The sequence below is a fragment of the Pongo pygmaeus genome, chromosome 20 (genome assembly GCF_028885625.2).
Source record: "Pongo pygmaeus isolate AG05252 chromosome 20, NHGRI_mPonPyg2-v2.0_pri, whole genome shotgun sequence".
Lineage (NCBI taxonomy): Eukaryota > Metazoa > Chordata > Mammalia > Primates > Hominidae > Pongo > Pongo pygmaeus.
The window spans coordinates 55,394,833-55,638,625 of NC_072393.2; the positions used below are offsets into that span (position 1 = coordinate 55,394,833).

Consider the following 243,793-nt stretch of genomic DNA (forward strand, 5'->3'; position numbering starts at 1 on the left):
TTCTCTTTGAGGCTCAGAGAATTGCTGATAATCATACTCCAAAAGAACTGGGAATGGAGGAGGATGTGATTGAAGTTTATCAGGAACAAACGGGGTGGGGGGGCGGCGGTGGTCATTCAACAGCTTATTCTTTTTTTATTTTCCCTCGATCCTTTAATCCTTTATTTTTAAAAATAGTTCCTTTGTAATGTGGTATTCAAAACGGAATTGAAAACTGGTACCCCATCTCTTTGAAACATCCGGTAATTTGAATTCTGGTGCTCATTATTCATTATTATTTGTTTTCATTGTGCTGATTTTTGGTGATCAAGCCTCAGTCCCCTTCATATTACCCTCTCTCTCTTTTTTTTCTTTTTTTTTTTTAGACGGAGTCTTGCTCTATCGCCCAGGCTGGAGTGCAGTGGCGCAATCTCGGCTCACTGCAACCTCCGCCTCCCGGGTTCACGCCATTCTTCTGCCTCAGCCTCCCGAGTAGCTGGGACTACAGGCCCACCACCATGCCTGGCTAATTTTTTGTATTTTCAGTAGAGACGGGCTTTCACTGTGTTAGCCAGGATGGTCTCGATCTCCTGACCTCGTGATCCGCCTGCCTTGGCCTCCCAAAGTGCTGGGATTACAGGCGTGAAGCACCACGCCTGGCCTACCCTCTCCTTTTTAAAAATTACCTGTGCACACTATTCACAATAGCAAAGACTTGGAACCAACCCAAATGTCCATCAATGATAGACTGGATTAAGAAAATGTGGCACATATACACCATGGAATACTATGCAGCCATAAAAAAGGATGAGTTCATGTCCTTTGTAGGGACATGGATGAAGCTGGAACCATCATTCTGAGCAAACTATCGCAAGGACAAAAAACTAAACACTGCATATTCTCACTCTTCGGTGGGAATTGAACAATAAGAACACTTGGACACAGGGTGGGGAACATCACACACCGGGGCCTGTCGCAGGGTTGGGGGAGGGAGGAGGGATAACATTAGGAGATATACCTAATGTAAATGACGAGTTAACGGGTGCAGCACACCAACATGGCACATGTATACATATGTAACAAATCTGCACATTGTGCCCATGTACCCTAGAACTTAAAGTATAAAAAAAAAAAAAGTAAAAAAAATTACGTGTGCAGAGAGAGGCCACTTTTTCCAGGACATTGCATTTTCAGGCTTGTGGTGATATGTTCTAGCATGTGATTGCTTCACTCCTGGACTGTGACTGTCAGTGGGAGATGGGAGATTTTTCAGAGAACTGAACTGTGGAAAAATGACCTTTCCTTAACCTGAAGGTACTTTTAAAATTTGAGGGTCTGGACCAAAAGAAGAGGATTATCAGGTTGAAGTCAAGATGACAGATAAGGTAAGAGTGATGCCTAACTCCAAAGATGGCTTCACTGAAGAAAAGGCATTTTAAGATTTTTTAAAAATCTTGTCAGAAGATCCCAGAAAAGTTCTGATTTTCATTAGCAACTAATAAAGCGATACATGCAGAAATGGATACGACAGAACTCTGCTCTTTTTTATTTGTACTTTTTGGCCTGGGATATGGGTTTTAAGTGGACATTGTACCAGCTTCATTAAAATAAAAAATATTTGTAAAAATCGTAAAAAAAAAAAAAAAAGAGAAATGAACAATTTTAAAAGAGAAAATAACTTTAATGACTTGGAAATTAAGAAATATGCTTCTGTGGTGAGAGGGTCATTTGAGCTCAGGCGTTCAAGACCAGGCTAGGCAACACAGCAAGACCCCCATCTCATATATATATATATATATATATATATATATATATATATATACACACACACACACACATACACACACACACTTCCAGATAATCCTTGGATTAAAAAGAAGCTAAGTAGAAAATTACAAAGTTTCTAGGTAGCATAAAAGCGTGTATATGTGTGTGTGTGTATGTGTGTGTATGTGTATGTGTGTGTATATATGTATATATGTGTATATATGTGTATATATGTATATATGTGTATATGTGTATATGTGTATATGTGTATATGTGTATATATGTGTATATATGTGTATATGTGTGTATATGTGTATATATGTGTATATGTGTATATGTGTATATGTGTATATGTGTATATATGTGTGTATATGTGTATATGTGTATATATGTGTATATGTGTATATGTGTATATGTGTATATGTGTATATATGTATATATGTGTATATATGTATATATGTGTATATATGTATATATGTGTGTATATATGTATATATGTATATATGTGTGTATATATGTATATAGATGTATGTATATATTTCCAGATAATTAAAAAGCAGCTAAGTAGAAAATCACAAAGTTTCTAGGTAGCATAAAAAGGAGACTATTTCATATCAAAACCTTTGACATACAACAAAAATTACACTTTACTGAAGACTAAAGATGATGAATAAAGGAACGTAGTACTCAAGAATAGGCTGGGCGCAGTGGCTCATGCCTGTAATCCTAGCACTTTGGGAGGCTAAGGCGGGTGGATCACTTTAGGTCAGGAGTTTGAGAAATCAGAAGAATAAAGACAAAACAAACTAGAGAGAAACTGTAATTAAAAAGTTGACATTAATGAGATAGAAAATAAAGTAAAAATGCTAAGTAAATCCAAATGCCACTTGTGAATCTGATTGAGAAAAAGATAAATAAAAATAACAAAACATAAAAAATGAGAAGAGACACAGCCATCAAATTTAGAGAGAATTTTAAGGACAAATGCTATATGAAATTCTAGGTCAACAAATCTGAAACCTTAGAAGAAACTGAAAGTGTCTAGCAAATGTAAATTACTAAAAATAATCGAAGAATTTTGGGGAAAATTAATGGAAAGGTTTGGAAAGATGAGTAGAGATCTACTGCACAAATGGGCTCTGGGACCAGATGGGCTCAGAGATGAGTTCGATTTAACCTTTAAAAAGCAGATGGTTCTAATGTCAATTACACCAGGTGCTCAAAGTGTGGCCCACAAATCATAAGCATCACCTGGGAGTGTGATAAATGCAAATTAATGAACCTGAATCCAGATTCATCACATAAAAATCACTAGTGGGCGGCCGGGTGCAGTGGCTCACGCCTGTTATCCCAGCACTTTGGGAGGCCAAGGAGGGCAGATCACGAGGTCAGGAGTTAGAGACCAGCCTGGCCAACATGGTGAAACCCCGTCTCTACTAAAAATACAAAAATTAGACGGGAATGGTGGTGCACACTGTAATCCCAGCTATTCGGGAGGCTGAGGCAGGAGAATCGCTTGAACCCGGGAGGCGGAAGTTGCAGTGAGCTGAGATCGCACCATTGCACTCCAGCCTGGGTGACAAGAGCAAGACTCTGTCTCAAGAAAAAAAAAAAATCACTAGGAGATGGGGCCCAAGGATCTGTTTAACAAGCTTTCCAGGTGACTTTCAGCATATGAAAGTTTGAGCAGCACTGGCTTAGGATCACAGAAAAAATAAAGAGCTCCTCAATTTCGTTTCTGAAGCTAGCATAACTTTAATGCCAAAATTTATAAAAAGTAGAAAAAAAACCCCTCATTTACAAAGATGAGATGAACAAGCTAAATATTAGCAAATAGAATCTAGACTATATCAAAAGGATAATACATTACACCTAAATAGAATTGATTCCACAAGAATAGTTCAGTATTTAAAACTCTATCAACAATTCCACTAAACGCTAAAAAGCCACTTGGCAAAATGCGGCGGTTCTATGAATGTACTAAATACCATTGAATTGTAAACTTTTTTTTTTGAGACAGAGTTTTGCTCTTGTCCCCCAGACTGGAGTGCAATAGCGTGATCTCAGCTCACTGCAACCTCTGACTCCCAGGTTCAAGAGATTCTCCTGCCTCAGCCCCCCAAGTAGCTAGGATCACAGGCACCCAACACCGTGCCCAGCTAATTTTTGTATTTTTAGTAGAGATGGGGTTTTGACATGTTGACCAGGGTGGACTAGAATTCCTGACCTCAAGTGATCCACCCACCTCGGCCTCCCGAAGTGCTGTGATTACAGGAAGGAGCCACCATGCCTGGCCAAATTGTAAATTTTAAATAGGTTGATTGTATGGTATATGAGTCACATTTCAATAAAGCTGTCACAAAAGAATATCTTAGGCCTCTGGACAAAAGGGAGCTTGGGAGTGTCTGGTAGACACATCTGATAGCAATAACTTTCCTTAACCCTACCCTTATGGCAAGTATACCTGACAGCAATAACTTTAGCTCCCTCTGAGAATGAGGGTTGCCACGTAGAGGTTGCTAGCGGGGACAGGATGCTAAGTGAAAGTGCCCTATGAACTGCATTTTTTTTTTCTTTTTTTTGAGACAGAGTCTCGCTCTGTCGCCCAGGCTGGAGTGCAGTGGCACCATCTGAGCTCACTGCAACCTCTGCCTCTCAAGTTCAAGCAATTCTCCTGCCTCAGCCTCCCGAGTAGCTGGGATTACAGGCACCCACCACCACACCTGGCTAATTTTTATATTATTAGTAGAGAAGGGGTTTCACCATGTTGGCCAGGCTGTTCTCGAACTCCTGACCTCAAGTGGTCCACCCATCTCGGCCTCCTAAAGTGCTGGGATTACAGGTGTGAGCCACCGCACCTGGCCCGAACTGCATGCTTTTTGCAAATGGTTGTGGTTCTCCTATCCAGCCCCCCACCACTGGCCCATGCTGCAAGTTCCCTCAAACAAGCCCTGTGTTTTGCGTGCTGGCTCCAGGTCTTTTCTTCAGCCTCTTGAACCTGGTGCCATGGCTACTGAAGTTAACAGATATTTGGCACGACAACCAGTAATCCCAGCAGGAGATCGGAGAAAATCCTGTGCATGCAGAGTCGATGGGATTGGAGAGGAGGATACCAATGGGGGGCATCTCGGGCTGGCTGTCCATGTCTGTGTGGGGCCCAACAGCCACTATCCTTGATGGATGAGGCCCAAGGCATGGGTACAGAGATGCCCCCAAAACACTGAAGGGTCTGGAAGAGCTATTGCAGGAGGCGGATCTAACTAAGCAAAAGTTAGATGCCTGAGCTGTGGCAGCTGCGGTTGGCTGGCCACTCCTGACTGTGCTCTGAGCAGCCTCGGGGGCCGGGCTCATGGCACAGGTGAAGGTGCATCCATTACAAGATGAGCTGCGATGACAAAGAGATGCCTAATTAGATCAGGCTGAAACATCAGAGACCAACTGTCCCACCTGCGGGCACGGGATGACAAAATGGAGAGACCCTGGCTTGTCAAGTAGTCCATTTGAAAAGCTGCTGGCTGCTATGTCAATGAGTCAGGGCCCTCATGACTAAATCATCCTGGGACCCTAAGTTCTGGGACCCCATGGAGAGCTCTAGTGGGGAAGAGAGTGAGGCCTGGGATGAGCTCATGAAGGTGCCCATCCTCTCTGCACGTTTGCTGGTCACCACCAAGATGAAAGCCGACCAACCACAGACGTAGGGGGTCGCCCTGCAAGACTTGACCCTGCCTGGAAGACACCGCAGTGCGGGATTCCACAGCTGTGGAGTTGGTGGAGCTGGGAACTAGGTTCAGGCAGAAGGGGAGAGAGTAGGTCACAGGGTGGCTTCTCTGTCTATGGGACATGGAACAGAGATGAGTGAAATGGCATCCATCACCAACCATCCGGCCCTGAGGCGGTGCCTCGATGGCACCAATAATGAGGATCGGGCCACCCCCCTCTCCTTAGCCGGGTGGTTGCGAGATGCAAGGCATCCTGGCCAAATGAAAGGAATGTCCCAGCCGGGTGCAGTGGCTCAGGCCTGTAATCCCAGCACTTTGGGAGGCCGAGGCAGGAGGATCATGAGATCAGGAGTTTGAGACCAGCCTGGCCAATATGGTGAAACCCCGTCTCTACTAAAAATACAAAAATTGGTCTGGTGTCGTGGCAGGTGCCTGTAATCCCAGCTACTCGGGAGGCTGAGGCAGAAGAATCGTTTGAACCTGGGAGGCGGAGGTTGCAGTGAGCTGAGATGGAGCCATTGCACTCCAGCCTGGACAACAGGGGGAGACTCCATCTCAAAAAGAAAAAAAGAAAGAAAGGAATGTCCCCACATCTCCTTTGTGATGACAGACTATGGAGGAATTGAGGGACATCCTCTGGGAATTAGGGGTGATGCTTGCTATCTACACTGAGCATTACCGAGGCCCTGACAAGGAGCTTTTCACTGCAGGCATGAGAAATGCCATCTTACGGTAGGCACACAACCAATGGTGTGGCACACTAGCATCTATCTTGAGTCCCTTCATCGGACAGCCAGTGTCTCAGGCAGCCCAAAGGGCCACTGCTTAGGAGAAACAGAAACTGCACAGGTGAGGGGTGCATGCTGCTGGGATAAAAACAAGGGAGCCAAAGGAAAAACAGCCAAGGGGCTGTCAGGGATCCCCGACAAATGTGTGACCAGGTAGTGGCAGGGACGCCTACTGTGAAAATAGATAAACAGCCTAATGCTGTTCTGGTCAGACTGTGGCAGAAGCTCAAGCCAAAACAGCGCTTCACGAAGAAGCCTCAGGCTCAGCCCACTGCCCCTCCCACAGAGAGATACAGGCACCAACCCCTTTAGACTAGGACAAAGGCTAAGGCCCCAGGATCCCGGTAAGAGCAATGGTGGCTGGGTGTCCGGAGACTGGCGGCCACATATAGAGCTAGCTAACTATATGTTGGTCACCTAAGAATGCACAGGCTGGCTGGGTGCAGTGGCTCATGCCTGTAATCCCAGCACTTTGGGAGGCCGAGGTGGGCGGATCACCTGAGGTCAGGAGTTAGAGGCCAGCCCGGCCAACATGGCGAAACCTCCTCTCTACTAAAAATACAAAAATTGTTGGGTGTGGTGGTGGGCACCTGTAATCCCAGCTACTCAGGAGGCTGAGGCAGGAGAATCACTTGAACCAGGGAGGCAGAGGTTGCAGTGAGCCAAGATTGTGCCACTGCACTCCAGCCTGGGCCACACAGTGAGACTCCGTCTCAGAAAAAAAAAGGAAAAAAAAAAAAGGCAAAAAACCAAAAATGCATCCAGGAGGCACGGTGGCTTACGCCTGTAATCCCAGCATTTTGGGAGGCTGAGGTGGGCAGATCACGAGGTGAGGAGTTCGAGACCAGCCTGACCAACATGGTGAAACCCCGTCTCTACCAAAAATACCAAAAGTTAGCTGGGCGCCTGTAATCCCAGCTACTCTGGAGGCTGAGGCAAGAGAATCGCTTGAACCTGGGAGGTGGAGGTTGCAGTGAGCCGAGATCGTGCCACTGCACTCCAGCCTGGTGACAGAGTGAGGCTCCATCTCAAAAACAAAACAAAACAAAAAAACAAGAATGCACAGGCTGTTCCCAGTGGATACTGGAGCTGAATGCACTCTCGTATGTGGTGACATCCGTGGTTCCAGTGGCCTACAACAATAGATGGTCGGTGGGGGCGGCGGTCGTGAAAGTCAGACAGGTTGAGCTAGTATTACAAGTTAGGAGACTGCTGCCCAAACTCTATTTAGTATACAGAGCTCCTATCCCAGAGTACATCTTGGGAATGGCTGTCTCATCAGGCTTGTGACCCTCTGAATTCCGACTGAGTTAGGATGGTGAAGCGCGTGATCAAGGGGAATGCGAAATGGACACCAGCACAGCTGCCAGCCCCTCTGTGAATAGCACCATTGAAACGACAATGCCTGCCAGGAGGTCGTGATGAGATCGTAGGGACTGAAAAGGAAAGAAGTCTGGGTAGACATCATAAGACCAGTGAACAGCCCATACAATAGCCCTGCATGGCCCATGTGGATGCCTGATGGGACACGGAGAATGACAGATTACTGGGAGTTCAACAAAACGGTCCCCCTAATGTATGCAGTTGTTCTCATATCGCCTCCTTTCTGATGAGGATAGGAGAGGGACTGGACGCACCTCATTTTGTCATTGCATTCACCTGGTATATTAGTCCGTTTTCAAGCTGCTGTAAAGAACTGCCCCAAACTGGGTAATTTATAAAGGAAAGAGGTTTAATTGACTTACAGTTCAGCATGGCTGGGGAAGGCCTCAGGAAGCTTATGATCATAGCAGAAGGCAAACGGGAAGAAAGGCACCTTCTTCACGAGGCCGAGTGAAGGAGGAAGAGCCCCTTATAAAAGCATCAGATCTCGCGAGATCTCACTCACTGCCACGAGAACAGCATGGGGGAAACCGCCCCAATGATTCAATTACCTCCACTTGGTCTCCCTGACACGTGGGGATTATGGAGATTACAACTCAAGACGAGATTTGGGTGAGGACACAAAGCCTAACCCTAGCCGGGCGTGGTGGCGGGCGCCCGTAATCCCAGCTACTCAGGAGGCTGAGGCAGGAGAATGGTGTGAACCTGGGAGGCAGAGGTTGCAGTGAGCCGAGACCGCGCCATTGCACTCCAGCCTGGGCAACAGAACGAGACTCCCTCTCAAAAAAAAAAAGCCTAACCTTATCACCTGGGAAGGAGAACAATATACCTTTACTGTCTTGCCGCGGGGATATTTCCATAGCCTCACTATCTGTCAACGCCTAGTGGCCACAGACCTCAGTAGATGGACTACCCTGGAGATGGTACATGTTTTCCATTACATTGATGATATCATGTTAAATTCTGAGTCTTTTGCCAGCTAACTTCTGAGTCTCTATAGCCCTCACCTTGCTGTCTCACTTGGTTAACAGAGGATGAGCAGTCAATGCAGACAAAGGCAGGGTCCAGGCTTATCCGTCAAGTACTTGGTGCCATCTGTTTGGGTAAGAGTAACGGTGTTCAATTTGCCATTCTAGATACGGTGCAGGCCTACCCACATCCTACACCACCAAAGCGGCTGCAAACCTTCTTAGTTCTTCTAAGGCCGTGGTGTCCTTTTATTTCCCATTTGGCTCAACTCCTTAGGCCACTGTACCACTTAGTCAAGAAGGGGGCCAACTGGGACCGGTGGCAAAGGCAAGGACACAAACTTGTGCCTTTAAGATTCTGGTTCCAGCTATGGAAGGGGACTGAAGTTATAGTGTCAGGGAGCTATAATTCTGCACTACGTGTTATGCCTTACAGCAAGTGGAAGATGTTCCAAAGGGGTTCCCATGCTAGTACATACCCAGTACCCCATAGTAGGTTAGCTGGGATTACGGGTGCCTGCCACCACGCCCAGCTAATTTTTGTATTTTTAGTAGAGACAGGGTTTTGCCATGGTGGCCAGGCTGATTTCAAACTCCTGACCTCAGGTGATCCGCCCACCTTGGCCTCCCAAAGTGCTGGGATTACAGGCGTGAGCCACCACACCCAGCCAGCCTGTGCATTCTTAGGTGACCAATATATAGTTAGCCAGCTCTATATGTGGCCGCCAGTCTCCAGACACCCAGCCACCATTGCTCTTATCAGGATCCTGGGGCCTTAGCCTTTATCCTAGTCTAAAGTAGGACACCTTCCAGAAACCAAAATCTGGGAATGCCCAGAAACAGACTGTGGCCAAATGGCACGCATGCCTGCAACAGAGGAGTACACAAACTAGCACAGGGTTCCGTTTGCTACTTGGCCCTGTCACCTATGTGACAGCTGAAGGACAGTCTTTTTTTTTTTATTTTCTGTTTTATTTTATTTTAAACTTTTATTTACATGTACAGGTTTCTTATATAAGTACATATACAGGTTTGTTATATAGGTAAACTGTGTGTCACAGGGGTTTGGTGTACAGATAATTTCATCACTGGGGTAATAAGCATAGTACCCAATAGGTACTCCCACTCCTCCCACCCTCCACACTCAAATAGGCTCCAGTGTGTATTGTTCTCCTCCCTGTGTTCATGTGTTCTCATTGTTCAGGTCCCACTTATAAGTAAGAACATGTGGTATTTGGCTTTCTCTTCCTATGTTAATTTGCCTAGGATAATGGCATCCAGCTCCATCCATGTTGCTGCAAAGGACATGATCTTGTTCTTTTTTATGGTTGCATAATATTCCATGGTGTGTATGTAGCACATTTTCTTTTTTTTTTTTTTTTTTTTTTATTACTGGACATGTATTTTATTAACAATTTTATAGTTTTTTTTTTCTTTTATTGTAATTATTATTATTATTATTATTATACTTTAGGTTTTATGGTACATGTGCCCAATGTGCAGGTAAGTTACATATGTATACATGTGCCATGCTGGTGCACTGCACCCACCAACTCGTCATCTAGCATTAGGTATATTTCCCAATGTTATCCCTCCCCCCTCCCCTCAACCCACAACAGTCCCTGAAGTGTGATGTTCCCCTTCCTGTGTCCATGTGTTCTCATTGTTCAATTCCCACCTATGAGTGAGAATATGCGGTGTTTGGTTTTTTGTTCTTGCGATAGTTTACTGAGAATGATGATTTCCAATTTCATCCATGTCCCTACAAAGGACATGAACTTATCATTTTTTATGGCTGCATAGTATTCCATGGTGTAGATGTGCCACATTTTCTTAATCCAGTCTATCATTGTTGGACATTTGGGTTGGTTCCAAGTCTTTGTGAAGGACAGTCTTTGACAGAGGCACTGAGCCTCCACATACTCCCTCCTTTATATAAGAGGGACAGGGCCCAATTCCTGACCAGGCCTGGTACACAGATGGCTTGTCACGAGGCAATCCTTCCACCGGTATCCAGCTGTCCACTGAGAGTATCTGGCTCGATACAGGCAAAGGACATGTAGCCAATGGGTTGAGCTGCCTGGATGGTTTCTTCTAGGAGCTGGACCCAACAGTCCTGTGCACTGACATCTGGGCACCATCTTTAAGGGCCCACCATGTGCCTACTACAAGGAGAAACACAGGATTGGATGGTAGCAGGCAGCCCCCTTTGGGGGGCTGATATGGAAGAACATTCTCTACTGCACCTGGGGGATGCATGTAACAGTCTAGCGTCTGGATGCCCACACTGCATAATATCCCTATTGTCTTACTCCAGCCTCACGTGACACTTTGTAGAGAGGGGGCCAACCTATTTGGTATTGCAAACCAAGCACCAGGCCACTGTCGGGGTGATGCTGTCTCAGAAGGACACAACTTCCTGTTTCTTGTAAAATGACCATGAGGCTGGGTGCAGTGGTACATGCCTGTAATCCCAGCATTTTGGAAGGCCGAGGCAGGTGGATCACCTGAGGCCAGCAGTTCGAGACCAACCTGGCCAATATGGCAAAACGCCACCTCTACTAAAAATACAAAAAATTAGCCGGGCATGATGGCGGGCGCCTATAATCCCAGCTACTTGGGAGGCTGAGGCAGGAGAATCGCTTGAACCCAGGAGGCGGAGGTTGCAGTGAGCCGAGATCCAGCTACTGCACTCCAGCCTGGGCAACAAGAGTGAAACTCTGTCTCAAAAAGAAAAAAATGACCATGACTTGCCCCTTCTTGTACTCACTAAACATCTCACTTTTCACCCATAGATGGTATGCAGCAAACCTCTTGCCAGCTGGGCACAGACGGTGGTCTCTCTCCAGAACAAAACAGACTGTTGGGTCTGCAGAGAGCTGCCCCTCTCCTCCACTGCAGGCCTGCCGTGGTGCATTGCAGCAGTTAACCTGAGTACCTGAAGCCACTTTTATATTCATTATTCTTTTCTGTTGTAGTTTGTATTGCTGCTGTGGTGTCTGGCTGCAATGCTCCTCCGCATATATGGCCCCAGGGAAATGGTGGAAGAATGGCACAAGAATGTGAGAGCCATTCAAAGGTATGCTAGAGTGGCCAGGTCACAGTGGCTCATGCCTGTAAGCCCAGCACTTTGGGAGGCCGAGGCATGCGGATCACTTGAGGTCAGGAGTTCAAGACAAGCCTGGCCAACATGGTGAAACCCCATCTCTACTAAAAATACAAAAATTAGCCAGGTGTGGTGGCACATGCCTGTAATCCCAGCTACTCGGGAGGCTGAGGCAGGAGAATCACTTGAACCCGGGAGGCAGAGGTTGCAGTGAGCCGTGATCGCACCACTGCACTCTAGCCTTGGTGACAGAGTGAGACTCTGTCTCAAAAAAATGAAAAACAAAAATAAAAAAAACACAAGGTGGGTATGCTGGAGTGGAGTGTATATGGTAGACACGCCTGGCAGCAATAACTTAAGCACACCCTGAGGATGAGGGCTGCTGCATGGAGGTTGCTGGGGGAGGGTGCTAAGTGAAAGTGCTATATAAACTGCATGCATTTTGCAAGTGGTTGTGGTTCTCCTGTCCAGCTCACCACCACTGGATCACCCTGTAAGTTATCTCAAATAAACCCTATGTCTCGTTTGCTAGCCCTGGGTCTCTTCTTCAGCCTCTTGAACCTGGCACCATCCCTATTGAAGCGTCCCGCATGTCAGGGATGCAAATTAGAAAGCAGAATTAGGCCAGGTGCAGTGGCTCACGCACTTTGGGAGGCTGAGGCAGGCGGATCCCTTGAGGCCAGGAGTTCGAGACCAGCCTGGCCAACATGGCAAAATTCCATCTCTACTAGAAATACAAAAATTAGCTGGGCATGGTGGTGTGCGCCTGTAATCCCAGCTACTTGGGAGGCTGAGACGTACGAATCACGTGAGCCTGGGAGGTGGAGGTTGCAGTAAGCTGAGATCGTGAGATCGTGCCACTGCACTCCAGCTTGGGCAACAGAGCAAGACTGTCTCAAAAAAAAAAAAAAAAAAAAAAAAAAAAGGCTGGGTGCAGTGGCTCATGCCTGTAATCCTAGCACTTTGGGAGGCCAAAATGGGCAGATCATGAGGTCAGGAGTTCGAGACCAGCCTGGGCAACATGGTGAAATCCTGTCTCTACTAAAAATACAAAAATTAGCTGGGCATGGTGGTGCACCCCTGTAATCCCAGCTACTCAGAAGGCTGTGGCAGGGGAATTGCTTGAACCTAGGAGGCAGAGTTTGCAGTGAGCCGAGACCAAGACACTGTACTCCAGCCTGGGCAACAGAGCAAGGCTCTGTCAAGAAAGAAAGAGAGAGAGAGACAGAGAGAGAGAGAGAGAGAGAAACATACTAAGAGGGAAATATTCTTTCTTTCTCTTTCTTTCTTTTCTTTCTTTCTTTCTTCCTTTCTTCCTTTCTTCCTTCCTTTCTTTCTTTCTTTCTTTCTTTTTGAGATGGTAAGCCCCTACTTTTCAATCCCCCTCTCCCAAGTTCCACCTCCAAAACTGGACCGGGGATGGTGGGGAGGTAGGTGGGACGGGCCTTGAGGCAGAAGGGAGGATGAGTGCCTGGGTTCCCAAAAGGGAGGAGGTTGAAGAACCAGACTATTTGATGAGAAGGAGGAGCCCACCGCCTTCTCTCTCCCATCCCCACATTACCCGATTCAATAGCACAAGTCTTCAAGCAGATAGAGCATTTGGACTAGGGGGTGGATGGGCTGGGCTAATAGGGCACAGGAGCCAATGGGTGATGACACAGAGGTGCACGCCCCCTCCAGCCCTCCTATCTTCAAGCTTGAAGAGCCAGACTTCAGAGGTCTGGAAACTTCGGATGCCTCTGCTCTTTCCTTTCTGCAGATCCACCTCTTAAGTCCTGCCTGCCAATGGTTGGGGGTGTCTTCTTTTCCTTTATCACTGAAACTTACCCGTGGGCTCTAAGCAATCTAAAAGCCTGAGATCTCTGAGCATTTAAGGGAAACCCATTCCCTGGATCTTTGGGAATCCCAATCACCTCTGCCCATAGCCCCCATCCCCAGCAGGTAACTGACAGGCCCCAGTCTCCTTTTGGGGAGTACTTCAGCACCCTCTTGGCACTACCCTCCCACAAGTTCTTAAAGACCCACTCGGTGATCATCCACTGGGCAAGTTCAGTTGATTTGACCCTGGGATAAAAACCAGTGGTGCCCAGTACTGAGCAGCAATGGGACTCTTGGTGAGCTCAGCAAAACAGCTTGTTAGTAACTGGTTGTGGCACTGATTTACAGATGTACTCAGTCCACAACACAGTGTTAAAACCTTGAGTGCAACCTCTTTTTAGAAATAATTTTAGACCTATAATAGGATTATCTTGTATCAGTAGCAAGCATATTAATATCTTTCCCATCTTTGTTGAAGTCACCATTTCCCAGGTTTCCCTTGGCTAAAGGCCAGCCCGTGGATAAGGCAAGCCTGGTAATCTAGTATCTGAGTTTTCCAGAGCAAGGGGAGGGCAGAAACTCAGGGCTGGACATTTGGCTTTAGAAAGACTGTGATATGATTTGGCTGTGTGCCCATGTAAATCTCAACTTCAGTTGTATCTTCCAGAATTCCCATGCATTGTGGGAGGAACCTAGGGGGAGGTAATTGAATCATGGGGGCTGGTCTTTTCCATGCTATTCTCATGATAGTGAATGAACCTCATGAGATCTGATGGGTTTATCAGGGATTTCCACTTTTGCTTCATTTTCTCTCTTGCCGCTGCCATGTAAGAAGTGCCTTTCACCTACCGCCATGATTCTGAGGCCTCCCCAGCCATGTGGAACTGTAAGTCCAATTAAACCTTTTTTTTCCCGGTTTCAGTATGTATTTATCAGCAGCATGAAAATAAACTAATATAGTAAACTGGTACCAGTAGAGTGGGGTGTTGCTGAAAAGATACCCGACAATGTGGAAGCAACTTCAGAAATGGGTAACAGGCAGAGGTTGGAACAGTTTGGAGGGCTCAGAAGAAGACAGGAAAATGTGGGAAAGTTTGGAAACTCCAGAAGACCTACTGAATGGTTTTGACAAAAATGCTGATATGAACAATAAGGTCCAGGCTGAGGTGGTCTCAGATGGAGATGAGGAACTTGGGTACTGGAGCAAAGATGACTCTTTGTTATGTTTTAGCCAAGTGACTAGTGGCATCTTGCCCTGCCCTAGAGATTTGTGGAACTTTGAATTTGAGAGAGATGATTTAGGGTATCTGGCAGAAGAAATTTCTAGCAGCAAAGTATTCAGAAGGTGACTTGGGTGCTGTTAAAAGCATTCCGTTTTAAAAGGGAAACAGCATAAAAGTTCAGAAAATTTGCAGCCTGATGATGCAGTAGAAAAGAAAAATCCATTTTTGAGGAGAAATTCAAGCCAGCTGCAGAAATTTGCATGAGTAGCAAGGAGCCTAATGTTAATCCCTAAGACTGTGGGGAAAATGTCTCCAGGCCACATCAGAGACATTCATGGCAGCCCCTCCCATCACAGGCCCAGAGGCCCAGGAGGAAAAAGTGGTTTTGTGGGCCAGGCCCAGGGTCCCCATGTGGTGTGCAGCCTAGGGACTTGGTGCCCTGTGTCCCAGCCACTCCAGCCATGGCTGAAAGGGGCCAATGTACAGCTCAGGCTGTGGCTTCAGAGAGTAGAAGCCCCAAGCCCTGGCAGCTTCCACGTGATGTTGAGCCTGAGGGTGCACAGAAGTCAAGAATTGAGGTTTGGGAACCTCCGCCTAGATCTCAGAAGATATATGGAAATGTCTGGATGTCCAGGCAAAAGTTTTCTGTAGGGGCAGAGCCCTCATGGAGAACCTCTGCCAGGGAGGGAAATGCAGAAGGGAAACGTGGGGTCAGAGCCCTCACACGGAGTCAGAGTCCCTACTGGGGCACTGCCTAGTGGAGCTGTGAGAAGAGCGCCACTGTCCTCCAGACCCCAGAATGGTAGATCCACTGACAGCTTGCACCCTGAGCTTGGAAAAGCCGCACTCAACACCAGCCCGTGAAAGCAGCTGGAAGGGGGGCTGTACCCTGCAAAGCCACGAGGTGGAGCTGCCTAAGACCATGGGAACCCACCTTTTGCATCAGCGTGACCTGGATTTGAGATCTGGAGTCAAAGGAGATCATTATGGAGCTTTAAAATTTGACTCCCTTGCTAGATTTTGGACTTGCATGGGCCCTGTAACCCCTTTGTTCTGGCCAATTTCTCTCATGTGGAATGGCTGTATTTACCTGATACCAGTACCCCCATTGTATCTAGGAAGTAACTAGCTTGTTTTTGATTTCACAGGCTCATAGGTGGAAGGGACTTGCCTTGTCTCAGATGAGACTTTGGACTTTTGGATTAATGCTGAAATGAGTTGAGACATTGGGGGACTGTTGGGAAGGCATGATTGCTTTTGAAATGTGAGGACATGAGATTTGGAGGGGCCAGGGGCAGAATGATATGGTTTCGCTGTGTCCCCATTTAAATATCAACTTCAATTATATCTCCCAGAACTCCCACGTGTTATGGGAGGGACCCAGGGGGAGGTAATTGAATCATGGGGGCTGGTCTTTTCCATCCTAATCTCGTGATAGTGAATAAGTCTCATGAGATCTGATGGGTTTATCAGGGGTTTCCGCTTTTGCTTCTTCCTCATTTTTTCTCTTGCTGCCATCTTGTAAGAAGTGCCTTTCACCTCCCGCCATGATTGAGACCTCCCCAACCATGTGGAACTGTAAGTCGAATTAAGCCTCTTTTTGTTCCCAGTTTCAGGTATGTCTTTATTAGCAGTGTGAAAATGAACTAATACAGACTGGAAGCCTTATGACAGGAAAACTGAACATCTGAGACATCTATAGGAAAAAAAGATCTGCTTACATCCAGTCCTTGGAGTTCCAGTAGACTGACTTATTGACCAACAGCATCGCTCCTCCAGCTCCATGCCAGGAGACAGGCACCCCAGAAGTAGCAGGACTGGTAGACATCACTAGTATTATATATGCGTTGTGCATGTATGTGTGTTGAGGAAGAGGATGGGGAAAACAATGATGGTGGTCACCAGGTAAGATGGGACCCAGGAAGGGATTGCAAGGCCAGGCCCCACGAACCCCCCCAAAGAACGCCCCTCCTCTTGGAAATAAAAGTGGTTCTGGATCCAGGGACATCAACAGTTGCAAGCTGATATTAAGAGTTGCCTATTGGATCTGTTCTAAGGGATATGTTATGTGAAGCCAAATTAATGAAGTTAGGAGGTCACATGACAAGTTGATGGGTAGTTTGTTTCATCACCTTGTAGAATTTCTTCCTTTCGAACCTCTTTACTGGGTGTTAGCTGGTGACTTAGGGGTAGGGATGTGGAGGCTGTCATAGGCCCGTCTCTGCTCTTGGGCCTAAAGGGAATCCTACGTATGCGGCAGTATACAAAGTATGCAGGGATGGGGAGGATGACAATGGCAAAAAGGGTGATCATCAAGAGCAGTGCCCATGGTGGGTATCGTCGAAGCACCTCTTTTGACTGTGGAGAGATGGGAAAAAGGTTCAGAATATCAAAATCCGCAAGAGAAGAGGAAGAGTTGTGGAGGGGAAGGGTGGGTGGGGAACAAAGCAGAAAACCCATGAGTCTTCGGGCAGTAAGAGAATGAGATGACTGGGTTCTTTCACCCAGAGTGAATTGAAAGGTCTGGCCCCCACTCCCAAAGGGGTTCTGGGTCCTGGGGGAGGCTCACAGTGCTTGAGTCCCAGGACATGTAGGTGATCGGCTTCATAGAAAGATGAACTATCATGGTCACAAACAGGATTAGCAGCACAACTGGACACAGATGGGGCCACAGCCAACCATAGATGGGAGAGATGGGGTGGCCCAACAGGATCGTCAGGTCTGCAAGGAACCTGGAGAAGGGCCACCAGAGTGTGGGATGCCCAGTTAGGCCTCACCACCTTGGAGGCAGGGCCAGCCCAACCTTGGCATCTTTCAAACATTCTATTGTATCTCTAATCTCCTGTTTCATCTCAAGTCTTGTCCTCTCTCATCCTCCCCCTAGTCAGTCTGTCTTCTATCCTAACCCAAGAAACTTTTCCAAACACCCCTCTCCTGCTCAAGAACTTCCCATGGGTATCCAATGGCCTCAGGAGAAAGGCCAAGTCTCTTTCATTCATCCCATAAATATGAGAATGTCTATGATGTGCCAGGAACTCTTCTAAGTGCTGGATATCCAGCAGTGAACAACACAGATAAAAGAAAGTGGCATTTGGCCCTTGGGGAACTTATCTAGTTTATTTCAGCCACCTATCCAGTCTCCTTTAGTACATATTCTCAATCTCAATAAATATACAAGTGGGGTCTTTTGGTCTAGGGTGCCCATCACCCTATCTCCACCTATTCATCTGTCCAGGCTCTGCTCAAGCATCCTCTCCTCTAGGCCACCTTCCCTAACTCTCCAGTCTTCCTTAACTAACCATCTGTGCCCCCGGAGTTGCCCTGGCTACCTCTACTATAGACTTACATTCCACAGTTATATCTTCCAGGTCTCACTCCCAGATTATCTTGTTCTCTTTCCCAGGTAGCTCTACCTTCCGGAATCAGACCACTTCTCTTAATCCACAACTCTTCTACTTTTGACCAAGCCATTCTTAGCTCTCACTTGAAATACTACATAGCTTTCATCAGGCAGGGTGGCTCACGCTTGTAATCCTAGCACTTTGGGAGGCTGAGGCAGGTGATCACGAGGTCAAGAGTTCGAGACCAGCCTGGCCAACATGGTGAAACCCCGTCTCTACTAAGAGTACAAAAATTAGCCGGGCGTGGTGGTGCATGCCTGTAATCCCAGCTACTCAGAAGGCTGAGGGAGGAGAATTGCTTGAACCCGGGAGGCGGAGGTTGCAGTGAGCTGAGATCGCACCACTGCACTCCAGCCTGGGCAACAGAGCAAGACTCCATCTCAAAATGAAAAAAAAAAAAGAAAAGAAATATTACATAGCTTCCAACTCTTATCCTGGCTTCACTCTCAACTCTTCCTGGTCTGTTCTCCAGACAGCAGCCATAGATACCTTTTTAAAAAACAAATCTAATAATGGCACTCCCACCTGAAAATGTCATTCTCCTACTCAAAACCCTCCAATGCTTCATCTGTCATTCTGCATACAAAGCTGAGTCCTATCGTGGCTTACAAAACCCTACATGACTTGGCCACCATCACTTCTCTAGCCCCATCTCCTAATATCTTCTATTCCAGCCTCTCTGACTTCTTTGTTTCTCAGAAACTCTAGGCATTATGCTTCCTCTGGCCTTGGTAATTTCTGTTTCCCTGCAGGGCGCACTTTCCTCAAAATCTTGTCATGACTCCCTCCCTCCTATCATTCAGGAGTCTGCTCACATGTCACCTTATCGGAAGGGCCCTCCCTGAAGTCGTATGTGGATTGGTGCCCACACACACTCCTACTATGGGCCATCTGACCTCGCCCTTTGATTCTTCCTATCACCTATATTTATTCTCAACGTTTTTATTCTTTATTTGCTAATTTGGTTATTGTCTCTCTAGACCACTAAAATGTAAGCTTTCTGAGAATAGGAATACTTCTTTTATTCAATGCCCCTGTCCCTGATGACTAAAATAGTGCCTGGCACATATTCAGCACCCAAAATATATGTGAAAATGGATGAATGAATAAAAAGATTTCCCAGAAGACTGAAATTAAGGGTCCCTATGTCACACTAGGTGGGTTGACAGTAGAGGCAACAAGAAAGGGGTCACCCTTCCCTATAGTCCCATGCTTTGTGAGAACCTGGGTTTAGGACATCACCTCCTGGCCCCATAGGCCCAGGACACAGCCATGGTTTCAAATACGACAATGACGATGATGGGGAAGACTATCCAGCATTCACTCAGCAGCCTGATGAAGTGGCTGCCTGAAGGTCGAGTGAAGAAGAGGCCGCACACGAACATGAGCAAAAAGACTCCCACTGGAGAAAACATGAGATCTGGATCAAGGTTAGAAGTCAGGGCTGGGTGACAAGGGCTAAGTAGAGGTCATAGACCAGGGCTGGTGGCAGACCCAGTGGTAGCCGGGCACGGTGGCTTACATCTGTAATCCAAGCATTTTGGGAAGCCAAATTGGGCAGATTGCTTAAGCCCAGGAGTCTGAGACCAGCCTGGCAACATGGCGAAAGCCCCTCTCTACAAAAGCTACAAAACTTAGCCGGGTGTGATGATGCACGCCTATGGTCCCAACTACTGGGGAGGCTGAGGTGGGAGGATCACTTGAACCCAGGAGGCAGAAGTCGCAGTAAGCCGAGATCACACCACTGCACTCCAGCCTGGGCTACAGGGACCCTGTCCCAAAAAAAGAGTCCCAGTGGTGTCAGGGGTCAGGGTCATTGTTAGGAGTAGGGCCTAGGTCAGAGTACCTATGAGCAGCTTTGTATGTTTCCTGAAGAAAGAGAAGGTGTCCTGGAGTGGAGTAATGATGCCCTGCAAAATCCCTATTGCGCTGCTCAGCCCCATGGCCAGCAACATCAGGAAGAAGATAAAAGACCAGAAGACAGACGGAGGAAGGAAGGACATGGCTTCAACAAAGGACAGGAATGCAAACTTTGGGCCCTCGCTAGCCTGCAAAGAGAGAACAAACAGGTGTTAAAGTGTCATTGAACTGAACAATAACAAAAAAATATAGACAACTATACATTCTATCTTCCCTGGAAAACTCCTGAAAGTCCCTGGATCACTGAGAAAATCAGATCTCCAAGCTAACCCCCTGACATGGAAAATCAATCCACCTCGCATTATCCATGGAAGGCCATTCCGCAAACTATAGTACTTTGTATTACTGAGAGCCACAGATGATTCTGGTGCTTCCGGGATTTTTTCTGGTGCTAAGAAAAGCTAAAATGTCTGTTGTGCTAAAGGCTTTCAGGAACTCTAGGCTCCCCTCTCAGCTATGTTTACTGACCTTAAGAAACTGAGTCTCTATGTTGCACTCAGTCACCTCGCGGAGAACCATGCTTTTGATGTGCTGGGGAAGGCCATTGAGCCAGGCGTTGTAGATGGAGGTTGGGTTGTCAAGCAGGTTGACAGGGGGCTTGGCGTCAGGAGGCAGTTTCCCTAGGTTTATCAGCTTTAAAAGTATTTCAGCATTCCTGGGGATAGAGGGTTGAATCAAATCGAACCATTTGGCCCAGTAGGAGATAGTCTCCTTTTCCCTTATCTTCAAGATAAAAAAGGCTATCACTGGCTTAGCATTACGATCTGGGTAAGATAGAGCCTGGGATGAAACCTAGAAGGCACCCGCCTTCAGGGACGTGAATTCATTTGTGTAATCCTGGAGAATTGATGACCATGGGAGAGCCTAGGAGAAGCATTTTCTGCAGTCTTCCTGGGGACTCTGTGGTCCCTGCTCTAGTGATGGGGTTTCTTATTCACTGTCTACCTTCCCTCTCCACTGAGACTAACGGGTAAAAGCCAACTTTCTAAAGTTCCTATTACAGCATGTCCAGGAGCACACAGACTATGATCATAATGTTCCCATGGAGTCGTGCTGTGTGAGAGCAACTGCTGGTTCGACTTTTTGATGTGAGCCCTGCTGACCATTTTGGCCTCATATGTCCCTATGGCCCTCTTCACATTCCATGTTCTGGCCAGATTTAACTACTTACCGTTTCAGGGCCCATCATACCCCCTCACACACAATACCAACTCCACCCCCACCACCATTCTTCACTTGGCTAACTCCTACAAATCCTTAAAAATTCAGCTCATTGATCGAGACCATTCTGGCCAACATGGTGAAACCCTGTCTCTACTAAAAATACAAAAATCGGCTGGGCATGGTGGCGCGTGCCTGTAGTCCCAGCTATTCGGGAGGCTGAGGCCGGAGAATCGCTTGAACCTGGGAGGCGGAGGTTGCAGTGAGCCAGGATCACGCCACTGCCCTACAGCCTGGGCGACAGCGAGACTCCATCTCAAAAAAAAAAAAAAAAAATTCAGCTCATTGCTCTGTAAGAACTACAATGGCTTGCCAAGTATCATTGATAAAAGCAAAAGGCAAGCAAGTAGAGTTTGATCACATTTTAGAAAATAAAATACCATATGCTATTCCAATAATAAGCTAGATATTTGAACCAATTTTCTCATTGGAAATAATTTTAAAGGCTGGAAGATATTTTTAAATCTTCTAACAAAATAAAAATGTTGACAAGATAATAAGGAATTATCAGGCAAAAATTGAAGTACAGGCAAAGCAGTGGAGAAAGGGGACTTGCAAAGATACTTTGTCCCAAAGATGTATGCCAAATACAACAAACTGGACCTGCAGTTTCCAATTTTATGACTTTTCAGATACAAAAGGGGGCCATGGAGGCCAGATATAAAACACCAGAGCCTGCCCAAAATAAGGATCAGAATAGAAGTTCCCCTCTTAAATCCGACACTTCAAAGGGCTACACCTTCACAATAAAAATGAAGCAGAAGCTTGCTCCCGGCCCTTCTACACAACTGGGAATGCAAGGAAAGCTGTTTCAGAAATGATCTACAGATTTGTTGCAATCCCAATTAACACCACAGCAGGCTTTTTATTTTCTTTTTCTTTTTTTTTTTTTTTTTTGAGATGGAGCCTCGCTCTGTCGCCCAGGCTGGAGTGCATTGGTGCGATCTCCGCTCACTGCAACCTCCGCCTCCCAGGTTCAAGCGATTCTCCTGCCTCAGCCTCCCAAGTAGCTGGGACAGGCGTGCGCCACCATATCCAGCTAATTTTTGTATTTTTAGTAGAGACAGGGTTTCATCATGTTGGCCAGGCTGGTCTTGAACTCCGGACCTCAGGTGATCTGCCCGCCTCAGCCTCCCAAAGTGCTGGGATTACAGGCGTGAACCACCACACTCAGTCTGGGAAGGTAATTCTAAAATTTACTTGGAGAACAAAGATCTACAATAGTCAAAACAATTTTGGAAAAAAAATAGCACAGTTGGAGAACTCATACAACTTGATTTTAAGATTTACTATAATACCTTAGTAATCAAAGCAGGGTGGTATTGGTTTAAATAAAAATAGACATGTTAACTAATGATACTGAGTAGAGCCCAGAAACACACTGTGGTCAACTAATTGTCAACGAAGATACCAAGGCAGCTTAATAAGAAAAGGATAGTCTTATTAACAAATAGTGCTAGAACAACTGAATATCTAAATAGAAAAAAATTTAATCTTGATCCTTGCCTCATACCTTATACAGAAATTTATGTGAAATAGATATCTAAACAGAAAAAGCAAAAACTTTAAAACACAGGAGAAAAACATTTGCAACCTTGGCCAGGCACGGTGGCTCATGCCTGTAATCCCAGCACTTTTGGAGGCTGAGGCGGGCAGATCACTTGAGGTCAGGAGTTCGAGACCAGCCTGGCCAACATGGTGAAACCCCGTCTCTACTAAAAATACAAAAATTAGCCAAGCGTGGTGGCACGGGCGCCTGTAGTCCCCGCTACTTGGGAGACTGAGACGGGAGAATCACTTGAGCCTGGGAGGCAGAGGCTGCAGTGAGCCAAGATCGTGCCACTGCACTCCAGCCTGGGCAACAAAGTGAGACCCTATCTCAAAAAATATATATATATATTTGCAACTTTGAAGTAAACAGAACTGTCTTAGGATGTAAAAAGCTCAAAACGTGAAAGAAAATTGATAAATTGAGCATCATCAAAATTATGTCTTTTCATCAAAAGGCTTCATTAACGAAAGACAAACCCCAGAATGAGATATAATATCCACAATATGTACAACTGACAAAGAACTTGCATTTAGGATATATAAGGAATGCTTACAACTCAATAATTTCACTGCCCAAAAAAAAAACCTGATTTTTAAAATGGGCAGTAGACTTGAAAAGACACTTTACAAGACAAGCTCTGTAAAAGGCCAATAAGCACTTTCCAAGGTAGCCAACATCAGTAGTCCTGAGAAACAGGCAAATTAAAATCACAAAGGCATACCACACCACACATCTGCCAGAATGGTTAAAATTAAAAAGCCTGATGTCATCAAGTATTGACAAGGATGTGGGACAACCAGAACTCTCATACCTTACTAGTAAGAATGGAAAACTGATTTAAAACCACTTTGGAAACAGTTCCACAAATTCTTATGAAATTAAACATACCATTACCACGTAACCCAGTGACCCAGTGATCCTTCTCTTAGGTGTTTATCCAAGAGAAATGAAAACATATGTCCATACAAGGACTTGTACATGAACTCTCAAAGCAGCTGTACTCGAGACAGCCCTCAACTGGAAACAACTCAGATGCCTATGAGTAGGAGAATGGATAAAGAAATTGTGGTATAATCATAAAATGGAATAATACGTAGGAATAAAAAGGAATGAACCTCCAATACATCCAGTATCATAGATGAATACTAAAAACATGCTAAGTGAAAGAAGTCAGATATAAGAATGCATATAGTATGATTCCATTTACTCTGAAGAAAAAAAAAGACAAATCTAATCCATGATGATAGAAAACAGATTGGTGATTAATTGGGGCCAGGAGTGAGAGGAACATAGGTAGAAAATATGAGAGTTTCTAAGACCTAGATGATATAGTAAAAAGGTCTAACAAATGAGATTACATGGCCAGTGAGTTAGAGACAATATGTGAACAAACAATGGCTGAGAATTTTTGGAACTAATGAAAAGAGTAATCCATAGATGCAAGAAGCCAAAAGAATCCCAAGCAAAATAAAAGGAATTCCCCATTAGATATATTACAGTGAAGGTGTAGAGAAACAATGTTAAAAGGTACCTGTGCCTTGGCAAATAATTTATGAATTAAAAGTCCCTAAAAGCACTTGCAACAACAAAAGTTGACAGACAAGTGGGATCCTATTAATCTAAAGAGCTTCTGCACAGCAAAAGAAACTCAACAGAGCAAACAGACAACCTACTGAAGGAGAGAAAATATTTGCAAACTATGCATCCAACAATAGTCTAATATCCAGAATCTATGAGAAACTTCAGCAATTTGATAAGCAAAAAATAAATAACCCCATTTAAAAAATGGGCAAAGGACATGAACAGATACTTCTCAAAAGAAGATATACATGCAGCCAACAAATATATGAAAAAATGCTCATTGGTGTGTTTCTCACCACACCAATCAGAATGGCTATTAAAAAGACAAAATAACAGATGTTGGTGAGGCTGCAGAGGAAAGGGAATGCTTACACACTGTTGCTGGGAATGTAAATCAGTTCAGCCACTGTGGGAAGCAGTTTGGATATTTCTCAAAGAACTTAAAAGGGAACTACCATTCAACCCAGCAATCCCATTACAGGGTCTATATACCCAAAGGAAAATAAATCGTTCTACCAAAAAGATACATGTATTCATATGTTTATCACAGTACTATTCACAATAGCAAAGACATGAAGTCAAGCTAGATGTCCATCAATGGTAGACTGGATAAAGAAAATGTGATACATATATACTGTGGAATACTATGCTGCCATGAAAAAGAACAAAATCATGTCCTTTGCAGCAATATGGATGCAGCTGGAGGCTATTATCCTAAGTGAATTAACATAGGAATAGAAAACCGGCTGGGTGCGGTGGCTCACGCCTGTAATCCCAGCATTTGGGAGGCAGAGGCAGGCAGATCACGAGGTCAGGAGATCAAGACCATCCTGGCTAACATGGTGAAACCCCGTCTCTACTAAAAATACTAAAAAATTAGCCGGGCATGGTGGTGGGCGCCTGTAGTCCCAGCTACTCAGGAGGCTGAGGCAGGAGAATCGTTTGAGCCCAGGAGGCGGAAGTTGCAGTGAGCCGAGATCACGCCACTGCACTCCAGCCTGGGCAACAGAGCGAGACTCCATCTCAAAAAAGAAAGAAGAAAGAAAAGAAAGAAAAGAAAAGAAAAGAAAAGAAAGAGATAGAAAGAAAGAAAGAAAGAAAGAAAAAGAAAATCAAATACCACATATTGTCACTTATAAATGGGAGCTAAACATTGAGTGCACATGGACATAAAGATGGCAGCAATAGACACTGAAGACTACTAGAAGGAGGAAGAAGGGAGGGGAATGAGGACTCAAAAACTACCTATTGGGTACTATGCTCACTAGCTGGGTGATGGGATAATTCATACCCTAAACTTCAGCAACACACAATTTACCCATGTCACAAACCTGCAGATGTACCCTCTGAAACTAAAAAAAAAAAAGTTGAAAAGGTAAAAAAGGTTGTTTGTGAAAAAGACAAATTACCTTCAAACTGACAACTGAATTCTCAACAGCCATAAAGAAAGCTGGGGGCCGGGTGCGGTGGCTCATGCCTGTAATCCTAGCACTTTGGGAGGCCGAGGTGGGCGGATCACAAGGTCAGGAGATTGAGACCATTCTGGCTAACATGGTGAAACCCCGTCTCTACTAAAAATACAAAAAATTAGCCGGGCGTGGTGGCGGGTGCCTGTAATCCCAGCTACTCAGGAGGCTGAGGCAGGAGAATGGCGTGAACTCGGGAGGCGGAGGTTGCAGTGAGCTGAGATCGTGCCACTGCACTCCAGCCTGGGCAACAGAGCGAGACTCCATCTCAAAAAAAAAAAAAAAGAAAGCTGAAAGATGCCAGAAGCGGGCTCATGCCTGTAATCCCAGCATTTTGGGAGGAGGAGGCAGACTGATCACTTGATGTCAGGAATTCGAGACCAGCCTGAGCAACATGAGGAAACTCTGTCTCTACTAAAAATATAAAAATTAGCCTGGCGTGGTGGCGTGTGCCTGTAGTCCCAGCTACTCAGGAGGCTGAGGCACGAGAATTGCTTGAACCTGGGAGGCGGAGGTTGCAGTGAGCCGAAAGCCTGGGTGACAGAGGGAGGCTTGGTGTAAAAAAAAAAAAAAAAAAAGAAAGAAAGAAAGAAAGAGAAAGCTGAAAGATAGCAGGCTATCTTCAATGTGCTAGGAAAAAAAAAAAAAAAGCACTGCCAAGCTAGCAATCTACATCCAGATACAATAGATTTCAAAACACAGTGAAAGATATTTTCAGAAAAGAAAAGTAGGGAATTGGCCACTAGCAGACTATCACTAAAGAATAATTTAGGCTGGGCATGGTGGCTCACGCCTGTAATCCCAGCACTTTGGGAGGCCAAGGCAGGTGGATCACCTGAGGTCAGGAGTTCAAGACCAGACTGGCCAACATGGTGAAACCCCGTCTCTACTAAAAATATAAAAACTAGCCGGGTGTGGTGGTGGGCACCTGTAATCCCAGCTACTTGGGAGGCTGAGGCAGAAAATTGCAGTGAGCTGACACAGTGCCACTGCACTCTAGCCTCAGCGACAGAGTGAGACTCTGTCTCAAAAAAAAAAAAAAAAGAGAGAGTAATTTAAAGGATATTCAAGTAGAAGGAAATCCCTCATGGAAGGGCCAGGATGCAAGACAGCATAAAGATCAAAGAAAGCAATAAATAGGAAGTAGTACATCTAATTGAACATTAACTATATAATAAAACAATAATATCTTTGCATTTTAGCAAAATAATATGAAATAAAAATACACGAGGTGCATGCTTGTAATCCCAGCTACTCGAGAGGCTGAGGCAGGAGAATCACTTGAACCCAGGAGGCAAAGGTTGCAGTGAGCTGAGATTGCACCACTGCTCTCCAGCCTGGGTGACAAAGTAAGACTCCGTCTCAAAACAAAACAAAACAAAACAAAACAAAACAAAAACATGATATAACATTCAAATGTAAGTTAGGAATGCATGTAAATGGATATAAAGAGTTTTGGAGCCCTTATCTTGAGAGACAGTGAAGCACTTATTACCTTTAGACATCGATAAATTAAGAATGCATATTGTGAATTCTGGGGAAATCACTAAATCACTAAAAGAACAGAAAACAGAGTGGATAACTTCCAGACTAGTGGAGGAAAAAAAAAAATGGAATGATAAATAACTACTAAGTCAATCCAAAAGAAGGCAAGAAAAGAGAAAAAATGAAATACAGACCAGGAGAAACAAATAGCAAAGTAAGATGGGAGACGGAGCCAATTATTTCCTATCATGATGGCAGAGAAAGGGATCCAGCCTCCCTTTCTCTATAAAGAGCAACAATTTGGTAACTATCCTTGAACAAAAATTACTCTGGGCCGGGCGCGGTGGCTCATGCCTGTAATCCCCAGCACTTTGGGAGGTTGAGGCGGGAGGATCACTTGAGGTCAGGAGTTCGAGACCAGCGTGGCCAACATGGGGAAACCCCGTCTCTACAAAAAATACAAAAATTAGCTGGGCATGGTGGCGCATTCCTGTAATCCCAGCTACTTGGGAGGCTGAGACAGGAGAATTGCTTGATTCCGAGAGGCGGAGGTTGCGTGAGCCGAGATCGCGCCACTGCACTCCAGCCTGGAAGTCAGCGAGACTCCGTCTCAAAAATAAATAAATAAACAAAATAAAATAAAAATTACTCTGGAAGAATTGAGAAGTCGGCTTCAGCTGACTTTTAGTAGGAGAAAGAACCCTAGAAAAACCCACACAGAAAGGGTGGAAAGAACAATTCCATTTTGCCCACATCACCCCATCCTCCGAGCCAGCACTGCTCAGCATGGAGAGGGAATTCCCTGGCTCGCATATCCCTCTTTCAGGGATAATGAGAGCAGGCTGTACCACCAGCTTCCCCAGTGTTTTGGGACACTGCCCAAACAGCTTCAGTTTCACTCCATTCACATTTCCGTGGGGACTGGCGTTGCCGAGACATACGGAGATAATGGGGAACCAAGAAGTGGGACAGGCTGTCAGTATCAGCCATGCTGGTGGGAGCCACAGCGCCCCCTAGTGGCCTGCTCAACAGGGGACTCTAGCGGACTTCTGTACTGAGGACCTCAACAGCACTCCTGGCCACTGTGCAGCTCCCCACAGTTTTCACCACCAAGGACACCTTGGTGTTACCAATGGCTGATGCCAGCACCATTTTCTGCAGAGGAACCAAGCAACTTTCACAACTGAGGAAACCAACTGCCAGCATTGCAGCAGCAAAAGCCCTGTAGTTTTTTCCACCTTCACAGTCTCCAGGTGCGTGGCCCTCTAATTTCTCCTTCCTCTGTCCCTGAAACCACCTAAGCTGTTCAATACCATGGTCGCCCAGACCAGACCCAGGGACTCACCCCAGTGGCCATCGCATTCTCTGGGTGCCTAAGCCAATACCCCTCCTCTGTGGAGTCACCCCAGCTGCTGCCTCTACAAGTGCTCTGAGCCAAGGACCCAGCACAGCTACCATGCATGTGCCTGTACACAGCCATGCCTCCCCATCCCCAGGTTCTAACTCCAGCATCACGTTTGCACCCTCAGCTGGGCCCCGCGGCTGCATGTGCACACATGCCTCCAGCTCAGCCCTGCAACTGCCCACATACATGCAGATGGCCTGACCTCTGTGGCCAGACTGCAGCAGGCCCCTGCAGTTAGGCACAAGTTGTCAGCCCCCACTGCCACATGCATGCCCTTAGTCAACCCCAGCCCCTGCCTTTGACTCCACCCCTTGCCACCATTAATGAGCCTGCAACTAGCCTCTGCTGCCATGCTTGTGCCTACAGCCAGCCTCTACAGCAGACTGTGTGCACACCACTGACCCCAGCCTCCACTGCTGCGAGTCCTGGCCCCTAGATGCTAGGCAAGAGGCACAGCTGAGGTCCCAGAAAACTCTGTGGGAGGTTCACAGCCACTGTGGACTTCCCACAGCTGTTGCCACCAAGGACCATGCAGGTGTCAACATCACAGCCCCCAGCTGCCTGTGCTAACAAGACTCTGTGTCCCTCCAACCTGGACCCACCACACGCAACCCCACCCACAGTTGGCACTCTGTGCCACTGGACCCAGTGCCAGAGAGCACCACTCTTCTCCCCCAAAAAAGCATTTGAAGTTAATGCTTCTTCAAATGCTTTTCTCAAGACTATAAAAATCATGAAGAATTGGAGAATCATGACAACACCAAAGGAAAACAATAAACTTCCATTAGCTGACTCCAAAGAATTGCAGATCCACTAATTGCCTGACAAAGAATTCACAATAATGGTTCTAAAGAATCTCAGTTAATTATAAAAGAACACAGAAAACAATTTAACAAAATCAGGAAAACAATAGAACAACGAAAGAAGAGGCTAAACAAAGGCACTGAAAACATGAAAAAGAACCAAACAAACATTTTTGAGCTGAAGAATAACAATAAACAAAAAACACAATAGATGGCTTCAACAGCTGACTAGAAAAGCAGAAGAAAGAATAAGCAAATTCAAAGACATCATTTTAAATCATCCAGTCAGAGGAGAAAAAGAAAAAGAAATGAAGATGACCAAAGAAAGTCTACAATATCTATGGGAGGCCATCAAGAGAATATTTACATAACAAGATTTACAGAGAAGAGAGAAAAGGACAAAGTTTATTTTTAAAAATAGCTGAATACTTCTCCAATCTGGAGAAAGATACAAACATCCAGGTACAAGAAGTTCAGAGGTCTCTAATAAAATTCAACCCAAAGAAGAGTTCATTGAGACATATTATAAACAAATTATTTAAAACTGAAGACAAAGAATTCTGAAAGCAGAAAGAGAAAAGCATATCACATATAAGGAAGCCCCAGTACAAGTATCGACACATTTCTCAACAGAAATCTTGCAGTCCAAGAGAGAATAAGATGATATATTCAAAGTGCTGAAAAAAAATCTGACAACTAAGAATACTTTAAAAAGTATGTAGGCCAGGCAGGGTGGCTCACGCCTGTAATCCCAGCACTTTGGGAAGCCAAGGCAGGTGGATCATGAGGCCAGGAGTTCAAGACCAGCCTGGCCAATATAGGGTTTAGTAGAAACCCTGTCTCTACTAAAAATACAAAAATTAGCTGGGCATGGTGGCGCCCACCTGTAGTCCCAGCTACTTGGGAGGCTGAGGCAGGAGGATCGCTTGAACCTGGGAGGCGGAGGTTGCAGTGAGCTGAGATCACGCCACTGCACTCCAGCCTAAGTGACAGTGAGAGACTCTGTCTCAAAAAAAAAAAGAAAAAAAAAAAAAGAAAACAAGCCACACCATTAGGATAGGTCTCATCTAATTCCCTTCAGTAATTTGATTTATACAAGTGATAAGGTTTGGGGCACAAAACTATTATCATATTACTATTAATTTTACTTTGTATTTGCCCTTTTTAAAACTTTGTATCTGTCACTTGTTAAATTTTTACAGAAGTACAACTCTTAACAAAATAATGCTGGCTCAGCCAAACACTTTGAGATGATAAAAAAAGACTATGGAACAGACAAAATTGAACTTCATAATGGACCTCAGATAGACTTAGCCTAAGAGATACTCCCTTCAAATGTCCCTTGTTGCTCAAATGTGGCTACAAGAGTTTGACACTGACTCCAAGTCACCCATCATTCCCCTCAATGTGACATAAGACCAGCAACTGGGACAGGCCCATCATGACATTGAGGGACAGGAAAACCCAAATATGAATAATTGATCAGTGATGCTTTTGGAGAAAGATCTTGATCAAAAGAGGAAATGTGAACGTTATCAGAATAAAATGGAGTCACTAATGTTAAGAAAGCCCTAGCAAATTGAGCCAAGGAAGGCCATGAAGAGAGGGTTCTCACACTTGTATGTCTGATTAGAAAAACAACTACAAAAACTATAACCATGCATAAAGGCCATTGCAACCTTACACACACAGAGTATTCCTGCAGAAACATCTGCCCAACAAACGCCTATCCAACCTTGGACTGGTGTCACCCTTGTTATTGATCTCTGTAGCCAAGGAAACTTATTTCAAAACAATTATGTTATCCTCCTCATTTTTTTCCTTTAAAAACCTTTGTTGGCTGGGCGTGGTGGCTCACGCCTGTAATCTCAGCACTTCGGGAGGCTGAGGCGGGCGGATCACCTGAGGTCGAGAGCTCGAGACCAGCCTGACCAACATGGAGAAACCCCGTCTCTACTAAAAATACAAAATTAGCCAGGCATGGTGGCACATGCCTGTGATCCCAGCTACTCAGGAGGCTAAGGCAGGAGAATCGCTTGAACCCGGGACGTTCAATGCACTCCACCAGGTGGGAGAAAAGAATTTTAATATATACAACTGAAAAATGACTACATATCCAGAACATATAAAGAACTCCAAAGAAAAAGATAGATCATCCAATATTTTTTTTTAAATGGGCAAAAATGAACTTGACCACACATTTTGCTTTAAACTATGACAATACAAGTATTTGCATGAGGGAGGTAATGAGAACTTCCATACACACATTTCATATACATACAATTATAAATTGGCACAGATACTATGGAAAGTAATTTGGCATCATCTGTGAAGTTGTAGATATATGTGGTAGATTGAAGAAATACAGCCACAATATTTTGGAGCTCCTCCAATTAAGAGGTAAAGTCTATTTTTCACCTTTGGAATCTGGGGTAGCTTTTTTACTTCCTTCAACCAAGAAATGTAGCAGCAATGGAAGCAGTCCTATACTTCGCTTCAAGACACTTTGCTGAGTCTGCCTTTGTGCTCTGTGAGCTACCATGTGAAGAAGACCAAACTAGCCCCATGGAGAGGCCTCATGGAAGACAGCAGCCCTTGCTGGCCAGGCAACTGACTACAAACAGGAGTGAACCCAGCCACCACCACTTAAAGAAGAGCAGTGCCAGCCAGGTACGATGGCTCACGCCTGTAATCCCAGCACTTTGGGAGGCCAAGGTGGGTGGATCACTTGAGGTCAGGAGTTTGAAACCATCCTGGTGAACATGGTGAAACCCCGTCTCTACTAAAAATACAAAAATCAGCTGGGTGTGGTGGCGGGTGCCTGTAATCCCAGCTACTCGGGAAGCTGAGGCAGGAGAATCGCTCGAACCCAGGAGGTGGAGGTTGCAGTGAGCCGAGATTGCACCATTACACTCCAGCCTGGGTGACAAAAGCAAAGATCTGTCTCAAAAAAAAAAAAGAAGAAGAAGAAGAAGAGCAGTGAGCAGCGCCATCCCTGCTGGGCTCAGCCCCCAGCCAACCCTCCAGCTAAATGCAGCCATGTCAGTGAACCCATACAAGCCTAGCAGAAGAGCTTTCCAGCCAACCCGCAGAATCATGAGATAAATCATTGTTGTTTTAATCCATTTACTTCCAGAGTGATTTGTTACCCAAGAATAGACAACTATGCCCCAACAATCTAACTCATATCCCAGAAAAATGTGCACATATGTAGTGCATCAGGAACATGCATAAGAATGTTTGCAGCAACATTGTTTTAATAGCATAAAACTGGAAAGACTCCAAATGTTATCAATAGTAGAATGGATTTTTTAAAACTGTGGTATATTCATATACTGAAACATTATACAGCATTTTAAAAGCACGGATTAGGCCTGGCGTGGTGGCTCACGTCTGTAATCCCAGCACTTTGGGAGGCCGAGACGGGCGGATCACGAGGTCAGGAGATCGAGACCATCCTGGCTAACACGGTGAAACCCTGTCTCTGCTAAAAATACAGAAAATTAGCCGGGCATGGTGGTGGGCGCCTGTAATCCCAGCTACTTGGGAGGCTGAGGCAAGAGAATGGTGTGAACCCAGGAGGCAGAGGTTGCAGTGAGCCGAGATCGCACCACTGCACTCCAGCCTGGGCAACAGAGCGAGACTGTCTCAAAAAAAAAAAGAAAAAAAAAGAGCACAGATTAAAGTTATACACAATATGGATAAATATTACAAACATGTTGGATGAGAAAAAGAAAGCACAAAAGTAAGCAAAGAGAATGTATATATGAGGGAACAAATAACTAAACATATTGCTTTATATAAGTGGACAAATTAAACTATATTGCTTAGCTATGCACACATAGATGATAGAATATAAAGAAAAATATTAATCACTATCCTTAGTTCTTTGTTTTTCTTTTTTTTCTTTTTTTTTTTGAGACAGAGTCTCACTCTGTTGCCCAGGTGGAATGCAGTGGCACAATCTCAGCTCACTGCAGCCTCCGCCTCCCAGGTTCAAGCAATTCTCCTGCTTTGGCCTCCTGAGTAGCTGGGACTACAGGTGTGTGCCACCACACCCAGCTAATTTTTGTATTTGTTAGTAGAGATGGGGTTTCACCATATTGGCCAGGCTGGTCTCAAACGCCTGACCTTGTGATCCACCCACCTCAGCCTTCCAAAGTGCTGGGATTATAGGCATGAGCCACCGCACCCGGCTTGTTTTTCTTTATATTTGATCATCTATGTATGCATATCTATTAAGCAATATAGTAACCACTATCCTGACTTTTATGATGGTTACCTCTGGGAGGCAGTAAAGAGATTATGATTAGAAAAAGATACACAGAGAGCATCTAGGGTTATTCTAGTTCTTAATACAGGTGATGTTTACTTCATAGTTCGTTACACAGTACATTGTTTTATACACTTTTTTCTTCTTTTTTTTTTTGTTAGAGGCAGGGTCTTGCCCAGCTGATTTCAAACTCCTCGGTTCAAGCAATCCTCCCACCTCAGCCTCCCTAAGAGCTGGCATTACAGGCGTGAGCCACTGCTCCCGGCCTTGTTTTATGCATTTTTCCATATGTATGTAATAGCTCATAATAAAAGGTTTTTTTGAAAATACACAAAAAAAACTACCATTACACTCTCACCAGACTGGAAACAATTTAAAAGTCCAACCAAGTTTAATGAAGTGTTGTGCAAAAAGTAGAACAAATGAAAGTCTCACACATCCCTGATGGTAAGGCAATGCATTACACCACTTCGAAAACCAGACAATATATGATAAAATTGAAGGGGAGCACACCCTACTCAGCAATTCCTTTCCTAGCTATTTGCCATCAAGAACTCTTGCACACGCACACACGTATATTCCCAGGCATCTTCTAGAAGAAAATAGTGGTTATTTGTGAGGGTTAGGATTACTAGGAGAGGCCGGGTGTGGTGGCTCACGCCTGTAATCCCAGCTCTTTGGGAGGCAGAGGCAGGAGGATAGCTTGAGCCCAGGAGTTCAAGACATGCCTGAGCAATCCCAGCTCTTTGGGAGGCAGAGGCAGGAGGATAGCTTGAGCCCAGGAGTTCAAGACCTGCCTGAGCAATATAGTGGGACCCCGTTGTCAAAAATTTAAATTAAAAAAAAAAAATCTGCTGGGAGAGAGAGGAAGAGGAGGAGGAAGCAAAAAAAAAAAAAAGAAAGAAAGAAAGAAAGAAAAAAAGAAAAAAAAGATTACTGGGAGAAATTCAACTCAGGGTTGCCTCCTCTGGAAGGCCCCATCTGACTACCCCAGACAGAATTAATGGCTCTGTCTCCTGTCCTCACCCATCACTTCAGTTACCAGTTAGCATAAGTTTTTGGCTGTCTCATTCTCCTTTCCTTCCCCCTCTAAAATTGAAAATGAAACAAGGACTGTGGTCTGATTCACCTGTCCAAGTCTCTGTGGTATAGAAAGAACACTTCCTAAATGTCTGATGGATGTTTTTGGAATTAATGCCCAAAAATAAGAAAAATAAGAAACAGGGGTGATCAGACAATCAAGGTTCTAGTACAGAGAATCCTTTTGGAGTTTCTGCTAGATTGACAGAAATCCCCAATTCAGGAGTTGACAGTTAAGAATGGGGGCCTTAGGGCGCGGTGGCTCACACCTGTAATCGCAGCACTTTGGGAGGCCGAGGCAGGTGAATTATGAGGTCAGGAGATCGAGACCATCCTGGCTAATATGGTGAAACCCTGTCTTTACTAAAAATACAAAAAAATTAGCTGGGTGTGGTGACGGGCGCCTGTAGTCCCAGCTACTCAGGAGGCTGAGGCAGGAGAATGGCTTGAACACAGGAGGCAGAGCTTGCAGTGAGCCGAGTTCGCACCACTGCACTCCAGCCTGGGTGAAAGAGCGAGACTCCATCTCAAAAAAAAAAAAAAAAAAAGGGGGCCTTCTACTTCTCCATTTTTCCAAGGATAGCCTTGGAAGGGTCTCTGTGTGGTATGGTCTTGGATGCTATTTTGTTGTGTATCTGGGATTAGAGAAGCCTTCAATGTTTGCCATTTTTAGTACATCCCTGTTAGCATATCCACTCTGAGGTGGATAGCTGGCAATCTCTGAGTTTGAAGATTTATTTCTAGGGTGACAAAAGGCTCTGAGAAGGATAATATATGATAGGAGATTCTATTGTCTCCATTTTTAGCTATGGGGAAGGTAGAGGGCTTGCAAGTTCACCCAAGGTTGAAATGTGTGAACGTGGGTCTTTGCAGCACCTTTAAGGTTAGGGTCTCAGGGTTTTAAAGTTCCCTGGGGCTGGGACCCTTAACAAAGGGGCCGGCCTTACCTCTCACAGCAGCGATGTGTGATGACTGTCGCCCAGAAGCCCAGGACAGAGAAGTTGAAAGATGTGAAAATCAACAAAGTGAGCAGGTTTATCACAGACACGAGAAAGGCATCACTGAGACAGTTGTTGGACTGGGGCATGTAGGAGGCTAAGGAGGCAACGGAGCCAAGGCCTATGCCTGTGTTAGACAAAACTTGACCCCCTGCTATAGACCACACACTCATATTGTACACATCTGATATCTAAAAGAGAGAAGACAAGAATAAGGGAGTTGTAAAAGAAGAAGCAGAGGACAACTATAATAGAAATGTTGCAGGGAGGAGAGAGGGAGATACAGAAGGAAAGAATGGGGAAAAGAAGCTCTAAGAATAGGCAGCTGTGGTACCCTACAAGGCCTGATGGGGGAGTGAGGAGATAGATTTCACCTTGGCAACCACCAACTGTTGAAGGCCAAATTTTGCCCCTTCCAGGAGTAGAGTCCGGATGAAGAAACCGACAATGATGAAACAGGGGAGCAGTACCAAGACATAGATTACCTGAATCGAGAGTGGGACATATCAGCAACTGTGTACCAGTAGGGGTCAACCAACAGTTAGGAGGGATCAAAAGTTCTGAGTCAGAAATGAGTAGGAGTTAGAAGAAAGCCTTCAGCAAGAGTCAGGGGCTAGAGGGAGTAAAAGGCCAAAGGAGTAAGAGATTAGGAGATCAACAAGTAACAAAGTGAGGTAAGGGCTAAAGCATCTGAGAATTTCAAGGAATCCAATACTGGTGGCTCACCTTCCCAGTGGACTTGAGCCCATTGATCATGAAAGCACCAACAAGACACCAGCAAAGAAAGAAGGGCAGGACCAGACTGGAGACTGGTGTCCCGCCATCCTCGATTCTGTCTGAGGCCTTCAAGGCCTGCCGGTACCAGAAGTATATGGAGGGTGTTGTCTGTTCACATTCAGGATCTGGGGGGACCTGGCTTTAGACATGCCTGCTAGACAAGGTACCCCCACTTCTTCCTTATCCCCTCCCCCACCTCCCTTTTCTCTTTCCCTCTCCCATTTCTTTTTCCTTCTTCTTCCTCTTCCTTGTCCCTCCCCACTCTCTCTTCTTCCAAATTCCCTTCTACTTCTACTTCTCCATTTTTCCCTTCTCCTCTTCTTTCACTTCCTCCTCACCAAAGCCACTAGAGTTCATCGTTAAGGGACATTTCTCCCATGGAACGGGAAACTGGAAGGACTGGCTCATGTAGAAGATGATCCAGGCATTGACCACATTGAAGTACAGGCCGAGGATGAAGCACACCTGGGGGCCAAAGAGGATATGGCTGGGGAGGAAGAGCAGGGACAGGAAAAGGGAGGGGATTTGACAGAGGACTGGGAAACCAAAGGGATCTGACCCATGGAGGTATTCATAGGGCGCATTTCAGGAGGAGGGTTGGGATGGGGGTGGGGTGTAAAAGTCGGGCCTGGGCAGCCATGGGCTCCTCACCATGAAGCTAGAATACCCCACACCACCAATCCAGGGGGCAATGATCTTCCATACACCCATGCCACCCTGACACATGGTCTGACCGGCTGCCATCTCCAGGAAGAGAAGAGGAACCCCGACCAGGAACAGAATGAAGATGTAGATGGCGGCGAAACTGCCTGTGAAGAAGATTCAGGAGGGACTCTGAGAACCATGTGACCTTTCAGTGCCTGGACTCCAGGAGCCCAGGAAGACATTCTCCCTACCAGCGACCTCCTCCAGGGCCACAGGCATCAGGGCTCACCCATGTCTACATCCCTCACGGTCCCAAGTGTCCAGTCCTCTGGCCCCCAAATCCTGGAAGACCCAAGTACCTAGTTTCCAGCCCATCTTGGACCCAGGCCTCCAGCTTTGCCATCCCCATGTTCCGATACCCTGAACCTCTCATGATCCTAAGTGTCCAGGGACCTGGTTCCTATCCTGTTCAGAGCACCAGGTCTTTAGTCTCTACATATCTCAGAAACATTCATGGTTAAAGCCTGGACAGGACTCTGTCCTGATTGCCCCTTGTGGACCCAGGTTTCCTGGTCCCCAGACTTACAGCCTCCACTGTTAAGCCACAGGTAGGCAAAGCGCCAGAGACAAGATGGCTTCATAGAGAAGCCCACCTGAGCCAGAATGTACTCAGTTTTGCTGGACCAGAACGGACGGGCAAGGAGGATCTCACTCTCTTTCTTCTCTGTCATCTGCACCTTCTCATACATGGGTTTCTGGTTCAGGGCTGAGGCAGTTAACGCCTCCAATACAGAAATTTGCTTGGGCTGACTGGTCCTGGCCTGAGCCTCGAAAGCATGGGCCTCACAGGCCTGAGGCTCTGCAACCCGGGTTGCTGAAACTTGGGCCTCTGAGGTCCAAGATGTTGCAGACCAGGTCAATGAACCCTTGTCTTCCCACGTTTGACTTCCTGGGACACTGTCAGAAATCACTGTGCCAGTCCATGGGGTATCTGCCAGCGAGGATGTCGAAGGCTGGGCCTCTGTCTTCATCTCAGACAGACTCTCTGGGGCAGCTCCCGCTTCTGCAAGGGAGGGTTCATCTTCCTGAGGAGACCTGAAGGACACCAAAATCTGTAGATTTTAGATTTTAGAGTCAAGTAACTACTGAGTTACAAAACAATCCTCAACATCTCCTTAAAGCAAACTTTATACACCACTGACATTTAAAGCACAAAAAAATCTCTTGCATAAGTTTCACTTCTTAGAAATGTTTTCATGCGGTGGCTCACACCTGTAATCCCAGCACTTTGGGAGGCTGAGGAAGATGGATCACCTGAGGTCAGGAGTTCGAGACCAGCCTGGCCAACATGGTGAAACCCCGTCTCTACTAAAAATACAAAAATTAGCTGTGTATAGTGGCGGGCACCTGTAATCCCAGCTACTCAGGAGGCTGAGGCAGGAGAATCGCTTGAACCCAGGAGGCGTAGGTTGCAGTGAGCGGAGATCAGGCCACTGCACTCCAGCTTGGGAGACAGAGTGAGGCTCCATCTCAAAAAAAAAAAGAAAAGAAAAAAAAAAGAAATGTTTTCTTGTACAGGATAGGGATAGAGACAGACATACCCAAGAGTCAGGAATCCCTGCAATCAAAGGATTTCTTTTTTTTTTTTCCACCTACTGGGTTCAAGGGATTCTCCTGCCTCAGCCTCCCAAGTAGCTGGGATTACAGGCGCCCACTACCACACCTGACTAATTTTTGTATTTTTAATAGAGCCAGGTTGGTCTTGAACTCCTGACCTCAAGTGATCTGCCCGCCTCAGCCTCCCAAAGTGCTGGAATGAGGTGTGAGCCACTGCACCCAGCCTGAAATAAAAGGATTTCTAAGAACAATGAAGTACTATTTACAGAGAGCTTCTGAATTTAAAAACAAAACAACTAAACTAAACTAAACTAATTTACTACTAAATCTGCCTTGTAACCTTAGAAAAGTTACTTTACCTTTCTGAGCTTTCTAATCTGTAAAGTACTAAGATCTCTGCTCAAATATAGCCTCACCAGAGATGCTTTCCCTGTCCACCCATCTAAAATAGCAGCTACCTACCCACAACTCTCTTCATGGCATTTCTCATCTCCTGACTTTATCTATTGATTGTTAATTTATTCATTGTCCATCTCTGCCTACTGCTGTATCTCCAGCAAAAGGATGGTGTTCTACCTCACATCTAGGGCTATTCTCCTCCTTAGTCTCCAAGTTCCTGCCACTCTGAACTTCTGTTGGGTCTTCAAATACAAGAGAACGGGCAAGGAGTGTGCTGAAAAAAAAAAAAAGTTACATAAGAGAGAGGGGAAACTGGAGTTTTCTTTCAGTGGGGGAAGGAGCATGCTTTCCAAAAGCAGAGGCAGTAGGTGGGACTCAAGGCAGCACTGGCACATTTGGGTGACATGGATAACCGCTTGTGAGACACAGCTTCCAAAGAGCTCTTTGTTACTCAAGAAAATGCTTATAATTCAATTACAGGTTAAAAACATAAAACTAAGATACAAATTTCTATCTTTAGTTCTATCTCTACTACATTTAAAAATGCAACGAAAGGCTGAAAGGAAATACATCAATATATAGAAGATGATCAGGCCGGGCGCAGTGGCTCACGCCTGTAATCCAAGCTACTCAGGAGGCTGAGGCAGGAGGATCGTTTGAACACAGGAGGCAGAGGTTGCAATGAGCCGAGATCGCACCACTGCACTCCAGCCTGGGCATCCCTGTCTCAAAAAAAAAAAAAAAAAAAAAAAAAAAAGACGATGATGGCTACAAATATGTTTATATCCTTATCCCTGCTTTTACATTAAATTTTTTAAAATCTTGTATTACTTTTTTTTCAGACACAGGTTCTCACTCTGTCACCCAGGCTGGAATGCAGTGGCATGATCCATAGTTCACTGCAGCCTTGAACTCCTGGGTTCAAAGGATCCTCTCACCTTATCCTCCAAAGTACCTAGGACTATAGGCATGTGCCACCATACTCAGCTACTTTTTAAAAGTTTTTTTCAAGATGTGAGTCTCACTATGTTGCTCAGGCTGCCCTCAAACTCCTGTGCTCAAGTGAGTCTCCTGCCTCAGCCTCCAGAGTAGGTGGCATTACAGGCACAAGCTACCATTCCCCATTCACCTGTATTACTTTAATAATCAAGAAAAATATGACCAGGCATGGTGATTCATGCCTGTGATTCCAGTACTTTGGGAGGCCAAGGCAGGCGGATCGCTTGAGGTCAGGAGTTTGAGACCAGCCTGGCCAACATGGCAAAACCCTATCTCTACTAAAAATACAAAAAAAAAAAAAAAAAAAAAGCTGGACATGGTGGCAGGCACCTGTAATCCTAGTTACTAGGGAGGCTGACTTAGGAGAATCACTTGAATCGGGAGGCAGAGGTTGCAGTGAGCCAAGATCGTACCACTGTACTCCAGCCTAGGTGACAGAGTAAGACTCTGTCTCAAAAAAATAATAATAATCAGCCGGGCGCGGTGGCTCACGCCTGTAGTCCCAGCACTTTGGGAGGCCAAGGTGGGCGGATCACCTGAGGTCAGGAGATCGAGACCATCCTGGCTAACACGGTGAAACCCCATCTCTACTAAAAGTACAAAAAATTAGCCAGGCGCGGTGGCGGATGCCTATAGTCCCAGCTACTCGGGAGGCTGAAGCAGGAGAATGGCATGAACCTGGGAAGCAGAGTTTGCAGTGAGCTGAGATCGCGCCACTGCACTCCAGCCTGGGCGACAGACCGAGACTCCATCTCAAAAAAATAAATAAATAATCATAATCATAATCATAATCAAGAAAAAATACGTATTGATAAATGAAAATAAAAAGATCATAATGGACAAAGAAATCCAATTGAAGAAGCTCTCATCAGCCAAATCTGGACAAATCAGAACATCAAAATAAATAATAGTAACAGATGAGAACCAACAGACTAAAACAAGAATCTATGAATCCACAGGGATACAACTCAGGAAAAGGAAAACCTCTTCCTTATAGTACAATACAAACTAATAAAGGTACAAGGAACGATGAATTAGAAGGTCATTGCTTATCACAAACTAATCAAGTTGTACACATGAAATATGTACAGTTTTTTACTTGTCAATCATCCCTCAATAAAGATGTCTTTTTAACAAATCATTGTTTGGAAACTACCAGAGTAATAATTGACTCAAGCAAGAATCATCAATGGTTGCTAACACAAGATGATGAAAATTTGATGGGGACAGGATAATTGCATAGTATTACTGTATCTCCCTACAAGATATTCCCCCAAAAAAACCCAAGAAAATAGTATCTTTGGAGTATTACACACTACCTTAACCAATATTAGTCAACTGATATCATATAACTCCTGATACAATGCATTAAGAGCACAATGTCATTTCTGTGGGATTCGTGCCAAAAACATGTAACAAAACTCCAATCGTGAGGAAACATCAGAAAACAAATCTAAATTGAAGTACATTCTGTAAAATAGCTGGCCTGTGCTCAGTAAAAATGTCACAGTCAATGAAGACAAGGAAATATGGAAGTTTTGTAAGTCTGAAATTATGTCAAAATTTTGTTAAATTTTTTAAACTTCCAAGCACCTGCCACTCCTACAATTCACCATCAAAACAAAAGGAAGTTTCTTCTAAGAAAGATAGCCACATGAACACCGATCTCCAAACTTACCCACAATCTCCCCCGACCCAACAACAACAAAAAAAAAACAAATGATTTTAAAATATTACAAATATGGGGATATCTGCATCATTTCTGAAAAATAGGTTCCATCCTCATGTCAAAAACAGAGAAACTTCTGCTACATAAATGAGAAACAGGACCAAACTGTAATCACTGAGGAGTCAGTTCACATCTCTTTTTCCTGGTGAAGTGGTTCAGTGTTTCAGGAAGTAAGTAAGTACTTTCCCAGCAACTTGTGGGAAATAAAAACAATCACTTGCAAAGACCTTCTACTCCAGTGAACCAATAGCTTCCAGAAGCTGTATGCCAGAGAATGCAACAGCAGGTGGGCCACTCCAAAGAGAAATGCAGTGGGTTGATGGGCGTCTCCCTGAGACAAATGATGCTTCCATAACATTAAGAGAGAAGCAGGAAATCATGCAGGGGAGAAAAGGCTGAAGAAAAAATTAGGTACAAAAATCCAGCCTTTGGGGCTGGTCACGGTGGTTCATGCCTGTAATCCTAGCCCTTTGGGAGGCTGAGGCAGGAGATGTTTTATGTAAGCTTCGTGGTAACTACAAAGCAAAAAACTCTTAGTAGAAATGATTCAAAGCATACCACTAAAGAAAATCAATATAATTAGTCACATTGATATAATAAAGAAGAAAAATATTATCATCTCAAGAGATAGAGGAAAAACATACAATACAATAATGATTTAAAGAGAAAAACTTTTAGCAAACCAGGAATAATTTCCCTAACCTGATAAATGGTGTCTCTCAAAAAAAAAGATTATACTTAATAGTGAACATATGCTTAAACATAGCCACATATTTAATAATGAAATGAAGAAAGCTTGCCTTTTGAAATCAAGAACAATCAATGAAACCAGCTATCAGCACTTCCTTCCTATTGCATTAAATATTTTAGACAGCACAGTAAAGCAAGGGGAATAAAAGACAAAGATTAAACAAAACTCACTATTCACAGAAGATATATCTATGTGGAAGATCCAAAATACTACAGATAAATTATTTAAATTAATAAGATAATTTAGCAAGATTGTTGGATGCAAACAGCAATAAATGAAAATTATTTATATGTCTATGCTTGCAATACATAATTAGAAAATAAAATTTTTAAATAATAATGCCACTTATAAAATAATTTTTTAAATATAGAGTAAAATCCTGGGAAGGTATTGGCAATAACAGCAACATTGTTTTAAAATCTTCCCAAATATCCACGTGGAAACCAGTAGTTCTACTAGATTGCAAGCCCAAAATCCATGGATAATATTTACAGTATTAAGATAAACCCCAAAAGACAAGTCTATGAGAACAAACCACAAGAGCCACAGACCTGTTTAGAATCAGAATCTGTGTGGGAGGAAACAAAGGAAGCAAGAGAGCATCTGACAGACCTGGGGATGGGGGACAGGGAAACCAACCTCTCAAAATAATCAACAGGTACTCACCAGAAATCATGGGAAGGCTATTAGAGAACAGCAGCTAAAACTAGAAGATGTCTTGCCTAATCCAATAACAGTTGAGTGCATGGAGTCAACAACAGAAACTGAAGGGACCAGGGCAGACTAGATTCTATGAACTCTTAAAATTAACCAACCAGGGATCTTTTCCAACCCAGAGGCCACAATGAGGAGAAATTCCTGTGAATAAAGCCAAATTGAGCAATACAAGAACAAGAATGATGAAGGATAGGCCAGACACGGTGGCTCATGCCTGTAATCCTAGTACTTTGGGAGGCCAAGGCAGGAGGATCACTTCAGGCCAGGAGTTCAAGATAAGCCTTGACAATGCAGTGAAAACCCATCTCTACCAAAAAAAAAAAAAAATTAAAATTAAAATTAGCCAGGCATAGTGGCACACGCCAGTGGTCCCAGCTATTTGGGAGGCTAAGTGGAGAGGATCGCTTGAGCCCAGGAGTTCAAGGTTGCAGTGGGCTATGATCACACCACTGAACTCCAGCCTGAGCAACGGAGTGGGACCTCATTCTCTAAAAAAATAAAATAAAATAGGCCAGGTGCAGTGGTTCATGCCCGTAATCCCAGCACTTTGAGAAGCCGAGGTGGGAGGATCACTTGAAGTCAGGAGTTCAAGACAAGCCTGGCCAATATGGTGAAACCCCATCTCTACCAAAAAATACAAAAATTAGCCAGGCATGGTGGGACACACCTGTAGCCCCAGCTACTCGGAAGGCTGAGGTGAGATAATCACTTGAATCTAGGAGGGGGAGGTTGCAGTGAGCCAAGATTGCACCACTGCACTCCAGCTTGGGCAACAGAGTAAGACCCTATCTCAAAAATAATAACAATAATAATAAAATAAAATTAATTAATTAAAAGATAATTTTAAGAAAACAGAGAAATGAAGGATATACAAGATCCAGATAAAAATGGGGAGAAGAAATTTCCACTTTTGACCATGAAAGCAAAACAGTGTCTGGAGTTACCTCCACAAAAACACTACAAAACTGTACAAATAGGCCAGGCACGGTGGCTCACACCTGTAATCCTAGCACTTCAGGAGGTCGAGGCAGGCAGATCACGAGGTCAGGAGATCAAGACCATCCTGGCTAACATGGTGAAACCCCATCTCTACTAAAAATACAAAAAATTAGCCGGGCGTGGTGGCGGGTGCCTGTAGTCCCAGCTACTCAGGAGGCTGCAGCAGGAGAATGGCATGAACCCAGGAGGTGGGGCTTGCAGTGAGGAGAGATCGCGCCACTGCACTCCAGCCAGGGCAACACAGCGAGACTCCGTCTCAAAAAAAAAAAAAAAAAAAACCCTGTACAAATAATTAAAACAACTATTTTCATATATTAAACAAAGGCAGTACAGCATTGCAATCTCTAAAAAAAAAAAAGGCCAGAAAACAAGGTAACTAATTGCATGATTGCCCCATTTTTCTGCTACTGATTTCCAAACTTTGGCACAGGAGGAAGAATACAAACAGAGCCTGGCAGTCTCAGCACTTAAGGAGGCAAAAATCAGTTCAGGAAGGCTTAGGTGACTAGAATTAGCTGGGCTAAGTACTCAACAGAAGGGAGCCACAGAGAAAGAGCTCTAGGAATCTGGATAAAGTACCTTCGAGCCATTAGCTAAATATCAACCTGCACATGTATAGTATGAAACCTCATAAGAACAGGCAAAGAATAAATTCCAAGGAAAGAAAATTACTGGGGAACTACAGGTAAAACAATTCCTAGAACTTGGAGAAGAACAAGAATTACTCAAGTTTCCATCAGCCAGTGTGGAGAGACTTTACTGAATACTTGGAACATTCAAGGTGGCATAAACTAGCTCTAGTTCTAGTAGTAGGACTACTTTAGACCTGAAAAAAAAAAAAAAAAGTCTTAAAAGCAACCCTTAAACAGCCAAAACTGATCTTCAAGTAACTTAACTGCCTGTCACAACAAAGGCCAACATTCCTTAAGATAGTACAGACAAACCTAGCACTGAACAACTAAAAATTCATAATTTCAACCATCTAGTCAAAAATTACTAGACATGCAAAGAAGCAGGAAAAGTGACCCATAATCAGACAACAAAAACAGAAATGATAGACTAATGGAATTAACACACCATAACACTAAAATAGCTGTTATAAATATGCTTAATATGGTCAAGGACTTAAAAGGAAAACATGAACAGAATGAGGAATATAAGATAGCTAGCTAGCTAGCTAGCTAGACAGACAGATAGATATTTTCTTTTTTGAGACGGAGTCTCACTCTGTTGCCCACACTGATCTCAGCTCACCGCAGCCTCTGCCTCCACGTTTCAAGCAATTCTCCTGCCTCAGCCTCCCAAGTCGCTGGAATTACAGGTGTGCACCACCACAACTGGCTATTTTTTTTTTTTATTTTTAGTAGAGACAGGGTTTTGCCATGTTGGCCAGGCTGGTCTCGAACTCCTGACCCCATGTGATCCAGCTACCATGGCCTCCCAAAGTGCTGGGATTACAGGCATGAGCCTCCATGCCTAGCCATGATATATTTTAAAAATCAAATAGAACTTCTAGAGCACCTGAAATGAAAATTTCACTGAAGATTATTGGCAGATTTTAACAAATCAGTGAACTTAAAGATATAGCAATAGAAACAATCCAAAATGAAGCACAAAGAAAAAAAAAAGACTGAAAACAATTACCAGAGCATTAGTGACTGTGAGACAATATCAAATGGCCTAAAATGTGTAACTGGAGGTCCAAAATAAAGGGAGGATGGGAAAATGAAACCAGACCAATTTTCCAACAAGCCAGATGCCCATAGAACTGAAGCTTGAGAAACTTACATTTGTACAATGAGATGAACCTGCTGTATGTTGACCAACTACTCTTCTTTACTCCTCCCTAATTCCTCCATATATATATACATATATACACATATATATATACATATACATATATATACATATATACATATACATATATATACACATATATATATGAAGAAAAGACTCACATAATTGAAAGGATAAAAGGACAGTTCTACAATAATAACTGGAGACTTTAATACCCCACTATGAACAATGGACAGAAGCAGCAGACAGAAGATAAGCAAGGAAATAGAGGACTTAACACAATAAACCAACCAGATCTAACAGATGTATTCAGAACACTCTAGCCAACAGCAGCAGAATACACATTCTTCTCAAGTGCACATGGGACATTTTCCAGGATAGACCACAAATTTGTAGGCCACAAATTTCCTTTATTTTCTCAATAGAATTAGAAAGATAAATATCATACAAAATATCTTCTCCAGCCACAATAGGATGAAGTTAGAAATGAATCACAAAAGTAAAACTGAAAATTTTACAAATTTGTGGAAATTAAACAACACACTCTTAAACAACCAATGGATATCAAAGAAGAAACTACAAGGGGAATTAGAAAATACTTAACAGATAAATGAAAATGAAAACACACTTACTAAAATTTATGGGAGGCAACAAAAGCAATGCCAAGGGGGAAATTTATAACTATCAATGGTTACATTAAAAAACAAAAAAGAGGCCGGACGCAGTGGCTCACACCTGTAATCCCAGCACTTTGGGAGGCTGAGGTGGGTGGATCATTTGAGGTCAGGAGTTCAAGACCAGCTTGACCTACATAGTGAAACCCTGTCTCTATTAAAATACAAAAATTAGCTAGGCATGGTGGTGGGCGCCTGTAATCCCAGCCACTCAGGAGGCTGAGGCAGGAGAATCGCTTGAACCTAGGAGGCGGAGGTTGCAGTGAGCCGAGATCACGCCACTGCACTCCAGCCTGGGCAACAGAGCAAGACTCCCTCTAAAACAAACAAACAAACAAAAACCAGCTCTTGAATCAATAACCTAACTCTAAAACTTAAGAAACTAGGAAAGCAAACTAAACCCAAAGCTAGCAGAAGAAAATAATAAAAATTAAAACAGAGATGAATAGAGAATAGAAAAACAATAGAGAAGCCAAAATTTGTTTCTTTAAAAATATCAACAAAATTGACGAACCTTTAACTAGATGTACTAAGGAAAAAAGAGAAGACTCAAATGATTAAAATCAGAAATGAAAATGGGGATATTATTACCAATTCCACAGAAATAGAAGGATTATAAGAGAGTACTATGAACTTATGAACAACTGTACACCAATAAACTGGATAACCTAGATTAAATGGACAAATTCCTAGAAATACAAATCTACTAAGACTAAATCACAAACAGAAAATCTGAATAGATCTATAACTAGTAAGGAGACTGAACTGGTAATCAAAAATCTCTCAACAAAGAAAAGCTCCAGACCTGATGGCTTCATGGGTGAATTCTACTAAACCTTTAATGAATTAATATCAATCCTTCTCAAACTTTTCCAAAAAATTGGAGAGGAGGGAACACTTCCTCATTCATCCTATAAGGCCAACATTACCCTAATACCAGAGCCATACAAAGACATTACAAGAAAAGAACACTACAGACCTATATTCATTATGAACTTTGATGCAAAAATCCTCAAAAAAATAATACCAAACCTAATTCAGCAGCATATTAAAAGGATTATACACCATGACCAAGTGGGATTTATTCCTGGAATGCAAGGATGGTTCTGCATACAAAAAATCAATCAGTATAATATACCACATTAACAAAATGAAAGAAAAATAATGATCCTCTCAACTGATGCAGAAAAAACATTTGACAAAACTCAATACCCTTTCATGATTAAAAAAAAAAAAACTCAACTATCTAGGAGTTAAAGGAAAATACAGCTGGGCATAGTGACTCATGCCTGTAATCCCAGCACTTTGGGAGGCCTGATGACCACTTGAACCCAGGAGTTCAAGACCAGCCTGGGGCCAGGTGCAGTGGCTCACATTTGTAATCCCAGCACTTTGGGAGGCCGAGGCGGGTGGATCACCTGAGGTCAGGAGTTCAAGACCAGCCTGGCCAACATGGTGAAACCTGATCTCTACTAAAAATACAAAAATTAGTCAGATGTGGTGGTGTGCACCTGTAGTCCCAGCTACTTGGGAGGCTAAGGCTGGAGAATAGTTTGAACCTGGGAGGCAGGGGTTGCAGTGAGCCAAGATCATACCACTGCACTCCAGCCTGGGTGACAGAGCAAGACTCCATCTCAAAAACAAACAAATAAACAAACAAACAAACAAAAAACAGCCCAGGCAATATAATGAGACCTCATTTCTAAAAAAAAAAAAAAAAAAAAAAAAAAATTTAAATTACCTGGGTATGTTGATGTACTTCTGTAGTCCTAGCTACTCATGAGGCTGAGATGGGAGAATCACTTCAGCCCAGCTCAATGCTACAGTGAGCCATGATGACACCACTACACTCCAGCCTGGGTGACAAAGTGACACCATGTCTCAGCAAAAAAAAAAAAAGGAAAATATCCCAACATAATAGCCATATACGAAAAACTCACAGCAAATGTCATACTTAATGATAAAAGACGGCAAGCTTTTCCTCTAAGATTAGAAACAAGTGTAGAATGCCTAATTTTGCCACTTTTATTCAACGTAGTACTGGAAGTCCTAGCCAGAGAAATTAGGCAAAAATATAAATAAATAAAAGGAAACCAAACTAGAAAGATTATATGATCTTATACATAGAAAATCCTAAAATTTTCACCAAAAAAATTTTTGAGCTAATAAATGAATTCAGCAAAGTAGCAGGATACAAAGTCAACAATCAAAACTCAGTTGCATTTTTATACACTAACAATGAACAATCTGAAAAGAAAATTATGAAAACAATTCCATTTGTAACAGCATCAGAAAGAATAAAATACTTCAGAATTAACTTGGCTGGGCACGGTGGCTCAAGCCTGTAATCCCAGCACTTTGGGAGGCCGGGCACGGTGGCTCAAGCCTGTAATCCCAGCACTTTGGGAGGCCAAGGTGGGCAGATCACCTGAGGTAGGGAGTTCAAGACCAGCCTGACCAACATGGAGAAACCCCGTTTCCATTACCAAGTTACCCAGGCATGGTGGCACATGCCTGTAATCCCAGCTACTCAGGAGGCTGAGGCAGGAGAATCACTTGAACCTGGGAGGCAGAGGTTGCAGTGAGCCAAGATTGCACCATTGCACTCCAGCCTGGGCAACAAGAGCGAAACTCCATCTCAAAAAAAAAAAAAAAAAAAAAGAATTAACCAAGAAGATGAAAGACATGTACAAAGAAAACCACAAAACATTGCTGAAAAAAATTAAACGAGACATAAATAAATGGAAAAATATCCCATGTTCATGGGTTGGAAGACTTAACACTGTTAAGACGTCAGTATTACCCAAAGCAATCTACAGATTTAGTAGCTTTTTTTTTTTTTTGCAGAAATAGAAAAACACGTCCTAAAACTAACATGAAATCTCAAGGGACCCTGAATAGCCAAAATAATCTTGAAAAAGAAGAAAAATGCTAGTGTACTCACATTTCCTGATTTCAAAACATATTACAAAGCTATAGTAATCAAAATAGTGTGTTATTCACATAAAGAAAGATACAGACCAAGGGAACAGAATAGAGGGCCCAGAAACAATGTATGGAAAAATGATTTTTTGCAAGGGTGCCAAGACTACTCAATGAGTAAAGGACAATCTTTTCAACAAACGGTGCTGGGAAAACTGGATTATGTACAGGCAAAAGAGTAAAGATGGACTCTTACCTAACACCACATACAAATACGCAAAATAAATCAAAGACCTAAATGTAACACTTAAAATTATAAAATTCTTAGAATAAAACATACGACAAAAGCTTCACGATAGTGGATCTGCAATGAATTCTTGGATATAACACCAAAGGCAAAAGCAGCAAAAGAAGAAACAGACAAACAGGATTTCATTAAAATGTTTTAAATTTGTGCATCAAGAGACACTATCAAAGGGGTGAAAAGATAACCCACAGAATGGGAGGAAATAGCTGCAAATCATATGTATAATAAGAGATTAATATTCAGAATATATAGAGAACTCGTAAAACTCAACAACAAAGAAACAAACAACACAATTCAAAAATGGGCAAAAGACTTAAATAGACATTTCTCCAAGGAAGATATACCAATCTCCAAGAAGTACATGAAAAGATGTTCAACGTCACTAATCATTAAGGAAATGCAAATGAAAACTACAATGAGATAATACCTCACATCCATTAGGATGGCTAATATAAAAAGGCAGAAAATAAGAAGTGTTGGTGAGGATGTGGAGAAATTGGAATCCTTGTGCCTTGCTGGTCAGAATGTAAAATGGTGCAACCACCATGGAAAACACTATGGTGGTTCCTCAGAAACTTAAAAATAGAATTACCATATGATCCAGCAATTCCACTTCTGGGTATACACCCAAAATAAGTGAAAACCAAGCCTGCAGTGGCTCAGCCTGTAATCCCAGCTCTTTGAAAGGCTGAGGTGGAAGGATTGCTTGAGCCCAGAAGTTCAAGGCTGTAGTGAGTGGTGATCATGCCACTGGACTCCAGCCTGGGAGACAGAGAGAGACCCTGTCTCTTAAAAATAATAATAATAGGCTGGGCACGGGGGTTCACACCTGTAATCTCAGCATTTTAGGAGGCTGAGGCGGGTGGATCAGCTGAGGTCAGGAGCTCGAGACCAGCCAGGCCAACACAGCGAAACCCCGTCTCTATGAAAAATACAAAAAATTAGCTGGGGGTGATGGTGCATGCCTATAGTCCCAGCTACTCGGGAGGCTGAGGCAGGAGAATCGCTTGAACCTGGAAAGCAGAGGTTGCAGTGAGCCGAGATCGTGCCACTGCACTCCAGCCTGGGTGACAGAGTGAGACTCCATCTCAAAAAAATAAATAAATAAAAAATAATAGATTCATGTTTCTTAAACACATTCTAGAACAGTTGTCCTTAAAAGCAAGCTTTACGGAAGGGAGAGAACTGAGTTTTGGCCAACTGGCCACTTCCAACACCCATAAAGCCCCTTGAGCCCCAGGCGGACTCCTCTTCCCATATGGGTACAACCCTCCGTGGTGCCCCTACACCGTCATCCCAAGCAACTCCTAGGCTCATGCCCTGTGGGGAGTGCTCAGGATCCCCCAGAAATGCCCATTCCCCTCACATTACCTCCTTCCCTGGAACTATAACCTCCAGAAAAGGAAAATAAGGAGCTGGTGTCCCATTTCTGCAAAAAGCAGAAAATAACTGCCCTAACAGACCAGTGATGGGGCTAGACCCGGGTTTCTGCCACTCGGGCACTTGACACTGATGGCTTTCCCCAAAGGCAGGGACTGATGGCCGAATCCTGTCAAGGAATTGGCTCAAACTCGGACTGGATGAGTGAGGAGAGCGGAAGACAGTTTCCTGTGTCCTACGTGGGGCATAAAGGAGGGACGCCTTTGATCCCTCAGCTCCGCAGAGCCCAGGGCAACCAGGAGGCTCCCAGCCAGTTACCTGGCACCCGTCAGTGGAGCCCAGTGGGCCCGGGCCTCGAAAATGGCGCCCAACCCCACACACCCCAGATCTGGGAACATTTTAGGGCTCCCTGGGCCAAGTGACCCTCACCCTAGCCCCAAGGCTTCTGCCAAGTTCTTCAGTCCAGCCAGTCGGACAAAAATGAGGGTGAAGAAGCCCCAGCTGAGAAGCCTAGCAATCTCCTCAGGCCCCTTCAGGCGTCGACAGATCGGTTTGGGCGACACCCCTCGATCTGCCTGGCGCGCGGCCTTCCCGCCGATTCTCTGCGCATGCGCCGGCGCGCCCCTCACTCCCTACAGCTGTAGCAAACAATTTCACCACTCCACCCTCCCCAACTCCCTGCTCTCTCCCCACACGCACGCACGTGTGCACATCCTCTGACTGCTCACACGCCACTCCCTTCCCCACCCCATCCCATCCCATCCCCGACACCCACGACGCCACGCTTCAGGTGGGGCTCTAAGACAAGGCCCTTCTCTGGTGCACGCACTTTGCTTCCACCTCATGTAAGGAAGAAGAGGGTAGGAAGTGGGAGAATCGTCTCATTCATTCCTTCTAGCCTTCAAACCTTTCACATTTACTTAAAGATCACCTACTAGAAACCAAACCTTAAATATGCATCCAACAAGGCATACAGGGAGGTTGCCTTAAGAGAGCTCAGAAGCCTACTAGGGTTGCAGACAAGAATTAAAAACTCAAAGATCCCTCTCCCTCCCCCTCCCCCTCCCCCCTCCCTCTCCCTCCCCCTCTCCCTCCCATCTCCCCCCCTTCCCCCCTCCCCCTCCCCCTCCCCCTCTCCCTCCCTCTCCCTCTCCCCTTTCTTTCTTCGGTCTCTCCCTCTCCCCTTTCTTTCTTCGGTCTCCCTCTCCTTCTTTCTTCGATCTCCCTCTGTTACCAAAGCTGGACTGTACTGCCGTGATCCCAGCTCGCTGCAACCTCCCTGCCTCAGGCTCCTGTGATTCTCCTGCCTCGGCCTGCCGAGTGCCTGGGATTGCAGGCGCGGGCTGCCACACCTGACTGGTTTTTGTATTTTTGGTGGAGACGGGGTTTCGCCGTGTTGACCGGGCTGGTCTCCAGCTCCTGGCCTCGAGTGATCTGCCCGCCTCGGCCTCCCGAGGTGCTGGGATTACAGACGCAGTCTCGCTCACTCAATGCTCAATGTTGCCCACGCTGGAGTGCAGTGGCGTGATCTCCGCTCGCTACAACCTCCACCTCCCAGCCACCTGCCTTGGCCTCCCAAAGTGCTAAGATTACAGCCTCTGCCCTGCCGCCACCCCGTCTAGGAAGTGAGGAGCGCCTCTGCCCGGCCGCCCATCGTCTGGGATGTGAGGAGCTCCTCTGCCCAGCCGACCCGTCTGGGAAGTGAGGAGCGCCTCTGCCCGGCCGCCATCCTGTATAGGAAGTGAGGAGCATCTCTGCCCGGCCGCGCATCGTCTGGGATGTGAGGAGCGCCTCTGCCCGGCCGCCTCCTCTGGGAAGTGAGGAGCGTCTCTGCCCGGCCGCCACCCCGTCTGGGAGGAAGTGAGGAGCGCCTCTACCTGGCCGCCCCGTCTGGGAAGTGAGGAGCGCCTCTGCCTGGCCGCCCCGTCTAGGAGGTGAGGAACGCCTCTGCCCGGCCGCCCAACGTCTGGGAAGTGAGGAGCACCTCTGCCCGGCCGCCCCCTCTGGGAAGTGAGGAGCACCTCTGCCCGGCCGCCCCGTCTGGGAAGTGAGGAGCGCCTCTGCCCGGCCGCCCCGTCTGGGAGGTGAGGAGCGCCTGTGCCCAGCCGCGCCGTCTGGGAAGTGAGGAGCGCCTCTGCCAGGCTGCCCATCGTCTGGGAAGTGAGGAGCACCTCTGCCCGGCCGCCCATCGTCTGGGAAGTGAGGAGCGCCCCTGCCCGGCCGCCCCGTCTGGGAAGTGAGGAGCGCCTCTACCCAGCCGCCCCGTCTGGGAAGCGAGGAGCGCCTCTGCCCGGCCGCCACCCCGTCTGGGAGGAAGTGAGGAGCGCCTCTGCCCGGCCGCCCCGTCTGGGAAGTGAGGAGCACCTCTGCCAGGCTGCCCATCGTCTGGGAGGTGAGGAGCGCCTCTGCCCGGCTGCCCCGTCTGGGAGGTGAGGAGCGCCTCTACCCGGCTGCCCCGTCTGGGAAGTGAGGAGCGCCTCTACCCCGCCGCCCTGTCTGGGAGAAATTCTCCTGCCTTGGGATGCTGTTGATCTATGGCCTTGCCCCCAGCTCTGCGCTCTCTGAAACATGTGCTGTGTCAACTCAGGGTTAAATGGATTAAGGGCAGTGCAAGATGTGCTTTGTTAAACAGATGCTTGAAGGCAGCATGCTCTTTAAGAGTCATCATCACTCCCTAATCTCAAGTACCCAGGGACACAAACACTGCGGAAGGCCACAGGGACCTCTGCCTAGGAAAACCAGAGACCTTTGTTCATGTGTTTATCTGCTGACCTTCTCTCCACTATTATCCTATGACCCTGCCATATCCCCCTCTCCGAGAAACACCCAAGAATGATCAATAAATACTTAAAAAAAAAAAAAAAAACAAGGTCAGGAGTTCAAGACCAGCCTGGCCAACATGGCGAAACCCGTCTCTACTAAAAATACAAAAATTAGCCAGGTGTGGTGATGGGCGCCTGTGATCCCAGCTACTCGGGAGGCTGAGGCAGGAGAATCGCTTGAACCCGGGAGACGGAGGTTGCAGTGAGCCGAGATTGTGCCATTGCCCTCCAGTCTGGGCTACGAGAGCAAGACTCTGTCTCAAAAAAAAAAATGTGGTAAAATACACATAACATAAAATTTACCATTTTAACCATTTTCATATGTAAAAAAAAAAAAAAAAACTCAAAGATTTACTTAGGTCATCCATTCTCATACTTTCTGGTCTCTTAAGAATTATTAAGGACTCCAATAATTTATGAGTTACATTTATCTGGGTTGTATGTTTATGTGAGTTGTATCTATCACTATTAAAATAAATTTCTAAAATAGTCATTGTTTAAAAATTCATTGTGTCAAAATAACATTTTTATTTAAAATAACTATAATTTCTACTCCAAAAGAAATTTTGGGGCTGGGCGCGGTGGCTCACACCTGTAATCCCAGCACTTTGGGAGGCCGAGGCGGGTGGATCACGAGGTCAGGAGTTCGAGACTAGCTTGGCCAACATGATGAAACCCTGTCTCTACTAAAAGTAAAAAAAAAAAAAAATTAGCCGGGCATGGTGGCACACACCTGTAATCCCAGCTACTCGGGAGCCTAAGGCAGGAGAATCGTTGGAACCCAGGAGGCAGAGGTTGCAGTGAGCCGAGATTTTGCCACTGCACTCCAGCCTGGACAACAGAGCAAGACTCCGTCTCAAAAAAAAAAGAAAGAAAGAAAGAAATTTTGGAGAGAAGAATGGCATCATTTTACATTTTTGCAAATCTCTCTAATGTCTGGCTTCATAGAAGACAGCTGGATTCTCATATCTGCTTCTGCACTGAGTGTGTCAAAATAGCTCATGTCTTGTAGCTTCTGGCAAACATCACTATATTCAAAGAGGAAATGAAAGTGAAAGGCAAATAATATCTTAGTAGTATTATGAAAATAATGTTCACCTCATGGACCTCCAAAAGTGTTTCAAGAGCCCCCAGGAGTCCCTGGGCCACACTTTGAGAATCAAAGGCTTAAATTGTTATGATTGAACAAAGAAATGAAGAGGAAATTTTGGGGGTGCTGTAAGAATTCATCACAATCTTTGGGAATCATTCAATCCTTCAACACGTATTTACCGAGAGTCTACTAAATGCTAGGAACTGGGAATAGTGTAGAGAACAAAATAGACCCCATTCCTGCCCTCATTTTGCTTCACACAACAAGAAAAGAGATATATGATGAATCTCAAATAATTACATGATTATAAATTGTATTAAGTGCTATGACAGGCCGGGCATGGTGGCTCACACCTGTAATCCCAGCACTTTGGGAGGGCAAGGTGGGCGGATCACATGAGGCCAGGAGTTCAAGACCAGCCTGGCCAACATGGTGAAACCCCATCTCTACTAAAAATACAAAAATGAGCCAGGTGCAGTGGTGCACGCCTGTAATCCCAGCTACTCGGGTGGCTGAGGCACAAGAATCACTTAAAACCGTGAGGCAGAAGTTGCAGTAAGCCAAGATCACACTACTACACTCCAGCCTGGGTGATGGGGTGAGACCCTGTCTCAAGGAAAAAAAAAAAAAAGTGCTGTGACAGAAAAGGGCCATAGACCTATTTATTTCTATCTTTTTTTTTTTTTTTTTGAGACAATCTCACTTTGTCACCCAGGCTGAAGTGCAGTGGCATAATCTCGGCTCACTGCAACCTCTGCCTCCCGGGTTCAAGCAATTCTCCCTGCCTCAGCCTTCCGAGTAGCTGGGGTTGCAGGTGCCTGCCATTACGCCTGGTTAATTTTCATATTTTTAGTAGAGACAGGGTTTTGCCATGTTGGCCAGGCTGGTCTCGAACTCCTGACCTCAGGTGATCCGCCCACCTCAGCCTCCCAAAGTGCTGGGATTACAGGCGTGAGCCACTGCGCCCGGCCCATAGACCTAATTTAGAAGGAGGATTTCTCTAAGGAAATAACACTGGAGCTGAGGCTTAAAGGATGATTTACTAGGTGAAAAATGTGTGTGAACATCTCAAGCCTCGAGGCTGTGCAAAGGCCCTGAGGCAGGGCAAACTGTGTGTTCAAGGCACCAGGAAAAGTCTCAGTCGGTCAATAAATATTTATTGAATGATGTGCCCCACACTGTCCTAGACCCCTGGGATATATTTATGAAAAAGATTTTACATTCCAGTTGCACAAAGAAAGTAAATGCCTAAATAGAAAGAATTTCAGAGAGTAAGAGTGTTGATAGGGAGTTACTTTAGACAGGGTAGTCAAGAAGGACTCTTGGGGAAAGTGGTATTTCAGCAGAGGGCTGAAGGAGATGAGGAAGGGAGCCTTGTGAACAGCATAGGGAAGAACATTCCAGGCAAAGAAAATGGCAACAGCAAAGGCCTTAAGGCAGAAGTACACTTGATGGGTTCTGGAAACGGCAAAGAGTCTGATATGAATGGATCCCAGTGATTGAGGAAAGGGTAGCAACAGATCAGATCAGAGCAGCGGCAGGGGCCAGAGTATCATTTGGAGGCCCTTATAGGTCATGGTCGGAATTTTTTTTTTTTTTTCTGGGTGAGATGAAAGCTATTTGAGGGTTCTGAGTCAAGGAGTGACTTTAATTTAACGGCAGGATCCCCCTGGCTTCTGGGCAGAGAATAGGATATATGGGTGTATTCCTCTGTTTTCACACTGCTATAAAGAACTGCTCAAGACTGGGTAATTTACAAAGAAAAGAGGTTTAATTGACTCACAGTTCAGCTTGGCTGGGGAGGCCTCAGGAAACTTACAATCACGGCAGAAGGCAAAGGGGGAAAAAAGGCACCTTCTTCACAAGCGAAGGAGGGAAGAGCCCCTTATAAAATCATCAGATCTCATGAGAACTCACTCACTATCACAAGAACAGCCTGGGGAAACCACCCCCGTGATTCAGTTACCTCCACCTGGTCTCTCCTTTGACACATGGGGATTATGAAGATTACAATTCAAGATGAGATTTTGGGTGGGGACACAGCCAAATCATACCAATAGGCTAAAGATAGGAGCAGAGAGCCCAGTGAGGAGGAAATCTCTAGTCCAGGCAAGTGATGGTGTTGATTAGCTCTGGGTAATAGCAATGGAGATGGTGAAAAGTGGTCAAATTCTGGATCTATTTCAAGAATAGGGCCGACATGATTTGTTGATGGATTGTGTGGTGGTTTTAAAATACGTCTGCAAATTCTTCAACACTCTGAAAGATAAAGTCTATTTCCCCAGTCTTTGAGTACAGGCTCTCCTTAGAGACTGGATTCCAATGAACAGAAGTAATGGTGGGGAACTTCGGGACTAGGTCATAAAAAGCATTGCTGTTTCTTATTTGCCCATTCCCTTCAACTGATTTCTGTAAAGGAAGCCAGCCACCATACGGTGAGGACACTCAAGCAATCCGTGAAGAAATCCATGTAAGAGAAGAGCTGAAATTTCCTGCCAACAACCAGCACCAGGTGAGTGAACCATGGTGAATTGGATCCTCCAGCCGTAGTTACATCTCCAGATGACTACAGCCCCAGCCAACATCTTGACTGCAACCTCATAAAACACTGTGAGCAGAAATCATCCAACTAAGCTCCTCCCTGATTCCTGACCCACAAAAACTACAGTAGATAAGAAATGTTTTTTTTTTTTTTTTTTGAGACAGAGTCCTGCTCTGTTGCCCAGGCTACAGTGCAGTGGTGCGATCTCAGCTCACCACAACCTCTGCCTCCCGGGTTCAAGCAATTCTCCTGCCTCAGCCTCCCGAGTAGCTGGGACTACAGCTGGGACCACGTCCAGCTAATTTTTGTATTTTTAGTAGAGACGGGGTTTCACTATGTTGGCCAGGCTGGTCTCGAACTCCTGATCTCGTAATATGCCTGCCTCAGCCTCCCAAAGTGCTGGATTACAGTGAGCCACTGCTCCTGGCCTAAGAAATGTTTATTGTTTTAAACTGCTAAATTTGGGGTAATTTGTTACAGAGCATTAGAAAACTAATGGTGATTAGGTTTGGGGGCTGAGAGAAAGAGAAGAATCAAGAATGACTCAGCCAGGAGCAGTGGCTTTGCACCTGTAATCCCAGCACTTTGCAAGGGCGAGGTGGGAGGACTGCTTGAAGCTAGGAGTTTGATAGTAGGACACTAGCCTGGGCAACATAGCAAGGCATCGTCCTTTTTTTTTTTTGAGACAGAGTCTCGCTCTGTCGCCCAGGCTGGAGTGCAGTGATGCCATCTCCACTGCATTCTGCAGCCTCCCGCGTAGTTGGGACTACAGGCACCCGCCACCACGCCCAGCTAATTTGTTGTATTTTCAGTAGAGACGGGGTTCACCGTGTTACCCAGGATGGTCTCGATCTCCTGACCTCGTGATCTGCCCGCCTCGGCCTCCCAAAGTGCTGGGATTACAGGCGTGAGCCACCGTGCCTGGCCCGGCCCTGTCTCTTAAAGGAAAGAAAAGTGTTTGTTAATAGCCAGGTGTGGTGGCATGCATCTGTTGTCCCAGCTACTCAGGAGGCTGAGTGGGAGGATCACTTGAGCCCAGGAGATCGAGGCTGCAATGAGTCACGATGGTGCCACTGCACTCCAGCCTGCGTGACAGAGCAAGACCTCAAAAAAAAAAAAAAAGACTCCAAAACTTTGGGCCTGAAGAATTGGAAGATGGAGTGACAATTTACTGAAAAGGAAAGTACTGGAGTGTGCAGGAGGTGGGAGAGAATCAATAGTTTTGTTTTGGGCGTGTTAAGTTTGAGATGTCAATTATACAGCCAAAGGGACAGGTTAAGTTGTCCCTCACTGCAAGGAGACCTGGGAAATGAATCTCCCTGAGTCCGCAGTTCAGGGGAAAGTTTGAGACTAGGCATATAAATTGGTAAGTCAACAGTATTGTAGATTGCGATGAACACTATGGGACTGCATGATATCATCTCGTGAGTGAGTGTAGCTAGAAAGGGCTAGGACTCCCCAAATTTTAGAAGCTAGGAAAAGGACGATCCACTGAAGATTGAGGAGAACCAACCAGTGAAGAAGGAAGGAGGAAAAGCAAGAGGGAATTTGCCAGTAAAGGAGGAGGGGATCAGGTGAATTAAATGGGTAGAATTGCTGTTCTCAAACGTTAGTGCACATCAGTCACCAGGAAGGCTTGTTAAAACACAGACGGCCAGGCCAGGTGCAGTGGCTTGCCTGTAATCCCAGGACTTTGGGAGGCCAAGGTGGGCGGATCACCTGAGGTCAGGAGTTCAAGACCAGCCTGGCCAACATGGTGAAACCCCGTCTCTACTAAAAATACAAAAATTAGCTGGGCATGATGGTGGGTGTCTGTAATCCCAGCTACTTGGGAGCGTGAGGCGGGAGAATCGCTTGAACCCGGGAGGCGGAGGTTGCAGTGAGCCGAGATTGTGCCATTGCACTCCAGCCTGGGCAACAGAGTGAGACAAAAAAAAAAAAAAAAAAAAAAAACCAGATTGCCAGGCCCGCCCCCAGAGGTTCTGATTGAGCATGTATATTCGCTTCCCGAGACTGCTGTATAAATTACTACAAACCTAGTGGCTTAAAGCAACAAAAATATATTATCTCACAGTTCCAGATGCCAAAATTAAGGTGTCAGCATGCCACTTCCTTCAAAGGCTCAGAGGAGAATCCTTCCTTGACTCTTCAGTTTCTGGTAGCTCCTGGTGTTCCACTTTTTTTTCCCTCACAGGGTCTTGCTGTCATCCAGGCTGGAGTGCAGTGGTGCAATCACGGCTCACTGCAACTTCAATCTCCCAGGCTCAAGCAGTCCTCCCACCTCAGCCTCCTGGGTAGCTGGGACTGTAGGCACATACCACAAAGCCCAGCTAATTTTTTTGTTAATTTTTGTAGACAGGGTCTCACTATGTTGCCCAGGCTGGTCTCGAACTCCTGGGCTCATGTGATCCTCCTGCCTCGGCCTCCCAAAGTGCTGGGATTACAGGCATGAGCCACCTCACCTGGCCCATAATAATGTTTTGATATATATAGTGTATGCAGTAACAGGTATTCTATTTGTAGTTGTTAGGATGTTTAAGGTTAGCTGCTTTAACAAACAACCCTAAAATCTTAGTAGCTTAATACAATAGGTTGTTACTTACATAAAGTCCAAAATGCTTTATGTAAGTCCAAGGATAATTCTCAGCTTCCTGCAGCCAGTGAGTGAAGGGAGAAAGAGTAAGGATTATGGAGGACATTTTAGACTGAGTCTGGAAATGGGCTGTGTCCCTTCTGCACCCATTCCATTGGCCCAAGACCAGTCACATGGCCTCAACTTCACTGCAAGGAGACCTGGGAAATGAAGTCCTCCTGTGTGCCTAGGATAGAAGAAACCAAGTTGGTGAGCATTGAAGCTGCAGTGAGCCGTGATTGCACCACTGCACTCTGCCACCTACCCTTTGACTTCTGGTTACTCATGTACTCATCTCTGAGGAGGGATCAGTGGGTGGGAAGGAGGGATTGGTGTGTTAGTGTCCTATGGCTGAAATAGCAAATTACCACCGACTTACTACTTAGAACAACAGAAATTTATTCTCACATAGTTCTGTAGGCCAGAAGTCCAAAATCAAGGTGTCACCAGGCCCACACTCCCTCCAGAGGCTCTGAGAGAAAATCAGTTCTTTGCATCTTCCATCTCCTGGTGCCTCCAGGAATTCCTTGGCTTGTGGCTGCAGAACTCCAATTTCTGTGTCTACCATCACATGGTGCTCTCCTCTTCTGTGTCTTCTCCTCTGTGTGTTTTTTAGAAGGACACTTGTCAGCCAGGCGCGGTGGCTCATGCCTGTAATCCCAGAACTTTGGGAAGCTGAAGTGGGTGGATCACGAGGTCAAGAGTTCAAGACCAGCTTGGCCAAGATGGTGAAACCCCATCTCTACTAAAAATACAAAAATCAGCTGGGTGTGCTGGCAGGCGCCTGCCTATAATCACATTTACTCGGGAGGCTGAGGCAGAGAATTGCTTGAACCTGGGAGGTGGAGGTTGCAGTGAGCCGAGATCATGCCACAGCACTCCAGCCTGGGTGACAGAGCAAGACTCTGTCTCAAAAAAAAAAAAAAAAACCAGACACTTGTCATCAGATTTAGGGGCCACGCAGATAATGCAGTATCTTGAGATCCTGAATGTAATTACACCCGCAAAACCCTTTTTTCCAAATGAGGTCACCACAAGTTCTGGGGATTAGGACATAGACATATATTTTTGGAGAACGCCATGCAACCCACTATAATCAGCTATAATTATTTTTGTAGAAAACGATGGGAACCTGACTTAGGATGGTGGACTTGGAAAGAAGTGGCTGGGTTTGCAATGTACTTTAGTGGTAGAGCAGAGAGGCATTGGTGGTGGTTAGAAACAGAAGCTGAGGGGCTGGGCGCAGTGGCTTACACCTGTAATGTCAGCACTTTGGGAGGCCAAGGCAGGTGGATCACTTGAGGTCAGGAGTTCAACACCAGCCTGGCCAACATGGCGAAACCCTGTCTCTACTAAAAATACAAAAATTAGTCAGGTGTGGTGGTGCACGCCTGTAATCCCAGCTACTCGGGAGGCTGAGACAGGAGAATTGCTTGAACCCAGGAGGCAGAGGTTGCAGTGAGCCATAATCGTGCCACTGCACTCCAGCCTGGGGAACAGAGTGAGACTCCATCTCAAAACAAACAAACAAACAACAACAACAACAACGAAAAACCCGGGTGTGGTGGCTCATGCCTGTAATCCCAGCACTTGGGGAGGCTGAGGTGAGCGGATCACTTGAGGTCAGGGGTTCGAGGTCAGCCCGCCAACATGGTGAAACCCCGTCTCTACTAAAAATACAAAAATTAGCCGGGCATAGTGGTGCATGCCTGTAATCCCAGCAACTCAGGAGAATGAAGCAGGAGAATTGCTTGAACCCAGGAGGCGGAGGTGGCAGTGAGCAGATTGCACCACTATACTCCAGCCTGGGCGAAGAGTAAGACTCTGTCTCAACAACAACCAAAAAAATAAAACCTGAGGGATGAGGGGGGTGGTGACTCAGCGTTTGGATACAGAACTGTGTGGCTCAGGTCTGGGTTTCAAAAAGACCCCTCTGGAGCTATGTGGGGGATAGACTGGAGGGAGAGACTAGAAGCCAGGGAGAAGCCTAGAGTCAGGGTCCAGGTAGGAGAGCAGGAGCCCAGAGCCTGCCTGAGCCCTCAGGACAGAGAAGAGGGGTGGAGTGGAGACTCAGGAGGCAGGAGGGATCTGGCTTAGAGACTGATGCACTGTTGGGGGAGAGGGGACAAGATGGGGCTTTGACCCGATGACTAGATAGATGGTAGGGCTGCCTCAGATGAGGAAACCAGGTGAGAGAATTTGGGGACATCGGAGGAAACTGCAGAGGCCACTGGGTGTGCACCTGCAACCAGGCACTGCAGACCCAGATCTGATTGTCAGGATCCCAGGCTCAGTGCCTCCTCCTCTGGGGCCTCCACTCCTCGGGCCCCACTGCAGAGGCAGGAAGTACCGCCTGATGCTCAGCTTCCGCTGGGGGTGTTGGCACGGCCCAGCGCCCTCCCCACTCCCAGGGACCTTCCCACCTCGAGCCTGTAGCACTTTCACTTCCCCAGGTACCCAGCCCCTGCCCCCAGCACCTGGGTGCTCCCTGGTCCAGAACAGGCTGCAGACTCTGAGAGGCACAAAAACAAGTGGGGAAGGGGGAGACAGAGAAAAGAAGACAGGCCGGGCACAGTGGCTCATGCCCATAATCCCAGCACTTTAGGAGGCCAAGGCAGGAGGATCACTTGAGCCCAGAAATTTGAGACCAGCCTGGGCAACACAGTGAGACTCCCATCTCCACAAAAAATGAAGAAAATTAGCCAGGCATGGTGGTGTGCACCTGTAGTCCCAGCTACTCGGGAGGCTGAGGTGCAAGGATTGCTTGAACCTGGGAAGGTTGGGGCTGCAGTGAGCTATGATCGCACTACTGCATTCCAGCCTGGGCAACCCTGTCTCAAAAACAAAAACAAAAGAGAGATGAAGAGAGAAAGGAGGAAGGACCCAAAGAAGGGGCCAGAAACACAGAGAGAGGCCAGGCACAGTGTCTCACGCCTGTAATCCCAACACTTTGGGAGGCCAAGGCAGGAGGGTTGCTTGAGTCCAGGAGTTCCAGACCAGCCTAGGCAACCTAGTGAGACCCTAGCTCTGTTTTTTTTAATTAAATATAAAAAATACAACACTCCCACTCCATAGTAAGACGCCATTTCTACAAAAAATACAAAAATTAGCCAGGCATGGTAGTGTGCACCTGTAATACCAGCTACTCAGAAGGCAGAGGTGGAAGGATAGCTTGAGCCCAGGCTACAGTGAGCTGTTTGCCCCACCGTACTCCAGCCTGGGTGAAAAGTGAGACCCTGTCTCAAAAAAGAAACAAATATATAAATAAAATAAAGAAACACAGAGAGAGGGAGGATAGAGACCCCAGGGGGCAGGAGGACAGAGACCCAGAGGAGGGAGAGACTCTGCTGAGATAAGGGGACAGAGATGGGGAGTGGCAGGAAGGTGGGGAGAAAGACCCAGAGAGGAGGAACAAGAGACCCAGGGCAGGAAAGGGGAGACACAGCTGGATGCAGAGATGGGAGAGCTTAGCAGGCCATGAGGTCAGAGTGTCTGTGAGGTCAGCTGCTGTCCAGGGTCAGCCCTGAGGTCCCCATGCCCAGAGGTGGGTTCCAGTAGATCAGGGGTCCCTTTAGATCCCCCAGCGCCTGAGACATGGAGACCTGGGAGGGACTGCCCCATGAGTCCTTGGTGCCCACAAATTCCAAGACCCCTCAGGTACCAGAGCGTGTGTCCCAGTGGAGCAGGTGAGGGAGACAGGGACAGAGAGAGAGACAGAAAGCCACCTTGCATGAAGCGGGAGTGGGTGGAGCCCCACCCCTGGAACTTCCTCTTTCGGGGTTCTTCCTTTCTCTCTCAGCTCTCCGTCTCTCTCAGCCTCTGTCTTTCTCCCTGTCTCCCCCACTGTCAGCACCTCTTCTGTGTGGTGAGTGGACCACTTACCCCACTAGGTGAAGATGTCAGCCCAGGAGAGCTGCCTCAGCCTCATCAAGTACTTCCTCTTCGTTTTCAACCTCTTCTTCTTCGTGAGTTGCCTCATGGCTACCCAGCCGGGGCCCAGCCCCTGCCGCTAACCCAGCCCTCATCTTCCCCCGTGGCCCACCCCCGTATCCGCATCTCCTCTCCCCAGGTCCTGGGCAGCCTGATCTTCTGCTTCGGCATCTGGATCCTCATCGACAAGACCAGCTTCGTGTCCTTTGTAGGTGAGGGGGGCTGGGGCAGGTGGGAGGGCCTCCCCCAACTCAAGCAACTTCCTGGGGTCTCCCTTGTCTCAGGGAGACCCATGGTGCCCTACTCTGCAGGCAGGCCACAGGCTCCCATCCACTGCTCACCGGAGGCTTCTGGGAGCCTGAGTCTTCTTCCGGCAAATGGGGTTGTGCATACAAACAACAATGATCATGAGAGCCATTTCTCAAGCACTTCCTATCTGTTGGGCCTTGTGGCTGGTCAGATGCCCCCACAAACCTTCCCCTCTCTTGAGGTTCAGAGAGGGGAAGTCCCTTGATGGATGTCATATAGCAAGGAAGTAAAAGAGCCAAAATAACATTAATAATAGGAAAATAATAATGAAGTATGACCCTAAATAATAATGAAATATGACCCTAAACGCTCATATTTAAGAAGTCTTTGCCCTGGGTTGAACACATGTCCCCATGTGTCCCTCAAAATGACCCTAGGGGCCGGGCACAGTGGCTCACACCTGTAATTCCAGCACTTTGGGAAGCCGAGGCAGGTGGATCACTTGAGGTCAGGAGTTCCAGAATAGCCCGGCCAACATGGTGAAACCCTGTGTCTACTCAAAAATACAAAACGTTAGCCAGGCATGGTGGCGCATGCCTGTAGTTCCAGCTACTAGGGAGGCTGAGGCAAGAGAATCACTAGAACCCGGGAGGCAGAGTTGCAGTGAGCCGAGATCACATCACTGCACTCCAGCCTGGGGGACAGAGCGAGACTCCGTCCCCAAAAAAAAAAAAAAAAAAAAAAACCAACCGGAAGAAATAGATACCATCTCCTAGGCCTCAGGGAGGTTTAAGGAGCCAAGCCAATGTCACAGAACAAGTGATAGGGCTGAAACTACTGGGGATGAGGAGGAGCTGAAGGAGGAAGAAGAGGGTGAGAGGAAGAGAGACAGAGACCCAGGGATGGGAAACAGAGGCCCAGAAAGAAGAGAAAGTTTCAGAAGGAAACAGGGACTCAGGGTGGGGCAGGGACAGAGTACCAGAGAGACGGGCACCAGGATACTGCTCCCCACTTGGGCGGCTGCCTAGGTGGGAAATGGGGCTGCCTGGAGCTGTGCCACCCAGCTCATCATCGCTCCCCTCACCTCTCCCAGGCTTGGCCTTCGTGCCTCTGCAGATCTGGTCCAAAGTCCTGGCCATCTCGGGAATCTTCACCATCGGCATCGCCCTCCTGGGTTGTGTGGGGGCCCTCAAGGAGCTCCGCTGCCTCCTGGGCCTGGTGAGTGCCCCATCCCTCTCCGTCCCTAGGAACACTCCTATCCCCACCCTCAAAAATGGCCTGGGCTGGGGTTGCAGGGGTGGTCAGCCTGATCTCTCCACTCTGCTTCCCAGTATTTTGGGATGCTGCTGCTCCTGTTTGCCACACAGATCACCCTGGGAATCCTCATCTCCACTCAGCGGGCCCAGGTGAGCTTCCTGCAGTGGCCACCACCCACCCCCAGCAAGGAGGAGGGGGAAGGGAGTGGTGGGAGAGGGTGGAGAGAGACCAAAACAAAGGCAGACAGGGGCTAACCTAGATAAAGAGAAATAAGAGGCTGGGCCTGGTGGCTCATGCCTGTAATCCCATAATCCCAGCACTTTGGGAGGCTGAGGCGGGAGGATTGTTTGAGTCCAGGAGTTTGAGACCAGCCTGGGCAACATAGTGAGACCCCATCTATATTAAAAAAAAAAAAAATCCGGGTGTGATGGTGTGCACCTGGGGTCTCAGCTACTTGGGAGGTGGGAGGATCACTTGAGCCAGGGAGTTTGAGGCTACAGTGAGCCATGCACTCATCCTGGGTGACAGAGTGAGACCCTATCTCAAAAAATAAATAGAAAGACACACCGACCTGGACCAAGAGTGAGAGGCATAAACAGCTCCAGAGGGAAACACACCGGAAAAAGAGAGAACAAGAGAAAAAAATAGACGCCCTGAAAGAAGAGACAGAGACTTAATGAGCTGTAGAAATAGTGGAAGAAACAGAAAGACAGACCTGAAGTACACAGAGCTAGCCATTCAGTAAGGATTTGAGACTGGCCCAGAGATGCACAGGGACCGCCTGAGGCTGGCACAGCCTGAGAGGGGGAGGGGAGGGGTGGGGCGGTGAAGATGAGGCCCAGCCTCACTGGTGGCCTCTCAGCTGGAGCGAAGCTTGCAGGACGTCGTAGAGAAAACCATCCAAAAGTACGGCACCAACCCCGAGGAGACCGCGGCCGAGGAGAGCTGGGACTACGTGCAGTTCCAGGTAAGCCCCCCTCCTCCAGTTCCCCCCCAGACTGACCCGCCTCAGCCCTGTGCTTCGAGGAGACTCCACCCCAACGTGGCCCCGACCCCCAGCTCTACGATCCTAACGTACCCCAACCCCTCCCAGGCCCGACGCCCCCCACTTCCCAAATGACACAACTGGCCCCGGCGTCGCCCAGTCTCCCAGTACCCAGACCCTGGCATGGCTTCGCCATCTACCTCGAGAGACTCCGCCCCCGCCCCCGCCCCGACCAGAGGTTGTCAGGCCCCTAGTCCCAAGACCCTAGCGAGACACGGCTTCCTACCCCGTAGTGACTCTGGCTTCCACTGGACCCCGCCCCCAATGAGACTCACAGGGTCTCGCACTCCTATTCACCTGTCGGGTATCAGAGGCTCAATTGCACCACCCACTCAATCTCTAGTCCACAGCGCGACGCTGCAGCTCCTTCCCCAGCCCTCGGTCACCCCGTGACTCGTCTTTCCCAGCCCGATGTTCCCGTAATGTCCCCTGGCCTCGGCCCCATCGCGACCCCAGCCCACTGTCCCCCCACTCCACACCCACCACTTAGTCCCCTGCTCCCCGACGTGACCTCATACCCATCACCTTGTCCCCTGATCCCCAACATCATATGTCTCCAGCCCCGGTCCCTCTGACCCGTATCCCTCTCCCAGCTGCGCTGCTGCGGCTGGCACTCCCCGCAGGACTGGTTCCAGGTCCTCATCCTGAGAGGTAACGGGTCGGAGGCGCACCGCGTGCCCTGCTCCTGCTACAACTTGTCGGCGACCAACGACTCCACAATCCTAGATAAGGTGATCTTGCCCCAGCTCAGCAGGCTTGGACAGCTGGCGCGGTCCAGACACAGTACAGACATCTGCGCGGTCCCTGCAAAGAGCCACATCTACCGCGAGGTGGGCAGGGGTTCGGAGCATAAACCTGTCGAATGGGGCGGGGCCTGCGGGAGGCGGAGGGCTGCCGGTGAGGAGCAGGGCCTGAGAAAGGGCGGGGACTACGAGAAAAGGAAAGGTACGGCAGGAGGGGCAGGGCCCTCTGAAGGGGGCGGGGGGTCTGTAGGAAGGGCAGGGCCTAAAGAAAAGGCTGGGCTGGCTCTGGAATACAGACGTCTAAGGAGGGGCCAGGCTTGGAAAAGGTGAAGCGAGGGTGCACTAGTAAGGAGACGAGAGTGCCCTGGCGACTAGGGGAGCCGGTAGATGCCTGAAGGCGGTGAGGGTTGGGCTGAAAAGAACGCTGGGCCTGGGCTTGAGAGTCCCAGAAAGAATCCCGATAACTTTTCCCTACACCCCCAGGGCTGCGCGCAGAGCCTCCAGAAGTGGCTGCACAACAACCTTATTTCCATAGTGGGCATTTGCCTGGGCGTCGGCCTACTCGAGGTGATCTGGCCCCGCCCCCACCTGCGATCGGCCCTAAATCCCTAGATGGCCCTGCCCTTCATTTCGCGTCCTTCGGTTGCCTGGGAAGGACGCGCTCAGGGCGGAGCGCAGCCCACCCCAGCCCTCCCGTCGCTCCACCCAGCACCGGGGGGGTGGGGGCGGCCTAGCTTCAGGGAGCCCTGATTGGGTGTACGCAGGGAAAACCTCCTGCTATTGGCTGCGATCTCCCTCCCCTTTCCCCGCAGATGACTGTCATGGTGCTGAGCGTGCAGCTACAGCGCAGGGCACTCCGCCGGAAATGCGAGCCGCACGTGCCGGAGGCTGGGGGTTCGAGCCCCGGGCCCAGCTTGATCGCTGACGGCGGCGGCGGGCGCAGCGGCAGTCTGTGGGGTGGCTGGGGCATGGCGGGTGCCTGCCCCAACTGGGGGGACAAGGCACCGCAGGGCAAGCTGCCCATGGCCCTGGGGCTTTGGCCGCTGTGGGTTCAAGACGAGGACCAGCCTGACACTGGGAGTGCGGGCGCAGAATTAGAGGCCGAGGCAGAATTAGAGGCTGAGGCTGAGGGGGAGACAGATGAGCCTCCAAAATAAAGGACCCTGGGCTTGCTTCCGACCTTACTCCTTCTCAGCCTCTACCCCCACTTGTAGCAGTTGTTCCCGCCTCATCAGCCAGCCCTGCGGCAGTTCCCGTCGAGCCCCGCCCATTTCTACCTATCCCCTTCTCCAGCCCCGTCCCGCCCAATTCACGGCCCCACCCCTGACTTTTCTCGCCCGGGTGGGCATCACCCCCGTCTCGCCAGCACCCCTTCGACTTCTCTGACCTCATCTCCTTTCTCTATAGCTCGGGTTCATGACGCTCTCGATATTCCTGTGCAGAAACCTGGACCACGTCTACAACCGGCTCGCTCGATACCGCTAGGCCCCGCCCTCCCCAAAGTCCCGCCCCGCCCCCGTCACGTGCGCTGGGCACTTCCCTGCTGCCTGTAAATATTTCTTTAATCCCCAGTTCGCCTGGAGCCCTCCGCCTTCACATTCCCCTGGGGACCCACGTGGCTGCCTGTCCCTGCTACTGTCACCTCTCCCACAGGACCTGGGGCTTTTGTCCACAGCTTCCTGTCCCCATCTGTCGGCCTACCACCACCCACAAGATTATTTTTCACCCAAACCTCAAATAAATCCCCTGCGTTTTTGGTAAAATAGCTTTATCCTCTGTCAGAACACAAACCAACAAACTTTGAGAGGGGAGGGAGGAAACAGTCTAGCTCACGGCTCACTTAGGAGGGGGGATGAGATTAGAAAGTTTCAACCCACTGCTTGTGCAGCTGAGATAAAGTCAAGACCCTAGCACCCACTTATAAATATCTCGTTATATTAAAAAAGAATATTCCCAGGGCCCACCTGGCTCCGCTCCTGCACAGAAAGGATTCATCTTCACTTTGTGACCTCACAGGTCATGGAGTGAAGGTGGTAGAGAGGGGCAGAAATTTCAGGGGGAGGGGTGGCTGGGGAAAAGTAAAGGGGACAAGCCAATGTGTAACTAGGGCTCTCCAAGACATGCAGAGGAGTGGGGGGGGGGCCCTGTCAGGGGCTGAAAAGCCAGTGCTGTACCTGGGGGGTTGTCTCACTCCTGTCCCCACAATCCCTGATACTCCAAAGTGATCTGTCCTTTCAGACACCCACTGTGAGGTCCCAATATTGGGGTTTATCCTTTCTTCAGTCCCAGCCTGTTCAGCTCTCCAACCAAGTTTTGGGGGCCCCTCTAATGGGGGGGATGGCCCCAGTTGCTTAGGCCTCGGAGGTCAACCCCTTTACATCACAGCCCTCTCCCCAAATAAGAAGCATGAGGTGAGCTGGAGGATCCTCCCTGGGAGGAGGGTGTTCTGGGGGTGAGCCAGTTTTGGGGTCCCCCTTCAGTCCCTGACCAGGCGGTAAATGTGATGCTGGGCCCCACGCTCGCTGGTGGAGACCTCGAAGACATAGGCGGTGCAGAGCAGCAGTTCCTGGGTGTCTCTGTTTGTCACCACCTGCCAGGAAGGCCAGGACAAGGGACTTATGATTAGAAGGGAGGGCAGGGACCCCTGTGCCCCCCTGTCAAGCTATCATGGAATACCCAGCAGGCTCTTTTCCATCTCCAGGAAACAGGCCGCCACCATATCATGTTCCCCAGGAGAAAGGGATGCCCAAAAGTCACTGCCCTGGGCAATGGGGGTTACCCCTCAGCTGAGCATTGGCAGTTATGGTGTATCACGTCTCAGGGTTAATCGGGTTCCCATCACATCACATTCCCCAGGTAAAAGGGGTCCCCATCATGTCACAAGTAAAGAGAGAACCTTCCCTGCAGGTTCCGCAGTCAAGGGGTCTCTGCCTCAGCAGTCCAAAAAGTTAAAGGGGCTCCCACCATATCATGTTCCTTGACAAGCTGAGGATCTGCCTTCAAGTGCCCTCCAGTCAGCTTCACCAGGGAAGGAGGGACCCACCTTATGCGCGAGTGCTGTGGGGCTGGGCGTGGTGGCTCACGCCTGTAATCCCAGCACTTTGGGAGGCCTAGGCAGGTGGATCACTTGAGGTCGGAGTTCAAGACCAACCTGGCCAACATGGTGAAACCCTGTCTCTACTAAAAATACAAAAATTAGCCAGGCATGGTGGGGCGTGCCTGTAATCCCAGCTACTCGGGAGACTGAGGCAGGAGAATCACTTGAACCCGGGAGGCAGAGGTTGCAGTGAGCCGAGATCTTGCCACTGCACTCCAGCCTGGGCGACAGAGCGAGACTCCATCTCAAAAAAAGAGAGAGAGAGAGTGCTGTGACATCCCCACCACATCAGTTCCCTGGGTGAAGGGGTCCCCTAAACTAAGGGTCAATGGTGGGGTCCCCGCTGCATCAGTTTCCTAGTTAAAAGAGCCTCAGGCTGAGGGCTCACTTCAGAGTCCCTGCTGTGTCAGTTCCTGGGTGAGGAGTTCCCCTAGACTGAGGGTCTGTTATAGGTACTGTCCCTCCACACTGGGGGCCCCTGGGAGCCCCCACTCCAGCCCAGCCCCAGGCATCACCTGGAGGATGGTGAAGTTTTCCAGGACGCTGTTCATCATGTATCGCTCAGGCAGCTGCCGCAACTTGTGCAAGAAATTCACCAGGTACTCACACATGGGCGAGCGTAGCAGGCGGTACACAAACCTGCCGTCCTCCAGCTGGGCCCGTTCCGTCTGAACCAAGGGGAAGGGAGTGGGAAGAATGGTGGCTGAGAGACACACGGGTCACCCCAGGAACTGAGCTCCACCCTGTGCCTCTAAGATGCCACCACACTCACTCTTACTGCCACCTTCCTTTCATCACCCCACCCACAGTGGCTGGAGACTGGGCCTGAACCCTCGGGGATCTGAATCAGGATCTCTGAGCCTGCAAATCACAAGCCCCTCAAAGTGATTCTCTGAACCCGCAAAGACCTCTGAACTCCTCTAACCTCCCAGCCCTCAGATACCCTCCAAAGACCCCTCCATGACATCTTCAAACTCTATCTGACCTCTAACTTGAGACTTCCCCAAGTTTCCAGCAACCGTAAGTGTGACTTCTGAACCTTCTTGCCCTAAGAACCTCTCCATATCCATAAGACCCTTCTCAATCTCAGTGACTCTAAATCTCTATACTACACATTACCTGTCAGCCCTCAGAATGATCCCTACCTGTGACTTCTGAACTCCCCATTAGTTCCCAATGCATGCATTAAACCCTCAAAGAGGCTGGGACACTCTCCCTCCATGCATACTCCCAAATGCCTGAGTCATCATGGCTTCTGGTCCATTCTGCACCCCCAAGTGCTGGGTGGCTGGGCAGTCACCTGCCCAGAGCTCCACCCCTCCAGCCTCACCTCCACCTTCTCCACCACCTGCTTGCCAAAGGAGCAGACCTTGGAGGAACAGGTGAGGGTCATGTGTTCCAGGCTCTCATACTGGCTGCTCACTCCGTAGAAGCCACCGCTGCTGATGCTGCCACTGGCCCCCGCCTCCTCACCACTTGGGCCCCAGTTCAGGTCCGCCTGGGAGATGGGAAGGCACAGATGAGTCAGAGGGGACGTCCCTTATAAACGTGGGGACTACCAGGCACAGTGGTCCACACCTGTAATCCCAGCACTTTGGGAGGCCGAGGTGGGTGGATCACCTGAGGTCAGGAGTTCGAGACAAGCCTGACCAACATGGAGATACCCCGTCTCTACTAAAAATACAAAATTAGCCGGGCGTGGTGGTGCATGCTTGTAATCCCAGCTACTGGGACACTGACGTAGGAGAATCACTTGAACCTGGGAGGCAGAGGTTGCGGTGAGCCGAGATCATGCCATTGCACTCCAGCCCGGGCAACAAGAGCGAAACTCCGTCTTAAAAAAAAAAAAAAACACAGTGGAGACTGCCCCATAGCCTGCCATTACCCCTGCAGTTCCCAGCTTGATTCCTCGGTGTTGTTTTTTTGTTTGTTTGGTGTTTTTTTTTTTGGAGGGGGGACAGGGTCTTGCTCCGTCACCCAGGCTGAAGTGTGGAGGTACAATCACAGCTCACTGCAGCCTCGACCTCCTGAGCTCAAGTGATCCTCCCATCTCACCCTCCTGAGTAGCTGGGACCACAGGTGCATGCCACCACACCCAGCTAATATTTTGTATTTTTTGTAGAAACAGGGTTTCACCATGTTGCCCAGGCTGGTCTCCAACTCCTGGGCTCAAGCAATCCTCCCACCTTGGCCTCCCAAAGTGCTGGGATTACAGGCGTGAGCCACCGCGTCAGGCTTTCAAAATTCTCCAAGGGCTGGTTTCTGGAGAAGATCCATCGTCTATCAGTGTTGAAGAAGTCTGGGTCCCCAAAACAGTCTTGGCCCTGTCTCCCCAGTAACCAAAGGAGCCCTGGAATTCAAATTCAATCTTTTTTCTTTTCTTTTTTTTTTTTTCTGAGACGAAGTCTCACTCTTGCTGCCCAGTGCAATGCCGTGATCTTGACTCATGCAGCCTCTGCCTCCCAGGTTCAAGCAATTCTCCTGCCTCAGCCTCCCAAGTGGCTGGGATTACAGGCGCACGCCATCATGTCTGGCTAATTTTTGTATTTTTAGTAGAGACAGGGTTTTGTCATGTTGGCCAGGTTGGTCTCGAACTCCTGAACTCAGGTGATCCACCCACCTAGGCCTCCCAAAGTGCTGAGATTACAGGCATGAGCCACTGTGTCCAGCCAATTCAACCTTTTTCTCTTGAAGCCCGCAACTCAAGAGTTCAGCCCCTTCCAAGGGCCTGGTTACTGCGGCAGTTACTCCTTAGCAACCAGTTCAAGATGAATACCTCCCTCTAAGCCCCTCTCACCCTGGTTGCTAAGGCAAGTGGCTACTCCCTAGCAATGGGACCTCACAGAGCCTGAGGAGGCCTGACTCATCCTCAGAGCACTTCCCCCTCGGCCGAATCTGAGAGGTCAGACTCCCTCCATGACCCCAGTGGCCAAGTGTGTGTAGACAGCTGGCCAAGTGTCACCAGGCCAAGTGGGGCCTAAGGAAGCCTAAGAGCTCATCACACCTTTGGTCTGAGTCACCTCCTTGAGAGGCGCACCTCTTCCTCTTCCTAACTTTAGTTGCTAACACTGTGCCAGGTCCGTCTTCTCAGGGGCCCGATTCCATCTCTCACTGCGGCAAAACCAAAGACCTTACCAGCTGCTCCTCTGAACCCCTTCAGCAGCTGGGCCTCCTAAGGGGGTGGCTCTCCAGTCCTAGGACCTGATGAGGCCTGTCTTAAGCCCCAACAATGTCTAAGCCCTCAGCTGCACATCCCCAGAGCAGTTTCAGGCCTCTGCTTCACATGGCAGAAAGCTCCAGAACCATGAACAGCAAGCTCCAGAATAGCAACATTCCCAGCAAGACAAGTAAAGTTCAGGCCCTCAGCAGGCCTTTCCTTCCTTTCCTTCCTTTCCTTCCTTCTTTCTTTCTTTCGACAGGGTCTCATTCTGTCACCCAGGCTGGAGGGCAGTGGCACAATCTTGGCTCACTGCAGCCTCCACCACCCGGGCTTAAGTGATCCTCCTGCCTCAGCCTCCACAGAAGCTGGGACCACAGGTGTGCACCACCACACCCAGCTATTTTTTTTCATTTTTTGTAGAGTTGAGGTCTCACTGTGTTGCCCAGGCTGGTCTCAAACTCCTGAACACAAGCGAAACTCTCGCCTCAGCTTCCCCAAGTACTGGGAAGATAGGAGTGAACCACCACACCTAGCCAGGCTTTCTTTTCAGAGACTAGATCCCTCTACCACCTTTGTTACTATAAGAACTAGCACCCCCTAAACATCCAGGCAACATTTATTGAGCCCAGGCCAGGCGCTGTGGCTCACACTTGTAATCCTAGCACTTTGGGAGGCCAAGGCGGGTGGATCACTTGAGGTCAGGAGTTCAAGACCAGGCTGGCCAACATGGTAAAACCCTGTCTCTACTAAAAATACAAAAATTAGGCCAGGTGCAGTGGCTCATGCCTGTAATCCCAGCACTTGGGGAGGCCAAGGTGAGCGGATCACTTGAGGTCAGGAGTTCAAGATCAGCCTGGCCAACATGACGAAACCCCATCTCTACTAAAAATACAAAATCAGCTGGGCGTGGTCACGCATGCCTGTAATCCCAGCTACTTGAGAGGCTGAGGCTGGAGAATCGCTTGAACCCAGGAGGCAGAGGTTGCAGTGAGCTGAGATCGCACCATTGCACTCCAGCCTGGGCCACAAGAGCAAAACTCCATCTCAAAAAAAAAAAAAAACCAATAAAATAAAATAAAACACATTTATTGAACCCCTGTAGTGTTAGTCATCATACTGGACACCAAACCAAGTAGCCCTAAGAAACACGCAAGATGGGCTCTCTTAGTCCCAATTATATAAATAGCACCTGACACCAGGCCTCTATATAGGAAGTGCTCAATAAATGATTGCTACATAAATACAGGACTAGGCTGGGCACGGTGGCTCACACCTGTAATCCCAGCACTTTGGGAGGCCAAGGCGGGCAGATCATTTGAGGCCAGGAGTTCAAGACCAGCCTGGCCAACATGGTGAAACCCCATCTCCACTAAATATACAAAAATTAGCCAGATGTGGTTGCGGGTGCCTGTAGTCCAAGCTACTGGGGAGGCTGAGGCAGGAGAATCGCTTGAATCCAGGAGGCAGAGGTTGCAGTGAGCCAAGATACAGCCACTGCACTCCAGCCTGGGTAACAGTGAGACTATGTCTCAAAAATAAATAAATAAACAAATAAATGAATACAGGACTTGACAAAGCCACTCCATGGCTCTTTTCATCACTTCCTCAAAGCCAGACATTCTCTAGCAACAAGGTCTGGTGAAACTGATGCAAAGCATCAGTCCCCTCTTTAGAAACCAGTCTCCACAAGTCCACTGGCTAAGGGGAGGGAACCTTTCCTTAGCAGCAAGGCTTGGTGCAGTCAGGTGGGGCACAGGGAAGCCTGGAACATGGCAAGCCCATGCCCAGGACCCTATTAGCTACATGGCCAGGTAACTCACCATATTAGTTACATGTGGCAATGTCTAGTGGGATCCAGGCAGGCCCAGACACCTCCAACCCACCCTGGGGGCTGGTCTCCTCGGTGTTCCTTGTTGCAAAGGGGGCTGACACTCCAAGCCATGAGGACTGACCAGTAAGTCCCAGGCTGACCTGGTAGGGCCCGCGACCGTCTCTCTCAGGGCCAGAGGCCTTTGCTGGGACGCCACGGGATTTGTGAGCACTTTTGGTTTTGCTGCGAGAACTCACCCAGAACTTGACCAGGAAGAAGGCATGGGGGGGCCCACGATCATACAGCTCTCGGAGGCCACCCTTTTTCTCGGGGAATTTGTCGTAGATCTGCCGGACGTCCACGCTCTCGAGCGGCGGCGCTCCGGGGCTGGGGCAGTGCTGGCTGATGTGCACGAACAGGTGCCTCTGGTACTGAGGAGGGTTGGCCGTGAGTGAGAAGTCGGAGGTGAGCTGGACCTCCAGCCCATGCTGCCTGAGCCCACCAAATGCCGTCACCATCCCCACAGCTCTGGCCAGCTGTTCCACACAGTCCACCTAGCCCTGGGCCTGACTCCCACCTATCGTCCTTACTCCTGCTCCTGCACCCAAAGTCTCCTGCAGCCCCTGCAGTCCCACAGTCCCCAACTCCCTGCCGCACCCGCCCAACTCCATCCTCACTGCCTCAGCCTCACCTCAGGCCTCCTGCCCTCACCCCAGCCTCCAACCTCACCTCTCCAGTTCATCCCTCAGGTGGCTCCAGACCTGCCCCTGCCCCTCCCCTGGTCATAGCCCTCCCATAGCTCCCCAGCAGCCCCAGGGCAAAGCTCACACCCCCTAGGCCTGGTCCTATACAGAACAGGTGCTCATAAATGTTCAATGGATGGAAGAGTGAATGAATGGGAATCCACAGAGGTCTTGTGGTTGATGTTTTGATTGATGTTTATATGGTGTGGCAGAGACTGCTACGTGTTCACAAATCCTGGTTCCTTTACACAGTGTGAAACTACATTTCCCAGGCCACTTTGCAGTTAGGTGTGACCACGTGACTAAGTTCTGGCCAATGGGATGTGACCAGGCCTGACAGTCAACACATCCAAGCCAGATTCCTGAAACCTCCTGCACAATCTTGACTCTCTCCCTTCCTCCATCTGCTGGCCAGATGCAGAGACTCCATCAGCAGATTCTGAAGCCTTAGAAAATGGCACAGCCACAAAATGGAAGAAGCCTGAATCCCCAAATCACTTGAGTCCAAGGCTTCTGCTGAACCTACATTGAAATGTTACATGCAACTTATTTGGCACTCAGTCCCTAAGAGTTAGGAGCTATTTCTTCTTTTTTTTTTTTTTAATTTTTTTTTTTTTAGACAGAGTTTCACTCTTGTTGCCCAGGCTGGAGTGCAATGGCATGATCTCGACTCACCGCAACCAATTCAAGCAATTCTCCTGCCTCAGCCTCCCAAGTAGCTGGGACTACAGGCATGTGCCACCACGCCCGATTAATTTTTGTATTTTTAGTAGAGACGGGGTTTCACCATCTTGGCCAGGCTGGTCTCGAACTGCTGACCTCATGATCCACCCGCCCTGGCCTCCCAAAGTGCTGGGATTACAGGCATGAGCCACCGCGCCCAGCCAGGAGCTGTTTCTTCTAACAGTCGGCCCACTCCATCCTAGCCCAGGAGAAGCTCAAGCACAGAAATAAGATCTTTTCCAAGGTCCTAGTATGCATCACAAAGCCTAGTGAACAGTAGAAACTCAAACACGTTTGATGAATGAATGAATGATGTCCTGAGGAGTTTTTCTGACCTTCCCAACTTGTCACCCCATGACCTTCCAGTTCCTTTATGCTAGTAGTTCTCAAAGTACAGTCCCCAGACCAGCTGCATCAACGCACCTGGTAGCTTATAAGAAATGCAAATTCTCAAGCCCCACATCACATCTAGCAAATCAGAAAGCAATCTCTGTTTTAAGAAGCCCTCCAGATGATTCTGATACATGCTAAAGTTTGAAAACCATGACTTTATACATTCCCTCCCTGTCACCCTCTGTATTTCAAAATCCCTCAGTGACTATACTAAAATTTCACTCACAGAATCAACTGCATCCGGCGGTTCCACAAAGGCTGAGAACTCTACCAGCTGCAACCGGGCAGTGCCCAGGGCCCGAGCCTGCCAGGCTGGGGGTGATGGGGCAGGTGGGGGCAGGGGTGAGAGGGCTTGGGGGGGCTCGTACCCTAGAGAGAGAGAAGAAAGAACAATACAAATTACTAACATTTATTGAATATATCAGGTACTGTTGTCTCTTGCCTGCCTCCACTTAGAAGCTGAAAAAGCTAAATACTCACTTTCCCAGCCTCCCTTGCAGTTAGAAGTGGCCATGTGACACAGTCCTAGCCAATGAGACGTTAGGGGAAATCTGCTGGGGGGCTTCTGGGAAGGAGTTTCTTCCTGAATGAAAAAGACAGAACTTTGGGAGGAGAAAGCTTTTGGCCCTGGCCAAGTCCTGCTTGGGACATTGATATGGTTTGGATATTTGTCCTCTCGAAATCTCATGTTGAAATGTGATCCCCAGCTGGGTGCGGTGGCTCATGCCTGTAATCCCAGCACTTTGGAAGGCCAAGGCAGGCAGATCACAAGGTCAGGAGATCGAGACCATCCTGGCTAACATGGTGAAGTCCTGTCTCTACTAAAAATACAAAATATTAGCTGGGCATGGTGGCACGTGCCTGTAATCTCAGCTACTCAGGAGGCTGAGGCAGGAGAATCACTTGAACCCAGGAGGCGGGGGTTGCAGTGAGCCGAGATTGTGCCACTGTACTCCAGACTGGGGGACAGACCGAGACTCCGTCTCAAATAAAAAAAAAAAAGTGTGATCCCCAAGGTTGGAGGTGGGGCCTGATGGGAAGTGCTTGGGTCATGGGGGTGGATCCCTCATGAATGTCTTGGTGCCTTCCCCATAGTAACAAGTGAATTCTCACTCTTTGAGTTGATGTGAGCTGGCTGTTTAAAGGAGCCTGGCTTCGCTCTCTTGCTCCCTCTCACCATGTGACATGGTAGCTCCCCTTCCCCTTCCACCACGATCCTAAGCTTCCTGAGGCCCTCACCAGAAGCACAGGCTGGCAACATGCTTCCTGTACAGCCTGCAGAACGGTGAACCAAATAAACCTCTTTTCTTTATAAATCACCCAGTTTCAGGCATTCCTTTACAGCAACGCAAATGGACCAACACAGACATGATCCCTGGAGTTGCAACAGCCATCTTGGGACAATAAGACAGACATGAGAGGAACTACAGAGATTCCAGTCCTGATATTGCTAAGCCCACACGGGAACAGCCCACCTCCAGGCTTTTTGTTGCATGGATTCATAACATGAATGCTTTTACTATTTAAGGCACTTTTAATGTGGGTCTTCCGTTACTTGCGGCCAAAAGTATTCCTAATTGATAAGTCTATGGAAACTAAGGGACTCCCTCTTTCACTGATGTGAGTTCTCAGGGCCATATCAGCATGGACTTCCAGAAGCCATCTTTGCTGCCAAGTAGCTGAGTCTGCCTGGGAATGAAGCCACGACAGTGGAAAGCCGATCAAAGTAATGCCTGATGCCATCACTTGAGCCGCTGGATCCAGCCATGCCTGAGGCCATAATTCTGAACTGTCAGTTACTGGAACCAATAAATCAATACATTTTTCTTATTATTTTTTATTTTATTTATTTATTTATCTATTTTGAGACAGAGTCTTGCTCTGTCTCCCAGTCTGGAGTGCAACGGTGCCACCTCGGCTCACTGCAACCTCTGCCTCCCGGGTTTAAGCGATTCTCCTGCCTCAGCCTCCCAAGTAGCTGGGATTACAGGCATGAGCCACTGCGCCGGCCTCTTCTTTTTTAAAATGTTGCTTCAGCTGGCTTGATTTGGATTTCTATCACTTGCAGCTGAAAGAATCTTGACTAACACACCTCCCCCATGTCTCATAAGCTAGCAAGTGGCAGAATACAAACCCAGTGTGTGTGGCTGCAAAGACCAAAATCTCCTAACCATCACCAGTTCCACCACTCAGCTCTCCAGCCCCTCCCTGCTCCCCCGCCCCCAACACACACACCCTGCCTCAAAGCTGGGCTTCAGTAAGAATGTATCCCCTAATTGGCCGGGCGCAGTGGCTCACACCTGTAATCCCAGCACTTTGGAAAGCCGAGGCAGGCGGATCACAACATCAAAAGATCGAGACCATCCTGGTCAACATAGTGAAACCCGATCTCTACTAAAAATACAAAAATTAGCCAGGCATGGTGGCGGGCACCTGTAATCCCAGCCACTCGGGAGGCTGAGGCAGGAGAATCACTTGAACCCAGGAGGCGGAGGTTGCAGTGAGCCGAAATCGCGCCACTGCACTCCAGCCTGGCGACAGAGGGGGACTCCATCTCAAAACAAAACAAAACAAAACAAAAAAACAATGTATCCCTCAATTGATGGAAGGTTGAAGGAAAGGCAGTAGGTATCGAAGAGAGAGAGGGGAGACAAGGGAGGGTGGAGCGCAGGCTCTTACCTGGGAGGTCAGTAGATGGGGGAGTCAGTGACAAGGAGAACGGTGTCTGTGAGAATGGCTTCACACTGAGGGAAAAAGGAAGCCAGGGGTTAGCCAGGTAGAAAGATGCTAATGTCACCAGCAAATGTTTACTGAGAGGCCACGAAGAGCAAGACCCTGTGCATTTTGTGCACAATCTCATTGCAGCCTCACAGAGCATGAGGTAGGTAGAATGACTGCTCTTTTCATTGCACAAATGAGGAAACTGAGGTATAGAGGGGTCAACTGACCTGCCCAAAGTCACACAGCTGAGATGCAGCAGAGCTGGGACTTGAACCCAGATCAGTCTCAGCCCGGTATCTCAGGCTCTTGATGATGACACTTTGGTATCTCTCACAAAATGTCAGAAAGAGAAGAGAAACCAGCTGGGCGTGGTGGCTCACACCTGTAATCCCAGCACTTCAGGAGGTTGAGGAGGGCAGATCACTTGAGGTCAGGAGTTCGAGACCAGCCTGGCCAACATGGTGAAATCCCATCTCTACTAAAAATACAAAAATTAGCAGGGTGTGGTGGTGTGCGTCTGTAATCCCGGCTATTCAGGGGGCTGGTCCAGCAGAATTGCTTGAACCCGGGAGGCAGATGTTGCAGTGAGCCGAGATTACGCCATTATACTCCTGGGTGACAGAGCAAGACTCCATTTCAAAAAAAAAAAGAAAGAAAGAAAGAGGAGAGAAGAGAAACCAAGTCTTGGAAGGTGGGGAGAAGACACAGAAGACAAGGAATTTGGAGGAAGAAGAGGCTGAGGGGTTGGGAGGGTAGGAAGAAAATGACCAACAGTCAGGAGATAGGACATGAGGCCAAAGTTGGGGTGGGGAGGCAGCACTGGCCAATAGAACTTTCCAGGGATGGAAATGTTCTATTGGATGGAAATCTGCGCCATCCAATACAGTACCCAGCGCCCACATGTGGCTACTGACCACACACCACGTGGCCACTGAGCACTAGTGTGGCTCATGGACCTGAGAAACAGAATCTTTAATTTTATTCAATTTTAATTTAAATAGCTGCATGCGGCTAGTGGCTATAGTATCAGTCACAGCTCTAGCAGCCCAAGAGATAGTGGTGAAGAGACTTAGATGTCAGAGGTCAGACCAGGCGCAGTGGCTCACACCTGTATTCCCACCACTTTGGGAGGCCAAGGCAGGAAGATCGCTTAAGCCCAGGAGTTTGAGCCCAGCCTGGGCAACACAGCAAGACCCCATTTCTATTTTTTTTTTTTTTTTTTTGGAGACAGAGTTTTGCTCTTGTTGCCCAGGCTGGACTGCAATGGTGTGATCTCGGCTCACCACAACCTCCGCCTCCTGCATTCAAGCGATTCTCCTTCCTCAGCCTTCTAAGTAGCTGGGATTATTACAGGCTGTGCCACCACCACACCCGGCTAATTTTGTATTTTTTTAGTAGAGACGGGGTTTCACTATGTTGGTCAGGCTGGTCTCGAACTCCTGACCTCAAATGATCCACCCACCTCGGCCTCCCAAAGTGCTGGGATTACAGGCGTGAGCCACTGTGCCTGGCCTCCTTTTCTTATTAATTCTTTGTTTATATGTTTATTGTCTCTCTCCTCCCCCCCCCCCCAAATATATGAAGCTCCGTGAAGGCAGGGATTTCACCTGTCTTACTGCTGTGCCCCCAAACCAAGCACAGTATCAGGCACTTAGTAGGCACTCAACAAATACTGGACTGACCTCCTCTAGATTCCTGGAACCCAGAAAGATCTCCTACCTCAGGACTTTGTCATGTGCTATTGTCTCTGCCTAATATATTCCCACTCCCATTCTTTTTTTTTTTCTTTGAGATAGAGTCTCACTCTGTTGCCAAGGCTGGAGTGCAGTGGCACAATCTCAGCTACCTGCAACCTCTGCTTCCCAGGTTCAAGCGATTCTCCTGCCTCAGCCTCCGGAGTAGCTGGGATTACAGGCGTACATCACCATGCCTGGCTATTTTTTGCATTTTTAGTAGAGATGGGGTTTTACCATGTTGGACAGGCTGGTCTCGAACTCCTGACCTCAAGTGATTCGCCCTCCTTGGCCTCCCAAAGTGCTGGGATTACAGATGTGGGCCACCACGCCAGGCCTCCCACTCCCATTCTTTACCTAGCTAAGTCCTACCCGGCCTTCAATGTTATCTTCTCAGAGAAACCCCTAGAACTTTCTCCTCCACCACAGAACCTGCTGTGGTTCTTCACAGCACCTCACACATTCTTCAATTTTCTGTTTATGCAGGTGATGATTTGATGAACACTCATTTCCCCTATTTGACTAACAGCTCCATGAAAACGGAAACCCCAGCGTCAGTGCAGTGCCTGCCCAGCCCCCTACCTTCCAGCTCAGCACCCTCCCCTGCAAAACCCTCAGCCCCCAGGTACTTGATCTGATGCTTCCCGTATCCCCATTTAGCAGCGGCTCCCCAGTGACCCTTTATTCTCTTCCAGTCTAGATCCCACACCCACACAGCCTGTCACCGCACTCTTTCTTTTTTTTTTTTGAGCTGGAGTCTCGCTCTATTGCCCAGGCTGGAGTGCAGGGGCACAATCTCGGCTCAATGCAACCTCTGCCTCCTGGGTTCAAGCAATTCTCCTGCCTCACCCTCCTGAGTAGCTGGGACTACGGGTGCCTGCCACCACGCCCGGCTAATTGGTTTTTGTTTTTTTTTTTTGGTGTTTTTAGTAGAGACGGGGTTTCACTATGTTGGCCAGAATGGTCTCGATCTCCTGACCTTGTGATCCACCCGCCTCAGCCTCCCAAACTGCTGGGATTACAGGCGTGAGCCACCGCACCCGGCCCTCACTGCACTCTTTCTCTGGCAATACCGTCAACACTCCTGCCTCACCGTCCTGCAGCCACACTACCCAACCAATGCCTAGCCTGGATCCATCAGTTCCTCTCTGGACTGAGAAATACACCCCTAGCCCGCCACGGTGGCTCACGCCTGTAATCCCAGCACTTTGGGAGGTCCAGGCAGGGGGATCACTTGAGCCCAGGAGTTCAAGACCAACCTGGGCAACACAGCAAGACCCCCGCCTCTACAAAAAATCAAAAAATTAGCCAGGTGTGGTGGCACATGCCTGTAGTCTCAGCTACTCAGGAGGCTGAGGCAGGAGGATTGCTTGAACCCAGGAGGCTGACGCTGCAGTGAGCCATGATTGTGCCACCACACCCCAGCCTGGGCAACAGAAGAATACCCTGTATAAAAAAGAAAAAAAAAAAAGCACTTCCCATCATCTTCTGGGACCCATTTCTATTCTTGTAGGCTACAAACATATCCTATCACCTCAAGGATCTCTCAGAACTGAAAAGGACACTCCCACTTACCTCTGGGAAACATTTTCTTCCTTCTGAACCTAAGAGAAGATTAATTATAACCTCTGTTCTACCCTCAGGTCCAAGAACCACCTAATAGAGGCTGGGCACGGTGGCTCACGCCTGTAATCCTAGCACTTGGGGAGGCTGAGGCGGGTGGATCACAAGGTCAGGAGTTCAAGACCAGCCTAGCCAACATGGTGAAACCCCATCTCTACTAAAAATACAAAAATTAGCCATGCATAGAGGCAGGCGCCTATAGTCCCAGCTACTCGGGAGGCTGAGGCAGGAGAACTGCTTGAACTCAGGAAGCAGAGGTTGCAGTGAGCCGAGATCGCGCCACTGTATTCCAGCCTGGGCGACAGAGCAAGACTCCATGTCAATAAATACATACATACATACATACATACATACATATATACATACATACATAAATGGGGGGAGACGGGAGCTAGAAGGTGGAGTGAGAAAGGTCTCTGTGGGGGTGTGAGGGTGGGGGGCAGGTGCTGAGCCAGGACACATAGTACTCACTCTGGAACATTCCAGGGGGGCCCAGATCCTCCAGACCAAAACTGGAAAAGCTCAGAGGCCTGGATAGGACACAAAGAAAAATGGTTGGTCAGTCCACTGTGGACAGCTACAGCCCCATCCATCCCCCTTTGCCCCCAAGTCCCACAATCCCCAACCTGGACCACCTGAGGACCAGTGGGACCCAGTTTGGCCTGCAGAGAAGGCGCGGAGATGAGCTGGGCAGAGGACATGGTCGCCATTGTCTGGAAAGCCTTGTCCTTGGAAACCTGGTCCTGGAGGAGGAGGCGGAAGTTCATGTGAGAGGGGCATCCCAGTCAACATGGCAAGAGGGGGATGGTGCCAGGGTGGGGCGAAGATGGGGAGTTGCAGAGGTGGGGAGTCAAGGCAAAGGGTTGGTGGCCAGGCATGGTGGCTCACGCCTGTAATCCCAGCACTCTGGGAGCCGGAGGCTGGCAGATCACTTGAGGTCAGGAGTTCAATATCAGCCTGGCTGATATGGTGAAATATGGTGAAACTGTCTCTCCTAAAAATACAAAAATTAGCCAGGTGTGGTGGTGCACACCCATAATCCCAGCTACTAGGGAAGCTGGGGCACAAGAATCACTGGAACCCAGGAGGCAGAGGTTGCAGTGAGTGGAGATCGTACCCCTGCATTCCAGCTTGGGCGACAGAGCAAGACCCTGTCTCCAGAAAAAAAAAAGAAAAAAAAAAAGGCAAAGGGTTGGATTGGGGGAGGGTTGAACCTCTCACCACAGCCCTCTGCCCCTCCTCAGGGACGAGGCACTAGTCTGGAGTAAGCGTGGGTGGGCCGATGGGCAGGGGAACTTACCACATTCAGAGCCTGCCCGTGGGGGTGGGGGAGGGTGCCAAAGGAGGAAAGAAAACATGACTTAGGAAGTACGGCCCGGACTCCCCCGCCTCCCTGCCCTACCCGCGCACACAGCCCCGCCACCCTGAGCTGAGCAGTGCCAAGGGATGGATGCAGAACAGGAAGTGGAGGTGGCCAGCCCTGGAGGGGAATAGGGGCTCCCTGCCCAGAAAGACAGTGATGGGGGTTTCTAGAACAAGGAAAGCCAGAAGGTTCCCAGATGTCCAGGAGACAGGAAATGAGAATTTCAGAGCCAGCGGGAACACAAGGTGAATGTTTCCTAATCCAGACAGGACAGGGGACAGAGAAGGTCGAGAACAGACCGGAAGGGAAGGGGTTTCAGACCTAGAGAGAAAGAAAGGGAAAGCTGCTGGATACAAAAACAAAAAAAAACAGGAAGCGACTGTCCCCAAGTCCAGAAAAAGAGACAGAAAAACCCCACACACCCAGAAGGGGGAGAAAATGAGGGTCTCCAGCCAACAGGAACCAGGAAATCCAAAGGATGAGGAAAAGGAAATGAATGAGGAATCTCCACCAGGGAATGAAGATTTCTGGGCACAAAGAGTAGGCAGGTCACACAAAGGTCAGGAAACGGGAAAACAAACCAGCGGAGATGAAGAGGAGGCCTTCACAGCACGAGAGCGGGAAGAGATGAAGAGGAGGCCTTCACAGCACGAGAGCCGGAAGAAATGAGACCGCCAGGAAGAGGGAAAGGAGGGACAGAAGCAGAGGGAAGGGAGGGGGACAGGAAGAGTGGTCAAGGGGGGGGACCGACGGCTCATCCTTCCTGCTGTCCTGAGCAAAACCTTCAGCCTCCTCCATGCCATCGCTCCCTGCCCAGGGTCTCAGCAACCGCACCACCATCCCTATGCATCTCCCTTTGTGGGCCACTGACTCCCCACCCTGGATGACTGCACTTCCCGCCCTGACCACAGAGGTCCCTCACCTGAGGTCTCTGTCCCCCTCTGTCTCTGGGTCTCTGTCCCCCTCTGTCTCTGGGTCTCCGTCCCCCTCTGTCTATGGGTCTCTGTCCCCTCTCTCTCTGGGTCCCTGTCCCCCTCTCTCTCTGGGTCTTGGTCCCCTCCCACAAGTCTCTGTCCTCCTCTCCCTGGGTCTCTGTCCCTTTCTCTCTGGGTCTCAGTTCTCCCCCCTCTAAGTCTCTGTCCCCCTCTCCCTGGGTCTCTGTCCCTCTCTTTCTGGGTCTCAGTCCCCCACCCCCAGTCTCTGTCCCCCTCTCAGGATGTCTGCATTGGTCCCTACCTTCAACTTGGACTGGATTTCCCTTGATTTCCTTCGGGCCAAAACCTGGATGTGACTAGAAACCTGGAAGGATCAACGGAGAAGCAGATTCAGGCCACAGCTGCCGCCCCTGTGTTCACTACCCCTTCTCTCCCTCCAGGTGCCTCACTGAGCTGCTGGAACATGAAAGGTGACAAACACACTGAAGATGAGAGCCATCTCGGGAGCACCTGAACACAGATGTCCATAAAGGAGCTCGTGAACACCACAGTTCCTCCCGGAACCCATCCCATCCAGGCCTCCTCCCCCTCCACCATGCTCTCTGTGGCTACTCTGGGTCTAACACAACCGCTAGAAAAACTATCCCCAAACAGGCACAGTGAGAGCACACGAACAGACACGCTGATACAGTTCAGACATTTGTCCCTTCCAAATCTCATATTGAAATGCCATCTCCAGTGTTGGAGGTGAGGCCTGGTGGGAGGTATTGGATCATGGAGGTGAACCCCTCATGAATGGCTTTGCACCATCTCCTTGATGATGAGTGACTTCTCATTCAGTTCACACAAGATCTGGTTGTTTAGGCCAGGTGTGGTGGCTCATGCCTGTAATCCCAACACTTTGGGAGGCCTAGATGGGTGGATCACTGGAGGTCAGGAGTTCAAGACCAGCCTGGCCAACATGGTGAAACCCTGTCTCTACTAAAAACACAAAAATTAGGGTCGTGCACAGTGGCTCAGCTGTAATCCCAGCACTTTGAGAGGCCGAGGTGGGTGGATCACCTGAGGTGAGGAGTTTGAGACCAGCCTGCCCAACATGGTGATACCCTACCTCTACTAAACATACAAAAAATTAGCCAGGCATGGTGGTGCGCGCATGTGATCCCAGCTACTCAGGAGGCTGAAGCAAGAGAATCACTTGAACCCGGGAGGCAGGGCTTACAGTGAGCCAAGATCACGCCACTGCACTCCAGCCTGGGCAACAGAGCGAGACTCCGTCTCAAAAAAAAATTTTTTTAATAAAAAAATAAAAATTTGGCAGATGTGGTGGCGCATGCTTGTAATCCCAGATACTTGGAAGGCTGAGGCAGGAGAATCGCTTGAACCCGGAAGGCGGAGGCTGCAGTGAGCTGAGATCACGGCACCACACTCCAGCTTAGGAGACACAGTGACTTTTGTCTCAAAAACAACAGAAAGATCTGGGTGTTTAAAAAGAGTCTGGGACCTCTGTCTTTCTTCTCTTGCTCCTACTCTCGATGTGCCAAGCCTGCTCCCACTACCCCCTCCGCCATGATTGGAGGCCTCCTGAGGCCTCACCAGGAGCAGATGCCAGCTCCATGCTTCCTGGACTGCCTGCAGAACTGTGAGCCAAAATAAAGCTCTTTTCTTTCTTTCTTTTTTCTTTTTTTTTTTTTTTTCTTTTTTGAGGTGGAGTCTCACTCTGTCACCAGGCTGGAGTGCAGTAGCACGATCTCGGCTCACTGCAACCTCTGCCTTCCGGGTTCAAGTGATTCTCCTGCCTCAGCCTCCCAAGTAGCTGGGATTATGGGCACACACTGCCACTCCCAGCTAATTTTTGTATTTTTAGTAGAGACGGAGTTTCACCATGTTGGTCAGGATGGTCTCGATCTCCTGACCTCCTGATGCGCCCACCTAAAGTGCTGGGATCACAGGCATGAGCCACTGGCCCAGCCTAAAGCTCTTTCCTTTATCAGTTATCCAGCCTTGCCAGGCGCAGTAGCTCATGCCTGTAATCCCAGTAATCCCAGCACTTTGGGAGGCTGAGGTGAGTGGATCACCTGAGGTCAGGAGTTCGAGACCAGCCTGGACAACATGGTGAAACCCCATCTCTACTAAAAATACAAAATTACCTGGGCATGGTAGTGCATGCCTGTAATCCCTGCTACTCGGGAGGCTGAGACAGGAGAATTGCTTGAACCCGGGAGGCAGAGGTTGCAGTGAGCCAAGATCACACCACTGCACTCCAGCCTGGGCAACAAAGCTAGACTCCATTTCAAAAAATAAACAAATAAATAAATAACCCAGCCTCGGGTAATTCTTTATAGCAACACAAACGGACTAACACACACGCCAAGAAGATAGATGAACGCACAGGAAGCAGCTTCTTCCTTGAACCTGAACCTGCCCATACAAGGATGACCCTAAGAAGACTGGCCCATCCCAGACAGAAGCCCACAAGTCCGTTCTGAGACCTGTTTTCGAGTTCGGGTCTTCCCCGTTCTCAGCTTGATGTAGCGGGCGATCAGTTCATTCCGACCTGAAGATTCAAAGACAGAACAGAGTTAGTTAGACTTTCAACAGAACTTCCCCACAGCACGGACACCAGGGAAGAAGAAAGCAGCATGGGTCCCCAAAGGTCTGCAGCAACTGGGCTGCCAGTCCCCTCAGCTACATGGAAGCCAGACTGCTTGGGTTCAAATCCCAGCTCCATCACGCACTAGCTCTGTGCGACCATAAGCAAATCACTTAACCTAGCTGTGCCTCAGTTTCCTCATCTGTGCAAATGGTGATGCTAGCTCCTACTTCAGAGTGCTCCATAAACCTTGGTTACTGTCATTATTCATCAGTGGGGGCCAGGGCAAAAGACAGAAGTAGACTCACCATACATCTTGCCTTCATCAGACAAAATAATTTTCCGGCGGCCGCAGGGTGGATAGATGGCCAGGGCCTCCTGGAAGCTCTGCTCAATGTCTGGGCTCCACACCCCCTCTGCATCCGGGCCCCCGTCACCCCCAGCCCCCTCACTGCCGCCGGTACCCTCCTCACTGCCTTCCTCACTGCCCGTCCAGCCGCTGCCATCGTCCAGGACGGCCCCAGCCCGGGGTTCCCCCATCTGGGCCTGGAGGAACACAGAACTCAGCAAGCTTCCCCCGAACCCCACCCTCAAGGGACTTGAAGCTGAGAGGGCTGGGACTCTGGACCACTGGGTCTGAGGGAGGAGGGGCTGGGGGCCTGGACTCCTGGGTCTGAGGGAAGAGGAGCTGGGGAAGACTCCTGGGTCTGAGGGAGGAGGATCTGGGGCCTGGACTCCTGGGTCTGAGGGAGGGGGCACTGGAGGCCTGGACTCCTAGGTGTGAGGGAGAAGGGGCTAGGGCCTGGACTCCTGAGTCTGAGGGAGGAGAAGGAGCTGGATTTCTGGGAAAGCTGAGGATCGGAGTGTTCTCAGAGTTTCCAGAGGAACTCAGTTGTGATGAAGTCACAATGATTACCCCAGCGTGATTACCCCAGAGTAATGCCGAGGGCCATGAAGGCTAAAGGTTCGGGTATGAATTATGGGTTTTAAAGAAGACAGGAGGCAAAAGCTAGTGGTGGGGAAGGAAGGTGTGGGTGAAACTTTCCCTGTCCCACCCCAAGAACAGGTGCTAGGATGTGAGCAGCAGCTGCCGGAAAAGAAGAGGAGCCACATAAGACTGAGGGGAGGTCTAGAGAGAGGGAGACAGAGACCCAGAGAGAGAGGGGGACAGAGACCAGAGAGAGAGGGGGACAGAGACACAGTGAGGGGGGGACAGAGACCAGTGAGGGGGGGGCAGAGACCCAGAGACAGAGGGGGACAGAGACCCAGTGAGGGGGGAGACAGAGACCAGCGACGGGGGGGACAGAGACCCAGAGAGAGAGGGGGACACAGACCAGAGGGAGGGGGGACAGAGACCAGAGAGGGGGACAGAGACCCAGAGAGAGGGACAGAGACCCAGAAAGAGAGGGAGACAGAGACCCAGGGAGAGGGGGAGACAGAGACCAGAAACAGGGGGACAGAGACCAGGGAGGAGGGGACAGGGACCAGAGAGAGGGGTCCAGAGACCCAGAGAGAGAGACAGAGACCCAGAGAAAGAGGGGAACAGAGACCCAGGGAGAGAGGGGGACAGAGACCCAGAGAGAGGGGGACAGAGACCCAGAGAGAGAGGGGACCAGAGACCCAGAGAGAGGGGGACAGAGACTCAGAGAGAGGGGGACAGAGGCTCAGAGGGAGGGCAACAGAGACCCAGAGAAAGGGAGACGGAGACCTAGAAAGGGCAGGGACAGAGACAGGGCAGCAGCTGAGGCCGAGACCAGGAGAGACCCACAGAACCACAGGCTGGGGGACAGGGGCGCCCTGCCATCAGAAGAGCCAGAACAAAGGGCCCAGGCGTCCCCTCCCCCAGCTTCCCACAACCCCCATCAGGGGAGGGGCTTGCCGGCCAGGGCGACTCCCCTCCGGCACCGGGCCCCGCCCCTCCCCTCCCCCGTGCGCCGTGGGCTGTGATCCAACTCAAGTTCCCAGTGACTTTCCGGAGGCCAGGAACGGGGAAAACTTTTTCCAATACAGTCAGATCCCGCCTCCCCGGAGGCTCCATGTCCTCCACAGCTTTCCCAGGACCCCAGAGTCCAGGCCTCTATTCCCCTCCTCCCGCGGACCCTAAGCAGACAAAGACCCCAGGCCAAGCCCAGTGGCGCTGCGGCGTTCAGGACCCCCGTAGGCCAAAATCCCAGCTCAGCCCTCCCCCATGTGGCCAGACAAAGGGACGGTGGAGCCGGGTAAGAAAGGTCTCCCTAATTTCCCGCCCCAGACCCTACACCTCACCTCCAAAGAGGCAAGACTTAAGATCCAGAAAGCCCCGTAACCTCCCCTCGGCCACCCCAGAGGCCCTCCCTTCGTAAGAAGGACCAAATGCCCTCCAGATTACACACGGGGTCCTTCTCACTCCAAAGTGACACCGCCGCAGACGCACGCCCCACACCCCGCCAGCGCCCTTGGCCCGCACCCGCTCCTGCGCGCACGCCCAAACTCAGACCCAGCCGCAGGCACCCTAACTCCGGCCAGAGTTCCCACCCCTCACTGAGGCTCCGTCAAGGGCGCAAATTCGGGCCCCCGGGCAAAAAGAGGGCTGCGAACCATTCAGAGACGGTCCCGCAAACGCACGCCTCACCTCCTAACCAGCAACTCCCCACCCCAACTCACACACCCCAAAGCAGGATCCCCGACTACCGCCGGCGCCTTCCTACCTCCCGGCCTGGGGCTGGGGAGCCGCGGGCGGGCGGGGCGCTGCGAGGGAGAAAGTTGCCGGGAGCTTTGTTTGGGAAAAGTGGGAGGGACCGGAGGGGGGGCGGGCCCGGCCGGCGGACATCGGGAAGGGGGATCCGACGGTGAGTTTGGGGGAGGATTTTTGCTTTGGGAGAGATTAGTCTATCTCGGGGCTGGTAGGAACTCAGGATTTGGATGCTTGGGAAAGGAGGCGGATTGGGGGTTCGGACTCCAGGTCGGTCGGAGGGAAAAGGCTGATAGGAGCCAAGAATCCCTGATTTGAGGGAGGAGAGGCTGGGGGCTGGGACTCCTGGGTCTGGGAGAGGAAGGGGCTGGAGATATGGGCTCCTAGGTCTGAGAGGGGACGGGGCTAGGCGCCTGAAATCCCGGCTACCCTCGTGTTTGCGTATTGGGGGTGTGGAAGTGATACGAATACAAAGAGTCTTTACTGTTCAGCCCTAAGGTTTTTTTTCTTTTTTTTCTGGTTTTTTTTTTTTTTTTGAGGACTGGGGTCTGGGGATGGGTTTTGACTGATTCCTATGACAACATGGTTTCCTTGTGACCTCACCACAGTTAAGAGTCGTGGGCAGGACCACCGGGAGTTTATTGGAGGCTCACGTAGGTGCAGATTCCTCATCTACAGGCGCTAGTGGACTGGAGACGGCTGGCGGCTGTCCCAGGACCGGGAAGAGAGCTTTGGAGCTTGAGGGAAGATGGCTTAGGGCCCGGTCCCTTAAGGGTGAAGGGCTGCGTGTTCAAAATTACGGGACTAGAGGGGGCTGGAGTCCGGACCTGAGGTCCTCAGGGAAAAGGGAAGTCTGATTCTGGGTTCCTTGGAAGATGAAATATACGACTGGATTTAGGGTTTCCGGAGACAACGGGACTTTTTAGTGGAACCGGAGCGGGAAAACCAGAAGGGACACGGAGAAAAGGTTCCAAGACAGATACACAATTAGAGTGACTAGAGTGAGAGCTAAAAGTGATGCTTGTACTCCGGTGTCTCCAGTAGGAGGAGCCTAGGACTGGAACTCGGGGTGCTGAGGGCAAGATCTGGGACGCAGGGGCGTGGCCCAGTGCAGGGGCGTGGCTTTCAGCCAAGGGGCATGACCATTGCGATTGGACGGGACTCCGAAACGAGGGCCGCAATCAGAGAACACCGCCAGGACTTGCAGGACTTGGTCTCCAGGACTGAGGTCAACTGATGGGGGCGTGGTCTAACTGTGTGGGCGTGGCCAGGGAATGAACTCACGGCTCTGGCTCAAGAGGTGTGGTGAATGAAGGATGGGGCGTGGCTCTGTCACCAAGGGCTTGGTCATGGAGTAGAGGCCCGGGCTCCTGGGTGAGGCCGGCAAGTTTGGAGCGTGGTCGGACAATAGGGGCGTGGCTACGGCTCGCGGAGCGCAACCAACGCTCTAGACCAGACCTGGGCTCGAGACCATAACTGTTTGGGTTTAACAGTCCGTGGGCGGCAGGCATCCGGGAGTCCGGTGACCCGGGCTGTGGTCTAGCATAAAGGCGGAGCCCAGAAGAAGGGGCGGAGTATGGGAGAAGGTGAGAATTGAGATCTGGTCGTGAATATGGGCGAAAGTGAGGAAAAGACCATTGGATGAGGCCGGGTGCTGTGGCTTACGCCTGCAATCCCAACACTTTGGGAGGCCCAGGTGGGGGGATCGCTTGAGATCGGAGTTCGAGACCAGCCTGGGCAATATGTCGAAACCCCGTCTCTACAAAAAACACAAAAATTAGCCGGGCGTGGAGGCGCGCGCCTGTGGTCCCGGCTACTTCGGGGGGCTGAGGTGGGAGAATCACCTAAGCCCGGGGAGGTCGAGGCTGCAGTGAGCCGTGATTGTGCCACTGTACTCCAGCCTGGACTACAGAGTCTCGGTCTCAAAAAAAAAAAAAAGTATATGAGACAGAACCCAGAAGAGCCGGACCTGGGAGAAGAGGGGGCCTGGCAAGGTGGAGGATGTGGGAGTAGAAGAAAGAAGCTGTGGGGGAAATGAGCGTGGTGTGGGAGTTGCCTGAACTGCGGAGGCGGCCTGGGCAAGGTGCTGGAGAGGGGCATCTTGGGTGGGGGCGTGTCCACTGTGCGGGGCTCTGACCCCGACCCTTGCCACGCAGCCTCCCTGCCTGCCCCCGCAATGCAGCATCTGCTGGTCCTGCTGCTGCTCCTCTCTACCCTGGTGATCCCCTCCACTGCAGCTCCTATCCATGATGCTGACGCCCAAGAGAGCTCCTTGGGTCTTACAGGCCTCCAGAGCCTACTCCAAGGCTTCAGCCAACTTTTCCTGAAAGTAAGCAACGGCGGGGGGATGGGGGAAGAAGTACTGAGAAGAGGTTCAGGGACACAGAGTGGGAGATGGTTCGGGGCCAGGCATGGGGACAGACAGGATGAGAGGGCAACAGGGAGACCAAAAGATAGGAAGAGGGAAGGGGCTGGGCCCAGGCTATAATCACAGAACTTTGGGAGGCTGAGGCAGAAGGAACATTTGAGCCCAGTAGTTGGAGACCACCCTGGGCAACATAGTGAGGCCCTCATCTGTACAAAAAAATATAAAAAATAGTTGCAGGTACATGCGCCTGTAATCCCAGCTGCTTGGGAGGCTGAGGCAGAAGGATCCCTTGAGCCCAGAAGGTCGAGGCTGCAGTAAGCCATGATCGCACCACTGCACTCCAGCCTGGATGACAGAACAAGGAGACCCTGTCTCTAAATAAATAAACATATATGTGCATAAATAAGAGAGGAAAGGTAACAGGCAAAGAGAGAGGGAGATGGGACAGAGACAAGAGACTGGGGAAAGAGACAGGAGGAGAGGGGGATGGGGACAGAAAAGGAACAGGGATAGTAAGGCAATAGGACTGAGAATAGAGACAGAATTCATGGGGGATGGAGGCCGGAGGTTAGGCCCTAAGTATCAGAGGGCAGAAAGTAAAGGGGATGGGAGGGACTTGAGGCAAGGCCTCGGGAGCATCCTAGCAGGGCTGCAGAAGGGGCTGTACTGAGGAGATGTGAGGTCCAGCAGCTCACCAGTCCCTCCTCCGGCCCCAGGGTAACCTGCTTCGGGGCATAGACAGCTTATTCTCTGCCCCCATGGACTTCCGGGGCCTCCCTAGGAACTACCACAAAGAGGAGAACCAGGAGCACCAGCTGGGGAACAACACCCTCTCCAGCCACCTCCAGATCGACAAGGTGCCTATGCAGGGAAGCCCTTCCTGGAGTCCCCTCGGGAATCCCTCCATCCCTCCATCCCTCGTGCTGCAGTATCTGTTGGGAGGGAAGGAGGGCGGAGGAGGAAAGCAGGTTTGCTCTCACTCTCTCATCGGATCCTCACAGATGACCAACAACAAGACAGGAGAGGTGCTGATCTCCGAGAATGTGGTGGCATCCATTCAACCAGCGGAGGGGAGCTTCGAGGGTGATTTGAAGGTTAGGACATGCCCCGCCGTCAAAGTGTCCAGGCCCAAACATTTTCTTTTTTTCTTTTTTAAAGAAGAGTCTCACTCTGTCACCCAGGCTGGAGTGCAGTGGCACGATCTTGGCTCACTGCAACCTCCGCCTCCGAAGTTCAGGCAATTCTTCTGCCTCAAGCTCCCTGGTAGCTGGGATTACAGGCACCCACCACCATGCCCGGCTAATTTTTTGTATTTTTTTAGTAGAGACAGGGTTTCTCCATGTTGGTCAGGCTGGTCTTGAACTGCTGACCTCAAGTGATCTGCCCACCTTGGCCTTCCAAAGTGCTGGGATTACAGGCATGAGCCACCCACCTGGCGAGGCCCTAACATTTTCTGTAGTTTAGGAGGACAAGAAGAGGAACTGACCCTCCTACTCCTCTGTGTGGAACTTCCTCCTTCTGAGCCTCAGTTTTGCCATCTATCAAGTGGGGCAATCCAACTGCCAGAAATGAAATTTTCCACCTCAGAATACATCCGCAAGGGTTTAGTAGACCCTAGAGGGTTTTGTGAGTGTCAAAGTGGTTTTCTTTTTTTTTTTTTAACTACATAATAGTCAATCAAAGTGTTTCTATGAGCACCAAAATGTTTTATAAACCAAGAAGGGTTTTTAATTCTAAGTGCTTGGAAAGCTTCACCCTCATAAACCCCAAATTGTGTTTTTGTCTCAAAGTAAGTGCTCTGCAAACTTCAGAGTATTTTTTAATCTATCCCAAAGTGGTTGGTAAACCTCTCCCTTATAAACTCCAAAATGTTTTTGTTGTTGTTGTTGTTGTTGTTTTGATTTTTGGGTTTTTTTTTGGTTGTTTTTTTTTTGAGAATGGAGTCTTGCTCTGTTACCCAGGCTGGAGTGCAGTGGCACAATCTCAGCTCACTGCAAACTCCACCTCCCAGATTCAAATGATCCTCCCACCTCAGCCTCCCGAATAGCTGGGACTACAGGCGCAGACCACCACACCCAGCTAATTTTTGTATTTTTAGTAGAGACGGGGTTTCACCATGTTTCCCAGGCTGGTCTTGAACTCCTGAGCTCAGGCAATCCACCCGCCTCTGCCTCCCAAAGTGCTAGGAATTACAGGCATGAGTCACCACACCCAGCCCAAAATGTGATTTTTTTCTTTTTTTTTTTTGAGATAGAGTTCCGCTCTGTCGCCCAGGCTAGAGTGCAATGGCGCAATCTCAGCTCACTGCAACCTCCGCCACCGAGGTTCAAGTGATTCTCCAGCCCTAGCCTCCCAAGTAGCTACAAGTACGTGCCACCACGTCCAGCTAATTTTTGTATTTTTGGTGTAGACAGGGTTTCGCCATGTTGGGCTGGTCTCGAACTCCTGACCTCAGCTGATCCACCTGCCTCGGCCTCCCAAAGTGCTGGGATTATAGGCATGAGCTACTGCGCCTGGTCCAAAATGTGATTTTTAATACCAAAGAGCTGTATGAATGCTAAATGCATTGTGCATTTCACCTTTGGTAAACTTCTTTTTTTTTTTTTTGGAGACGAAGTCTCGCTCTTGTCCCCCAGGCTGGAGTGCGATGGCGCGATCTCAGCTCACTGCAACCTCCATCTCCCAGGTTCAAGTGATTCTCCTGCCTCAGCCTCCTGTGTAGCTGGGATTACAGGCGCCTGCCACCACACCTGACTAATTTTTCTATTTTTAGAGAGACAAGGTTTCATCATGTTGGCCAGGCTGGTCTTGAACTCCTGACCTCAGGTGATCCAACTGCCTTGGCCTCCCAAGGTGCTGGGATTATAGGCGTGAGCCACCATGCCTGGCCAGGCCACCTTTGGTAAACTTCTACAAGTGATTCTAATTATGAAGTGCTTTGCAAAATCAGGGTATTTTTAATCCTGAAAAGTTTTAAGAAACCCAAAGAGCTTGATAAATCCATATGATACCCACATACACCCATGCAATATCTTCATTTTAAAAATGTTTATTTAAAATTTTATTTTAAAAATTGCAGGACAGGCACAGTGGCTTACACCTGTAATCCCAGCACTTTGGGAGGCTGAGGCAGGAGGATGACTTGAGCCCACGAGTTTGAGATCACCCTGGGCAATAGAGGGAGTCTTCATCTCTACAAAAAAATTTAAAAAGTAGGCCAGGCATGCCAGCTCACACCTGTAATACTAGCAATTTGGGAGGCCGAGGCAGGCAGATTGCCTGAGCTCAGGAGTTCGAGACCAGCCTGGGCAACACAGTGAAACCCTGTCTCTACTAAAATACGAAAAATTAGCCGGGCATGGCGGCCTGCACCTGTAGTCCCAGCTACTCTGGAGGCTGAGGCAGAAGAATTGCTTGAACCCGGGAGGCAGAGATTGCAGTGAGCCAAGATCATGTCACTGCACTCCAGCCTGGGGGACAGAGTGACACTCTGTCTCCAAAAAAAAAAAAAAATCAAAAAAGTAGCCAGGTGTGGTGGTGTGTGCTGTGGTTCCAGCTACCCAGAAGCCTGAGGTGGGAGGATTGCTTGAGACCAGGAGGTTGGGTCTAAAGTGGGCCCAGATCATGCACTCTAGCCTAGGCAACAGAGTGAGACTCTGTCTCAATAAATAAATAAATCAATAAATAAATAAAATTTCAAGCCTACAGAAAAGTTTTTTTTTAAAACATACTTCATTATTTCGGAAACAGAGTCGCCCTCTGTCACCCAGACGGGAGTGTAGTGGTGCCATCTTGGCTCACAGCAACCTCCACCTTCTAGGTTGTGGAAAGTAAAAAAGTTTCTCTTTAAAGTTTTTATTAAATAATAAATCATAAGTGTTAGAAATAATAGTTTTTTTAATTAACTTTTTTTAAGCCTCTTTGCTTTGTGTTAGTAACTCTTTTTTAAACCATATCTTATGTAGTTGTTAGATATAAGGAAATAAGTACATTCTGTGTCCTTGTACTTTAACCAAGATATTTGGTCTCGACAAGCTCAAGCATGTCCCAGCTCACAGCTTATGCCCCTTCCTTATTTGGAAATGTTATTACTTCGCCAAGTCTTTTTGCAAGCAACTTCCTCTTTTCCTTTGTTCTCCATTGCCTTTACCTATTTAAGAAAGTTTTTTAAGTTGTTAGCCAATTGGGTTTCGCTTAGACTGTGAGGTCCAGCTCCAACCAATGGAGACAGGACACAGCAGTAAGGACCTAATGCATAAGGGATAAATATTCCTGCCTTTCTTTGTTCATTGTGCTCTCCTGGCAGGATTGCTGATGGGCAGCACCCTTTCTACAGAAAGTAAAATTGCCTTGCTGAGAAAACTTTTTGTCTGAATGCTAATTTTTCCTTGTGACACCAAGAAACAAGCATTTTGATTCTAACACAGGTTCAAGTGATTCTCCTGCCTCAGCCTCCCAAAGAGCAGGGATAACAGGCACGCACTACAACATCCGGCTAATGTTTTTTTTGTTTGTTTTTTTTTGTTTTTTGTATTTTTAGTAGAGATGAGGTTTTGCTGTGTTGGCCAGGCTGGTCTTGAACTCCTGACTTTGCATGATCCACCCACCTCAGCCTCCCAAAGTGCTGGGATTACAGGCAAGAGAAGTTTTTTTAAAAATAGTACAACAGATTTTAGGCTCTTCTGTATCTGCCCACTGAGCTACTCTGTTCCTGGCTTAGAGAACCAGGAGAAGGGGAAGGGGAATCACCTTCCACACGCTGGAGGTTGGAGCCTGTGGCACCATAGCTTGCCTCACTGCAGTTGGTGGTAGCAACAGAGGCTGCAGTGTGGCCAGAGTGGCTTTTCTGGCTTTGCCCGCCCAGCCACTCTGAGGCAGGCTGGAGGAGAAAGTGAAGAAGTCACCTGTGGTGAGGTGGAGTTTGGAGCTTGCAGATGGCACGGATCTGCAGCTCACCTCCTACGGTTGTGGCGGTGACAGTGATGGAGACTTCAGCCTGACTGGAGGGGTAGAAGGGTGCTCGTGAAGGCTAGAGTATTGCCTCCAAGATGCAGTAGTGGATACTCAGGTTTCAGGAGAATCCGCTGTCCATGGCGAATCCATGGTCTGCCAGCACAGTTTTAGAGAGAGAATGTGCCGCTGCAGGAGTCATCCTCATGTGCACCCTGGCAGGCAGCCATCTGAAGATTTCAAGGACAACCTGGCAGGGGAGCAGACCAGCGACACTTCCTCTGAACAGGTTCTTGCTGTTCACTCGACAGACTCAGCAACTCAGGCAAGTGTTCACATGGAGGATATCCTGGAAGGATACCTCGCCAGTGAAAGCTCAGATGAAAATGCCCCATGGCTTTGGAAGGCCGATGAATGCGCCAAGGAAAAAGGTGCCATGGAGGATCCCTTGGAAGACCTCGCCAATGAAATTTGAGATTGGGACACCCCACTGGATTTGAAGGCCAAAGAACGTCCCAAGGAAAAAGTTCCCATGGAGGATACCCTGGTGGAAGACCTTGGAGATGAAAGCTCAGATGAGGATGCCTCACTGGACTTGAAGGTTGACAAACGCACAAAAGAAAAAGTTCCAACAGAGGATACCCTGGTGAAAGACCCTGCCAACAAAAGCTCAGATGAGGACGCTCCACTGGATTGAAGGCTGATGAATGCACCAAGGAAAAACTTCCCACAGAGGATACCCTGGTGGAAGACCTCGCCAACAAAAGCTCAGATGAGGATGTTTTGCTAAATTTAAAGGCTGACAAATGAGCCAAGGAAAAAGTTCCCATGGAGGATACTCTGGTGGAAGACCTCACCAACAAAAGCTCAGATGAGGATGCTCCACTGGATCTGAATGCTGACAAATGTGCCAAGGAAAAAGTTCCCACAGATAATCCAGTGAAAGAGTTTGCCAACATCAAGGAAAAGGAGGCCCCATGTAATGTGAAGGCACCCTAGGGAGTCCAGGCAAATGATTTCAAGGATGACCAGGTGGGGATGGTGATCAGTGAGAAGTCCCCAGAAGCAGTCCTATCTCGTCACAGGGCAAAATGAGATGCCAAGAAAAAGATCGCTTTGCCATTCTTGTAGCAGAGCTTCCTGGAGAGATGTCCTCAGGGCAAGTGCTGGCCATTGTCACTGCGAAAGTCATCAAGGAAAATGGTAGCTCTGAGAACAGTTTTTCTGAAACCAGTAATGACAAAGACTCTTCATGTAGTGAAGACACTCAAGCTTCTGGAGCAGATATGGAAGAGTCCAACCTTGCAGATGACCATCAGCATATGCCAACAAGTACTCTCCCAGCACCTGCAGAAAAAGCAATAGAGACGAAGCCTGAAAAGGCAGAAGAAATGTAACCCAGTGAGTTCAAGGAGGATGAGGATGCTGAAGAGCCTGACCTGACCTGTTGTGACCTTTGTTTTTTATGCTAGAAGTCCCTACAGATTTTTTGAACATCTGGAAGGGCCAGGACACAAGACCTCACCCTGGCCCAGCACCAACTGGATCGTGAGAGTTTTAGGGATTGCACTACTCTCTCTGGACTTTTACATTCTCTTAATTTTTTAAAAAATATTCTTTCTTTAACCTGTTTTAAGACACAAGCTGTCATTGTGTCATTATAGTTTACATTTTATTACTCAAATAATTTTTCAATTGTTTTATTAGTTTTTATGGATCTTTGTCCACTGCTTTTTGGAGTTTTTGTAGAGTTTTGTGAGCTCAGATGAAAATGCCCCATGGCTTTGGAAGGCCAATGAATGTGCCACGGAAAAAGGTCCCATGGAGGATCCCCTGGAAGACCTCGCCAATGAAAGTTCAGATGAGGATGTCCCAGCAGATTTGAAGGCCAAAGAACGCGCCAAGGAAACGTTCCCATGGAGGATACCCTGGTGGAAGACCTCGCCAACGGAAGCTCAGATGAGGAGGCTCCACTGCATTTGAAGGCTGATGAACACACCAAGGAAAAGTTCCCATGGAGGATACCCCATTGGAAGACTTCACCAACAAAAGCTCAGATGACGATGCTCTGATAAATTTGAAGGCTGACAAACGTGCCAACGAAAAAGTTCCCACAGAGGATACCCTCATGGAAGACCTTGCCAATGAAAGATTGCATGAGGAGATGCTGCTGGATTTTGAATGCTGACGAAAGCACCAAGGAAAATGTTCCACGGAAGATACTCTGCTGGAAGACCTCACCAACGAAAGCTTGGATGAGGACACCCCACTGGATCTGAAGGCCGATTAACGCTCCAAGGAAAGGTTCCCACGGAGGATACCCTGGCGGAAGACCTCACTAACAAAAGTTCAGATGAGGATGCTCTGCTGGATCTGAAGGCTGAAGAACCTGCCAAGGAAAAGTTTCCCACAGAGGATACCCTGATGGAAGACCTCACCAACGAAATCTCAGATGAGGATTCCCCGCTGGATCTGAAGGCTGATGAATGTGCCAAAGAAAAGTTTCCCACGGAAGATACCCTAGTGGAAGACCTCGCCAACAAAACCTCAGATGAGGTCACCGCACTGGATTTGAAGGCTGACGATCCTGCCAAGGAAAACGTTCCCATGGAGGATAACCTAGAGGAAGACCTTGCCAACGAAAGTTCAGATGAGGATGCCACACAGCATTTGAAGGCCGATGAATGTGTCTCAGAAAAAGTTCCCATGGAGGAGACCCAGGTGGAAGACTTCACCAACGAAAGCTCACATGAGGAGGCTCCACTGCATTTGAAGGCCGATGAATGCATCAAGGAAAAAGTTCCCACGGAGGATACCCTGGTGGAAGACCTCACCAATGAAAGTTCAGATGAGGATGCCACCCGGCATTTGAAGGCCGACAAACGTGCCTCGGAAAAAGTTCCCAAGGAGGAGACCCTGGTGGAAGACCTCACCAACAAAAACTTGGATGAGGACACCATGCTGGATTTGAAGGCTGATTAACGTGTCAAGGAAAAAGTTCCCATGGAGGATACCCTAGTGGAAGATCTCGCCAACAAAAGCACGGATGAGGATGCCACATGACATTTGAAGGCCGAAGAATGTGCTTAGGAAAAATCTCCCATGGAGGATACCCTGGTAGAAGACCTCACCAACGAAAGCTCAGATGAGGACACTCCACTGCATCTGAAGCCTGACGAACTTGCCAAGGAAAAAGTTCCCACGGAGGATACCCTGGTGGAAGGTCTCACCAACAAAAGCTCAGATGAGGATGCTCCACTGCATCTGAAGGCCGACGAATGCACCGAGGAAAAAGTTCCCACACAGCATCCAGTGAAAGAACTTCCCGATGACATCAAGGAAAAAGCGGCCCCATGTAATGTGAAGGCACCCTAGGGAGTCCAAGCAAATGATTTCAAGGATGACCTGGCGGGGACGGTGATCAGTGAAAAGTCCCCAGAAGCAGCCCTATCTCTTCACAGGGCAATATGAGGCGCCAAGAAAAAAGATTGCTTCGCCATTCTTGTAGCAGAGCTTCCTGGAGAGATGTCCTCAGGGCAAGTGCTGGCCATTGTCACCATGAAAGGCATCAAGGAAAATGGTAGCTCTGAGGACAGCTTCCCTGAAACCAGTAATGACAAAGACTCTTCATGTAGTGGAGACATTCAAGCTTCTGGAGCAGATATGGAAGAGTCCAACCATGCAGATGACCATCAGCATATGCCAACAAGTACTCTCCCAGCACCTGCAGAAAAAGCAATAGAGACGAAGCCTGAAAAGGCAGAAGAAATGTAACCCAGTGAGTTCGAGGAGGATGAGGATGCTGAAGAGCCTGACCTGACCTGTTGTGACCTTTGTTTTTTATGCTAGAAGTCCCTACAGATTTTTTGAACATCTGGAAGGGCCAGGACACAAGACCCCATCCTGGCCCAGCAACCAACTGGATCGTGAGAGTTTTAGGGATTGCACTACTCTCTCTGGACTTTTACATTCTCTTAATTTTTAAAAAAATATTCTTTTCTTTAACCTGTTTTAAGACACAAGCTGTCGTTGTGTCATCATAGTTTACATTTTATTACTCAAATAATTTTTCAATTGTTTTATTAGTTTTTTTGGATCTTTGTCCAGTGCTGTTTGGAGTTTTTGTAGAGTTTTGTAAGCTCAGATGAAAATGCCCCATGGCTTTGGAAGGCTGATGAATGCGCCAAGGAAAAAGGTCCCAGGGAGGATTCCCTAGAAGACCTCGCCAATGAAAGTTCAGATGAGGACGCCCCAGCAGATTTGAAGGCCAAAGAATGCGCCAAGGAAAAGTTCCCACGGAGGATACCCTGGTGGAAGACCTCGCCAATGAAAGCTCAGATGAGGAGGCTCCACTGCATTTGAAGGCCGATGAATGCATCAAGGAAAAAGTTCCCATGGAGGATACCCGGTGGAAGACCTCACCAACGAAAGTTCAGATGAGGATGCCATGCTGCATTTGAAGGCTAATTAACGTGACAAGGAAAACGTTCCCATGGAGGATACCCTAGTGGAAGACCTCGCCAACGAAAGCATGGATGAGGATGCCACATGACATTTGAAGGCCAAAGAACGCGCCTAGGAAAAATCTCCCACAGAGGATACCCTGGTAGAAGACCTCGGCAACGAAAGCTCGGATGAGGATGCTCCACTGCATCTGAAGGCTGACGAACTTGCCAAGGAAAACGTTCCCATGGAGGATACCCTCGTGGAAAATCTCGCCAACAAAAGCTCAGATGAGGATGCTCCACTGCATCTGAAGGCCGACGAATGCACCGAGGAAAAAGTTCCCACACAGCATCCAGTGAAAGAACTTCCCGATGACATCAAGGAAAAGGTGGCCCCATGTAATGTGAAGGCACCCTGGGGAGTCCAGGCAAATGATTTCAAGGATGACCTGGCGGGGACGGTGATCAGTGAAAAGTCCCCAGAAGCAGCCCTGTCTCTTCACAGGGCAAAATGAGGCACCAAGAAAAAAGATTGCTTCACCATTCTTGTAGCAGAGCTTCCTGGAGAGATGTCCTCAAGGCAAGTGCTGGCTGTTGTCACCGCGAAAGGCATCAAGGAAAATGGTAGCTCTGAGGACAGCTTCCCTGAAACCAGTAATGACAAAGACTCTTCATGTAGTGGAGACACTCAAGCTTCTGGAGCAGATATGAAGAGTCCAACCTTGCAGATGACCATCAGCATATGCCAACAAGTACTCTCCCAGCACCTGCAGAAAAAGCAATAGAGACGAAGCCTGAAAAGGCAGAAGAAATGTAACCCAGTGGGTTCGAGGAGGATGAGGATGCTGAAGAGCCTGACCTGACCTGTTGTGACCTTTCTTTTTTATGCTAGAAGTCCCTACAGATTTTTTGAATATCTGGAAGGGCCAGGACACAAGACCCCATCCTGGCCCAGCAACCAACTGGATCATGAGAGTTTTAGGGATTGCACTACTCTCTCTGGACTTTTACATTCTCTTAATTTTTTAAAAAATATTCTTTTCTTTAACCTGTTTTAAGACACAAGCTGTCATTGTGTCATCATAGTTTACATTTTATTACTCAAATAATTTTTCAATTATTAGTTTTTTTGGATCTTTGTCCACTGCTGTTTGGAGTTTTTGTAGAGTTTTGTAAGCTCAGATGAAAATGCCCCATGGCTTTGGAAGGCCGATGAATGCGCCAAGGAAAAAGGTCCCATGGAGGATCCCCTAGAAGACCTCGCCAATGAAAGTTCAGATGAGGACGCCCCAGCAGATTTGAAGGCCGAAAAATGCGCCAAGGAAAAGTTCCCACGGAGGATACCCTGGTGGAAGACCTCACCAATGAAAGCTCAGATGAGGAGGCTCCACTGCATTTGAAGGCCGATGAATGCATCAAGGAAAAAGTTCCCACGGAGGATACCCGGTGGAAGACCTCACCAACGGAAGTTCAGATGAGGATGCCATGCTGCATTTGAAGGCTAATTAACGTGACAAGGAAAAAGTTCCCATGGAGGATACCCTAGTGGAAGACCTTGCCAACGAAAGCATGGATGAGGATGCCACATGATATCTGAAGGCCAAAGAACGTGCCTAGGAAAAATCTCCCACGGAGGATAACCTGGTAGAAGACCTCGCCAACGAAATCTCGGATGAGGATGCTCCACTGCATCTGAAGGCTGACGAACTTGCCAAGGAAAAAGTTCCCACGGAGGATACCCTGGTGGAAAATCTCGCCAACAAAAGCTCAGATGAGGATGCTCCACTGGATCTGAAGCCCGACGAATGCACCGAGGAAAAAGTTCCCACCCAGCATCCAGTGAAAGAACTTCCCGATGACATCAAGGAAAAGGTGGCCCCATGTAATGTGAAGGCACCCTGGGGAGTCCAGGCAAATGATTTCAAGGATGACCTGGCAGGGACGGTGATCAGTGAAAAGTCCCCAGAAGCAGCCCTGTCTCTTCACAGGGCAAAATGAGGCACCAAGAAAAAAGATTGCTTCGCCATTCTTGTAGCAGAGCTTCCTGGAGAGATGTCCTCAGGGCAAGTGCTGGCCGTTGTCACTGCGAAAGGCATCAAGGAAAATGGTAGCTCTGAGAACAGTTTTTCTGAAACCAGTAATGACAAAGACTCTTCATGTAGTGGACACACTCAAGCTTCTGGAGCAGATATGGAAGAGTCCAACCTTGCAGATGACCATCAGCGTATGCCAACAAGTACTCTCCCAGCACCTGCAGAAAAAGCAATAGAGACGAAGCCTGAAAAGGCAGAAGAAATGTAACCCAGTGAGTTCAAGGAGGATGAGGATGCTGAAGAGCCTGACCTGACCTGTTGTGACCTTTGTTTTTTATGCTAGAAGTCCCTACAGATTTTTTGAACATCTGGAAGGGCCAGGACACAAGACCCCATCCTGGCCCAGCAACCAACTGGATCGTGAGAGTTTTAGGGATTGCACTACTCTCTCTGGACTTTTACATTCTCTTAATTTTTAAAAAAATATTCTTTTCTTTAACCTGCTTTAAGATACAAGCTGTCGTTGTGTCATCATAGTTTACATTTTATTACTCAAATAATTTTTCAATTGTTTTACTAGTTTTTTTTTTTGGATCTTTGTCCACTGGTTTTGGAGTTTTTGTAGAATTTTGTAAGCTCAGATGAAAATGCCCCATGGCTTTGGAAGGCCGATGAATGCGCCAAGGAAAAAGGTCCCATGGAGGATTCCCTGGAAGACCTCGCCAATGAAAGTTCAGATGAGGATGCCCCAGCAGATTTGAAGGCCGAAGAACGTGCCAAGGAAAAGTTCCCACGGAGGATACCCTGGTGGAAGACCTCACCAATGAAAGCTCAGATGAGGAGGCTCCACTGCATTTGAAGGCTGACGAACACGCCAAGGAAAAAGTTCCCACGGAGGATACCCCACTGGAAGACCTCGCCAAAAAAAGCTCAGATGACGATGCTCTGATAAATTTGAAGGCTGACAAATGTGCCAAGGAAAAAGTTCCCACGGAGGATACCCTCATGGAAGACCTTGCCAATGAAAGATTGCATGAGGAGACTCCGCTGGATTTTGAAGGCTGACGAACGCACCAAGGAAAATGTTCCCACGGAGGATACTCTGCTGGAAGACCTCACCAACGAAAGTTCAGATGAGGATGCCACACGTCATTTGAAGGCCGACAAACATGCCTCGGAAAAAGTTCCCAAAGAGGAGACCCTGGTGGAAGACCTCACCAACGAAAGCTCGGATGAGGACGCCATGCTGGATTTGAACGCCGATTAATGTGTCAAGGAAAAAGTTCCCATGGAGGATACCCTAGTGGAAGACCTCACCAACGAAAGCACGGATGAGGATGCCACATGACATTTGAAGGCCAAAGAACGTGCCTAGGAAACATCTCCCACGGAGGATACCCTGGTAGAAGCCTTGCCAATGAAAGCTCAGATGAGGATGCTCCACTGCATCTGAAGGCTGACGAACTTGCCAAGGAAAAAGTTCCCAAGGAGGATACCCTGGTGGAAGATCTCGCCAACGAAAGCTCAGATGAGGATGCTCCACAGGATCTGAAGGCTGACGAATGCACCGAGGAAAAAGTTCCTACAGAGCATCCAGTGAAAGAACTTCCCAGTGACATCAAGGAAAAGGTGGCCCCATGTAATGTGAAGGCACCCTGGGGAGTCCAGGCAAAAATGATTTCAAGGATGACCTGGCGGGGACGGTGATCAGTGAAAAGTCCCGAGAAGCAGCCCTATCTCTTCACAGGGCAAAATGAGGCGCCAAGAAAAAAGATTGCTTCGCCATTCTTGTAGCAGAGCTTCCTGGAGAGATGTCCTCAGGGCAAGTGCTGGCCGTTGTCACCGCGAAAGGCATCAAAGAAAATGGTAGCTCTGAGGACAGCTTCCCTGAAACCAGTAATGACAAAGACTCTTCATGTAGTGGAGACACTCAAGCTTCTGGAGCAGATATGGAAGAGTCCAACCATGCAGATGACCATCAGCGTATGCCAACAAGTACTCTCCCAGCACCTGCAGCAAAAGCAATAGAGACAAAGCCTGAAAAGGCAGAAGAAATGTAACCCAGTGAGTTCAAGGAGGATAAGGATGCTGAAGAGGCTGACCTGACCTGTTGCAACCTTTGTTTTTTATGCTAGAAATCTCTATAGATTTCTTGAACACCTGGAAGGGCCGGGACACAAGACCTCACCAGGGCCCAGCAACCATCTGGACCGTGAGAGTTTTGAGGATTTTGCTACTCTCTCTGGACTTTTACATTCTCTTAATTTTTAAAAAAATATTCTTTCTTTAACCTGCTTTAAGACACAAGCTGTCGTTGTGTTATCATAGTTTACATTTTATTACTCAAATAATTTTTCAATTGTTTTACTAGTTTTTTTTGGATCTTTTTCCACTGGTTTTGGAGTTTTTGTAATTTTGATAAATGATCTTTTATGCTTTGTATCATTTTCTTAATGACTTACCTTAGTTTTTATCAAATCCATGGTACAGTAAGTTATATTAAGACATAGTATTTTTATGTTTTTTTAAATTATACTTTGGGTTCTGGGGTACACGCGCAGAACGTGCAGTTTTGTTGCATAGGTGCATGCACCATGGTGGTTTGCTGTACCCATCCATCAGCCCATCACCTGCATTGGGTGTTTCTCCTGATGCTATCCCTCCCCTGACCCCCCACCCCCCACCGACAGATCCTGGTGTGTGATGTTTCCCTTCCTGTGTCCATGTGTTCTCATTGTTCAGCTCCCACTTGAGTGATAACATGCAGTATTTTGTTTTCTACTCTTGTGTTGGTTTGCTGAGAATGATGGTTTCCACCTTCATCCATGTCCCTGCAAAGGACATTAACTCATCCTTTTCTGTGGCTGAATAGTATTCCATGGTGTATATGTGCCACATTTTCTTTATCCAGTCTATCACTGATGGACATTTGGGTTGGTTCCAATTCTTTGCTATTGTGAATAGTGCCGTAATAAACATGCATGTGCCTGTGTCTTTATGATAAAAAAAAAAAAATAGTACAATAAATATCCCTATAGCCTCTTTTCCATAAACCAAAATTTCTTAAGGTTCGCATCATTGGCATGTGGGGCTGGATAATCTTTGTTGTGGGAGCTGCCCTGTGCACTGTCCATCCTGGCTAATGCGGTGAAATCCCGTCTCTAGTAAAAATACAAAAAAATTAGCCAGGCATGGTGGCAGGCGCCTGTAGTCCCAGCTACTCAGAAGGCTGAGGCAGGAGAATGGCGTGAACCCGGGAGGTGGAGCTTGCAATGAGCCGAGATCGTGCCACTGCATCCAGCCTGGGCGACAGAACGAGACTCCATCTCAAAAAAAAAAAAAAACAAAACAAAACAAACAAAAAAAAAAAACAAAGTATGGCCAGGAGTGGTGGCTTACACCTATAATCCCAGCACTTTGGGAGGCCAAGGCGGACAGATCACCTGAGGTCAGGAGTTCGAGACCACCCTGACCAACATGGAGAAACCCCGTCTCTACTAAAAATACAAAATTAGCTGGGTATGGTGGCACATGCCTGTAATCCCAGCTACTTGGGAGGCTGAAGCAGGAAAATCGTTTGAACCCAGGAGGTGGAGGTCACAGTGAGCAAAGATAGCACCATTGCACTACAGCCTGGGCAACAAGAGCGAAATTCCGTCTCAAAAAATAAATAAATAAATAGGCTGGGCATGGTGGCTCATGCCTGTAATCCCAGCACTTTGGGAGGCCAAGGCAGGTGGATCACCTGAGGTCAGGAGGTTGAGACCAGCCTGGCCAACATGGTGAAACCCCGTCTCTACAAAAATACAAAAAATTAGCAGGGCGTGGTGGCGGGCAACTCTAACCCCAGCTACTTGGGAGGCTGAGGTAGGAGAATTGCTTGAATCTGGGAGGCAGATGTTGCAGTGAGCCAAGATTGCGCCACTGCACTCCAGCCAGGCAACAGTGCGAGGCTGCGTCTCCAAAAAAAAAAGAGATAGAGAAGTGGCCTCCTCACCCACACAGGTTGTAACACCCAAAAATCTCTCCAAACTTCGGTTGAGAACCCCTGGCCTAGATTGAGGCTTCTTAACATTTTATCTATTTTTTTTTTATTTCTGAACCATATGACAGTAAATGGCTGACATCATGACACTTCACCCATAAATAATTCAGCAGACACTCCTGAGACTGATATATTCTCCCACAAGACCACACTACCATTTTCTTTTTTTTCTTTTTTTTTTTTTTTGAGACCAAGTCTCACTCTGTCGCCAAGGCACAATCTCGGCTCGCCGCAACCTCCATCTCCTGGGGTCAAGCGATTCTCCTGCCTTAGCCTCCTGAGTACCTGGGATTAAAGGTGCGTGCTACCACTCCCGGCTAATTTTTGTATTTTTAGTAGAGACGGGGTTTCGCCATGTTGGCTAGGCTGGTCTTGAACTCCCGACCTCAGATGATCCGCCCATCTCAGCATCCCAAAGTGCTGGGATTATAGGCGTGAGCGAACACGCCTGGCCCACAGTACCATTTTCACACCCAAGAAAATGTGGCTATCAAACTGTTTTGGGTTTTGTTTGTTTGTTTTGAGGTGGAGTCTCACTCTGTTACTCAGACTGGAGTGCAGTGGTACAATCTCAGGTCACTGCAACCTCCACCTCCCAAATTCAAGAGATTCTCCCACCTCAGCCTCCGCATAGCTGGGATTACAGGCAGACACCACCAAACCTGGCTAATTTTTGTATTTTTAGTAGAGACGGGGTTTCACCATGTTGCCCAGGCTGGTGTCAAACTCCTGACCTCAAGCGATCCGCCCGCCTCAGCCTCCCAAAGTGCTGGGATTACAGGCGTGAGCCACCACACCTGACCTATCAAACTGTTACTGCAGTATTACTTTGCTAGGGCTACTGTAAGAAAGTACCACAAACTGGGTGACTCAAACAGAAATTGATGGTCTGGAGGCTGGATATTCAAGATCAGGATGTCAGCAGGGCTGGTTCCTTCTAAGGCTGTGAGGGACAATCTGGTGATTTGCTGGCCACCTTTGGGGTTCTTTGGTTATGAAAGCCTCATCCTGATCTCTGCCTTCATCTCCATCTGCTGTATTCCCTGTGTGCATTTGTGTCCGAATTTTCCCTTAGCATAACAACACCAGTCACAGGCCAGGCATGATGGCTGGGATCTGTAATCCCAGCACTTCGGGAGGCGGAGGCGGGCGGATCACCTGAGGTCAGGAGTTTGAGACCAACCTGGCCAACATGGTGAAACCCCGTCTCTACTAAAAATGCAAAAATTAGCTGGCATGGTGGCATGCCCCTGTAATCCCAGCTACTCTGGAGGCTGTGGTGGGAGAATCGCTTGAACCCAGGAGGCAGAGGCTGCAGTGAGCCGAGATTGTGACACTGCACTCCAGCCCAGGCTACAGAGCGAGACTCCATCTCAAAAAAAAAAAAAAAAAAAAAAAAAAAAAAGAACACAGTCATGTTGGATTAGGGCCCAACCTAATGACCTCATCTTCACCAATTATATCTGCAATGACCCTAGTTCTAAATAAGGCCACATTCTGAGGTATTAGAGGTTAGAATTTCAAAACATGAATTTGGAGAGGAAACAGTATGGTTGTTTGTTTGTTTTTTAAGACTGGGTCTTGCTCTGTTGCCCAGGCTAGAGTGCAATGGCACAATCTTGACTCACTGCAGCCTCCGCCTCCCAGGTTCAAGTGATTCTCCTGCCTTAGCCTCCCGAGTAGCTGGGATTACATGAGCGCACCAGCACGCCCAGCTAATTTTCTTATTTTTAGTAGAGACAGGATTTTGTCATGTTGGCCAGGATGGTCTCAAACTCCTGACCTCAAGTGATCTGCCCACCTCAGCCTCGCAAAGTGCTGGGATCACACGCATGAGCCACCACGTCCAGCAAGGAGGAAACAATTTAACACATAACAATCTCCTGCACGGCTTCTCAGACCTCGTCTTACTAAAAGGCAGACTGATTCAGCAGGTCTGAGTGGGGTGGGACCTATTAATTTGCATACCTAACAACAGCAGCCCACCCTTTGAATTGCAAGAACCAAATAGACACTTAGTCCATATTCAAACTTTCTCCCTGGACTCAAAGCTGTCCTTGAAAGCTTTTATTTATTTATTTATTTTCCTTGAGATGGTCTCGCTCTGTTGCCCAGGCTGGAGTGCAGCGACGCGATCTCAGCTCATTGCAAGCTCCGCCTCCCGGGTTCACGCCAGTCTCCTGCCTCAGCCTCCCGAGTAACTGGGACTACAGGCGCCCGCCACCATGCCCGGCTAATTTTTTTTGTATTTTTAGTAGAGACAGGGTTTCACCGTGTTAGCCAGGATGGTCTCGATCTCCTGACCTCGTGATCCACCCGCCTCAGCCTCCCAAAGTGCTGAGATTACAGGCATGAACCACTGCACCTAGCCCCTTGAAAGCTTTTGATTCAGGATCAATGAAGGATCACACATTGCATTTATGGTCATGAGTCTTCAGTAAACCCAAGAGCTTTTAGTCCTAAAGTGATTTGTACATTTAAAACTGCTATCCTCTAAACCTCAGAGAGGATTTAATCCTAAAGTGCTCTATAATCCCAACAGGCATTATAATCCCTGAAGTGCTCTATTACCCAACAAATTTTCCAATCCCAAAGCATTCTATAAACCTCAGAGTATTTTTAATCCTTAAGTGTAAACCCAAGTGCTTTGTAAACCTCAAACAGGGCTTTTGAACCCACAAAGCATTCTGTCATCTGCAAAGTGGGCTGAATAGGTCAGTGGGGACTGACCATCCTGGGGTGCTGTTTGGAGTATGAGAGGGTCTCCTTGTTCTTCCTCCCCAGGTACCCAGGATGGAGAAGGAAGCCCTGGTACCCATCCAGAAGGCCATGGACAGCTTCCACACAGAACTCCATCCCCGGGTGGCCTTCTGGATCATTAAGCTGCCACGGTGGAGGTCCCACCAGGATGCCCTGGAGGGCGGCCACTGGCTCAGTGAGAAGCGACACCGCCTGCAGGCCATCCGGGATGGACTCCGCAAGGGGACCCGCAAGGACATCCTAGAAGAGGGGACCGAGAGCTCCTCCCACTCCAGGCTGTCCCCCCGAAAGACGCACTTACTGTACATCCTCAGGCCCTCTCGGCAGCTGTAGGGGTGGGGACCGGGGAGCACCTGCCTGTAGCCCCCATCAGACCCTGCCCCAAGCACCATATGGAAATAAAGTTCTTTCTTACATCTAACAACACCATCTCCTTTCACAATTTATCCCCAACCGCCTGCCAACCAGGCCATGGCAAAGGCCCCCAGTCACAGCTCTGAGCATGACAGCTGGCTGTGCTAGCTCTTGTCTAAGTCTCCAAGGCTTGGTTTTCTCATTCAGGCATTGTCTGTGCTCTAGCCCCATCTGTCCACTCAGCACCCAACCCTGTCACCTCCAGCCCTGTCTGCACTCCCAACTCTCAGCTCTTTTTTTTTTTTTTTTTTTTTTTTGAGAACAGGGTCTCACTCTGCTACCCAGGCTGGAGTGCAGTGGTGCAATCACAGCTTACTGCAGCCTTGACCTCCCAGGCTCAGGTGATCCTCTCACCTCAGCCTCCTGAGTAGCTGGTACCACAGGCGTGCACCACCACACCCAGCTAATTGTTGTATTATTTAACATAGGGATCTCCCTATGTTGCTCAGGCTGGTCTTGAACTCCTGGGCTCAAGCAATCCTCCCACCTCGGCCTCTCAAAGTGCTGGGATTACAGGCTTGAGCCACTGTGCCCGGCCCCCAACTCTTTCACTCCAGTCCTCTCTACTTGGCCCCCGTACTGTTACTGCCATCACAAATGGGCACAAACTTGGCAACTTAAAACAACACAAATGCATTATTTCACATATCATCCTGGTCAGAAATCCAGGATGGCTCCGCCGGCCCTCAGCTCTGGGTTTCACAGGGTGTCAGCCACCCGAGCTCTCATTGGGAGGCTCTGGGAAGAAGCTGCTTTCAAGCTCATTCAGATTTTCTGCAGAATCGAGTTCCTGGGCTTGTGAGACTGAGGTATCCACGTTCTCACTGGCTGTCAGCTGGGGGCCACCCACCCTTAACTCCAAGAGGTCTCTCTCCAGTTACTGCAGGTGGACCTGACATCCCAGAGCCACAGCCCAGTATCATGGCAGGACTCTGACATCCCCTTGTGTCCCATCTCTGGTATGCCTTCCTCTTCTGGCAGACAGTCCCTTGCTTTGAAGGGCTCATGTGATTGGACTGGACCTACCGGGACAACATATTTACAGTTTTCAGGAATTAGGGGGTGACCATCTTTGGGGGACCACTATCCAGCCCCACTCAGGTCCTTCCCATGTCATCTCCAGCCTCGACTCTGTGGTGTCCACACCCACCTATCCTTGTCTTCATCTTCTCATTCCCTGACTCCCCCCTGACGGACGGACTCCATCTCCAACTTGCTATTTCTCTCTCTTTGTCCCTCTAACTGACCCTCCCTGCTCACCACCTCAAACTCCCTCACTTCCAGGCCTGATGCCTCGTCCAAACTTGGAAGCTCACAGAGCTCGCCTTTGGTGGTCTGTCCACTTTGTCCTTCCCCAGAGCATTTCCTGTCCCCTCTGAGAATCCTCTGTCATGACCCATCAAGGAGAAAGCTGATCTGATCCTCCCCAGTGCTGAGTCCCATCTAGGACCCAGACACGGCATATACTCTCTCCCTTGAAGCCCAAGCTGAGCGCTGGATCACCCCATAGACTCACACACTCAGGAATCCAACAGTGAGTACAATGAATACAAGTCAACTTTCTTTTTTTTTTTTTTTTTTTTTTTTGAGACAGTCTCGCTCTGTCGCCCAGGCTGGAGTGCAGTGGCATGATCTCAGCTCACTGCAATCTCTGCCACCACCCAAGTTCAAGTGATTCTCATGCCTCAACCTCCCAAGTAGCTGGGACTACAGGTGCTCGCCACCACGCCCAGCTAATTTTTGTATTTTTAATAGAGATGGGGTTTTACCATTTGGGCCAGGCTAATTTCAAAATCCCAACCTCAGGTGATCTGCCTGCCTCAGCCTCTCAAAGTGCTGAGATTACAGGCGTGAGCCACCACGCCTGGCCAAGTTTGGCTGCTTCTAAGGCCTCTCTCCTTGGCTTGAGGATGGCTGCTTTCTCACTGTATCCTCGCATTGTTTTTTTGTTTTGTTTTTCTGTTTTTGAGAGAGTCTCACTCTGTCGCCCAGGCTGGATGGAGTGCAGTGGCGTGATCTCCACCTTCCAAGTTCAAGAGATTCTTCTGTCTCAGCCTCCCAAGTAGCTGGGACTACAGGCACACGCTATCATGCCCGGCTAATTTTTGTATTTTTTAGTAGAGACGGGGTTTCACCATATTGGCCAGGCTGGTCTTGAGCTCCTAACCTCGTGATCCACCCACCTCGGCCTCCCAAAGTGCTGGGATGACAGGCGTGAGCCACTGCACCCGGCCCACATTGGCTTTTATTTGCAATTCCAGAATAGGGCAGTACCTCATTCTATAAAGTAAAATGAGTGTTCCCATGAGCCGAGCAGAGAAGGGTGGTTTACCATCTCGGCTCACTGCAATCTCTACCTCCCGGGTTCAAGCGATTCTCCTGCCTCAGCCTCCCGAGTAGCTGGGATTAAAGGCTCCTGCTGCCACACCCAGCTAATTTTTGTATTTTTAGTAGAGACGGGGTTTCACCATGTTGGCCAGGCTGGTCTTGAACCACTGACCTCAAGTGATCCGCCTACCTCAGCCTCCCAAAGTGCTGGGATTACAGGCGTGAGCCACCGCACCCAGCTAATTTTTGTATTTTTAGTAGAGACAGGATTTCATCATATTGGCCAGGCTGGTCTCAAACTCCTGACCTCAAGTGATCCACCCACCTCAGCCTCCCAAAGTGCTGGGATTACAGGCGTGAGCTACTGTGCCCGGCCAGGGATTACATTTCTTTTTTTTAAATTTTTTATTACAGAACAATTATTATCTGTCATCAAACTGTCCTTTCAGATTCATTTTGAATAACTCCTTTCTTTTTTTTTTTCTTTGAGATGGGAGTCTTGCTCTGTTGCCCAGGCTGGAGTGCAGTGGTGCCATCTCGGCTCACTGCAATCTTTGCCTCCTGGGTTCAAGTGATTCTCCTGCCTCAGCCTCCTGAGTAGCTGGGACTACAGGCGCCCGCCACCATGCCCGGCTAATTTTTTGTATTTTTAGTAGAGACAAGGTTTCACCATGTTAGCCAGGATGGTCTCCATCTCCTGACCTCGTGATCCGCCCGCCTCGGCCTCCCAAAGTGCTGGGATTACAGGCATGAACCACCGTGCCCAGCCCCAATTGGTCATTTCAAAGTTACTTTACTTGTGGCCAGGTGTGGTGGCTCACGCCTGTACCCCAGCACTTCAGAAGGCTGATGCGGGTGGATCACCTGAGGTCAGGTGTTCGAGACTAGCCTGGCCAACACGGTGAAACCACATCTCTACTAAAAATACAAAAAATTAGCCGGGCATGGCGGTGGGTGCCTGTAATCCCAGCTACTCGGGAGGCTGAGGCAGAAAAATTGCTTGAACCCAGGAGGCGAAGGTTGCAGTGAGCCGAGATCGCACCACTGTCACTCCAGCCTGGGTGACAGAGCAAGACTCCGTCTCAAAAAACAAACAAACAAAGTTACTTTACTTGTAAATGTTAAAACAGAGGGGACTTCCTTACCATGCTAGCTAGAAGATGTGGCTATTATCTCTCTCTCCTGTCTCCCTTAAATTCTCAGAGGTCATATCACTTAGTTTCAGCTTGCTGACGTGGAACTGTAACATAAGTGACTCTGCTCGTCTCTTGGGCCTAGTGCAGGAGCTCAGTCCAAACCAATGGCTTCCTATAAAATTTACTTAACAAGGCAAATCTACAGAGACAGAAAGCAGATTCATGGTTATGTGGGGCTTCACGGAATGGAAGGTTGAGTTAGGGATAATGGCTAAGAGATGTGGGGCTTTGTTTTGGAGTGATGAAAATGTTCTAAAATTAATTGTGATGATTGTAGAACTCTGCGAGTATACTGAAAACCACTGAATTATACACTTTAAATGGGTAAATTATGTGGTGTGTGAATGATAACTCAATAAAACTGTTAAAACAATTAGTTAATTAATAACTCTATTAAACAGTTTACCCTGAACAACTCAGGGTTTAGGGGACTAACCCCCTGTGAGGTAAAAAATCTGAAGATCAATTTTGACTCCCCAAAAACTTAATGACTAATAGCGTGCTACTGACCAGAAGCTTTACATAAACAGTAGATGAACACATATATTTTATGATACATGTTTTTGGGTTTTTTTTTTGATACAGGATCTTGCCCTGTCCCCCAGGGTGGAGTGCAGAGGCACAATCATAGCGCACTCCAGCCTTGAGCCCCTGGTTCAAGCGACCCCCTCCTCAGCCTCCCAGGTAGGCAGGACCACAGGTAAGGCTCTCACAACCACACCTGGCTAATTTTTGTATTTTTAGTAGAGATGAGGGTTTCACCATGTTGCCCAGGGGTGTCTCCAATTCCTAGGCTCAAGTGATCAGCCCACCTTGGCGGCCCAAATTTCTGGGATTACAGGCGTGAGCCACCATGCCTGGCTGTGTTATATGTATTATATACTACAGTCAAACAATAAAGTGAGCTAGAGAAAAGAAAACGTTATTAAGGAAATCAGAGGAAGTTAGGAGAGGGTTAAAAAAAGTAAAATCGCCGGGCACGGTGGCTCATGCCTGTAACCCCAGCACTTTTGGAGGCTGAGGCGGGAGGACCACCTGAGGTCAGGACTTTGAGACCAGCCTGACCAACATGGTGGAACCCCATCTCCACTAAAAATACAAAAGTTAGCTGAGCGTGGTGGTGCATGCCTGTAATCCCAGCTACATGGGATTGTTCAAGGATGAACTGTATAAGTCACAATGGATCTGCTTCTCTGATCAAACTCTAAATGATAAAGCATTATTCAGCTTGTTGAAGTCTGCCAATCTAAAAAGGGTAGTTTCCTGTTGCTTTAATTGGAATGTTTCTGGTTACTAATCTTTTGAGCTCCTTATCACATATTTGTTAGTTTTTTGGATTTCCCCTTCTGTAAATTGCCTGCTTTTCTGTAAATTCTTGGTCATTTTTTTCCATTGGGTTATCTTTTTCTTTTTGATTTGTAGGAGTTCCTTCAATCACCTACCTTTTAAACCCTTGTCAATTTTATTTTTTTAATTTTATTTATTTATTTTTTTTGAGACGGAGTCTCATTCTGTTGCCCAGGCTGGAGTGTAGTGGTGCGATCTCAGCTCACCACAACCTCCACCTCCCAGATTCAAGCTATTCTCCTGCCTCAGCCTCCCAAGTAGTTGGGATTATAGGCATGCTCCACCACATCTGGCTATTTTTGTATTTTTAGTACAAAAATACAAAATCTGTTGGCCAGGCCGGTCTCAAACTCCTGACCTCAGGTGATCTGCCTGCCTTGGCCTCCCAAAGTGCTGGGATTACAGGCATGAGCCACCACGCCCAGCCCTTGGTCAATTTTAGACACTGCAAATATCTTCCACTGGTCCATCATCTCATCTCTCATGATCTTGGCCCTTGGGATCCTTGATGAATAGAAACCCTTAATACTGATGTAATCAAATTAATTTTTTTGACTTATGATTCATCCTTTTGGGATCCCTAAAAGAAGTCATTAATTCTTTCCTACGTTTTCTTTTATTAACTTTATAGTTTTACCTTTTGCATTTAGTGCTTTACTAGCAGCTGGTCTCCACTTTACATTATTATGTTATAGAGGAGGAGGGGGCCTGAAAGCCTCTCAGTGCTCAAGATCTTTGAAGACTTAACTGGGCATTAGCTCAATTAGAGAGGAAGAAAGCAATAGAGGATAGGGATGGACCACTATCTCCTGGGCCTCGCTTCCCCCAAGAAAATCCCATGGACCCACCCACAACCACTACATCTCAGACTATTTCAGCATCTTCCTCCCAGTGGCTTCACACACCTGGGTGAGACCCCCAACATCTACTCAGTTACCAGGTCTGGTATTCCCTGATATTATCCTGATTTTTTGACTGGAAAAAAAGTGTTAATTTATAAGACTTTGGGTTTTTTTGGCAGGGGAGGGGGACAGGGGATGGAGTCTCACTTTGTCGCCCAGGCTGGAGTGTAGTGGTGTGATCTCAGCTCACTGCAACCTCTGCCTCCTGGGCTCAGGTGATCCTCCCACCTCAGCCTCCTGAGTAGCTGGGACCACAGGCATATGCCACCATGCCTGGTTAATTTTTGTAAATTTTTTTTGTAGAAATGCAGTTTCTCCATGTTACCCAGGCTGGTCTTCAGCTCCTGGGCTCAAGCGATCTGCCTGCCTCAGCTTCCCAAAGTCCTGGGATTACAGGCATGAATCAATGTGCCCAGACCCCCAACACTATTCTAAGCAGTGGGGATTAAGCAGTGAATAAACAATGCCCCAGCATCATGGGATTTGGTGGGGGAGAGAAACAATAAATATGTATCAAGCAATGGCAAATGCTGTGAAGAATAAAGCAATATGAGGCAGAAAGGAAGTTCCAAGGGGACCGAGCTCATCTTAGATAGGGTAGTCTCTCTGATATACACACATAGGGAGGCACTCTGATATATACACAGAGACTGAACTGGGGTAATGGAGCAAATCCTGTCCATGGCAAATCTGGAGAAAGAGACTTTCAGGCTGAGGGAACAGCAAGTGCAAAGGTCCTGAGGTTGGAAATGGCTTGGCTTGATCAAAAACAAGGAGGCCAAGGTGGACAGAGCAGTTATTTACGGAGATAAATAGGGGATAAGATCACAAAAGTAGATGTAAGGTACGGGAGAGCAGACCATGCAGGGTCTTTGGGGCATAGTGAGGAGTTTTTATGTTATTCTATTTAAAACGGGAAGTGAGCTAAGTGTTACAATTAAAGAAGTAACATATATGTATTTACTCATCAAAAAGATTATCCAGACTTTTGCTTGCCACTATGATGGAATAGGTAGTAGCTGACTAACTCCCCACCAAAAAATATAAAAGCTGAATACAAGCTGGGCACGATGGTTCACATCTGTAATCCCAACACTTTGGGAGGCTGAGGCAGGTGGATCACCTGAGGTCAGGAGTTCAAGACCAGTTTGGCCAATATGGTGAAACTCTGTCTCCACTGAAAATACAAAAATTAGTTGGGCATGGTGGCAGCCACCTGTAGTCCCAGCTACTCGGGAGACTGAGGCATAAGAGTCATTTGAACACGGGAAACAGGGTTTCACCATATTAGCAAGGCTGGTCTTGAACTCCTGACCTTGTGATCCACCCATCTCAGCCTCCCAAAGTGCTGGGATTACAGGCATGAGCCAATGCGCCCAGCCAAGGAAATTAAATTCTTTCCAAGGGACGATAATACCATCCAATTTTTATATTTTAATTTAAAAATTACCAGTCTTGCCAGGAAACAAGACCAAATGACAGAAAACCAAGAGAAAAAAATATACACTAGAAGTATGTACCCAAAGGTGATCCAGATATTAGAGTTCTCAGATACAGGCTTTCAAATAACTCTAATATGTTCCCCAAAAATAGATGAAAAGATGGATAATTTCATCAGAGAACTGGAATCTAAGGAGGAGGGAGAATCCAATATAAATTCTAGAGCTTAAAAATAAATTAATTAAAATAAAAATTCAGTAGATTAGTCCCACAGCAGGTTAGACACACTGGAAAACAGATCAATAGAAAAGATCTAGATTAAATTACACAGAAATAGGGTAGAAAATACATTAAAAACATATGAGACATACAGGTCATGGTTAAAAGGTCTAAGAAATACATACTAGAGTCCTAGAAGAGAGGAAAAAGACAATGAGAAGGAAGCAATACTAAAGAACTCCTGGGCAAGAATTTTACAAAATTGATGAAAGACATCAACTCACAGATCCAAGGTGGGAGGACTGCTTGAGCCTGGGAGGTGGAGGTTGCAGTCAGTCAAGAATGTGCCACTGTACTCCAGCCTGGGTAACAGAGTGAGACCCTGTTTCCAAAAAAAACAAAAAAAAGGCAGAACGTTGATAATTGCTAAAGCTATGTGTTAGGTATATATGGGTTCATTATGTTTACTTTATGTATGTTTGAGATTTTTTTAATACTGTATAAAGATATTTTTAAGTAACTGACACTAAATACTCCAAATAAAAGGCACAGATTTTCTGATCTACAACTACATGCAACAACATGGTTGACTCTTATACGACATTTAACAAAAGAACCAGAAACAAAAATGTTTCTGTATGGTTTTATTTATTCTGAATAAGAAAACAAATAAAGCTTATCTATGCCATTAGAAATTGGGGTAGGCCAGGCACAGTGGCTCATGCGTGTAATCCCAGCACTTTGGGAGGCTGAGGTGGGCGGATCACCTGAGGTCAGGAGTTCGAGAGCAGCCTGGCCAACATGGTGAAACCCCATCTCTACTGAAAATACAAAAATGAGCCAGATACGGTGGCACATGCCTGTAATCCCAGCTACTCGGAGGCTGAGGCACGAGAATCACTTGAACCCAGGAGGCAGAGTCTGCAGTAAGACGAGACTGCGCCACTGCACTCCAGCCTGGGCCACAGAAGGACACTTTGTCTCAAAAAAAAAAAAAAGAAAAAGAAAAGAAATTAGGGTAAAAGTTACCCCTAGGAGAGTAGGGACTGGAAGGAGCCATGAGGAAGAGTCTTGGAGGCAGGTAGTATGTTGTATCTTGATCTGGGTTTAGATAACACAGATGTGTTCAATTTCTGAAAATTCATAAAGCTTATCACTTATGATCTATGGACTGTTCTGTATAAATATTACACTTCACTAAGAGTTTTGGTAAAGTCAAAAATCGGCAGTCAGCATAAAAACAAAACCCAACTATATGCTGTCACAAGAGACATGCCTTAAATATAAGCACACAAGAAGATGGAAAGTTACAGGATGAAAAAGATACCCTATATAAACACTAACCAAAGAAAGCTGGAGCAATCTCTACATCAAAGTAGCCATTAAGGCAAAAAGCATTGCTAGAAGTAAAAAACGACATTTCAAGGTAATAAAGGGGTCAAGTCACCAGGAGGATATAACCATTCTAAATCTGTATGCATTTAATAATATAGCTTCAACATATATAAAGCAAAAATGACAGAACTGAAAAGAGAGATGGAAAAATCCACAGTCATTCAGTACAAGAAGCAAACAGTGAAGATATTAAAGATTTGAACAGCATGATTGACAAATTTGACCTGACATAGCTGACCTGCAGGATACACACTCTGTTCTTTTCCTTTTTTTTTTTTTTTTTTGAAACAGAGTTTCACCCTTGTTGCCCATGCTGGAGTCCAGTGGCACAATCTCAGCTCATTGCAACCTCTGCCTCCCAGGTTCAAGCAATTCTCCTGCCTCAGCCTCCTGAGTAGCTGGGAAGACAGGCGTGTACCACCATGCCTGACGAATTTTTTTTATTTTTAGTAGAGATGGGGTTTCACCATGTTGGCCAGGATGGTCTCGAACTCCCAACCTCAGGTGATCCACCGGCCTCAGCCTCCCAAAGTGCTGGGATTACAGGCGTGAGCCACCACGCCTGGCCTTTTTTTTTTTTTCTTTTTTTTTGAGATGGAGTCTCGCTCTGTCTTGCCCAGGCTGTAGTGCAGTGGCGCGATCTCAGCTCACTGCAGCCTCCACCTCCTCGGTTCAAGCAATTCTGCCTCAGCCTCCTGAGTAGCTGGGATTACAGGCACATGCCACCACATCTGGCTAATTTTGTATTTTTAGTAGAGACGGGCTTTCACCATGTTGGCCAGGCTGGTCTTGAACTCCTGAACTCAGGTGATCCGCCCAACTTGGCCTTCCAAAGTGCTGGGATTACAGGTATGAGCCACCACACCCAGCCACTCTTTTCAAATATACATGAAGCATTTGCTAAAATAGACCAAATCGTGGACTATAAAGCAAATCTCAACAAATGTCAAAGAAATGAAATAATATAGAGTATGTTTGTATGTTTTCTGACCACAGTGAATTAAGTAGGAAGCAATAATAAAAAGATAGCAGGGGTCCGGGCGCAGTAGCTCACGCCTGTAATCTCAGCACTTTGGGAGGCTGAGGCAAACGAATCATGAGGTCAAGAGATCGAGACCATCCTGGCCAACATGGCGAAACCCCGTCTCTACTAAAAATACAAAAAAAAAAAAAAAATAGTTGGCTGTGGTGGTGTGTGCCTGTAGTCCCAGCTACTCAGGAGGCTGAGGCAGGAGAATCGCTTGAATCCAGGAGGCAGAGGTTGTAGTGAGCCAAGATCACGCCACCGCACTCCAACCTGGCGACAAAGCGAGAATCCATCTCAAAAATAAATAAATAATAAAAAGGTAGCAGGGAAGTCATAAAATATTTGGAAAGCAACCAATGTATCTCTAAAAATTATCACTCAGGTCAAATTAGAAAATATTTTGAATTGAATAATAATGGAAACGTGGCCACGCATGGTGGCTCATGCCGATAATCCCAGCACTCTGGGAGGCTGAGGCAGGCAGATCACTTGAGGTCAGGAGTTCGAGACCAGCCTAGCCAACATGGAGAAACCCCCATCTCTACTAAAGATACAAAAATTGGCCAGGTGTGGTGGCGCATGCCTGTAATCCCAGCTACTCGGGAGGCTGAGGCAGGAGAATCATTTGAACCCAGGAGGCAGAGATTGCAGTGAGCCAAGATCGTGCCATTGCACTCCAGCCTGGGGGACAGACTGGGAGACTCTGTCTCAAAAAATAATAATAATAATAGAAATGCGGCATAACAAATGTGTCAAGTGTAGCTACAGAAGTTTTTAGAAGGCAAATGATGGCTCTAAATGCATGTATTAGAAGAGATCTTTAAAAATCAAATGACCTGGCTGGACACATGACCTGGCATCAGCACAGTGGCACACGCCTCTAATCCCAGCACTTTAGGAGGCCAAGGCAGGCGGCTCACCTGAGGTCAGGAGTTCAAGACCAGTCTGGCCAACATGGTGAAACCCCGACTCTACTAAAAATACAAAAAATTAGCCAGGCATGGCGGGGCACGCCTGTAATCCCAGCTACTCAGTAGGTTGAGGCAGGAGAATCGCTTGAACTCGGGAGGCAGAGGTTGCAGTGAGCCAAGACCGCACCACTGCACTCCAGCCTGGATGACAGTGAAACTCCGTCTCAAAAAAAAAAAATCAATGGCCTAATGACCTAAAAATATCAGTGACCTAGGCATTCACCTCAAGAAGTTGGGGGGAAAAAGCTGGAAAAAGAACAGCAGATCAGGGGCTTGAGGGCACATGGCTGTAGTCCCACCTACTCAGGAGGCTGAGGTGGGAGGATTACTTGAGCCCAGGAGGTGGAGGCTGCAGTGAGCTAGGATCACATTACTGCACTCTAGCCTGGGTGAGAACCTGTCTCAAAAACAGAGGAGGGGGAAGGGGAGGGAGGAGGGGAGGCAGTGGGAGGGGAGGGGAAGGGAGGTGGGAGGGGAGATGAGGGGAGGGGAGTGGGGGAAGGGGAGGAGAGGAGCAGAGGGGAAGGGGGGTAGGGGAGAGAAAGGTACAGGGGAGGGGAGATGAGGGGAGGGGCGTGGGGGAAGGGAAGGAGAGGAGCAGAGGGGAAGGGGGGAGGGGAGAGAAAGGTACAGGGGAGGGGAGATGAGGGGAGGGGCGTGGGGGAAGGGGAGGAGAGGAGCAGAGGGGAAGGGAGTGGAGAAAAGAGAGATGGCACAAACCATTAATATCCGTCACCACAGATCTTACAGATATTAAAAAGATTGGGCATGGTGGCTCCTGCCAGTAACCCCAGCACTTTGGGAGGCCAAGATAGGAGGATCATTTGAGGCCAGGAGTTCGAGACCAGCCTAACATAAGACCGTGTTTCTCCCCCTCCAAAAAAAGACAATATTATGAACTTTATGCAAATTATTTGAAATTTTAGATAAAATGAAAAAATTCCTTGAAAACCACAACTTACCAAAACCACAACTTACCAGAAATAAAATAGAACATCTGAATAGTTGTATTTTTATAAAAGAAATAGAATTTGTAATTTAAAGTCTTTCCACAAAGAAAACTCTAGGTCCAGATGGCTGGTGACTTCTTCCAAACACATAAAAAATAAATAACATCAATCCTACACTAGCACTTTCAAAGAATAGAAAAAGAGAGAACACTTCTCCACACATTGTAAGATATCAGCATAGCCTTGTTAACAAAACCCAACAGGGATCTTACAGAAAAGAAAAGAAAATCTGGCAATACATAAAAAGGGCAGACCAGGCGCTGTGGCTCACGCCTGTAATCCCAGCACTTTGGGAGGCCGAGGCGGGTGGATCGCCTGAGGTTGGGAGTTCGGTACCGGCCTGGCCAAAGTAGTGAAACCCCCTCTCTACTAAAAATACAAAACTTAGCCAGGTGTGGTGGCGGGCGCATGTAATCCCAGCTACTTGGGAGGCTGAGGCAGGAGAATCGCTTGAACCCGGGAGGCGGAGGTTGCAGTGAGCTGAGATTGTCCCACTGCACTCCAGCCTGGGCGACAGAGCGAGACTCCAACTCAAAAAAAAAAAAAAAAGAAAGAAATGGGGGACGGACAAGGAGTCTCTCAGTTCAATTCCCCCTTCCCCAGCCCATTTCACCAAAGCCTGAAGCCGAAGAGAAGAACACGAGCCCCAGCATGGCGGGTGCAGCCACCCCCGCCTTCCACCACCAGACAAACTCCGTGGCCACCGCCCGCTCCGCCAGTGCGCATGCGTGACACCGGTCGGCCGCTGGTGTGCACCTGCGTCTTAGAAGGAGTCCGGGCGGGGAGGGGCGGGGCTCAGACGCTGCGCACGCGCACTCGCGACCCCTTGCCTCCTTTTGCTTTTTCTGGCGGGAAAAGCTCACGCGCACCTCCCCCAACTCAACTGCCGTTCGTCGTTCGTGGACGTCCGTTGTGTCTCGAGACTAGGACGTGGCTCCAGGTGCGCCCTGCCCCGCGGCGAGGTTCCCCAGAATGGCCCTTCCCAGCCCCTACCGAAATCCTAGTGAAGCCCCCCATATTGTGGGAGAGATTCCCCTGCGTCAGGGCCCCCCAAATCCTGACCACTTGGGAGGCCGAGGCGGGCAGATCACGAGGTCAGAAGATAGAGACCATCCCGGGGAAGTGAAACCCCGTCTCTACTAAAAATACAAAAAATTAGCCAGGCGTAGTGGCGCGCGCCTATAATCCCAGCTACTCGGGAGGCTGAGGCAGGACAACTGCTTGAACCTGGAAGGCAGAGGTTGCAGTGAGCTGAGATCGCGCCACTGCACTACAGCCTGGGTGACAAGAGTGAGACTCCGTCTCAAAAAAAAAAAAAAAAAAATCCTGACCACATCCCCTCAGAAATACTGAAAGGAGTCCACCAGGAAATCTTGTAGGTGACCCCCGAAATCCTGTCAGAATCGTCTAGAAATTCTGTCAGACTTCTCCCTCAGAGCCTGCCAGAAACTTTCCCCAAAATCCTATTACTCTCCCCAAATCAGCAGAGCCACCTAGACTCCTGTCAGAGATCCCCAGAAATCCTGGCAGTTCCCCTCCCAAACCCAGTCAGACCTCAGATTCTGTCAGAGAGCACAGAAGTCCATCAAAGACACCCCAGAAATGGAGACCCCGAAATGCACTCAGAGACCCCCACAGAAATCAAGACCCTCCAAATCCAGCCAGAGACCCCCAGAAATCCAGAGACCCACCTAGAAATCAAGACCTCCAAAACCAAGCCAGAGACCCCCAGAAATCCAGTCAGACCCCTGCAGAAATCAAGACCCCCAAAATCCAGCCAGAGATCCCCAGAAATCCAGTCAGAGACCCCCGCAGAAATCAAGACCCCCAAAATCCAGAGACTCCGAATAAATCAAGACCCCCAAAATCCAGTCAGAGACCCCCAGAAATGAAGACCCCCAAAATCCAGTCAGAGAACCCCCAGAAATCCAATCAGACCCCCGCAGAAATCAAGACCCCCGAAATCCAGCCAGAGACCCCTGAAATCCAGTCAGAGACCCCCACAGAAATCAAAATCCCGAAAATCCAGCCAGACACTCCCCAGAAATCCAGCCAGAGACCCCCCCAAAATCCTGTCAGAGCCCTTGAAAGCCCACCAAGGCCCACACCACCCAGAGCTCCTGCCAGGGCCCCATCCTGCTTCAGTGTCCCCGTCCCAGTCCTGTCAGAGCCCCGAGATCAACCAACACCCCCGGGGTCCCTCAGGACTCCATCCCGAACCCACCCCGTGCGCCAGGGCCCAGCCAAGGCCATCGCCCCCCTTTGCACCCTGCAGGGTGTTCCAGACCCTAGAAGGGCCTCTCTTCAAATACCCGTGTTTCCAGAATGGTGGCAGCGGGCCCTCGTGGCTTGGGGAGAGCAGGCGCTGGGGGAACTGGGTGAGGACAGGCGAGCCCAGGCTCGACTGGTGGCCCCAAGGGGCGCCCATGCCCGCTGTGATGATAGCAGCGCCCAGGTCTCTCTGTAGCCCCCAGAGTGCGGCCACTAAGGTGCTGGGTCAGCCTGGGTGGAATGGAGGCAGGATGGGGACCCCCAAACTCCTGTCACTGCTGCAGGGACTGCCCAGAGCAGCTGCAAGTGGGGCTGGCAGGGACGAGGAGGAGGTGGCCTGGGCTTGGGGGACCATGTACATCCGGAGTTGGAACCCAGGGGAGCAGCAGGTTTGGGGCCGTGATGAGGAGAGACCTAGGGGTTGCCCGATGGAGAGAAGGGACAGGAAGAGGCAGGAGCTTCGGAGACTGCTCGAAGCCACTCTAGCCTGAGGGACTGGAACTTAGTCCGGGGGCATTAGGGAGCCATGGGAGGATCAGGAGCAGGGGCAAGTCAGGATCAAACTCCCGTGAGAAGCCAGCCGGTCAAATCCAGGCTGATACGGCAAGAACGGCAGCTGCCCAGGGCCGTGTGGGAGCCAGACACGGCCCCTCGCTTCCCAGAAGAGGCCACGTGAAGCCGAGGCAGGATGCAGGAGGGCCTCTGAGGCAGAGACCTGGGCGTGGGAGCGGTCCGCAGCTCAGAGTGGCTGGAGCATCATGTGCAATTTGGGGTGCTGAGGTGGGCGGTCAGCCGTGCAGGGCCTTGGCGTCAGGGCCAGGGTCTATCCTGTCCCCAGGGTTCGGGGAGCCAGGGAAGGGTACTTAGCAGGGGAGGGGCAGGTCAGCTCTGGGGTCCTGTGGGGACAGACTGGAGGGCAAGCCTGGGGATAGGAGGCTGGGACAAAGGCCCGGGAAGAAGAGCAGGCAGCCTGGGCTGGCGACAAGCCATGTGAAGAAAGGGAGGCAGTGACCTCCCCCACCCACCCGCTAGCCCCTTTGATGTCAGCCACCTCGTTCCCCAGCCCACACCTCCAATCCATAAAACAGGTCAGAGCAGAGCTGCTCAGGTCCCAGCAGGGGTGACAAACAGGTTGTGAGGACCCAGAGGTCCTGGGGCACAGGTGGGGCCAGGCAGGCCCCGACCCTTGGTGGCTGCTCTGAGGACACCATTCCCCTGCTTCTGCTTCCAGGAGTGCTCGGGCCAGCTGGTCCTTTTCCCGTCCCTCCCCGTGAAGGAGGGAGGCTGGTAGCTTTGCCAGCAGCTGCACCGCGGCAGGGGTGGCCCATGGACCTGCCCGAGGGCCCGGTGGGTGGCCCCACTGCGGAAAGTAAGTGGCTGGGACACTATTTGCCCCAAGGAGGGTAAGGAGGGAGCCATGGGTGAATGGGTGCCAGGCTGCGACTCTGGGACTTGGGAGAGGTGGCTGGGGGTGGCTGAGCCTTTGCATGGGTGCGGAGTGGAAGGGAGGGAAGGGACTCTGGTAGATTAAGTGCCTACTGTATGCCCACCCACCTGTCTGTACCCCTTATCTCCTGTGGGAAGGCTGGACTGTGTGAGAGCGCAAGCAGCCGCACCCCTTACTCCATTCAGATCGCTGCCCAGATGGCACTTCTTACTTTATGTAAAGCAGCTGCCCTGTGACACTCTCTCCCCTGCCCCGCTTCACTTCTCTTCATAGTGCTCACATGTGTATGTCATGTTTTGTCTGTCTCCCCCACTAGAGCATGAGCTCCACAAGGCAGCGTCTGTGTTATTCACTCTAGTATTCCCAGTCCCTAGAGCAGCGCTGTCCTGTGGAAGTATAATATGAGCCACATAGGTAATTAATTATTTTTAAAAGAAAAAAGGAACAGGTGAAATGAATGGTGATAATAGATTTTCCTTATATAGCCAGACTAATACCGTGTATATTATATATGTATACAGGATATAGATATATAGAGATATATATATGTATATATCCAGTATATAGCCAATATAAAAAATGTATTCAGATATTCTGTTGTTTTCATACTAAGTCCTAAAGATCTACTGTGTACTTTACGCTAACAGAGCATTTCAATCTATACTCGCCTCAGTTCAGGTGCTCCAGAAGGAGAGAGTGCCCTATTGGTTGGGACCCCAGAGCAACTCCTGACTCATCGTAGGAGCTCAGTTACTGTTGAATGAACGGATGGATATAGGCTGAAAGGGTGTGAAAGCTGGCTTCAGAGGGTGGGGAGGAGGCACTGGGGTTGCCTCTCTGAAACTCATCTGCCAAGTGAGAGAGCCCAGTCTGATGGGGATGGTAGGGCGCCTTTCTTAGAGGCTCCCAGGCATCCACGGCACAGCCTGTGTCTTTTTCTACAAAGCCCCAGACCTCAGGAGGCTTTCCAGATAGGAGTGTCAGAGGCAGACACCAGGGTGTGGGAACCAGAGGACAGGCTGTCTAGTGACGGCCATCTAAACTTCACCTGCACCAGCAGAGGGCGTGCAGCCACCAGGATCCGGGTGGCAAGGGCTGAGACAGCTTCGAGAGGCTCTGGAAGGAAAGGTAGGAACACACCCAGAAGGAGAGATGGAGACAGAGGAAGGCAGAGGGAAAAAGAAATAGCAGAGGAAGGAAAGAGAAGGCTTAGGGAATGGAGAGTCTCTGAGATATGGGAAGGGAAGCACAGAGACTGAGATACAGGGAAGAAAACGGGGACAAGGGACGTGGAGGCAGAGAGACAGGACATGGGGAAGAGAGACTGGGAGAAAGATAGAAAGAGCCAAAGAGAAAGTAAAGAAGAGGCAAGGACAGAGACGTAGAGGAGAGAGATAGAGACACTGAGGAAGGAGATCTTTCTCAGGAACAGGAATGATGTCTCCCTGGGGGAATCCTGGGATGCGACTTCAGACACATGCTGATCCTCAGAGCCAGCACGACCTGATGCCAGTCCTGAGTTCTATCCCCAGCTTAGCTCTCTCTGGCAAGCAGCCCTGGGTGAACGATCTCATTGGGCCTCAGGGTCCTCATTCATGTAACATGAGAAAGACAGTGAGAGGGCTGGGTATGGTGGCTCACGCCTGTAATCCCAGCACTTTGGGAGGCCAAGGTGGGCAGATCACTTGAGGTCAGGAGTTCGAGACCAGCCTTGCCAACAGGGTGAAACACCATCTCTACTAAAAATACAAAAATTAACTGGGCCTGGTAGCAGGCACCTGTAATCCCAGCTACTCGGGAGGCTGACACAGGAGAATTGCTTGAACCTTGGAGGCAGAAGTTGCGGTGAGTGGAGATGGCGCTACTGCACTCCAGCCTGGGTGACACAGCGAGACTCCATCTCAAAAAAAAAAAAAAAAAAAAACAGTGAGAGGAGGAAAACAGACTGGGGCTAAAGCCCTGGTCTCCCCTAACTGCGAGTTCACACACCCCTTCCCAAGGGCCAAACCTGGGTTCAAGATGGGGGGGTGCAAATTTCACTCACTACAAAGAACCCCGGAAGAGTTAGAGGGATGAGAAAGTTGACTCATATGTTAAACAGGGTGACCTTTGGCGAGTTCTTAGTTTCTCTATGCCTTAGTCCCCTCATTTGTAAAGTAGGGATTATAATAGCATCGATTATTATTATGCTACTAGACAGTTCATGTAAAGTGCTCAGAAAAGGCCTGGCACCTACTAAATGCTCAATAAGTGTTCAATTCTATTCTTGAGTCCCCACCACGTGCCAGGCCCTCTGCCAAAGCCTTTCTAGACTTTATCTCATTTTCTCTCTAGGAAAGAGGTAACACCAACCCCATTTTCCAGAGGAAGAAACCGAGGCCCAAGAGAAGTTGAGTCCATTGCCCCAAGTGCCACCACTTGTCTGAGGCCAAGCCTCGGTTTCCCCCTGGATCTACCCAGTCCTGCAGCCTGTGCTCAGTGAGCTGCTGCACCCAGCTGTTCAAGGCCAGGGCAGGGAGCCTAGAAGGTCACTTCCAGCCCTGGGAGAGAGGCTGGGCCAGCCCAGTGGCTCCTGCAGTTGAGAATCTCTCCCTATGTCATGGAGCATTTGTTGAGCACCTGCCATCTGCAGGTGTTGTGGCTACAACAGTAGACAAATAGACCCCAGGACATGTGTGTGTGTGTGTGTGTGTGTGTGTGTGTACATGTGTGTGCTTCACATACACAGAGCTAACTCAGCCCTGGTGAGGAGGATCACTCTACCCACCCCCCCAGTAGGGAAACCGAGGCTCTGAGAGAAGAGACTTCCCCACAGATGTGCAGCTGGACTCTGCACCCAGGTCTATCTGACACACTGATCCAGCTCATAACCATTCCCTCACTGCCCACCCTGCCTGGTTTACCCCATCCCTCCATGTCTCAGCCCCTGGCCATGGGCTCCAATGATGCCACCCTCGCCTTAGGGATGCAGGGAGGAGAGAGACCTGGTCCCCAGGGTGGGCTGGGAGACCGGAGATGCAGCAGGCGGGATCGATCTGGGCTGCCCATGCATTATTGGATTGTTCCTGGCTCCTGGGCCCCCCTTCACTCTCAGCTCCTCCCAGAATCCTCTCTTCTTTGCCCTCCCCCGCCCTGTCCCTCTCTGAGTCCAGCCTGGGAGGCTGGAGAGGGGAGGAGGAAAGGGTGATCTCAGAGCGTCCTTCTCTGGGCTCCTAAGCCAATTGGACACAAAAAGACAGCAGGGGGGACTTCCTGGTCTGAAAGATGGGGGGAAGTAACTCAGAGACCCTCACATTGTTGCCCCCTCCTGAAGCTTCCTGCTGTTCCCCGCCCGCCCTAACTCTCAGTGCTCTGAGTGAATTCCCTCCCGGCTGTAGAGCCCAGGAGGCTGAGGACCTGGAGTCACCCCTCTTCCTTCCTCATTCTTCTCACTGGTGAGCTGAGCCCTCTTGTCTCCCCAGTGTACCTCTGGGAGCAGCCTGAGGAGGCAAGGCTGGGGATGCCGGTCAACTTGGAGGAGCAAATACTCAACTCCACGTTCGAAGCTTGTGACCCTCAGAGGACAGGTGGTGGGGGCAGGAGGGGTGCTGGGGACCAGTGCGGGCAGGATAGGGGTGGAGGCTGGGAATTGGGGAGCCTCAGAGAGAAGACTGGGCTAGGGCCCCCTCTTGGGGGTATTGCAAGAACAAAGTGGGTGATTATGGGAAGCTTCAGGAAGAAGAAAGTGGATAATGGGGTGAAGGCCTTTTAGAATGAGGAAAACTTGGGGGACATTGATGGAAGAGGGCAGAGTTTTGGGGTCATGGGATAGGGGAGGGAGGCAGCCACCATGGTGGCATGGGGCATGGCTGGTGCTGTCCCCATGTCCATCCCCTTTGGTTTACCCTGTGATGGGGGGATGACTGGGCCCCATTTCCAGGTGAAAAAGTGGACTCAGAGGAGGGGAAAGGGCTTGCCCAGTGTGTCTCCACTGGGCCATGGAGCAGGAGTGCCACCAGCCTAGCCAGTGACATCCTGCTCCCAAGCTGCTGCCAGTCTATACCCACCACTCCCCACCTGCCCCAGACCCCCTCACTGCATGCTCTGTCCCAGGCACTGTGGCCGTGGCCCAGGTGCTGGCCTACCTGGAGGCTGTGACAGGCCAGGGCCCCCAGGATGCACGCCTCCAAACATTGGCCAACAGCCTGGACCCCAATGGGGAGGGCCCTAAGGCCACTGTGGACTTGGACACTTTCCTGGTTGTCATGCGTGACTGGATTGCTGCCTGTCAACTACATGGGTGAGTCCCCATATCTTCATCCTCCTCTGGGAAGTCCTTCCTAAGATCTAACCTCATACCTGCTTACTGGAGCCAGCATCCTTTAGACCCAAGGACCTACTGTGTTTGGAACGAGGCTGTGGAGAGAAAAATGAAGAGATGGGATTCAGAGGGGGTAGATAGGGAGTCTGAGGACAAAATAATTTGGATGAGGAAGCAGAGGGGGTCTGGGAGACAGAAATAAAATGGGGCTGGAGAAGGGAGGAGTTTGGGGCTGACAGAGGTCCCTCCCCATCCCTTCACCAAACCCACTCATTGCCCCTCCTGCTTTTCCATCTGGCCACGGGCACTTGCCATCTGGCCTCATCCTCCTACCCTGTGGTGCCAGCTCTCACCTGACCCCGTCCCTCCTCCCACCTGCAATCCCCCTGCCTGTGGCTGGTGAGGCCTGAGGGGCAGCTACAGTGGGGCGCTAAGCTTCATCCCTTTGATACAGGGGATTAGAGCTGGAAGAGGAGACCGCCTTCGAGGGAGCCCTGACCTCCCGGCAACTGCCATCTGGTGAGATTGCTATATATAGAATGAAGCAGGCAGGCCCTGGGTCAGACAGTGTGGGGACTTACCACCCAGGGCAGAGCAAGGGATAGGGTAGGAACCAGAGACCTTTACTGTAGCCTAGAGCTGTGAGTGTGGCTTTCTAGGTCCTCAGTCCCTTCCCTCCCTGAGCTTTGGGGTTTTTTCTTCAGAGGGTGGTTTCCAACTCTTCCTCCTCACACCAGCCCTATTAGAGAGGCCTTCGAGGCCCCGCCTACCTCTGCTCCATCATTAACATCACCTCTCCTCACTCTAGTCCAGGCATTCACAGGCCCACTGGTCTTGCTGCCCTTCCTCGAATGTGCCCCACTTCTGCCCAGCACAGGCCCTTGCTCAGGCTGTTCCCCTCCACTCCTCACTCCCCACCCCCCTGGACTTTTTTTTTTCTGAGATAGAGTTTCGCTCTTGTTGCCCAGGCTGTTGTGCAATGGCGCGATCTCAGCTCACCGCCACCCCCGCCTCCTGGGTTCAAGCAATTCTCCTGCCTCAGGCTTCCGAGTAGCTGGGATTACAGGCATGCGCCACCATGCCCGGCTAATTTTGTATTTTTCATAGAGACGAGGTTTCTCCATGTTGGTCAGGCTGGTCTCGAACTCCTGACCTCAGGTGATCCAACTGCCTTGGCCTCCCAAAGTGCTGGGATTACAGGCGTGAGCCACTGCGCAAGGCCATCATCCTTCACACCTCTGGCAAAGGGAAAGCCCTGGTATGCCCCTGGCTAGAGTTCCTTGCTCCCCATGCTCACTCCTAGACTTGTAGGCCTTTCCATTGGAACATCCATATGCAGAGGAAATCTGATTATCTAGTTAGCCACTGGCGCCTGGGTTTAGTTGGCTGGTTTGCTCACCATTATATCCCCAGGACCTCACACATAGGAGGTGCTCCATAAAAAAAGTGGTCATGATTACAGGCGTGAGCCTGTAATCCCTGCATTTTGGAAGGCCAAGGTGGGAAGAACATTTGAGCCCAGTAGTTTGCGACCAGCCTGGGCAACATAGTGAGCCACCATCTCTACTAAAAATAAAAAATTAGCTGAGTGCGGTGGCATGTACCTGTGGTCCCAGCCGGGACACTGAGTCAGGAGGATCGCTTGAGCCATAATTGCACCACTGCACTCCAGCCTGGGCAATAGAGCAGGATCCTGTCTTTAAAAAAAAAAAAAAAAAAAAATGGTGGTCATGTTCCATTTCTCTAGCCATACAAAAAAAGGTGGGGAAGGAAATTCTCTTCAACCTCCTTCATCAGGCTTGGGGACCCAGGGAGGGCTGCGAACAGAGGAGGGACTAGAGGCCAGGAGGCCAGAGAAGAGGCTCTGGTGAGGATCCAAGAGGAGAAAGCAAGGGCCGGAGCATGGAGCAGAGAGGAGGGGTGGAGCAGAGAGTCAGGGGCAGGAGGGAGAAGTCTGGGCTCTGCTGGACTGGGGGTGACAGGGAGCAAGGGAGCCAGGTCCGCCCAGTGGCTGGGTGGTCGGTGGGGGACCTGGGAAGGGGAAGGTGAAGTGCTGCCCAGTGTTGGGTGTAAAGAATGTGGGGGGTTGGGGTTATCTGGGAGATCCAGCCTGAGCTCAAGGTAGAAGACAAGCAAGAGGGCTTTACAGTAGGTATAACTGCAGCCCCAAAAGCCCATGAGATTCTCCAGAGCACAGGTGAGGGTGGAGCCAGATGGAATCCAACCTCATAACCCTGGGGCACCTTATATTTAAGGGTACCAGGGAGGCCAACACCCTCTTGTCTGTCTCCCTCCAGGATGCCCAGAAGCTGAGGAGCCAGCCAACCTGGAGAGCTTCGGAGGCGAAGACCCCAGACCCGAGCTGTACCTATCCTCACACCCGTCCCTGACCCTCCAGCCCACACCCTGTCCCCTCCAGCCTGCCGAGGCCTGGGTAGGGCTTGGGATCCTTCAGGGAAATGAATGAGGGACGGGGCTTTGCTGAAAGTTCAGGGAGAGCAGAGGAGTCTCTCTCCTGTTTATCTTTCCCCAAAAGAGCCACATCTCCCCACCACCAGCACCTACCTCGACCTGGGGAAATGAGTCAGGGGCTATGGACAGTGACCTGAACCCCTTCCTTGCCCCTAGACAAGCCACAGCTGACCTGCTGAGCAGCCTGGAGGACCTGGAGCTCAGCAACCGACGTCTGGCTGGGGAGAATGCCAAACTCCAGCGGAGCATGGAGACAGCTGAGGAGGGGTCAGCACGCCTTGGGGAGGAGATCTTGGCTCTGCGCAAGCAGCTTCACAGGTGGGCTGGACCCCACACCCACCCTCCCCAGCGCCCCTGCCTCCGTCCTCCCTGCAGCACCCGGCCTCTATCTCCCATGCTCGCGTCTGCATCCTGCTCTTTGACTCTGTACCTGTCCTTTCTTTTCCGTTTTCTGTTTTTTGTCTTTTGTGTCTCTCTGGTTCTTATCTCTTAGCCTCTGTTTTGGTCTTTTTATCTTTCCCTTGAGGGTTCAGACTTCTCTCTCTCTCTCTTTTTTTTTTTTTTTTTTTTTGAGACAGGGTCTCACTCTGTCACCCAGGCTGGAGTGCAGTGGGTATAATCATAGCTCATTGTAACCTCCGCCTCTGGGCTCAAGCGATCCTCCCACCTCAGCCTCCCAAGTAGCTGGGACCACAGGCCCACCACCCTGCTTGGCTAATTTTGTTTTATTTTTTATAGAAATGAGTTCTCACTGTGTTGCCCATGCTGGTCTCAAACTCCTGGGCTCAAACCATCCTCCCGCCTTATCCTCCCAAAGTGCTGGGAGTACAGGCCTGAGCCACTGCACCCAGCCTAGATTTCTCTCTTTATTCTTCTCCTCTCTCTGATTGTTCATGTCACTCGCCCTTTCATCTCTCTGTGCTTTGTCATTCTTCATGTTTATCATGGTCTCCCTGTTCTAGTCCCCCACTCTCTCTAGGTCTCTTTCCCACCTCCTCAGTCTTTTACTGGGTCTCTGTGCCCACACCAGGTCTCTTTCTCCTCTTTTCTCTCTGGGTCTCTGTATTCCCTTCTCTCTGGGTCTCTGTCCCTGCCCACCATCTGGGATCTCTCTGTTGCTAGTGTCTCTCAGAATGGATCTGTCTCTGTGCTTCTCTGCCTTCCTCTGTCTCGTATGGCTCATCCGCCCCCACCCGCATTCAGCACCCAGCAGGCCCTGCAGTTTGCCAAGGCCGTGGATGAGGAGCTGGAGGACCTGAAGACTCTGGCCAGGAGCCTGGAGGAACAGAATCGCAGCCTTCTGGCCCAAGCCCGGCAGGCGGTGGGTCTGGCCCAGGGGAAGGAAGGTGCCCTCTCTCTTCTTTGTTTCCTGGAGTCAGGGCGACAGAGTGTGACTATGGAGTAGGAAAGGGCAGAGGTCACCTGGCTTTCTCCCTCTCTCCAGGCCCTGCTCACCCTAGACTTTTTCAAGCTTACCTGCCATCCTTTTCATGACAAAGGAGACAGCAGGAGCCATCAGGGCTTCCCAGACCCATTCCCCCAGGCCCTGGTTGTGTTCTCAGGGGTGGGAGAAGGGCAACATGGGGGCAAGGAGGCTAGAAATGAAACCTTTGTCCTCTCTCTGGGGTTGGTCAGGAAAAGGAGCAGCAGCATCTGGTGGCTGAGATGGAGACTCTGCAGGAGGAGGTGAGCGGAGGCCCAGCACCCACTCCCACCCCTTCCCCAGTACTTAGGGTCTTCTTGACACCACTCCCTTCTGCCGCCAACACCCCAGCAGCTGCCACCAAACAACCTTCAGCCTGCTTGGGGAGGCCTCAGAATGTCAGTAGTGTGGGAATGTCCCTGAGGTTACATCACACTGTGAGAACAGCCATGGTTGACAAGAGTGTGAGGCATGGGGTCAGCCTACATGGCTTCAGGCTGAGGCCACCTACATAAGAATGGACCAGTCCCTCCCTTCTCTGTGCCTCAGTTGCCTCACCTGTAAAGATGAACAGAACAATGGCATCTGCCTCATTGGTTTGTGTGAGACTTCAACCAAAGGATACTTGTAAAGTCTTGGGCACAAGGTAGGACACATAGGATGTGCTTACTAAAAGTTAGCTAGCATTGTTTCTATATTAGTATTTTTTTACAGTGAATAAAACAGCCAGGCACAGTGGCTCATGCCTGGAATCCCAGCACTTTGGGAGGCCTAGGTGGGTGGACCCCTTTAGCCTAGGAGTTCGAGACCATCCCGGGCAACATGGCAAAACCTTGTCTCTACAAAAAATAGAAAAATAAGCCAGGCATGGTAGTGTGCACCTGTAGTCCAGCCACTCAGGAGGCTGAGGTGGAAGGACTGCACGAGCCCGGGAGACAGAGGTTGCAGTGAGCCAAGACTGCATCACGGCATTCCAGCCTGGGTGACAGAGCAAGAGCCTCTAAAAAAAAAAAAATTGGATTTGAAGTCAACCTTGAGTTCAAATCTCATCTCTGCCACTTACACAATAGGCAACCTTTAAGCATGTGACTTCTTCTCAAGCCTTTACTTTTACTTTCTTTCTTTCTTTCTTTTTTTTTTTTGAGACAGAGTTTCATTCTTGTTGCCCAGGCTGGAGTGCAATGGCGCGATCTTAGCTCATCGCAACCACCGCCTCCCGGTTCAAGCGATTCTTCTGCCTCAGCCTCCCAAGTAGCTGGGACTACAGGCATGTGCCACCACGCCTGGCTAATTTTGTTTTTTTGTTTGTTTGTTTGTTTTAGTAGAGACGGGGTTTTTCCCTGTTGGTCAGGCTGGTCTCGAACTCCCGACCTCAGGTGATCTGCCCACCTCAGCCTCCCAAAATGCTGGGATTACAGACATGAGCCACCGCGCCCAACCTACTTTTACTTTCTAAGAACTGGAAGAAGGGTATCTGTTCAGTAGGCTTGTTTTGAGGATTGACAGCATTTCACTGAGGGACTAGCAAACAATATGAAGAGACCGAGTTCAGCTTCACATTTAATTCAAGCCCCGTTCCATCCAAGACAGAAAAGCATCATCTTAGTTCATTCTGGGCCCACCTAATTTTTTTTAGATTGAAACAAACTCATCAATTGACAATGAAACCTGTCACCACCCCCCACCTCAAGGTGGTATCTAAGTTGCAAGAGACTGACTCAGGAGCCTAGTGCTCTAAGAGGCTGCTGGTCCTCACTCAATGTTTCTCCTCTCTGCTGTTCATGAGATAGATGGGTTTTGTCCAAGCGTTTGTCACCACTGTGTGCTGGCATCCACTGTGAGGCCCGCATTGTCTTTGGATCTCTGGACATACCATCTTCTTCATCTTCTGGTGATGATCCCTTATCTGGGCTGGGACTCTCACTCCACCACTTCCACACCCTTCCAGAGCCATGGAGGTGGTTTGGCTACTTTCCTGTGAAAGGGAAGAGGCTGGGGTCACTGCCCAAAGCCCCTGCCTCATTTCCCCAGGTCGGGGTGGGTGCTCATGGTGGGGAGATATGGCTTCTCTGGGGAAAGAGAAACAGGAGAGAGACTCCTCTGCTCTCCCTGAGCTGTTAGCAAAGTCCCTGTCCCTCACTCATTTCCCTGAAGGATCCCAAACCCCACCCAGGCCTTGACAGACCAGAGGACACAGGGCTGGGGTGGGCAGAGGTCTGGAGAGGACCCACCAATGAGGCCTCTTTGCTTTCACAAGAAAGTACCATCTCTATTATTCTCACACCGTGATGATTCTGAGAGTGCTCTGGGAAGTACACGCAAGGCCTCTCAGATCCCAAGACTTCCAGGGCTCTGTGGTTCTCCATCCATTCCCTCCACCCCTCATAGCTAGCCCTGGGTTAGGGGAAAACTCTGGGCTCATTTTCAGCCTATTCTCTTCACTGTCTGTCCTGCATTCCTCCCCCAGCTCTAAGGATCTCTGCCTAGTCCAGGCAGATCATGTATTCCCAAAAAATACCTTTGTCCTACATGTGCAGTGTTTTTTACACTGAAATCCAAAATCTTTCTGCTGTTTTCTGGCTCTTCCATGAAAACTCATCCCCTTGGGGCAATGGGAATCTCACAGCATGATGGCTGTACCATGTGAGACATGGAGTGCAGACAGGATGTGACAGTTTCTTTCAGAACGTCCCTTTTTAAGAGTGAAAAACTTGCCAGGCGCGGTGGCTCACACCTGTAATCCCAGCACTTTGGGAGGCCGAGGTGGGTGGATCACCTGAGATCAGGAGTTCGAGACCAGCCTGGCCAACACAGTGAAACCCCATCTCTACTAAAAATAAAAAAATCAGCCGGGTGTGGTGGCACACCGCTATAATCCCAGCTACTCGGTACTCGGGAGGCTGAGGCAGGAGAATCGCTTGAACCCGGGAGGCAGAGGTTGCAGTGAGCTAAGATGGTACCAGTGCACTCCAGTCTGGGCGACAGAGCAAGACTCAGTCTCAAAAAAAAAAAAAAGAAAAAGAAAAACTTTCCGGCTGGGCATGGTGGCTCACACCTGTAATCCCAACACTTTGGGAGGCCAAAGCAAGATTGCCTAGGCCAGGAGTTTGAGACCAACCTAGGCAACATAGTGAGAGCCCGTCTCTACAAAACAAAAAAAGTAAATAAAAGAATGAAAGGCCAGGCACGGTGGCTCACGCTTGTAATCCCAGCATTTTGGGAGGCCGAGATGGGTGGATCATTTGAGGTCAGGAGTTCGAAACTAGGTGAAACCACGCCTCTACTAAAAATATAAAAGTTAGCCGGGCGTGGTGGCGGGTGTCTGTAATCCCAGCTACTTGAGAGGCTGAGGCAGGAGAATCACTTGAACCCGGGAGGCAGAGGTTGCAGTGAGCTGAGATGTGCCACTGCATTCTAGCCTGGGTGACAGAGCGAGACTCTGTCTCAAAAAAAAAAAAAAAAAAAAAAGAATGAAAAACTTTCCCTGAAGCCCCCTGGCAGAACTTCCTGCCTTACAGTTCATTGCCATTCAGCCATTATAACCAGACTACATGGATAATATGGCCTCTGATGGGTCCAGAATGCTCCAGGGAAGAGAACAAAGAAATGATGCCTTCAATCTGCAGGACACTCATTTCCTTAACCAGAGGTTTAGAAGAAGGTGGTCTCTGGGAAGAAGGTGGTCTCTGGGTGGTTTGGTGGCTCCCTGGCTGCCTGTGGCCTCATGACTGCAGATGACTGCAACAGCTCCAATCTCATGTTCTCATTCAAAGTAGAAAAACGTGGGGCAAAGGGGAGTCAGGAGGCCAGTCATGGTGGCTCACGCCTGTAATCCCGCACTTTGGGAGGCTGAGGCAGACGGATCACAAGGTCAGGAGATCGAGACCATCCTGGCTAACACGGTGAAACCCCGTCTCTACTAAAAATACAAAAAAAAAAATTAGCTGGGCGTGGTGGCGGGCGCCTGTAGTCCCAGCTACTCTGGAGGCTGAGGCAGGAGAATGGCATGAACCCAGGAGGCGGAGCTTGCAGTGAGCCGAGATTGTGCCACTGCACTCCAGCCTGGGTGACAGAGCGAGACTCCGTCTCAAAAAAAAAAAAAAAAAAAAAAGGGGGAGCCAGGAAATGCCCCTCTCGTGGCTCTTTTCATCAGAAGCCTCTCACCCCACCCCCAGCAGCTCTTATATCTCACTGGCCAGAACTGGATCACATAACACCCCAGCTGCAAAGGAGCCCAGGAGAATATCTGACCTTTTTCAGCCTCTAGAGTGGCAGGTGAACAAGTGAGAAGCGGCGAGAATGGCTGCTGGGTTAGCTAACCAGCTGAGCTTCCTGCATCTGCCAAGATTTCCACCTTGACTCACTCCCATTGCTGGGGCTGGGACCCATCTGCCCTCAGACAGAGAGAGTAGATCCCTCGACAAAAGCAGAAGGAGTAAGCAGGGTAAATAGCAACCAGCAGTCTCATCTCTAGCTCCTCCCCACCAGGAAGGCCTGCTGCCAGGTTGAGTGCCTTGAGCAGCGTCTGGGACACCCTCGGCCCTTGATAAACTGGAGCTCTTCTTGGTTCCCTCCCCTCTACCTTCCCCCTGCACACAGCTGCCTACAGAGCATCTATAGATTGAGTTCTCAAGTTACAGTAGAATAATGCTGGAGTAACAAGACACTCAGACACTGAAGATCCAGGCAGCCTTCCTATGGAGAACCTACAAAGCTGGCTCAGGTTACTGCAGAAGGAGGCAGGAGCAGCTGAGTAACCAGGTTCCCTGCCGAGTGGCCCAGGATCTGGCCTGCAAATCCCTACCAGGTGGACAGATGTTGACACAGCACTCTTTTCCTGTCCTTCCTCTGCCCTTCACCTGGCAGCCCAGGCCCACTGAGACAGAGGGAGAGCAGCTGATGGAGGACTTGGAGCTGGCTGGAGAGAGGGAGAGGCTGGCCTTGGTATATCCCCTGGAGTGCCAAGAGGAGGGGTGTGGTGAAAGGGAACTCTGGACTGCTTCCATGCCCCAAAGTGCATTTCCCCAGTGACCACCTCGCCTTGAAACCCTGTGCAACTTGATGGGTTTTTGGTGCCCCTAAACTTTAGACTGGAATCTGGGCCATTTTATGCTCAGGTTCCATTTCATGGCTGGCATGGGCTGCCCTCTCCGGCCTATTGTTTTCCCAGTCAACTGTCCTCAGCCTTGAAGACTCAGCAACGCCTCCTCAGGAAGCCTGTTAGTGCTCCCATGGTACCCAGGCCGTAGGCCTCTCCAGAGCCCACCTCGTGCATTGTTACCCGCTTCTGCATCCATCTCCACCTCTAGAACCTAATTCCCTTTGTGTCCCATTCTCACCCAGGGCTGTGTCTGGCTCACATGAGAGTCTGAGGATTATAAACACAGGATTTGGAATCACACAGATTTAGGTTTGAGTCCACTTACCATGTGACCTTGCCAAGTCTTTTAGCCTCTCCTCTATAAAATTGGAAATGATTATACTATTAATAGGGCAACCAGACGTGGCATTACTCCTGAATGGCACAATTTTATATGTATAGCACGACCCAGTCTTGCCAAAAAATTGAACAAGAGTCTGGACAAGGCCCTGGATCTACCTACCAGTTTATAAGAAATAATGATAGAGGAAAGCGGTGAACATAACCACAGGGAACAAGAGCGCAATCAGCCTAATCAGAACGCACCAATCCTACAGGACAAGGGACCTGCTTTCTTCCACAGAATGAGGGCCTGAAGAGTGCCAGGATTGGGGTGGAGGGGGGAGAAATTACTGTCAGATTAAAAGAAGTAAGACATTTCAACCAAAAGCAATGATGGACCTTGTTTGGACCCTCAATCAAAGTAAATGTAAAGAAATCTCTGAGACAACCAAAATGAAAAAGGAGCACAGGCCGGGTGCAGTTCCTCACCCCTGTAATCCCAGCACTTTGGGAGACCAAGAAGGGTGGATTACCTGAGGTCAGAAGGTCAAGACCAGCCTGGCCAGCGTGGTGAAACCCCGTCTCTACTAAAAATACAAAAATTAGCCAGGTGTGATGGCGCGCGCCCGTAATCCCAGCTACTCGGGAGACTGAGGCAGGAGAATCACTTGAACCTGGGAGGCGGAGGTTGCAGTGAGCCGAGATCATGCCATTGCACTCCAGCCTGGGCGACAAGAGTGAAACTCCGTTTCAAAAAAAAAAAAAGAAAGAAAGAAAGAAAAAGAAGCGCAAACTTTCTAGTATGAGATGATACTGAGTTATTGTTAATTTTGTTAAGTATGATAGTGGTATTGTGGTTTTGCTAAAGGAAATAAGTCCTCAAGTAGGAGATAAATGCTGGAGTAACTACAGGTGAACTAATATGATGCCTGCGATTTGCTTTAAAGTAATCTACTTAAAACATCTGGAGGAGAGCCGGGTGCAGTGGCTCACACCTGTAATCCCAGCACTTTGGGAGGCGGAGGCAGGTAGATCGCCTGAGGTCAGGAGTTCAAGACCAGCCTGGCCAACATAGTGAACCCTCGTCTCTACTAAAAATACAAAATTAGGGAGCGTGGTGGCACATGCCTGTAATCCCAGCTACTTGGGAGGGTGAGGCAGGAGAATCACTTGAACCCGGGAGGCACAGGTTGCAGTGAGCCAAGATCGTGCCATTGCACTCCAGCCTGGGCAACAAGAGCGAAACTGCGTCTCAAAAAAAAAAAAAAAAAAAAAATTAGCTGGGTGTGGTGGCAGGTGGCTGTAATCCCAGCTACTAGGGAGGCTGAGGCAGGAGAATCACTTGAACCTGGAAGACAAAGATTGCAGTGAGCCAAGCTTGCACCATTGCATGCGAGCCTGGGCAACAAGAGCAAAACTCTGGCTCAAAAAAAAAAAAAAACATCTGGAGGAGAAACATCTCAGTTTAAACAAAACCGAGAAAATGCATATAATTATTGAAGCTGGGTGATAGATAATGTGGATAACAGGCTTCTTATATTGTTCTTTTGATTTTAAAATTGGGGATAAGAAATGAGTCAACACATGCAAAATGCTCAGTAAGTGTTAGCGATTATTAACCTATCTAATCCTTACAGCAATCCCATAAAGTAGGTCCTAGTTAAGCTCCGTTTTTTTGTTGTTGTTGTTTTTTTCCTGAGACAGAGTCTTGCTCTGTCGCTCAGGCTGGAGTGCAGTGGTGCGATCTTGGCTCACTGCAACCTCCGTCTTCCCAGTTGAAGCATTTCTCCTGCCTCAGCCTCCTGAGTAGCTAGGATTACAGGCACGCGCTACCATGCCCAGCTAATTTTTGTATTTTTAGTAGAGATGGGGTTTCACCATGTTGGCCAGGCTGGTCTTGAACTCCTGACCTTGTGATCCGCCCGCCTCAGCCTCCCAAAGTGCTGGGATTACAGGCGTGAGCCACTGCGCCTGGCCTAGCTCCATTTTTATAGATGGGGGAGCCACACTCAAAGAAATTAAAGCTGAGGTCCCACTAGAATGGTTGGAGGAATTAAATGGGTTAAAACATATGAAGTGCTTAGCATGAGGCCTGATGTATATCAATCAAGTGTTTAGCAAATATCTGCTGTTAATTTTGACATCACCATTTGCTGAAATGAATGTGATGAGCCATTCCTTCTTCTAGAACGGGAAGCTGCTTGCCGAGCGGGATGGAGTGAAGAAGAGAAGTCAGGAGCTGGCCATGGAGAAGGACACTTTGAAGGTGCCACTCTTTCCCAGTGCCTGACAACTTTCCACCACCCTGGGGCCATTTTTCCCATTTCCAGTTTCAGTGACTGCAGCCTGATGAGGGCAGGGTCTTCCATCAAGCTGTCAGGCTCCCAGGACCACCCAGGCATCCCTAAAATCCCTGAAGTCCTGGAACATCTCAGGAGGCTGAATAGGTGGGGGTGCCAGAGAGCAGGTCGGGCCAGACGAAGGGCAGGACCAAGGGGAGTCCTGGGAGGCTGGATGGACCGGCTCCTTTCTTGGCAGTGGCAGCTCTTTGAGTGCGAACACCTCATTTGCCAACGAGACACCATCCTCTCTGAAGTAAGTGGCCCGGGGAGGGAAAGAGATTTGCCTTCCATGTGCACCAGCCACTTCCTGCCCCTGGTCTAGAAAGGGAAGTCCTACTTGGGTCTGATCCTTGGATGTGCAGCCGGAGAGACTGACCCCTCAGGGATCTAGAAGCCCTTCTGCCCAGTGCTCTCCCTTGGGCCCCAGCTCTTCCCTCAAGCTCACCCTGTCCCTTAACCCCCAAGCCAGTCCCCCTGCCACCACCACCCCCAGTGTCTTTGGGGAACTGGTCCCAGTCTTATTTGGCTTTCGGCTTTCCCAGCGCACTCGCCATGTGGAGAGCCTGGCCCAGACCCTGGAAGAATACAGAGTGACGACGCAGGTAACTCAGCAGCCCTCACCACTCACCGCAGCCCTCGTCACTTCTCTTTTGCCATCTCGGACTTGCTGCCTCTCCTCCTCGTGCCTCTTCCTCTGTTGGTGGCCACATCTTGCTTCTTCCATCCTTAATGTATGACTGTATGAGTGTATGACTGACTGTATGTCTCCCCCTCTGTTTCTGTATCTGCCTTTTCACTTTTTCTCTGTTCCTTCCATTCACTTTCATTCTCTGTGGGTGTCTTCTCACATACCTCCTCTCCTTATCTTATTTTTTTTTTGAGACAGAGTCTTGCTCTGTCGCTAGGCTGGAGTGCAGTGGCACAATCTCGACTCACTGCAACCTCTGCCTCCCAGGTTCAAGCGATTCTCCTGCCTCAGCTTCCCAAATAGCTGGGACTACAGGTGCATGCCAGCATACCCAGCTAATTTTTGTATTTTTAGTAGAGACGGGGTTTCACCATGTTGGCCAGGATGGTCTTGATCTCTTGACCTCATGATCCGCCCCCCTTGGCCTCCCAAAGTGTTGGGATTACAGGTGTGAGCCACCATGCCCAGCCTCCCCTCCTTATCTTTATGTGTCTCTGCAAGGCTCGTGTGGGTTCCTGTCTCTGCCTCTAGGTCTAGGCTGTCTGTCTCCCTAGGCAAGTCTTCTCTGTTTGGCTCTGGTCTTTACCAGTCTCTTAGCCCTCGTGTTTCTCTTGCCTGTCTGTGAGTCTGTTTCCATCTATGTCTTTCATTTTTTCATGCATCTCTGCCTCTGCCTTCCTTCTTTTAATTTTCTTGGCTGTGCTTTTTTTTTTCTTTCTTTTTTGAGACGGAGTCTGGCTGTGTCACCCAGGCTGGAATGCAGTGGTGCAATTTCGGCTCACTGCAACCTCCGCCTCCTGGGTTCAAGTGATTCTCCTGCCTCAGCCTCCCAAGTAGCTGGGACTACAAGCGCGTGCCACCATGCCCGGCTGATTTTTTGTATTTTTAGTGGAGACATGGTTTCACCCTGTCAGCCAGGATGGTCTCGATCTCCTGACATTGTGATCTGCCTGCCTCAGCCTCCTGAAGTGCTGGGATTACAGGCATGAGCCACTGCGCCTGGCCTCTTGGCCTGTGCTTTAGCTTCTAGATTCCTGTTGCTCTCTGTCTCTCTTTGGCTTCCTGACATTCTGTCATGGCTTTCTTCCCTAGGCAGTATGTGTCTGGGGAACCCAAAGCAGTCAGGAAAGGGGAAAGAACCCCGGAAGAGGAGCCCAGGGGTGGGTGGGAGGGTGGGAAAAATGCAGAGCCAAATGCGCCCCCCACTTCCTCCTTTGCAGGAACTGAGGCTGGAGATTTCACGCCTGGAGGAGCAGCTGAGTCAGACCTGTGAGGGGCCCGATGAGTGAGTGGAACTTCAAGGGGTAGGAGGAGGCAGGAGGGGAGCCTAAGGGCAGGGACACCCTGGCCTCCAACCCCAAGGTGGGCAGGGAAGGGAGGCCAGCATGAGCTGACTGAGTGGCCACCAGGCACAGAGGCCACCTTCCTCCCTCCTCCCTGTATGGCCAGGCTACCTGAAGGGGTCCAGCTGAGAAGAGTGGGCTGGACCCAGCTGCTGCCCCCATCGCTGGGCTTGGAGATCGAGGCCATTCGACAGGTGGGCCTAACACCCCTGGAATAAGCTGCAGGCCACCAAGGCAGAATCTCCAAACATCTCCCCACTGTGATTCTCACACCAGCCTAGCCCTAACCCACATTGCTGCCAGAGGCTCCCATCGCAACCTTAGCTCTTCTCTAACTCTCTCTACCTCGGATCCTAACCCCAAACCCACTGGCAGCCCCAGGCCTGTGCCAGACCCCAGTCTGATCCAGCTGTGACTCACCCCTGTCTCGTCTCCCTCCATGACCATCTCACTCCTTAACTTCATCTCAAACCCACACCTCGGTGCTGGCACCAAACCCTCCCCGTTCCTGCTTCTGCGCACTCCCCAACCCCAGCCCCACACCAGCCCTTTTCTGCCTCTCATCCTATTTTCAGCCGCACACCTAAACCTATTTCTATCTCTGACCTTGTCTTCTACCTTAACATGGCTCTCCCTGACCTCGGAAACAACTTCTGTCCCAGAAACAGGAAGTGGCAACTGCTGATCTCTCCAACCCTCTGTGTGGGGTGTGGCAGTGGGAGGAAGTCATCCATGAGACCAGTGAGGAAGCTGAGTTTCCATCTGAAGCCCCAGCTGGGGGACAGGTGAGCACAAGAAAAGTTCTGAAGTCCAGGAGCTGGAAAGGGGCCAGGAGCTCCAGGTGCCGCCCTGGCCAGCCCATTCACTCACACTTTTGCTTGTTCCCCATTTGATAAGAAAATGTTAATTGAGGGCCCACTGTGTGCTGGACACCCAGCCACAAGCCAGACCAGACACCACCCCTACCCCAGGGACTGACATGCCAGCGTTGTAGACAAAGGTGAACAAAGCAAACACACAAGTTGCACTGTGGCTTTTATGGTTGGTTTGTTTTTTAGAAAACACTCTCGGGAATTACATTATTTAAAATCGTACTACTGTAGGAAGGGAATAAGTAAGTTGTTTATTCTAACATTTTAAGGATATATTAAGCATTTATGTTTCAAATATAAGCACCTTTAAGAAAAGCCAGCAAGCTCACTATGACATCTTTAACTCAGCAATAACCATTGGATTTTTTTTTTGTTTTTTTGTTTTTAGAGACAGGATCTTGTCTTATTCTGTTGCCCAGGCTGGAGTGAACTTGACTCACTGCAGCCTCAACCTCCTGGATAAGCAGTCCTCCCACCTCAGCCTCCCGAGTAGCTGGGACTACAGGCACACACCACCATGCCTGGCTATTTTTTTTTTTTTAATTTTATGTTTTATTTTGAGATGGAGTCTCACTCTGTCACCCAGGCTGGAGTGCAGTGGCACGATCTCAGCTCACTGCAACCTCCACCTCCCAGGTTCAAGCAATTCTCCCTGCCTCAGCCTCCCAAGCAGCTGGGATTACAGGCACCTGCCGCCACACCTGGCTAATTTTTGTATTTTTTAGTAGAGACGGGGTTTCGCCATGTTGGCCAGGCTGGTCTTGAACTCCTGATCTCAGGTGATCTGCCCGCCTCAGCCTTCCAAAGTGCTGGGATTACAGGCGTGAGCCACCATGCCCAGCCTTTTAAAAATTTTTTTATAGAGATGAGATCTCACTATGTTGCCCAGACTGGTCTCAAACTCCTGGGCTCAAACTGTCCTCCTATCTCAGCCTCCCAAAGTGCTGGGATTACAAGCATCAGCCACTGCACCTGGCTTTTTTTTTTTTAATTAATTTATTTATTTTGAGACAGAGTCTCACTTTCTTCTCTGTTGCCCAGGCTGGGGTGCAGTGGCATTATCACAGCTCACCGCAGCCTCAATCTCCCTGGACTCAGGTGATCCTCCCCTCTCAGCCTCCCAAGCAGCTGGAACCACAGGCATGTGCCACCTTGCATAGCTAATTTTTCTATTTTTTGTAGAAATGAGGTCTCCCTGTGTTGCCCAGGCTGGCTGAACTCCTGGGGTCAAGTGATCCGCCTACCTCAGCCTCCTAGAGTGCTGGGATTACAGGCATGAGCTACTGCTCTGGGCTCGCTCTCTCTCTTTTTTTTTTTCTTTTAAAGAAAATGTTGTAAACAGCTGTATAAACAATGCTGTATTGTCTTGAGAACTGCACCACTTCAAAGCTCTTTGCCATCCTTAAGAAGAGACTCATTTCTCTGATCACTTTTTCCCTGGTTTGAGAAAAGCTTCTGTTTCTCTTTGACACCAGAGCTTGTTTGGGTTCTTATTTAACTCTCCCAGTATCTCTGTAAGGCAGGCATCCTCATCTTGTTACTCATGGGAAACTGAGGCTCAGGGAGAAATCACATGCCCGTGGTCACACAGCTTGTTGGGGACAGAGCCTCATCCCTCAGAAGTGTAGGTTAGATTGGGCTTCTGCTTTGAGCTGTCAGATGCCCCTGAGAGACAGGCTTGTCAAGGGGAAGACTGAGCCAGGCCTGCAACCTGCGATGGGCCCAGGGATACAGAGCTGAGTCCCTTGGGGCCGGGCCTCTCAGTGCTCAAGGCCTGATAGGAGAGACCCTGCAAATGGGTTGCCCCAGTGCAGAATGATCATTGTGCTAGAGGTAGGGGATGGGCCTGTGGGAGCCCAGAGAAGAGGTATCTGTGTCAGGTCAGAGACTGGGGAAGATATTGAAGGAAAACTGATACTTGAGTGGAAGGAAGGAAGGAAGGATGGAAGGAGGGAGGGAGGGAGGGAGAGAAGGAAGGAAGGAAGCCTTCGAGGCACTGGCACAGCCTGTGCAAGGCCTTGTTATAAAATCATGATATGCTTGAGGAATAGAGGGTAGCTAGGGATGACTAGTGAGAGATGAGGCCAGGGCCAGATCATGAAAAGAAATCTCTGTCAAGCTAACAGATTGTACTTTTCTTCGTAAAGCCACAGGAAGGGTGGGGTCAGCTCTGGGCTTAAAAAGATCCCTCTGGGACCATGTGAGGGATCTACTGGAGGCAGGGAAGAGGCTGGAGCAATGGTGATGAAGCCTGAGCCAGGCCAGGGCCCTGGGGATGGAGGAAAAGGGACAGACAGACATAATTGGGGTGGAGGGACAGAGCAGGGGTCAGACGGGATGTGGGTGATGGGGAGGGAGGAAAGGAGGAAAGACTTGGAACTTGTGACCTCATGAGGTGAAATCTTGAGGGATGTCTGGGGGCTGCCTGGAAACAGTTGGGTGTACCAGCCTGGAGCTCAAGGATTGCATTTAGAAAACAATGTCAAGTTGGTTGTTGAGGTCAAGGGCAATGCTGATATGTCTCTGGAGAAACCGAGACGTACTTGGGTCCTGAGGGAGAGCAGATAGACCCAGCCCAAGTCTGGGAACCTGGGATGAGAAGGCAGTTGGACAGGGAAATGCTGATCTCCTCTGGGATGCAGATGAGTGTACGAGATCTGTGGAACATCCAGGAAGTTTAGGCGACCGGGACTCCTGGGTCCTGTCAGGGAAGGGGGCTTGGTGGCATAGAAAACAACCCTTTGGTCTTTGGCTTCTGCCCTTAGGGGGCTAATAGGGCCATCCTCATGTAGGGGAGCATGAGAGGAGGGCAGGTTGTAGAAGGTGGTAAATTCATGTGCAGGTTGCAGCCTAGAAGACCTTTTGCATATGGGGTCTGGGACTGGCGGGGAGACAGTGGGCACTGTTAGGGTTGGAGCTTTGAGTGAGAAGAATCAGAGAAGAACTAACTTTTTTGTTTCCACAGAGAAACTTCCAGGGAGAGCCAGCGCACCCTGAAGAAGGAAGGAAGGAGCCATCCATGTGGTAAGGAGCTGAGCCATCCATCTGCCTCAGGGTGACACCTCTTTCACAGATGTTTAGAGTAGGAGGACTGGATGAGCCCTGAGGGGGTTGGCATGCCATTCATTCACTCATTCTTCACATCTTCCCGGAGCAGACCCTGGGCCTGTAGGCCAGGAGATGAGACCCGGCCCTGCCCTCAGGTCTAGGAGGAGATCTGGTTCCTGACCCTGCCTTGGGGGAAGGCTCCCAGCGAGGCCGCCATGCCTGAATGGGGTGACGGGGCGGGGGGCCTCGGGAATCAGCGTGGATTCAGATTCCAGCTCAGGTACTTTGCAGTCAGGCTGGTGTAAGCATTTGGTTGTATGCTGTGAAGTCCCAGCCCTGTGATTGGGATGTGATTGTTAGGAGGCTATGTCCAGGCCTCTGAGGATGGAGAATGCACTAGATGACTGGGCCCACCCTCCTCCGGGGCCCTGGCCTTGGGGCCTCTGGTTTCCTGTGTTGCTTCCCTCTCCCCCTCCCCTCTTTCAGGCTCCCAGCTGCGGCTACTAATGAGGCTGCCTGCCAAGGCCTCTAATTGGACTTGTCTGGGAAGAGCTGAGATTGGGCGGGATGGGAGCTCTGGAGTTATGACCTCCCTCTGCGTCACCAGAGAAAGGAGGGGAGAAGGGGCTGAGCAGTAGTGGAAGTGGGGGAGGCAGGTGCCATGCGAGTTTCCAGAGGTCAGGGGCAATTCGATCCTCAGGTTGGAAAGTTGGGAGTGAGGAAGGTGGTGAATACAACGGCCCCTAAAGGTAGCCAGCCATGAGGGCTTGGACCTTGAGAGGGGTTGGGTCCCAAGTAGAAGTTTCAGGGGATCAGATAGTGTATGTTTGACTGGGGCCTAAGAGCCTGGATCCTTTATCACGTGGGAGCACAGCTATATTCCTGAGGGTATCTCTGAGGGTTTTGGGTCTGAAGCTGGTGGTGGTGGCAACTGCAGGGCTGGATCTCTGGTCCCCAATGAAGGCAGTGGCTGGTGGTGTGGATGGCTGGGTCTCTAAGGGGTATTCAGGCTGGGCAGCTTGAGGCCTGAGTCCCCAAAGCAGCATTTCAGGGACTCAGATGGCTGTGACCCTAGGAGGGGCCTCCCTAGGAGCCTCCCCCCGAGGCAGGGTCAGGAGCCAGATCTCCTCCTAGACCGAGACTCGCTGAGGGAAGGGCCAGGTCTCATCTCCTGGCCTGCAGGCCCAGGGTCTGCTCCTGGAAGATGGGAATGAGTGAGTGAATGAGTAGCATGCTAACCCCTCAGGGCTCTTCGAGTCCTCCTGGAAGAGGGGCTTGCACCTAAGAGGATTTGGCATGGGGAGGAACTCCAACAGTTGAGTTCTGTGGGCTGGGAGGTCTGAGTTGGAGTCCCGGTCCTCAGAGAGCACCCAGTGACAGTCATTGAAAAATGGCTCAACCCACTAGACAGGAAGGGGGTTTCGACACGTGCTCTGGGGTCTTACAGAGGCCTGAATCTCTGGTATTTTGGAGGGTGAGAGAGCCGGAAGCCTCAGTTCCCAGCTGGGGGATCTGCTGGGGAAGTAGTGACTGAGAAAACCAATCTGAGATGAAGAGGCCCCCTTATTCTTTTAGTGGTTCACAGACCCTTTGGGTAATTTGGTGAAAATTCATGTGAAAAATACATATGCAGGACACCCCCCAGGCCCATCCATGCCGCCTGGCCTCCCCCAAGCCCATCCATGCCGCCTGGCCTCCCCCAGGCCCATCCATGCCCCCTAGCCTCCCCCAGGCCCATCCATGCTGCCTGGCCTGTGCTAAGACCCCCTGCTCCAAGGCTTCTCTCCCAGCCCATAGTAGGCAAAGGGAACCAGAGAGAAGAGGACAAAGCCAGCAGTGACTTTGTTGGCCCTCAGGTTGACCAGAAGAGAGGAAGAGGAGGATGCAGAGAGCCAGGTCATGGTAGGCAGTTCCCAGCACCCCTCCCCAGTCCCCATCCACTCCAAGCCCGCAGAGGCTGAGTCGTTTCAACTCTTCCCAAGCCCCAGCCTCACACCCCAACTCCTCAGGAGCAGAGAGAAAAATCGTTTGGCCAAGAGATAACAAGGCCCTTGCTGTAGCTAATGAGAGCGATGGTGAGGTGGGGGGAGGCCTGGAGGCTAGTGGGCGGCCAGGCTGCTCCCGGGGGACCCTCCCAGCCCCACACACAGGGCTGCAGCCACCACACCGCAGGCCTCATAGACGTGGCTACACCCCCGGATTGCATAAATGCACACGCACATGCGCCCACACTCAGGAGAGGTTGGGCCGGCCCTCCCCAGCCAGCCTCAGAACTCCCTGGGGGCACAGTGCCCGCAGCCCCCCTGCCTGCAGCCACACAGGCCAGTTCCTCTGCTCCTCAGAGCCCAGTGCCCGGTGGAGGTTAAGATTTCCATTCTCAGGCAAGGACAGGGAAAGAAACTTGGTAAGGAGAGGTGAGGAGCCCTCAGTTGTGAGCTGAGGAATGCAGGAGCTGGGCTGGAGTCTGCCTGTTGTGGGTCAGGCACTGTCAGGGCCCCTGGGGCTCTTCAGGGTCCAAACCAGCCAAGATGGCTGCCTCCAGGACACTCAGCTCCCAGCACCCTGGCCCCGAAGCCCACCTCCTCGACATACCACACTCCCTTGCGAGACTGGGGCTCCACCTCAGCTTCCTCACAGCTCACATGGGGATAATGTCTTCCTTGCTCCCAGGGTGGGAAGGAGGGTTAAGGACTATGTCATAAAGGGCCTGGGTCCCTGCCTGGCACAGCAGGTGGTAGAGGTGAAGATACTGATTGTGATTGGTGTTCTTTTTTTATTTACTGCCATTATCATTGTCATTCATCATCCTCATCTGTGTTAAAAAGGTGTGTGGGGGTAGGAAGGCCAGAGACCCATAGAGGGGAGGCCCTTCCAGGGAGACATGGGGGATGAGGCGGTGCAGTGGGTGGGGCCTGGCCCTAGAGGAACAGCTGGGGCTTTGGTCTTTGAATCTTCAGATGAAGTGTTGGAATTAATCAGTGAATTTAGCGTGGTTGCTGGGTGAAAGGTCAAAATAAAAAATCATATTTCAGTATAGCAACCATGAGCAATTAGAAAAATAAATTTGTAATTATGCCATTTATAATGGCATGGTGTTTTGTTTTTGGTTTTTGTTTTGAGATGGAGTCTTGCTCTGTCGCCAGGCTGGAGTGCAGTGGCGCGATCTCGGCTCACTGCAAGCTCCGCCTCCCAGGTTCACGCCATTCTCCTGCCTCAGCCTCCCGAGTAGCTGGGACTACAGACACGTGCCACCATGCCCGGCTAATTTTTGTATTTTTAGTAGAGACGGAGTTTCGCCATGTTGGCCAGGATGGTCTCCATATCCTGACCTTGTGATCTGCCCGCCTCAGCCTCCCAAAGTGCTGAGATTACAGGCATGAGCCACGGCGCCCGGCCTATAATGGCATGTTTTTAATTAGTAAAGCACCTGCCGATTCTGGCATAGGCAGGAAGACAGGATTCTTCATGAGGCCCAGCACAGGGGTGGGCACCTGTAGAAGATGTGGTCTCTGCCCTCAGAGAGCTTAGATACTTCCAGAATCCAATGGAAAACAGAGGTGATGATATTGAATAGCTCACACAGACATTGAGCACTCACTATGTACCAGGTGCTGTCAAGGTATTGCCCCTGCCTTTTTTTTTCCTACATTCACTCATTTAGTCTCCATGTTAACCCTACGAGGTGGGGACATCCCTGGCCAGCAGATGGGGAAGAGCGGCACAGAGAGGTGTGGTGACATGCCAAGGACCCTCAGCCAGAAGCTGGCAGAAACGGGAACCTGACCTGGCAGCAGAAGCTCACTCACTTAGCTCCTGAGCTCCACCACTTTCTATGTGGCCACTTGTGTCCAGTGGGCTGACCTGAGTACCGCTCAGTCCAGAACCCGGTGCCTCCAATGCATCTCTTTTGTCCTCCCAGGCTGATCTCCCTATCCCTCTAGGAGACCCTCGCCCTGGAGACATCCCAGAAAGCCCTCCAGAGAGGTAATAGGACCCACAGGGTCCGGGAGGGACACTGGGGGCAAGAAAAAACCCAGTGGTGAGTCCCTTCTTTCCCCCAGCAGGCCTGCGCAGCGGGAACTCCAGCAAGCCCTGGTGCCTGTGATGAAAAAGCTGGTCCCAGTCAGGAGGAGGGCCTGGGGCCAGCTCTGCCTGCCCTCACAGCGGCTCAGGTGTGCCCCCAGGCGTCTCCAGAAGGAAGGAGGTGGTCTGGCCTTGGGAAGAGCAGGGGCTGCCTGGACCGTGCCCTAAATGCTCTCCCACCTCCCCACCAGGGTCACTCGACATCCACTGATCCCAGCTCCTGTCCTGGGCCTGCTGCTGCTGCTGCTGCTCTCTGTCCTGCTGCTTGGCCCGTCCCCACCTCCCACCTGGCCCCACCTCCAGCTCTGCTACCTCCAGCCCCCTCCAGTGTGAGAGGCTCTACTTGCCCCTCAGAGCAGTGTCTAGCTCAATAAATCCCCTGGCACTCTCTCCACTGGGATCCCCATAGTTAGTCCAGTGTTGCGCAGGCTTACCCCAGATAGAGTACAAGGGATCCACATCCCTGTATTTTTATGTGAAGTCTCCTAGTTTTTTAATGTTGACATTTCTTAACAATAGCAAAACTCCCCCAGTAATGGATTAAGCACTAAGGATTATTCCCTCACAAAACAAGCCTGACGAGGGCAGCTGTGGGCACACAGCTAAGTCTCAGTTGCCTTGGGGCCAGGGCCTCAGTGATTCTCCTGTCCCCTCCCTCATGCTCAGGAGTTGGCAGTTGTAGCTTCCTACATCACATCTGCGGGAGACGGAAACTTCTTCCTTCCTTTTTATAAAGAGAGGCAGTAGCCTCAGTGTGCAGTGGGTAGATTCAAATCATATTCATAATAAAAGAGAAGCAGTTGCCTGCCCAGAGCCACCAGCAGACTTGTGTTTGTTTCACTAGCCAGACTGTTTGATGTGACCACCCTTAACTGTAAGGGAGGCTGGGAGACCTGGGAGGTCAAGTACCTCTGCGGGTACTGGGTACCTTGAAAGTGCCTTGCCACACACCTCATTCACACTGAAAAACACTGCAGGGCATGGACCTAACAAACGCTTTGGGAGTCACCTACACACCACCACCAGTGTGCAGCTGCTGCATGGCCTTTGCATGCATCGCCAAGCTGCTTCGAAGGGCTCCAGGATACCTCTTCTCCTTGATTTCTTTCTCCTTCCTACCTTCTCTACAGCTCTGCCTTGCCCTCCCCCAACAGGATCCTGACTCTGTCCTGCCACCCCTCCATGGGTAGCAGCCTAGGTTGATCCAGTCCTAACTGCATCCTAAGTCAATAAAGAACAATCTTCTTGGGCCGGGCGCGGAATCACTTGAACCCGGGAGGCGGAGGTTGCAGTGAGTGGAGATTGTGCCACTGCACTCCAGCCTGGGAGACAGAGTGAGACTGTGTCTTTAAAAAAAAAAAAAAAAAAAATTAAGAAAAAAACACATGCGAGACCCCAACCCCTCCCTCTTATTCACATGGACCATCTGCATGGTGCAGCTCTGATGCATCATTATGCTGCAAGCCCCTTCCCAGCTGGAGTAAAGCTGAGGACAGGAAAGGGAAGCAGATGGAGTCTGAGAAGCCTACCCTACTCCCAAAAAAAATACATGATTGGGCATCCACTCTGTGTGGCATGTGGTCCATGGCATTGTGCAGGGAATGCCCCAAGCTTTGCCTGCCTCATAGCACCGCCGGCAAGATCCTTACACCATGGCTCCAACGCTCCCTGTAAATAACAAGAGTGGACACCCAGGATGGCTGGCCCCAGGGTGAGAGGGCGCTGAGCTAGGCACTTTGAGATACGTATTTAATCTGCACCTCAACACTAGGAAGTAGATGGTGCTATTATTGCTTTACAAATGAAGACACTGAAGCACAGAGAAGTTAAATGACTTGACCTAGGTGTCACAGCTAAAAATTATGAGAGTTGGGATCCAAACTCAGTCTGAGTCCAGTTCAGCAAATGAACTCACACGGTGGCTATCTGCTGTTTGTAGCAGCCTATGAGTTGAACATCCTTCCTTGCCTGGGAAAATCCCAAGATAGGAAGGAGACAGGGCCCCACCTTCAACCAGGAGAGTCAAAGGAGGGTTCCCTTCCCCAGCTCCCAGGGGGTTGGGCTGCTATGACAGGCAGTGTGCGGGGCCCATGCCCATCCCTGTGGCCAAGGAGAAGGATCACGAGATTGGCAGCCCCACCAGACCCTCCAGTCACAGCTGTCAAAGGCAGCAGCAACTCTCTACAGAAAAAGGAGGACAGGGATGTGGACCAGGCACACACCAGAGATGTCCGCTAGAGTGCAAATGGCAAACAGGAAAAGCACCAGGGTGCCATTTATTCATTCAACAAATATTTGTTCATCCTCTCTTTCCAACAGCTAGACCTTAGAAGATGAAGCTGTAGAGGAAAGCAGGACCTCCAACATCAAGCTGAAGAGCTTTGATTTTCTCCTGAGAATGATGGGGCTTTGGGAGGTTTTATTGCTTGTTTGTCTTTGGTTTTTTACATTTTAACTGAGGTGCAGCTTACATACAGATAGGCAGACAAATCTGAAGTATAAGCTGGATAAACTTTTGTGTACATATATACCCATGAAAATCACAGCCCAGGTCAAGATAGTAGACAGTTTCAGCACCCCACATGCTTCCTTGGAGAGTTTTGAGCAAGGGAGGGACAGAACTGGACCTATTTAAAGACTGATGGAGGTAGCTGCAGGTCCTGCGAGAGCCCAGAAAAGGCCACTGATTCGGCTTGGAGGTTACAGAATTCTTTCCAGACAAGTGACATTTGTGTTTAGTCTTGAAAGATGGGTAAGGTTTGGGTTACAGTCGGCAGGGGCCCAGGGAGGGTGTCATACAGGTGGGAAAGAGACCAGTGTGTGTGGAGAGCCATGGGCGGCATCCTGTTGCTGGATTTAAAAAAAAAAAAATTTTTTTTTAAAGATTTGGAGCCTGGGAGGGATTGAAGGCTACAGAGTGGTGGGAAATAAGAGAGGTAGGCAAGAGCCCATGAAGGGATTTGAACACCAGCTTGAATTTTATTCCCCAGTGCCCGTAAAAGGGTTGTGAGCAAGGGAAGGCAGAACTCTGGGTGGGAAGAAGAGCATACAGGGCCTGTGGAGGAGATGAATGAATGAAGGGGATGAGAATGGAGGCCAGCAGGTGGGGAGGAGTCTGGGGCTGTGGTCCAGGTTGGAGAGAATGAGGCCTGAGGCAGGGCATGTGGGTGGAGAGGAGGGAAGAGCATATCCAGGGCAGGGTGGGAGGGACCGGGCTGGAGACTGACAAGCTGTGAAGGATGGCGAAAGGGGCAGGACAAGGACAACCCCTGGGACCTGGCCCAGTGACTAGTAGACAGTGGAGCCATTCCCAAGATAGGGAACCCGTGATAAGGAGTGAGTTCAGAGAAAGACTCAGTTCATTTAGGGGCTGGAGTCCTGAGCCCTGAGCTCCCAGGCTGGAGAAGGGGGTCTGGGTGTTGTCAGCTGTGGGTGGTGGCAGAAGCTGTGGGGACTGCTGAATTTGCTTGAGAGTAGAGTGGGGAGGGAGGAGGCTCCAGACACCATTTTGAGCAAAAACCTCAAATGTTCGGAAACGGATCGGGGAGAAAACAGAGTATAGGAAGAGACCAGGTCAGTACCCAGCTACCAGGCCCTCGGGGAAACAGGAGGAGGCTCTTCATAGGGTCGTTGTGAGGTAAAAAGAGCTAATACAAGCACAGCACTTAGAAGAGTGCTGCTATATAATACTGCTCATTAACATTTTAATTCCATTTCTTCATGAGAGTAGCGGAAAAGTCTAGACTTTTGAAATTGCACATACCTGGATTCCAGTTATTCTTTTGTCGCTTAGTAGCTCTAACAACTTAAGAAAATTCCTCCTGACTTTCAGTCTTATTTGTAAAATTAGGCCAACTCCAGATAGTTTTGAGGAATGCAGTCTTTCCTTTGTTATTCGGAATAACAGAGAAACAGTCCCGCCCCCACAGTCCAAGGGCCAATTAGGGCTCGGTCCGCCTCCCGAAAATGCAAATTTTGGGAGGCCTTGCCAACCACACGCTGCGGCCCCGCTTCCCGCGCAGCAGACGCGGCCAGCTCCACCCTCTTCTTTAAACCAATGAGAGCGCGGTCCGCACGAACGGCGCCCCAGGCGAGGCGATCTAGCACTCTGCGGACCACCGGGTTGCCATGGTTACCATTGAGGGGCGGAGCTGAAGGGCAGGCTGGACCTCCGGGGAGAGAGACAGATTTTGATTGGCTCTTTTCTCGCTTCACCTGCAGCCCAGGTATCTTCCCGCCCTTTCCCTGTCCTTTTTGGAGCCTGACGCCTGCTCCTTTCTCTTCTCGTGCCCCAGCCTGGAGCCCCGAAGGTCTCCCGAGAAGGAGGCCTGAAGTCAGAAAACCCTGAAAAAAATTGCTGGAGGCTGCTGTGAGAGGAGGAAACCCTTTTCAAATAAAAGCGTTTTGCTAAGTAACGGGGGCTGTGCTGAAGTCTTATGAAGTCTATCTTATTGGATCCTCGTAACAGATGAAGAAAAGGAGACACAGAGACTGACGTCAAGAAGGCTTTCTCAGTACTACGCAGCTAGATTTGGAGGACCCTGGGTTTGGATGCTAGGGCTGCCTCACACCAGAGCCCGCGATCTTTCCACTGTGCCTGGGGAGAAGTCTGGAAGTGATGGGAGGGAGGAACAGCGAAATTCAAAGATGAGAGCTGGTGGAGAGACAGATAGAAACCTAACGGAGGAAAGAAAAGGACGATATGAAGGAGTCAGGCAGAGGAAAAAGGAAAAAAGAAAGTGATGGAGAAGGGAAGGAAGAGTTTCAGAGGCAGAAGGAGAATAGAGAGAGGAGGCAGAGATTCCCAGAAGACCAGAAAGCCAAAAGGGTGAAAGGGGAGATAACCACAAGGACCCTGGGAGACGGGGACACATACCCAGAGAGGAAAGAGACCCAGAGAAGGGGACAGAGACGGAGGAGGACAGAGACCTTGGAGATTACAGAGAACCAGAGAGAAGGGGACAGAGACGGGGGTAGGGAGGGACAGGGGCCCAGAATGAAAGGAGGGGACAGAGAGGGGGTGGGGGGCGATAGGGAAGCAGAGATCCAGAAATAAGAAAGAAGCCAGCTTCCCGGACAAAGACAGGCAGAGAAACGGAACTGAGGAAAGAAAATAGAGTGGGGACTGAGGGGAGAGATGCCAGAGTGGCCGACACAGAGTCCTGTCTCTTTTCTACCCCCCATTTCGAGCCCCGCGCCCCCAGCCCAACGCACACGCAGGTCGCGCAGGAACGAGGCGCAGGAACGAGGCGCAGTCCGGAGCGCAGGGCATGGTCTTTATTAAGATGGGGACGGGCAGCGCGCTCAGGGCGCATCCAACACCAGCAGCTTGTGCATGTACGAGTTCAGCCAGTGGCGGCGCTCGAGGGCGGCCAGCAACCGCGCGCGCTCCCGGAAGGCCGCGTCGTCCGCCAGCGCCAGGCTCCTCCGCGGCCGGGGGGTGGCGGGATCCGCCCAGGCCCGTCCTGGGGGGCGGAGGCTGTGGAGAGACGCGGTGACCGCGCGTCCAGACCGGCTCTTGCCTCCGCCTGTCCTCCCCGCGGTCTAACTCGAAGCCCTGTTACTGCCCAGTCCGTGGAGTGGCTCGGTCCGGCTCCCCCTGTCTCTCTCGTTCTCTGTGTGGGTCTCTGTCTCTCTGCTCACCAGGTTCGAAACTCCCCAGGTTCTGAGACCGAGTCTGATGCACTTGTCCGCCCACAGCGCTCAGCGCATGGCCAGGCGCACACCAAGAACCCAATAAACGTTGCTCAAAGAATGAATCCGTTTCTGCAACGACTCCTTTCGAGCCTCTCCACGCCTTTCTCGGGATCTATCTTTCTGTGTCTCTTTCCCTTGCTGATTTTCTGTCCATTTCCCGCACCACCACTACCACCAAACCCTCCTCCCTCCTTCCCCCACCCCTAGTCTCTGTCTTCTCGCTGGGTCTCGGTCGCCCTCTCTTTGGGCTTCTGTCCCGCTTTCTGGGTCTTCCGTCCCCTTTCTCTTTGGTTCTCTTCCCACTTCTCCAAGTTCCCACCCCTCCCTGGGAGTTCTGGGCCTGGCACCTACCTGAGGACCCCGACCGGGGGCAGGGCGACTCCCGAGGCAGTGCGGACGCCCCAGGGCACCACCAGCAGCAGCAGCAGCAGGAGCAGCCGAACCCGAGGGCTCCTGGACACCTGGCGGGTCTCCATCACCTGTGGAGAACCAGAAAGGGGCTCAGTGGGGCTGCATCCCGGCCCAGAATCCCGGGCCTCACCATGCATCCACCCCCAGCTTCCCGCATGGTCCCCTACCGTGCAGTGGGCTGAGGCAGCGATGCTGGCAGCCCCCTTATATCGCCTCCGCAGCCCCCGCACCGGGCAGTGACGCAGGCCGGGGGGCCGGGGGCGCGGGGTCACCCCCTCCCCAGGCTCATTAGGAGCCGCCAGCGGTAATGAGGAGCCGGGGGTGGGGGACCTGCCGCTGCCTTGGCCGCCACCAACTAATTGGGACCAGAAGCTGGACCTGAGACGAGGGAGGGGGAGAGACAGACAGACAGAGAGGTGGACACAGGGGGTGTGTCAGAGGGCTAAAAATAGAGACTGGCGGAAGGACCGTCAGAGGAACAGAGACACAAAGAGAAGGACAAAGACAGAGTGGCCGAGGAAGAAATAGAAAGAAAGGGGACGACAGAAAAAGAAAGGAAAAGGAAGAAAACAAGAAAAGAGAGGGAAGGAGATGGAAACGAACAGTCAGATGGAGATGGAGGAGAGAAAGAAAGGGCTCTCAGAAAGACAGACGGAAATGGAAGGACGTCCTGGTCTGGACGGAGCTGCCCAGAGATAAATACAGCAGGGAGAGGCCCAGAAAGATCGAGGGCGAGATAGGGAGGGGGGAAAAGGCAAGAAATGGTAAAGAGTACGTGTGGCAGGGGTGTGAGGACAGGAAAAGTGACAGACCACATCAGAAAAACCTCAGAGAGAGTGAGAAGAGGGGAAAACAGACAGCGCTCCTGAGCTGCCCTGAGGATGTGTCTAAGCCCTTATCTGGGAGGAGTTTGGGGGTGCTGTGAAGATTAAAGCCCAGTCCTCCTCACACTGACTCTTTTTTGTGTGTGTGTTTCTCTGTTTGAGATGGAGTCTTGCTCTTGTTGCCCAGGCTGGAGTGCAATGGCACTATCTCGGCTCACTGCAACCTCCACCTCCCAGGTTCAAGCCATTGTCCTGCCTCAGCCTCCCGAGTAGCTGGAATTACAGGTGCCCACCATCACGCCCAGCTAATTTTTGTATTTTTAGTAGAAATAGGGTTTTGCCAAACTGTTGGCCAGGCTGGTCTTGAACTCCTGACCTTGTGATCTGCCCTTCTTGGCCTCCCAGAGTGTTGGGATTGCAGACGTGAGCCAGCACACCCAGTCCACACTGACGCTTAAGAGGGGCCTCAGTCGGGTGCTGTGGCTAATGCCTGTAATCCCCGCACTTTGGAAGGCCGAGGCGGGTGGATCACTTGAGGTCAGGAGTTCGAGACCAGCCTGGCCAACGTGGCGAAACTCCTTCTCTACAAAAATACATAAATTAGGTGTGGTGTAATCCCAGCTACTTGGGAGGCTGAGGCAGGAAAATCGCTTGAACCCGGGAGGCGGAGGTTGCAGTGAGCCGAGATCGCACTGCTGCACTCCAGCCTGGGCAACAGAGTGAGATTCTATCTCAAAAAAAAAAAAAAAAAAAAAAAAATTAAAAAAGAGGGGCCTCTATACACAGTGAGGAGAAGATGGGCAAAACTTGGAAGTCCTACAGAGCAGTAGCAATTTGGGATGTGGGAACTTGTGCTCCTAGTTTCCTAGGAAGGTGGTGGCAGAAGCTTGGACTCCTGAGTCTAAGAGTGGATGGGACAGGGACCCAGATTCCTATGTTCTGGAGGAGGAGGAGGCTGGGGACTTGGATTCTTGAATCTGAGGAAGGAAGGAGCTAGAGGACTGGAGTTCTGAGTCTGGGGGCAGGGAGCTGGGGGATACAAGTTAGGGGGCTTGAAACAGGAAGGTACCAGGGAACTAGATCCCTGGGTTTTCAGGTAGGAGAGGGTAGAGGGCCAGGACCCCTGGTTTCAAAAAAAATAGTTTGGGCCACATCTCCACTAGATCATTCCAGTCTCTAACTCCCTTCCCCACCCCAGAGACAATGTCCTTTACTTCTGTCCCTTTAAGAGTCTAAGTCTGTCGCTAGGCTCCCAGGATCCCCTGGGAGGGGGTCAGTTGCATCACCTCTGTGCCCCTGAGACCTTACCTCCCACTGCCCTGCCCAGATCCATTCTGCAACATTCACCGTTCTCTGCATCCAGCTCTGCTCATCTGCTGTTACCTTGGACACCAGAGCAGGTAAGAGACCCCGGGACCTCAAGGAAGCCTGTCCCATCGATGGGTCGGCCGCCTCCACCTCCACCTGACCACAGACCTATGTTTCTCTGCCGTGACTAGCCCCGGAGATGCTGAAATCCTAGCTCCATCTTCAATAACAGACTTGAGAGTCCTGCCCCAAAGCTCTCTTCTTCAAGTCCCTACCCCTCCACTCTGCAGAGCCCAGACCCCAGACCCTATTTCTGGAGGACTCAGAGCTCCCAATTCCTTTCTAACTCAAGAACCAAGAGCTCAAGGCCTCTTATCTCCTTTCACCCCTGCAATTCAGCCCCCAAACCTTGCTCCCTCAAAATTCTAGGCATCTGAACTTCCAGCCTTCTCCTCCCTAAAGAACCAGGAGCCAGGAACCTCAGCCCCCTCACCCTGCAAGACCCAGGAGTCTGAACCCCCAGTAACCTTCTTAACCTAGAGCCCAAACGTCTCCCTCCTCCCTCAAATCCATGAGCCCAGCCCTCAGCCGTTAGGAGCCTCCTGTAGTGTAAACAACTGTTGAGTCAAGGTGTCCCGGGGGACCTCGGAGAGGAAGGAGATCCCGTGTCCCCTCGAAGGCCTGACACTCTCCAAAGTCGAAGTCGAGGAGATCTGGGGGCCTGGAGAAGTGTCGTTCTTTCCCAATTTTTCTAGGACCACTCGGTGAAACAGATAAGGAAATTAACTACGACTCCCAAGAAGCCCCGCGCCTCAGTCTCCCTTGGCTACCTCGGCCATCGCCCCACAAGCCTCCAAGGGACTTGCGATTGGGTTCTCCTCCCATCCCTAACGCCAAGCTGGGCCCCGGACGTGGTCCACCTGTGGTCCAGTGGGCGTGGCCTCTGGGAGTGGGCGGGGCTCCTGGGAGACTTCGGCCTTAACCCCTTCCTTCCCGCTCCTCCCGCAGCTATAGGTATCTCCGAGAGCTATGAAATCATTCAGCCGGATCCTCTTCCTCGTCTTCCTCCTCGCCGGCCTGAGGTCCAACGCCGCTCCCTCAACCCCTCTGCCTTTGGGCTCTGGCTTTCCGGACATGGCCCACCCCTCTGAGACCTCCCCTCTGAAGGGAGCTTCTGAAAATTCCACACGAGATCGCCTTAACCCAGAATTTCCTGGGACTCCTTACCCTGAGCCTTCCAAACCACCTCATACGGTTTCCCTGGCAACCTTCCCACTTGACTTCACTGAGACCCCCAACCCTGACCTCCGAGAAACCCCGCACCCAGAGTCTCCTGAGACCCCCAAAGCTGACTCACTCACAACCTCAATATCAGAATCCCTGGACATCCCCAAAAGTAACCTCTCCAAAATGACACACCCAGCGTCTTCTGAGACCCCCACACCTGGCCCAACTGAAATGCCATACCCAGGATCCCCTGAGACTCCCAAATCTAACTTCTCCAAAACTTCACGCCCAGAATTTCCTGAGACCCCAAACACTGGCCTTATGCAAACTATACCCCAAGAATCCCCAGAGATTCCCCAGCTTAATGCCACTGAAACCTCACAGGTAGAACTCCCTGAGACCTCAAACACTAACCCTACCAAGACCCCTGACCCCAAATCCCCAGAAACCCACCACCTCAACTCCACTGAGACCCCAAACTCTGAATTTCTCCAAGCTCTCCATCCTGACCCTTCTAAAACCCCCCACCCAGAATCCCATGTGATCCACAATCCCAGCCCCACCGAAATTTCCCAAACAGAATTCCCCACAACCTACTACCAAAATGCAACAAATGTGCCCAGGACCTCTGACCCTCAAATCTCCACTAGTCTTTACCCAGAAACACCTGCGCCCTTCAAGGATGACGCCACTGCTCTAAATGAGCTGTCCCTGAATCCCAAACCAGAAACCCCTGCAGCCATCCAGCCCGACTCCCCAAAATTGTCCACTTCAGATTTTCCAAGAACGGTTGAGCTGAAGGCCCCCCAGAACTCTGGCCCTAAGGAGTCCAACGCCCCTCCTCCCTCAGCCCGGATTGCAGGTCCCCCTGCTCTTCCAGGGCGCCCCAGTCAGTTGGCCCCTGCCACTCTGCCGGCACCCCAGAGGCACAGCCGAGGTGAGGGAGTCAACACCATCATCGTGGTGGAGCGAATGAAGGAGACAGGTGAGGGGCAGGAGCCAGACTCCTGAGTCTGAGGGAGGAGGGGCTGGGGGCCTGGACTCCTGAGTCTGAGGGAGGAGGGGCTGGGGGCCTGGACTCCTGGGTCCGAGGGAGGAGGGGCTGCGGGCCTGGACTCCTGGGTCCGAGGGAGGAGGGGCTAGGGGCCTGCACTCCTGGGTCTGAGGGAGAAGGGTTTGGGAACAGGAATTCCTGGATCTGACGCAGGAGGGGCTAGGAGCTTGGACCCCTGGGTCTGAGAGAGGAGGGGGTTAGGAGCTTAGATTGCTGGTATCCCTCTTCAGGCGTGACTCTGGTGGGGCGACCACGTGGCGCAGCAGGCGGGGCCCCCTGCCTGTTCTTCGCGGGGACCGCGCTGCTGATCGGCATCTTTGTGCTGCTGTGGTGTCTCTACCGCCGGGCAGCTCGACAGCGGCCCTTCGCACATCACCGGCTTCCGGACGACGGAGATGAACCAGGTGAGCGCCCTGCCCCTTGAAGGCCTGCACTTTTCCATAACCCGATCTCTCCCGGCACCTTAGGGCGCCCAGCCAAAAAAGCACAGGTCCCCCACCCAAGGTCAATGAAAGCCCTGGCTCTTCCATGGCCACGTCCAGCCCCCTAAATGTCTGCAATTTCACCCAAGAGTCCAGTGCCGCTCCCAATGCTGTTGGAAAAGGCTTCAGGCCCAGAGCCGCTGTCCCCGCCAGCCCCGCCCCTGCCCCTGCAGGTACGCGGCCCGGAGCCCTGCAGTTCCCGCCCTCCACTGCAGGCCCCGCCGCTGCTGCTCGGACACCACGCCTCCTGGTTTCTGCAGCGGCCCCCACCCTTTTTATTGAAAACTCAGTTCAAATGCAGAATCGGAATCCTCTCTCCGGCCTCCTGATTTGTCAGCCGCACAAAAGGGGCCCTGGAGATGACCTGGAAGGGGGCCTGGAGGGTCAGCCGAGAGATGACCACGCCCCTTTGCTCCCACAGTTCTGCATTTGGACGCCCCGAAAGACCCCTACGACCTCTACTTTTATGCGCCGGATACCTGGGTCCCTTCCCACATCGCCACCAAGCAGCCCCCGCCCACACCTCCGCTGCCACCAAAGCTGCCCCCGCCGCCCCGCGGGGGTCGCCCGCAGCGTCTGGAGGCCCTGTCCCCCGCCACGCTCCCCAACAACTTCGTGTGAGACCCTCCGAGTTCTGCCGGACCTGCACATCCCCACAGTGAAGGAAAACCCTGCGCTTCTGGCATGCTTAGCTAGAGTAGTCCCCCGGATAAAGGGTCTAATATACAGAGATGCTTACGCTATGATCAGAGAACAAGGTCTGAGACCGAATAAATATCATGTTCCCATGGCTAGACCCCTCCTCTGGCCTGAGCCCTGGGATGGGAGGAGCTGGAGTCTGAGACCGCTGAAACTTAGGGAGGAGGGGCTGGGGTCTGAACCCCTGGGTCTGAGGGAGGAGGGGCTGCGGTTCTGGACTCCTGGGTCTGAGGGAGGAGGGGCTGGGGGTCTGGACTCCTGGGTCTGAGGGAGGAGGGGCTGCGGTTCTGGACTCCTGGGTCTGAGGGAGGAGGGGCTGGGGGTCTGGACTCCTGGGTCTGAGGGAGGAGGGGCTGGGGATCTGGACTCCTGGGTCTGAGGGAGGAGGGGCTGGGGATCTGGACTCCTGGGTCTGAGGGAGGAGGGGCTGGGGGCCTGGACGACTGGGTCTGGGGAAGGCGTTGCTGGGGATCTGGATTCCTGGGTCTGAGGGAGGAGGGGCTGGGGGTCTGGACTCCTGGGTCTGAGGGAGGAGGGGCTGGGGGCCTGAACCCCTGGGTCTGGGGGAGGCAGTGCTGGGGATCTGGACTCCTGGGTCTGAGGGAGGAGGGGCTGGGGGCCTGGGCTCCTGTGTCTGAGGGAGGAGGGGCTGGGGTCCTGGACTCCTGGGTCTGAGGGAGGAGGGGCTGGGGGCCTGGACCCCTGGGTCTGAGGGAGGAGGGGCTGGGGGCCTGGGCTCCTGTGTCTGAGGGAGGAGGGGCTGGGGTCCTGGACTCCTGGGTCTGAGGGAGGAGGGGCTGGGGGCCTGGACCCCTGGGTCTGAGGGAGGAGGGGCTGGGGCCTAGACTCCTGGATCTGAGGGAGGAGGGGCTGGGGCCTGGGCTCCTGGGTCTGAGGGAGGAGGGGACGGGGGCCTAGACTCCTGGATCTGAGGGAGGAAGGGCTGGGGCCTGGACTCCTGGGTCTGGGAGAGGAGGGGCTGGGGGCCTGGACCCCTGGGTCTGGGGGAGGAGGGGCTGGGGCCTGGATCCCTGGAACTGAGGAAGGAGGAGCTGTGGGCCTGAACTCCTCAGTCTGAGGGAGGACGGGGCTGGGGACCAGGATGCCTGTGACCTCCACAGCCAAGAACAACTGAGCCTGTACACCAAAGCTTTTATTAGGAGTGGGGCAGGGCAGGATGTACAGTCACAGAGACGGAGACACAAAGACACAACCCTGCACTGGGAAAAAACACCCCTGTCCCCTGCCCCATTCCCTTTCATGGGATTCTGTGACTTCTCTATAGGTTCCCCAAATTCTAAGCTGAAAGAGGGGTGTCTGAGAGGGGAAGGATCCCAGATTTTGAGTCATTAAGCCCCTGAGGGACACAACAAATGGCCACTGAGAAACTGAGGGTAGTTCGAAACCACCCAGGAGAATAAAGTGCGAGGAACTGGGGAGGGGCATCATGAAACCACCATGGGGGAGTTCAATGGTGGTGGCTTCCAACCTTTGAGTTCACGGACTGGAGCAGCCACTATATATAGACCTGAAAACCATGTCAGAAAAAGTGCACGGGGGTGGAGAGGCATATTGTTAAAATTGCGATTTTGGTTGTTTCCCCAGACATTATGCTAAGCTAGGGAGAAGAGGGTCTTGGGAAATTTGGTGCTTTCGCAGAATCTGCTAGTAGGGGAGATGTGAAGTGGGCGAGGAAGGGGGGACTTGAAACCGCCATTTTCCCTCAGAAACGCTGGTGAGAATCAATCCCTGGAATGGCGGGGACGAGTAATTGGTTAAACCAATCTGGAAGATGCAGAACAGAGTTGGGAGAGATTTGAAACTTCTGGAGGAGGACTTTGAATTTTTCTGAAAGGAGACGGGAGCTGAGTGATCTCAAGGGTTAGCCTGAGAGTCCCTGGAGGTAAAGGAAAGCGGGGGGTGGGGGTGCCTCAAAACCACAAGAGAGAGTAAGAGGTTGAACTGTCCATTCAAATAAAGCCCTGAAAGGAGAGATTTTTAACCACTGAGGCAGAACGGGTGGAGAGGGAACCTTTAGGGGAATTTGGGTATCCTTGAAACTGTCAGTCTGCAGCTTCACTACCCCTGAGAGGCAACTGGGAAGGAAAGAGGATTTGACAGCACTGGGAAGAAGGGAGAGTGCTTCTTAGGCCTGAGGCAGGACAAAAAGGAGTGGGTTTCCTTGACACTGTCACTCAGGCCAGAGATGAGTGGAGTGGAGGTCCTGGAAACTGCCATTCAGTGGGAGGCACATGGTCAGTAGTCCCGGACAGGGGGTGGGGGCCTGGGGGGCTGAAATGTGCTGTGTGTGGCCCCATAGGAGGGCGGTGGTGCAGGGGGTGCCCCCGGGGGCTCAGCCTCATCCTCCATTTCGCTGTCGTCACTGCCAGCCAGCTGGTCATGGCCAACGAAGCCACACTTCTCCTCGCTCATCTCCTCAGGCTCCGCCCACGGCTGCTTCTCTCCAGAAGCAAAGACCCCGTAGAAGATGACACCTCCATAGTGCACCAGGGAGGCAATTAGGAACACGTACTGCCACTCCTCCCGAGTCTGCAGGGGACAATAGGGCTGAGGTCAAATGGGAGGACAGAGAAACAGAGGCGGAGAGAGGAGGAGGCCTAGAGGAAGGGAGGCAGAGACCCAGAGAGGCTGAAGAGGCAGGGATGGCACCCCAGAGACAGTGCCACCACGTGGTCAGTTAGGTACCAAGCACACACTTGGAGGGCGACTGAGTCAGGACTGCGGCACCGACCTTGTGCTTAGTCATGGCCCCCACGATGATGGGGCACACCATGCCCGACAGAGTGCCCACGCCGTTGGAGATGCCCATGAGGATGCTGGCGTAGCGCGGGGCTATGTCCAGGTGGTTCACGTTGAACCCTGGCGGAGAGACAAATTGGAAGGCGTCACACCGGAATCTCACTCGAGTGATTCCCACTGGGACGTTCTCAACACTCTCCCCTCCCCGCTGCTCATGTTCCACCTTTTGTGAAGCTGAGAGGCCCCGTTCCTGAGCCAGGAAGTTCCCTACAGAGCTGACCAGAGTCCCCCAAGCTGCGGATCCGCGGTTCTCACCAGAGATGGCGAAGCCGCTGAAGCCCACGGCTAGGACCAGGAAGGAGATGGCCACGCCCTTGGAGTGCGAGTAGCCGACCACCAACAGCAGCGTGGCTTCCATGCCGAAGCCTACGGGGTTGGGGGGAGCCGCGTCTCCTGAGTGTCGGCTGGAGCGGGGCGCAGGCTGCCCCACACCGCCCTTCCAGACCTGCTCCAGCCCCAAACCGCCTCTATCCGCCCCAGTCTGGCCACCTCCACGCCCAGGCCTTCTCACGCCCTCCACGCCACCCGCGCCCACCCTAACCAGGCCCCTACTTCTCCAAGCCCCAGCCCTGACCACGCCCACCAGCTCCATCGCCCCTCCCGTAGCTCCACCCCTTGACTAGGCCACTCCCCGAACACGCAGGATCCCTGCTGTGCACATTCACACCTTCCCCTCAATCCCCACTCAGGAGGTTTTTTTTTTAATTTTTTGATTTTTTTTTTTTTTTTTTTTTTAAGAGACAAAGTCTCACGATGTTGCCCAGGCTGGTCTCAAACTCCTGAGCTCAAGTGATCCACCGGCCTTCGCCTCCGAAAGTGCTGGGATTACAGGGGTTAGCCACCATGCCCTGCCTGTTTTTTAATTTTTAATTGTAATTTTAATTTTTCTAGAAACAAAGTCTCGCTCTGTCGCCCAGGCTGGAGTGCTGCGGAGCGATCATAGCTCACTGCAGCCTCGCACTTCTGGGCTCCAGCGATCCTCCCTTCTCAGCCTCCCAAGTAGATGGGACCACAGGCGCACGCCACCACGCCTAGCAAATCTCACTCGTTAGACAGCAGGCCCCTAGACCCTGTCTCTCCAGGTGCCTTACTCATAGCGCCTCTTCATCACCTAGTTCATGTCCTACCACACCCAACTTCGTGCAGGCCTTGTCCCTCCAGGCCCAACTTGGTCTTGCCTCTGCTCCACCCGGGAAGTCTCGCCCACCCTGCCTTTCCACGCGGTGGCCCCTTGGACGGCCGCGTGACAGTCCCTTTCATCCAGGCCTGCTCTGCCCCGGCTCCACCCTGTTGGCCACGGCCCTTTGCATAGAAAGGGACTTCTGGGGTAGGCTGGATGGTTTCCGCCTGTAACCACTCCCTATCACCTCTCAATCCCGCTCTGCTCCACCCAGGCTGTCCTAGAGCCGGCCCAGGCCCCGCCCCAACTCACCTCCGCAGTTCATTAACTTGCGCACGTTGGTGGTGGACATGATGCGGCGGCTCCGCAGGAAGTCCGCGATCTGGCCGCCGATGGGCACGATGATGGTCATGACCAGGTGGGGCAGCGCGGACACCAGGCCTACCTGCAGGAACAGGTGTACAGGGGAGACTAGGGTTCGGGGCCGCCGGCTCGGCGTCTCTGCCCTGTCGGTGCACCACCGGCTCCTCCCTGCCTCGGGATCGCGGCCAGTTCCCTCCCGCCGACCCCTCCGCGCGCCCCTGCCCTCTCCTCCTGGGCTCTACCTTGCTGATCTCGAAGCCGAACACTTCTTCGAAGTAGGCGGGCTGGGAGATGAGCAACAGGTAGAACGTCCAGCTGCGGCAGAAGTTGGCCACGATGATGGCATAGACTGGCATAGACGTGAAGAAGCGCCGCCAGGGAGTGCTAAACTTCTGTGGGGGCGAGGGGAGGGCCGCTAAGACGGGGAGCGGGGCTGAGGGCTTCTCCGCGTCCCTTCAGGGACCACAGTGTAGTTCTGCAGAGACCAAAGGATCCCGACCGCACTGAAACTTCTATGGACCCAAAGGCGCGGGCTACACCATGTTGCCGTGGGGACCCAGTGATCCTAGCCTCAAGGTGACACTTGAGTGATGAAGGGGTCCTGGCCCTATGGTAGCCTCTCAGGTCCGCAGGTGTCCGTGCCCCTCAGGGACCTTTTTCTTTTTTTTTTTTATTTTTTTTATTTTTACTTTTTGTATTTTGTATTTTGAGTAGAGACGGGTTCTCGCCATGTTGCCCAGGCTGGTCTGGAACTCCTGGGCTCAACTGATCCTGCAGCCTCCACCCCCCAAGTGTTGGGATTGCAGGCGGAAGCCACTGAGCCTGCCCTAGGAGTCTCTTTTTATGCAAAAATGCCCCCAAAATACAGCCTCAACCCAAGGTCTAAGCAAAACCCCCACATTCTAATCCCTTGTCTGCTGGCTTTAACCATGCCCTGTCAGTGGTTCTAATCCTGCTCAACTCCCGACCTAACCCTGCCCCCAGCACCTGAGAATCCCGTCCTCCGCGGGTTGCAACCCGCCTCCTAGGTTCTAGCCCCTCTCTTTGCGTTCCAGTCCCGTCTCCTCTAGAGTCTGCAGGAACCCTCCCTGATGTACACGCTGTTCAGGTTTGTGGCTTGCTATCTCTCCCCGCCCCTTCCCCGAAGATTTGGTCCCGGACCGTGAGGGGGTTCATGAGTTTCGCGCTCTCTCCGATGGCGTCCTCGATGTACTTGCGCTCCTCCTCCGAGATGCTGGGGTGCAGCGCGGGGGACTCGTAAGAGACGAGCAGCCAGAACAGGTACCAGAAGATCCCGAAGCTGCCTGGGGGGTCAGGAGGGGGATGGGAGCGAGGTGAGGACCGGCCCCGCTCCGCCCCAGAGCCACCCGGAACCAGGCATCCGGGTCCCTCACCGTAGACGTAGAAAACAGAGCTCCATCCCGAGTACTGCACAAGGACCCCGGCGAGGGGCATCGCGACCACCGCCCCAGCATAGGAACCTAAGGGGGAGGATGCGGGGGAGAGAACAGGCCCATCTTCCCTCAGATCAAGGAGTGCGCACCCCCACCACTCCCACCTTTCCAGACACAGAATCACAGGCCACTGCCGCTCCTCCCTCAGACCCAGGAATCCAGGCCTAGCCCCTCCTCCCTCGGACCCGGGAGTCCACGCCCCCAGCTTCTCCTCCCCCAGACCCAGGAGTCCAGGCCCAGCTCCTACTCTCTCAGACCCAGGAGTCCAGGCCCCCAGCTCCTCCTCTCTCAGACCCAGGAGTGCAGGCCTCCAGCCCCTCCTCTCTCAGACCCAGTAGTCCAGCCCCAGCCCCTCTTCCCTCAGACCTGGGAGTCCAGGTCCAGAGTGTCCTCCTCCTCCCTCAGACACAGGAGTTCAGCACCCCCCAGCCCCTCCCCGCTCAGACCCAACAGTCCAGGCCCCAACCCCTCCTCCCTCAGATTCAGGAGTGAGGATGCCCCTTCCTCTCACCACAAAAGGCTGTCGTCGCCAGGCGACTCCGTTCTAAGGGTGGGGCCCATTTGCTCCAGATCCCATGGCAGGCGGGGTATGTGACCCCCTAAAGAGGAGAAAACCAAGGTCACTGAGAAGAGGCAGGGTCCGAGCGAGGGCAGGGTCATATCAGGAGGGGATTTACCTCTACCAACCCCTGCAGGATCCTCACGAAGATGACACAGCCATAGTGGACGCGGGCAGCTGAGGGGATCAGCATGTTTAGAGTGGATGTTGCCACAATAGCAAAGCCGAAAACCCTGATGGGAAGGGTCAGAGAAAAGAATCCAAGCTATCCAGCCATGCTCGGGATTCTGCCTTTCCTGCCCACAGCAAGCTAGGCCCAGTAGTCCCCAGGACCCCAGGTCCCACCACCTCTCTGACTTCCACCATCCTCAATCGCAAGCCCCACCTTTTTCTAAGACCCACCCCCAAATCCAGGCTCCTCCCACTTACCAGAGCCTGCCCGCAAATTCAAGACCACACCCTCTAACTCCACCCACACAACTGTAGTTACCGCCCACTTTGAGACCCCACCACTGTACCTGTTGGCTGCAAATTTTTGGCAGATAAATCCTCCCGGAATCTGAGTGACAATGTATCCCCAGAAAAAGGAGCCATGTATGAGGCCGACAGTCTCTGGATCCCAGCTGAACTGGGCTTTCTGCGGGCCAAAATGTACATTAAATCAGCCACCCTGCCCAGGCTCTGCCGTTCCACCAATCAGCACCCACAGACTTAGCGCCTCGACCTATCAGCAACGAGGAACCCCTCCCACCTCCAAACGCTTGCCAATCAAAGCTCACACTAACTTTCTGTCAATTAAAGTCTACGAACTCCGCTCTTCCACGTTGCTAGGGCCTATGCTGCCTTAACAACGGGGTCCATCACCACCTAGATGCCTTGCTTTGCCTGCTTCCTTGCCTCCGTGAAAGCCTAGGGGCCCATGTATGATGATGACTCTCTCCACTTATATCCAGCTTATGAGCGTTTGCGGAGTGGCCTGCACAGGGTCCAGGCAGGGACACGAAGCAGCCAACGGGGCGGACCAGATTGGAAGGGAGCAAGGGGAGGAGCTTCAGGTAGGACAAAGGCACAAATCAGGACTCTTTTCTGATGCAGGGGCAAGGCCTATGCTGAAATTAAAATAGGAGAAAGGACAGGGCGCGGTGGCTCACGCCTGTATTCCCAGGACTGGGAGGCCGAGGCAGGAGGATCGCTTGAGCCCAGGAGTCCGAGACCAGCCTGGGCAACATAGTGAGGCCTTGTCTCTACAAAGATAAAAATAAAAATGTTAGCTGGGTATGCTGGCGCGCGCCTGTAGTCCCAGCTGCTCAGAAGGCTGAGGCAGGAGAGTCACTTGAGCCCAGGAGTTGGAGGCTGCAGTGATGGTGCCACTGCACTCCAGCTTGGGCGACAGAGCAATGGCCCCACTGCACTGTAGCCTGGGAGACCCTGTGGGTCTTTAGATAAGGGACAGAACACATGGAGTGGGACGTAGGCAGTGGCAGGGTTTCAAAAAAGGATCAAATTCAGGCAGGAGCCTGAGATGGGACTGAGATTAAATAGATGTGACCCGGGGACATAAGCTTGGGGTACAGGCGTGAGCAAAATTGCTAGTAGGTCCAAAATGGGGCAGGGGCAACCCCTAGGGAACCTGGTGTTGGGGCGGACTCTACGTTTTTCAATCAAGCCCCTGGAAATAAGGGCGGGACTTCATTTAGATCAGAACGGGGCTTAGGAAACGGAGGAGAGGTCAGAACTAAGGGCGAGGTCAGAACTAAGGGGCGCACGGATTGGGCGGAGCTATTCCGGCTGCGTTTCGGAAGGGGCGTGGCCTGGACCTTTGGTGGGTGAGTGTGACGTCATGAGGGAGTAGGCGGAGCTCGGTGAGCGGGGCGGGGCTCTGCAAGGGCTCAGGCCTTGAGCTACCTGCACCACCACGTGGCCCCCGCGGTGGGTCGTGCTGTTATTGACCATGGAGACGATGGCCACGCCCAGGTTGCAGCGGATGCCAAAGCTGATGCAGAAGCCCAGACCACTCATGATGGCGATAATGTAGCGGCGAGGGAGGCCGAAGCAGGTGCAGTCCACCACCGGCGGGTCCCGGGTCTGCGTGGTCACCGGGCGCCCATCCGCACTCAGCTCCAGCGTCTCCGCGCCTTCCTGCCGCTTCTCCAGAAGGCTGCGGGACAGCAAGAGCCAGAGACTCGGAAGTCCAGGCCCCCAGCCCCCTCACCCCCAAGACCAGGATCCAGGGAAAAACCTGCTTTTCAAGATCCAGAATTCTAAGCCTGCACCTCCTTCTTCACCAAGAGTCCAGGTCCCTGGCTCCCTTCGCCCCCCGTGATCCAGAAATCCTCCATCTCCCTCAGACCGGGAATTCAGGCCCCCAGCCCCCTTCTTCTTCACATTGAGGGTCTTCAGTCCCCTTCTCCCAGCTCTGTCAAATCCTTCAACTCAGGAGATTTAGATCCCAAACAACCCTTTGGGACTCAAGAGCCTGTGCCCCGAGTCTGAGGCCCAAAGACTCTCCAGCCGCCTCTCCCGGATAAGAGTCTATTCGAGGAAGCAAAAGGTGCTAAGGAGATGCTTCAGCAAAGGTGTCAAAAGAACAGATGCTTCTCAGCCACGTTTGCTAGGGGGTGGGGAGATGTCCAGGACCCTGGGAATCCAGCAGCCCGTCCCAGGCATCCCTAGGGAAACTTGAGTCCAGGCTGTCAGCCTAGGGGGTAGGGAGGGGGAGTGGCGGTTGGTGTCCTGGCAGGGGACAGATGGCCCTGGTAGGGGGATTGGCTCATTCCCCAGCGTGACTCTCGCCCCCGCCCGTTCTGGATGCAGAATCAAGTCTGTGATGACGAAGAGGGTATTTGGAGGGCTGCCTCAAACCCAGGGAGAGGCTGCAGAAAGAGAGAAGTGCCTTCAGACAGGTGGAGAAAGACCCAAAAAGAGGGCGACAGAGATGGGGGGAGTTGTACAGAGGCCCAGAGAGAGGGGGTCACAGACAGAAGAAGGGAGAGAAATCCAGTGAAAGAGGGACAGAGATCTAGAGAAGAGGAGACAGAGACCCAGAGAGAGGGAGAGAGAGTAACAGGGGAGCAGAGACCCAGTGACAGAGGGGGACAGAGACCCAGAGACATAGCGGGACAGAGACCCAGAAAGAGGGAGACAGAGATCCAGAGAGAAAGGGAGACAGAGACCCAGAGAGAGAGGAACAGACACCCAGATAGAGAGGGAGACAGAGACCCAGAGAGAGGGGTCAGAGACAGAGGATGACGGAGACCCAGAGAGAGGGAGACAGAGACCCAGAGAGAGGGGGAGAGACCCAGAAATAGGGGGACAGAGACCCAGAGAGGGAGGAGATGGAAGCCTGGAGAAGGAAGCAGACAGAGTCCCAGAGAGAGGCGGGGACAGAAACCCAGGAGATAGGACATAGATGCAAAGAGAAGAGAACAGAGATCCAGAATGCAACAGAAAGATGGAGAGCCTGGGAGACGGAGGACAGACAGGCTGGGGACGTGATTTGTGAGGTGCGGCCCCTCTCTGAGGGGGGTAGGCAGCCAGGGGATCGGGCTGGATCCCAGGAAGGGGCTGGAACAGATGGAGGCGAGGGAGACTGGGACGGGGGAGGAAGGAACAGCCAGACGGTCCAGGGGGAGGGAGGTGGAAGAGCTGCGAGAACACAGCAACCCCTCCCCGTCCTAGAACTTAAGGAGGTGGGGAGGGGCAGTTAAGAAACAGGGGTGGGAGAAGCCGGGGAGTGGACAGAACCCAGAAGGAGTAGGAATGAGACCCCAAGAGGAAGAAGACAGAGAGCCAGAAATAGGGGGCATTGAAGCCACTAGGATGAATAGTACAGGATGGCAGGAACTCCCCCCACCCATCAGAACACGTCACCCAAAGAGATTAGACTTTGACCCAGGTTGACATCAGATGATATTTGACCCTGAAACTCAAGATGTGATTGCAGCCCCTGATGTGAGATTCCTTGTTAATATGAGGAGATGTCAGATCTCTAATCAAGGCTGTCTAAACAGGGGGTCTCAGTATCCCACATCTATAAAATGGGGACAAGGGCAAAAATGGAAGAGAATAAAGAGGGAACTTCAAGGTGATATCAATCATTTTAGAGCAAGAGGACCAAGGACGCAGAGAAGAAGGTGGCCCTGATGCTTTGCAGGGGACAAGGACATAGAGGGGAGACCCTAGATGCAAATCCCCCTTTCCTCCCTGGATACCCCAAACTCAGGCCTGGGGACTTGGCGACAAGGAAAAGCAACACTTAGGAGGCCATTACCTCAAATCGAGATGTCTCAACTTCTCTCTCTCTCTCTCTGCTTCTCTCAGGATCTCTGTCCACTCCCCCATGTCTTTGTCTCCTTATGTCCCTCTGCTCTCTCTTTTCTTCCCATTGTGCAACTAAGAAAACTGAGGCTCAGGGAGCTGAAGTGGCACTCCAAGGTCACAGACAAGAACAGCGATGGGACCTGATCCCTTACAGGCCCTCGGCATTCCCCTGACCAAGACCTGGCTCTCAGAAAGGAGGCACCTTGGGTTCTCATCTCTCTGGCATCCCATTCCCCCACGTCCTTGTTCTAAGTCACCCTGGGTGCAAGGAAGCTCCCCACCAGCTGTGGCATCACTCATCTCAACGAAGAGCTCTGTTCTAGGCTTGGGAGGGACACTGACCTGGGTTCAAATCATGGGGCTCATACTCATCCACTGATCTCCCCAACCCCAGAATGGAGCCTCAGTTTCCCCATTTTTGTCTAGAGGATTAAATGAGATCAACCTGTTGTCTCTAACATGGGGTATTCCCCTCTCCCTCCAACCATCAGAGCAAACCCCAGGCATTGGAAGCAAATGCTTTTCTCTGTGCAAACTCCCTCCTGATGGTCCTGGCCACAGCCCGGGGGTCTCTGGGGACCCAAGAGGTAACTCAGAGAGGTGACAGCCAGGAGACATTGACTGTGAGAAACCCTAGCACAGATGAGAAACAGAGGCAGAGACTGAGGGAGGGGCCTGTGGAACACATCCATCCCGCTGCCACCCCCCAGCCCCCTCCACCAGCACGTCTCTTTCTCTCTCTCATTCTCCTGACTTCACACTGATGTATTTTGAGAAACTCGTGAAAGGAGGCGAGAAAAAGGGTGGGGAGGGGCTGGAAAATTGGAAAAAGAAGGGGTGAGGTTATCTCAGCTTCCCCTCCACCGCCAACCTCCGTCACTGCACCATCCTCCTGCCCACCTCCCCCCACTTCTGTCCAGCCTTATTCTTGTCTCTCATGTTACTAGAGGGTGGGGTAACTTTGGAGCTAAGAGGTGATCTGCAGCAAGCAAGACTGATGTTAGACTTAGCAAAGGACCCCCATGGCCTAGCGAGGTGGACTGAAGCTCAACGAAACACAGGGTCAGGGCTGAGGGCCAAGGGGACAGGGCCTGAGGGCATGGCGGCAGGGGCATGGTGCTGATGAGGCCATCTCCTTCGTGCACTGTGGCCAGATATATTTTTAGGCTTTTCCGCAGCTGAGTAATTTATCTGACTTAGAGCCAAAGCTGGGGTTGGGGGTGAGAGCCTGTGGGGAGGTGTCCAGATTATCCTGAGGGACACTCGGGTCACTGGGGTCATCAACCTGGTTGGGAGGGAGTCCCTCTCAGCCCCAGCCTATATCCTTTGGGAAGGCTGTCCTACCCCAGGAGCCGAAATTTTTGGCCTCTAACTCCTTTCTCTCCCAGGGACCCAGGGTGCTCTGACTTCTTCCACCCAGCTTCACCCCCTCAAGGACAACGGGCTATGAGTCCCAATCCGCTTTAGCTGCAGATTAAACTCCACGCCAGACAGAAACGATAAAAGACACAGAGAGACGGAGAGACCCATGGTGGGAGAATTAAAACCCAGAGACGGGGACAGAGATCCAGAGAAGTGGGGACCAGAGATCTAGGGAAGAGGAGAGACCCAGAAAGAGGGGGACAGAGACTCCGAGTCAGGGGTTGATAGATGTCCAGTGAGAGCAATGGCCAGAGAACCAGAGAGAGGGGCACAGAGACGCAAAGAAGCGGAGGCAGAGATCTAGGGAGAAGGAGGGGCCCAGAGAGATAGGAGCGGAGATCTGGAAAAAGAGGGAGACGGAGACCCAGAGAGAAAGAGGGCAGAGACATCCAGAAAGAGACGGGGACAGAGACCCAGAAGTGGTGGGGGAGGGAGCCAGAGACCTGGGAGAGAGGCATTTACAGCACCAGAGAAGAGTGGAGCCGGGTGGGGTGGGGTGCAGAAAAATGAACAGGATAATGGACAAGGCTCGACCAGGGAGAACGGCGCCGTCGGAGCCCACGGCAGAAAACTGGACAGATGGGTGGACCCCCATGCCGGGGTATCGCCTGTTCATCTGTCAGTCTGCGCCCAGGTGGGAATTAGCATCCTCCTCAGATCCTCCCACTCTTCTCCTCCCGGGACCCCCGCCAGGCTCACCGGTGCAGCTTCCCGAGAGCACGACCCGCTAGCTTCCGAAACTCCTCCTGGCGGAACTCCATGGTGGCGGCTCCTGCCGCCGGTCACCCCGCCGGTCCCCCCCGCCGATCCCCCCGCCCGCGGGCCCGGGCGGCCGCGTCCGGGTTCCCGGGGTCCGCCCCGGCCCGGCCGGCCCCGCAGCTCCGCTCGGGGGGAAGAGGCTGCAAGTGCAGGCGGCCCGGGGGCTGTCACAGGACTCAGCGCCGGGGGCGGGGAGCGGGAGGCCCCGCCCCGGCCCCACCAGGCCCCTCCCCTCGTCTGTCAGACCCGCCCCCTCTCGCAGCCCTTTCATCCTCGTCCTGTCCCCTCCTGAGCCTTCCAAGACCACGCCTGTGGGTTCTGAACTCACGCCTCCGAGTTCACGCCCCCCAATTCTGTTCCTTCCCCAGGCTACTCCCCCTATCCCTGTTCCATCCCCCCGGCTCCTACCCAGATTTTCTCTCCTCTCCTGAGTTCTCATCCCCATCATTTCTCTCCCCGACTTCTGTTCCCCCTAATTTCGTCCCTTACAATCCTGTTTTCTCTGACTTTCCCTCTGCGTTCATCCTCCAGTTCCTTCACCCCTGGACTCCCTCCCCGCCCCCACCCCGCAATTCCATCCCCATCCCACCTCGTCCCCAGTTCCAATAGTCTCATCCAGGGAGTTCTTTCTTTTCTCATTCAAGGGAAATTCTTTCCCCTCAAGTCCAACGCCTACTTCGATCCACCTGTAGTCCCCCTCTAGTCCCTTTCGCCACCCGGGTTCTTCACCCTTGAGCTCCATCTCCTCCCGAGTTTCCATCTTTCCCCTTTGAATCCCATACTCCTCCAGCTCTATTCTCCCTCCGGCATCTCTCTCCTCCCTGTTGCTTCTCTCCCTGAATTTCATTCCCTAACCCCGATTTTCTTCCCTCTGGCTTCCGTCCCCCACAGTTATATTTCACACACCCCACCAGTGCCAGCTGCGACCCCAGTCTCCACATTGTGTTATTTCTCCGCTCCTCTGGGATCTGTCCGCGCTCTGAGTTCTTCCCTAGCTCCGGGGGATCCATTCCGCTATTTGAGTTCTGTCTCCACCCCCTGAGATCTGTCGCCGCCCCCTAAATTGTGATCCGCACCCCCTGGCATCCTCAACCGCCCTCTGAATTTGTCTCCTCCCCTAGGATCTGTCGCTGACCTGAGTTCTGCCCCCGCCCTCTGAGTTCTCTCCCCACCGTTGGAGTTGTGTCCCCTTCTTCTAGGATCTGTCCCTGGGATCTGTCCCCGCCCTCTCAGTTCTGTTCTTGCCCCCTGGAATCTGTTCCTGCCATCAGAGTTCTACCCCTTCCCCATAGCATCTGTCTCTGCCCCCTGGAATCTGTCCCGACCCACGGAGCTCTGGCCTCCGCCCCTGAGATCTGTCCCCGCCCTCCCGGTCTTGCCCCCGCCCCATGGGATCTGTCCCCCGCCCACCGCCTCCGCCCCTGGGATCTGTCCCTGCCCTCCCAGTCCTGCTCCCACCCCCGGAATCTGTCCCCGCCCACCGAACTTTGTCTCCACGCCGGAATTCCAGCTCCGCCCCGTTGGGTAGAGCCCGGCCCTTCCCTGTCCCAGGCCCGCAGACAGGGTCCCGCCCCGCTCCTGTCCTCAGACCAGCCCATCTCCCGGCGCTGAGTCCACCTCCAGATCCAGGCCCCAGGAGGGTGATCCTTTCCCCACTACCTCCCCGCGTCGGGCCGCAAATGCATTTGGTATTAAATTTTCATGATGCGGCCCGAGGTGGGGTGGGAGGAGCAGACGGCGCGTCGGGCGGGCGCCAAGGACGGGGTGGCCGGGAAGCCACTGACCGCCGCAGCCTCTCGCTTCCAGCCTTGACTGGCTGGTTCTCTGGGTCTCACAGCTTTGAGAAACCCCTGGGACCCCAGAACGGAGGACGCTGCGGGTCTGAGGCAGGAGGGAGGTAGGAACCGGGACTCGTGGGGCTGAATTAGCAGCGCGGGAGCCGCTCACACGCGCCACCCAGTGGCTGCAGAGTCCCCGGCCCGGGTGCGGAGGCGGTGGTTGCGGCTCGGGGCCAGGTGTGAGGGTGGAGCAGATGGTGAAGAGGAGGGAGTGGGAAGCGGGCCCTGCCGCTGCCAAAACCTGGGCCTTTGCCGAAACCATCGCCATGGAAACCGAGGAAGGAGGAAAGGACCCAGCCCCACACTTTTTCAGGACCTGGGAATGAGTTACTCGGCCTCCTCCAGCGGCTCACCGTCCCAACTACAAGTCCCAGCGGCCTCTGAGCCTCAGCGCTCGCTTGAGAAGGGCCGCGCACTCCGAGGGCCGCTGGGAGATGTAGTTCTCTGAGACGATGGGCAGGGATACGTTGCGCCCTCTGGTGGACACGGCGCCCACGTTCGCTCATCCGTTCCGCGGCCGGAAAGACCCTACCTGAAGTCACTCCCACACTGACCTCTTCCCCGTCTTTTCTCCCCCTCCCTCCCAATTCACCCCATTGCAGACACATTGTGCTTGCCTGCCTGCCTTTTCCTTCCTTCTTTCCTCTTCTTTCTCTTCTTTTTTCTTTCCTTCTTTCCTTCATCTTCCTTCCTTTCCCCTTCCTCCTTCCTTTTTCTCTTTTTTCTTTCCTTCTTTCTTCCTTCTTTCCTTCCTTCCTCCTTTCTTCGTTCCTTCCTTCCTCCTTTCCTTCCTCCCTTCCTTCCTTTTTGAGACAGGGTCTCACTCTGTCGCCCAGGGGCAGCTTACTGCAGTCTTAACCTCCCTGGGCTCCCACCTCAGCCTCCCGAGTAGCTGGGGACAACAGGTGTGCACCACCATGCCCCACTAACTCACATTGTGCTTTGAGCATTTACCACTGAAGTTCCTACATCTACTGATGATCCTAGAATTCACTAAAGAAGAGGAGGGTATAGACACTTTTTTTTTTTTTGAGATGGAGTTTTGCTCTTGTTGCCCAGGCTGGAGTGCAATGGCGCCATCTGGGCTCACAGCAACCTCCGCCTCCTGGGTTCAAGCAATTCTCCTGCCTCAGCCTCCCGAGTAGCTGGGATTATAGGCGCCTGCCACCACGCCAGGCTAATTTTGTATTTTTAGTAGAGACGGGGTTTCTCCATGTTGGTCAGGCTGGTCTCAAACTCCCGACCTTGGGTGATCCGCCCACCTTGGCCTCCCAAAGTGCTGGGATTACAGGTGTGAGCCGCTGTGCCTGGCCTCAACAATCACTTATTAACTCAAGACATATTTATCAAGGCAGGGCACTCCTGTAATCCCAGCACTTTGAGAGGCTGAGGAGGGCTGATCACTTGAGCTCAGGAGTTCGAGACCAGCCTGGGCAACAGATGGAGACCCCGTCTCTATAAAAAATATTTAAAAATTAGCTGGGCATGGTGGCACCTGTAGTCCCAGCTACTTGGGAGGCTGAGGTGCAACCATCACTTGAACTCAGGAGGTTGCAGAGTGAGTCAGGATTGCACCACTGCACTCCAGTGTGGGCCTAAGAGCCAGACTCTGTCAAAAAAAAAAAAAGAGAGAAAGGAAGGAAGGAAAGAAGGAAAAGAAAAGAAAGAAAGAAACTTCTGCAGATGTACTAGGAAGAGGATACAAAGTAGCAGGAACAGCAGGAACTAAGAGATGGGGGAAAATGGGTGTGGTCAGGACACTGTTCAGTATGACTAGGCTCCAGTTAGAGGAAGAGGTCAAAACTAGGCTGGGCACAGTGGCTCACGCCTGTAATCCCAGTATTTGGGGAGGCCACAGCAGGAGGATCACTTGAGGCCAAGAACTCAAGACCAACCTGGGCAACATAGCAAGACCCCATCTCTAAAAAAAATGCAAAAAATAAAATTAGCTGGGCACAGTGGTGCATGCCTGTCATCCTAGCTACTCAGAGGCTGATGTGGGAGGATCACTTGAACCCAGGAGTTCCAGGCTGCAGTGAGCTATATGATTGCACCATTGCACTCCAATGACAGAGTGAGACTCCAATGACAGAGTGAGACCCTGTTTTTTTTTTTGTTTTTTTTTTTTGACACGGAGTTTCGCTCTTGTAGCCCAGACTGGAGTGCAATGGCACGATCTTAGCTCACTGCAACCTCCGCCTCAGCCTCCCGAGTAGCTGGGATTACAGGCTTGTGCCACCATGCCCGGCTAATTTTTGTATTTTTAGTAGAGACCGGGTTTCACCATCATGTTGGCCAGGCTAGTCTCGAACTCCTGACCTCAGGTGATCCACCTGCCTTGGCCTCCCAAAGTGCTAGGATTACAGGTGTGAACCACCGCGCCTGACGACCCTGTCTTTTAAACATAAAAGTGAGCCATGACCCAGGGCTCAGATCACACAGAGCCTTGAGTGCTTGGCTGAGGGGCTTGGACCTTCTCCCAGGGCGGCTGGGTAGCCACAGGAGGGCTGTGAAGAGGGCAAGTGCAGGGCCAGCTGTGGGGCCTGGGGAGGACTAACAAGGGGAGACTGGTGGCCAGGAGGCTTCAGGGAGGATCCAGGGGGAAGGACGAGGCCTGAGCTGGGGCGTGACCTCTATAGGACTGGAGGGGCACAGCCCAATGTTCCTCTTCCCTCCCAACACCCACATATACCCAGTCAGAGACAGAACAAAGGCAAAAATCTTTTATTTCAACTTTAGAGAAGCCAGCAGCCTCTTCTCCACATCTCAGAAGCACAGGGAGACACCCTGATCAAGAAGGCACCGGCAGAAGCGGCATGGCCACCATTAATTGCTGAGAAGACAGAGCAAAGAAAATAAGGATCCAGGACCCAGAAGTCCAGCTCCCAGCCCCCCTCCCCCAGAGCCAGAGTCCAGGCCCCCACAATGTCCCAGCTTCCCCAAACCCCTCCCCCAGGCACCTTTCTCTTCCGGTGGAAGGCTGCCTTGCTCTCATGAGAGTTGATCTGCAGTGGGATATAGGCGTCTAGATGATACAGCTGCTGGGGGCCCCCCATCAACAGGCGGTTCTCCCCGATCTCCAGTGACAGCCCCAGGGCTCCATCCTGGAGAGGTGGCAGAATCAGGTCACCCTCCCCAGCAACAGGAGGATCACCTGGACCAGGCATGGTAGCCTCACGCGCTGGGAAACTACATTTGAAGGGTCTAATCTCCCAGGGAAGAGGCAGAAGACAGCAATTACAAGTCTCAACGACCGAGCGCTTACAGTCCCTTGGGCGCCCTCAGGACAGCACCGGAAGGTGGCCTGTGGGCCTCCTGGCAGAGAGGACGCAGCTGACAAGTCCAGCAACAACCCCTTGTCACTCTCGCTCAGAGACAGTCCCTGACCCTTCCAGACCTCATTCCCCTGTTCTGGTCCAGCGGGCAAAACTCACCAGTTTAGGGAGGTCAATTTCGGCCAAGAGGAGGTCAGGGGCTTCCAGCCACAGTTTCAGGTGAGGCTTTTCAGGGCTGAGAAGGAACAAGGTCCAGGGCTGAACACAGCTGCCAGGTCTTTGCCTGGCGTGCTGTTTGTTCCCTTTCTCCCTCCAACCAGCCCTATTGCCTCAGGACGCCTTCCCAGTCAGGAGTTCTCTCTCCTCCCTCTCTCAGTGCCCAGGGCCCCAGGGCATCACCCAGTGTGGGAGGATGGAGAGAGGGATTCCCAAGAGCGTTGAGGAAACATCAGACCGGGGATCTACCGAAGGCCCACCCTGACTCAGCTCTCCCGGGGGCGGGCGTGTACAGGTCCCCCAGCTCCTGGATCCGAGGACGCTGCTGCGAGCGGATGTTCTGCTGCGAGATGGAGCCCATGAATGGCCGGTTCTTCATCATGCGCCATTCTGAGGGTCAGGAGCGCCGTCAAACATCGTACAGGTCAGGGTTCCCTTTGCTCTCTCAGGAGGCCTTGCACAGCCAAGAGCCTCCCGGGATAGGCTCCACCGGGTTACCAGGACTCTTGGGATGTGACCACACCCCCAGGCTTGGCTCCAGGAAGCCCGCCCACCTTAGTCACGCCCCTCCCACGATATGCCCCAATAAAACCCACCCCTGGAGATGTTCCTGGCCCCGCCCCTTCAGGGCGTCCAGACTCCACCCCCTCCTAGTAGCACAGACTCCAGGACACCCTGCCCAAGCCAGCCCCTCCTCTCCCAGGGGTGTTCTCCAAACCGCTCCCGGCTCCACTCTTTCCCGAGGGCCCAGGACCTGCCCCTCACCCGGATTCAGCTGCAAGTTGTATTTGTCCTCAAGGCCCTCCCTGGCGATGGTGATCACGAGCTCCCGCAAGAAATCGCTGTTCTGGGGTGACAGAGAGGGGGGAAAAGACAGGCGGTGGAGGGGAGGGTAGGGGGAGAGACCCCTGCCCAGGCCTCACCCGCAGCCCCGCCCCCAACCTGCATCCTCCGGTAGAAGTCGCTGTTGACAGCTACGTCGTAGGCGGTACATCCCTGGCCTTCTGCGGGGAGAAAAAGGGGGTGAGGAACCCCCAGCCCTCAGCAGGAAGCCCACAGCCCAGACCCAGACAGAGAAGAAACATTCAGGGACAACGGCCGTAAGAAGCAGAGACAGAGAAATAAGGAAGTGAGAGCTGGGCACTCACTTTCGGCTCTGGACTCTCCGCCCAGCCTCCTCCCCGGCCTCGTATCTCCTGTCCATCAGTGTGATGTCACTAGAGTTGACCCTATCCCTCCCCTGCTCACAGCTCTCCTCTGGCTCCCCAGTGCTCCCAAGTGAAGGTCTGAGCCCCGCAAGCCTGGGTTGGAGACCCTGTGTGGTCTGCCCCTCCCACCTCTGGAGAAGACCTCATTCTTCTAGCAACCTCGGCCCACTGAATTTCTTTCAGTCACCCTCCATTACTGGCTGATCCAATCCAATCAGTCTCTCCCAGCTCTGAGCAGCTCTACCTAGAACCTTGTTCTGTCTTTGCCTGCTGAACTCCTCTTGTTCCTTCAAATCTTATCCCACACCCTCTCCTCCAGAAAGCCTTCCTGACCCCTTCATGTGGATGACGAGCCCTCTCAAGGCTGTGCTGGGTGCCCCCCTCCAAAGCAGTGTGAATCACACCCTATTGATACTGCATCCATCTCCTGGAGCCCCACCCATGACAGCAGGTTTCTGGAACGTGGAATGTGCATTTCATAGGTCCTTATTCCCCGGGGCACTGCCTAGAGCTTGGTCCCAGAAAGCTTCAAGAGACATATTGAAAAAAGGATATAGAGGCAGAAACAGGGACAGAGGTGAGGCAAGACAGAGATGGAGAAAGGGGAGAAGGGCAGAGGAGAAAACAGGATGAAAGAGAGAGCCGCAGGCTGGGCGCAGTGGCTCACACCTGTAACCCCAGCACTTTGGGAGGCTGAGGCGGTAGATCACCTGAGGTCAGGAGTCTGAGATCAGCCAGGCCAACATGGCAAAACCAAGTCTCTATTAAAAATACAAAAGTTAGCTGGGTGTGATGGAGCACGCCTGTAATCCCAGCTGCTTGGGAGGCTGAGACAGGAGAATCGTCTGAACCTGGGCAATAAGAGCGAAACTCCATCTCAAAAAAAAAAAAAAGAAAAGAAAAAAGGAGAGAGCGGGCTCAGGACTAAAGCCAGGAGATCCGCTAATGCACGAAGAGCACTCTGCCCAGGCCTCCCAGCCCTGGAGTGGGGCATCGAAAAGTACCAGCCTGGCCAGGTGGCAGAACCAGGACTGCCCAGGTGTGGGATGTCCAGGGCACTAGAGATCTACCATAGAGAAAAGAATCAGATCGAGGAGCCAGATCTTCAGGAGCTGAGGGAGGAGGGTCCTGGGCCCAGGATTCTTGGGTTCTAGGGAAGAAGGGGCCTAGCGGGCCAGACTCCTGGGTCCTCTGAGGGCACTGACTTGCATCCAGTTCTGCATGAGGCTCTCCCAGACTCATGGGGATGCGAAACCCAGCTTGGTCCTCCTCTAGCATCTGAAGCAGCTCCTCCTCGGTCACGTCAGCAGGAGGAGGGATAGAGGACGAGTGGCAGATGTTGATGAAAACCTTCCCTTCTGAGGAGTTGGTCTTTATGCAGAAACCTGGTGGGAGTGGGTTAGTCATGACAATCCTTTTCTGCACAAGTCCCAGTCCCCATCCATTCTCTCCAGGCTCTGTCTCTTTTCCTTTTGCCCTGTCCCCCTTTTTCTGGGTCTGTTCCACTCCCCACCTCTGAGATCCCTCACTCCTATTTTTTTTTATTTTTGAGACAGACTCTCACTCTGTCACCCAGGCTGGAGTGCAGTGGCATGATCTCGGCTCACTGCAACCTCCACCTCCCAGGTTCAAGCAATTCTCATGCTTCAGCCTCCCAAGTAGCTGGGATTATAGGCGCCCACCACCACACCCAGCTAATTTTCGTATTTTTAGCAGAGATGGAGTTTCACCATGCTGGCCAGGCTGATCTCAAACTCCTGCCCTCAGGTGATCCTCCGGCCTTGGCCTCCCAAAGTGCTGGGATTACACATGTGAGCCACTGCGCCCGGCCCCCTCTCTTCTTTGTTTTCTGCATGTTTGTTTTTTGAGACAGGGTCTCACTGTGTCACCCAGGCTGGAGTGCAGTGGTATGATCTTGGCTCACTGCAGTCTCTTCCACCTGGCTCAAGTGAGGCTCCCACCTCAGCCTCGTGAGTAGCTATGACTACAGGCACGCACCCACCAAGCCCAGCTAATTTTGTTTATTTTTAGTAGAGATGAGGTCTCACTATGTTGCACAGGCTGGTCTTGAACGCCTGGCCTCAAGCAATCCTTCCGCCTCGGTCTCCCAAAGGGATGGAATTACAGATGTGAGCCGCTGTGCCCAGCCTCTCTTCCTATCTTTGTTGTTGTTGTTTGTTTCGTTTTGTTTTTGAGACACAGTCTCGCTCTGTCGCCCAGGTTGCAGTACAGTGGTGCGATCTCTGCCCACTGCAACTTCTGCCTCCTGGGTTCCAGCAATTCTCCTGTCTCAGCCTCCCCAGTAGCTGGGACTACAGGCACGTGCCACTGCACCTGGCCTCTTCCTATCTCTGATTCTCTGGCCCCCTACCTACTCCTACTCTGTCCTCCAACTCCTTTCTGTCCTAGGATGATCGCTGTGGGTGTCTGCTCACCCCACCCCCACCCCAGGCCTTTATTTTCGTGTCTCTTTCCTTCCCCCTCTCTCTGTCTTCTCCCTGGGTCTCCTGTCCCTCTCTCTCCAGTGTCCTTTCTCACCAGGCTGAGGCTGGATTTGTGTCGATTCTGGTCTGGTTGTCTGGGCTTGCTGGAGCTCCTTCGAGGCCTGTATAAAGGAAAACTACCTCCAGGCTTGGAGTCTGTGCCATCAGACCCCTCATTTGTTCCTCAAATGGAGCAATTCTTATGCATGACAGCTGTGGATAACGTGAGAAATTAGATGGTTTAGGTCCCCTTTCTCCTTTGAGAACTAGAAAAATAACCCCAACCCCACTCCCATTTCTTTTTTTTTTTTTTTGAGATGGAGTCTTGCTCTGTCGCCCAGGCTGGAGTGCAGTGCTGCGGTCTCGACTTATTGCAAGCTTCGCCTCCCGGATTCACGCCATTCTCCTGCCTCAGCCTCTCCAGTAGCTAGGACTACAGGTGCCTGCCACCATGCCCAGCTAATTTTTTGTATTTTTAGTAAAGACGGGGTTTCACCGTGTTAGCCAGGATGGTCTCGATCTCCTGACCTCGTGATCCGCCCGCCTCGGCCTCCCAAAGTGCCGGGATTACAGGTGTGAGCCACCGCACCCGGCCCCCCACTCCCATTTCTTAGCAAACTTGAAGCCCATCAACCTCAATTCCCCAAGGCCCGGTTCCCGCCTTAGTGCATTCTGGGAACTGTAGTCCCATCTTTGAGCACCCCGCCAAAATCCCCGAACACTCAAGGATCCAGGGGTCTGGTCACTGTGCACCTGCAGCAGCAGCTCCTCAAATCGCGCCGAATCAGCACCGATCACCTCCGCCTCGCTTAGCTCCAGTCCCAGCAGCTTCGGGTTCGCCATGGCCCTGGGAAAGAGATCTAGGCGTCCTCGAGACCCTCAACGTGGGGAACTTTGCCCAGAATCTGAACCCCAGTGACTGCTCTGGCCCTCAATCGACTCCGGATACCTACTATCCTGTTCAAAAACCTAAGACTAGCCTAAGACTACAATTCCATTCAAGACCGAACACCATCGTCAAATCCGTTGGGAACATGTGTCTCTATATGCACTACTCTCCATCCTACGTGCCGACTGTAAATGAAGCCACACTTCCGGTCTATCCGTAAACACAGGACTGGAGTACGCCACACTTCCGAGTACCCCAATGTTCATTCACAAGCTGGTATCGCGTTATCGACAAGCCAGTATCGCGTTATCGACAAGCCACGCCCCTCGCATCAATCAAAAATAAACCCCAAGGCAGATTCCTAAATGCCACACTTCCTGTATCTATGAAAGCCACACTTCCGGCTGGGCGCTGTGGCTCCTGCCGGTAGTCCCAGCACTTTGGGAGGCCAGGGCAAGAGGATCGCTTGAGTCCAGGAGTTCGAAACCAGCTTGGGCAATACAACGAGATAACGTCCCACATCCCATCTCTTTAAAAAAAAAAAAAAAAGGGCCAGACTTACACTCTTTCCACAACCAAAACTGGCCCCCTTACTTTGCAGTGAAGGTTGCATTTTCAAAACCTTAATCTCAATGTCCATCCTAAAAGGTACCCTTTTTATCTTTGAATTATCACTTCCTGCCAGCTCTAGATCCTAGTAGGTCCAGATCTAGACCCCTAGTAAATATAATTAGAACTAAAAGCTGCACTTTGAGGCTGGGAGGCCGAGGTAGGAGGATCGCTTGAGCCCAGGAGTTCGAGACCATCCTGAGCAACATAGCAAGATCCTGTCTCTACAAAAAAAAAATTAGCCAGGCTTGATGGCATGTGCCTGTAGTCCCAGCTACTGTGCAGGCTGACGCAGGAGTAATGTTTAAACCCGAAAAGTCGAGGCGACAGTAAGCCATGATCGGACCACTGCACTCCGGCCTGGGCGACAGAGGGAGACCCTGTCTCAAGAAAATAAAAGGTAAAACAAATAAAACGTGCACTTCCTGCTACTATAAAACACTGGGAAGACGCATCAATAGGACGACCCCTTTTTTTTATTACTATTTTTTTTTAGACAGGTCTCCCTTTGCTACCCAGGCTGGAGTGCAGTGGCGCGATCTCGGCTCACTGAAATGTACACCTCCTGGGTTCCAGTGATTCTCCCGCCTCAGCCTCTTGAGTAGCTGAGATTACAGGCGCGCACCACCACAGCTCGGCTAATGTTTGTATTTTAGTAGAGACGGGGTTTCACTATACTGGTCAGGCTGGTATCGAACTCCCGACCTCAGGTGATCCGCCCGCCTCGGCCTCCCAAAGTGCTGGGATTACAGCCAAGAGCCATCGTGCCCGGCCACGCCGATCCTTCTAAATCCAGAGCCCTCCTAACTATTCGCAAAGTACCTACATCGCCGGCTCCCCTTCCTCCCCGTTTTAAGCAGTGCGCATGCTCCTAAATACGCTTCCCCGTGGGGGACGTAGGCGGGGCCATCGGGTCCTAAGGCAAAAAGTGTGGGCGTGGCTGCTCTCTGTATCTTCAAGCCCCACCCCATTCCCATTAGACCCGCCCCTTTGGGCTGGAACGGGAGGTGTCGCTCTTCGGACCTCAAGGTTCCCCTTAACACAGAGCGCCCCGCAGTCTTCGCGGAAAGCGTTCCGGGTAGGCTATGGCTGCGACGCGTGCAGGGCCCCGCGCCCGCGAGATCTTCACCTCGCTGGAGTACGGACCGGTGCCGGAGAGCCACGCATGCGCACTGGTGAGAGCCTGCCCAGCCGGCGTTGCCCACTGCGTTCCCCGGGCCTGGGCGCCCGGTTTTTCGCGCGGAGTCCCGTCATCCACTGCGGTAGCTCAGCCGCTCCGCCTCTCTCAGTCCCCGTGATTCCCGCCGCCCAATAGGATCGCGCCCTGTAAGACGCTCCCTTGAGCCTTGGCGGTGGCAGCCTTTTAGTCTGTTCCCATCTTCCCCAGTGGTTCTCTTGCCTCTTGATCCTGAACTCCTCGTGGTGTTTCCGCGGTTTTCCTGAACTCCTCTAGACGCTCTCGTGATTCCTCAGGGTCCCCTCAGAACCTGACGCCACCCACCAGACCTCTTAGGATTCCTGTGAGGCTCCGGTGACCCACAACCCCCATTGTCTTTCCACGACTCTTCAAAATATCCTATGGCTTCCATGGGCCTCCAGAGCACCCCAGACCTCCTGAGGGACTCCCTTCATCCCTTTTATTACCCAGAGAGCTTCAGAAGTTCCATGGAGCCCCCGTGATCCCATAGAACCCCTCGATACTCGTGGGGTTCATGTGACCTTATGGGAACTCTCAGGAGCCTAGAATACATCAGGACTTCCGGTTTGGGGTTGTATTTTTTTTTTTTTTTTGATCCAGGGTCTCACTCTGTCGCCCAAACTGAAGTGCAGTGGCGCTATCACACCACTGCAGCCTCAACCTCCTGGGCTCAAGCCATCCTCTCAGCTCAGCCCCCCAAGTAACTGGGACCAGAGACGCACGCCACCACTCCCAGCTAATATTTGTACTTTTTCTAGAGACAAGGTTTCAGCATGTTGGCCAAGCTGGTCTCGAACTCCTGGCCTCAAGTAATCCACCCACCTCGACTTCCCAAAGTGTTGGGATTACAGGCGTGAGCCACTGCACCCAGCCACATCAGGACTTCCTGTAATTACTTATGGCCCCTCACAATACCCTCACAGTGCTCCTATGATCTCTCTAGCTCTCAGAATGTCACATAGGGTTCCCATGATTGTTCAGGAACCCCTGAAGTCCTCGTGAGGGTCCCATGATCCCCTGGGGGTCCTCAGAACCTCCCTGGGACTCCCATCATCCCTCAGAGGACCCCAGAACCCTCGTGGGGTTCCTGCAAATAAGTAGGGCGCCTCGAACTTTCTGTCGTTTCCCCAGGCACTCTCAGAATTCCCTCACGGGGCTCTCATGATCCCCCAGGGTCCCCCAGCACCCAGGCGAGAGGAGCTTAGGCTTCTTTGAGGGGGAGGGCAGGAGGCCAGAGAAATGGTCCAAGTGGAAGGAACTGGATCAGAACTCTGGCACAGCCTAGCACTTGGGGAGGCCAAGACGGACAGATCGTCTGAGCTCAGGAATTTGAGACCAGCCTGGGCAACATAGTGAAACCTCGTCTCTACTAAAATACAAAACACTGGGCCAGGCATGGTGGCTCAGACTTGTAATCCCAGCACTTTGGGAGTCCGAGGTGGGCGGATCACCTGAGGTCAGGAGTTCGAGACCAGCCTGGCCAACACGGTGAAACCCCGTCTCTACTAAAATACAAAAATTACCTGAGCGTAGTGGTGTTTGCCTGTAATCCTAGCTACTTGGGAGGCTGAGGTGGGAGAATTGCTTGAATCCAGGAGGCGGAGGTTGCAGTAAGCTGAGATTGCACCACTGCACTCCAGCCTGGGCAATGGAGCAAAACTCTGTCTCCAAAAAAAAATACAAAAATGGCTGGGCGCAGTGGTTCACACCTGTAATCCCAGCGCTTTGGGAGGCCGAGGTGGGCGGATCATGAGGTCAGAAGTTCGAGACCAGCCTGGCCAAGATGGTGAAACCCCATCTCTACTAAAAATATAAAAAAATAGCTGGGTGTGGTGGCAGGCGCCTGTAATCCCAGCTACTTGGGAGGCTGAGGCAGGCGAATCGCTTGAACCCAGGAGGTGGAGGTTGCAATGAGCCAAGACCACACCACTGCACTCCAGTGTGGGCGACAAGAGCAAAACTCCATCTCAAAAAAAAAAAAAAAGGAAACAGAAAACGAAAGATTAACCGAGGATGGCGGCACACACCTGTAGTCCCAGCTACCCGGGAGGCTGTGGTGGGAGGATCACCTGAGCCTGGGAGGTGCAGTGATCATACCACTGAACTCCAGCCTGGGTGATAGAATGAGACCCTGTCCCCCCTGAAAAAAAAAAAGAAGTTGAGGCCAGGCAAGTGGCTCACACCTGTAATCCCAGCAGTTTGGGAGACCAAGGCAGGAGGATCACTTGCACCTAGGAGTTTGAGACCAGCCTGGGCAACATGGTGAGGCCCTATCTCCATTAATATAAAAATAAAACATAAAAAGTGAAGCTGAGACTTGGACTTGAGCCCTTGCATTTCAGACCCATGGTCTTGCCTACACCAGCAAAGTTCTCAACCATACAGTCTCTGGGCCAGACTCAACCAACAAACATGTTTTCTTCAGCCTGAACTTTATTTTTTTTTAATGTGAAATGCTGGACAATTGATTCCATGTAAACATCCGGGAGGTCCTCTTGAAAATAAAATTCCAAAATGTGTCAACATTTGGCTCAACTTCCCTGACAAAAGTCATCTGGAACCAATAGCTCCTGTCTTTTCCATGAATTGTAAGTTCCTCTTCTCATCCAGGCCCTCTTCTCAGGCCTCCTGGAACCCTCCGGACATTCTTTTGGAATTTTGTTTTTCTTTTGGGGGAAAACTTTCCAACTTCCACAGAATAATTAGCATTTATTTTGAACTCCTATTTACCCATCACTCTGCTTCAACCATCATCAACATTTATCCCAGTGCTGTTTCCTTCTGTATTTTCTTTGGAGTAATTTAAACAAATCTCGGATGTCACAGTATTTTCCTATAAATATTTGAATCCTTTCTTCTAACAGATAAGGACTCATTTTGTTACAAAACTACCATGGTCTGTTACCACACTTAACATTAAGTCATTCTTTTTGTTTTTTGTTTGTTTGTTTGAGAGAGGATCTTACTCTGTCGCCCAGGCTAGCGTTCAGTAGCATTCATAGCTCACTGCAGCCTGAAACTCTGGGGCCCAAGCAATCCTCCTGCCCAGCCTCCTGACTAGCTGAGACTACAGGTGTGCATCACCATGACTGGCAAATTTTTTATTTTTATTTTTTTTAGAGATGCGGTCTTGCTGTGTCTGTCCAGACTAGTCTCAAACTCCTCAGCTCAAGCAATCCTCCCGTCTCAGCGTGGGAAAGTGCAGGGATTGCAGATGTGAGCTACCATGCCCAGCCAACAGTCATTATTTAATGTCATCTGATGCCCAGTTCATGTTCAAATATTCCTGACTTTCTCACAGATGTCTCTTTCCCAGTGGGCGTTTGAGTTTGGAACTTCTAAGTAACTTTTTTCCTTTAAAGAGAAAGGAGAAGCCAGGCACAGTGGCTCATGCTTGTAATCCCAGCACTTTGGGAGGCCGAGGCGAGTGGATCACCTGAGGCCAGGAGTTCGAGACCAGCCTGGCCAACATGGTAAAAACCCATCTCTACTAGAAATATATAAATTAGGCCGGGTGCGGTGGCTCACGCCTGTAATCCCAGCACTTTGGGAGGCCGAGGTGGGTGGATCACGAGGTCAAGAGATCGAGACCATCCTGGCTAACACGGTGAAACCCCGTCTCTACTAAAAATACAAAAAAAATTAGCCGGGCGTGGTGGCGGGCGCCTGTAGTCCCAGCTACTCGGGAGCCTGAGGCAGGAGAATGGCGTGAACCCGGGAGGCGGAGCTTGCGGTGAGCCGAGATTGTGCCACTGCACTCCAGCCTGGGCGACAGAGCAGACTCCGTCTCAAAAAAAAAAAAGAAATATATAAATTAGCTGGGCGTGGTGGCGGCCGCTTATAATCCCAGCTACTTGGGAGGCTGAGGCAGGAGAATCACTTGAACCCAGGAGGCGGAGGTTGCAGTGAGCTGAGATCGCACAATTGCACTCCAGCCTGGGAGACAAGAGCAAGACTCCGTCTCAAAAAAAAAAGGAAAGAAGGGCCAGTAAGAGAAAAATCAGGAATATGTGACATCAGAGACGCTAGGGGAGTCTGTAGAAGGAGAAAGTGAGCAGTGTGCTTTGGATTTAGCAGCAGGGAAGATGTGACCAGGATGAGAAAGAAATATGGAAGAGAAGGCTGGGTGCAGTGGCTCACGCCTGTAATCCCAGCACTTTGGGAGGCCGAGGCGGGCAGATCACGAGATCAGGAGATCGAGACCATCCTGGCTAACACAGTGAAACCCCGTCTCTACTAAAAATACAAAAAAATTAGCCGGGCGTGGTGGCAGGCGCCTGTACTCCCAGCTACTCGGGAGCCTGAGGCAGGAGAATGGCGTGAACCCGGGAGACGGAGCTTGCAGTGAGCAGAGATCACACCACTGCACTCCAGCCTGGGCGACAGAGCAAGACTCTGTCTCAAACACACAGAAAAAAAAAAAAAGAAAGAAAGAAATATGGAGGAGATGTGGTGAGTGAGATGCAGTAAAAAAAAATTTTTCTTTTTTTTTTTACACATGAAAAAATGCTCACCATCACTGGCCATCAGAGAAATGCAAATCAAAACCACAATGAGATACCATCTCACACCAGTTAGAATGGCAGTCATTAAAAAGTCAGGAAACAACAGGTGCTGGAGAGGATGTGGAGAAATAGGAACACTTTTACACCGTTGGTGGGACTGTAAACTAGTTCAACCCTTGTGGAAGTCAGTGTGGCGATTCCTCAGGGATCTAGAACTAGAAATTCCATGTGACCCGGCCATCCCATTACTGGGTATATACCCAAAGGACTATAAATCATGCTGCTATAAAGACACATGCACACGTATGTTTATTGCGGCACTATTCACAATAGCAAAGACTTGGAACCAACCCAAATGTCCAACAATGATAGACTGGATTAATAAAATGTGGCACATATACACCATGGAATACTATGCAGCCATAAAAAATGATGAGTTCATGTCCTTTGTAGGGACATGGATGAAATTGGAAATCGTCATTCTCAGTAAACTATCGCAAGAACAAAAAACCAAACACCGCATATTCTCACTCATAGGTGGGAATTGAACAATGAGAACACATGGACACAGGAAGGGGAACATCACACTCTGGGGACTGTTGTGGGGTGGGGGGAGGGGGGAGGGATGGCATTGGGAGATATACCTAATGCTAGATGACGAGTTAGTGGGTGCAGCACACCAGCATGGCACATGTATACATATGTAACTAACCTGCACATTGCGCACATGTACCCTTAAACCTAAAGTATAATAATAATAAATTTAAAAAAAAAAATTTTTTTTTTTTTGAGACAGAGCCTTGCTCTGTTACTCAGGCTGGAGTGCAGTGGCGTGATCTTGGCTTCCTGCAGCCTCCACCTCCTGGGCTCAAGTGATCCTCCCACCTCAGCCTCCCAGGTAGCTGGGACTACAGGCACTCACCACCACACCCGGCTAACTTTTTGTATTTTTTGTAGAGATGAGCTTTCAACCATGTTGCCCAGGCTGGTCTTGAACACCTAGGCTCAGCCCACCTTGGCCTCCCAAAGTGGACTCCAAATAGGCGCCACTGTTGTGGCACCAGCCCAAGGACTCAGTTGAGACCCTAATTGAATGAATTAAAGATGTTGACACGTCCATAATCCCAGCACTTTGGGAGGCCAAGGCAGGCAGATCACTTGAGGTCAGGAGTTGAAGACCAGCCTAACCAACATGGTGAAACCCCGTCTCTACTAAAAATACAAAAACAAAATTAGCCGGGTGTGGTGGCGGGCGCCTGTAGTCCCAGCTGCTCAGGAGATTGAGGCTGGAGAATGGCGTGAACCCAGGAGACGGAGCTTGCTGTGAGCCGAGATTGTGCCACTGCACTCCAGCCTGGGTGACAGAGCGAGACTCAGTCTCAAAAAAAAAAAGAAACAATGTTCTAGAACTAGAGTGGTGATGGTTACACAACACTGTAAATGCACAGAATGCCACTAAACTGCTGAACTGTACACTTTGAAATGCTGTATTTTACCACAAACTTTTTTTTTTTAAAGCAATAGGAGGAAAAGAATTAGCTGATGGGGCAGAGGGAGACAGATGTCCCCTCCTAGAGGATTCTGGGTAGGGGTTGAACTGCCTCAGCTCCTCCCGAACCCCTTTCCAAACTGTCTCTACCTCCCCCAGGCCTGGCTGGACACCCAGGACCGGTGCTTGGGCCACTGTGTGAATGGGAAGTGGTTAAAGCCTGAACACAGGAATTCAGTGCCTTGCCAGGATCCCATCACAGGTACGAGATGTCCCCCAGTCATTAGTGGAAGGGAGGTATCTGTGCCCTCTAGCCCTACCCACCAACACCCATTCCCCTTGCCTAGGGCCCTGAGGGCAGGAAGCAGCTGGTGGTGGGAGAGGGGCTGTGATGTCTGGTTCCTTCTGAAACCAGTCACCCTAATTATGGTGCCGGGTCTCTGTGGAGGCTTTGTGAGACTGCTGTCTGAAAATTCTTCCTTGCTCTGGAGGTGATCATAACCATGACCCAGCAGAGAATGGGGACCAGCTTTACACCCTTGGGCTGATCCAGGCTCCAAAAATCTCAGCCCCCTCCAGATATGACATGGGCTACTCCTCCCGTCTGAGTCCCCCCACTTTTCTCCCCAGGAGAGAACTTGGCCAGTTGCCTGCAGGCACAAGCCGAGGATGTGGCTGCAGCCGTGGAGGCAGCCAGGATGGCATTTAAGAGCTGGAGTGCGCAGCCTGGCGTCGTCCGGGCCCAGCACCTGACCAGGTGATGCAGCTGAGGTGTGGACCCCGGGAGGCGGGGACCCCCAGCATCCACTCGAGACCATGGGAACAAAGGCTATTTCCCAAGATCCCACTGAATTAATTTGCAGCTAAAGCTCAGATTCCCAGTATGTGCTGGAGGCAGTAGTGGCCGAAACATGCATCCGTTGTCCACTATTCACTGGGACTAGAAGCAGCAAAGCCTCTATTTCTCACCACATTCTTGGAGCGCATTGGGGCTCCATTTCTCAGCAGTTCACTGGGGCTGGTGAAGCCCCTAAATCCATTTCCTAGCTGCTTTGGGGGCAGCTAGAGACAAAAATTCCATTTCCCAAAATGCACTTGAGTTAGAAGCTAAGATTCAATTTCCCAAAAGCTTCAGGGATTTCCGGCAGCCAAGACCTTTACACAGCATCCTTAGAGTTTGTGTTTCCAGGACTATAATTCTCATAAATCTTCACTGCCCTCTGCCCCAGGTAAAGGTGGGGCTGCCTCAGGGGCTCATGGGGATTGTAGTCCAGGTATATAGGAGCAGCCCAGGACTCTGTGAGGCTGAGGGCCGTTGGAAAATGAGCACCCTCTTGCTTTCTCCACAGGCTGGCCAAGGTGATCCAGAAGCACCAGCGGCTGCTGTGGACCCTGGAATCCCTGGTGACTGGGCGGGCTGTTCGAGAGGTTCGAGAGGGGGACGTCCAGCTGGCCCAGCAGCTGCTCCACTACTATGCAATCCAGGCATCCACCCAGGAGGAGGCACTGGCAGGCTGGGAGCCCATGGGTGAGACCCTGGAGACCCTAGCCCTGTGCTCCCACATGACCCAGCAGTGCTAGCTCCAGTCCCTTCATTCTTTTTCTTTTAGACAGAGTTTCGCTCTTGCCCAGGCTGGAGTGCAGTGGCGTGATCTCAGCTCACTGTAACCTCCGCCTCCTGGGTTCAAGTGATTCTCCTGCCTCAGCCTCCTGAGTAGCTGGAATTACAGGCACCCACCACCACACCTGGCTAATTGTTGTATTTTTATTAGAGAAGAGGGGTCTCACCATGTTGGTCAGGCTGGTCTCAAACTCCTAACCTCAGATGATTCGCCTGCCTTGGCGTCCCAAAGTGCTGGGATTACAGGCATGAGCCACCGCACCCGGTCCCCTCATTCTTTTTCTTTTGTTTTTGTTTTTTTCTTTTTCAGACAGGGTCTTTCTCTGTCACCCTGGCTGGAGTACAGTGGTGCAATTATAGCTCACTGATACCTCGACCTCCTGGGCTCAAAATCCTCCCACCTCAGCCTCCCAAGTAACTGGGACTACAACCATGCACCACCACGCCTGACTAGTTTTTTGGGGTTTTTTTTCTTTTTGAGTTGGAGTTTCGCTCTTTGTTGCCCAGGCTGGAGTGCAGTGGTGCAATCTCGGCTCACCAGAACCTGCACCTCCCGGGTTCAAGTGATTCTCCTGCTTCAGCCTCCCAAGTAGCTGCGACTACAGGCATGCACCACCACGCCTGGCTAATTTTGTATTTTTAGTGGAGATGGGGTTTTTCCATGTTGGTCAGGCTGGTCTCGAACTTCCCGCCTCAGGTGATCCGCCCACCTCGGCCTCCCAAAGCGCTGAGATTACAGGCGTGAGCCACCACACCCAGCCATTTTTTTTTTTTTTTTTTTAAATGTAGCCATGGGGTCTCACCATGTGGCCCAGGCTGGACTTAAACTCCTAGCCTCAAGGGATCCTCTCACCTCATTTTTTTCTTACAGGAGTAATTGGCCTCATCCTGCCACCCACATTCTCCTTCCTTGAGATGATGTGGAGGATTTGCCCTGCCCTGGCTGTGGGTAAATGATGGCCTGGGGGGTCCTGACTCTTGGGTCTGAGAAAGGAGGGGATTGTGGGGCCCAAACTCCAGAGTCTGAGAGACAAGGGGGCTGGAGGCCTGGACTCTGTGGAAGGATTCTGTGGGAGGAGGGGCTGCGGGTCTGAACTCCTAGGTCTGAGGGAGGAGGGGCTGGGGTCTGGACTCCTGGGGCTGAGGGAGGAGGGGCTGGGGTCTGGACTCCTGCGTCTGAGGGAGGAGGGGCTGGGGTCTGGACTCCTGGGGCTGAGGGAGGAGGGGCTGGGGTCTGGACTCCTGGGGCTGAGGGAGGAGGGGCTGGGGTCTGGACTCCTGGGTCTGAGGGAGGAGGGGCTGCGGGTCTGAACTCCTAGGTCTGAGGGAGGAGGGGCTGGGGTCTGGACTCCTGGGGCTGAGGGAGGAGGGGCTGGGGGTCTGGACTCCTGCGACTGAGGGAGGAGGGGCTGGGGTCTGGACTCCTGGGGCTGAGGGAGGAGGGGCTGGGGTCTGGACTCCTGGGTCTGAGGGAGGAGGGGCTGCGGGTCTGAACTCCTAGGTCTGAGGGAGGAGGTGCTGGGGTCTGGACTCCTGGGTCTGAGGGAGGAGCAGCTGGGGTCTGGACTCCTGGGTCTGAGGGAGGAGGGGCTGGGGTCTGGACTCCTGGGTCTGAGGGAGGAGGGGCTGGGGACCTGGACTCCTGGGTCTGTCGGAGGAGGGGCTGGGGGCCTGGACTCCTGGGTCTGAGGGAGGAGGGGCTGGGACCTGGACTCCTGAGTCTGTCGGAGGAGGGGCTGGGGCCTGGACTCCTGAGTCTGAGGGAGGAGGGGCTGGGACCTGGACTCCTGAGTCTTTGAGCTGCTCCGCTTCCCCAGGCTGCACCGTGGTGGCCCTCGTGCCCCCAGCCTCCCCGACGCCCCTCCTCCTGGCCCAGCTGTCAGGGGAGCTAGGCCCATTCCCAGGAATCCTGAATGTCATCAGTGGCCCTGTCTCCCTGGTGCCCGTCCTGGCCTCCCAGCCTGGAATTCAGAAGGTGGCCTTCTGCGGAGCCCTGGAGGTACCTTCAGGACAGGGGTTGTGGTGGAACACGGCTGGAGGCTGCAAGGCTCCTCCTGCGGCTGAACTGGCGGGGGTCCCTAGGAAGGGCGTGCCCTTCGACGGAGCCTGGCGGGCGAGTGTGCGGAGCTGGGCCTGGCGCTGGGGACGGAGTCACTGCTGCTGCTGACGGACACAGCGGACATAGACTCGGCCGTGGAGGGTGTTGTGGACGCCGCCTGGTCTGACCGCGGCCCGGTGAGACCCGTGCACTCCTGTCCCCTCATACCCTGGTGTCTGTCTCCAGTCCTCGGGGTCCTGAGTCTCTCTTCATTTTATTTTATTTTATTTTATTTATTTATTTTGAGACGGAGTTTCACTCTTGTCGCCCAGGCTGGAGTGCAATGGCGCGATTTCGGCTCACTGCAACCTCTGCCTCCCGGGTTCAAGTGATTCTCCTGCCTCAGCCTCCCGAGTAGCTGGGATTACAGGTGGGCACCACCATGCCTGGCGAATTTATGTATTTTTAGTAGAGACGGGGTTTCACCATATTGGCCAGGCTGGTCTCAAACTCCTGACCTCAGGTGATCCACCCACTTCGGCCTCCCAAAGTGCTGGGATTGCAGGCGTGAGCCACCGCATCCGGCCTCTCTGTTCTTTAGGACTCTGTTGATTCATCTGAGTGTCCGTGTCCCTAGTTTTCCAGCCTCTGTCTTCACTCTTCAGATCACCAACTTGCTAGAGTGCAATGGTGTGATCGCCTGATGCCGCTTTTCCTCACAGGGTGGCCTCAGGCTCCTCATCCAGGAGTCTGTGTGGGATGAAGCCATGAGACGGCTGCAGGAGCGGATGGGGCGGCTTCGGAGTGGCCGAGGGCTGGATGGGGCCGTGGACATGGGGGCCCGGGGGGCTGCCGCATGTGACCTGGTCCAGCGCTTTGTGCGTGAGGCCCAGAGCCAGGGGGCACAGGTGAGGCAGGGGGCAGAGACTTGAGGGTGTCAGGGGAGGAGAGGCCTGGAGACCCAGCTCCTGGGTCCGAGGGAGGAGGGAGCTGGGCGTGGACAACTGGGTCTGAGGAAAGAGGGGCTGGGAGCCTGGACTTCTGGGTCTGAAGGAGGAGGGGCTGGGGCCTGGATTCCTGGGTCTGAGGGAGGAGAGGCTGGGGGTCTAGACTCCTGGGTCTGAGGGAGGAGGGGCTGGGGGCCTGGAGTCCTGGGTCTGAGGGAGGAGGGGCTGGGGGCCTGGACTCCTGGGTCTGAGGGAGGAGGGGCTGGGGGCCTAGAGTCCTCGGTCTCAGCAGGAAGGGACTAGAGGTCGACTTCTAGATCATTTCTCTCCCTAGGTGTTCCAGGCTGGCGATGTGCCTTCAGAACGCCCATTCTATCCCCCAACCTTGGTCTCCAACCTTCCCCCAGCCTCCCCATGTGCCCAGGTGGAGGTGAGACCCTTAAGGCTGCAGAGCTCCTACCCACCGCCAGCCAAGGGCAGCAGCTCCGTGCCTGGGGAAGCCCCTGGGGTGACCGTGTGACCTGGGTGTGGGGGCTGCTGTCTGCTCTAGGCTCCTTCCCTGGTGGGTGGGCCCTGGAGGGCTGAGCCTCCCGGTCACCCCTTGCAGGTGCCGTGGCCTGTGGTCGTGGCCTCCCCCTTCCGCACAGCCAAGGAGGCACTGTTGGTGGCCAACGGGACGCCCCGCGGGGGCAGCGCCAGTGTGTGGAGCGAGAGGCTGGGGCAGGCGCTGGAGCTGGGCTATGGGTCAGTCTGCATGGCCCGGGCACCACTCCTCTCCTCATTCTTCCCGTCTTCATCTCCCTTCTCTCTGGGTCGCTCCCCGCGCCTTTAACTCACCCCTCTCCCAGCCTGCCACTGTCTGTTTTCCTCTGTCGGATATCTCCATCTTCCCCACAGGCTGCAGGTGGGCACTGTCTGGATCAACGCCCACGGCCTCAGAGACCCTTCGGTGCCCACAGGCGGCTGCAAGGAGAGTGGGTGTTCCTGGCACGGGGGCCCAGACGTGAGCACATCCCCTCCCCATCACCAGCCCCCACCCCGCCCCGTGCCCTTGACACTTGCACCTGGCCTCACGTGCCCCTTGCATCCTCTTGACACTGTCCCCCTCACAGGGGCTGTATGAGTATCTGCGGCCCTCAGGGACCCCTGCCCGGCTGTCCTGCCTCTCCAAGAACCTGAACTATGACACCTTTGGCCTCGCTGTTCCCTCAACCCTGCCGGCTGGGCCTGAAATAGGGCCCAGGTGAGTCGTTGCGGGCCAGTGGTCTGGGAGTGTGAACGGGGAGAGGGGAATTGATGCCTGTTTCCCCGTGGACTGGAGGGCTGGCGCGAGGTCTGTCCAAGCCGTCTCATAGTCCTGCTGAGTACCACACTGTAGCCTCACACTTTCCCCACCCCAGGCCTGCTGAGACTCTCAGCTCTGCCCCACGAATGTCTGTGCTCTCCCAGAAACTCATGGGTCTGGGAGCTTGGGGTCCCCCAGAGGCTCACAGGAGCAGAAGCTTGGGGTCCCCCAGAGGCTTATGGGAGCAGGAGCTTGGGGTCCCCCAGAGGCTCATGGGAGCAGAAGGAGTAGGAGCTTAGGGTCACCCAGAGGCTCATGGGAGCAGTTTAGGGTCCCCCAGAGGTTCATGGGAACAGGATTTTGGGGTCCCCCAGAGGCTCATGGGAACAGAAGCTTGGGATCTCCCAGAGGCTCATGGGAGCAGAAGCTTGGGGTCCCCCAGAGGCTCACGGGAGCAGGAGCTTGGGGTCCCCCAGAGGCTCACGGGAGCAGAAGCTTGGGGTCCCCCAGAGGCTCACTGGAGCAGAAGCTTGGGGTCCCCCAGAGGCTCACGGGAGCAGAAGCTTGGGGTCCCCCAGAGGCTCACGGGAGCAGAAGCTTGGGGTCCCCCAGAGGCTCATGGGAGCAGGAGCTTCGGGTCCCCCAGAGGCTAATGGGAGCAGAAGGAGTAGGAGCTTAGGGTCGCCCAGAGGCTCATGGGAGCAGTTTAGGGTCCCCCAGAGGTTCATGGGAACAGGATTTTGGGGTCCCCCAGAGGCTCAAGGGAGCAGGAGTTTAGGGTCCCCAGAGGCTCAAGGGAGCAGAAGCTTGGTATCTCCCAGAGGCTCATGGGAGCAGAAACTCGGGGTCCCCCAAGAGGCTCATGGGAGCAGGAGTTTAAGGTCCCCCCAGAGACTCAAGGGAGCAGTTTAGGGTCTACCAGAGGCTCATGGGAGCAGGAGCTTAGGGTCCCCCAGAGGCTCATGGAGCAGGAGCTTAGGGTCCCCCAGAGGCTCACGGGAGCAGAAGCTTTGGGTCCTCTGGGGCTCATGGGAACAGGAATTTGGGGTGCCCCACAGGCTTATGAGAGCAGTTTAGGGTCTGCCAGAGGCTCATGGGAGTAGGAGTTTAGGGTCCCCCAGAGGCTCATGGGAGCAGGAGTTTTTTTTGTTTGTTTGTTTGTTTGTTTGAGACGGAGTCTTGCTGTCGCCCAGGCTGGAGTGCAGTGGCGCGATCTCCACTCACTGCAGGCTCCGCCTCCTGGGATTCACGCCATTCTCTTGCCTCAGCCTCCCGAGTAGCTGGGACTACAGGCGCCTGCCACCTCGTCTGGCTAATTTTTTGTATTTTTAGTAGAGATGGGGTTTCACCATGTTAGCCAGGATGGTCTCGATCTCCTGACCTCATGATCTGCCCACCTCGGCCTCCCAAAGTGCTGGGATTACAGGCGTGAGCCACCACGCCTGGCCTGGGAGCAGGAGTTTAGGGTACCCAGAGGCTCATGGGAACGGGTTTGGGGTCCCCCAGAGGCTCATGGGAGCAGAAACTTGAGTCCTCCAGAGGCTCATGGGAGCAGGAATTTGGGGTTCCCCAGAGGCTCATGGGAGCAGTTTAAGATCCCCCAGAGGCTCATGGGAGCTGGAGTTTAGGGTCCCCCAGTGAATCATGGGAGCAGGACTTTAGGGTCCCCCAGAGGCTCATGGGAACAGGGGTTTGGTGTGCCCCAGAGGCTCACAGGAGCCGAGGCGGTCTTCCCAGTGGGGTAGAGCATAGGGTCTGAGCAGATTGAGGCCCCAGGACTCCTCCTCATGTCCCACCCTACTCCAGCCCAGCACCCCCCTATGGGCTCTTCGTTGGGGGCCGTTTCCAGGCTCCTGAGGCCCAAAGCTCCAGGCCCATCCAGGATTCATCTGGCAACCTCCATGGCTACGTGGCTGAGGGTGGAGCCAAGGACATCCGAGGTGCTGTGGAGGCCGCTCACCAGGCTTTCCCTGGGTAAGGGGTCACACGGGAAAGCCCAAGGGTCATGGTGTGGCAGAGGGGAGCCTGCCCCCAGCAGTTGGTGGACTGGGAGGCTGGGCCCCAGGGTAGGGGCTGTGGACAGAGGTGGGGTGTCAGGAGAGCCAAGACCAGGATGCTGACCCCCACTGTGCACTGTCTGCCCACAGCTGGGCAGGCCAGTCCCCAGGAGCCCGGGCATCCCTGCTGTGGGCCCTGGCGGCTGCACTGGAGCGCCGGAAGTCTACCCTGGCCTCGAGGCTAGAGAGGCAGGGAGTGGAGCTCAAGGCTGCGGAGGCGGAGGTGGAGCTGAGTGCAAGGCGACTTCGGGCATGGGGGGCCCGGGCGCAGGCCCAAGGCCACACCCTGCAGGTGAAGGGTCTGTGGGCACGTGGGCGAGCTGGGCAGGTGGGGTGGGGCTCAGACCAGAGGCTGTGAGATAAGCCAGGCTTGGAATTCGGGCCCAGCCCCACCGCCTTCCACGGCAGGATCATCAGCAAGTGGCTTCACCTCTCCCTACCTCAATTCCCTCATCTGTACAGTGAGTGGGTACACAACCCGCCTCGTAGAGTAGTGTTCGCCAGATGATGGATAGCGACCCATTCCTGGACCCTAAAATCAATTTAGTAGGCTGTTAGGCGGTTATCGAATTGCTCTAAAGAAACACCTGGGGGCGCGATGGCTCACGCCTGTAATCCCAGCACTTTGGGAGGCCAAGGCGGGTGGATCACGAGGTCAGGAGATCGAGACCAGCCTGGGCAACACGGTGAAACCCAGTCTCTACTAAAAATACAAAAAATTAGCTGGGTATGGTGGTGGGCACTTGTAGTCCCAGCTACTCAGGAGGCTGAGGCAGGAAAATTGCTTGAACCCAGGAGGCAGTGGTTGCCGTGAGCCGAGATCGTGCCACTGCACTCCAGCCTCGGTGACAGAGCGAGACCTTGTGTCACAAAAAAAAAAAAAAAAAAAAAAAAAAACACACCTGGCCAGGCATGGTGGCTCACGCCTGTAATCCTAGCACTTTGGGAGGCAAAAGTGGGTGGGTCGCTTGAGGCCAGGAGTTTGAAACCAGCCTGGGCAACACAGTGAAACCCTGTCTCCACAAAAAATAGAAAAATTAGCTGGGCGTATTGGCACTAGTCTCCCTCTGGCACCCAGCTGGAGTGCAGTGCCACGATGATGGCTCACTGCAGCCTCAACCTCCGGGGTCCAAGTGAGCCTCCCACCTCAGCCTCCTGAGTATCTGGGATCACAGGCACACACCAGCACACATGACTGGGTGTTTTTGTATTTTTGCAGAGACAAGAGACTCGCCATGTTTGCCCAGGCTGATCTTGAACTCCTAGCTTCAAATGATCCGCCTGTCTTGACCTCCTAAAGTGCTGGGATTACAGGCGTGAGCCACTGCGCCCGGCCTTCTTTTTTTTTTTTTTTATTTTACTTTAGTTCTGGGATACATGTGCAGAACGCGCAGGCTTGTTACATAGGGATACGCATGCCATGGTGGTTTGCTGCACCTGTTGACCTGTCCTCTAAGTTCCCTCCCCTTGCCTCTCACCCCCCAACACCGTATTTATTTTTAACAAAAGAAAATAGGCCAGGCGCAGTGGCTCACGCCTGTAATCTCAGCACTTTGGGAGGCCGAGGTGGGCAGATCACAAGGTCAGGAGATTGAGATCATCCTGGCTAACACAGTGAAACCCCGTCTCTACTAAATATACAAAAAAAAAAAAAAATTAGCCGGGCATGGTGGCAGATGCCTGTAGTCCCAGCTACTCAGGAGACTGAGGCAGGAGAATGGCGTGAACCCAGGAGGTGGAGGTTGCAGTGAGCCAAGACTGCGCTACTGCACTCCAGCCTGGGCGACAGAGAGAGACTCTGTCTCAAAAAAAAAGAAAAGGCGGTTGTGCAGGATGTTTCTCACCGCCCAAACCCCCACGGAATGATTCACTTTGAGCAGCATCTGCGAAATGGCAGGGGCTTCCGCAATGCTGCGGTCTGGGCTAACACCAAGTGTTGGGGAGAAGATGGAGGAACTGGATCTCTCATTTACTGTGGGCGGGGCTCCCCTGCGCCACACTTGACCCGCCTGTCCCTGCAGGTGGCGGGGCTGAGAGGCCCTGTGCTGCGCCTGCGGGAGCCGCTGGGTGTGCTGGCTGTGGTGTGTCCGGACGAGTGGCCCCTGCTTGCCTTCGTGTCCCTGCTGGCTCCTGCCCTGGCCTACGGCAACACTGTGGTCATGGTGCCCAGCGCGGCCTGTCCTCTGCTGGCCCTGGAGGTCTGCCAGGTATAGCCCCCTGCCTTCCTGCTTCTCCTCCCCGTAGCCTCAGGGCAGCAGAAAAAGGTGCCCCAAAGTCAGCAGGAGCTTGGCTCTTACCACACCCTCAGTGGTACCCACGCTGCCCCCAGCCCCAGCATCCAAACCTTCACTCCTTGGGGACCCAGTGCCCATTCTTCACCCCAGGCCTGGGGCTTCCTCGTCCATGACCCCCCCGTCCCATTCCCTCCCGTGGCCACCCCCTGAATGCCCACTGCTTGCCCTGCCCCCACGGCCTTCCTAACCCTCCCACTCTCTCCATCCCCTAGGACATGGCCACCCTGTTCCCAGCAGGCCTGGCCAACGTGGTGACAGGAGACCAGGACCATCTGACCCGCTGCCTGGCCTTGCACCAGGACGTCCAGGCCATGTGGTATTTCGGATCGGCCCAGGTGCTCTTTGTTCTGTTTTGCCATCTTTGGCATCTCAAACTTCAAACAGGCTCCTCCTTTTCTGGAAACACAGCCCCGCCCTCTTAGAACGCCTGTTGCTAAGGGGAGAAACTCCTTGACAACAAGGTTTGGAGGCCCCGCCCTTAGGACTCCAGTTACTAAGGAAGAGGCTGACCTTAGCAACAAGGGCCTGAGAGCTGCCCAGCCCAAAGACCTCATCTGAGTGGACAGCCTGTTGCTAAGGACCACACCCTAGATTTGGAGGCCCACAGTCTACACTTTTTTTTTTTTTTTTTTTGAGACAGAGCCTCACCCTGTCACCCAGATGCAATCATACCTCACTGCAGCCTCAACCTCTCAGGCTTAAGCCACCGTCCCACCTCAGCTTCCTGAGTAGCTGGGACCACAGGTGTGCACCACCATGCCTGGCTAATTTTTTTCTTTTGCAGAGACGGGTTTCTCTATGTTGGCCAAGCTGATCTTGAACGCCTGGGCTCAAGTGATCTGCCCGCCTCGGCCTCTCAAAGTGCTGGGATTACAGGTGTGAGCCAGCACAACTGGTTGAATCTACTCTTTTATTTATTTATTTATTTATTTATCTATTTATTTTTTGAGACAGAGTCTCACTCTGTCGTCCAGGCTGGAATACAGTGGCACGATCTTGGCTTACTGCAACCTCTGCCTCCCGGGTTCAAGTGATTCTCCTGCCTCCCAAGTAGCTGAGACTACAGGCACGCACCGCCATGCCCAGCTAATTGTTGGGGGTTTTTTTAGTAGAGATGGGGTTTCGCCATATTGGCCAGGCTGGTCTCGAACTCCTGACCTCGTGTGATCTGCCTGCCTGAGCCTCCCAAAATGCTGAGATTACAGGCGTGAGCCACTGTGCCCAACCAATTTTTACTTTTTAAACGGAGACGGGGTCTCGCCATATTGTCCAGGCTGGTCTCGAACTCCTGAACTCAAGCGATCCTCCCGCCTCAGCCACCCCAAGTGCTGGGATTACAGGAGCGAGTAACTGCACCCCACCGTCCACTCTCTTAAACTTCCTGTTGGTAACAGATGTGAACTTGTTGACAAGAGCCTTGGAGTCCGTTCCTTTCAACATGGGCTGTTAAGGGAGAGGAAATTCCCTAACCACTGGGTCAAATGCTTTTCCCTATCATCTGGAAGTTTTGCTTGGGAGGAGCTGGGCATTGTAGCTGCAGAGCCTGGGTCCAGCCTGAAGCCCCTCGTCACTAATAGTCTTCATCGTGGAGGAAGCAGGTGTTTAACAACAAGCCCGCAGAAGTGCTCACCCCCATCTCTCCCCGCCTCAGGGTTCCCAGTTTGTGGAGTGGGCCTCAGCAGGAAACCTCAAACCGGTGTGGGCGAGCAGGGGCTGCCCGCGGGCCTGGGACCAGGAGGCCGAGGGGGCAGGCCCAGAGCTGGGACTGCGAGCAGCGCGGACCAAGGCCCTGTGGCTGCCTATGGGGGACTGATGCCTGAGCGCCACCTACTGCATTTTGGACACCTCAGACCAAGGGGAGATGCACCCCACGGACACCTGGGACTTTCCCCTTCTGGTTCCTGTGTCCTCCAATAAAGTCTCTGACCAACCCTAGCTGTGCTTCTGCGAGAAGGAAGTGTGTAGCAGCTGGCAGATATGAGGCTTTTTTTTTTTTTTGAGACAACGTCTGGCTCTGTCACCCAGGCTGGAGCGCAGTGGCACAATCTCGGCCCACTGCAGCCTCGACCTCCGGAGCTCAAGGGATCCTCATGCCTCAGCCTCACATGTAGCTGGGGCCACAGACACACACCACCACACCTGGCTCGAGGCCATTTTAGTTCTGAGGTTGAGCAGCTCAGGAGCCGGCTCCAGCACAATGCTGTGTTTGTGAAACAGAGAAAGGGGAACCCCCGAGGACCCCAGACAGGGCCTTAGGACGCCCATATCTTCTTGTCTTCTCTGCCTGGTGGTTCTTGCTCTCTGGTTTTCTCTGCCTTTTCATGGCCCCGGAATCCATATGCAGTAAAGGAACTCTCTGGAATAAAATTAAAGTCCTCCTATATGACTTTTGTCAATTTCTATGATGTAAATGCTCCCACCGTGCCGGATTTCAAGTTACAGGCGATTAAACAACTGGCTGAGAGATCCTGAATTGTTAACAGGTCAGCTCCCGTGAGCCAATATGAGCCGCTTCAGCGCACCACTGCCTTAGGATTCTGGTTGTGGGTGGGTTTTTTTGGTTTGTTTTTTGTTTTTTTGAGACAGAGTCTCTCTGTCGCCCAGGCTGGAGTGCAGCGGGGCGATCTTGGCTCACTGCAACCTCCGCCTCCCAGGTTCAAGCGATTCTCCTGCCTCGGCCTCCAGAGTAGCTAGAATTACAGGCTCGCGCCACCACACCCAGATAATTTTTTGTATTTTTAGTAGAGACGGGGTTTCACCGTCTTGGCCAGGCTGGTTTCAAACTCCTGACCTCAAGCGGTCCGCCTGTCTCGGTCTCCCCAAAGTGCTAGGATTACAGACTTAAGCCACTGCGCACGACTGTTGATTTTTTAAATAAAGGATCTTGCTCTGTTTTTCAGGCTGTAATACAGAGGGGCCGTCACAGCTTACTGAACCCACCCTCGACCTCTTGGACTCAATCCTCCCACCTCGGCCGGGCGCGGTGGCTCACGCCTGTGATCCCAGCACTGTGGGAGGCCGAGGCGGGCGGATCACGAGGTCAGGAGATCGAGACCATCCTGGCTAACACGGTGAAACCCCATCTCTACTAAAAATACAAAAAAATTAGCTGGGTGCGGTGGCAGGCGCCTGTAGTCCCAGCTACTTGGGAGGCTGAGGCAGGAGAATGGCGTGAACCTGGGAGGTGGAGCTTGCAGTGATCTGAGATCGAGCCACTGCACTCCAGCCTGGGCGAAAGAGTGAGACTCCATCTCAAAAAAAAAAAAAAAAAAAAAATCCTCCCACCTCAGCCTCCTGAGTAGCTGGGACCACAGGCACGCACCACCATGCCTGGCTAATTTTTTTTTTTTTAATAGGCAGGGTCTACCTATGTTGCCCAGGCTGGTCTTGAACTCCTGGCCTCAAGCGATCCTCTCGCCTCAGCCTTTCAAAGTGTGGGACTACAGGCATCAGCCACCACACCTGAAGTATAATTCTTTTTGATGTAAGAAACCCACTCTTACTAGTTTAGGATAAAAGGGAGTTTTCAGAGGCCAGGCTCGGTGGCTCAGGCCTGTAATCCCAACACTTTGGGAGGCCGAAGTGGGCGAATCACCTGAGGTCAGGAGTTTGAGAGCAGCCTGGCCAACACAGTGAAACTCTGTCTGTACTAAAAATACAAAAATTAGCTGGGTGTGGTGGCGGGCACCTGTAATCCCAATTACTCAGGAGGCTGAGGTAGGAGAATCACTCGAACCCAGGAGGCAGAGGTTGCAGCGAGCTGAGATCACACACTTCACTCTAGTCTGGGCAACAGAGCAAGACTCCATCTCAAAGAAAAAAAATGAGAGTTTTCCGGACTGGGTGTGGCAGTTCACACCTGTAATCCCAGCACTTTGGGAGGCCAAGGCGGGTGGATCACTTGTCAGAAGTTCGAGACCAGCCTGGGCAGCATGGTGAAATCCCGTCTCTACTAAAATTATAAAAATTAGCCAGGCGTCGTGGCGGCGCCTGAAATCCCAGCTATCTGGGAGGCAGGAGAATCGCTTGAACCTGGGAGGCAGAGGGGGAGCTTGCAGTGAGCCAAGATTGTGCCACTACACTCCAGCCTGGGCAACACGGCAAGACTCGGTCTCAAAAAAAAAGAGAGAGAGAGAGGAGTCTTCTGGAAGGCTACAGAGATTGCCTAGAGGCAATAGGGTGATAGGGCAGGATACACATTGAGGGGCCCCAGGACTTGGTCAGGAAGGAGCTAGAAGGACAAAGGTCCTTTGTCCATGGGCCACATGAGCTATTGGGGCTTGTATCTCTGCCTCTCTGCTTCATTTAAATCTTTCTAGCCAGATGGAAGGTCTGACCATTCGGTGCGACAAGGCAGCTAACCCAGGCTGAACAGGAAGTGAGGCAGGCAGAGGGATCAGGGAAGGGAAATGGATGGTGAAGGCCAAGACGGGTGAGGCTTTGCTGCAGTAACACACAATCCCCAAATCTGCGTGGGCCACAACCACAACGTTAGTTTGTTGCTTACACTCCCTGTGCTCATCTGGGCCTGACAGGATCCCTGTGCTCCTCCGAGTGGCACAGGAAACTTGGCTGATAGAGGCACTCTCTCCACGCATCCTCCACCATCCACTCCCCGGTCCCTTAGACTTCCATCCAGAAGTGACACCTGTCACCTCCACCCTCATGTGATTGGCCAAAGCGAGTGTGGCCATGTCCGAGTTCCCCAGGATGGGACCTCGAATCCTCCTGCAGGGAGGGGGGGCCAGCAGATGTTTCAGGACAGTCTGCCACGGATCAGATGGGTGAGCAAGAGATTCAGGATGGGTGTGATGGGTCACACCTGTAATCCCGGCACTTCGGGAGGCTGAGGCAGGCGGATCACCTGAGGTCAGGAGTTCGAGATCAGCCTGGCCAACATGGTGAAACCTCGTCTTTACTAAAAATACAAAAATTAGCCAGGCATGGTGGCATACACCTGTAATTCCAGCTACTCGGGAGCCTGAGGCACAAGAATCGCTTAAGCCCAGGAGGCGGAGGTTGCAGTGAGCCAAGATTGTGCCACTGCACTCCAGCATGGGCAACAGAGTGAGACCCCATCTAAAAAAGAAAAAGCTTCAGAGATTCAGAGATCCACAGATGTGGAAGAGAGCTTCTATTTTGTCTCATTTACCACCTCACCCCTCAGTTTGGAGTTGGAGAAACCGAGGCTTAGAGAGGTCAAGGGGCTGGCCAAGCTCCCACAGTGATAAAGCTAGGGCTAGGGCGACACCTGCCAGGCCCAATGTGACAAGATGCATCCTGAGTCCTGTGTGCCAAGCCTTGGCGGGGCAAAGTTGGGGCCCGGAGGACGGTAAGACACAGCAACTCCTAGTTCCCAGAGACAGATCCGGGTTCCAGCCCCAGCTCACCATGCACTGGGCGTGCCACCCAGGGAGTCAGCCCCACTGAAAAGCCCCCGCTGCGGGGCGTCCGGGGAACGCGCCATCTGCGGCATGAGCGGCCGCCTCTCACCACCAGGGGGCGCGCTCCGCCTGGGCCCAGATTCCACCCCTCGACTGTCTCCCCCCAAAAATTTCCTTTCACTTTCGGTCTCTGGCTGTCACCCGGCTTGGCCCCTTCCACACCCAGCTGGGGCAAGCCTGGTGCGTGAGGAAACTTGGACTCTAGGTCCCCAAGGGGCGGAGCCAGGGTCCCCACTCCTGGGGCAGGGGGAGCAGAGGGTGGGGGGCTGGGTTCCCGGGTCCCTAACCTGAGGAGGGTTCTGGGGACCAGACGTCGGGGTTCTTAGAAGTGGAGATGAAGAGTTTTCACCGTAACTGGGGCAGACGCAGGAAGCCTGGGGGAGGAAGGGGCGGAAACTCAGCCACATCAATGGGACGCGGGAGGGGCGGGGAGGCAAAGGGGCGGGCGGGGCAGGGGCTGGGGCATGAGGGTCCGAGACTTGTTCTTCTGTCCCTTCCAAGACCCGGCCACAGGAGGCATGAGGGGCCCCCGGCCGAAATGACAGTGCTGGCGCCAGCCTGGAGCCCAACAGTGCGTAAACCCCAGGGACAAGATCAGGGGAGAGGGGAGGCACAATGTCAGGATGGGGCAGAGATTGGGGGGAGATGGACGGGAGAACAGATGGACAGATGAGGAGGAAATAGGAGGGGGGATGGACAGATGTGAGGGGAGATGGACAGATGTGAGGGGAGATGGACAGAGGAGGGGGAGATGGACAGGAGTGGGCAGATGGACAGGAGTAGGGAGATGGACAGAGGAGGGGGAGATAGAGGAGAGGGAGATAGAGATGAGTGGGAGATGGACAGGAGGGGGGAGATGGACAGAGGAGGGGGAGATGGACAGAGGAAAGGGGAGATGGACAGAGGAGAGGGAGATGAAGAGGAGGGAGGTGGACAGGAGGAGGGAGATGGACAGAGGAGGGGGAGATGGACAGAGAAGGGGGAGATGGACAGAGGAGGGGGCGATGGACAGAGGAGGGGGAGATGGACAGGAGGGAAGATGGAGAGGAGGGGGTATGGACAGAGGAGAGGGAGATGAAGAGGAGGGAGATGGACAGAGGAGGGGGAGATGAAGAGGAGGGAGATGGACAGAGGAGGGGGAGATGGACAGGAGGGAAGATGGAGAGGAGGGGGTATGGACAGAGGAGAGGGGAGATGGACAGAGAAGGGGGAGATGGACAGAGGAGGGGGCGATGGACAGAGAAGGGGGAGATGGACAGAGGAGGGGGAGGTGGACAGGAGGGAAGATGGAGAGGAGGGGGTATGGACAGAGGAGAGGGGAGATGGACAGGAGGGGGAGATGGACAGAGGAGAGGGAGATGAAGAGGAGGGAGGTGGACAGGAGGAGGGAGATGGACAGAGAAAGGGAAGATGGACAGAGGAGGGGGAGATGGACAGAGGAGGGGGAGATGGACAGAGGAGGGGGAGATGGACAGAGGAGGGGGCGATGGACAGAGGAGGGGGCGATGGACAGAGGAGGGGGAGATGGACAGAGGAGGGGGAGATGGACAGAGAAGGGGGGTATGGACAGAGAAGGGGGAGATGGACAGAGGAGGGGGAGATGGACAGAGGAGGGGGAGATGGACAGAGGAGGGGGAGATGGACAGAGAAGAGGGGTATGGACAGAGAAGGGGGAGATGGACAGAGGAGGGGGAGATGGACAGAGGAGGGGGAGATGGACAGGAGGGAAGATGGAGAGGAGGGGGAGATGGACAGAGGAGGGGGAGATGGACAGAGGAGGGGGAGATGGACAGAGGAGGGGGCGATGGACAGAGGAGGGGGGTATGGACAGAGGAGGGGGAGATGGACAGGAGGGAAGATGGAGAGGAGGGGGGTATGGACAGAGGAGAGGGGAGATGGACAGGAGGGGGAGATGGACAGAGGAGAGGGAGATGAAGAGGAGGGGGAGGTGGACAGGAGGAGGGAGATGGACAGAGGAGAGGGAGAGAGACAGAAGAGGGGGGAGACGGACAGAGGAGGGGGAGAGGGACAGAAATGGGGGGAGATGGACAGAGAGGGAAGGTGGACAGAGCCAAGAACGAATGAAGAGGACGTGGACCAAGATCAAGAGAGAAGCAGGCAACAGTGGTGTAGAAGGCAGAGGGAGGGACAGAGCTGGAGGAACCCGGGTGAGGAAAGCAGACGTGAAGATGAGGTGGTTGGAGAGAGACCAGCAGAGTGGGGGAGATGGGGAGAGAGAGGGGTGGGGCAGAGGAGGATGCAAACTGGACAGCGTTGGACCAGAGGCAGAGAGAAACCAGGAGAGACGGGCAGAGATGGGGCCATGTCTCCAGAAAGTGTGGAAGAGGCAGAAGGACACCCAGGGAAGGAGGAGCGGGGAAGACAGAACAGTACAGGTGGGAAGCCCGGAGGAGGGGGCTGTGTGTGGAACAGCGGAGGGCTCCCCCAGCACCCCCTCCCCTGCAGACCTATCTCCTCCTGCTGCTGCTGCTGAGCTCGGGACTCAGTAGGACCCAGGACTGCTCCTTCCAACACAGCCCCATCTCCTCCGACTTCGCTGTCAAAATCCGTGAGCTGGTGAGCGGCGCTGCCCTGGACCCCCTCATGTGATCCCCCTCCCCCCCTTGTTTTTAAAGTAGAGATGGGGTCTCTCTCCCTGTGTTTCCCAGGGTGGTCTTGAACTCCTGGGCTCAAGCGATCCTCCCACCTTGGCCTCCCAAAGTGCTGGAATTACAGGCGTGAGCCACTGTGCTTAGGGGTGTCGTCCCTTTTTAAGGGCAAGGTTCTGTGGCTTCTTCTGGGTTCCCCCTCTCTTGGTCTTGTCCCTCTCTCTCTGGATCTCTGCTGCCACCTCTGGGTCCCCACAGTTCTGTTTCTCGCTGTTTTCAGCCAGGCCTGATCCTGTTTTCTCCCGCAGTCTGACTACCTGCTTCAAGATTACCCGGTCACCGTGGCCTCCAACCTGCAGGACGTGAGTCATGCTGGGAGGGACCTGGGATGGAGGTGGGGACCACAGACTCAAGATGCTCCACCGAGGCGAGTGGATAACCAGGCCCTCCCCTCCCCAAACCCAGGAATCAGAGTCCTCAGCCCCTCCTCCCTCAGACCCAGGAGCCCCGGCCCAGCTCCTCCTCCCTCAGACCCAGCAGCCCCGTGCCCAGCTCCTCCCTCAGACCCGTGGGTTCTCCCCGCTAGGAGGAGCTCTGCGGGGCCCTCTGGCGGCTGGTCCTGGCACAGCGCTGGATGGAGCGGCTCAAGACTGTCGCTGGGTCCAAGATGCAAGGCTTGCTGGAGCGCGTGAACACGGAGATACACTTTGTCACCAAATGTGCCTTTCAGGTCAGCCCTCAACTTAGGGGACAAGTGAGGGGAGGGAGATGCCTTCCTACGAAATTAGAAGTAAAGCTCCGCTAGGCCTTATTGGCTATTTATTTGGACCATAGCCACCCAAGGAAGGTAGAGCGAGAAGCGCTACCCTGCAGAGCCCTGTTCCTACAGAACAACACGTCCACAGGCACCGGTGATGGGGAGCAGTCTGGTCCGATTCTGGGGCCCCGGTTTCCTAGGCCATGATGAAGGGTGCCACTGAGGGGTTCTTCCCCCCAAAAAAACAGGGAGAGAAGGGGTCTCTAAACTGAGGAGGCCGGGCGCGGTGGCTCACTCGTGTAATCCTAGCACTTTGGGAGGCTGAGGTGGGCGGATCACTTGAGGTCAGGAGTTCGAGACCAGCCTGGCCAACATGATGAAATCCCGGCTGTACTAAAAATACAAAAATTAGCCGGACATGGTGGCTCAGGAGGCTGAGGCACAGGAATCGCTTGAACCCGGGAGCCAGAGGCTGCAGTGAGCCAAGATCATGCCACTGCACTCCAGCCTGGCAGACAGAATGAAACTGTCTCAAAACCAAAACAAAACAAACAAAAACCTCTCTCTGAGGGCTGGGTGCAGTGGCTCACACCTGTAATCCCAGCACTTTCGGAGGCCAAGGTGGGAGGGTTGCTTGAGCCCAGGAGTTCAAGACCAGCCCGGGTAACACAGTGAAACCTCATCTCTGCACAAAAATAAAAATAAATTAGCCAGGCATGGTGGTGCCCACCTGTGGTCCCAGCTACTCAGAAGGCTGAGGTGGGAGGATCACTTGAGCCCTGGAGGTCGAGGCTGCGATGAGCTATGATTGGGCCACTGCACTCCAGCTTGGGCGACAGAGCAAGACCCTGTCTCAAAACATAAAATAGGCCGTGTGCGGTGGCTCACGACTGTAATCCCAGCACTTTGGGAGGCTGAGGCAGGTGGATTGCCTGAGCTCAGGAGTTCGAGACCAGCCTGGGCAACGTGATGAAAACCATCTCTACTAAAATACAAAAACAAAATTAGCCAGGCATGGTGGTGGGCACCTGTAGTCCCAGCTACTCGGGAGACTGAGGCAGGAGAATTGCTTGAACCCAGGAGGCAGAGGTTGCAGTGAGCCGAGATTGCACCACTCCACTCCAGCCTGGGCGACAGAGCAAGACTCCATCTCCAAAAAAATAAAAATAAAAATAAAATAAAAGGCCGGGTGCAGTGGCTCACGCCTGTAATCCCAGTACTTTAGGAGCCCGAGGCGGGCAGATCACGATGTCAGGAGTTTGAGACCAGCCTGGCCAACGTGGTGAAACCCCGTCTCTACTAAAAATACAAAAATTAGCTGGGCATGGTGGCACGCGCCTGTAGTCCCAGCTACTCGGGAGGCTGAGGCAGAAGAATTCCTTGAACCCGGGAGGTGGAAGTTGCAGTGAGCCGAGATCGTGCCACTGTACTCCAGCCTGGGTGACAGAGCGAGACTCCGTCCCCAAAAAATAAATAAGTAATAAAAGAACTTTGGGAGGCCGAGGCAGGCAGATCACCTGAGGTCAGGAGTTCAAGACTAGCCTGGCCAACATAGAGAAACCCCGTTTCTACTAAAAAATATAAATAAATAAATAAATAGGCTGGGCACGGTGGCTCACGCCTGTAATCCCAGCACTTTGGCAGGCCGAGGCGGGCGGATCATGAGGTCAGGAGATCAAGACCATCCTGGCTAACACAGTGAAACCCCGTCTCTACTAAAAATACAAAAAATTAGCCAGGCGTGGTGGCAGGCACCTGTAGTCCCAGCTACTTGGGAGGCTGAGGCAGGAGAATGGCGTGAAACCAGGAGGCAGAGCTTGCAGTGAGCCGAGATCGCGCCACTGCACTCCAGCCTGGGTGACAGATTGAGACTCTGTCTTAAAAATAAATAAATAAATAAATATGGCCGAGCACGGTGGCTCATGCCTACAATCCCAGCACTTTGGGAGGCCAAGGTGGGCAGATCACCTGAGGTCAGGAGTTCGAGACCAACCTGGCCAACATGGAGAAACCCCGTCTCTACTAAAAATACAAAAAATAGCTGGGCATGGTGGTGGGCACCTATAGTCCCAACCACTGAGGAGGTTGAGGCAGGAGAATCACTTGAACCTGGGAGGCAGAGGTTGCATTTCACCACTCCAGCCTGGGCAACAGAGTGAGATTCTATCTCAAAAAAAATTAATTAATTAATTAATTAAATAAATAAATTCTGAGAGCCAGAGCTCACTGGGCCCTGTTGCTGGGCATCGCCAGCAGGGAAGGGCCTTTGGCCTGTGGAGGGGCGGTGGGGGGATGATGTGGTGGTGACGTCTCCCTCCCCTGCTCCCAGCCCGCCCCCAGCTGTCTTCGCTTCGTCCAGACCAACATCTCCCGCCTCCTGCAGGAGACCTCCGAGCAGCTGGTGGCGCTGAAGCCCTGGATCACTCGCCAGAACTTCTCCCGATGCCTGGAGCTGCAGTGTCAGCCCGGTAAAGGCTTCCAGGCACTCCCACTCCTTCCCCTCCTGTCCTCACGGCGGGTCCTCCTCTCTGCACAGTGCATCCCAGACCCCACCTTTCTCATATTGGTTGTGACAAGGGCAAGCTTATTCCTTTTTCTGGAACTCAGTTTACCTATTTTTTTTTTGAGACGGAGTCTCGCTCTGTCGCCCAGGCTGGAGTGCAATGGCACGATCTCGGCTCACTGCAAGCTCCGCCTCCCGGGTTCACGCCATTCTCCTGCCTCGGCCTCCCAAGTAGCTGGGACTACAGGCGCCCACCACCACGCCCGGCTGATTTTTTTGTATTTTTAGTAGAGACGGGGTTTCACCGAGTTAGACCAGGATGGTCTCGATCTCCTGACCTTGTGATCCGCCCACCTCGGCCTCCCAAAGTGCTGGGATTACAGGTGTGAGCCACGGCGCCCGGCCTAACTTTTTTTTTTTTTTTTTTTTTTTTTTTGAGACGGAGTCTCGCTCTGTCGCCCAGGCTGGAGTGCAGTGGCGCGATCTCGGCTTACTGCAAGCTCCGCCTCCTGGGTTCACGCCATTCTCCTGCCTCAGCCTCCCCAGCAGCTGGGACTACAAGGCGCCTGCCACCTCACCCGGCTAATTTTTTTTTTGTGTTTTTATTAGAGACGGTGTCTCCTGACCTCGTGATCTGCCCGCCTCAGCCTCCCAAAGTGCTGGGATTACAGGTGTGAGCCACCGCGCCCAGCCTATTTTTTTTTTTTTTCTGAGTCGGAGTCTTGCTCTGTCGCCCAGGCTGGAGTGCAGTGGTGCAATCTTGGCTCACTACAACCTCCATCTCCAGGGTTCAAGCGAATCTTCTGCCTCAGCCTTCCGAGTACCTGGGATTACAGATGTGCATACCATGCCTGGCTAGTTTTTGTGTTTTTAGTAGAGATGGGTTTTCACCATGTTGGCCAGGCTGGTCTCGAACTCCTGACCTCAAGTGATCCACCCTCCTTGGCCTCCCAAAGTGCTGGGATTACAGGCATGAGCCACTGCGCGCAGCCTATTCACTCATTTAATTTGTGGCAGTCTGATGAGGTAGGTACAATGATTATCCTAGTTTTACAGATGAGCAAACAAGCACAGAGAGGCCAAGCAGCCCATCCAAGGTCACACAGCCAGTGGCAGCCAGGCCTCTCTTTCCTTCCTTACCCCAGCCCTTCTCCTTGGTCACCCAGCCTCCTCTTTCTCCCCAGACTCCTCAACCCTGCTACCCCCATGGAGTCCCCAGCCCCTGGAGGCCACAGCCCCGACAGCCCCGCAGCCCCCTCTGCTCCTCCTACTGCTGCTGCCCGTGGGCCTCCTGCTGCTGGCCGCTGCCTGGTGCCTGCACTGGCAGAGGACGCGGCGGAGGACACCCCGCCCTGGGGAGCAGGTGAGCAGGCTGGGAAGAGGGGGTGAGGGGGCCGAGAGGGTGGCCCACTTGTGGCTGACACTTTGGGACCCACAGGTGCCCCCCGTCCCCAGTCCCCAGGACCTGCTGCTTGTGGAGCACTGACCTGGCCAGGGCCTCATCCTGGTGAGTCCTTCCTGGGCTATGGGGCCTGGACTTTGTGTCTGCAGGTTCGGTCACTAGGAGGCCACGGAAGGGTGGTGATCAGTGGAGGGGCAGGTGCAGCTCTAGGTGCAGAAAGACTCCTCTGGGGCCAGGCGAGGTGGCTCACGCCTGTAATCCCAGCACTTTGGGAGGCCAAGGCGGGTGGATCACTTGAGGTCAGGAGTTCAAGACCAGCCTGGCCAACATGGCGAAACCCAGTCTCTACTAAAAATACAAAAATTAGCTGGGCGTAGTGGTGTGTGCCTGTAATCCCGGCTACTCAGGAGGCTGAGGCAGGAGAATTGCTTGAACCCAGGAGGCAGAGGTTGCAGTGAGCCAAGATTGCGCCACTGGACTCCAGCCTGAGTGACAGAGCTAGACTCCGTCTCAAAAAAAAGGAAAGGAAAGAAATACCCCTCTGGGGCCACGGAGACAGACTGGAGACCAAGCCGGAGGCTGTGGGAAGGCCCAGGGTGAGGACCATGACTGAGCCAGGGATGGGACCATGGGATGGAGTGGAGTGGACGGGCAGAGAGCCAGGGATCAGAGATCAGGAGGGACCGGCCTGGGGCCTGACAGGCTTGAGTTGGCACAGATAGCCCTGGTCCAGTGATGGGGTGGACAGGGGCGAACCTGGGGGAGGAGTCAGATTAGGGAAAGACATGGAGCTCACTGGGGACCTGAAGGAGCAACGGGCCCTGGGGAGATCTGTGGATGCAGGAGTTTGCAAGCCCCCTGGGGCAGGAAGGAAATGGCATTCCAGAAAGAGGGAACTGCCTTTGGAAGCCCTTTGTTATGAGAAAGCTCAGGGTGTTGCAGTAACTTGGGCCAGCATGGGGCAGCAAGGAGCCATGCGAGGTGTGAGACGGAGGAAGGGAGCTGGGAACAGGTGTGGAGGGTGCAGGCAGGTAGGCAGGTGGGGCAGGAGGGAAGAAGAAGGGGGTCCCCTAACATTTCAAATCTAACATTTCGTAGTAATTGCTCGCACATATAGTGCCTTGGTAATTCAGGCCTCATGTGGGGCTTGCTTGCTTTCTTTATTTTTTTTTTGAGATGGACTCTCACTCTGTCACCCAGGCTGGAGTGCAGTGGCGGGATCTTGGCTCATTGCAACCTCCGCCTCCCAGGTTCAAGCAATTCTCCTGCCTCAGCCTCCCAAGTAGCTGGGATTACAGGCACCCGCCACCATGCCTGGCTAATTGTTTGTATTTTTAGTAGAGATGGGATTTCGCCATGTTGGCCAGGCTGGTCTCGAACTCCTGATCTCAGCTGATCCGCCCACCTCAGCCTCCCAAAGTGCTGGGATGACAGGTGTGAGCCACTATTCCTGGCCCATGCTGGGCTTTCCACAAATGAACTCACTTCCTTGAGAAGTTTGTGCCATTATGATCCCAAGGCACAGAGAGGTAAATAATTTGCCAAAAGTCACACAACTCAAGGGTGACAACCAAGATTTGACTTCAGGTTATCTTTTTTTTTTTTTTTTGAGATGGAGTCTTGCTCTGTCGCCCAGGCTGTAGTGCAGTGGCATGATCTCGGCTCACTGCAGCCCCCGCCTCCCAGGTTCAAGCGATTCTCCTGCCTCAGCCTCTGGAGTAGCTGGGATTACAGGTACCCACCACCATGCTCGGCTAATTTTTGTATTTGTAGTAAAGACGGGGTTTCACCATGTTGGCCAGGCTGGTCTCGAACTCCTGACCTTAGCTGATCCGCCCGCCTCAGCCTCCCAAAGTGCTGGGATTACAGGCGTGAGTCACCGCGCCCGGCCTCGAGGTTGTCTTGATCCAGCATCTGTGCCCTTCACTCTGCTGCCTCAGTTTCCTGATCTGTACGAAAGGCTCTAATAGTCCTTCAACCATAGGGTTGTTATGAGGTTAAGTGAAGTGACACGGGCAAGGCTCTTAGAGCAGCACAGTGGAAACGGCATGTGAGCCACCTGTGCGATTTTCACTTTCCTAGTAGCCACATTTTTTTTTTTTCCTGAGACGGAGTCTCGCTCTGTCGCCAGGTTGGAGTGCAGTGGCGCGATTTCAGCTCACTGCAACCTCCACCTCCCGGGTTCAAGCGATTCTCCTGCTTCAGTCTCCCGAGTAGCTGCGATTACAGGCACCCGCCATCACACCCGGCTAATTTTTTGTATTTTTAGTAGAGACAAGGTTTCACCATGTTGGCAGGCTGGTCTAGAACTCCTGACCTCATGATCCACCCGCCTCAGCCTCCCAAAGTGCTGAGGCGTGAGCCACTGTGCCTGGGCTCACCGTTTTTAAAAAAGGAAAAAGAAGCAGGTAACTTTATTTTATGCAGTATATCCAAAATGTTGTTATTTCAACATGTAATCAATATTTCTCAATGATTAATGAGACATTAATCAGTTGGAATCATTCATCATTTTGGAATATTTCACATTCTTTTGTCATACTAAGCCTTCAGCATACAATGTATAGTTTATTTATTTATTTATTTATTTATTTATTTATTTTTCCTTTTGAGATGGAGTCTCGCTCTGTCTGGGAATCATGATGATTCCCAGAGATAGCAACTGAGATTCTAAACTCTTCTGTGTGGTTTTTTGTTTTTGAGACAGGGTCTTGCTCTCTCACCCAGGCTGGAGTGCAGTGGCGCGATCTCGGCTCACTGCAACCTTCGACTCCCTGGTTCAGGCGATTCTCCTGCCTCAGCCTCCCGAGTACCTGGGATTACGCCACCACACCCAGCTAATTTTTGTACTTTTAGTAGAGATGGGGTTTCACCATGTTGGCCAGGATGGTCTCCATCCCCTGACCTCGTGATCCGCCCGCCTCAGCCTCCCAAAGTGCTGGGATTACAAGTGTGAGCCACTGCGCCCAGCCCAGACAATAAATTTTTATCAGAAACGCTTCATCTATATTTAAATTTCATGAAATTTATAGTTGCCAAAAGTAGATTCACATAGTCAAGTTGTTCAAAACATACATTAAACCAGCCTGGGCCACATGGTGACACCCCATCTCCACAAAAAATTTTAAAAAGTAGCTGGGTGTGGTGGCACATGCCTGTAGTCCCAGCTACTCAGGAGGCAAAGTAGGAGGATTGCTTCAGCCCAGGAGGTCGAGGCTGCAGTGAGCCATGATTGTGCCACTGCACTCCAGCCTGGGTGAGAGAGCAAGACCCTGTCTCAAAAACAAAAAACAAAAAACCACACAGAAGAGTTTAGAATCTCAGTTGCTATCTCTGGGAATCATCATGATTGCTAAGACCCGTATCTATCCAACAACAACAACAAAAATTAGTGCACTCCAGCCTGGGCAATAGAGGGAGACTCTATCTTAAAAAAAAAAAAAAAAAAAAAAAAAAAAAGATCAAGGACCAGTATCTAAATTGCTCTGTCACCCAGGGTGGAGTGCAGTGGCAGGATCCCGGCTCACTGCAACCTCCGCCTCCCGGGTTCAAGTGATTCTCCTGTCTCAGCCTCCCCAGTAGCTTGGACTACAGGCGCATGCCACCACACCCAGCTAATTTTTGTATTTTTAGTAGAGGTAGGGTTTCACCGTGTTTGCCAGGATTGTCTCGATCTCTTGACCTCGTGATCTGCCCGCCTCAGCCTCCCAAAGTGCTGGGATTATAGGCGTGAGCCACCATGCCCAGCCTATCTTTTTTTTTTTTTAAGAAAAGGTAATACATTGAGCAGTTTTCCTCCCAACCTGTCCAATCTGTTTCCTGTCTTAAATTTATTTTTTATTATAATTTTTTTTTTTTTTTTGTAAGACAGACTTTTGCTACCCAGGCTGGAGTGCAGTGGTGCTATCTTGACTCACGGCAACCTCCACCTCCCAGGTTCAAGCGATTCTCCTGCCTCAGCCTCTAGAGTAGCTGGGATTACAAGCACCTGCCACCACACCCAACTAATTTAGTGTATTTTTAGTAGAGACAGGGTTTCTTTTGTTGTTGTTGTTGTTGTTTTTGAGACGGAGTCTCACTCTATTGCCCAGGCTGGAGTGCAATGGCACGATCTCGGCTCACTGCAACCTCTGCCTCAGTCTCCTGAGTAGCTGGGATTACAGGCACACACCACCATGCCTGGCTAATTTTTGTATTTTTAGTAGAGATGGGGTTTCACCATATTGGGCAGGCTGATCTCGAACTCCTGACCTCGTGATCTGCCCGCCTTGACCTCCCAAAGTGATGGGATTACAGCCATGAGCCGCCCTGCCCAACCAATACCTGATATTAATTTTATTGTATCTCACCCAGCATGGTGGCTCACACCTGTAACTCGTTGGCAGATCGCTTGAGCCTAAGAGTTCAAGACCAGCTTGAGCAACATGGTGAAACCCCGTCTCTACTAAAAATATAAAAATTAGCTGGGCATGGTGGCACGCACCAGTAATCCCAGCTAACTCAGGAGGCTGAGGCAGGAAGAATCGCTTGAACCTGGGAGGCAGAGGCTGCAGTGAGCCGAGATCGTGCCACTGCATTCCAGCCTGAGACAGAGCAAGACTGTCTCAAAACAAGTTTAAGTCCAGCCTCAAACTCCTGGACTCAAGTGATCCTCCTGCCTCAGCCTCCTGAGTAGTGCACCGGCCCCATTTCAAGTATTCAGTATTCACATGTGGCTGGTTACTCCCGTATTAAACAGCAAAAATAGAGAACACTTCTTTTTCTTTTCTTTTCTTTTTTTTTTTTTTGAGATGGGAGTTTCGCTCTTGTCGCCCAGGCTGGAGTGCAATGGCACGATCTCAGCTCACCGCAACCTCCGCCTCCCAGGTTCAAGTGATTCTCCTGCCTCAGCCTCCCGAGTAGCTGGGATTACAGATGTGCACCACCACGCCTGGCAAATTTTGGTTTTTTGTTTTTGTTTTTTTTCTTTTGAGACAGACTTTCGCTCTTATTGCCCAGGCTGGAGTGCAATGGTGCAATCTCGACTCACTGCAACCTCCGCCTCCCGGGTTCAAGCAATTCTCCTGCCTCAGCTAATTTTGTAGTTTTAGTAGAAACGGGGTTTCTCCATGTTAGGCTGGTCTCAAACTCCCAACCTCAGGTGATCCGCCCGCCTCAACCTCCCAAAGTGCTGGAATTACAGGCGTGAGCCACTGTGCCTGGCCCTAATTTTGTATTTTTAGTAGAGATGGGGTTTCTCCATGTTGGTCAGGCTGGTCTCAAACTCTCAACCTAAGGTGATCCACCAGCCTCAGCCTCCCAAATTGCGGGATTATAGGCGTGAGCCACCGCGCCCGGGCAAATATAGGGAACGTTTCTATCATGGCCACGTTCTCTTGGACAGCAATGCCCTAGCACATAGTAAGCGCTTGCTGGGAATGGAGTTGTTTTGGGCATGAGTCTGTGCCCCGCCCCGAGCTAAGCTACTTTCCCTCTTCTCTGTCAGCGGATCCTTAAACAACCCAGTGAGACAGACATCTATCATCCCATTTTACAGGGGAGGACACTGAGGCACACAGAGGGGAGTCACCAGCCAGAGGATGCATAGCCTGGACACAGAGGAAGTTGGCTAGAGGCCGGTCGCTTCCTTGGGCCCGATGCCCCTCTCATTCCCTCCCCAGGATGGAGGCAACGCCAGAACCCAGCACCGGCCCCACTTACCCAACTCTGTACAAAGCCCTTGTCCCCATGAAATTGTATATAAATCATCCTTTTCTACCAGCTCTCGCCAGGTCTGTCTATGGATGGGTGTGAATGGGGTAGTTTTGATTTCAGAATCTTGGTTTTTGAATTGCAATGCAATGTTTCATTCAATACATGTTTTCTGAGGTCCGCTGGAGCCCCGGGCCGGCGCTGGGCAATGTCAGAGCCTGGATTTGAGTCAGAACCAGCCCAGTCGCCCCAGGTCTCCTAGGCTATGGACGAGAAGACAAGGGATTCAGCGAGCCTGGGTGCAGGATGCCATAGGCTCCTATGGAGATAGCACAGAGGCAGTGTGAGAGCCCGCGGGGGGCAACTCACCCAGGCAGGGAGAGCAGAGAGGCTTTCCAGAGCCAAAGGGCACTGCGATGGTGACAAGCCAGATTTGGAGGGGTTGGGGAGGGCATCCTGGGCAAGGGACCCAGCTGAAGCAAAGGCCGACAGTCCAGAAAGTGAGAAGTTTCTCTGAGGAACGCTCAGTGGACTGGTGCAGCCAGGCAACTAGAAGCCATTCCTCGAACCACTCAGAGCCCCTGGGGAAGACCACCTCCATCTGTTTTACAGATGGAGAAACTGAGGCCCGGATAAGGCCAAGGGTTTGTCCAGGTCACAGTGAAGTCGACCAGACACAGGAATCCAAATCTCTAAGCCTAGAATGGGCAAGGCGCTGGGGCTCACGCCGGTAATCCCAGCACTTTGGGAGGCCGAAACCAGAGGATCGCTTAAGCCCAGGAGTTCGAGATCAGCCTGGCCAACATGTCAAGACTACCCCCGGTCCCGGGCCACAACAAAATATATATATATATATATATATTAGCCAGGCATGGTGGCGCGCCCCTGTAGTCCAAGTTACTGAAGAGGCTGAGGCAGGAGGATCCCTTGAGCCCGGGAAGTGGAGGCTGCGGTGAGCCATGATCACCCCACAGCACTCTGGCGTGGACAACACAGCGAGACCCTGTCTCAGAAAATAAAGTATGCCCAGACTGCGCGCGGAAGGGCGGGCCTGGCGGGTCTGGTCTCCCCATGCGGGCCACCAGAGGCCCTGCAGCCTTCAGTCGTTTGAAGGGGTAATGGCGCTTCCCCCCACAAACATGGCGGACACAGCGTGTGAACGAGATGAACAGCCCCTCAAAAATATGGCCGCCGAGGCTGGACGGCCGCTCCCCAGCAGCACCGCCTCCACGCCCCACGTGATCTCTCGCCGGGCACAGCTCTGACCGCGGAGGTCCAACCGGAAGAATGTCCGGATTGGACATTCGGAAGAGAACCCGCCTTCCCGTGGGGAATCTCTGCGCACGCGCAGAACGCTTTGACCAATGAAAACACAGAAAGCGGTCTGCGCAACCGCGCTGCGTCACTTCTGCCGCCCCTGTTTCAAGGGATAAGAAAGCCTGCGACAAGCCCTCCTCCTTTCCCAAGCTGCTGCCGAAGATGGCGGAGGTGCAGGTGCGGGCTCCGCGCGGGCCGGGGCGGCAAGGGGCCGGGTGGGATCCAGGCCGGAATGGGGTCGCACCCTCTCTGTACTCCTGCATGTTTTGCGGAGCTTAACATCCATAATGAAGCAAAATGGAAGTCTTTTGGGATAAGGGGAATCTGTAGGGAATGCCGCGGCTCTGTTTAGGCCTAGGTTGGCTACAATGCGGCATTTTCTTCTCGAGGCAAGGGTGATAGAGCTTCCAGCACAGGACAGGTATTTTACAACTAGATTTCGCTTACCTTGAACTCGGGTAGTGGGTGGGGGCCCTGGGGTAGAGTCTTGGCCGAAGTGGACCCTTGTGTGTCCTCAGCGATGAGGAACACGCGGAAGTGTGGCCGGGCGGTCTCGAGGCAATGAGAAACTGAGTTTTGGCCAAAATGGAAGGTATTTTTATCTCGCCCAGTGCGCGGGCTACTTTGATTTCACGTGGAGGTGTGAAATCCTTGCAGCTCCGGTGGTTTTAATTCTCAATGCCTTTCTGTGGGGGGTCGAGAGAGCTGTTGGCTGCCGGGCACTCGGGAGTGAACTCGTTTGCCGTGGTTTTGGGGATTGGCGATTGTCCTGAGGCGTGTTACTGGAAGTCGAGAGCTATGATGAATGGTTCCACAAGGCTGGGACATCTTTTGGGCCTGACACCTGGGGGCCCTTTCCCTGGCTCCTGGTGTAGCTACTTAAGTATAAAGGAGGGGTTGGCTCTGGAAAGGTTTCTTTGTGAGTAGTCTGTTGTTGGGGCGGCGGACATTTCAGAGCCAGGCCGATCTAGGCAAGTTGTGTTCACCAAACATGTGTCTTTGTGCCTAGCAACAGTTTGCAATGTTTCGCGTAGTTCAGTTAACCATATTCCTGAGGCAGATACTGGTATCCTTATTTTACAGAGGAGGAAATTAAAGCTTGGGAATTGGTGATTTTGGGCCAAGGTCACGATTTAAGGAAGTCTGTCTGGATTTAAGAGTCTTTGTACTGACGCTGACAAAGCATGTGTAACCACCAGTGTGTGTTTCATGCTTTTGCATTAAAACAATGAGGATTTCTACTTCTGGTGTTTTTCTGACACGGAGTCTCGCTGTGACACCCAGGCTGGAGTGCAGTGGTGCGATTTTGGCTCATTGCAACCTCTGCTTCCCGGGTTCAAGTGATTCTCCTGCCTTAGCTTCCCGAGTAGCTGGGACTGCAGGTGCCTGCTACGACGCTTGGCTAATGTGTTTTTGGTAGAGACAGGGTTTCACCATATTGGCCAGGATGGTCTCAAACTCCTGACCTCAAGTGATCTGCCCGCCTAGGCCTCTCAAAGTGTTGGGATTACAGGCGTGAGCCCTTGCGCCCGGCCAGGATTTCTCCTCTTGAGGAAGCTGAGGTTCGGTGCCTGGGCAGTTTACCGGGGAAAGCAGAGTGCTCTATAGCAGAGCTAGCATGGGCTTTTGACTACTCTGCCTAATCTCATTCCACCTGAAATTCGGTTTTCTTCCAAATTAAATTTGTGGTAGAAACACTCTATACATTAGAAGAGAATTAGATTGTGTTAACATCCTACAGTTGATTGGCCACGGTGGCTCAAGCCTGTAATCCGAGCATTTTGGAAGGCTGAGGCACGCGGTTCACTTGAGGCGAGGAGTACAAGAGCAGCCTAGGCAACATGGCAAAACCCTGACTCAACAAAAGTACAAAAATTAGCTGCGTGTGGTGTGGTGGTGCACGCCTGTAGTCCCAGCTACTCATGAGGCTGAGGTGGGAGGATAGCTTGAGCCTGGGAGGTCGACTGCCTGTGCAACAGCGAGACCCTGTCTCAAAACCAAATCCTACAGTTTATTAGTTACAAGGTCTTGTAACTGGATAGTCAGTGGGCAGAGCTTTGCTGGTCTTCGTTCAAATCCAATTGCTTTGCAAAATACAATCTGAGCATAAAATCGTACTCATAGAAGAACTCAGATACGAGGGGAGTTCAGGCCTCTTAAACTGCTCACTCACTGATCCTGAGGCAGCGTTGCTTTCTCAGTCCCTGTTCCTCATCTGTAGAGTGGGGCTCAGTGTATAGTTCCCAGCTCTGATGGCTAGGTGCAAGGCACCCTGTTGGCACGGTAGGACAAAAGAAGGGAATGCTTGCTTGTGAGGACAATCAAAGGCTGTCCTTGTCTCTGAGCCTTTTTGCCCTTGTCTCCCACAGGTCCTGGTGCTTGATGGTCGAGGCCATCTCCTGGGCCGCCTGGCGGCCATCGTGGCTAAACAGGTACTGCTGGGTAAGTCGCTGCTCGCGGCCCCTCTGTCATGGGCCCCCGCTGGCGGTCAGTGATGAGCAACATTCACCATCTTTCGTTTGAGTCTCATGGCCATGAGATCAACCCCATGCACCGCTCTGAGACCTGCCAGCCACTCTTCCCCGGGGTTGGGGACTCCAGGCTCAAGAAGTAATTATGTATTAGGCTAAGTTTTCATTTAAACATGAACTTAGTTCTGGCGAGTACTGCGCTGTGTCTGGAGGGTGACTGCATAGGCGGTGGTAGAACCCTCAGGTGGCTCAGCCCTTCTAAGACTTTCCCTCCCTCTAGGCCGGAAGGTGGTGGTTGTACGCTGCGAAGGCATCAACATTTCTGGCAATTTCTACAGAAACAAGTGTAAGTTAAGACCTGGGAGGAGACCTGGAGAGGGTCTCCCTGTGGGGTGTTGAGGCTCTGAAAGCAATTGCAGCCGTGTTGGGAGAGGCTACTTGGGGTTTCTGAGAAGGCCCTTGGAAGTGGGGTTTTGGGGATGCTGGTAGACTGGGCAGGCCTCACACTCTCTCCTCTCCCTAGTGAAGTACCTGGCTTTCCTCCGCAAGCGGATGAACACCAACCCTTCCCGAGGCCCCTACCACTTCCGGGCCCCCAGCCGCATCTTCTGGCGGACCGTGCGAGGTGAGCAGAGCGTGGGGACTGCAGGTGGTGATGGGCAGGCGGCCGGTGATGAGAACTTCTCCCACTCACATTCGAGTTTCCCGACCATGAGATGACTCCACATGCACTACCATCTGAGGCCACTCCATGGGCCCACCTCAGTGGGGAGGGTGGGCGTCCTTATGAGGCCCTCTGACTGGGCCTGCTATCCGTCACTCAACAGGTATGCTGCCCCACAAGACCAAGCGAGGCCAGGCCGCTCTGGACCGTCTCAAGGTGTTTGACGGCATCCCACCGCCCTATGACAAGGTGAGCTGTGCCAACCCCTGCAGGCAGCGGCCTTACCTGTGGCGTCCATGATGTTCCGCCACTACCTACATTGTTTGATCCTCATGAAAGCAGCACTGGCTGAGACGCCGGCCCAGCCAACCTCCTTCCCTGTCTGTCCCTCCCGGGCTCTAAGCCCCTCTCTTTCTCTAACAGAAAAAGCGGATGGTGGTTCCTGCTGCCCTCAAGGTTGTGCGTCTGAAGCCTACAAGAAAGGTGAGTCCCAGCTTACACTGCGCCATCTACTTTGGAGATTTCAGGCCTGCTGAGGGACCTGGGGCCCCGGAGCCTGGCAGATGATGTCCTTATCTCACGATGGTCTGCGGATGTCCCTGCGGGAATGGCGACAATGCCATTGGCTTAGCTGATGCCAGGAGGGTTGGGTGGGTTCTTTTCTAACGGGCCTGCAGAGAACAGTTGCATTATGATATGCCCAGCTGTCAGTCACCTCCCAGCTCTCACCAGCTCCCGGCTCCTCAGGGTGTGGGGGCTTAGATAGCCTTACAACTTCATTTGTTCACCGCTGCCGCCGCCCCCCCCCCCCCCAGTTTGCCTATCTGGGGCGCCTGGCTCATGAGGTTGGCTGGAAGTACCAGGCAGTGACAGCCACCCTGGAGGAGAAGAGGAAAGAGAAAGCCAAGATCCACTACCGGAAGAAGAAACAGCTCATGGTGAGGCCAGGGGCTGGTGCTGAGGGGGGCATCTCACTCCTGGACGGGCCTGGCAGGTGCTGCCTTACCCACGGAGGACTCTTAACTGGCAAAGGGCCAGCCAGGGTTGGGGTGGAATGGAGTCCATGTAATGAGGGCAATGCAACCCCTCCTGACCACCACCACCTGCACTTATTCTTGGCAGAGGCTACGGAAACAGGCCGAGAAGAACGTGGAGAAGAAAATTGACAAATATACAGAGGTCCTCAAGACCCACGGACTCCTGGTCTGAGCCCAATAAAGACTGTTAATTCCTCATGCGTGGCCTGCCCTTCCTCCATCGTCGCCCTGGAATGTGCGGGACCCAGGGGCAGCAGCAATCCAGGTGCCACAGGCAGCCTGGGACATAGGAAGCTGGGAGCAAGGAAAGGGTCTTAGTCACTGCCTCCCGAAGTTGCTTGAAAGCACTCGGAGAATTGTGCAGGTGTCATTTATCTATGACCAATAGGAAGAGCAACCAGTTACTGTTAGTGAAAGGGAGCCAGAAGACTGATTGGAGGGCCCTATCTTGTGAGTGGGGCATCTGTTGGACTTTCCACCTGGTCATATACTCTGCAGCTGTTAGAATGTGCAAGCACTTGGGGACAGCATGAGCTTGCTGTTGTACACAGGGTATTTCTAGAAGCAGAAATAGACTGGGAAGATGCACAACCAAGGGGTTACAGGCATCGCCCGTGCTCCTCACCTGTATTTTGTAATCAGAAATAAATGCTTTTAAAGAAATGTGGCGTCTTTGCACTGTGTCTGCTGTGGAGGCAGGCCCCTGGCCAACGGGGGGTGAGGAGCTTGAAGAAGGTAGAATGGGCTGTGCTAATACACACAATATATGTAACTTGCCCTAGATTCAATGATCCTTTCTAGACACCGTTTACAAACCAAAGACAAAATGTGGCCAGCAGTACCTGGTGCTTCCTAGTTAATGTAAAGCTGTCTCATTCTAATTCAGCTGCAAAGTATGGACCCATGCCCTGCTGCCAGGCTGCTATAGTCCCGGCTGTAGAGACAAGCATTTTGCAAATGATAAGCACTAGAATAACAGGTAACGCTAGGCTTTATGCACTAAAAGAACCCATTAGATCTGCCAGTCTGAATCCCAGAAAGGGCACTGATAGAGCATTTAGTACTAGGTAGCAATTTCATAAATTGTCCCTGGTCAAAGCTTGCTGGGGCAGGCCCTGTTCCCATTTTACTGATGTCTAACAGTCGTGTTCGGTAATACGTCATACTCAGGGCTCCACGCTAAACACCCTAAACACTAAAAGGTAAACATGCTGTGAAGTAAAGGAAGCTAGATTCATGCTGTCCTTGCGGTTGGATGCCAAGATTCAGGAGTAACTCTTTGGTACTTATATACTTACATGCACAACCTTACCCCAGAGAAAGATGAGTGGACACTGATGTGCATTGTGTTGATGGCAGATTGTAACTTGCCACACCATTCCATCAGGGGCTTATTAACCTTTCCAGAAAAGTCTGAAGAGACCACAGTGGCTTGTGTTTTCCCTGAGAATCAGTGAACATGGGTGGTGCCTGCTCCTGCCAGAGTCCCCACATGGATTCTCATTGACCAGAGAAGCCTACTCCACAAATAACCAGACTTACAGCATAATCTTAAATTTCACAAACTCCATGTGAAACTACAATTATCCTCCAAAAGCGTGATCCATTAGCAAATGGGAATGATGTGGGCTTTATAAAAATTTTTAAGACTGAGAAGACACCATCAGGAAAGACGAGCCACAGACTAGGGAGAAAATATTTACAAGCCATCTCTTTTTGAAGGTCTTGTATCCTGCTATAAAGAACTCGGCCAAGTGCGGTGGCTCACACCTGTAATCCCAGCATTTTGGGAGGCCAAGGCGGGCGGATCAACTGAGGTCAGGAGTTAGAGACTAGACTGGCTAACATGGTGAAACCCCATCTCTACTAAAAATACAAAAATTAGCTGGACGTGGCGGTGGGCGCCTGTAATCCCAGCTAGTCAGGAGGCTGAGGCAGGAGAATCACTTGAACCCGGGAGGCAGAAGTTGCAGTGAGCCGAGATCGCGCCACTGCACTCCAGCCTGGGCGATAGAGCGAGACTCCATCTCAAAAAACAAACAAACCTCATACAGGATGTGGTGGCTCACACCTGTAACCCCAACCATTTGAAGTGAGAGGATTGGCTTGAGTCCAGGAGTTGGAGTCCAGACAGGGCAACATAGGGAGACTCTGAGTTAACAATTTTTTTTTTTTTTTTTTTTTTTTTTGAGACAGAGTCTGGCTCTGTCACCCAGGCTGGAATGCAGTGGTGTGATCTCCGCTCACTGTAGGCTCCGCCCCCCCAGGTTCACACCATTCTCCTGCCTCAGCCTCCCGAGTAGCTGGGACTACAGGTGCCTGCTACTGCGTCTGGCTAATTTTTTGTATTTTTAGTAGAGACGGGGTTTCACCGTGTTAGCCAGGATGGTCTCGCTCTCCTGACCTCATGATCCACCCGCCTGGGCCTCCCAAAGTGCTGGGATTACAGGCGTGAACCACCGCGCCCGGCCAATTTTTTTTTAATTAAGATGTTCTATAGCTGCACTAATTGATACACAATACACAAGCCACTAACCCCACTTGTGGCTCCTGAGCACTTAAATATGAATAGCGTGAGGCTGGGTGCAGTCTCACACCTGTTCCCAGAACTTTGGGAGGCCAAGGCTGGAGAATCACTTGAGCCCAGGACTTCGAGACCAGTCTGGGTAATATAGCGAGACCTTGTCCCTACTAAAAATAAAATAAATTAGCTGGGCATGGTGACACACGCCTGTAGTCCCAGCTACTTGTGAGGTTGAGGTAGGAGGACTACCTGAGGCTGGGGAGGTCAAGGCTGCAGTGAGCTATGATGGAGCCACTGTACTCTAGCCTGGGCAACAGAGAGACCCTAGGGAGTCTCTAAAACTAAATAAAATACCGGCCGGGCGCAGTGGCTCACGCTTGTAATCCCAGCACTCTGGGAGGCCGAGGCGGGCGGATCACGAGGTCAGGGGATCACGAGGTCAGGAGATCGAGACCACGGTGAAACCCCGTCTCTACTAAAAATACAAAAAATTAGCCGGGCGTCGTGGCATGCGCCTGTAGTCCCAGCTACTCGCAGAGGCTGAGGCAGGAGAATGGCGTGAACCCGGGAGGCGGAGCTTGCAGTGAGCCGAGATCGCGCCACTGCACTCCAGCCTGGGTGACAGAGCGAGACTCCAAAAAAAAAAATACCGTAATTATTCAGCTATAGACTTGTGCTGTTCAACACAGTAGCCTTTAGCCACATGTGGCTATTTAGATATAACACAATCAAAGTTAAAAATTTATGTCCTCAGTCACAAAAGCCACATTTCGAGTGCCAGTGACTGCCGTGTCCACCAGCGTAGATATAGAAAATTTCCATCACATAAAGTTCTACTAGATTCTGTTACCGACTGAAAAACAGCAGAAGGATCGCTCCACCCCAACCCCTGGCACCAATTAAATTACCGTCTGCGGATGAAATGAGAAGAGTAGCTTTCTTTCTTTTTTTTTTTTTTTTCTGAGACGGTGTCGCTCCGTCGCCCAGGCTGGAGTGCAGTGGCACAATCATAGCTCACTGCAGCCACGACCTCCCCGGCTCAAGTGATCCTCCTCCCTCGACCTCCCAAAGTGTTGGGATTACAGGCGCGCCGCACTGCACTCGGCGAGAGTAACTTTCTTTCTTTCTTTTTTTTTTTTTTTTTTTTGAGACGGTTTGGCTGTTGTTGCCCAGCCTGGAGTGCAATGGCGTGATCTCGGCTCACTGCAACCTCCGTTTCCCAGGTTCAAGCGATTCTCCTGCCTCAGCCTCCTGAGTAGCTGGGATTACAGGCATGCGCCACCATGCCCGGCTAATTTTGTATTTTTAGTAGAGACGGGGTTTCTCCATGTTGGTCAGGCTGGTCTCGAACTCCTGACCTCAGGTGATCCGCCCACCTCGGCCTCCCAAACTGCTGGGATTACAGGCGTGAGCCACCGAGCCCGTTTTTTTGTTTGTTTTGTTTGATACGGAGTCTTGCTCTGTCGCCCAGGCTGTCTGTCGCCCAGGCTGGAGTGCCATGGCGCGATCTCAGCTCACTGCAACCTTCGCCTGCCAGGTTCAAGCGATTCTCCTGCCTCAGCCTTCCGAGTAGCTGGGATTACAGGCGCCCGCCACCACGCCCGGCTAATTTTTGTATTTTCAGTAGAGACAGGGTTTCACCATGTTGGCCAGGCTAGTGTTGAACTCCTGACCTCAGGTGATCCGCCCGCCTTAGCCTCCCAAAGTGTTGGGATTACAGGCGTGAGCCACCGCATTCGGCCGAGTAACTTTCACTGCACTTCTGAGAGCTCGTGGGCAGCTCCTGCCCCTAACAAAGATGGCGACGCCGCTACACACGCTCCTAGCACTCCCCGGCCGCCCGCTCTTCAAAAAGATGGCTGCCGCCTCATCCGGTTTGAAGGCTGAACGAACAAAGCCACGCGGTATCCAAATCCCACGGGAGCCTACGCCGCGCCGAAACAGGACGGACTCCGTGCGACTCTCGCGATAATACGGGCGGGCTGAAGGCTGGTCCCGTCTTCCTGCCTAAATAATCGCGCCCGGCGTTGTGGTGCCTAAGACTCTCGCGAGACAGCGTCTACCACTTCCCGCCCATCAGTCCTTCACGGTCCCCGAATCGCCCGCTGGTTTAAGCGCAGCCTGTCAATCAGAGTCGCGCTGGAGGCCCCGCCCAAGGCCGTGCTACGTTTCTCCTTACGTCACTTCCTCTCCAGCTCCTGCGTAATCGATAAGGAAACCCAGACGCTTCTACCGCTTTCTTTTTCTCAGGCGGCCGGGAAGATGGCGGATATTCAGGTGTGGGCTCGGGGTTGGATGCCAGGCTGCGGGGTCAGCCTTGGCCTTCAGGGGCGCGTCCGGGAGGGCAGAGCCCGGCGCCCAAGTTCGGGGGTTAATTCCCGGCGTTCGTGATTATTTTCTGGAGATTAACTGGGATGGAGGGCGGTTGCTTTTGCTTGTTTCTAGATCAGTGCTTCCTAATTCGTGGGGGCTCCTGGCATTAATGGAGGCTCAAGCGTTTTAGGACTTACCTTCTTAAAAACCAAGTTTAAGAAGGTTTTTTTTGGAGTTCTCCGGTCTTCAGGGTTGATTTTGTGGAAACGGACTCCTAAGGGCGAATCCAGGGAGCCTGCCGTCTGGTATTTAATTGTGAATCCTTATGTACTACATAAGGAGTGAATCCTGGGTGGGCGACCTTGGGTCTTGGAGAATGATCCTCGCTGAAAGGTGTCCAGGGTGTGAGAGGGGTGATCCTGGTTTAGAGGATGAATTTTGCAATCCCTGAGAGGCCTTCTGGAATATATAAATTGAAATAACCCCGGGCTTAGATCTGAGTATGAATTACAGGTAAGGTCAGGGTGGTCGTATCTTAGAGGGTGATTCTGGAGCACCAGGCCTTGGACGCCGGCGCTTTGCAAGTAAATGTAGAGTATGGGGTTTGGGAGGTTCTGGGAAGGTCTCTAGGGCTGGTTGGCTGCCGGCTCCAAACTTAGCAGCTCATCAGTTTTCTCCTCATACCTGTAGACTGAGCGTGCCTACCAAAAGCAGCCGACCATCTTTCAAAACAAGAAGAGGGTCCTGCTGGGAGAAACTGGCAAGGAGAAGCTTCCGCGGTACTACAAGAACATCGGTCTGGGCTTCAAGACACCCAAGGAGGTGCGGGGAACCTCAGAAGAAAGAAGGGGACCCTGGCGTTCCTGCACGTGTGCCCACGACGAGTTGCCCTGCCTACATCTGAGTGGCTTCTTCCGGGGCTGATGGGAATTGTAGTTGCTTCCCTGAGGCCACGCCCCTGGCTCTTTTAAGGAACCGCAGGCCCAAGGCTCACTCCTTTCTCTTTCCTATCCCTTTAGGCTATTGAAGGCACCTACATTGACAAGAAATGCCCCTTCACTGGTAATGTGTCCATTCGAGGGCGGATCCTCTCTGGTAAGTGCGGGAGTTACTGGTGTCTGGGGCCTGAAATACTGAAAGAAGGGGCTTGGGGCCCAGACTCCTGGGTCCTGGGTGAGAGGAGTGGTTGGGAATGCAAACTTGTAGGTCCAGGGCCATTGGCAGATGATGTCTGTTTTCACGATGGTCTTCAGATGCCCACGTGGGCACTGCTGAGAAAGCCACTTGGTAAAACTGATGCCGGAAACGGGGCTTTTTGGGATCCCTGCTCAGCTAACTTCTGAGTCCCGGCATGCCCTGTGTTACCTATGGCCCTCTTTCCTATGGGACCTGACCTATGATCTGCCCCTGCTCCTAGGCGTGGTGACCAAGATGAAGATGCAGAGGACCATTGTCATCCGCCGAGACTATCTGCACTACATCCGCAAATACAATCGCTTCGAGAAGCGCCACAAGAACATGTCTGTACACCTGTCCCCCTGCTTCAGGTGAGTGCAGTGGCCCATCAAGTTGCTCAGGCCACGCTCTCTCAGCCTTCAGATTCCAGGTCGGGCCAATTTAAGGCCAACTGAAGGAGGGAATGACTGAGGTGGCATCTTTGGGAAGCCCCAGAATCTCAGGATTTGTATATCATATGTTTTTCAGAATCAAACTGTTCTACAGGTTGAATATCTCTACCTGAAATTCTTGGAACCAGATTTTGGAATGTTCTCGTATACATAGTGAGATGTTTTGGGGATGTGACGTAGGTCTAAACAAGAAGCTCATTTGTTTCATATACACCTTATTCACATAGCCTGAAAGTAATCTTACGCAGTACGTTTTATAATTCTGTGTGTGAAACAAAGTGCGTACATTGAATCATCAGAAAGCAAAGGTGTCATGCTGGTATTCAAAAAGTTTCAGATTTTAGCCAGGCACCGTGGCTCAAGCCAGTAATCCCAGCACTGTAGGAGGCTGAGGCAGGAGGATCCCTTGAGCCCAGGAGTTTGAGACCAGCCTGGGCAACATGGCAAAACCCTCTCTCTACAAAAAATACCATAGTTTGCCAGGTGTGGTAGCATGTGCTTGTAGTCTCAGGTCCTCAGGCGCCTGGGCTGGGAGGATTGCTTGAGCCCAAAAAGTGGAGGCTGCAGTGAGCCGAGATGGCAGCACTGCTCTCCGGCCTGGGCGACAGAGTAAGACCCTGTCTCTCCCACACACACAAAAATTCAGGTTTTGCAGCGTTTCAGAATTTTTGGATTAGGGTGCTGAACCTGTAATAGGCAGGTGCGTTGGAACCAAAAGGTTAGGATGTTATATCAGATGAGAACTTCAGAAATGTTGGAATTAAACGTTTGTTCATTCCCTCAGCATGTTTTATTTAGAGCTTATCACGTACCAGGTTTGGTGTGAGATGCTTGGGGTTCAGTGGTGAGCCAGGAACAAAGTCCTGCTCCCTCAGAGGCACCTTCAAGCAGGGTGGGTGCCAGATGACAGCCAAGTATAACCAGAATGGGGATGTGGGCAGCTGATATTGGTGGCCCTCTGGGCGGGGAGGATCTTAGGAGCAAGGTGAGGAGTCCTGTGGGTGGGGAGGAGGGTGGCCCAAACTGATGCTGAGCGGTAAGAGACCTGTGGTTGTCGGTGCTACAGGATCCCCCTGCTGCTCTGCTGGGGTGGGGTGGTGAGGAGGCCGCTGACAACTTGGGGGCCTCCAGGTTAGTTGTGAAATGGAGCTCGTCCACCCCAGTGGTCCTCGGAGGGGTGGTGGCCTTTTCTGTGTACAGCGTTGAGCTTGGTGCTTGGCACAAAATTTGTACAAAAGGAGGGGGCAGGTTGAATTGGCGAGTAGAGCTTGGTTGGGATTTGGTGGAGCTGAAGCAGAGAGCCTTCAGCCTGGCGAAGGGGAGGGAGGGCCTCCTGGGGTGGCCCATCCTGAGGACATGGCCCTACCTGCCTCCACAGGGACGTCCAGATCGGTGACATCGTCACAGTGGGCGAATGCCGGCCTCTGAGCAAGACAGTGCGCTTCAACGTGCTCAAGGTCACCAAGGCTGCCGGCACCAAGAAGCAGTTCCAGAAGTTCTGAGGCTGGACATCCGCCCGCTCCCCACAATGAAATAAAGTTATTTTCTCATTCCCAGGCCAGATTTGGGATCTTCTGCGCCTTTACCAGAGCATTGGTAGGGGTGGGGGTGTGCCTCGGGGAATTGGGCAGAGCTGCTGTTAGAGAGGCCTCCTGCCCATGTCTGGGTGAGGACAGTGGAGCCTGAGCTGAGATGCCTACCTTCCCCTGGGTCTCCTTTTTTGGTCCTTGTCACCTTTTTGGTTTCTGAATGAGGCTGATTACCTGGTGTTGCGCTGTCCCCCCGCCCCCTCCGGTCTCTGGGGAGGAAGTGAGTGAGGGTGGAGGCCCCTGGGTCCTCCAGGCCCTGGTCTGTCTCTTTCCTGACCACCTCGGGTGGGGAGGGGAAGAAGCTGCAGCCCCCCCTGCTGTGGGCATGGGCTCACCCAGGTAGAGTGGGATGTGCTGAGGCCCTGTTGTCTGGCTGTGAAGTGTAAAGGTCTTGGCTTCAGCCTGGGCCTCCTATCCCTGCTTATAGCCAAGGACGGGGGCCCCATGCACCCACCACCCACGCCTAGTTGGGCACCAGGCCTATTTGCAGATGAGGAAACTCATCTGGGAGAGGCCAAGCCCTCCACCTGAAGTCCCAGTGAGTAGGTGAGTTCCAGGTCTCAGATTCTAGAAACTTCCTCTGCGCCGGCTGCCTCAAAATCGCAGTAAGGAAATTGGTGGTGTGGGCAAGTGGCATCATGAGGCTCCCCTGGAGCCCGTTCAGTGGTACCGGGGCCCAGGCTGCTGGGAAGGAAGTGGGCAGGAAGCGCCCGGAGATGGCCCAACACACAGGCCGCAGAGATGGGGGCATTGAGAGGAACAGGACAGGACAGACACGGTGGCCCAGGGTTGTGGCACATGGGGAGGAGGGGTTTTGCAGAGCTGGGGAGAGCACAGAGACCACCGCGAGAGGCAGGTACAATAGAAACAGGTGCACTTTGCCCGTCACACAGAGGTGGGGACGACAGGCATGGAGTGGGGGCAACGAGGCAGGAGTGCACCAGAGGATGTGTGGGACCCAAAGGGGAGAGAGGCATCAAAGCCGCAGCAGAGATGGGAGTACAGGGAGGGGAGGTCCCAGTGCCCGCTCACCTCACCCCTTGGGGCCTGCCAGTGCCGGGGTCCCCAGGTCCCTGTCCCCCAGGCCTGTACCAGGGTCTGAGCCCAGCACTGGTACAAGGGTTGGGAGACAGGGCCATGGGGAGAGGAGCTGCCGCTGCCGCTGCTGCCTTGGGGATGCTGCCTCCCCGTGGGCCCAGTCCCTGCCTTATACCCAGGTCCAGGGAGGGCGGGGGTTCCTGCCAGAGGAAGTGGGGCCGCATCAAAGAGGGCAGGAAGGGGCAGGGACAGGTTGGGGGGACGCCGCCCTGAGTCGCAGAAACTGCACACCCACTCCACCCTATGCTGGGGGCAGTAGAGAACCAGCGAGGGGCAAAGAGGGAGTGTGGACTCCAGAGGGAGGGGACGGAGACCCAGAGGGGGATGGGAGGTTGCGGCCCCCTCCCCTCGGCCGCAGGTGTTTCCGTTCGGGTGGGGCTGCTGTGTTTACAACAACAGCCCGGCTCCCCGGTTTCCTTCCCGGTTGTTGGGGCGTCTCCTTGGCACCCCATCACGTCAGGTGGTGTGCTGAGGTCAGAGTGTGTGCTGGGGAAGGACCACTGCTGGGCCTGCTGGATCGCAAAGACCAAGTTTAAAAGACCCCCTCGGACCCCTTGACAGGCCTTGCACCTGAAGAGTGGGGATAAGGACCATAGGTTCTTTTTATTTTTTTATTTTTATTTATTTTATTTTATTTTTTGAGGCAGAGTCTTGCTCTGTCGCCCAGGCTGGAGTGTAGTGGCGCAATCTTGGCTCACCGCAACCTCCACCTCCCAAGTTAAAGCGAATCTCCTGCTTCTGTCTCCTGAGTAGCTGGGATTACAGGCGTGCACCACCACACCCAGCTAATTTTTTAATTTTTAGTAGAGACGGGGTTTCACCATGTTGGCCAGGCTGGTCTCGAACTCCTGACCTCACGATCCACCCATGTTGGCCTCCCAAAGTGCTGGATTACAGGCATAAGCCACTGCACCCTGCCCATAGGTTATTTGATAACCCAAGGAGATACAGTTCCTAGGTCAGCAGGTTCCCTTGTCTCCCCTCCCACCTGCTCTCCCTCTCGCTCAGCCCCACACACCCCCAGCACCCACCAGACCTGCTGTTCCTCTGAGCCTCCTCACCATCTGATCCCTCTATCTGGAATACTCTGACCTCGAGTTTCCACCTGGCTCCCTCCCTCACTCTCTTTGTCTTTAATTAAGTGAATGAATTAATTTTTTTATTTGTTAATTGTTTATGAAAAGAAGCTATTTCTTAGCCCATATATTCATGTGTCATCGTTCAGGAACAAGTCAGTGACAAACTTCTAGGTAATTCAACCTGAAGAAATTCTTTATATTCCAAGATCATTGCACTCTGAAAGATACCAGCCTTCCAGCCAGGTGCAGTGGCTCACGCCTGTAATCCCAGCACTTTGGGAGGCCAGGGTGGGTGGAGGTCAGGAGTTCAAGACCAGCCTGACCAAGATGGTGAAACCCCGTCTCTACTAAAAACACAAAAATTAGCCGGGCACGGTGGCAGGCACCTGTAACCCCAGCTACTCTGTAGGTTGAGGCAGGAGAATCGCCTGAACCCGGGCAGTAGAGGTTGCAGTGAGCTGAGATCGTGCCACTGCACTCCAGTCTGGGTGACAGAGTGAGACTCCATCTTAAAAAAAAAAAAAAAGATACCAGCCTTCCTCGTCTCAAAATCTTTCATGGAATCATATTTCTGTAGAAATCTGCATATGCCTTCTTTCTTGGTTCAGCCACAGCAAACATACAGAAAGCTGCAGCCCCCAGGGATACCATGAATGCTTCAACAATATGAAATCACCAGAAGGCCACGCATCTGAGGTTTTGGTAAAACTTTGGAAGCCGTGGTAGTTACTGTCCTTGATAACGTATGTCAGCCTCAATACCAGCGTCCTTCCTGACTGATGGAAAAATGGATGGTGAAGGAATGAATTATGTGAAGTTGCCACATTCTGACTGGGCGGACCTTGACCCCTAGGCTTCAGGGGCTCAATAACCGGAAGCAGTAAAGCTGAGCCGGAGGCCCCAGATGTAGCAGAGACCCACCGAGGCTCTGTTCCAACTTCTGGCCCTGCAGCTCCCTAGCCGTGTGTGACCTTGGAAAAGAGACCCACTCCTCCACCACAGAGCCTCAGTTTTCTAATGTGTAAAATGGCTTCTTGCCTCCCTGCCCTTTTGGGAGGATCAATATGCTCATGTGAACCGGGTCCCGTGGCTCACGGCTGTAATCCCAGCACTTTGGGAGGTCGAGGCAGGAGGTTGAGGTCAGGAGTTCGAAGCCAGCCTGGTCAATATGGTGAAACCCCATCTCTACTAAAAATACAAACATTAGCCAGACATGTAGCGGCGCCTGTAGTCCCAGCTACTCGAGAGGCTGAGGCGGGAGAATCGCTTGAACCCGGGAGGCGGAGGATGCAGTGAGCCGAGAACACATCACTGCACTCCAGCCTGGGCAACAAAGTGAGACCCCCATCGCAAAAAAAAAAAAAAATTTTGCTGGGTCTGTAGTCCCAGCTACTCAGGAGGCTGAGGCAGGAGGATCACTTGAGCCCAGAGGTCCGAGTCTATAGCAGGCTAGGATGACACCACTGCACTCTAGCCTGGGTGACAGAGTCGGACCCTGTCTCAAAGAAAAAAAAAAAAAAGGCATCAAACCTACCGTGTGAAAACAGGGCACGTCTTGGTTATCTTGTATCGCGGCCCTGTACCTCCTAATATCACAGACCCAGTCATGGGTCTGTGATATTAGAGCCAGATGGCCATCATTGCTGCAGCCTCCTGTGGGCTATTATAATGCTAAGTAAGACCTTGGGCTCCTGTGACAGGCCCTGCTGATATTACATGGATGCAATACTCAGGTTAAATTATAGCCGGCCCATGGCTATATTTATAATTATATAATATAAAATATGTTATCAGCCGGACGCGATGGCTCACGCCTGTAATCCCAGCACTTTGGGAGGCCGAGGCGGGTGGATCACGAGGTCAGGAGATCGAGACCATCCTGGCCAACATGGTGAAACCCCGTCTTTACTAAAAATACAAAATTTAGCTGGGTATGGTAGCAGGCGCCTGTAGTCCCAGCTACTCGGGAGGCTGAGGCAGGAGAATCGCTTGAACCCGGGAGGCGAAGGTTACAGTGAGACGAGATTGCACCACTGTGCTCCAGCCTAGCGACAGAGCGAGACTCCATCTAAAAAAAAAAAAAAAATGTTATTTATGTAGCAGGCACCTGAGCTCATTGAACTAGTCCCAAGGTGTGTGAGTGGAGTCTGGAAATTGAATTGGAGTGTGTTCCAGGAGTAGTTAAGCAGGCCCACTGCCGAGCGTCAGCACTACCCTGAGCCCAGCAGGAATTCCTGGGTCTAACATTGTAGTAGGTCCTGGCTCTTATTACATATTATAGCAAGACAGGCCAGGCACAGTGGCTCAACCTGCAATCCCAGCACTTTGGGAGGCCAAGATGGGAGGCGCTCTTGAGCCCAGCAGTTTGAGACCAGCCTAGGCAACATAGGAAGACCCCATCTCTACAAAAAAAAAAAAAACTTAAAAATTAGCCAGGTGTGGTGGTACGTACCTGTAGTACCAGCTACTTGGGAGGCTGAGGTGGGAGGATCGCTTCAGCCTGGGAGGTCGAGGCTGCAGTGAGCTATTATCATGCCACTGCATTCCAGCCTGGGTGACAGAGTGAGACCCTGTCTCAAGAAAAAAAGTAAAAATAAAAGACCTATGGATGTTTCAGAGGTCAGTATAGATTTAGCTAGAACATTCTAGCAGAACACCAAAGATGTTCTAGATGAGTTTTAGGAGCACATCAAGCCTTCCCAGGGACATTCATTCTACAAATATTTATTGTGCTGTTCCCCGGGGATGGGTGCAAGAGTGAGCAAGACAGCTCCAGCCAGGGCCTGGTGTCAGAGCCTACAATCCAGTGGGATCCCTGGGGACCCAGCCTGGCTGGGGAGTGGGGGCATTAACAGGAACCGGGGGCTACTACAGATGCCCTGTGTGCCCATGAGGAGCTTTTGGCCTGCTGAAGCCTCTAATGAAATAGTAGGTTGGGCCGGGCGCGGTGGCTCATGCCTGTAATCCCAGCACTTTGGGAGGTCGAAGTGGGCGGATCACAAGGTCAGGAGATCGAGACCATCCTGGCTAACATGGTGAAACCCCATCTCTACTAAAAATACAAAAAATTAGCCGGGCGTGGTGGCGGGCACCTGTAGTCCCAGCTAC

General features: G+C 51.3%; 13 protein-coding genes, 5 non-coding genes and 2 pseudogenes across 74 annotated transcripts; 15 read left to right on the forward strand and 5 right to left on the reverse strand.

Annotated features, from left to right (window-relative positions):
* LOC129021087 (small ubiquitin-related modifier 1-like) overlaps positions 1-5,444 on the forward strand; it is a 5,675-nt pseudogene extending 231 nt beyond the window's left edge.
* Positions 5,445-16,354: 10,910 nt separating this feature from the next.
* On the reverse strand, positions 16,355-52,260 carry SLC6A16 (solute carrier family 6 member 16). 2 transcript variants are annotated; one of them, XM_054465719.1, is made up of 13 exons: positions 52,079-52,260; positions 39,552-39,648; positions 37,945-38,453; positions 37,365-37,522; positions 37,052-37,178; positions 36,663-36,838; positions 36,311-36,421; positions 35,886-36,127; positions 20,541-20,727; positions 19,999-20,200; positions 19,395-19,554; positions 17,321-17,483; positions 16,355-17,109 (listed from the first exon to the last, which is right to left on the reverse strand). In XM_054465719.1, the coding sequence occupies exons 3-13, from the start codon at positions 38,387-38,389 to the stop codon at positions 16,840-16,842; spliced, it is 2,241 nt and encodes a 746-aa protein (XP_054321694.1). In that variant the 5' UTR covers positions 38,390-38,453; positions 39,552-39,648; positions 52,079-52,260; the 3' UTR covers positions 16,355-16,839. The 2 variants fall into 2 exon arrangements, with proteins under 2 accessions (XP_054321694.1, XP_054321695.1); XM_054465720.1 differs by lacking the exon at positions 36,311-36,421 and having other exon boundaries at positions 16,357-17,109; positions 52,079-52,248.
* An 11,981-nt stretch (positions 52,261-64,241) lies between these two features.
* Positions 64,242-69,725, forward strand: CD37 (CD37 molecule). Of its 8 annotated transcripts, none has more exons than XM_054466380.2 (9): positions 64,242-64,282; positions 64,629-64,703; positions 64,808-64,876; positions 66,011-66,135; positions 66,249-66,323; positions 67,037-67,141; positions 67,813-68,049; positions 68,446-68,529; positions 68,775-69,136. In XM_054466380.2, exons 1-9 carry the CDS (start codon positions 64,273-64,275, stop codon positions 69,117-69,119), a joined length of 1,125 nt encoding a protein of 374 aa, XP_054322355.1. In that variant the 5' UTR covers positions 64,242-64,272; the 3' UTR covers positions 69,120-69,136. The 8 variants fall into 8 exon arrangements, with proteins under 8 accessions (XP_054322355.1, XP_054322354.1, XP_054322353.1 ...); XM_054466379.2 differs by having other exon boundaries at positions 64,258-64,424; XM_054466378.2 differs by having other exon boundaries at positions 64,258-64,395; positions 64,808-64,880.
* TEAD2 (TEA domain transcription factor 2) lies at positions 69,714-91,620 on the reverse strand. 18 transcript variants are annotated; one of them, XM_054466367.2, is made up of 13 exons: positions 91,544-91,620; positions 89,165-89,402; positions 88,756-88,820; positions 86,565-86,627; positions 85,266-85,277; positions 84,601-84,708; positions 84,437-84,495; positions 80,568-80,632; positions 78,115-78,257; positions 76,287-76,460; positions 72,390-72,557; positions 71,575-71,727; positions 69,714-70,552 (listed from the first exon to the last, which is right to left on the reverse strand). In XM_054466367.2, exons 2-13 carry the CDS (start codon positions 89,394-89,396, stop codon positions 70,439-70,441), a joined length of 1,356 nt encoding a protein of 451 aa, XP_054322342.2. In that variant the 5' UTR covers positions 89,397-89,402; positions 91,544-91,620; the 3' UTR covers positions 69,714-70,438. The 18 variants fall into 18 exon arrangements, with proteins under 18 accessions (XP_054322342.2, XP_063513838.1, XP_063513840.1 ...); XM_063657768.1 differs by having other exon boundaries at positions 72,429-72,557; positions 84,592-84,708; positions 91,544-91,617; XM_063657770.1 differs by having other exon boundaries at positions 72,429-72,557; positions 91,544-91,616.
* Positions 89,663-112,549, forward strand: DKKL1 (dickkopf like acrosomal protein 1). 7 transcript variants are annotated; one of them, XM_054466387.2, is made up of 5 exons: positions 89,663-89,820; positions 93,684-93,856; positions 94,612-94,752; positions 94,897-94,989; positions 112,153-112,549. In XM_054466387.2, the coding sequence occupies exons 1-5, from the start codon at positions 89,796-89,798 to the stop codon at positions 112,459-112,461; spliced, it is 741 nt and encodes a 246-aa protein (XP_054322362.2). In that variant the 5' UTR covers positions 89,663-89,795; the 3' UTR covers positions 112,462-112,549. The 7 variants fall into 7 exon arrangements, with proteins under 7 accessions (XP_054322362.2, XP_054322359.2, XP_054322361.2 ...); XM_054466384.2 differs by having other exon boundaries at positions 89,747-89,826; XM_054466386.2 differs by lacking the exon at positions 89,663-89,820 and adding an exon at positions 90,033-91,075.
* A 12,657-nt stretch (positions 112,550-125,206) lies between these two features.
* KASH5 (KASH domain containing 5) lies at positions 125,207-154,905 on the forward strand. 2 transcript variants are annotated; one of them, XM_054466394.2, is made up of 20 exons: positions 125,207-125,317; positions 127,880-128,017; positions 131,557-131,661; positions 132,188-132,374; positions 132,850-132,914; positions 134,693-134,759; positions 135,024-135,185; positions 136,071-136,188; positions 136,503-136,553; positions 143,901-143,978; positions 144,251-144,307; positions 144,597-144,656; positions 145,963-146,027; positions 146,192-146,279; positions 146,754-146,870; positions 149,923-149,981; positions 151,862-151,907; positions 153,925-153,989; positions 154,070-154,177; positions 154,280-154,905. In XM_054466394.2, the coding sequence occupies exons 2-20, from the start codon at positions 127,975-127,977 to the stop codon at positions 154,419-154,421; spliced, it is 1,683 nt and encodes a 560-aa protein (XP_054322369.1). In that variant the 5' UTR covers positions 125,207-125,317; positions 127,880-127,974; the 3' UTR covers positions 154,422-154,905. The 2 variants fall into 2 exon arrangements, with proteins under 2 accessions (XP_054322369.1, XP_054322368.2); XM_054466393.2 differs by having other exon boundaries at positions 125,312-126,755; positions 146,748-146,870.
* A 4,438-nt stretch (positions 154,906-159,343) lies between these two features.
* PTH2 (parathyroid hormone 2) lies at positions 159,344-162,478 on the reverse strand. 3 transcript variants are annotated; one of them, XM_054464984.2, is made up of 3 exons: positions 162,368-162,478; positions 160,137-160,264; positions 159,344-159,567 (listed from the first exon to the last, which is right to left on the reverse strand). In XM_054464984.2, exons 1-3 carry the CDS (start codon positions 162,455-162,457, stop codon positions 159,393-159,395), a joined length of 393 nt encoding a protein of 130 aa, XP_054320959.2. In that variant the 5' UTR covers positions 162,458-162,478; the 3' UTR covers positions 159,344-159,392. The 3 variants fall into 3 exon arrangements, with proteins under 3 accessions (XP_054320959.2, XP_054320960.2, XP_054320961.2); XM_054464985.2 differs by having other exon boundaries at positions 159,351-159,567; positions 162,329-162,415; XM_054464986.2 differs by lacking the exon at positions 162,368-162,478 and adding an exon at positions 160,364-160,776 and having other exon boundaries at positions 159,351-159,567.
* GFY (golgi associated olfactory signaling regulator) lies at positions 162,319-165,881 on the forward strand. Its single transcript, XM_054464983.2, has 4 exons — positions 162,319-162,420; positions 163,337-164,540; positions 164,840-165,013; positions 165,513-165,881. Exons 2-4 carry the CDS (start codon positions 163,358-163,360, stop codon positions 165,710-165,712), a joined length of 1,557 nt encoding a protein of 518 aa, XP_054320958.2. The 5' UTR covers positions 162,319-162,420; positions 163,337-163,357; the 3' UTR covers positions 165,713-165,881.
* Positions 165,882-166,925: 1,044 nt separating this feature from the next.
* On the reverse strand, positions 166,926-178,756 carry SLC17A7 (solute carrier family 17 member 7). Its single transcript, XM_054464239.1, has 12 exons — positions 178,548-178,756; positions 174,012-174,264; positions 172,625-172,743; positions 172,225-172,339; positions 172,059-172,146; positions 171,488-171,574; positions 171,255-171,397; positions 170,336-170,485; positions 170,043-170,175; positions 168,866-168,976; positions 168,543-168,670; positions 166,926-168,340 (listed from the first exon to the last, which is right to left on the reverse strand). Exons 1-12 carry the CDS (start codon positions 178,607-178,609, stop codon positions 168,047-168,049), a joined length of 1,683 nt encoding a protein of 560 aa, XP_054320214.1. The 5' UTR covers positions 178,610-178,756; the 3' UTR covers positions 166,926-168,046.
* A 4,398-nt stretch (positions 178,757-183,154) lies between these two features.
* PIH1D1 (PIH1 domain containing 1) lies at positions 183,155-190,040 on the reverse strand. Its single transcript, XM_054464242.2, has 9 exons — positions 188,381-190,040; positions 187,683-187,749; positions 186,350-186,529; positions 184,879-184,940; positions 184,702-184,783; positions 184,197-184,326; positions 183,880-183,955; positions 183,406-183,549; positions 183,155-183,278 (listed from the first exon to the last, which is right to left on the reverse strand). Exons 1-9 carry the CDS (start codon positions 188,468-188,470, stop codon positions 183,237-183,239), a joined length of 873 nt encoding a protein of 290 aa, XP_054320217.1. The 5' UTR covers positions 188,471-190,040; the 3' UTR covers positions 183,155-183,236.
* A 63-nt stretch (positions 190,041-190,103) lies between these two features.
* On the forward strand, positions 190,104-208,945 carry ALDH16A1 (aldehyde dehydrogenase 16 family member A1). Of its 3 annotated transcripts, XM_063657307.1 has the most exons (18): positions 190,168-190,300; positions 193,686-193,796; positions 196,477-196,579; positions 196,948-197,074; positions 197,667-197,845; positions 198,810-198,887; positions 199,756-199,937; positions 200,021-200,173; positions 200,699-200,884; positions 201,258-201,353; positions 201,531-201,667; positions 201,821-201,926; positions 202,036-202,166; positions 204,015-204,182; positions 204,356-204,557; positions 206,287-206,472; positions 206,772-206,894; positions 208,211-208,945. In XM_063657307.1, the coding sequence occupies exons 2-18, from the start codon at positions 193,794-193,796 to the stop codon at positions 208,370-208,372; spliced, it is 2,322 nt and encodes a 773-aa protein (XP_063513377.1). In that variant the 5' UTR covers positions 190,168-190,300; positions 193,686-193,793; the 3' UTR covers positions 208,373-208,945. The 3 variants fall into 3 exon arrangements, 2 of the variants coding, with proteins under 2 accessions (XP_054320215.2, XP_063513377.1); XM_054464240.2 differs by lacking the exon at positions 193,686-193,796 and having other exon boundaries at positions 190,104-190,300; XR_008495779.2 differs by lacking the exons at positions 193,686-193,796; positions 206,772-206,894; positions 208,211-208,945 and adding an exon at positions 205,485-205,579 and having other exon boundaries at positions 190,166-190,300; positions 206,287-206,416.
* Positions 208,946-211,850: 2,905 nt separating this feature from the next.
* Positions 211,851-225,305, forward strand: FLT3LG (fms related receptor tyrosine kinase 3 ligand). 21 transcript variants are annotated; one of them, XR_010124937.1, is made up of 10 exons: positions 212,082-212,183; positions 212,505-212,574; positions 214,470-214,580; positions 214,921-214,974; positions 215,078-215,342; positions 217,699-217,837; positions 219,057-219,235; positions 219,311-219,379; positions 220,887-221,008; positions 224,811-225,036. XR_010124937.1 is itself a non-coding variant. In XM_063657786.1 (10 exons), exons 2-9 carry the CDS (start codon positions 212,542-212,544, stop codon positions 220,765-220,767), a joined length of 1,002 nt encoding a protein of 333 aa, XP_063513856.1. In that variant the 5' UTR covers positions 212,082-212,183; positions 212,505-212,541; the 3' UTR covers positions 220,768-220,803; positions 224,811-224,868. The 21 variants fall into 21 exon arrangements, 20 of the variants coding, with proteins under 20 accessions (XP_063513862.1, XP_063513864.1, XP_063513853.1 ...); XM_063657786.1 differs by lacking the exon at positions 220,887-221,008 and adding an exon at positions 220,616-220,803 and having other exon boundaries at positions 224,811-224,868; XM_063657785.1 differs by lacking the exon at positions 224,811-225,036 and adding an exon at positions 220,616-220,803.
* A 530-nt stretch (positions 225,306-225,835) lies between these two features.
* Positions 225,836-231,117, forward strand: RPL13A (ribosomal protein L13a). Its single transcript, XM_054465589.2, has 8 exons — positions 225,836-226,459; positions 228,652-228,724; positions 229,034-229,099; positions 229,277-229,378; positions 229,581-229,666; positions 229,841-229,900; positions 230,233-230,355; positions 230,540-231,117. Exons 1-8 carry the CDS (start codon positions 226,445-226,447, stop codon positions 230,624-230,626), a joined length of 612 nt encoding a protein of 203 aa, XP_054321564.1. The 5' UTR covers positions 225,836-226,444; the 3' UTR covers positions 230,627-231,117.
* LOC129021285 (small nucleolar RNA Z195/SNORD33/SNORD32 family) lies at positions 228,767-228,850 on the forward strand. Its single transcript, XR_008496011.1, has one exon. It is a non-coding gene; the product is annotated as a small nucleolar RNA Z195/SNORD33/SNORD32 family (small nucleolar RNA).
* Positions 229,417-229,501, forward strand: LOC129021284 (small nucleolar RNA Z195/SNORD33/SNORD32 family). The gene has a single exon (XR_008496010.1). It is a non-coding gene; the product is annotated as a small nucleolar RNA Z195/SNORD33/SNORD32 family (small nucleolar RNA).
* LOC129021286 (small nucleolar RNA SNORD34) lies at positions 229,706-229,776 on the forward strand. The gene has a single exon (XR_008496012.1). It is a non-coding gene; the product is annotated as a small nucleolar RNA SNORD34 (small nucleolar RNA).
* On the forward strand, positions 229,976-230,061 carry LOC129021291 (small nucleolar RNA SNORD35). Its single transcript, XR_008496015.1, has one exon. It is a non-coding gene; the product is annotated as a small nucleolar RNA SNORD35 (small nucleolar RNA).
* A 3,913-nt stretch (positions 231,118-235,030) lies between the features above and the next one.
* On the forward strand, positions 235,031-238,475 carry RPS11 (ribosomal protein S11). Its single transcript, XM_054465519.2, has 5 exons — positions 235,031-235,255; positions 235,982-236,113; positions 236,311-236,386; positions 236,709-236,838; positions 238,298-238,475. The coding sequence occupies exons 1-5, from the start codon at positions 235,241-235,243 to the stop codon at positions 238,419-238,421; spliced, it is 477 nt and encodes a 158-aa protein (XP_054321494.1). The 5' UTR covers positions 235,031-235,240; the 3' UTR covers positions 238,422-238,475.
* Positions 236,511-236,597, forward strand: LOC129021289 (small nucleolar RNA SNORD35). Its single transcript, XR_008496014.2, has one exon. It is a non-coding gene; the product is annotated as a small nucleolar RNA SNORD35 (small nucleolar RNA).
* An 831-nt stretch (positions 238,476-239,306) lies between the features above and the next one.
* LOC129020747 (uncharacterized) lies at positions 239,307-240,142 on the forward strand (annotated as a pseudogene).
* Positions 240,143-243,793: the final 3,651 nt, after the last annotated feature.

Coding starts and splice junctions, on each gene's coding strand:
- SLC6A16 (XM_054465719.1), bottom strand. CDS start 38,389: ATGAAGACAGAGGCCCAGCCTTCGACATCCTCGCTGGCAGATACCCCA. Junction 36,422..36,662: donor GGCTCAAGTCCACTGGGAAG/GTGAGCCACCAG, acceptor CTCTCGATTCAG/GTAATCTATGTCTTGGTACT. Junction 20,201..20,540: donor TAGAGACTCAGTTTCTTAAG/GTCAGTAAACAT, acceptor CTCTCTTTGCAG/GCTAGCGAGGGCCCAAAGTT.
- CD37 (XM_054466375.2), top strand. CDS start 64,333: ATGGAGACCTGGGAGGGACTGCCCCATGAGTCCTTGGTGCCCACAAAT. Junction 64,881..66,010: donor CAGCTTCGTGTCCTTTGTAG/GTGAGGGGGGCT, acceptor CACCTCTCCCAG/GCTTGGCCTTCGTGCCTCTG. Junction 66,324..67,036: donor TCTCCACTCAGCGGGCCCAG/GTGAGCTTCCTG, acceptor GTGGCCTCTCAG/CTGGAGCGAAGCTTGCAGGA.
- TEAD2 (XM_054466362.2), bottom strand. CDS start 89,396: ATGGGGGAACCCCGGGCTGGGGCCGTCCTGGACGATGGCAGCGGCTGG. Junction 84,496..84,591: donor CTGGTCCTCAGGTGGTCCAG/GTTGGGGATTGT, acceptor TGTCCTATCCAG/GCCTCTGAGCTTTTCCAGTT. Junction 76,461..78,114: donor CGCCGGATGCAGTTGATTCT/GTGAGTGAAATT, acceptor AACCCTCCTCAG/TACCAGAGGCACCTGTTCGT.
- DKKL1 (XM_054466382.2), top strand. CDS start 93,562: ATGAGCGTGGTGTGGGAGTTGCCTGAACTGCGGAGGCGGCCTGGGCAA. Junction 93,611..93,683: donor GCGGAGGCGGCCTGGGCAAG/GTGCTGGAGAGG, acceptor CTTGCCACGCAG/CCTCCCTGCCTGCCCCCGCA. Junction 94,753..94,896: donor GCCACCTCCAGATCGACAAG/GTGCCTATGCAG, acceptor GGATCCTCACAG/ATGACCAACAACAAGACAGG.
- KASH5 (XM_054466393.2), top strand. CDS start 126,266: ATGAAGACCCCCAAAATCCAGTCAGAGAACCCCCAGAAATCCAATCAG. Junction 136,554..143,900: donor TGGAGACTCTGCAGGAGGAG/GTGAGCGGAGGC, acceptor TCCTTCTTCTAG/AACGGGAAGCTGCTTGCCGA. Junction 146,028..146,191: donor ACCTGTGAGGGGCCCGATGA/GTGAGTGGAACT, acceptor CTGTATGGCCAG/GCTACCTGAAGGGGTCCAGC.
- PTH2 (XM_054464984.2), bottom strand. CDS start 162,457: ATGGGACAGGCTTCCTTGAGGTCCCGGGGTCTCTTACCTGCTCTGGTG. Junction 160,265..162,367: donor AGAGCTGGATGCAGAGAACG/GTGAATGTTGCA, acceptor GGTTCTCCACAG/GTGATGGAGACCCGCCAGGT. Junction 159,568..160,136: donor CCCCCGGTCGGGGTCCTCAG/GTAGGTGCCAGG, acceptor GTCTCTCCACAG/CCTCCGCCCCCCAGGACGGG.
- GFY (XM_054464983.2), top strand. CDS start 163,358: ATGAAATCATTCAGCCGGATCCTCTTCCTCGTCTTCCTCCTCGCCGGC. Junction 164,541..164,839: donor GGAGCGAATGAAGGAGACAG/GTGAGGGGCAGG, acceptor ATCCCTCTTCAG/GCGTGACTCTGGTGGGGCGA. Junction 165,014..165,512: donor GGACGACGGAGATGAACCAG/GTGAGCGCCCTG, acceptor TTGCTCCCACAG/TTCTGCATTTGGACGCCCCG.
- SLC17A7 (XM_054464239.1), bottom strand. CDS start 178,609: ATGGAGTTCCGCCAGGAGGAGTTTCGGAAGCTAGCGGGTCGTGCTCTC. Junction 168,977..170,042: donor CAAGTTAATGAACTGCGGAG/GTGAGTTGGGGC, acceptor CCAACCCCGTAG/GCTTCGGCATGGAAGCCACG. Junction 168,671..168,865: donor CAGCGGCTTCGCCATCTCTG/GTGAGAACCGCG, acceptor TCTCTCCGCCAG/GGTTCAACGTGAACCACCTG.
- PIH1D1 (XM_054464242.2), bottom strand. CDS start 188,470: ATGGCGAACCCGAAGCTGCTGGGACTGGAGCTAAGCGAGGCGGAGGTG. Junction 187,750..188,380: donor TTGAGGAGCTGCTGCTGCAG/GTGCACAGTGAC, acceptor TCCTTTATACAG/GCCTCGAAGGAGCTCCAGCA. Junction 184,784..184,878: donor ACTTCTACCGGAGGATGCAG/GTTGGGGGCGGG, acceptor CTGTCACCCCAG/AACAGCGATTTCTTGCGGGA.
- ALDH16A1 (XM_054464240.2), top strand. CDS start 190,211: ATGGCTGCGACGCGTGCAGGGCCCCGCGCCCGCGAGATCTTCACCTCG. Junction 190,301..196,476: donor AGAGCCACGCATGCGCACTG/GTGAGAGCCTGC, acceptor TACCTCCCCCAG/GCCTGGCTGGACACCCAGGA. Junction 198,888..199,755: donor TTGCCCTGCCCTGGCTGTGG/GTAAATGATGGC, acceptor CCGCTTCCCCAG/GCTGCACCGTGGTGGCCCTC.
- FLT3LG (XM_063657781.1), top strand. CDS start 212,542: ATGACAGTGCTGGCGCCAGCCTGGAGCCCAACA. Junction 215,343..217,698: donor TCACCAAATGTGCCTTTCAG/GTCAGCCCTCAA, acceptor CCCTGCTCCCAG/CCCGCCCCCAGCTGTCTTCG. Junction 219,380..224,810: donor CTGGCCAGGGCCTCATCCTG/GTGAGTCCTTCC, acceptor CCCATTTTACAG/GGGAGGACACTGAGGCACAC.
- RPL13A (XM_054465589.2), top strand. Junction 229,667..229,840: donor TCCCACCGCCCTATGACAAG/GTGAGCTGTGCC, acceptor TTTCTCTAACAG/AAAAAGCGGATGGTGGTTCC. Junction 229,901..230,232: donor GTCTGAAGCCTACAAGAAAG/GTGAGTCCCAGC, acceptor CCCCCCCCCCAG/TTTGCCTATCTGGGGCGCCT.
- RPS11 (XM_054465519.2), top strand. Junction 236,114..236,310: donor GCTTCAAGACACCCAAGGAG/GTGCGGGGAACC, acceptor CTATCCCTTTAG/GCTATTGAAGGCACCTACAT. Junction 236,387..236,708: donor TCGAGGGCGGATCCTCTCTG/GTAAGTGCGGGA, acceptor CCCTGCTCCTAG/GCGTGGTGACCAAGATGAAG.